The sequence below is a fragment of the Girardinichthys multiradiatus genome, chromosome 2 (genome assembly GCF_021462225.1).
Source record: "Girardinichthys multiradiatus isolate DD_20200921_A chromosome 2, DD_fGirMul_XY1, whole genome shotgun sequence".
In the NCBI taxonomy this organism is placed as follows: domain Eukaryota; kingdom Metazoa; phylum Chordata; class Actinopteri; order Cyprinodontiformes; family Goodeidae; genus Girardinichthys; species Girardinichthys multiradiatus.
In genome coordinates, this window is record NC_061795.1 from 36297910 (window position 1) to 36580156 (window position 282247).

At 39.7% G+C, this 282247-nt stretch overlaps 9 protein-coding genes and 2 long non-coding RNA genes across 20 annotated transcripts; 6 read left to right on the top strand and 5 right to left on the bottom strand.

The window, feature by feature from the left end:
* Positions 1-67991: 67991 nt before the first annotated feature.
* ascl1b (achaete-scute family bHLH transcription factor 1b) lies at positions 67992-70025 on the bottom strand. Its single transcript, XM_047349669.1, has one exon. It carries the CDS (start codon positions 69324-69326, stop codon positions 68724-68726), a length of 603 nt encoding a protein of 200 aa, XP_047205625.1. The 5' UTR covers positions 69327-70025; the 3' UTR covers positions 67992-68723.
* Positions 70026-79951: 9926 nt separating this feature from the next.
* Positions 79952-84251, top strand: irf7 (interferon regulatory factor 7). 2 transcript variants are annotated; one of them, XM_047382198.1, is made up of 10 exons: positions 79952-80105; positions 80355-80508; positions 81123-81294; positions 81397-81494; positions 81601-81652; positions 81738-81857; positions 81949-82154; positions 82981-83182; positions 83304-83419; positions 83508-84251. In XM_047382198.1, the coding sequence occupies exons 1-10, from the start codon at positions 80098-80100 to the stop codon at positions 83712-83714; spliced, it is 1335 nt and encodes a 444-aa protein (XP_047238154.1). In that variant the 5' UTR covers positions 79952-80097; the 3' UTR covers positions 83715-84251. The 2 variants fall into 2 exon arrangements, with proteins under 2 accessions (XP_047238154.1, XP_047238161.1); XM_047382205.1 differs by having other exon boundaries at positions 81952-82154.
* Positions 84252-87171: 2920 nt separating this feature from the next.
* phrf1 (PHD and ring finger domains 1) lies at positions 87172-109686 on the bottom strand. Of its 4 annotated transcripts, XR_007035199.1 has the most exons (20): positions 109607-109686; positions 107009-107144; positions 106817-106936; positions 106454-106650; positions 106286-106369; positions 106055-106188; positions 105881-105972; positions 104873-105051; positions 104486-104618; positions 104251-104363; positions 103915-104108; positions 103609-103731; positions 100753-100907; positions 98000-99884; positions 96195-97369; positions 95995-96071; positions 92539-92679; positions 89077-89205; positions 88722-88960; positions 87172-88579 (listed from the first exon to the last, which is right to left on the bottom strand). XR_007035199.1 is itself a non-coding variant. In XM_047346102.1 (19 exons), the coding sequence occupies exons 2-19, from the start codon at positions 107094-107096 to the stop codon at positions 88796-88798; spliced, it is 5184 nt and encodes a 1727-aa protein (XP_047202058.1). In that variant the 5' UTR covers positions 107097-107144; positions 109607-109686; the 3' UTR covers positions 87172-88795. The 4 variants fall into 4 exon arrangements, 2 of the variants coding, with proteins under 2 accessions (XP_047202058.1, XP_047202071.1); XM_047346102.1 differs by having other exon boundaries at positions 87172-88960; XR_007035202.1 differs by lacking the exons at positions 87172-88579; positions 88722-88960; positions 89077-89205 and adding an exon at positions 95185-95491 and having other exon boundaries at positions 92548-92679.
* Positions 109687-115436: 5750 nt separating this feature from the next.
* On the top strand, positions 115437-117509 carry LOC124882538. The gene is made up of 2 exons (XR_007041931.1): positions 115437-115637; positions 116023-117509. It is a non-coding gene; the product is annotated as an uncharacterized LOC124882538 (long non-coding RNA).
* A 2644-nt stretch (positions 117510-120153) lies between these two features.
* Positions 120154-160461, bottom strand: rassf7a (Ras association domain family member 7a). 5 transcript variants are annotated; one of them, XM_047388965.1, is made up of 6 exons: positions 160326-160461; positions 128534-128727; positions 125948-126876; positions 122756-122903; positions 122561-122668; positions 120154-120459 (listed from the first exon to the last, which is right to left on the bottom strand). In XM_047388965.1, the coding sequence occupies exons 2-6, from the start codon at positions 128634-128636 to the stop codon at positions 120428-120430; spliced, it is 1320 nt and encodes a 439-aa protein (XP_047244921.1). In that variant the 5' UTR covers positions 128637-128727; positions 160326-160461; the 3' UTR covers positions 120154-120427. The 5 variants fall into 5 exon arrangements, with proteins under 5 accessions (XP_047244921.1, XP_047244914.1, XP_047244928.1 ...); XM_047388958.1 differs by lacking the exon at positions 160326-160461 and adding an exon at positions 149520-149665; XM_047388972.1 differs by lacking the exon at positions 160326-160461 and adding an exon at positions 149540-149663.
* Positions 160462-167408: 6947 nt separating this feature from the next.
* LOC124860997 lies at positions 167409-168364 on the top strand. Its single transcript, XR_007036537.1, has 2 exons — positions 167409-167552; positions 167880-168364. It is a non-coding gene; the product is annotated as an uncharacterized LOC124860997 (long non-coding RNA).
* Positions 168365-174454: 6090 nt separating this feature from the next.
* lrrc56 (leucine rich repeat containing 56) lies at positions 174455-188195 on the bottom strand. 2 transcript variants are annotated; one of them, XM_047388763.1, is made up of 13 exons: positions 188047-188195; positions 187741-187918; positions 184703-184790; positions 184241-184301; positions 183249-183345; positions 181938-182135; positions 179308-179476; positions 179018-179209; positions 178759-178823; positions 178351-178493; positions 176313-176515; positions 175887-176199; positions 174455-175422 (listed from the first exon to the last, which is right to left on the bottom strand). In XM_047388763.1, exons 2-13 carry the CDS (start codon positions 187903-187905, stop codon positions 175263-175265), a joined length of 1854 nt encoding a protein of 617 aa, XP_047244719.1. In that variant the 5' UTR covers positions 187906-187918; positions 188047-188195; the 3' UTR covers positions 174455-175262. The 2 variants fall into 2 exon arrangements, with proteins under 2 accessions (XP_047244719.1, XP_047244713.1); XM_047388757.1 differs by having other exon boundaries at positions 178759-178826.
* A 383-nt stretch (positions 188196-188578) lies between these two features.
* Positions 188579-219109, top strand: LOC124882413 (GTPase HRas). Its single transcript, XM_047388775.1, has 6 exons — positions 188579-188885; positions 209155-209296; positions 212323-212501; positions 213897-214056; positions 214690-214814; positions 216552-219109. The coding sequence occupies exons 2-5, from the start codon at positions 209186-209188 to the stop codon at positions 214807-214809; spliced, it is 570 nt and encodes a 189-aa protein (XP_047244731.1). The 5' UTR covers positions 188579-188885; positions 209155-209185; the 3' UTR covers positions 214810-214814; positions 216552-219109.
* A 2504-nt stretch (positions 219110-221613) lies between these two features.
* On the top strand, positions 221614-223429 carry zgc:123278 (uncharacterized protein LOC641569 homolog). Its single transcript, XM_047387700.1, has 6 exons — positions 221614-221774; positions 221872-221956; positions 222064-222129; positions 222268-222431; positions 222569-222671; positions 222828-223429. Exons 1-6 carry the CDS (start codon positions 221733-221735, stop codon positions 222926-222928), a joined length of 561 nt encoding a protein of 186 aa, XP_047243656.1. The 5' UTR covers positions 221614-221732; the 3' UTR covers positions 222929-223429.
* Positions 223430-224957: 1528 nt separating this feature from the next.
* On the top strand, positions 224958-231804 carry tsg101a (tumor susceptibility 101a). Its single transcript, XM_047387674.1, has 10 exons — positions 224958-225353; positions 226132-226219; positions 226314-226379; positions 226916-227079; positions 227339-227465; positions 228169-228226; positions 228665-228759; positions 230034-230236; positions 230328-230567; positions 230656-231804. Exons 1-10 carry the CDS (start codon positions 225312-225314, stop codon positions 230743-230745), a joined length of 1173 nt encoding a protein of 390 aa, XP_047243630.1. The 5' UTR covers positions 224958-225311; the 3' UTR covers positions 230746-231804.
* A 1389-nt stretch (positions 231805-233193) lies between these two features.
* Positions 233194-242746, bottom strand: ldha (lactate dehydrogenase A4). The gene is made up of 8 exons (XM_047387685.1): positions 242590-242746; positions 240805-240930; positions 236654-236771; positions 236401-236574; positions 236142-236315; positions 235250-235367; positions 234401-234524; positions 233194-234311 (listed from the first exon to the last, which is right to left on the bottom strand). Exons 2-8 carry the CDS (start codon positions 240928-240930, stop codon positions 234147-234149), a joined length of 999 nt encoding a protein of 332 aa, XP_047243641.1. The 5' UTR covers positions 242590-242746; the 3' UTR covers positions 233194-234146.
* Positions 242747-282247: the final 39501 nt, after the last annotated feature.

Here is a 282247-nt window from a genome sequence, read left to right on the forward strand (position 1 = left end):
TCCCTCCGGTAAGAAGAGCAGGACTAGGCAGAGCCTCCTCTCGGGGTGAGGGCTCGAGGAAGGAGAGTCAAATATTTATGGAGCTGCGCACCAAGATACATTTCTCTTGCATGACATTCACTAATTCCTGTTGCGGCCTATAGCGCCTTTTCAGTCATATCCAGGTAGATAAATAGCTGTTTCCAATCATATTTGAATTTATTTTAGAACTTTTAGAAGTCAAATGTAAACATCAACAGGCTCCCATAGAAATTGCACCATGAATCATACTCATAGGATGGCAATTAAAAGTCAAAGTGACCTTTTGTGGAGCCACTAGAGATTACTCCAATGAGAAGAAACGCTGCTATTCCTCCAACAGTTTATTCTAGAGTAGTAGCAGTAGCAGAGTAGTAAACTTGTGGGGTTATGCTCTGTTGCAAACTGAGACAAAGCAAAGCATTACAAGCTTGCCATCCTCCTAAAGCTGTCGCCCAAACTAAAGAGCGAGAAAAAGTAGAAGAAAGAAGATGAGAGGAATATAAGTGAATTTAAGGTAAAATAAGAGATAAGAACACATCAAAGTACAGCAAAGTTGGAAATATGAATCAGCAACTCACTTCGCCTTGTCCATAGCTATGTTTTAACAATGAGCAAACAAAAGGGCTGTAAAATACCACAAAGTTGTAAAATGCAGAGAAATAAAAGGAAAAAAGGCCTGTAAAGGTGAAGGGTCAAACTTGCTGCAGTTTGAACTTTTAACCTGCTGAACCGAAGCTGCTACCCAATTAAAACAATACCTTCTGGACTTCCATACGTGTACCCCCTGCACTAAGATAGCTCCTGGTAGCTGTCTTTAAAAAACATCTCCTTCATCAATAATCATGTCTCTTATCCTCCCTCCTTCTGTACCTCTCCTCCCCCAAACCTCCGTCACAGCCACTCTTCAGCTCAACTCAAGTGGGGCTGCCTCTTCGCCAACAAAAGACGTCTTTCTCTCATCCGCCTCCTCCAAGGAGACGGATGAAGAGATAGAGAAGCAGCAGTTCATCCCTTTAATCCACGGCTGACATGGAGAGACTCTTCAGTAGTGAGGTGGTGATATCCACTGATCATGAGCTTAAGATGCAAACCTTTCAAAAGACCTGTGGGTTTAGCTGGCTCGTCACATCAAGGTGAAATATCTTGCTTTGTGGAATGCACATTCTAGGAAAGAAAGAAAACACTTTCTGAGTAATCATCATTTCAAATTAAAATATCAAGAAGCTCAGTTTATTATTACAGTATTTGTGTAAGTTATTCTGGGAAACCTCTTTGCAAAATGAAATCAGTTAAAATTCTTTTAGGTGGTCACCAATATACAAGATTTTTAAAATGTAAAATTGCATAATAGATGCCAGAGAAAGAGTTAAAGATACCAGAGTTTTCCCCCAACAGTATCCAGCATAGATTGATGCATTGTGCCCCTTCCCCACCTGTTACTGCTCCCTGCCAATCAGCTAGCTGAAAGAAGACAACCAAATGAGATTGTGGTGAGAAAACCTATGGAGTGACACCCACCATTCTTCTTAGGGTAATAAGGGAGGTAGTAAGCTACCTTAATACAACAGTTGGTAAACTGAAAGTAGCATGTCTGTAAAGCAGCAGACTGCAGGCTAGCTGCCTAAACAGATAGTCCCACTAAGTCTGCATTTGTTGTTTGTCTGAGTATTATTATACTGTAAAACAGTGTAGGTTTTACTGACAGTTATCACACACTACGAATCTCCTGCCAGCTCATGAGTTACATGCAATCAAATGACAATACACCTTTTATGAAATTAAGTTCATGTACACAAACAGCATACATATGAGTAAAATCATTAGTGTGTGAGCCATTAAGTGTGTCTGTGTCATTGTTTTTTTTTCTGTGTGCCTAGTGCAGCCAGTGTGTGTCTGCATTCAGCCTCTCCCTGTGGCTAATGAGTGGCAGACCACCTCTCCAGCAAGCCTCGCAGTCCTTGGCTATGGGGCTGGAGCTGGCTTTTTTCTCATGGTAATCACACACTTTGTCCCAGGGTGGATAATCCTGCACGGGCTTTGTCTGAGCCCCAGAGGAGAGCCCCACAAGGTCGACCTCGCCTTACAGAATGCCACAAAGACCCCGAACGCTGCAGCAACAGCACCCCACTGCAGGCCTGGGCTCTTCAGCACACACCCGAACACACGAACATACACAAGACTGCATGCTTTCACACAAGCTGCTCATTAGTTATTCTCAGTTTCTGGTACATTTTCATGTACATTTTGCATGTCTATGCAAGGCAAGAACTACTACATGTACTAGTATATTTTACTGATTTAAAGTCCTTAGTTAAGAAAGTTAATAAGGATATTGCAAACCAGCTAACATTTGCTTTGTTTGTGATGAGATCATATTCAGATTGTACATTACAATTAACCCCTTGTCTGTAATTTCTTTCCCATCTTTTCATAACATTCCACCCTAAAATGATTTGATTAAATGTGTTGTAAATGGATTGCTCGAGGCTACATATTCATGACTTGGAGTGGCATCAGGGAGGATCGATGGAATATCTTGAGGGGCACAGTGAGATAATGAAGGATGTAGGGAAGAAGAGTAAAAGACAGGCTCCCACATGTACCTTTTACACACCTCTTCCAGAATCATTAACAAGTTGGCCTGGGAGAAAAGCACCTAAACCAACCTCAGCAAGAACTGTGTTGATCTCTTCAGACAACCGAGCAAAGAGTTTCACAAATGTACATTTTTTTCTTTTAACAGATTTAGAGCAAGCAGGCTTTTAATTTTAAAGAGCAAGCTCTGCTTACTCAGATAACCCGGATGCCATAGTCAACGCTCAAAACCAACTGGTCAACATTTTTCCGGTCGCAAAACTATTAATCAACAAGGATGAGTATGAGAATCAAAAATAAGAGATTTTGGGGTTTTCTGGTAATCAGGGTCTGGTGTTTATTGTTCAGTACACAGGAACTATCAGGGTCTGAGCCAAGATCTGATGTCTATTTGAAGGAATGAATGTGTCTCACTGGGTCATTAGCCAGGGGATCGAGCACTGTGGAGCAGTGTGAAGAGGCAAAAGGAGGGTTTGTAATCCTCTATGGCCAATGGGACATAGCCAAATCTCTGTCTGGGGACACACTAGGACATTTTTATTCCACAAACAAGTGAGATACACACACCCAGTCATGCATGCATACATAAACACAACTCTGGAGATCCAGTTCGGTAATCCTCATTGGGTATTCCGACTGAGTTTTACTGTGGACACCAAGTTGACAGACAGAGCTGGGGAGTATAAGAGAAATGGAGGGAGGAAAAGGAGAGGAAAATACACAAAAACTTCCCTCTCCTTTCCTTCCCCACCAGTCATTGGTTGATGGCACAGGCTCTTTCTTTCTTTTTTGCTAATTGGCCACCCAGGCATTGCCTCTAGCATGTGCATGCCCCCATCCCATGGAACCGCCCCCCAGCTATTCTCTGCTCACCTTGCCATTTAAATGATACACAGGAAGCCAGTGACCACAGCTGAAGAAGTTGTTCCTGAAGGAGATAGTGAAAACAGGTGCATCGACAAACTCGTTTTCAATCTGAGCTAGCTTTTCCCTTCCAAAGAAGTTAGTGAGATGACACCAATGAGAAAATTCCCAAACAAAACATGAAACAGAAACATCGTGTTCAGGGTGAAGTGAAGCTTTGGTTTTCCTCTGCACATAGAGTTTTTATTGTTATGGTCTGAAATAGGTGTTTCTTTTAATTATTAAGGTTTTCTGGTTTCTGTAGGGAACGCCTCAGGTTTTTTTGCTTTTGGGAAAAGAGGTCTCAGATGCAAAAAGAGCAAATGGTCATACAAATGATCAAAGACAATGTATGGAGTATGTGTAAAAAGGTTGAATTTTTGTCTCATCTGACGAGAGCACAGTCTTCCACATGTTTACAGTGACAAACTAAAGGTCAGATATGTTGAATAAACTATTAGTAGAGCAATCCACAGTTTCTGCCACCAAACCTGTTGATCTCTGCAGCTCCTCCAAAGAGAATTCTGTTTTCTGAAACAAAACAAATGTCATAAAAACAGAAAAACTAGTGTCAGTAGAAGTGTGAAACCATTAACTCACCCTGTTTAAATACACAAATTTGTTGCATGAATTGGCATGGATTACATAATCATTACATAAATTAACATATTAAAAAGGACCTCGCAATCATACTTCAAGAATTTTTAGACTTAGATGCACCGATTAGCCTTTTACTGGTTTGTTTGTTCTGATCAATTCAGATTTTTCTAAAGCATGTACAAACTCAACTGTATAAAATTTGACTTAAGTTAAAAGAATAAGTACAAGATATATAAACTGTAAAAGGAAAAAAAAAACAGCTACAGGTTTCATATTGGACATAGCAGTTTTGAATCAGACAGAAACTGAAGGAATTGCAGTGCAGAAAAGTGATCCTTTTGTTTAATTTTAATAAAATCAAAAACAAAAAAACCTGCCAATCACTTGATTAGTACATCACTAGTATTTTTTCTTAGAACTATTCAGGGCTTGATGGGCATAGAAAAATCTCGTTATTTCATTAACCCATTAGAAGCGATGGAATCTGTTCACATCAATGACATGCCCTCCCTGCCCTGGGTTGGAAAATGCAAAGGTCCTCACTAATTTCTTTAAGAAATGAAAGAAGAAAAAGACAAAGGGGGAGGAAGAGGACGGTGTGAGAGAAAAGTAATTTGATTGCTGCCAAGCTCCATATGGTTCTGTTGCTTTTAGGTTCACCCTTGCTGACTGCCAGCAGACTGAATCCTTTCACTTTTCAAAGCAATGACAAACTTCCCTATCCTCCCTTCATCCCACTTCTCAATATCATCCCTTCCCACCCTCCTCCAAAAACCACCCAAAATACCCTGAATCTGGTTAGAGGAATAAAGGAAGAGACAAACAATGAGGGCGATTGGGTGGGTGCTGGAAGTAAGAAGGAGGGGGATGTCAAGTGACCCACAGAAAATATTATCAAACAAGACTGGAACTCTGAGGGGTTGACAATGAAGCGGCCTGCTCTTTTCTACGCTACGCCGCTGGTGAGGCAAGATAAGGGAATTCCTCAGTATAACAGAAAGGGAAGAAAGGGGAACGCTGCGTTTGAAAGATTCAGTCCTCCAATCCAAACCCTCCCCCCGTAGATTATAGCTTGTGTGTTTTAAAATAAAGCAGTACTTTGTTAGACAAGTTAGCCTGGTTGGTGTTGATCTGCACAGCCATTGTGAGAAACAGTTTTATGCAGTTCTGTGCAGATGACTGGGAGATTAGCAAAGCCTTGGACTTCACAGGCCTTTAATGTTCTGATACAGAGCTTGATCACAATTGTTTTAAAGGTAATATAATGGCCCCAACTGCTGCAGCTGTCTGAATTTATTGAGCTTTAAAACACAACAGAGTAAGCAACGGATTTAGCTGTTGGTCCTACATTTCTTATCAAAACCTTCGATGCACTATGTTTGACTTATGCTCTCCAAGCTAGACCATCTGCGGTGTATAAAAAGCCATTGCTGTGGTAATCTGAAAATCAAACAGCAGCCAAGACAGTAAAGTCAGCCTTGGGCCATATAAAGGGAAACTTTAAGATGAAAAGGCGGTATGTCAGAACCTTTCGATTTATTCTGAAACAGAGTCAAAACAGTCCACAAGCAGCCCCGGGCTTTGTAGGAGCAGTTCTGCCCCACTTTGAACAAGGTGAGACATTTCTGTGAGATCTGACTGCGCCAGTTTACTGTCAAAAACACAAACCCAAAGTGCCACCATTGAACACTGAAAACCTGTGTCTTCTTTCACATTACTAGGACTAAAAGTAAAAAAGGCCTCATGATCAAACCAACAGGACATGATCTGTCGCATGATCTAAACCATTCTCCTGGCTGTGGGTTTAGGGTCATTGTTCTGCTGAAAGGGAACCTTCTTCCAGAATTGTGGAGTGCATGACAAATAGTTGTCCTGTATATGACTGTGGTTCAGTAGGAAGAGTAGTTGTCTTGCAATCAGAAGGTTGTGGGTTTGATTCCAGCTCTAGTGTAAAGTGCTTTGAGTGGTCTGTGTGACTGGAAAAGCACTATATAAGTTCAGTCCATTTACCATTTATACAGATTATAACACCTGAGCTGTGCAGCTCCTCCAGAGTTGCCACAGGTATCTTGGCTGCTTCTCTAATTAATGGGTCTGTTGGCTTGGGTGCTTGGTAGGTTTCCAGTTTTGCTATACTCTTTCCATTTTTGGATAATAGATTTGATATTGGATTTGGTCATGAAGAGCCAGACATGATGGGGATTCTTTTTACTGATTAGATGACTTATATACATGTCAGAATTAAGCAGTACTTTATGTGGTACTTTATCACAAAAAGTCCAGGTAAAATACAAGGAATTTTGTGTTTGTGACAAAATGTGAAAAAGTTCAAGGTGTAAATGTGAACTGACTGATTGATTTGCCTGCTTTTCAGAGGGTTTGTTGCAGTCTGAGGTGGATAGGTGGGTGGTATTGTAATAGTATTTATTATAGTAACAAATAAAACACATCTAACTTCATAGGACATTTTAGCAGCACCAATGAGTGAGCCCCTGCACTTTCATCTTCAAGTCTTTAAAACACCAAGATCAGATACAAAAAGGTAAAGTGAGAACAGAGAGAAAGCAAAGTCGGGAAGGGGATAAAAAAAAGAATAAAGGAGAATTGAGCTGTACATTTACATTTTTCTGATATTTTACACAATCTTGTTGTCACTCAATCTTTTTTTCAATTAATCAAACTTGTCACAATGTTTTTCCAGCTGCATCTCTGCAGATACAAACACTGATGAGCTGCACTGTAGTCAGATAAGAATCTCACAAATCCCTCAAAAGAATCCATCACTCACTATGTAATTTTTTTTGTAGTTTTACAGCTGTAATGAAAACTATAATGGTCTTTATAACAGGCAGTTGAGACAACATCTTATGAATAAAGCCAAGCATGCTTATCTCAACGTTTGGGGGGCAAAAAGGGGGCTTTACATTGGAGCGGAGCTACTCAAATATGCACTATTTGCACAGTGTACAACTTCCCAGTTGCTGCGGATTAGGCAAACAATGCAACTCTTCCATGGCAGCCCCCTCCACCAAAAGCAGCCTCCACCCAAATTAGTCTTTCTTTGGTCATTTATAAAGACCTGTGTATGAATGAGGGCCTGTGTTAGTCCAGAGAAGATAATAAACTCCCAATGAGAGGGGATGCCAGAGGTGTGTATACCTCTGGATTCTCCACCCTTTTACTCAAGATAAAGTTTTTATTATGATAAAAGACAAAGGGTCTTGATTGGTGGGTGAGCATAACTGACTGGGACCTGGTGTACACCTGTCCAACAGTTACGTTTATGATGTGTGTTTCTGTGTGCATGGAGCAAGTCAAGACACAGTATATGTTTGGATACTTGAACATCTTTAACAGAGACAAATAGTCCTCTGCTTTCCATAATCAGTGTCAGAGCTCGGAAATGTTTGAGATAATTTGTGTAATTTACAAACGTCCCCTCGGACTAAACTGTACACATAACGGGTGCTCTGTGGTGTAACGTACCATTGGGCTGAGGTGTGGTTGAACCACAGTGACTTGATTTATGTACTTCAGGCTGTATCTGCCGTATGAGGGCGCAGATGCACCTGGAGCACATTCCTCACAGTCAAATAAAAAGGTAAGATTGCCCTCCTTCAATTACTAAGTAGTGGAATAACGCAGCCGTTTTGCAGCACTTTATCTTGTCAGAATGTTTTCATAAGATAACAATACTGTCACCTTTATATAAAAGCATATAACTACATGTGGACATTTTAGGAATTTAGTTTTTCTGTTGTTCCTTGTATGTTAGAAGAACCTAACACGTTAAAGTGAAGTTGATCAAAGACAAAATGTATTTTTGCAGACTTCTATTATGGTCATTAACTGCGAGGTTAGAAGAAAGGAAATGCAGGAAATGCATTTTTTTTCACCGCTGGAGGAATGAGGCGTAGAGTACAAGCTGACAGTAGAGCTACGCTAGAACCAGCAAATTTAGGATATGATGTACGTGCCTTGTAATAGTATTAATAACCTTTGAACTTTTTCATGTTATTTCTTGTGACAACTATAAACTTCAATGTATTTTACTGGGATGCTATGTGATAGACCAACATAAAGCAGTGCGTGATTGTGAAGAGAAAAGAAAAGTATTTATGGATTTTAAAAATGTTCACAAGTAAAAATCTTAAGCGTGCTGTGCATTTGTCTTCAGCTCCCTTTACTCTGATATGCCTATATAAAATCCAGTGCAACCAGCTACCTTAAAACATAATCTAATATGTAACAGAATGATGAAGACATAGGAATACACATAACAGGTCAGGGATAAATTTGTTGAGAGGTTATAAGCAAGGTTCGATTTTTAAAAAATGTCCCAAGAGTTACATATTTCACAGATTCAATTCATGATGGGATCATGGAAAGTGTGGGACAGCTGCAAACCTAAGGAGACATGATCTTTCACTTAAACCGACAGGCCTTACCGGAGGACATTTAATCAGAGAAGCAGCCAAGAGATACATGGTAACTCTGAAGGAGATGCATTCACAACTCAGGTAAGATCTGTTGACAGGACAATAATTACTCATGCACTGCACAAATCTTGCTTTTATGGAAGAGTGGAAAGATTGCCAGAAGGAAACTGCAAAAAGTGGAAGTAGTGAGACTCTAGAAAACTAACATCAGTGTTAGATAATGTCTCCCACCCCTTACATGAAGCTGTTGCAGAACTGGAGAGCTCCATCAGTGACAGACTGCTGCATCCTAGGTGCACAAAGGAGTGTTATCACAGGTCCTTCCTCCCAGCAGCTGTTAGACTTTACAACCATGACTGATCACAACAAACTCAATAAATGGTTTACAACCCTGCGGTTATTTTTCATTTCTTGTAAATATTCTGTTGTTTTTGATGGACAAACATACATGTACATCTTGTAATTTTTTTAAATAACCATACTCAGTTGCACACTACTTTTAATCTGAGTATGCTATTTTCAATAGCTATACAGTACTATTTTCTTGTGTTGCCCTTACTGTTCAGTCTCTTATTCTTATTTTCTGTTTTTATTTGTTTGCCTTTGTGTAAATTGCATGCTTCCGTTTGCCTTTCACTTTACCGCTGATACACTTGAATTTTCCCATAAAGGGACAATAAAGAATATTTCTATTCTATTCTATTCTGTGGATGAGACTACAATGGAAGATTTGGGCCTACATGCAAAGTGGTATATGTGGCGTAAAACCAACCCTGAGCACACCATGCTCATGTTGAAAAATGGTGGTGGCAGCATCATGATGTGGGGATGCATTATTTTAGCAGGACAAGGGAGCTGATCACAGTTGATGCGATTTTAACAGGTCTTCAACAGGTTTTCTTTAAGGAACACCCTTAGAGAAAACCTGTTAAAGACAGGGACGGAGGCTCATGTTCCAGCAGGACAATGACCCCAAGCTTACAGCCAAAGCAACAATGGAATGGTAGAGATCATAGCATAATGATGTGTTAGAATTGCAAGACCTAAATCTAACTGAGAATACCTGGCAAAACATAATATAGTATGAATTTGGTCCATATGTTGTTTTGTTACATTCTGTCTTTGCATTTTACTACCTCCTGTGCAATCCCCTAGGGTATAATAAAGATTCTTGAACTTGAACTTAAAACTTTGATAAATATTTTTACAGATGCTCTCCATCTAGTCTGACAGATATTGAGATACTTTGCAAAAATAGGATTGGCAAACCTGTTCATCCCAAAGTGTATAAAGCTGGTGGAGCCATATTATAAGATCCACAGATAAGATTACAGTAAAAGGCTGTGGTACATTGCAAATTTTTTCTGAGTTGTCTACCACTTAAAACTCCCATTAAAATAGCATTATGGATTGTGGTGGTAATGTGACAAAATGTGAAAAACCTCAAGGGATATTAATACTTTTGCATAATACCCTATGTGTGAGTATGCATATCCAAGCATGTAAGTGCATATCTATAGCAAAAGCAAAAGTGCAAAGAAAGACAGCAACACGAAAATATTTTAATTAAAATCTGGAACAGGCTCTGGGTGTTTGTGCTCTAAACAGCCCTCGAGCTGAAAGGAAGGATTAACATGGAGCGCGGACTGGCCTTCAGCTATTGCACGCTCATTACTGCAGAATGGAAAGATAAGTTAGAGAAAGGAGGAGGTGGGAGAAAAAAGAAAGAGCGCTGAAGGAAGAAGACAGTTGAAATGCAAAAGTGAAAGTTGGTGTGATTTCAAAACCACCATCATGTACTAAAACAAGTGACAACTGTATTAGACTTGTAATCGGCTTGATATTTCTATAACACCTAATTTACATCACATTCAAATGTCTTAGACTGGCTGAAAAGTTTGCCTAAAATAAGAGTTAGCTCTAGTTTCTAATATTTACTTTTTAAGTAATGGAATAAGCAAGCGCTAAAAAACAAAAAACATTGGTAAGGTCAGTTTGTAACATAGCAAAAGGAAGCAATTGGGGGAAAAAGAAATGCTTTTTGCCAGTTATCTTTTTCAGTTTAAATTTTTTTTAGTATTTTGAATTAGCAAAGTGATACTTTAACTTGGTTCTAAACGTTCCACATGAAAAAATGTGGAAGACTGGGTTGTAATGTTTGGCCTTTTTATATAGTGGCTCATTGACAATGCTTTAAGATGGTACGGGCGATTCTGTGTCCATTCAATGTTCTTTCTATGCACGTGTAGGATCTCTGCCTTCCTCCCACCTTCCAAAAAGATAAATGGTAATTCAATTGGTCACTCTAAATTGCACATAACTGTGAGTGTGTATGTGAATGGTTTTCGGTTCAGTGTGATGTGTTATCCTATGATGGACTGGCAGCTTGTCCAGGATAGAAATGCAATTATCTAAAAGTGGGTTGGTCATTTATTTTAGCTAGGATGAAAATTATATTGATAATACTAATTACATAAAATGTGAATTTTCAATTAATGCATTTATCTTTTCCATGTAAACTGGATTAATGGATGGATGGATGGATGGATGGATGGATGGATGAAATTTTAAAACACACTTTTCAGATGAACTGACACCTGTTGTAGCTAGGCAGCTGCTGCACTTACCATGGAATAATCAGGTAGCTTTGGGGAGCACCGGAGCGCATGGCCATTTTTCTTTAGATTTTTAAGGATACAAGATTTGTGTGTTTACAACACAGATCTTTCTGCCAGAAACATGTCAAATGAATCTACAGGTGTGTATTGGCAACACATTAAAGGATGAAGTAAGTGAACACCCATGCGTTTCCTCAAGGATGCGGCTACGCTCTGTTCTGTTCACTTGTTGCTGTTTTTTTTTATGTCAAGGTGGTGGTTCTTGGAGTGGACTCAAATGCAGACAGGCAGGAGTAGATTGGTAAAATGTAAAATATAAAAAGGTTTAATAAATAAACAAAAACGTTTTAACTGATGCGGGCGAGAACATGGACATGACTTGGCTTGGCTTGACAAAAACACACGATCATGGACAGGCTTGGCATGAACAGTGCAAAACAAAATGAAACAGAACAAAATAAAGCAGCAACAAGTGAACAGATGAGTATGTATAGGGCACAGGTGAATCAAGGAGACTTATTGGCATGGTGAAGGTGGACCGAATGAAGCTGATTACAGACTGACTGTGGCAGGGAGTGGAAACAAGAACATGAATGGGCTGAACAGAGAACCAATAAAATAATCTAAAAGGTTTTATGTTCTTACAGAACATAAATAAAATGCACTATGATAAGACAAATTTGAAACAAAACCTAAGGAAAGAACTAAAGCACTATCTGGAAAACAATGACCAGAAAAATTATGCAAAACACAACTTGAAAAACATTATTAGGAGCAGAGAAAAAACCCAAACAAAAAACTCCCTCAAAACACCCTGAAATCATGACAAATGCTTTTTGTCTGTGTTAAAAATCTGATGTCAGATTAACATCTTGACAGCTACATCACTGTAGTGCAGTTGAAACTATAGAGAAACAATAGTCTTTCAGCTGCTTCCATTTGCTGATACTGTTTTTTACTCAACCACTGCACTGCTCTCTAATATAAAATTATTTTGGAGACGCAGCTGTTTAGAAAAAAAGATAGGACCTGTGCATTCTCATCCACATGCGAATAACAATGGGGGTCAGGGCATGACCAGAAATGACATCAATCTGAGTATGTGCCAGAATCTGTGTTGCATTTTTTTGCTTAATTTATCACAACCAGTCAGTCACCTCTGTAGCAAATGTTCAGGCATTTTCTGGGCTCCACATAGAGTGTTTTCAAATCTCAGCATAGGGTGCCAATCTATTATGTCTCTAAGCTACTGCTCTCAGACAACATTTATCTTGAGTTCCTTCTCCTCATTTGACAAATCGGCAAGTCAATCCCAGTCTTATGAAATCACATTGGATAAATTGCTATTTCTACTGTAGTCTTGGTTGGCCATTGTATGATGTCTTCATTATTAAGCAACTTTAACCACATAATATATTGTCCTCATACTCGGTTTGTCTATTTATGAATGTCATTCTTTTTTCTTTTTTTTTTTACAGATTTTAACTTTGTATTTAGAAACACACTTCAAATCTAAAATTTGCAATCACTATACATTTTAGACCTTAAGGGAAAATAAATAAAAAAAGTCTCTGTAGTAGAGAAATGTAACTACTCCTTGCTGTTTCTGACATAAAGGCCTGCCAGAGTTTAGTTGTTTGATTTCATTCACATCAATTGCCATTTCTCCATAAATAAAGATTATCCATTAGTTACAGCAACTCACAAGCCCTTTTACAGATTAAAGCAAGTTTTACTCAAGTCTTTTTATGAAGGTAATATTCGTTTTTTTAAATGAAGAAGCAAACTTATATGAATAATGCAGTACGTCATCTCATACAAGCTAGTTTAAGGTCAAAATTGCTTTGAACAAAGAACAAAAAACTATTCCCTGAGGTTTGGTTAAAATAGCAATTTATCTTCAAAAAAGTTAATATTGACTCATTAGACAGACACAGGTGGACGGAGACATCTAAACAGCACGTCTCTTCCCAATCACTCCTGCTTGGTGATAGGTGTGACGGCAAAGACATGTATGTGAAGCTCCTTATCTCTATTTATCTAGTGGCGCATAAGTGGCATCTGAATCATACCTCTGATAGTCTAGATGTGTGATTGTGAGAGCCCAGACGATCACCATGACAGAGCAGACAGATTTCCAGTGAACTTGTGAATCCAATCTAAACATGTGTGTATGTGTGTGCTCATCCTTATGTCTCTCTCTCTGTGTGTGTGTGTGTGTGTGTGTGTGTGTGTGTGTGTGTGTGTGTGTGTGTGTGTGTGTGTGTGTGTGTGTGTGTGTGTGTGTGTGTGTGTGTATCCCATGCTAAAGCCTGTAGAATTTGGACCCAAATGAGTGCAGTGTTGGTGCATTAATGAGTAACACACAAGCCTAAAGTACAACAATAAGCCCACACATTTTCACACTCCTAAAAAAACACCCATTGGCCTCACTCACATCATGGCAGCGTCGCACCACCTCCCTCTCCTCTGACATTTCAAGGCTGTGCTGGGAGCCAGAGGAGGAACTTCTTCATTTGGACTGAGACAATGTGGCAGGCTGGTTGGCTTTGTGCTCCTGACATCCCACCGAGGCACAATATGGTCCCGTTAGGGATCAGTAGGAATGCACAATGCCCATTACCCACGGGGCCATGCGGCGGGCCTTAGGGGCAGGTCCGGGATGGGCCAGTTTTCAGACTACAGGGTGTCTAGGCTACACTGGAATAGGGATGGAAGCAGGAAAGAAGTTCTGAGAGGAAATAGAGAGACAGAAGATTAAAGATAAAAGAGATGGGAAAGATAAGATGTATGCAAAATAATTGTCATGAGAGAGAAAGGAAGGTTTGAGGATGAGGAACCCTGAAATGACAAGGTTATGAGAGAATAGGGTAATGGTGGAAAAGATTCAGAATGCCAAAAAGAGGAAAATAAAGGGAAATGAAAAGATGGGGGAATATGTAAAAAGACATTGTGCCTGTGGGTACTTCTCCAGAAGGAATTGAGGGTGGGGTTGTTTGGTTTATCTTGAAGCTGAACTTGGTTTCTTAATCACATTCAACGTAATGACAGCCTTGAACAAACAGACTTTGGGAATAGATGCATTTTCCCCTCCAGTGCTACTCCTTTGACCGTCAGGCTTTTTGAGAGTATGTTGTGGGTGGACAGAAGCCCCAATAGGGGTGGACATTTGGGGCCAGAAGGCCAGAGGTGCTGAACAAGGGGGACAGAGTGCACCCACAAGGACAGACTGAAAGATATGAGGAATAGACATGGGTCAACGAGCCAGCTGAACTTAACCATCAGCCTCCCATGAGAATTTCTCCGGTGTCACTTCTTTCCACCTTTCAGAAACCACTAAGCTGGTTAGCTGGACAAACAATCTGGAAATCTTGAATCGTATCTTTAAATGTTCAGGAAGGGTGGGAAAGTGTTACAAAAAGAGATACCATGACCTTTGTGTTGAAACACTAGATTATCCTAAAGTCAACCAAACTTATTCAAATGCTACCTATGATTTGCACATTGTTGTAATTCCACATGAAAGACCTGCAGGATATGCATGAGCCGAGCCAAGCCATTCCTGTGGCGCCCGACCAAACGTTGCTCTCACCTTAGTTAGGGGTCAGTACAAGTCTGATTAAATGGGTCAGCGCTCACCTATTTTCAGCCACTGCTGACGGGGAGATGCATTGGTAATCTGGGAGTACTTCCCTGGAAAGAAGGGGAGAAAGTAAAACTGCTGTGCCTGTGAGTTTGCATGTTCCTATAGGAAAGCTCTCTGCATATCTCCCAAAGGTACAAACTTCAGGTGTTAAAGGTTCCCTTATCTATATTCCATTCTAGCAGAAATTATGTGAATTTTAATCTGAGTGTGGTTTATATTTCTTTAGAAATACCTTCGATTTATTGGAGGACTGTGCACCAAATCCCTCTTTTGACTTGGCCGGCTAAAATTGACAGATGGTTCTTCATCTTTCTTTTGCTGACTTGCATTAATTGTCTCTCAGTCTGTTTCCTAAAATGCCTACCCTTTTCTTCCTTCTGTCTTGCACAGACGTAAATCTTACGCAAATTATCTCATGTTATTGGGATGGACAAAAGGGAAGAGGGATTTAGTTCGCTGAGGGTCAGAGGAGGAAGGCAGCTATGCAGAATTACGGAAATGTGGAGCTGCAAAATCATGTACAAGGAGGAGCTCAGCATATAATATGTTACGACACACACTGTGCAGCTAAAGACTCCTGTTAAATGTTTTCCGTCAAAGTCTCCCAATGTCCTGGATGGTGACACAGGTTTATTTAGATCTGGGGGAGACATCCAAACTCCACAGCTTGCTTGAATGGAGGCTCACAACATGTGGCACACTCCACACCCTCTTCACACACACATAGACACACACATATCAACCATCTGGCCTGGTCCTCTCTGCAGTGTGAGAGTCGAAGAGCACAGATGTGCAATGAAAATATTCCCATGATCGTGCACATATGGAGACTTTTCCACCTTCATACTGACAAATCCATTTTGTCTGGATAATTTGGACATGCAGTTTCATTAGATTATTTTGAGGTTGTTGTACAAAATCAACATCAGATTTACAGTATTGTTCAATATTGGGTAGGGGGTTGCATGAGATTTTCACTGTATGACAACCTTGAGTAAAAATGTTGCTGTTTAATGGCATCACATTATATACAAAAATTTAAAACAAACACTATATAATAATTATTTTTTATTTGACACGTAAAAGTTAGCATTTTTCCCACTTCTGTCAAAATATAACATTGATATTTTTGACACAGGGATTTAAAGTGATGGTTCAGGACTTTTAAAGCAGGGTTACATTGAAAAATTAGTTAATGGAGGCTGAAACTAAGAGTTAACTAGCCATTAGCTTTGTCTTTCGGGGCCAACACATCTGTGTAATTATCCAATAATGACAAAGGATTATCTGCTGCAGGTAAAATATTGCCTACGTAGAACCTTTTGACAGAACCTCACTTCAAAATCTCTTTTCATTTTGGCAAAAATGTAGAATATGCTAAATGAAGTAGCAGTTTACAAGGAACATTGACGGAGTAAACAAGTATAACAAGCAAACATGAGCTGGTTAATTGGTTGGGCTATCTGCTCAGGTAGCCTAGGCCTAATACATAGAAATCAAGATTTTTAATGTGTATTAAGAATTATTCTAATCATTATTGAGAGGGTTTTGAAATATCAGTCTGCTGCAGACACTCCAGGATTGAATATTGCAAAAAGAATCAGGGTGAGTAAAGAAAGTAGTGTATTGTCCTAGTATAAATACATTCATAAAAATCAAACTGATGTATAATTTGTTTGTTTTGGTTTAAAATCTTCTGTTCAGTCTTGAACTGATGTTGTCTCTATATTGTATTTTCTCCTTAAACATATGGGAAAACTTGCATTCTTATCACACACGCACATGGCTGTAAATTTGTTTTGCTCTTGGCAGCAATAACCTCTGCAAAACTTTCCTCACATCTCACTGCATACACACTGTTCTCCAACAGGAGCTCAGTGCCTATAAGCATGTTGACCTTTTGGGGTCAGAAATCATTGTTTCCTCTCCTTCCACTGTGTGGTCTCTGGTGTATAATTGACATTTAATAAAGGCCTCCGTTAGCGCGGGGCCATAATGGCACTATGTAAAAGAATAGAGAGAGTGGAAAGGGATGAAACAGGGGGGAACAGGACAGATTTTGGGACACATGTTGACAATGAATGTTTGCATGAAGAATAAAATAAAAGGAAGACAGGGCGAGCAGCATGAGAGGGGGAAAGGCAGGGAGATCTTTAGAGATGGAGAATGCCAGTGTGTGTGTGGGGGGGGGAGTTAAGGGAATGAAGCCCATAAGACGACGGATTGTTGTCTAGCTGCCAAGCCCATCTGTCTACTTTCACATCATTTTAATCAACCACAGAGAGTGAGAGTGCTTGTGCAAGACAGAGAGAGAAAAAAGGTGAACACCTTATCTTGGAAATAAAATAAGGGTTGTGTTTAAGGAGTGGTATTTTTTTAAACCAACTGAACTTGGCCCACTTTCAAAGTCTGCACAAGGGGAAAACCAAGATGAATCACAATGGTTCAGAAAATGTGAAAAATAAACAACTGTTTGGGTACTTTGTGATATGTGACCTATTGATACTGCCACAAAAATAGTTTTGCCTCAGGCCGTGACTAAAGCTTCAATGAACAACACGTTTAAGAAGTCTGTTTCTCATTTTGAAATTCTTATAATTAAAGTGGTAACAGAACCGCACTTTTATTTTATAACATAATTTGAAATGTTATGCAAAAAATAAAAAATAAATTTAGATGATAAGCTGTGATTTGCATGCCTGAAGAAAGGTATAATTCCAACGAACAGTCCCTTTAAAGGCTTCTGAGTCTGTCCCAGGGTCTCTGCTCCAATGGGACGTTACCAAAACACCCTCTAAAAAGAGGCAACAAACATACACGCTTCTTAAACAGGACTTATGCTAAAGATTGCAGGTTAAACTGAAGCTGAAAACGCTTTTCTATTGTTATTTGAAAGGACAAGCTTTCAAAGTCATGGGAGTCATAGGCCCTAAGCTCTGAGAACACCATATAACAATAACAGTATTTATCATAACTGCACAACATAACTGACTACCTCAGAGGAAAAGTAGGAACAGACCTGCCATTAGGTCAAAGTACAGAGAAGGGAGTCAACCTGGCATGTCATGAATTGCAACAAAACATAGATAAGGATGCATAACAGGCATCATGTATCTCTGTGTTATAAGTAAGCCACCTGATCACACAGTCCGGGTTGGTTTCCCCTGAAAATAAGAAATGCAAAGTGGTATGGTGTGACATTCAAATTAGCCTCATGGAAGCATGTTATCGTGAAGCTAATTTAACTGGTTAGTTTTTATAATATATAATAAAAACTTCCCTGCTTTTATAAAGTTTTATGACACCCTGGAAGTGGTTTCCAGAGTGGGTTTAGTACCTACTGGGGGTCATAAATGAGCAAGTGTAGGGTGCTGAGATCCTGTTCAGAAATAAAAGTGAACAATAAAAATGTTATGATTTGGGGTTGTTTGTTTTTGGTTTTGGGTTTTTTCCTTATGTTTTTCACTGCTCAAGTATTGAATCATGCTTCTGTTTATTATTTTCCTGTTTATGCTTTTGTTTCATGTTTTTCTAGTTATAGTTCCATTAGTTTGTTTCCTTGGATTTGCGTTCTGTTCAAGCCATGTTTTGCTCCTGTCACGTTGTGTTCTCTGTTAATCAACTTTATTCGGTTCACCTGCACCTAGTTAATCTGTCTTGCTTCACCTGGTTTACACTCCATATATTCACACCTGTTGACTTAGTCGTCGTGGACACATTTCTCATGCTCAAGTCTTGTTTTTTAATCATGCCATGCCTGTCTTGCCTGCCCGTTTGTTTTGTTCCTGCCTCCTGTAGTGAGTGAGTTTTCTTTTTTTTGTTATTAAATCTTTTGCACTTACCGTCATGCTGCCTTCTGGTCTGCATTCTGGGGTCTCGCAAACCATAACAAAAAAGTGATTTAAAAAAAAACATACATAAAATTTTAAAAGAGATCAAAACTGTAGTTAAAAAACAAACAATATACTGGTAATTAATGCTGTTTGTATTGCCAGTATACTCTTGTTTATTTGACTTACTAATCATGTTTGTATATCCTACACTACGTTATATTATGATTGATGGTTCATAGAGTAGCTTTCTTCCATTTATTATTTGGGTTTTAAGCCAAAGAAAATTGAAAGCCATTGCAGCAAGTCCTCTTGAAAAAACCTGTAGTCTTACTCTTGTAGTTCTGCAAAATGGTTTTGCTTTCTCTAATTTATTAGCTGTATCCTCTTTTTTGCATTTTTGAAAATACACCTGTTGGCCTTGTTGAATATGTTTGAAAACTAAGATGTTTCAAACACCTTTTTAGATAATTGTCTGAGTCCACAAACAGTAATGTAAATTGTTGGCTTCTTACCTGCTTTAAAAAGTGGGAGTATCAAAATTTTTTTTTTTTGGCAAATTTTAGATGAATCTTTTTGTCCTTTTGGGTTAGCAATAGTTTTGGCTGTGGAACTCTCTAACAGAGGTCATTTTGGCCCAGTCTTTGACATTGACATTGCAAGCCTCACTTGACTTAAATGAGTCAAGTGAGGCTTGCAATGCTTTGGATTTTCTCTTTGCTTCTGAGTGCCATTGAGTGTGAGTACCAAAGTCATGACTTTGCAATGCTTTCCAGAGGGATACACATCACTGACTTTGTTCTGATCTGTTCTTGAACTTCTTTAGATCGATGTGTTGTTTTTTAGAGATCTTCTAGTCTCCTTCGTGCATTCAGACAAGTTCGATTAATTTCTTGATAATATAGATTTGGGAGTAATCATGCCTGGGTGTGATTGGTTCAGAACTCACGTTTTAAAAAAAAAAAAGCTGTTTATCACAATTACATGATTTAAGAAAAGAAGAGGGGTTTGAAGAACAGAATTAATACAACTGAAAATATATATTTTTTAAATCAGTTCTATGCAACGTTAAAGACAGAAAAGAAAAATATTTTCAGCATTTTTACTTGATTGCATCATTGAAAAATTAGTAGACATTTATTGAAAGTTAAGTAAAAAGCTGTTTTCTGCTTTCAAGATTGGAGCAATGCATTCCATTTTCTAAAACATTTGGATGAGGGTGTTCTAACTTGTATGGTCAAAAAGACATCTTGTCCCAATGTTTGCCTCTTTTTTTGTCTCTTTCTCCTGTTTCTCCTTCAGTAGCTGTAACCAAACACTTGGAGCTGTTAACGGTCTCAGTGTGTGTTTTTGTTTGGAGACACATGTTTTATATAAACAGACTTAGAGTGAAACGCCTGTTAGCACAACCCCTTGTCCACAGAGAGGCAAACAGTGAATCATAACCACACATATTTTTTTTTCATTGTGTGCGTGTGTGTGTATGAGAGAGAGCGAGAGAGTATTTGCATACTTTCTTGAAGACTAACAAGTAAGATGTAAGGATTTGTTCCTGAGAATCAGGATTAAAACAGCCGCCAGCAGTTTTCACCATACTGAGATCCCTCTTACAACATATCCTGCAGTTTCTACTGTTCTGCTCTCATTTGTGCATCAACGTGGTTGCAACTGGGGGAGATAGCTGGTGCTGCTGCATTTAGTGTTGTCTGTCCATGTACATATAATTTGCAGAGTTGCATGTTAGGGTTTTGTGTATTCTTGACAACTTTTAGGTGTTCATATGTGGGGTTGGAGAGAAGTATTGTGTGCAAACCTGACGTTCTTATCTGCAGGTTATCTGTCAGTCAGCATGTCAAGGCTTAAAAACATTGCTCTTAACACTGTTTATTACGTTAGGGATAAGTGCTCACAGAGTGCTAATAATGTCTCTGACTCTATCTCTTTGTAAATGCAGACAGCAGTCATCATATTTTAAAGAAATAAATCATTTAAACCCTTCAGATTTTAACCATCTAACTTTGGCCTTTGATTGTTCACTTCAGTCATTGCTTCCAAATTCCAAACAAAGGTCAATCAACTAAATAAAACCTAATTTGAATATCTTCATTGCCATTCAGTTTACTGATAAAAGATGTCTAAAGAAAACCAAATGATTACAACATTGGAATTTAATGTGAGACCAACCAGATCTTTTATATTTTGTTATATTATGTGAAATTAAAGCAAGAAGACTGGCTGCATCTTACCTGGGACATTTAAAATTTCACCGCTATGTTAGCATATTGTTCATATGCCAGAGACTGATATTCATAAAATCTATTATCAGACTTTCAGATTATTTTTAGTTTGGATATTACATGTAACTGGTATCAAGTAACATCATCTGTTTTTCAAACCTTTAAACATATCAAGAATGTATAAAACATTTGTGACTTTAGCCATTACCAAGACAGAGATGTGCAGCTGTTTTGCTCCTACTATACTTTATTTCTGCAATGGATTCATAAAGCAGGTTGTACTAAATACAAGAGGCAGTAATCCTGCCTATTATGTCCAGCAGATGGGAGTAATTTGCAATTATTTTTTGCATTAGGGTGAAGTGGGTTTCTCTAAGAACTAGTTAACCAAGAACTCCAAACTCTGACCCGAGAAGGTATTGCCTAAAATGTTGGGGACATTTCACTAGAAGAAACATATTTCTATAGGGGTTGGACAATGAAACTGAAACACCTGGTTTTAGACCACAATAATTTATTAGTATGGTGTAGGGCCTCCTTTTGTGGCCAATACAGTGTCAATTCATCTTGGGAATGACATATACAAGTCCTGCACAGTGGTCAGAGGGATTTTAAGCCATTCTTCTTGCAGGATAGTGGCCAGGTCACTACGTGATACTGGTGGAGGAAAACATTTCCTGACTCGCTCCTCCAAAACACCCCAAAGTGGCTCAATAATATTTAGATCTGGTGACTGTGCAGGCCATGGGAGATGTTCAACTTCACTTACATGTTCATCAAACCAATCTTTCACCAGTCTTGCTGTGTGTATTGGTGCATTGTCATCCTGATACACGGCACCGCCTTCAGGATACAATGTTTGAACCATTGGATGCACATGGTCTTCAAGAATGGTTTGGTAGTCCTTGGCACCGTGTTCATGTGTCTAAGCTTAAGCACAAATGATCATTGGCAGAGGCAACTCCTCCATGGTTTTAAACAATAAAAATCCTCTTTGGTCTGCAGTGGCAATTATATCTGGTCATAAATGAAGCAGAAAAGCAGAGATATTCCACATTATCTTCCACTCAATGAGTGCTGCGTTTGGGTCCTTTTTGCCTGTGATGCAGACCCTGCAGCAGTTTACAAACGCATGGCTAAATTTGGAGGACATCCAATACCTGCAAAGTAGAAAGTGAGGAGAAAGCTGGATCATACTGCAATGTAGTTGGCCAGATATTCCCTGTGGTTGCCAAGGTTCCATTTCCTACCAGTTCTAAGCATTTTCCGCTGATTAGCTAGACAAACTAGGGTGTCTGAAGATGTGTTCAGGTTGGTAAAATGTCTGGCAAAACATTGGAAAGTTTTCTGCAATGTAACACTATTGTGTATCTGTCCTGCAATTTAATGCTGTAGAAAGATATGCAACTTTGATTAAAAATACTTAGCACAAAAAGTAAGGAAATTTATGTTTAGGTCAGTTTATTTTTTTACAATGCATCTTGGCAATGAACATTATAGCATTGGAAAGTCTGTATAAAATTCTGTTTGTCTTAAATTTGAAAGGAAAATTCATTTGTAGTGTTGAACAGAGATGAGCATGTGGGTTGTGTCTAAGAAAAACTTCCCAAACCCTGCAGCCAAAGCTAAACAGTTTTGATGGATGTAGTGCGATTGCTGGAAAAACAAGTCTTGACATTATTGGAGACAATCTTAATGCAGAGAGATTTTTTGTAACTGAATTATTATTCAGCTGCTGTGCTGACGTCTGCTAGCTCAGTCAGTTTTTTCACCGTTCAAACATATGTGCTTTTCTTTTTTATAGGAAAGCTGCAGTTCTTTAACATCTAGCAATACCTCACAGAAGCAGAGTATATATCAGGGGAAAAGAACACTTCTTTATTAACTTCACCTCCTTCAAATTTTTTGAGTATGATAGTCATGTAGAATATTCAAAGGGAAACTTTAGAAGAAACATTGCAAGGTTTAGTTCATCCCTCATAATTGGGACATGAATGTAACGCTGGCCCTCTGCATTAGTTATGCACGGCCCATCTCAAGTATTGGGCCAAGGGAATGCCATGATATGGCAGCCCAAACCATCACTGATCCACCCCCATGCTTCAGTCTGGGCATGCAACAGTCTGGGTGGTACGCTTCTTTGGGGCTTCTCCACACCGTAACTCTCCCGGATGTGGGGAAAACAGTAAAGGTGGACTCATCAGAGAACAATACATGTTTCACATTGTCCACAGCCCAAGATCTGCGTTCCTTGCACCATTGAAACCGACGTTTGGCATTGGCATGAGTGACCAAAGGTTTGGCTATTGCAGCCCGGCCGTGTATATTGACCATGTGGAGCTCCCGATGGACAGTTCTGGTGGAAACAGGAGAGTTGAGGTGCACATTTAATTCTGTCGTGAGTTGAAACCTCCCACACTAAAATGACAGGTGTTTCAGTTTCATTGTCCAACCCCTGTAAATTATGACGCAAAAAACTGTAAAACACAGAAGAATGATCCATCCTTTTAACTAATTCATGTTTGTAATAACCCAGACAAAGGACCCAGAACACACTGGAAACTCTGAAATTGGAGAAGACAGGTTAGTATAAACATTTCAGGATCGGACCGGGAAGCTCGATCCACATGGTTTGATCCTTACAAACAGCCTCCTCCAAACAGTCCCTCTTCAGTCTTCACGCTGTGGATGTCCCCTTAATCTTCCAGAGAGAAACAAGAGAATGACAGGTGAGGGTGATGATGTCACTACAGGTTACGTGTAAACGGAGTCTGGGGCAAACTTGAATCACAACACAAGCGTCTGATAATCGTTCAGAATTTAATCCATAGTCCAGAGGGTAAAATGAGAGACAATCAGGGGTCATACACAAGGAGGAGATCGGGTTACTTATACCAGGTCTTGGCAAAGCTGGTAGAAGTCAAAGCAAAGCAAGCAGGGGAATCCAGGGTACAGAAAGGTGGAAAATACAAGAAGCTCAATCATGAGCAGGGAAAAAATGCTTGATAGCCACTGGCAGAAGCGTTTCGATAATCTACTGAAGGCTGAAGAGCGCCTAAACAGAGCTGTTCACAGGTGATTGGAATGACACTGATTGCAGCAGAGGAGGTGGGGGTGGCAGAACAGGGAGCTGATAGACACCAAACATGGCAATTTGGAGATAAAAAACATTAATAAAAATTCAAATCAATCTTTTTTTTTTATTATTACATGAAGTGTATACAGATATAGTGAGCTAATACTACACTGTACTAACTTCTAATTGTCAATGTTAGAGTACATTTATTTATAAAGCACATTTAAAACCTAGAAAATTGGTCTGTACAGCAATGTGAAGCTACTTAATCATATTACAGTAATGAAGTAGTTGTATATGCTCTAGATAAAACATACTTAATACAAATCAATATGACTGGATTTTCTTCTAAATTCATGTACGGTGAGTTTAGATGTGGTATACTGCATCAGTACAGAGCAGTGGCGTGCACAGAAATTTTGGGGGGCAGGTGCTCAAGTGGAAAAAAAGGGCACTTTGTGCGGCACATGGAGCTGTCGGCTGCCTTTGTAGTGTGAGATTTATTACAGGCACAGGATGAACATAATTTATATGTATTACTAAGCACCCACAAAACAAGCTGCGTCCTGTGGGTTGAAGGGAAATGACCACGCAGGAAAAAAACTCAAAACAAGAATGCATTTTACAAAATTCTTAAGATTACTAAAGCAACAGATTAGATTGATTAAAAGTGAGATTACTGACTCACAACCAGCCTTTAACCTGAACTCCCTGAGTCAAATTTCTTTCTTCTTACACACCGAATACGTGTTTGTCTTGACTATATCATTCTGTACTTTTATCACAAAATATCTTGTGCACCAACTAACCTTATGTTGTAGCAAAGCAGGTTACACTGCCGAACTTACCAGGTAGGTCACACTAAAGGAGTTATCTTCAGAAATGTGAGTAACCAGTGACCATTCTACAGTGTAAATCAACTATACCCAGAAAATGAGTTATAAAATCTTTAAAGTCAAAATGAAGACTGAGAATGATCATAAGAAGAATCATCTATACTTCTGCATGTAGCCAGTGTGATATGTCAAAATTTATTCTTAGAGAATTAAAATTAATGAGATTACATGTCCTGAGAAGTGATGTCTGCTGTTTAGAAATTAAAATACTTTGATTACATCATAATTTTTACACACACAGAAGTAGAAAATAACTTAGCCTACATGCCCCACATTTACTGAACTTTATTACAGGTATTTTTAGTAGCCCAGTGTATGAATTGGAATGGTAACCAGCTCATTTGGCCATAATTGCAATAAAAAAAAACATGAGTCAAACAGAAGTCAGCAGGGACTATTATAGCAAATGTAATACATACATCTATGAGATGGATTTGAATTTATTTATTTATTCTAATTTAATCTAAGAGTTAAATCGTAGACATTCTGCTGGCGCCTGGTGGTGGCCATAGAAGACATAGCGGGTAAAGGTATCCCATTGATTGGCTTCTTCTGTTTAGATAAAATGGAGGCAAGTGAAGTTTTAACTTTTTCATCTGAAGTTTAGGAAGCAAGTATATTCGTTTTGTTTGTTACCTGGATGGTTAGCCGGCCTGTCGGCAGGGCAGGGCTCAATCTGACGGCGGAGGGGAGGAGAGAAGAGGTAAGCTGCACCAACGCAGGTCCACCTCTCCGCTCTGCACGCAACCCCTCTCCGTTGAGACACACGAGGCGGGGCGTGTATGTCCATGGGTGAGGTGGGGTGGTAGTTGTCGCTAATAATAAGATTTCGGAAGGGCACTTTTTTGTCCTTAGAATAAAAGGGCAGGTGCTCAAGCACCACCTAGTGTCTATCTGTGCACCTCCCTGGTACAGAGAGATGCTCTTTGCCCCACAAGACACTCGGTTAAGCTATTTTAGGGGAAGATCTGCCTTTATATCTACTTTCAGAATTAGAAGCACAGGGAAACTTAGGTTTATAGCACTAGAAAATAGTTTTCTGAATCTGCAACACGCTCTCAGGCTGCATTTCTTGTCATGATCTTACGTTTTGATTGTGTTGTTGTACCATGTTTGGTGTAGGACATTGTGATGTTCTGACTCTATGTTAACCATAGTTCCAGTCTAATCTCTAAAGATAAAACTTTCCTTCTGACCTGTCTTGAACGGTTGGATGGCAATAGGCAGAGTACACCCTTGGCAGATCTCTAGTCTATCACAGGGCTACAGGGAGACACACAGGACCGACAGCCATGCATGCACACTCTCATGCATACTAAAGGCAATCTACAGAGGCCAATTAACATGTATGCTTTTGGACTGCGGAAGGAAACTGAAGTACCAGAAAAGACCCCATGAGCATACAGAAAAACCATGCAGAAAATCCCAGACAGGATTCAAACCCAAGAACTATGTGCTTCAAGCCAACAATACTAGCAGCTATTCCACACTGCAGCCCTCAAGCTTACTTATTTATTCTTTGGGGTTTTTTGCAGTACTGTTCTTTATTTTTGTTATTTTTCCAAAGTAAGGAGACAGGAAGCGGGAAAAAGAGAGGAGGAAAATATCCAGCATAGGTTTCCGGGGTTAGGACTTGAATCTGGGATGGCTGTGTCTATGGGTCGGTGCCCTGCCTCTAAGCCACGCAATGCACCCCTCAAGTTGTATTTTGTACCCATTTTTTATACTTTGTGTATCTTTTTGCATCATTTTCCTGATTCACACAAGGTTTTAGCTGCCAGCCTTCTTCACATTTTTGTTTAGTTAGCCTTTACCTTCTTTTGAAATTTAACTCCCTGTATTCTATGATCTTTTGCAGATCATCATGTCAGTGGTCAGCATAGTATTTTGTTTGTTTCAGTTATAGAAAGTTTTTTTCTTGACTGACTTCAAATTTGCTTGAAGTCTTTTCTATTATGATCAAAGTCCATTTTATTACAAAAATTACTTTTTAAGTGGAGTTATGCTGTTGTAGTTTTGACAATTAATGTGTAATTTTTAGTATTCCAAAACCCTGGAAATTGCACTCTAAACAAAATATCCTCCCCACTACTTTATGTTACATTGGGGTTACATTTCTTTGCATTTCAGTTTATGGCCTAAAGCGAAGAGGGAAGCGTTAGGTGTTCAAAGTTAAAAAGGTCAAAGATGTTGTTGCCAGTCACCCTTTCATGCTGATACATGCTTTACCTTGGTGAACGTTCAGTGAGATAATGGAGGAAAAATTGCCTGGAGGGCCACAATATTTCCCTATAACTCTTCTCTCTTTCTTCCTTATTTATCCTTTCACTCTTTTCAGTTCACTTTTTAAGGTCAGACTCAACCAAATCACCATGTTTTAGTAAACTTGGGGAAAGAAAACTAGGTCCTATTTAAGAAAGGACAGTTGACATAAATGCATAATTGTTATTAGTCATTTATATGACTAATAATAATTATATTATATCACACAAATGACTAATTTATATGACTAATTATAACAAACCCAAGAAACCCAGGGCATCAGATCTATGGGTTTGTTGAACTCTCTGTGGTCTTTCTGCATGGAGTTTGCTTCTTCGGGTATTCCAGCTTCCTCCCCCTTAGGTTAGTTGGGTACTCTAAGTTGCCCTTAGGTGTGAATGTCTGTGTTTGTGTCCATGGTTGTTTGTCCTGCATGTCTATGTGTTTCCCTGTGTTGAACTATACCCTGCCACTGGCCCAATGACCGCTGGAGATAGGCATGAGCCCCCTGCAACGGTGCAAGGATAAGTGGGTATAGACAATGAATGGATGGATGTATAAGAGGCATGCTCTGGAAGGTCACAAGTCCATCACAGGGCACGCACCTTTCAGATTCTGCCAAAAAAAAATCTATGAGGCTTTGTGACAGCCACTGGAAAAAAAATACTTTGTTGTCCTTTAAATAATCTTTTAAATAATCTGGCTCTATGCTTTAAGTCATTTTTCATTTTGAAGAAACAGGTTCCTGTCTAAGGTCTGGAGATGTTGCCTTACTATTTAAATATAATGTTCTTTCTTCATGATGACATCTATTTTGCAGCAATATCCCGCAGCCAAACACCCTCAGAACATGATGCTGCCACCCCTGTGCTTCATGTTTGGGATAGTATTCTCACCAAATCTGTCATTGATCCTTATGGCCAAACACATCAAATTTAGTTTCATTCAATCACAGATCAAGTGTTCTGAAATTAAGGTATTTGTACCTGTGTGGTTCTGCAAACTGCATTCTGGCTTTTTGCATTGCTTTTGAGCAATAGTTTCCTTTTCTCTGAGTGGTCTTGCAGACCATGTTGGTTCAGGACTTGTTTCACTTTGGATAATATTACTCGAATACCAGCTTCAGCCAGCATCTTCACTAGGTCTTTTACTTTGGTTCAAAAGTTGGTACAGACATTTCACAGCAAAACATTTTCAACTTTGAGGCCTTTGAGGCAGGCTTTGACGCAGAACCCGCCTCCTTCCTGAACCCTTTAAAGGGCTAGACATTCATATTGCGTTTTTACTAGCATTTTATTGTCTGAACAGATGAACGTAGACATGCATTTTCTTTCATTTTTTTGTGAAGGTACACAAGGAAACAGCATCTTAAATACACCAACAGATGAATCACGATTTTACACAGATTGTATAAATCAATCAGAAGCTTAAAAAAGCATGACATTTTCATTAGGGTTTTATCAAATTGCTGAAAGGCATTTTGTCAGTGTGCAGTTTTTGGACCAAGGCGCGGAATGAAAGTTGGGAGTGGCATGAGTAGATGAAAGATTTTAATTTAAAAAAGCAAAAACGTACAGAACAGCTTGACGACATTAGGGTATGAAGAATAGATGGGAAACAGGCAGAATAACGTGGAAAAAAATGACTTGGTAACAGAGAGCATAACGGAAGAATCCAGCAGAGAGCTTAAACTGGTGAAGGAACAGTTAAAAAAAATATTTCTCTCATTATTCTGCCATTTGGGAAATACAAATATGTTGGGAATACTGCCTAACCTAATACAGGAGAAGTGTAGACAGTTTTAATGGCAGACAGGGAGAAAAAAAACATGTCTTTTTATGCAGTTTATGCATCTATTAGGTTTCAACTGTATACTTAGTAAGATTTCAAATCACTACCATTGAGATTTAATAAAACTATGTTTCATTGATGTTTTCATTGATGTTTCATTCATTATGTTATCTACGTGCAAACAAACATGTTTCCATGACAAATGCATGGACAGCTACACATTTCTGAGAGTGTGAACAGGGTGGGGAACCCAGCAGCATCAGAGTCAGCCAGCAGCTATTTTTTGTGCTTGATGGAGCTGTCAGAATGCATTGCATTGTCCCCTTTCTCTTGGTAGTGCAGGGCATGTAGTCGTCTGTCAAAGAGCGGAAGGATGAAGCAAAGTAGGTGTCTTCATCCTTGAGGACAAATTTTCTCACATGTAGAAAAGGTAGTCTTGCAAACATACAAAATCTGACAGTGTGGATCAGCACCGTGGAATGCGAAGTGAGGCCTTGTGAGCCGACCCATCTGCTGGTCATACTGATTCTTCCCAGAATCTGACACAAACAGAACAGAGTAGACAGAACAGTATACAAACTATGACTTGTGACTTCACAGGACAGGTCAACCAAGGTGAAATTATGAAGTTTGTTTTGAATTTAGACACTGGAAAAATAGAATGAATTTCCTAGGTTTGCCACTTCACTTTGTTTTGACACAAATAAAGATCCATACTTGCCTCAGGCTACTCTAACTCAGTGGTGTGTGCAGAGGCGAGAGCAGACCTGCCTGTGACATCCCAAATTACAGAAGGAGAATGTAATCACCTGTCTATTTCAAATATCCAGAACTGTGTAAAAGACATTAGTCAACTCTCATTTCTTCATTTTAAATAATGCTTTAGAGCAGGAGGATTTTCATGTAACTGCTGAAAGTGGTCTAGACATTTTGTCAAGTTACTGCCACAAATTTTAATGTATTTTTGAGGGCTTCTATTTTACAGACCAACACAAAGTACAGCATAATTGTAAAGCAGAAGGAAAAGGACAAATGGTTTATACATTTATTTTTCACATAAAAATACATTTTTATTTTTCCGTTAAATTCTGACACCCCCAAGTGAAATCCAGTACAACCCAATGTCTTCAGAAGTCATCTAATTAGTAATTGGAAATGCATCTTCTCTGCAGAGGTCTCAGAGGTTTGTTAGAGTAAATTTGTGAATGAACCACATCATGAAGACCAAGAAACACAGCAGATAGCTAGATAGCTAGATAGATAGAGATGAAGTTGTGGAGAAGTTTAAAAAAGGTTTGTGAGGGCAAATAAATACACTATATTTTGAAAAATTCCCAAGCACTGCTTAATATATTGTCTGAATATCTGAAACTACTACGAATATGACACAAGACATGGTCTTCCACCTTAACTGACAATGTAGAAAGACAGCTTTAATCAGTGAAGCAGCCAAGACGCCTATGGTAACTCTGCAGATGCTAATTTATAGCTCAGCTCAGTCTGAATGGGCTACTCTGAAAAGAAGAATCATCATTTCAGTCTTTAAACGTCTAAAGCTAGCAGAGGCATTTGCCAAAAGAGCTGCAGCTGTAATTTCAGCGAAAGGTGATCCCACAGAGTTTTCGGAGGGGGGTGGGGGGGGGGGTTAAATATTATTTCTAGACATACTTTTTACAATTTTTACAATTGTATTTGCAAAAAAAATTTGAAAAGAATACTTTTGCAAAGTAGCCTCATATAAATATAAGGGTCGACACAAACTCAGAGCAAATTTAGAGTCCCTAATTTACCTAAACGTCTGTAGACTGTGAGAGAAAATCTCATTTTGCACTGTATGGTCAAAACATAAAAATAGCAATGAAAAAAATGCCCAAAAACTGCCCTTTGACAGTGGTTGAGTCATATGAAAGTTAACACTGGACTGTTGCTGATCGTAATACAGACAGATCTGGAACATGCAGCTACAGAGCCTTGCAGGAACAGCCCGGATTAAAAAGACATCTAAAAGAATTAAGTAGTTAGGTCACATTCGTTTTTCAGGCACTACTATCTAATATCAATGCAAATTTTACAGATTTACATACATCAATCTTATTATCAGTTTCACTATTTCCTGGTTTTGGTGTAGGTTGTTTTATCAAATAATGCCAAGAAAATAACTCTGTCTAAAGACGTCAGCAACAGGATACTAATTTGAATCTCCCCCCGTTCGGTTAAGATTTTCTGATATGGCAATTGGAAATGTTAAAGTCGTTGCTGAACTCTTGTTTAGTCATCAGTCCTGAATCATCAGTTATTGTGTGTCACAACAAAACAGGCCAGTATCTGACTGCTTCTTCGTGGTTGGTGAAAACATAAAACAATGACTGGCTGGCTTTGCAGTTGCAGTGTTGTGCATGTGCTTGCAAGCTTCATCGTTGGCCCACACTTTGATCATCTTCTGCCAACACCATGTGTGTTTGTTTACTGTACAACGAGATAAGCAAAACCCAAAACATAGTAAATGCCAAGCATGCTTGGGTGCTCACCAGTTTCATTGCAAGGCAGCACAAGTTCTCAGAAGGCAACCAGATCTCATTGGAGGAGGTTCATGTATTTGCTGCAGTTGTAAACAATAAAAACACAACCAGAAACCAAAGCCTGGGGAAGGTGTTTCATTCTGTTGGCATCAAATACTATGTTTTAACTTCAATAGAGACATACAGAGTTGTGAAGCCCCCAGCACACAAGCCATGGTGGCCTTATTAATGAAAATAAATCAGCTATATGAGATCTGATTGGAGATGGAAACAACCCATATTTCACTTTAAGATTTTCATCTTGGAAATCTGGTGAGTTAGGACAACTACAGTTCTCAAAAAAATACCATTAATGTATATTGGCCCCCTTAGAGTAGATATGTAAAAAGCCAAAAATAAATCCACCTTTTCTTGAAAATACTGAAAATTTTAGATCAAAACATTTATTCAGAGATTGAAATAAATCCAATGTCGAGAAAAAAATGTTTTCCCCAAATTCATTGCTCCCACATTAGCACCCATGCTGTTGGTACCTATTATTTTTTCTTAATAGAAGTTATATCTGGCCTGGGGTTTCTGTTTAGGCTATGACCCGATTGGATTGGACCACACAGGCTAGTCATCTCTCTCCAATAACACCCCACAAGAGCTGCAGTTTTGGAAATTATTTGAATCTGTCATCCTTGTCAAACTCACTTAAGTTCTGATGTTTGTCCTGCTTTTTACACATCAGCTTTAAGGACAAAATTTTGACTTGCTGCCTGATATATATATATATATATATATATATATATATATATGCCACCTTAACGTGGTGGAGGGGTTTGAATGCTCGAATGATCCTAGAGGCTATGTTGTCTGGGGCTTAAATGCCCCTGGTAGGGTCACCCATGGAAAACAGGCTCTAGATGACGGGTCAGACAAAGAGCGGTTCAAGACACCTTCATGAGGACCATAAAATCGAGGCACATGACATTGCCCGGTATGGCGGAGCCGGGGTCCCACCTTGGAGCCAGGCCTGGGGTCGGGACTCGTTGGAAAACACGTGGTGGTTGCATTGCTCCTCGCGGGACCTGGCCAGGCCAAGCCCGAATGAGAGATGCAAGGCCATCCCCCAGTGGGCCCACCACCTGCAGGGGGAACCATGAGTAACCGGTGCAAAGAGGATTAGGTGGCAGACGAAGGTGAAGACCTTGGCGGCCCAATCTCCAGATGCTTAGGCTGGCTCTAAGCATCCGGAATGTCACCTCGCTGGGGGGGAAGGAGCCTGAGCTGGTGCGGGAGGTCGAGAGATATCGACTAGAAATAGTCGGACTCAGCTCCACGCACAGCGTGGGCTCTGGAACCCATCTCCTCGAGAGGGGCTGGACTCTCTTCTACTCTGGAGTGGTTCGCGGGGAGAGGCAGAGGGCTGGGGTGGGTTTGCTTGTTGCCCCCACAGCTCAGCCGTCTCCCTGTGACCCTCTCAGGTCTCTGAGTGTTGTTTCAGCCTACGGGCCGAGCGGTAGGGCGAAGTACCCGGCCTTTTTTGTCGTCCCTGTCGGGGGTGCTGGACAGTGCCCCTCTCGGGGACTCCACTATCCTACTGGGGGTCTTCAATGCCCACATGGGAAACGACAGTGACACCTGGAGAGGCGTGATCAGGAGGAAGGGCCCCCCCGATCTGAATCCGAGTGGTGTTTCATTATTGGACTTCTGTGCTAGTCTAGGATTGTCCATTATGAACACCATGTTCAAGCATAAGGTTGTTCATCAGTGCACTTGGCACCAGGACACCCTAAGCAGGAGGTCTATGATCGACTTTGTTGTCGTGTCGTCAGACCTTCGGCCGCATGTTTTGGACACTCAGGTGAAGAGAGGAGCTGAGCTGTCCACTGATCACCACCTGGTGGTGAGTTGGATCCGCTGGAAGAGAAGAAAGCCGGACAGACTTGGCAGGCCCAAACGTGTAGTGAGGGTCTGCTGGGAACATCTGGCAGAGCCCTCGGCCAGGGATTTATTCAACTCCCACCTCCGGGAGAGCTTTGACCAGATTCTGGGGGATGTTGGAGACATAGAGTCCGAGTGGACCATGTTCTCTGCATCTGTATGTCGATGCTGCTGCCCGTAGCTGCGGCCATAAGATCTGCGGTGCCCGTCGCGGCAGCAATCCCTGAACCCGGTGGTGGACAAGGGATGCTGTCAAGCTGAAGAAGGAGTCCTATCGGCTGTGGTTGGCTTGTGGGACTCCTGAGGCCAGGCGTTGAGGTACCATGATGCCAAGCGTGCTGCGGCCTGGGCTGTGGGAGAGGCAAAAACCCGGGCCTGGGAGGAGTTCGGTGAAGCCATGGAGAAGGACCAGTTGGCCTCGAAGCGATTCTGGCAAACCGTCCGGCACCTCAGGAGGGGGAAGCAGTGTTTCGACAACATTGTTTACAGTGGGGATGGAGAGCTACTGACCTCGACTGGGGACATTATCGGGTGATGGAAGGAGTACTTCGAAGATCTCCTCTCCTGCCATCACGCATTCCCTGGTGAAAGCAGAGGCTGGGGACTCGGGGTTGGACTCTTTTATCACCCAGACTGAAGTCATAGAGGTGGTTAAAAAGCTCCATGGTGGCAGGGCTTTGGGGGTGGATGATATCCGCCCTGAGTACCTCAAGTCTCTGGATGTTGTGGGGCTGTCATGGTTGACACACCTCTTCAACACTGCGTGGTGGTTGGGGACAGTTCCTCTGGACTGGCAGACTGGAGTGGTGGTCCCCCTTCATAAGAAGGGTGACCGGAGGTTGTGTTCCAACTATAGGGGGATCACACTCCTGAGCCTCCCTGGTAAGGGTATTGGAGAGGAGAGTCCGGCCGACAGTCGAACCTCGGCTTAAGGAGGAGCAGTGTGGTTTTCGTCCCGGCTGTGGAACACTGGACCAGCTTGATACCCTCTGCAGGGTACTCGAGGGTTCATGAGAGTTTGCCCAACCGGTCCATATGTGTTTTGTGGACCTGGAGAAGCCAGGAGTTACTGAAATAAATTAACTTTTATATAATATTCTAATTCACTGAATAATGACTGTATAGGGATAGATTGAGAAAACTGATTATAATACAGTATTACAGTGTAAAAGGCTGGAAGACAGGGGTTTTAATCTCCTCTCCTTTCGTATGAATAGCAACATTATACCCAAGCCCGCATCAGCAAAATCCCTACAGTTACACCTTTCCATGGAGTTTGTTGTTAATCCATCAAAGCTGTAAAGTGTCACTGTGATCAGAAACATTGGCTATAGTTTTACTGCTGAAAATTTCGGCTTAATATCGCATAGTGGGAGTCTATCTCCCACTTTCAACTGACCTAGCGAGAACTCGATTGACCCTGTGGCAGTGGGAGGAGTTACCTGCTCAGCCCTGTTTTGTACTCAACTGTGAAAATGTTCCAGGAAAATAATTTCCAGGAAAAAATAAAACGTCCTGGGTCTCATTGTAGAAAAAGCGCTTTGACAGATTCAACAACGAAGAGATAATCAGTGTTAATTATTTCACCTGTCAGAGGTCATAATGACAGGTAGAGTACACATTGCAAGAGAAAGTAATGTAAGCAAGATTATTACTCACCACACACCGTTAGATGAAATTAAAGTAGTATCAGATACTAAACTGCCACTTTCTGTTGTCTCTCTACAAAGTACTGTATGTTGTTTGCTTGGTGGTTTAAAGGGATTTATGATCAAAGTCATAGGATGTAGACCAACTGCAAAGACAAGACCGTTGTTTCATCGAAAAACCTTTTATTTTTGTTAGTTTCCTAATTTTCCCCAGTGTGTTTACAGAAAGTGTTACAAGGCCACTGGAGCCACTTATACAAAAAAAACTTTGTCTAGGCAGAGGAATCACAGATATATTTATCCTGTTTAAAAGTTTAAGGAGGAGAGAAAGGGCCTTGGCACTAAACCCGTTAGTGAGGCAAGGGGAATGAAAAACTGCAATGTAAAAGAACCTATTAGTCTCAGAACATGGGCATTAGCATGATAGTAGACTTATCCTCAAGGCTGAAGGGGAGGGACGCTGTCTCTGCGCTTTCAGTTTGCCAGAGAAAGAGGGGGTTCCTATACATAGACACGCACATACACACAACTCAGGGAAATGCAAAGTGGGGGCCTAAACAGGCACATGAGCAAAGCCAGTAAACAAGGGGGAGAAGGAGGCGGGGAGGAGAGAGGGCGGGGCCCAACAGTGAAGGAGGGCGATGTAGAGACTGAAGAATTAAACCTGTTCACAACAGACCAAGAAGAGGGAAACCATTAAAAGATGTAAGGAGCAATTTGTAATACTCCAAAGGACAACAATGTCCTGCAAGCTTGAAAAAGATGTTTATTCCTCTCTTTATGTTTCTCTTTCTTTGGGGTTGTGCAAGAAGTGAACAGTATGGCGTAACTAAACGCTGTTTCAGCAGTTAATGTCTGCCTTTGGTTTTAAGAATTTTGAAGGTCCAGGATTTTTTGAGTTGACCTGTGTAGACCGACGTGACCCATGCTGGAAATTTGCAATCAAACATTTCTGTTCCAAAACCACAAAGTCAAAATTAAGCAGCCCAATCCTGTTTTTAATCATGGATGGTCATACAAACATGCAAATGCAAGAGTGGAGTGTGTGGGCGGCACATGAAGGGAGTTTTCTCAGTTTGGGGTCACAGAGGCCAGTTATGAACAAAGCGTTTGTTGATATAGTATAAAGATGGAAGTCACACAAGCAACTCATGCAGAGAGAGGGCAACAAGTGTAGAGAATGAAGCTCATTGTATGGCTGTTGGAAAGATGCTGAGCATGGTGGGGCGGTTGTGTAGGTGACGAGAGGGGGTATCTAGAGCTGAGCAACAAAGTTGAAAGTACGCACTGGCATTGAAGTTTGCAGTGACTGAACAATCAGCAAGCAGAGGCAGGAGGTGCAGAGTGCTACATTGGAGAAGACACCTCCACTGAGCCTCTGAAAATATGATAAATGGGCTGTTTAATGATAGCATTCAGAGGTTTTAGACAAGGCAAGACGTTGAGGGATTAGACTATGAGAGTCAATATTAGTGTTGGTGGCATTAGGAAAAGCCTGTCTGGTTTAAACACAGCCAGGAATAAAGCACTTCCAGCTGATGTCAATGTTTGAACAATGATTCTAATCATTTGCAAAGAAATGAGGTCTGTCTTGGTTTGGCTTGATCAGCCGCTGCTGCAGTGTGGGACTAGAAAGGGCTGCATAGAGAGCAGGCAGAAGAGTTTTATGAATAGCAGAATGGGCTAAAAAAGCTGAAAATATTACAATAAATTATTCTAATTTAACCAGAATTTCATTTCATAAGTATGGCTGTTTATTTACAGCATTTCTGAAGCCAGAGAAGATCAGCAGTGGGATTAAATTATTCAACAGACAACTGTAGAGCTTTAGGATATCTTAAACTTTACACCATGTGTATTAAAGATGTATTCTACTTTTCTTTGAGGTTGGGTGTCAGAGTTGACCACACCCAAGCTGACCACTGTTTGAGTGTTACAAGTTCAGCAGGGTTTGCACAATGACCAGATTTGATAGCATTAGGATGACCCCTAGACTAGGGAAATGTTCAAGTCTTGCAAAAATATTTTAAGTTACATTGAGGTCCAGACTTTGGGTCTGCCAAACATCACATTGATAAGTTTTGATATAAAGCATTTCATTGTTCCTTTGTTTACAGTAATTTTTCTGAAGGAGAGCAAAGATCCACACCAGTCCCTATTCTTTAGGTGCATCTAACAGCTTTTTGTTCAGGTTTTCACTGTATTTGGCTCCATCCATTTTTCCATAGAAAACGACCAGTTTCCCCATCTGTGCAAAATAAAAGCATAACCGCAGCATGATGCTGCTACCTCACCATGTTTAACAGCAGGCATGGTGCTTTCAGGGTAATGTGCAGGTTTGCTTTCCACAGAGCATTAGATATGTCCAAAAAGTTGTCCTTTCGGCAGATTCTTCCACCTAAGCTGGAAATCTCTGCTGCTGATCCAGTCTAACTTTTGTCGCTTCTCTAATTCATGTTCTCCTGGCCTGGACCATAAGTTAAGAAGGATGGAAATGCCTTCGTAGGGTTGCAGTTGCATCTTACTTTTCGTATTTTCTGATGATAGATTTATATGGAGCTAAATTGGGGCCATAAAGTTTGTTCAAACGAAAAAAATTTGAACCTGAAAAATAAAAGTTTGTTCTAAAGAAAAAAATTTAAAACTGAAAAATAAAAGTTTGTTCAAAAGAAAAAAATTCGAACTTGAAAAAAAAAATTTGTTCAAAAGAAAAACATTTGAAACTGAAAAATTATTTTGAACCTCCCCCCAAAAAAATGCGAAAACTGAAAAAAAAAGTTTTGCAACTGAAAAAAACCCCAGATGGGAAACTGGGAAAAAAAACAAGTTCAAAACTACTTTTCAGATTCAAGGTTTTTTTTTCAAACTTGCAGATTTTTTTTTTCCGGCTACAAACTTTTGGCCCTGTTTTGGCGTGGGGGGCGGGGCCTCAGATCACAGGGTGCGGAATCATGACTGACAGCTCAACACAGCGGCTGAGCAACATATTACCAGCTGTTGCATTCAGGAACCGTGGGAATTTGAAATATCTGTAATACATCATCGATATTCTATATATATGTGATTGGTTTTGAAAGATAACATGCTTCACCGATAGAAGCAGCTTACGCATCTCAGAGGAGAAAATATGATCTTGACAGATTTGCACAGCATTTTAAGTCCGTGTTGGAGATTTCCCATGCTCTCAACATCAAGCAAAAGAACCGCCAGACTAAGCGGCGGTATGAAACCAGATGAAAAACAAGCCGGTATTTTCCGAATATCCTTCCATAATTAAGCCTGGACTTGTTTTCACATGAACTGGACTCGGGTTTCGGTTTCTGGTGCATTTTTGATTAAAACGTGTTTGGTCTCCATTTAGTGAAGTGACGCACAGCCAGGGGCAAACTGGCATCCGGGGCAACCGAGGAAATCCCCGGTGGAGCCCGGGCTTAGGCATTTCTTATTTTGTGAATGTTTAGTTTTTAATAACCGCCTTTCACAGACGCAGGGCGCTGGGCCGGTGGTTAACTTCAGCCCGTGAACCACCGGCCCACGAGTTGAATCACCGGCCCACCACCCTGCACACACGCAGGTCGAGCGCAACATCAAGTACGCAAGAGGCGACAGTTTCTGGCACGTTGATATTTTGCTAGACCATTGTGCCCTAAACTATGCCATATCAACCTGTTGAGGAGAACCTTTATTTATATGACTCATAGCAGTCTTTCCCATTTATACCATAATGATAAAAAGCACAAGTTTTAATGTTTCCTTTTTATTAGAATAGGACAAGAATGCTCATCGACACACATTACAAGGATAAATGGCCCAAGGTTTGTAATGAATGACCTGTGGCTGGGGCACTGGGTTTGATGGTGGAGCAGGCTGTAACTGGTTTGATTAGAATGCAGCAGCACACTTAGATTAAGGATGGACACCCGCTACTACACAACATACCAGATAGACACCACAATGGTGACACATGGTCTGCTGATAAACACTGAGGGAGGGAACATCCATTGCATCGGAGTGCCAGATATAAAAACGATATGTGACCTTCTATTGGGGTTCTACGTCATCCTTTCACAAACGAGACGGTCCGAGACAAGCCTCGGCGCTGATCTCTGTAATCATTCCTCTGCCTAATTTAGATTAAAAGAGCTGAAAGTTAGAAACTGTTTGAGAGTCGTTCCTTTAAGAGTCAGTGTTAGATAGTGTGATCGCTTCTGGGGACCAAGGACCGGAGAAACTCCGAGAGGTCAGACCTCCAACAGGGTGCGGTAGCTCGGACAAACCTCTCCTCTGCTCCAGTCAGGCAGATCAGCTCTGCTGCGTGCTGGCGAACAGCTGATCTGTAACACATGAACATGCGCTGCAGGGCGGCCAGCTGAGCTGACAATGAAGAGCGGAGATCAGAAAAAAAAAGCCCGGGCTACTAAAACAAACAGTGGTACTTGTTAAAAACTATATATATATATGTGTGAACCACCATCAATAAGCCAGCGGTCCACCGGGGATTTTCTCGGTTGCCCCGGATGCCAGTTTGCCCTGGCTGTGCGTCACTTCACTAAATGGAGACCAAACACGTTTTAATCAAAAATGCACCAGAAACCGAAACCCGAGTCCAGTCCATGTGAAAACAAGTCCAGGCTTAATTATGCAAGGATATTCGGAAAATACCGGCTCGCTTTGCATCTGGTTTCATTCCTGCCTCTTAGTCTGGCGGTTCTTTTGCTTGATGTTGAGAGCATGGGAAATCTCCAACACGGACTTAAAATGCTGTGCAAATCTGTCAAGATCATATTTTCTCCTCTGAGATGCGCGTCGTGTATTCATTCACGTAAGCTGCTTCTATCGGTGAAGCATGTTATCTTTCAAAACCAATCACATATATATAGAATGTTGATGATGTATTACAGATATTTCCAGTTCCTACGGTCCCTGAATGCAACCGATGGGAATATGTTGATCAGCGCTGTGTTAAGCTGTCAGTCATGATTCCGCACCCCCGTGATCTGAGGCCCCGCCCCCGACGCCAAAACAGGGCCAAAGGTTTGTAGCCGAAAAAAAAAAAAAAATCTGCAAGTTCGAAAAAAAAACTTGAATCTGAAAAGTAGTTTTGAACTTGTTTTTTTCCAGTTTCACATCTGTTTCTTTTTCAGTTGCAAAACTTTTTTCCAATTTTCAAATTCTTTTGAGGAAGGTTCAAAATAATTTTTCAGGTTCAAATGTTTTTCTTTTGAACAAACTTTTATTTTTCAGGTTCACATTTTTGTCTTTTGAACAAACTTTTATTTTTCAGGTTCAAATTTTTTCCGTTTGAACAAACTTTATGGCCCCAATTTAGCTCCATAGAGGACCATTGCTCTGTAGGGTGTTTAAAGCTTGGGATATTGTTTTGTAAAAAAGTTAGTGGGAATGAGAACTTTTGCAAGGCACTGTAGAACAGCATCCTTGTACTTGTATACACACATAGAAACTTGTTCAATAGATTTTGTTGACCAGAGGAAAATTTGGAAATATTGCAAAAGAAGATCAGAGCAAAAACTAAGGTTCAATCTGATGATTTTTGAAATGTAAAAAAATGAATACGAAATTTGTTTAAACAGACAGAATCGTTCTCTAAAATATTTGACTTGTATACAGTTGGGTCAAAATTATTCATAATATTCAAAATAATTTTTATTTACCCAAGAAGTTTGTTTCTGATAGAGAATTAATCAGGTATCTCTCAAAAAATAAGAAAACAATATAAAGAAACCATTAGTTTTGGAAGAGATTATTTGTCTGTTTTTATTTAGATTTTATTAGAAATTAGTGAGTTTAGTCAGTTTGTTTAGGAGTAAGCCAAAAACTAATAGAAAAACAATGGAATCAAATAAAATAAAATGCATGACATAACAGGCCGTGACAAAAACACACAGAAACTTGTTTTGCAAGGGGACTTTTTACCTACAGAATGTGTTTCAACTGTTTGTTTTTATCCAAATGATTTACAGTCTTGCATGTTTGGCAGCTTGCCTAATTTTGTAACAGTAAATTCCAAGAGACCCACTCCAACTGGCGCTGAAGTTTCCACTGCAGCATGGGAAGGAAATGAGGCTGACTGACACATTGTCACCAATAATTAGCAAATTTAGCCACAATCAAGAAGATTTCACCAATTGGAGCTTCACAGAAAGTTCACACTGCTCTACAAGTGTTTGCATAAACTTAGACAGTTGTGAGAAGGAACCCTGGAACCTTACAGTTGTGTGTAGGGTTGCTTTGTGTGTGTGTGTGTGTATACATGTGGAGGTATCCTATAAGACAGAGGGAATATGCTTGGCCCGCCTACAGCTGTGATGAATGGGTCTGAGGCTTTGTACCACAATACCCCTCACTTCATTACTGTCACATGGAACAGATGGTGCCTTTCACCGTAGCATCACACGTACGTGCACGCACACACACACACACACAAGTACATCTCCTTTCTGGGGATGCCATAGTTTTGCAATGTGTGAGTACACACATACGGGTGAAGAGTGGGGAGGGTCTCGAGCAGGTTTAATGAATTCTACACCACATGCAGCTTCTGTGCTCAGCTGAGGCCTTAATTTACAGATCTGAAGAGCAACCAAATAAAAAATTTGATCACGGGAATGAAATGTTAAACAAACCAAAGAGGGGGTAATTGAATGAAGCAGGGAATAAACAAAGACCTGCATTCCATCTTCCAAATTGGTTTTGTTTTTTGGCAGACTTAATTTGCCACCGCAGCAAGACGAAATCGCATGATGTTTGAGGAAAAACAACAGTGTTTGCGTGTGAAGATTTGTGTGTTTGTGCTTGTACCTCAGGGACATATAGGGGGGATAGCATGCTCTTCTCTTGGATGTTTAATTCAACTGGTGTTCAGAGCAAGACAAACACCCTCACACTAAGACAGAAGTTTCATCAAGAGTTGTTTTTAAATTACAAAAACACAATTACTAAAACAAGCAAAAACAAAACAACACTGGCAAACACTCCTTTCATTTTCAAAATAAAGGAGTCTTGGCTGCACATTTGGGAGCAAAAATCTCTTCCACTTGTCTCCCTCTTCATTCAGCCCACATTCTCCTGTTTATAGCCTCTGGTTGTGTGACATTTTTATGAAAGCCTACTCACTCTCTGCTCCCTGTGGAGTTGCATAGTGCTATGCAAAAGCATTCATAACCCTGGAACTTTTTTTCATTTTGTCATGTTACAACCACAAACTTCACTGGGTTATATTTTTGAATATGTAGTGGTGTGAAAAAGTATTTGCTCCCTTCATGATTTTTTTCTTGCATGTTTGTCACACATAAGTGTTTCTGAACATCAAATCAGTTTAAATTAGTAACACAACAAAGACAACACACATAAACACACAATACAGTTTTTAAATGAAGGTTTTTATAATTAATGGAGTAAAGAAATCCAAACCTACATGGCCATGTGTGAAAAAGCGATTGTCTCCCCCCATGTTAAAACATAACTTAACCTAAGTTCACTTTCTCTAGCCACACCCGGACGTGATTACTCACACACCTGTTCTCAATAAAGAAATCACTTAAACAGGACCTCTCTGACAAAGTGAAATAGACCAAAAGATCCTCAAAAGTTAGACATCATGCCGAGATCCAAAGAAATTCAGGAACAAATGAAAAAGAAAGTAATTGAGAAAAAGTTATAAAGCCATTTCTAAAGCTTTGGGGCTCCAGTGAACCACAGTGAGAGCCACACATGGTGAAAACATAGAACAGTGGTGAACCTTCCCAGGAGTGGCCCGCCAGCCAAAATTACACCAAGAGTGCATCAACGATGCTGCATGCCTCAGTTGCCTCAGTTAAGGTCAGTGTTCATGTCTCCACCATAAGAAAAAGATTGGGCAGAAATGGCCTGCACGGCAGAGTTCCTAGACGAAAACCACTGCTGAGCTGAAAGGAACATTAAGGCTCATCTAAAATTTTTTAGAAAACATCTTGATGGTCCTGATTACATCTGGCGTAAAAGTAACTTCGGATTCCAGACAAAGAACATCATATCAGCAGTAAAATATGGTGGTGGTAGTGTGACGGTCTGGGGCTGTTGTGCTTCTTCATGAGCTGGAAAAGCATGAATGCTGCTGTATACCTAAGAATATTGAAGGAGAATGTCCAGCCATCTGTTTGTGACCTCAAGCCAAAGAAACGTATGTCCTGGAATATGATCCAAAACCTACCAGCAAGTCACCCACTGAATGGCTGAAGAAAAACAAAATGAAGACTTTGGAGTGGCCTAGTCAAAGTTCTGACCTGAATCCTATTGAGATGCTGTAGCCTGACCTTAAAAAGGCTGTTCATGCTTGGAATCTCTCCAATGTGGCTAATTTGCAACAATTCTGCTAAGATGAGTGGGCCAAAGTTCCTCCACATCGCTTTAAAAGACTCATTGCAAGTAATTGCAAGCGCTTGATTGCAGTTGTTGCTGCTTAGGGTGGCCCAACCAGTTATCAGGTTTAGGGGCCAATCACTTTTTCACACAGGGCCATGTAGGTTTGTATTTTTTTTTCTCCCTTCATAATAAAAACCTTGATTTAAAAATTGAATTAGGTGGTTTTCACATATTTTTATAAATACAATCTGGAAATTGTGTTGCATATACATATTTTGCCCCTTTTAATACTGGTCACAAATGAACAAATCCCCACTCACCAAATGGTGCAGGGGTTTGCCTGGGAGAGGTAAAAGGAACATGAGGCAAATCCCTTGAAGACACACATACAGCAATTTTAATTTCAGTATCTAACTGAAAATCTGTGCTGCTGATAGCGGAACGGAGACCACACGCCATACACTGCCTGATCCAACCCCTATCTCCAAATAGAGTCCAGACAACATCTTATTATCTTGTTGGTTTAGCATTAAGCAAACTGTGGCAGCACACCAGGCTGCTAGCTATTGGTTACCTTTTTTCTCTATTTTATGTCTGTTTACTCTCCTGACCTTTTGCTATCTTTAAGGAGACATTTTGGAATGTATCTTTAGAATATATGAATAAAGTAAGCCAAATAATGTATGTCTTGGTGCTTTTACAAGTTTCACAATACTCACGTGAGGTCCTTGGAAACAGAAGAGGAAAGTAAAACTGGGCTAAATTATGAGAAGAGGTGCAATTTTTGCATTTATGTGTTTCCCCTTGGGAAGCATTTTAAGCATTTTAATTTAATTTAGCAAAACACAGCAGTAAAATTTACACAAGCAATACTTGATAGGACTAGCTTGAACTTTCCTTAAAATAAGGTTTTGTCTGGGCCCAGTTGGTTGGAGATGCATGTAGAACAATCTTCCCACCATATAACAAAAGCCCCAAACCCATGTTGTTCTTCCATCTGTATTAGTGAAGCAGTAAAGAATCCCTGCAAGAAAAGCAAATGGGGATCTTTTGTTGTCTATTGTGATGAAATTGTCACAGGAACGGATCACTGGGAAGTTAATCCATCCTGATTTTCTGATGCCAAAGCACAGGATGGGAGTTTGATTGATCAGGAAACAAGTGTGGCAGATTCTCTCCTCCTGGCTTCCTCTGTAAAGACGAGCATCTGAATAGCTAAGTTGGTTAATTTCCACAGCCATCCATGTCAAACTCTGATAGAGTGGCTCACTACACTGTCAGAAAGGGGAGGTAGGGTTGTGAAGATGCTACCGTTGTTGGCCTTAGCTGGCGTCTTTCAGATGAGTAAATGTGGACCCCCCTAGTAGAGGTGAAAGCACATCACACATTCCTGCATCTACAAGGAGATTAGTTATCACTGCGGTCACTCTGGACACCTCAGGTCAAACAGAGACACGTGTTTGCATCCACCACAGCAGCAGAGCAGCTAGACTAGAGAGGCATATCCATCCCGGCAGTCAAAACCGGGCAACGCATCGTCTCAGCATATACAATATGTCATGTGACAATAACACCTGAAGGATCTGTAATAATGTCTGAGTTGGAGCCTGCTACAACATGAAGAGCAGAGTGTGCTTCTGGGCTACTCTGAGGTTCAGAACATTGCCACCTCTCTGCAGGTTTATGAGCCAACACAAAAAATGACCTCATACATACAGTGCAAAAGACATGATGCTCCCTAGATTGTTTTTCATATTTAATCATGTTACAGCCACAAAGCTTAATGTAATTCTGGGGTATTTTATGCGAAAGACTAACACAAAGTAGTGCATGGTCGTCCAGAGTTAATGGGAAGATGGATTTAGCTAAATGCAGGAGAGTCGGGCCTAGGTTCTCCTTCCAGTAGGTACTAGTTGGAGATGCATGTCAGTAGGACAATGACCCCAAACGTGATGGCGGAGCTAAATTAGAATGGTTTAGATTAAAGTATATGCATGTGTCTGAGCTTGAGCAATTTTGAAAAGAAGAATGATCAAAACCTTCAGTCTCTAAATGCGCAAAGCTGGTTGAAACATACTTGTAAAGCTGTAAGGTGGTTCAACAATTTAATGATTTAGGGGGTCTAAATACACTGCATACAGCATTTTATACTGCATACAGTATTTTTTACTGCATACAGGATTTTTTAAATAAGTAAATGTGCAAGGCATTGTGTTATAGCATACCTACCTCCAAGTAAATCCTTATGTTACAAAAAGCAGCAGCATTATTATATCAGTTAAATTTCATTATCTGGATGGATTTAAATGCGTTGGTGTTCATGTGCTGTTGGGTAGAGGCACTGCCTGGCCTCTATCCAGGGAGCAGGAATGTGGGGTGATGAAGAAATAAAGAAACGCAGTTTCATCTTTTATTGCCCTGTGCAGACCCAGGAGTGGAGTCACTTGTGTGCTGTAAAAACATGCTTGACACCTGCTGGGATGTTGACTTAAAATCTTTATCACTGATATCTACTCGGTGAGCTTCTGCCTCTGATAAATGGGCTCACGTTGGAATTTCTCCCCTCCAACTAAAATCCATGCAAAGAGCAGGTGTGTGTGGGTGTGTGTTCTAGGTGGCATGTGGGTGTGTTTGACTTGTAGCGAGAGGAGGGCCTGTGCATTTAGTCACTATGTGTTGACATGGTTAATGCTTAAGAAAGTCTAGGTGTAAAATTGATTCTTGTGGAGCATCTATACCTGTGGAGACCATGAACCATGACAGGACATAAAGAGGTAAAGGTTAGGATACATCAGTTACCTAACAAGCTGTGAGTAATAGTGAAAAGGAGACCTGTTGCGACATGTCTTTGAAAATCCTATTGCATATGTGCAAAACTGTTTATGCTTAGCACAAGGAATTATTATAAGTGAATGAATGCGGTGATTCACGTCTTTGTGTTCCTCTCTGCCTTTGAGGCTTTCCAAGCAAAGACAGGCCTTCCCCTCATTGAGCAAAAGGCAGAAATGAAAGAGCAGTGTTCAAAGCCGAAAGACGGCAGGTGGTTTTCTTTAGATCGATAACAATTGTGGATATTTTTTCAGGGTTTCTGGGTTGGGATCCTAATCTCTTACACACTTCAAAGTGTTAGGATTAGACTTTTTCACTCAAGTTAATCCCAGGAGTCAAATGACAAGAGCTGCACGACTAGTTAACTCACAGAAGATACAGCTGGTAAGACAAACTCAGGGAGACAGCAACATTTTCAAGTGGTTCGGACTCACACTAAATATTGACGATGAGGGCTTTCACTCCAACCTTTTGGCATCAAATCAATTTAACAAAAAATGTAACAAGCAAATCTTGACTTAGCTATTTCTTTGACATATAGCATCTTTGACACATATTGGCAACATTTACTAAAACAAATTCAGCTTTCATATCCGTAGTATATTGTTCCACCAAAAAGTTTATATGATTCAACTTTTAATTTGTGTACAATTATTCAACAGGGAAGCAATTCCTGATTTGGGTCTTGTCAGTAGCACAGGACCGTGTGGTTCAATAACCTCAGGATAACCTGTAGGGGTAGTGTTGTGGGTGTCTGACTGTCACGGTTTTGAGCATTTCAACAATGGCACTCTCAAAATATTTTAAAAATGGTGAGATTTTATCAATATCTTAATCCTTGCATTAAGTGGTGGTTTTGTACAAGCTCAGTCTCACACATCTGAAGTGCTTTGCAAAAGTTTTTACAGCCCCTTTGACTTTCTCACTGGTCACATTACAACCACAAACTTCAGTGAATTGTATTGGAGTTTACATACAGGGGTTAGACAATGAAACTGAAACACCTGTCATTTTAGTGTGGGAGGTTTCATGGCTAAATTGGACCTGCCTGGTAGCCAGTCTTCATTGCACCAGTAAGAGCAGAGTGTGAAGGTTCAATTAGCAGGGTAAGAGCACAGTTTTGCTCAAAATATTGAAATACACACAACATTATGGGTGACATACCAGAGTTCAAAAGGGGACAAATTGTTGGTGCACGTCTTGCTGGCGCATCTGTGACCGAGACAGCAAGTCTTTGTGATGTATCAAGAGCCACGGTATCCAGGGTAATGTCAGCAAACCACCAAGAAGGACCAACCACATCCAACAGGATTAACTGTGGACGCAAGAGGAAGCTGTCTGAAAGGGATGTTCGGGTGCTAACCCGGATTGTATCCAAAAAACATAAAACCACGGCTGCCCAAATCACGACAGAATTAAATGTGCACCTCATCTCTCCTGTTTCCACCAGAACTCTCCGTCGGGAGCTCCACAGGGTCAATATACACGGCCGGGCTGCTATAGCCAAACCTTTGGTCACTCATGCCAATGCCAAACGTCGGTTTCAATGGTGCAAGGAGCGCAAATCTTGGGCTGTGGACAACGTGAAACATGTATTGTTCTCTGATTAGTCCACCTTTACTGTTTTCCCCACATCCGGGAGAGTTACGGTGTGGAGAAGCCCCAAAGAAGCGTACCACCCAGACTGTTGCATGCCCAGACTGAAGCATGGGGGTGGATCAGTGATGGTTTGGGCTGCCATATCATGGCATTCCCTTGGCCCAATACTTGTGCTAGATGGGCGCATCACTGCCAAGGACTACCGAACCATTCTTGAGGACCATGTGCATCCAATGGTTCAAACATTGTATCCTGAAGGCGGTGCCGTGTATCAGGATGACAATGCACCAATACACACAGCAAGACTGGTGAAAGATTGGTTTGATGAACATGAAAGTGAAGTTGAACATCTCCCATGGCCTGCACAGTCACCAGATCTAAATATTATTGAGCCACTTTGGGATGTTTTGGAGAAGCGAGTCAGGAAACGTTTTCCTCCACCAGTATCACGTAGTGACCTGGCCACTATCCTGCAAGAAGAATGGCTTAAAATCCCTCTGACCGCTGTGCAGGACTTGTATATGTCATTCCCAAGACGAATTGACGCTGTATTGGCCGCAAAAGGAGGCCCTATACCATACTAATAAATTATTGTGATCTAAAACCAGGTGTTTCAGTTTCATTGTCCAACCCCTGTAAGTTGTTAAGTGGAAGAAAAACGATACATGGTGTCTTAATGTTTTACAAATTAAAAATCTGAAAAGAATTGTGTGCATTTTTATTCAGTCCCCCTAAACAGTCAATACATTGTTGAAACACCTGTCAAACTACTTCAACTTTAACCCTGACACTGCTGTATTTCTTGGTCTTCATGATGCCGTTTTTTCAATAAGTCTATCTGGCACTTCTGCAATTGGTGGCACTGGATTGTATAAGAGTATAAGAGCAAATGTGGTAGGAGAGCAGATGTGGTGTCAGTGCAATTGTATGTCACACTTTTTAGATTTGTATTTGTAAAGAGTTTTGCAAACCATGTATGTTGTTTTTTTTTGCCCTGCACAGTGGAACAGTGGTTAGCAATGTGTCCTTGCAGTAAAAAGGTCCAATGTTCAAATTCAAGCCTGGGGTCTTTCTGTTCTTGCTGTTTGTGCGGGGCTTCTCTCAAGGTACTCTGGTTTCCTCCCACAGTCCAAAAGCATGACTGTTAGGTTAAGTAATTGTTCTAAATTGCCCTCTGGTATGTGTGAATGCACGGTTGTCTGTCCTGTCTCTGTTGCCATAAATGTTTTCTTGTTTCTTATGCTGGTTATGACAATTGAGCCACCCAGATTTCATTTTATCATACAGCTTCCATTAGTAAATCATTCAAACCTTCATAAGGTGGAGCAATTCATAACTTTTACACTGTGAATAAATTTCTTTTTAAGATTTTACAACATTCCTTAAATGACCCCAGTCACTTACCCTACAGACACACACACACACACACACACACACAACACCTGTACTTTTTTTATTAAACCAGAAAGCTTTTATGTTCTAATCTTGATCTAAAAGCAGTAAAATCAAATCTGCAGGTAAAGGTTTGTCTTTTAAAATGCCCTTACTGAGAGGTAACCCTCCTTTAGAGCAGGTGAGTACACACACACACACACACACACACACACACACACACACACACACACACACACATCTAAAAGTGGCCAGCAGATAGGAGTTGTCCCTGAACAATAGAAGTATGTCCCTTGTTGTTGTTGCTGCAACACAGCAGACACACACAGACTGATAGTGGTTGACCTCTTAAAAATATATAAAGTGAGATGAGGAGATACAGAGGACCTCCTACAAACAAGACCACACAGGATCAGACACATTTTGATCATGTTTGTGACCCTAAGCTGACCTATGTGTCTGTTTTACCCTTTGAGCTCAGTTCGAAGATTATTTCTGTTATTTCAAATACTTTGGACACAAACAATTGAATATCTTGATGTCAGTTAATAAGAATGAAATAGGATTACACAGACTTGTCTTTTTTTCCACATGTCCTGCTCTGGACCTGGTCTTCGGATATCAGGTCTTTAAAGCCACGCTGATGAGCTTGACTGGTCCTGTCACTTCATGGGCAGCAATAATTGCTCTTTAGGAGGTTGAGAGGCTGAAGTGAGCCCTAAGAACCCTCTCCGTCAGCTTTAACCTGCCAGCAGAAAGGAAAAGTCATAATTATGGTACTCACAGGATTTAAATAAAGCTTTCTGGCTGGGGCCTGATAGACACACACACACACACACACACACACACTTCAATAAAAAAGCACTAATCAATCAGGGGCTCCCTCTTCCATGGCTTCATTGAAGCCCTCATCTGAAAGAAGGACTGACAGCCCTCAACCTCCCAGCATTGTCAGACGAGACTGATTAGGCTTCTGACTGGCTACATCAGCCACCAGCCAGCAAAGCACCAAGGTTAAAGGGTCTCCATTTGAAATCGGCAGGCTCTGAAAAGTTGGGGACACCTGGTTTTTTAAAGTGATGCTTGTCTCTGAGGTTCTCTCCTCTTTTTTGTTATCTGCAATTTAAGGGCAGCACTGGGGAAAAGGGAGGGAGTGCTCTCTGTGCACATGTGATTGCGTGTGCATGTGTGTGTGTGTGTGTGTGTGTGTGTGTGTGTGTGTGGCCTAAGTTTTTGAAGGGGAGCTTGGCTGAAGGCCTAAGGCTTGAACAAAGCAGGGACACTCTTTACATGCACAGCCAGTCAGAGTGAACTGGCCAGCAGTGTTGGTAGCAAGGCAAAGCAAAAAAAAGTACCTAAACAGACTTTGTGAGTGTAAAAAACAGTGATCTGAGAGCAGCACTAACTTCACCTAGATCCACCTTAAAAACCTTTTTTAGTCTTCGTGTTTGGATCATGTAGTGATAAATGCATTGGGTGGCATGCTTGTAGGGCATAATACAGCACAGACTGCAAGGATTTTATTGTGTTTGCCTTCAATATGGAGCTCGGGGGACATGGGTAAACGGAAGCTATCCCTTTACAAACATTCACAAAATGAGCAAATATGGCCGATTTGAGCACCACAATGGAGCAGGTGGACAGAAAGGAGAGAAAAATTGGGATTATTTTGTTTATAAATGGATTGCAGCAAACATATACCTAGCAGTTACTGTATAGATAACCAAATGAGATTTGTAAATGTTTTCAATCAACCTAATTTCTATATATTTTGCTTTCAATTAGCCACATTCACTTAAAAACCAATAAAGAAGTCTTGGTAAACAGTTCATTAGGATTCCTGAAGATCTTTTATGGTTTTCTTTTGGACTCATTTTCTGCCTGGTGCTTCTACCAGACCATGACAAGATATTCAGCTAAACGTCAGTCTTAGGATAATTTACGTACAACTACGAGACCTGGAAAAGAACTATCCTCATTGCTATTGTACATATGAAGGCTTGTTGTTTACTCCACATTTACTCCACATTTGGAACATACTACGAGTTGCAGCTCATCAGGTAGATTAATAAAGTTGGCAGGCACCACCCACGTAACTTTAGTGTAGTTAAATAGACATTGCTTAGCTCAGAAAATAGCAATAAATGCTATCTTGTGAAAATGTAGATCGTCAATATCCACTAATATAGCTTTGTACCCCACAGATAGGCAATTCCTGACCGGATATTTTGCATTGTACCATTCATACAGGAGGTAACTCAAAACTCTTTCCAGGAAAATAAAGGAAGAAGCTTTAAAACAACTACATTGTCTAAATTAGGGGGAGCATAAAGGTATTACATTAAAGTGGCTCGAAAATTGAGCCTTGAGGAGTCCTATCCTAATGATGCAAAGTCGTCTTGGCATTCCAACAAGTATTTGGTCTGATTTTTTTATCTGATCTTATCTCTAACAGCTACAGTGGGGTTGGGGGTGAGGTGGTTGCCTATAAGGATTTCCTGTTTTGTACAAAGTCACAATGATATGATATGTCTCTACTACAGGTAAGGTAATTGCCAATGATAGTTTGATCACAGAACATTATTTAAAAAAATTCCAACCACCATTTTAAAGTGGACAATTGGAGGTCAAGAACAAGTCCTGGAAAAAAAAACATATCTACAAGACATGAACAGGACCTGAAAGTCGTGTAAAAACAGCAAAAATCTGGCTCAGGACCAGAGATGCATCGTCCTTCTGTTAACTGTCTGCTGTATCACATGTTTTCAGCAAATAGGTGGTTGAGAATCTTTCTCTCCAATGATGGTTCATACCTTCAGTTTATCAACCTTTTTTATCTCTCAGTTATGCATAGGTTAAAGTTAAAAGGCTTAACAAAATAAATCCTTTCCAGGATTCCCAGGATGCCTTAAGCATAATGGCTGAAGACTACTTAGAAAGACAACAGTCTTATCTTAATCAAAGTAAGAAATAAAACTTGTGATTCTTCAAGAGTTTTCAGAATGAACGCATGCTGCAAATTTAACTGAAAAACATAACACTTGAACTTGTTTTTAACTGAAAAGCAGTCAGGGATCAGCTTCTATTTCCATCTGGTATTTTTTAAACAAAGGAATGCCTTTTTTATTCAATTTTCACCTTAAAATCAGTTTAAAAAAACAACTTTGCAATGGGTTTCCCCTATTAAAGACGAGGGCCTCTCCATCAATGAGGAACAATAGCATATTCTGACAAAACCTCAGAGGGCATTAAGCCACCCTGCCATCACCAGGTTGCCTTCCACACAGCTTCTGCTGGTGACTGGTAAATGCCACTTTCAATCTTTCTTTTCTTGCCTCCTTCCTTTTCACTGCTGCTATTCCTTGCCTTCAATGGGTGTGTTAAGTATTGTGCATCTTAATGGGGGCGGTGAGTCAGTCAGGATAATCAAAAGCAGGCCAAGCCTTTGGCCAGATCAAAATAATTAACTGGAGAGGTCACAAGCTAATGAAATGAAACGGAGGGTTGAAAGGAATCCCTAAATGGTGTTCGCTAATCCTCCATCTACCTTGTTTCAGGGAGGGGGCAGGATTCTATAGGCCGGACCATAACTGCTGATAATAGTGTGTGGGGATAGTGTGTGGGGATAGTGTGTGGGGATAGTCCCTGGTGGGACTATGGATTTGTGTGTCAATCTATACATACAATGTGTGTGTGTGTGTGTGTGTGTGTGTGTGTGTGTGTGTGTGTGTGTGTGTGTGTGTGTGTGTGTGTGTGTGTGTGTTTCTCAATGTGAGTCTACAACTTATACTTTCACATTTGAAATCATTGTATTAAATATTTCAAAACTCAATAAATGTTAAGCAGTTTTTTGTTTGATTTATCTTGATGTTTAAATTTGTATCTTCACAGATTTCATTTAATTTAATCACTTCTTTATCTTAAAATCTGTTTCCATTCATTGTCTTGTTATATTTTATTTCCCTTTTTCTGTATTTGGTCCTCCAGCCATGGAGAAATGAAACACAGAGTAGAAGAAACAGCCCTAATCTTTACATTGGACTGCTGGAAGGAGCAGCTCATCCTTGCACTTGTAAGAAACTCCAAGAAACTGGATTGAGTGGTAGAGTACAAATAACTCTGTGCATCGACAGCTCACTTGCTTTTCTAACACATTAGTAAAATTATCTTTAAACCTTTAAATAATTTGCAAAACTCAGGTGATGATGGAGCAGAAGCATCTGACACAACTTATATGGAGTGACGCGTGTGGACGTATTAAGGGCAACACCTCAAACACACTGCTTCCATGTCTGATACCACGAACAGCAGAAACAAATCACATTTCAGAGGCAGGCACTGAGCCCAAAAACTGAAGAACATATCACTGTAATTTTGCAAAGTAAATGTTTTTACCATTTTTCTTTTAAAGAATTTAGGATGCTGCAGTAACTAAACTAAAATACTCTAAAGAGTGGTACTGAAAATATTTTTTATAGCTAAAAGTAGACTTCAGTTTATGCAACACTATAATTTCCAATGACAAGAGAAAAGCTAAATCAAACAGAGTGCTAAAAGATAGTATAACAACATATTACGTCTATAAATACAATGTGATGAAAATCCAACAAAAAAGACAAAACATTACTGCATTTAGCAGTAACCAACCACCTGTTCTTCATTACTTTTATCATCTTAATCCTCTGTATGCTTTCATGTTTGTACTCAGAGTCTTCACACACAAGCCATTCATGTCCAGGGGCAAGTGTACACTCTGCTTTTACACCATTCAGAAGGTGAATCCTTTGTGTCATGCTGAGATGTTCAGAAGATGCATAAAGAAAAATATCCAAGTGTCCTACTGTCTGTCTGAATCAGACAATAGCAGAGTGAGCCATGTGATCTAAAGCTGAGGGCAAGACATGTCAGAGACTGATGAAGCCGTGTTTTGTCACTGCGATCGAGTTCTCCAGGGCAGGCTACAGCCTGTTTGGACCCCGGGACATGACAGTGTGTTTGTCTGCATAGGGAGGGGACAGAAGTTGCAAAGAGAAAAGTAAAAAAGTGTTTTACAAAAAAGAGGTGCAACCTTTGACATGCAGACAATGATTTTGCAAAATAACCCACATGTACACAGAAACACTAAGGCATAACCACAGATTGCTGAGTGAAGGAATGCACTTGATCTCAGGTGAGGCATCGATGAAAGACTATCCAACATAAAGACAAAGATTAAACGTAAAAATAATGATACGCATCAAGCACCTACATTTCATGTTTCTAATAAACAGAGAGAGACACTTCTTTTCTTGAGGTTTTTTTAACACCTAATGTTTTGATTAAATGTGTGAGCACAGAGCAGAACATTATAAGTATAGAGCTAGCATGAGTCCATCAAGGTAGACGATGCTGATAAAGCTTCAGAAATCAAGAAATTTGCTGCTATGTGATTCAGTTTGCGACATCCTGCCAAAGTATTTATATGCCAGGAACCTTTCACATTCTGTAACATTACATCCACAAACTTAAATTATTTTAAGTATTTTACTGAGAATTCCTGTGAATGCATAGCCAAGAGGCCTACTTTAACTCTGGGGGAGCAGCAGAAACCCACAGCTCAGGTGGGAGAATCTGTTGACAGAGCAACTGTATGCTGAACAGATAGAGTTCAGACTCTAAAGAAACTTCAAATGAAATTTCAGTGTAACCAACTGCCTTCATAGTCCACCTAAATAGTAAATGTAGTCCTGTGCATTATGTAATCTCAGCATCCAGTGGTTCTGAGAAGGCCACAGAGGTTTGTTGGAAAAGATTAGTGAACAAACAGCACCATGAAGACCAACGAACACACCATTCAGGTCAGGCATAAATTTGTGGAGACCTTTAAGAGAATAAAAAGTATCTCAAGCTTTGATCATCTCACAGATCACTGTTCAATTCATCATCTGCAATGACACAACTGCATACCTGCCCAAACATGGCTGTCCACCTAAACAAACAAGCCTGAATTAAGAGCATTCATCAAAGAAACACCAGAGGCCTACTTTAAATTTGGAGAAGCTACACAGATCTACAGCTAGGTACAGTACGCAACTTACAGGAACAAAGTTGCCATCCACTCTTCAAACCTGGCTTCCATAGAAGTGTGGCAAGATTGTTGAACTATTGAGAAAATGCATTAAAAGGGTCCCCCCTGCAGTTTGCAAAGTTACAAGTATTGCAGGGGACCTAGCAAACATAGGGAAGAAGGTGCTTTTGTCAGATGAGACCAAATTTTGATTTTATGACCTACATGCAAAACACTTTCTGTGACGGAAAACTGATTTTATACACACTTCCAGTCTGATCTTTCCAAGGTTGAGGTATATTGCAGAGAAGAAGAAGAAAAAAATATGCCAATATGTCAGTGTCAAGATGAGCAAAACTGGAGGAGATATACCCCAAACGACATCCAGCTATAATTACAGCAAAGGTGGTTCTATTATTGACTCAAGGGGGCTGAAAGACAAACCATACTTGGCAGATTCTTAATTAGAAAGAAATTGGAAAACCATGTATACATTTTCCTCCACTTCATGGTTTTACACTACTTTCTCAGCCACATAAATTCTTATAAAATACATTCTGTAACGAAATCTGAAAAGTTCAAGGGGAATTAATAATTTTGCAAGGGACTCAACTGTATAACCAGAAAAGTACTGAAACCAGATCCAAATGCAGTTCCACTTTCAACCACTAGAGGCCAGGTCACAGACAACTTGAAATCCAGGCCATCTTTCTATAAGTAAGAAACTTCTAAGAACAAAGTTGAATTTCAGTCTTTTGTGCCCTCTGTATAGATAATGCCTCACAGTTCTTATTACCTGTTACACCTGATTTACTTCATATGTAATATTTACACTCTTACCTGCTTACAAACATAGTTTAATGATTTCAGAACATGTTTTACTCTTTTATGGAAGCATAATATTTGTCCCGCAGGGACAGGACTCAGTTTGACACACTTTTAAACAACGTTACTTTATTTATCATCCACTTGTCCTGACCAAATCCCACCATGAGGCCTTTCTTTGCTCTATGTTCCCTAACAGCATGGAACAAAAAAAAGTTTTATACATGTCGCCCAGTCTGCATGCTGCAGTCTCTCTGAACCATCATTACAGTCATTAGGCAAGAATAAGCTCTGTATCACAGGCGTCCACCAGCCTCCAGTTTAACCCAGCACAATTAGCACATCCGTTGGAGTAGAATTACCCTGTAAAATGAGAATGCTCTCCACAAAAGAGGCAGTGGAGTTTGAGCTGAAAAAATAGGGTAAGTGAGGGAAAGGGGGAGAGCAGAAATAAGGGAGGACAGAGAGAGATTAAAATTGTTTGAATTGAATCCACGCTCGCCCCATTCATTTAGTATTCTGCTCAAATCAGGCCTTTTGTTCAGCCTGGCGTAAAGTAGTGTCAATCATCTCGACCCGGTTTTGTAGAATGGGGAAATTTATTATGAATTTGCTCCTGCAAATAATGAGGAATACCCCCTGCCTGCTCGCTCATTCTCCCCCAAGCTACCTCTCCTGACCCCCCCACCTCCTAGCATCCACCCCCCCTCCCATATCAATGCTGCAGAATAGGCAATAGAGAGTGAAGTTAGCAATCTCAGGGCCACTCGCACTCTGGACCCACATCAAAGTGACAGAGACGTCCAATCAGATTTGTCTTACAGGCATTACATGATGAATATGGTGCGGCCGTAGCACAAAAGCGCTTTTGTGTCTCCTCCAAGCAGAGACTATTCACAGCTCGCCACAGCCAGCCAGAGTGGAAGTAAATGGCCAAAAGGGCCCAAGCCAAAAAAAAGCACCCAAACTTGGGCAGCACAATGGCCCATGCAAATCACTGCTCCGCCACCTCCACCCAGCTACATATCCCCACCTCTTCCATCCTTCCATCCTTCAGGCTTGAGCTTGGTTCTTCTTCTACTGGGTCATCTGAAGTTTAAGGCCTATTCACTCACACAGAGAGGTGTCAGTTAAAAGTGCTTAGCTGCATGCATTCAGAATAGCTTTTTTTCTGCTGTTCTGTTGAAAAGAAAAAGATTTCTTGTTTAGGAGAGGCAGAAGAAAATCACAAGCCAGAGGACTAACTTTTTTGTCAAAAGTTAAAGTGACTTGGCAGCTGTGTACTGGATTCTGGCTTACTAAAAGTTGGAGTTGGTGGAATGTTTCAGACACACTGGTGTGACCGTAATTGCTTTGATGAACAATTCAAAATTTAAAAACTTTAATGGATGAATTTTTTCATGGAGGTCTTTTACGAAGTGGATTATTGTAACAAATTGTGCATTAGCTTTAGAAACATATACTATAACTTTATAAAGTTATTTATATATTAGTCATACTGTAACTGTATAGTCGATGCACTGGAATTCACACATCTCACTCATTTCTTTTTTTTCACTACACCTACAAGCTTTAGTGTATTTTACTTAGATTTTATGTGCTACACCAACACAAAGTATCATATAACTATCAAGTGGAAGAAAAATAATGCATGGTGTTCTAATTTCTTTACAAACTATAATCTGAAAAGTGTGGCGTGCATTTGTATTTACCTCCCTTGGTCACAACTCATTCAGATTTGATGGAGAGCGTCTGTGAACGGCAACTTTCAAGATTTTCCATTTTCTACCCATTTTCATTTTAACTCTGACCAGCTTCCCTGTCTTTCTGAAGAAAAGCATCCCCATAACATGATCCTACCACCACCATGTTATACCATAGGGATAGTGTGTTCAGGAGGATGTGCGTTATCACTTCTTGTCCCACATAGTGTTTTGCATGTTGGCCGGAAAGTTTTATTTGGTCTTACCTGACCAAAGCACCTTCTTCCACATATTTGGGGTGTCTCCTACACTGATAGTGGTAAACTTAAAACAGGACTTTGTATGTTTTTTTTTTTCAACAATAATTTCCTCTTGCTATTGTTTCATCAAGGACAGGTTTGTGCACAATTAATAGCTGTCTTATCAACACATTCTCACTCCTGCCAGAGACTTACAAAGTGACCTCCAGTGAGCCACTCTGACCACACCATCCAAAAAAGACTTCATGAGGTTGGCCTGAGGGCTAGACGTATTCTAGTATGCCCCTGTGCTCACTGTCCAGCACCCTGACTGTCGTTAGGTATTGGGGTGAAATCCTTAGAACCATTTTTAGACCCTTCACTGGTGCATGATAATGCTCAGCCTCATATGCCTAGAGTATGCAGGCAGTTCCTGGAGGATGAAGGAATTGGTACCATTGACTGGCCTCCACGCTCCCCTGACCTAAATCCAATTTGTTTACAGCTATACAATCAGTGGCTTTTTCTGCATTAATGCTGAATTAAAGGTATCCATGTGCAGGATAAAAGAATGTGTTCCTTTAATTAGTTATGATTCACTTTTTTGCACTTCAAAGACATATTGGGAAGTATGTCAAATACATATGTAAATAAGAAACTCTTGTATTTCAAAGTTCTAAATACTAAGGTCACAATACTGTGATATGTAGTAATTTAGTTACAGCAATGCATTTTGTGTATAATATTACCTAAATGCAAAGATCCATTCATTGTCTATACCCACTTATCCTTGCCACAATCACGGAGGTTGGTGCCTCCTGCAGTCATTGTGCATGCGGCGGGGTACACCCTGGACAGTTCACCAGTCCATCACAGGGCAACACAGTGACTCACAGGACCAACAACCATGCAAAACACAGAAACCAACTTGCCTAACAGTCATGTTTTTAGACTGCGAGGAAGCCGGTGTACCTAAAAAGAAGCCAGGCATGCATGAGGATAACAAGCAAGATAACAAGAGTTACATGCAGAGTTCCAGCCCCGGCTGGGATTCGAACCTAGGACCTTCTTGCAGCAAAGCAACCATGTTACCACTGTGCAGTTCCAAAAATGCAACGATGAACGTTGCAAAGGAGAGCTGCCCTACCAGTGTACAATAAGTCAATTCAGATAAATGTCTGTTGCATAAAAATCCACCTTAGTCCTGAAACAGACACAACTGACTTGTCTCTCACCCAGCTGCTGTTGCTGATTAGTGCCTCTGTGTGGGTGTAGGTGTGTGTGTAGAAGATAAGTGGGTGGTGGTGGGATAAATGAGACAACTCTACATAAGTTCAGCATTTTTTCTGTCCATGTTAAACATAGACTCATGTGGAGCTCCTGTTTAAACATTAACACCTCTGTAAGCAACGCTCAAGGCTACGTATCAAGCATCTCGTTATCACACATCAGTGTCTGCTTCTGCTTCTGACTTTTGTCTTATAGTAAAAACCAAAGACATAAGGGTTATTTCTCATATCTGCTTGGAATAAAAAATCTTTGCTGAAAAAAGTGTCCTTTTGGTTTCCTGTGACTCTGTGGGAGAATGTCAAGGACAATAACACCTGCCAGAAACTAGTCCTGACCACCTTCATCATATCCCTTCCTGCTATTCCTTATTAACTAAATAAACAACTTAAAATGCATCAATAAAAATGACCTAATAAAATCTTTCTTTTTTTTAGCTCCTTCCACTTAGAATTGGTAATTAGTTAAAACAAGCTAATGATTAAACTCATAATTGTAAGTATTTTATATGAAGTATATTATCATTTATCATGTTTAATAAAATAAAAAATAAATAAATGGGAGACTGACTTTAAGGTTTTGTCTTGTTGCAACCAGAAACATTAAAAAAGTTTTTTGGAAATATATGTAATAGATCAACACGGAGTTGTGCATAATTTTGAAGTGACAAGAATAGATAGTTTTCTAAATTTAAATTAAATTTTCAGGCCTTGCCACAAATTCTCAGATGAATTTAGGTCTGGACTTTGATTGGTTCTGCTTTTATCAGGGGTTCTCAGCCATGGTCCTCGCGACGCACCGTCCTGAATGTTTTAGGTGTTTCCTGACTGTTACAGGCCTGACTTAAACGAATGGGTGATCCAGGCTTCTGAAGCACCTTATGACATGGCCCTTTAATTAACTCCCACCATCATCCTGTCAACTCTGCTGAAGAAAAGCATCCCACAGCATGACGCTGCCCCTACCATGTTTAACTCTGAGGATAGTGTGTTCAAGGTGATGTGCAGTCTTAGTATTTACCCTCCCATGCAGCTTGTTAGAATTTTGCTTTGTTTTGATCAGAGCACCTACAGGTCCTTCTCAAAATATTAGCATATTGTGATAAAGTTCATTATTTTCCATAATGTCATGATGAAAATTTAACATTCATATATTTTAGATTCATTGCACACTAACTGAAATATTTCAGGTCTTTTATTGTCTTAATACGGATGATTTTGGCATACAGCTCATGAAAACCCAAAATTCCTATCTCACAAAATTAGCATATCATTAAAAGGGTCTCTAAACGAGCTATGAACCTAATCATCTGAATCAACGAGTTAACTCTAAACACCTGCAAAAGATTCCTGAGGCCTTTAAAACTCCCAGCCTGGTTCATCACTCAAAACCCCAATCATGGGTAAAACTGCCGACCTGACTGCTGTCCAGAAGGCCACTATTGACACCCTCAAGCAAGAGGGTAAGACACAGAAAGAAATTTCTGAACAAATAGGCTGTTCCCAGAGTGCTGTATCAAGGCACCTCAGTGGGAAGTCTGTGGGAGGGAAAAGGTGTGTCAGAAAATGCTGCACAACGAGAAGAGGTGACCGGACCCTGAGGAAGATTGTGGAGAAGGGCCGATTCCAGACCTTGGGGGACCTGCGGAAGCAGTGGACTGAGTCTGGAGTAGAAACATCCAGAGCCACCGTGCACAGGCGTGTGCAGGAAATGGGCTACAGGTGCCGCATTCCCCAGGTCAAGCCACTTTTGAACCAGAAACAGCGGCAGAAGCGCCTGACCTGGGCTACAGAGAAGCAGCACTGGACTGTTGCTCAGTGGTCCAAAGTACTTTTTTTGGATGAAAGCAAATTCTGCATGTCATTCGGAAATCAAGGTGCCAGAGTCTGGAGGAAGACTGGGGAGAACGAAATGCCAAAATGCCAGAAGTCCAGTGTCAAGTACCCACAGTCAGTGATGGTCTGGGGTGCCGTGGCAGCTGCTGGTGTTGGTCCACTGTGTTTTATCAAGGGCAGGGTCAATGCAGCTAGCTATCAGGAGATTTTGGAGCACTTCATGCTTCCATCTGCTGAAAAGCTTTATGGAGAGGAAGATTTCATTTTTCAGCACAACCTGGCACCTGCTCACAGTGCCAAAACCACTGGTAAATGGTTTACGGACCATGGTATCACTGTGCTCAATTGGCCTGCCAACTCTCCTGACCTGAACCCCATAGAGAATCTGTGGGATATTGTGAAGAGAACGTTGAGAGACTCAAGACCCAACACTCTGGATGAGCTAAAGGCCGCTATCGAAGCATCCTGGGCCTCCATAAGACCTCAGCAGTGCCACAGGCTGATTGCCTCCATGCCACGCCGCATTGAAGCAGTCATTTCTGCCAAAGGATTCCCGACCAAGTATTGAGTGCATAACTGTACATGATTATTTGAAGGTTGACGTTTTTTGTATTAAAAACACTTTTCTTTTATTGGTCGGTTGAAATATGCTAATTTTGTGAGATAGGAATTTTGGGTTTTCATGAGCTGTATGCCAAAATCATCCGTATTAAGACAATAAAAGACCTAAAATATTTCAGTTAGTGTGCAATGAATCTAATATATATGAATGTTAAATTTTCATCATGACATTATGGAAAATAATGAACTTTATCACAATATGCTAATATTTTGAGAAGGACCTGAATACTCCTAAATCTTTGCTATATCTACTCTATGACTTAATAACTTTATTTCAGTTATGGATTTGTGTGTTATACTTTGTGTTAACCTTTCACATGAAATACCAATAAAATACATTGAAGTTTGTGGTTGACAAAATGCGAAAAGCTTTAAGGGTTATGAATGGTTTTGCGGGGATCTGATTATGAGTCTCCTTGCATCCAGGTTTGGTGCAATTTTGTATATCTTCAAATCTGACGCAGAAAGTGTTCTGCAAGAAAAGCACGTATTTACTTAAAGAAGGATGGTTGGAGTACCAGTACAAATCAATAACCATTATACAATATTTCAGCAAAACACTGGTGATTTTATCCATTTAGTTTTTACATAGGTTTGGCAGAGATACACATATCCTTCTCATACCTGCTTGTGTTTTGAGTTCTTGAGTTTGTGTTTTGTTATTTTACCTGGTCTAGGCCTTTGTTTTCTGTCTCCCTGCACCCCAAGCCCACACCTGTTCTGTGTTTTCCTCTGACTGTCTGGTCACGTGTGTCATTGGTTCCCCCTGCAGTCCAGTTTTGTATTTAAGCCAGTTTGTTTCTTTTGTTCCCCGCTGGTTCCTTATTTGTTGTTTGTGTTTGTGTGCTCGCCTGGTACCCTGTCCGTGTCCAAGCCATGAGCAACTTTATCAAAAAAGTTGATAAAGTGTTGTCTTACCTGCGAACTTCGAGCTTCAGGAGCTCTTCCCCGCATATTGGTCCAACAGAAACCCACATTATGACAGAAGGAACCAGCCAATGGGACCAAGAGGGAGGAATGGTGAGGGAATTCAAGAGGGGAGAGGTTTTGGCCAAATTATTTTTTCACTTGGTGACCTCTCCCAGCACACCATGGAGAAGGCTGGAAATAGCTAGCAGCTCCCAAGACTGGCTCGAGGTAAGGAGGGATTTTTTCCCTGATCCTCGGATTCACCACACCATAGAGGCCGAGCAACAAAGGGCCCTAGATGAAATCGTTGCATCTATGAGGAGATCTCCTGCTCCCTCTTCCACCCGCCTCTCCATCGAAGCTTGACACGGTTTTCCAGCTCATGACTTCGCTCCTGATCAGCCATCGCCGCTGCTCCCAACTCATAATCCTGTTCCTGGTCCAGTTCCGGAGGGGTTCATGAATGAACCGCCCTCACACCCCGATCCTGTTCCTGGTCCTGTTCCGGAGGGGTTCTTGGATGAATTGCCTCCGCACCCAATCTGCTGCAGATCTCTACGGCCTCGCCGAAGGTCGGAGCGGTCTTTGCACCATGCCTCTGAGCTCCACCATGGGTTCTCCTGGTCCCGCCACCGGCCGTCAGATCATCGGCCCCTACGTCGCCGGCCCGCTGACCGCTGGATCTGCCGGGGACGGCCATCGGTCCGGCCACCTGAACTCAGGATCTGCCAGGGTCAGCCTCCAGGCCAGCCGCCTGAACTCTGGGTCTGCCGGGGACGGCCTCCAGGTTGGCCGCCTGAACTCTTGCCCTCTTTCCGAAGCCCCCTCCACCCGCCCTGGTCGGATTGTTTTGTTTTTGGTTCTTGCCCTCCTTCCGAGGCCCCCTCCGCCCGCTCTTCTGTGTTTTCCCCAGTTGGGACTCCAGCCATGGGGACAACATGAATGGCCAGTACGAACTTTTCTGGAACTTTCAAAATAAATCGCATTAACCTACTTCCAACACAGCCAGAAACGGAATAACAGCTGACTTCCCGTGACGTCACTGTCAGAATAAAAACCCCGCCTTTTCAACAAACTGACCTCTTCCACGCAGGTCCCTAGAGCAACTGGACGGAGGGACAGAGCGCACTAATGTCTTTTTGCTGGCAAACAGACATAACTCTTCAAACTGGATCCAAGAGTGTCATACGATCACGCTATCATATGCCCTGAGTTAAGAAGGAATGAATTGCTGTTTGTGTATCCAGTATTCATTCATGAACCGGGGTAATTAAGGTACAAGCATTGTTTGACTTTTCTCTCTGAGGATTACAGAGGCAAACTGTGTTCCAGAGAGTTCCCAGCAGAGACCCTGTCTCTACGATGCCGAGTGGAGCAGTTTTCCCGGTCTGAAGGAAGGACAACGGGAGCGTATCACTATGGTTACAGCAGTTACGTGCAGTTTGGCCGGCCGACAGAACGAGCCGCCCGCCCTCCACAGCTACGGAGGTTAGCTGCAGTTAACCCTTTGTTCACTGTGGAAGCTTCCTTCAACTTCGTCGATTCGGACAACTTTTTCTCAGCAAGGTTCACGTAAGAGGTTGTGTTTTGGGCAGAGAGAAGTAGTTTAGAGTGAAATAATCTAAACATTTTTCGTTTATGACGTTTGGTTTTGTTTGTGTTGAAAACTCAGCCATCTTAGTGCTGGCAGATTATCTGCTCAGCACACGTGCTCACTTTGTGTTCTGTGGGGTTTTTTTTAAGTTAAGACAAACTTTATTTAAAGGGTGATTTTATACATAGAAGATCGGCCATAACGCGCTGTTCACGCTTATGCATTTTAACCCTGTTATTAATGGTATTTTAAAGGTATGTGTTTGATTCTGATGATAAGCTATAAGCTTCTATTGTTAGCTTTAACTGCTAACAGCTAAGAACACGTGCTCACCTGCTAAAGATCATTTACCCAAAAAGGTTGTTAGTTTTCAATTTAGTAAAATAATATTTCCCTAAATATTATTTTACTAAGCTTGATAACTAAGTAACACAATTAAGCCCATTTCTAAAAGATTTGGTTCTTATTCAAAATAATACTTCTTTAAATATTATTTTAATAAATAAAGGCAGCTAATTAAACACTGTTGAGAATTGGTCATCCAGAAGGTTGGTTTTATTCAGCAAATCATTCTTTAAAATATAATTTTATTAAAATAATATTTTATCTGATCTTGCATTGTGAATGGTTGTCTAAAGGTATGCTGATGATTGCTTAAGTTGGTTCCAAGACTAACTTAACTTCAATTCCAGATTCTTCAAGATAATCCTTGGTTCTCAAATAACATTGCATGGTAATGTTGCATCACTCTTTCAGTCATGGTTTTCAACCATCTTTGATCAGCTTGTTTATATTGTACATAACCCATTAGTCTTCCCTATTCTTTAATTCTGCTTGGTAGTTTAGTTGGATTGTTTTAGCATAGTAAAGAGTTTGTTGATTGAAATATGTTTGACTTGAGTTGACTTATTTTAAATTCTTGTATTTAAAGCATTGGTGTGAATTCATTCCATGTGTGTGCAGAGTTTTGCTGTTCAATAATGTCAGAGCTCGTCTCACACCTTTCTATTTTGTCCTTATACCACCGCCTTACTAGGCTGGTATTCACAGGACAACCCTTAACAGACCGAAATATTATTTAATAAATATTAAAGTATTCATATTAAATGTTAAATAATATATTCATATTCACAACGGCCCTGATTGTCTGGTCACGTGTGTCATTGGTTCCCCCTGCTGTCCAGTTTTGTATTTAAGCCAGTTTGTTTCTTTTGTTCCCCGCTGGTTCCTTATGTGTTGTTTGTGTTTGTGTGCTCGCCTGGTACCCTGTCCGTGTCCAAGTCATGAGCAATAAAGTGTCGTCTTACCTGCAAACTTCGAGCTTCAGGAGTTCTTCCCGCATATTGGTCCAACAGAAACCCACATTATGACATATCTTGACTGAGGTGGAAGACAAAGAGGACGTTTTGTAAACAGTTGCAGCAGGATTTAGACGTGGTTTGCCACATACATTACCTCAAACTCCCATTACAATGAACTAAAAACAATCTAAGAATTCTGATGGCTGCACTCAGCGCAACAGATGACCAATCAGCTCTCCCCTTTATACCCATGCATCACCACTTTAGCGCACCAGAACAGTCATGAGCAGCTGGTGATTGATGTTGGGCTAAAATTAAAACGGCCCTTATATAATGTGGAAGTGAAAATCACCCATGCACAAACTGACGTGGATAAATCATTTCCCCCCTCAGCTCCTCAAGGAAAGAATAGCATATCCATCCTAACAGGACGCGGTACAAGCTCTTATTTTCACTTGGTGCCGTGGCCTCTGCCTGACACTGAACCGCGTTAGAAACCGCATTTCGAGGCAACAATAGTGGGCCTGCGGGGGTTCTTCTGCGCCTCGCATTGATTTGTCCTTTTGAATCTCCGTGGCGTTAAAGGTTATAATGCATAGGGTAATTAATGTCATTTATCACTTGTTTGATTCTGTCGCTGCTTCCACCTGACAGGCCTCACATGCGCGAGCCGTTAGCCAATGGGAGCGCGAGAGGCTTTGTAGCTGAGCGCAGGCACGTGGCTCACACCTGCAGGCTGCTGTGTTTGTCTTTCAATCTGCTTTGGAGAAGAAGAAGAAGAAGAAGAAGAAGGATAAGGCGAGACTTTTTGTTTTAGTTTATAAAAAGTTCTATAGGACCCGAATCAATCAGAATCTATTCTTCCTACTTTTCTCCTCCCACAGAAGGAGTCAGTTATGGACGCCCATATCCGCCACTTCAAATAATAATATAGACAACTGGACATGAGCTTCATAGTCATAAACATAAGATAAAAGTTATGATCTGGTCTATTAAAGTTATATTTTCAGTATACACATCCATATTTATGATATACAAATAATTTTACATTTCAAACCCAAAATTATGAGATTCAGAGTGACACATTTGACAAACATAATTACAAGATGCAATGTCACAGGTTTTTTGCATTAAAAGTCATACTTTGACTATCAAAATCACAATTATGGGATGCAACCTCCCAGTCATGAGATTCAAAGTAAGAATTCTGAATTTCGAACTCATTATTTTGACATGTGGACGTTTAATCATGAGATGCAACGTCAACAAAATTCAACTCATAATTTTGATTTCCATCAATAAATCTGAGTCAGAATTTTAACATTAAGACACTTTTGACTTTCATAACTGAGTTGCAAACTCCTAATTATAGTTAGTCGTAATTTTGAATTTCAAGTTCATAATTGAGATAAATTGTCATAATTCTGATTTTCACAGTCATATTTATGAGAGTTTCACAATCGTGAAGTTACTAATTATCATTTTAACATTCAAAGTCATCGTTTCAACCTAAAGTCATACAATTAAGATGTAAAGCTTATAAAGTTGACTGTCAGACTGAGATATTAGGTCAAAATTACATGTCACCTTATCATAATTATGACTTTAAGATCAACATGATGGTATAGAAAGTCAAAATTGGCTCATAATCAGGTGAAAAGAATCACATCAAGTGAAAATAATGACTATTCAGCTCATGCCATTTTTTCTTTAAAGTGCCAGAAAAAGACTTCTATTGCCAAGTGAAATTAATCATCTTTATTTCTCCTTCTGCCTACCTGAATTTGGCATCGGGTGTTTGTTTACTAGAGAATGTCGTCCGTAATTCGCATAATGAGGCGCAAAAACTCTGCACAATAGCACACAATGGGGTGCTGTGCCCCCCATTTTCGAAGGAGATGGGCTTCTTGATTGACCTGTGTGCGCCGTGAAAAACACAGCCGGGGATACAAGCAGCCAGGTTTTTATTTAGATTGATCTCAATCGGGCAATGAGAATTTTGACCCGCCTCATTGTCTCGCTGACTTTCCCCGAGCTATATTTCAAAGTGTCCCTTTGAGTGAAGTGAATTGCAGCACTCCCCACCCCACAGCCCCCACCCACGTTCCCCTCTCCGTCCTCTCTCTCTCCGCCCAAGGCACTCTGAGCTATTATTGGTGTATGCAAAAGAAAACAATGCGATGCATGAAACGTAATATTAATCTCCCCGCCCTGAATGCGGACAAAGCGCCGTGGAAGGTGCGCGTCAATAATGGTTATTGAGTGCTCACCCAGCTGCGCAATTTTCCCCGTGTGCACAACCAAGTCGGGAAAAGGTCACGCATGGGGCTTTGAATAGAAGAAAAGCTCCCTCAATTACCGCCCCGCACACTTGTCTCCCTCTCACACACACATATACACACGCAAGATAAAGAGAAGAATCGACACTCTGCAAAGACATAATATAAATAGGTTTAACTTTATTTATAAAAAAAAAAAAAAACAACCTCGTTTTATACAAAATATATCTGTTAAAATTGAATATTTACATTTTCGGCTACGAGAAACAAGTGCATACATCAATAAAATGTCTCTATCAAAAAGAAGAAAAACACACTACAATCTGTCACAGGTAGTCATACACGTCACACACGCCATACCTGACAGCTGCTTATCAGGGCAACAACGCTGTCAGAAAAGTAGCAATGATAACATTTCTGTTTGGCTCATTGTACAAAAATAATGCCTCCGTGTTAAAACAATTCGTCCTATGATACAGTGTTATAAAATGTAAGCTACTACGTCATAACTGAAAAAAGTCTGTTGACGCGTCATCTTCCAGGAGGAAAAAGTGCAGCAGGTGAGGAAGGCAGTCCGTGTTTCCTGCAGGAATTTCAGCACCGTCTTCGCAGGAGCCTTCCGCGTCGCAGCTTAATTGCACTTAATCAAGCAGAGCGTCAACATTTCCACGCGTAACTGTGAGTCCAGCTCCTCTCTTTCTTTCGGGGAGGGCGCTATTTATCTGCGACAGGATGCTCCCTCTCTCGCTTTCTCACTATTGCTTTGCTCCCTCAGAAGCTTCAAGGGAGACGCATCACCTGCAGGCACAGCGTGCAGGCTAAAGAAAGCTGTGTCAGCACTTCTGTAAGAAGTCTGATTTATGCCCAAGTGTTTGATTGCGCGCTGACAGCATCAGTATCTGTCAAACCAGGTTGTAAAGTCCAACAGTTCTTGCTCCTCTGAGCTCAGAGGCTCGTAGCCACCTTCGTCTGATGAGTAGGTGGAGTGAGGTGACTCCGGGTCGGCGGAGTAGCTGTTGGAGAGCGTCGGGGACGGCAGCCCGCACTGGAACGCGGCCGAGACCGCGTCGTGCTCGTCGAGGAGCTGCTGCAGAGCCCTGATGTACTCCACCGCGGATCTCAGCGTCTCCACTTTGCTCATTTTCTTGTTGGCGGCGCCGTTCGGAACGTGCTGACGCAGCGTCTGGAAGCCCATGTTGACCTGCTTGACCCGGTTCCGCTCCCTCTCGTTTCGTCGGGCAACGGCCACGGGTTGCTGCTGCGGGATGGAGTAGCCGAGCCCGTTGAAGCTCAACCGCCGCTTGCAGCGCAGCAGCTCCGGGGAGCTGGAGCGCTGTCTCTTCAGCACCTTGGTTTTGCTCTGGAAGGAGACGGCCGCGCTGGTGTTCGGGTGTGCGGCGGGTCCCGCTGAGTCCTGGGCCGGGGCGTGAAGGCTGATGGTGGCGCGTCCAAAGGTGAAGGCTGTCTGCGTGGTTGTGATGGTCGCAGTTTCCATCTCGCTGATAGATCTTCTAACCTGATGAATTCAGGGAGTAAGTGAGTGGGTTGGCAGTGTTCAGCTCTCGTGTCCTTCGCGTGGGGACCGTGTGGCTAACTCTCTGTCCAACTCTCTCTTGACTGCTTACATTCCACGAGCCGATCTGACCCAAACTTTGGCAGCACTCCTCTTTTTCAACACGCGCCCCAGCACGCACCCCACCCACACCCCTCTTTTTGGGGAGACGCACGCTTTTCGTGGCGAGGCCCCGCCCCCGCTGTGTGATTCTCCTGCACGCCCGACTCCCCCCCGGGCCAGGCGCGTGGCTCAGGGAGCTCAATAAACAATCCCGAGCTTTCACTGCGCCGGGAGCACGCGCTGGGCTCATTTACATTCCAATGTCTCCAACTTGAAGGCCCATTGGTCGATTCAAACGGCCTGCAACCGTGCGAAAAGAAAGAAAAGGAGAAAAGAAAAATACAGACAGAAAGAAGGAAAAGAGTGGAGAATAAAGGAAAAAAAAAAAAAAACCTGCATAGTTTGGTTCTTTGAAATGCCTTTTGAATCCAACATTGTAACTCTGGCACGTCTTCAAATTATCGGTGCCCCACCACCACTTTCTCCTGAAGCTATTTACAATCACAAATTCCAAGAACGCTCACTGCCGTATCTGCGCGACACAACTCACAGAGAAAAATAAATAGCAAGCGTGTCTCAAAGCGGAAAAATATTTAACAGTTATAAAGCTCGCAGGGGGAGCAGTTCCTGTAAAGTTAACATCAGTTTCAATGTAAGTAGATCAGACCTCTGGACTCACAGCAAAATCCAGCTTAGTTCTAAAAAGTTGCAAAACTGTTTGCTTGCAGACATATAGGTTTTACACACTGTGGATAAAGGCAAAACCTGGTTCAAAAGTCCAGAGTCACCGAAGCAGAATTTCAGCACCACCTCTGATTGGACAGTCGAACGGAGTAACAAACTTTGCAAGTTTTCCCCAGTTAACCTCAAAATGTGTCATTTTGGAATATTATTATTGCTTTTTTTCATTTTATTTCCTGTCGTTAAAGATAAAATAAAGCTGTTGCTTATGTTTTAAAGTCTTTTGAGTAAAAACCGCTAAGAAGTCAGCATGGAACCGGCTATATGCAAACAATAAAAACGTGTCTCCGGCGCACTCTGGTGGATTTAAAGAGACATTACAATCCAACTCGGAAGTGAAACAAAACCACACCAATGAATCTCGGTGTACTACAACTGTACTGTCACTAGTGGACTCCCTTTGGTGTTGCTCAAAAGAAAATTGAGTATTGATTATTTGCAAAACAATACAAACAATTAACTGTGATGTAGAGGTAATAAGCTCCAACAGCCAAAAACATCAAAAAGTTTGTAATATTTGGCTTTTGGGTGAAATGTATGGAAAATGTAAAACGTTCAGGCTACAGTGATTTTACAACATGAAAATAGGGCATTTACGTAGAAGCATGCAATGGTGATTTCCTCAAACAAAAGCAAATAACTGGTGGGTATATAACAAAAAATGTCAGTGTCTAAAAACATGAGAAAATTAAGCATCAATTATAGCTTGGCAATGATGTCTCATGCTGTTCACAAGTCTTCTTATAGTCCACCGAGGCATGGCATCCCACTCTTCTTGAAGGGCGGCCCTCAGGTCATTGAGGTTCTAGGGTACAAAGTTATGAACATCTAGACAGCGACTTAGCTGATCCCATAGGTTTTCTATTGGATTCAGGTCTGGAGAAACTGCGGGCCAATCCATTTGAGGTACCCCAGTCTCCAGCAGCCATTCCCTAATGATGCGACCTTGATGAGCTGGAGCAAGGTCATCCATGAAGATGAAATGAGGCCTTTTTTTTTCATGCAGGGCCACAATGACTGGATTAAAGATTTTATTCAGGTAGAATAGGCTGGTCATTGTACCATTCACAAAGTTTAGGGCAACTGTGTATTGTCTAGACACACCTGCCCACACTGTAATACCACCTATACCAAAGGCTCATCTGGTGACAACAGTGGCTGATGCATAGCACTCTCCTTGACATCTCCAACATCACTGGCAGCCATCGTTTCTGCTCAACGTTAATTGACTTTCATCAGAGAACAGCACTAAGGCCCACTGGTCCCTCGTCCAGCTCCCTGGCCCATGCAAGACGGTGGTGCCTGTGCCAGGTGGTGTGGTCAGGAAACCCTTGCAGGTCGTCTAGCACGCAGGCCACGCTGATGTAAATTGTTTTCAATCCTTAAATGTGCCTGGTGTGGAGTGGCATTCGTCATCCTGTTCCACAGGGCAATGTTCATAATGAAGCGATCATCAATGTGGGATGTGGACAAAGTTCACTTTTAAAGGTCAGTCAGTCATTTTCTACCGCTTATTCCATAGTGGGTCACGGGGGAGCTGGTGCCTATCTCCAGCAGTCTATGGGCGAGAGGTGGGGTACACCCTGGACAGGTCGCCAGTCCATCGCAGGGCAACACACAAACAACCATGCACACACTCATTCATACACCTAAGGACAATTTAGAGTGACCAATTAACCTAACAGGCATGTCTTTGGACTGTGGGAGGAAGCCGGAGTACCCGGTGAGAACCCACGCATGCACAGGGAGAACATGCAAACTCCATGCAGAAAGACCCCCGGTCAGGAATCGAACCCAGGACCTTCTTGCTGCAAGGCAACAGTGCTACCAACTGCGCCACCGTGCAGCCACTTTTAAAGGTTATAGTGCATTTTAGGTTCATCCTGAAATTTCATCTGAAAGCCGAATATTTGCTAAATGATAGGCTCAGTGTGCAAAGTTTCAAAAGTATAAAGAAACTGTTTCTTACCGTGGTTATCATAAAAGGCAATCAATATTGGACTTTAGGGTTATAGTTGGTGACAAAATCTCCAACAGTCTCACTTAGAATTGTGATTTCTTGGAAGATTCTTGTTTTTTTTTTGTTATGTTGTATGACTTTACACAATGCAAGGGTTTCCAAAATGTGGGCCGGGGGGCATTTGTGGTAACTCGACTGATTTTATGTGGCCCCACGACTGCTATTTAAGAATAATAGAATTTGACCTCTCCAGCACAAATGGCTGAATCAGATGGAGACAAAGCCAAAATTATTAGACAAATTTAAATCTTCTTACAATGAATAATGTTTGGTACGACACAAAGTATTTGCCTTTTGATAACCATGCAGCAACTGTTTTTAAAGAAGGAGTGACCCCAACGTTGTTTTTAATGCTGAAAATAGTTTTATTTTGAGCAAGTAAAAAAAATCTGAATATATCTTTTGTTATTTAACTTAATTTTATGTTTTTGTGATTATATTTTTTCAGCCCGGAGTCACTTGACAATTTTGGCCTACGTGACAAGAAGTTTGGACACACCTGTACTAATTTTTCAAACCGTCTGTCAGGATTCCAGCTGTTAATCCCTGTGTTTTTGATCATTTGCTACCCTGAATTACAGAGTATTAGTACTTTTTTATTAATGTGAAAATGTCATTCTACAATACAAACCAAAAAACAGTTTATCAATATTCAAGTTATGTTTGAAAATAACTCTTTTTGTCTCATATTTAAAAAAAAACAACTGTTGAACTGGGTTCTGGAAACAATTTTAACTTATCTCCACATGGTAACATGCTGGCTCAGAGACTAGCTTGTTCCCTGTTTGAATTTGACTTCTATACAGTTTCCCCTTGTCATTGATCTTATTTGTGGCGTTCATTAACAGGAGTTCGAGATGCAGTCACAGAGACGTGGGTTTGGGACCCTCAGGATGTTATCTTTGCTTTTTAAAAACCTTGTGGCTCTTTTGGTGTCTTCGGGCCATAATCTTTAGCTTGCACTGGAGCTGAGTGTGAAGCAGCAGCAATGAGAGTCAGCTTCTCTAAGTCTGAGGCCGTGATTCTCCTCTGAAAAAAGGTGGTTTACTCACTTTGTATTGGGGATCAGTCTCTGAGTTCAAGAATCGTAGTGTGTTCAATCATTGGCTGGACTTGGCCTTATAGATGGGGTTAAGAGGTCTGTTGTCCCGAGAGAGCTTGGAATAGACCTGCTGTTCCTCTACACCAAAAGGACTTAGACAAGGTGTTTCTAGCATCTGATCTGCCTTGCTTTGGTGGTTTTCCAGGCCTGTCCCATTGGGAGGATTCTTTGTTCCAAAATATTTGTGGGCATCACAGTATTTAACAAAACTCTCCAGGATTAAAGGACTAATGTCTCAGCAGGACCTTGAAAAACTAATTCATGCATTCATCTTTAGTAGAATTTATTACTGCAACGGTGTCTTCACAGGTCTGCCTAAAAAGTGGATCAGACAGCTGCAGTTGATCCAGAACACTGCTGCCCGCGTCCTCACTAGAACTAAGAAAGTGGAGCACATCATGCCGGTTCTAAAGTCCCTTAAGTGGCTCCCTGTAGCTCAGAGAATAGACTTTAAAATACTTCTGTTAGTCTATAAATCACTGAATGGCTTAGCACCAAAATACATTACAGACTTGTTGTCAGTGTATCAACCACCCAGACCTCTCAGGTCTTCTGGCTCAAATCTACTCTGCACACCCAGAACCAGAACCAAACATGGAGAAGAAGCTTTTAGTTCTTATGCTCCACTAATTTGGAATAGACTCCCAGAAAACTGTAAAACCCCAAGTTGCTTTAAATCAAGATGAAACACTTATTTGTTTAGAGTGGCCTTTGACTGGGCCATCTAAGCCTAATTAGTTACGTTTTCAGTCCAATTTTCCTTTTATTTTCTAATCCATCATTCTATTCTCTTTATTTTATTTTTTTTAATTACCTCTGTTGTCTGATTTTATCATTTGATTTGTTTTTCTGTGTCTGTGTCTGTATCTGTGTTTATTTTCTTTGTGATTGTATGTACAGAAAAGCGCTATATAAATTACCTTACCTTACCTTACCTTACCTTACCTTACCTTACCCTTACCCTTACCCTTACCTTACCCTTACCCTTACCCTTACCTTACCCTTACCTTACCCTTACCTTACCCTTACCTTACCCTTACTTTACCCTTACTTTACCCTTACCCTTACCCTTACCCTTACCCTTACCCTTACCTTACCCTTACTTTACCCTTACCTTACCCTTACCTTACCCTTACCTTACCCTTACCTTATAAAGGAAAATGGCATTTTCATTGTTCTTTGATATCCATGAAGTTGAGATTTATTTTGTAAGTCTTTTCATAAGACATATGTAGAAAGCATTGTTTTCAGCTTCTTCAAAGCCAAAATGTTTGGCAGTTTAATAAAATAGTTTTGTGTCATGTCTATACTGAACGCCTTTCAAATGCCGTAATTCTTTATTTACTGCCAGGAATTTTCACTCTTCTTGTTATTATTGCATTGTCACCAGCAGGGGGCACCTGGAGAAATCTCTAGTTCCTCAGGTTGCTCTGCAGTTATTATTGGTGTTATGGCAGCTCTTATTATATTTACTTTTAATATCCTGATCACAAAAAAGCCTAATGACACTGAACACAAAGTTCATTTTAAAATAATAATTCATGAAAAGTGGAGTGAATCGAATTGATTAGTTAAGATGTCAATTTGCATTTTTTTTTATCTCACCTGTTTGTGAATGTATGCTTTTTAAACCAGTGATATTCACTGTGTCTCAAAGCAAAATTCTGAAGCAGAATAAATATTTCAGTCATGGTCTATTTAGCTTCTAAATGAAAATGCAACATTTCAGTTTAGCAGGAAAACTTTGAATATTGTCAACTAAATGTAAGAAGTACCGCTGGTGTCTTAAGAAACAGTTGATCCTATCTGGTTAAACTTCATATCTATAATATGACACATTTTCACCACAACAATGTTTATATCTCAGTTTCTATCCTGTGAAGAAATACACTCATTGTACTACGCTGACGCCTGCCAGGCTCTTAGTAACAGGTAAAGATGTGGCTAATTACGGGAAGGCAGCAGTTTCTTTAAGGCAAATGTAGTGTCTGGTGTCTTATGCAGAATTACACTTTAAGACACACGTGCAGGACAGATATTGGACAACTAGAGATCTGTGGCCCTGTGGTGGAAATTTGGCAAAGATAGACAGATGAAGATAGAGATAAAATTAGAAGAGGGAAATGAATGGGTGAATAGAGACCAAGAGTGTTGTAAGAATTACCCAAAGAAATCCCCTAAAAACAATGTAAGAGTTACAAATGTCTGCAGCTGCACAATGAAAGTTTGTCTTCTATGTACTAGTTGCCAGGTTTCATTTTCACACTAAGTATGCCAGCTTAAATCAGCATACTGTTAAAAAGTTCTGTTTATTTTTATGGCACTAATTCACAACTAATGTCATCCAAGGGTACTCATACAATATTCCAATCTGTCTAAATAAAATTTAAAGCAGTCAAAATCATATCAATCCAACCCTATTATATTGCCAGATTCAAATCAAAGTACACACAGAAAAATGTAATCAAAATTAACATAATGAAGTCAGAGTCAGCTAATCATTTAATCCTGCTGGTTCAAATAGTATATCTAATGAAGCTAAGCTGACTACTCTGCAGTAATCCATCATCCTGAGCAAGCATGTCGCCACAGTGAAAACCACTCCCATTAAATACAAAGAAACCTCCAGCAGAACAGGCTTAATATGGGCCACCGTCTGCCGTGACCTGCTAGTGATTAAGAGTACAGAAAAAAGACATAAAAAAACCCCCACTGGTCCAATAGTACTTTCGATGGCAAACACAAAAAATGGGCACAGAGCATATTGCAACAACAGCTTCGACCACTACGGACACATGGCTAAACACAGAAGTATGGGGGTAAGCTCTATTTGAAAGAAAAACAAAGAAAGAACTAAGTGTTTATACAAACACAATGAATAAGCTAGAAGTACTCTTTATGAGGAAGAAAAACAAAGTGAATACACATGGCTAATGGTGCGTTCACACCACACATGGATTCTGCGAAAGGAGCGGCCAATTTACATGTTATCCCTATGTAGAGGCGCAGGTTCAGAACCCAGGGACATTGATGTCGGCGGCGTTTTTCGGCTCTCCACAGGTAAAACACCGTGATTATCCATGAAATCCATGTCCGCCATGTTCAGTTGAAACCAGCAAGCAGCAGATGGAAGCTTCTCCTATTTGATGACGCGGTGAAGCGTTGCCGCTTGTTGCCAAATGCCAACGCGGAGTTCACGTGGAATGTCAAGCGGGCAATAGCACACAAATGAGGCAAAAAATTAGCAGAATCCGCGTTTGGTGTGAATGCAGCATTATGCCTACTGGCTTCACTCAGGAAAGAAACTGGGCTAAATACAGAACCACTAGTGCAGAGTACCTATATCCTTACTCGTTGGGAGAGAAAAGCAAAAATAGGTAGCAACAACTCTGCCAATTGGTTATTCAAGGAGACATAACTAAAATAAATAGACACAGACAGACGGACGGACGGACGGACGGACGGACGGACGGACGGACGGACGGACGGACGGACGGACGGACGGACGGACGGACAGACAGACAGACAGACAGACAGACAGACAGACAGACAGACAGACAGACAGATAGATAGATAGATAGATAGATAGATAGATAGATAGATAGATAGATAGATAGATAGATAGATAGATAGATAGATAGATAGATAGATAGATAGATAGATAGATAGATAGATAGATAGATAGATAGATAGATAGATAGATAGATAGATAGATAGATAGATAGATAGATAGATAGATAGATAGATAGATAGATAGATAGATAGATAGATAGATAGATGGATGAGTGGGATCAGACCAAACTTTGTGAGCAAGTCTGAGAACAGACTCCTCATAAATGGACTGCAGGAAGGAGTTATCGGTCCTCCCTAAGACCCTCGTTGCAGTTTGGATAAGAGGATTGAGTTTCGAACACAAAAGCATTGAGCCATGAGAACATTCTTTGGGGAAACACTGATAGTAGTACAATAGTACACAGTTAATGGTAGTAATAACTCCATTAGTTTGTGCATCTAGGAAAGAGACACACCTAAACACAGAAATACTGAGCTAGGTGTAATTTGTATTAAGAAATAGAGGATTAAGAAATGGAGGGGACAAAGTCATTGGCAGGAGTAGCTCAGTCAGTGGCTATTTACAGAAAGGAGATACAGCTAAATATATATCTCAGCCTGGTGTATCTTCCATGTAAATTACTAAATGATTTAGTTTGGGTTTAGTGAAATTTTGACAGTGCTTCAGTTATCTGTAGAAGTGTTCATAACCCTTAAATTCTTTCATATTTTTTGTCATATTATAAACACAACACAAACATGACCGTATTGTGAAGTGGAAAAAAAGGATCCATGTTTTTTCATGTTTCTACAAATTGAAATCCCAAAAGTGGATCTGAAAAGTCTACATTTAACCTCTATTCTGGGGCCCCCAAAAACAGCAGTGCCTTCTGAACTTCCCAGAGAGAGTAAATAAGAGTCCACCTGCGTGTAATCACATTTCTGTTGAAATTAACTGTTCTGTAAAGTCTGCAAAGTTTTGGTCAAGAAAATCTGTAAACAAATGGCATCTTAAAGACTAAGGAGCATAGAAGGAAGATTGTGCACATCATTGTTGTCATAGTAAAACATAGCGGCAGCATCATACTTTGGGGATGCTTTTCTCCAGCAGGGGAAGGGAACCTGGTCAGAGTGGATGGGACAACGGATAGAGCTGGAGACAGAGTAACCTTGGAAGAAAACCTGTTAAAGACTGCCAAAGGCTTGTGACTGGACAGAATGGTTTATATCACAGCAAATTCATGTTAGAGTGACCCAGTTAACCCTGGACGTAAATCCAGTTTGAAAATATGTGGTAAGACTCGAACATTAATGTTCACAGTTTCCTTCCATGCAATCTGATGAAGCCTGATCATATCTATCTATCTATCTATCTATCTATCTATCTATCTATCTATCTATCTATCTATCTATCTATCTATCTATCTATCTATCTATCTATCTATCTATCTATCTATCTATCTATCTATCTATCTATCTATCTATCTATCTATCTATCTATCTATCTATCTATCTATCTATCTATCTTTCAAAAAAGAAAACCATGTATCATTTTCACAATTACGTACTGTTTGGCACAGATCTGTCAGTTGAAATCCAATTGATATACATTGACGTTTTTGGTCATAATGTAACAAAATGTGTAAAACTTCAAGGGGTAGCGGCATGTGTGGCGTAGACGTAGAGCGTGCGATCCACGTTCGGAGGCTTCAATCCTCAACACAGCTGTCGTTGGTTTGAGTCCCTGCCCTGGTGATGTGAGCTGCATGTCTTCACCCCTTCTCCACCCTGCTTATTTTCAGAAAATAACAAAAAGATAATGGCCACTAGTGCTGCAAAAAATGTAATCTCTAAAAAAACACAAATTGTGTATTCCAGAGTACTAATACTGTGTATGTATTATAAATTAATATTGAGAAGGAGTTGGATCTTCTGTGATGTAATAACCATGTTTCACAGGTCCCCTGGGGCTTTTCTTCTCCTAGAGGGGGTGTTTAAATGGCATGCATGCTGCTTCCAGTGAGCAGGAAAAGGGAAGTATTCCCTTACTGAGTCTGCATTGCTTCCCCATTCCTGACACATTTGCTAGGCCATATGTATGTTTGAGAGCTCTTTCCCTTACACAGCAAGGTTCATTCACTTTCTCCAATAATTTATTTTGTGTTCAGGACATAACAGGAACAATTTTCCCCTCAAATGCAAAATAAATACAATGAAGCACAGTCACTTTGGTGACTCTTCAGGACCCGACGTTTGACCTTTAACTAATTTTTGTGCAAAAGGGCAAATAAGAAGCTGCACCATGCTATGACAAATTGCTAATTCTAGAAAGAGGAAATGACGCCCAGTTTGGATAGAGGAGCGGTTTTTCATGCTGTTTGACTAAAAACAACTCCCTTTCTCTGATTCAGTCTCATGACACAAGTCCACACCTGCACAATTCAGACGCTAAAAGTGTCAAAAAGCACATGAACGCTGTAAATATTCATTCTGTGGAATTGCGTGGTTTCACCGCATACTTTTAAAGATAACTTAAAGCTACACCTGGTCTATGAAGATAAAGCTTATTCTGATAGCTTTTGCTTGAAGCTTGTACTTTTTTTTTTGTTTGTACTGAAGTGTCATGTCCTGCATCAAATGTTCCCTGAAGTCATCTTGCATAATCCAGTCAAAGGTTTTCACTTGTCTGAATGCTGCACAATAGCACTTGATTTTATTAAAGGACTCAAGTAATCATTAAAATCAAAACAAATACTTCAAAACTGATTTATAATTCTTATTACATGAAAGAGAAAGACAATTCCAGCTAAAAGGCATGGAAATAATGATACAGAGGCGCCTTAGGGGTTGAAACCAATAACACAAAAATAGACTTAGGGGCGTGTGGTGATGAAATACCGGATGATGGGGGCTTCACTAAACGTGTTGAACCAGTCAGCAAGAAGACTTTCAGTTTCCCCTAAAACGGAGAGTCCGGCTGCTCCGCATCTGGTAAGCACAGAGTGCGTTCGGTTTATTTAATTTCATCAACGCAGCCGTACTTTTTACAATACAGACTCGAAGAAAAGGCCTGGTTGCTTATGAATCAAACTCACCCTTTTAAGGGGAGTGACGTCCTCCCACGGAGGTGGAGACACCGTAAGGCCACTTGATGTCATATAGAAGTGGGTGTATAAAATGAGAGAAGTTGCTGCGAGAAGCCGGTTGATTTGCAATATTTATATTTCTGCGGCACAATGCAAAGGTATGATGAAACATCTGCTTTTTCTACTTTGGACATCTGCTATAGCACTGACCTATTTAGAGATGGATTACTTGTAGGCTGTTTTAAACTAGTCCTTTTGTGTACTTGTAATGCACATAGTATAGTTAAGAATTGTACACGCATATCGCTTTTTCGGTATATTCTTACATTTCCATGTATAGTGAACTGCGTCTTTGATTAGTCTCACCCAACAACAACACAACGCGGATCTGTCGTGTTTCTTCTCAGCCCACCTAAACCTCAGTTTGCCAGTTGGCTCATCGAGCAAGTGGAGACGGGGCAGTACACCGGACTGCGCTACGTGGAGCAAAACAAGTTCAGAGTCCCGTGGAAGCACAACTCCAGGAAGGACTGCAACGATGAGGACAGTAAAATATTCCGGGTATGACCAGCACTGTGGTATTTTTATGACACTTCGTGGGTCACTTTATTTTCATGACTATTTACATTGTAGATTCTCATCAAAGGCAACAAACCTGTGAAAGAACACGCAGGGGATTATGTAGTAAACAAGAAGTGTGAAATAAATCCAAACATTTTCATATTTTAGATTCTTCCAGATAGCCACCCTTTGCTTTGATGACTGCTTTGATCTCTTGGCGTTCTCTCCATGAGCTTCATGAGGTGATCACCTGAAATGGTTTTCTAGAGAGTCTTGAAAGAACTTCCCTGAGGTTCATTGAGAGATGACCAAAAGTTAATATTTCAGTCATCACAGCAAACGGTGACTACTTTAAGGAATTTAAAATAAAAAACATTTTTAAAGTTATTTTTCATTTTTTCTGTTTGCTACATAATTCCATGTGTTCATTCACAGCTTTGATGCCTTCAGTGAGAATCTATGTATAATGTAAATAGTCATAAATATAATGTGTGTGTGTAATGAATATATTAACATAATTAGCCTTTACCTTTTATAATTTCTAATGTTAATGCAGCCAACTTTATTTTTATTTTTGCCCTTTGGCTTATGTTTTGCATGTCTGTGGTCCACAGGCCTGGGCTGTGGCGAGTGGCAAAATCAACGAGTTCCCCAATGACAAGGCCAGATGGAAAACCAACTTCCGTTGTGCTCTTAACAACCTCTCTCTGCGCTTCAAGATGATTAAAGATAATTCCAAGAATCAAGACGACCCACATAAAATCTATGAGATTATCAACACTGACTGTAAGTCAGTGAGTAGCTATTTGATCTGGGCTTACAGATGTGAAGCACCTTTGTGTAAGAAAAATAAAAATCAGTAGGATGATCCTCTTTCTTCAACTGCAGGCAACTATGAAGGTTTGCCAATGCAGGACTGCCAGGATTCTGACATGACTCCAGACATTTTCAGCCCAACCATTGAGTATTTCCCAACAGGAAATGAGGTGGAGGATTACCTTAAGTGCACTTTCACTTCTGTTAATGAGTTGATTATTCACAGACTGACTCATATTTAAATGGTAACATCATATTTTGTTCTTCTCCATCCAGCACAATCTGCATCAGGATTTCATGGCTTTGAATCTTGGCAACAAACCAGCAGGTAAAACTTGTGTGCAAAATACAATTTTGCATTTGTCAAAGGTGTTTATGATGAAATAAATTATTTACCATTTCATGATTAACAGGGGAGCAGTTGTGGATGGAGAGTGATATCCTGCATGATAATCCTGTTTTCATTAGTTATCCTACTGCAACTGAGAACCTCCCACAATATTTACCTGGGGATCAGCTGGCTTACAACCAGGGTATGTTTGCTAAAAGAGAATACAAATCTCTGCTTTAAAAAGAAACATTTGTAATGTAAGCATCATTAATTTGATCTTTTCTTTTTTCAAGCAGTCAATCCTGCTCCGGTCCTTAGTTCACCTCAGCAGCCCAGTCTGTACGACCTGGAGATCTCCATCCACTACAGGAAGAAAGAGATGCTGAAGACGACGCTGCATACCAACCGTCTTCAGCTCCACTACCACAGCAAGGAGCCTGAGTTCAACGCCTTTCATCTCTGCTTTCCTTCCACAGATGGCCTGCTGGACCACAAACAGGTACACCTTTATACCCACAGGACATTTGATGGGCTCTGGGTAAATTTACCCCGATGTTGTACCCACACTTTACCCTTTCCTACGCTTAAACAAACAAGTTTTCTTTAAACCATTGTATATGAGTTTGGGTTGAGTTTTGTAAATGATTTTTATGGATTTTGAATAAATCTTCTCTTCTTTATATGCCCAAATCTCACATATATTTTTACACCTGCAAAAAACCCTGATCAAACTAAAAATAATTTTAGGCAACCTCCAGCTGATAGATATTATTTGTTGGAGTCAAATAACCACATTTCCTTGTATGAGTAGAATATCAAATATTTAAATCATTGGTTGTCAAAGTCCAAAAAGTTGGTTATTAGAACAACCAAACCCCAAATTTACAAAATGGCTAGATGTACTAACACCCCATTTGAAAATTGTCCATTTGAAATCTGGTGCCTCATTTGATGTGATTAATTAAATAAAGAGAACATTTTCTTCAAATTCTTGGACCCCATCTGTAAATACCTTTTCTGTTGAATGTCTGTGTTTTAAAATATTAACAAACAAGGAAATCAAAGAATTTACAATCTAAAACTTTATTTCCTTGGATTCAAGGAAACTCACAAAGAGCTACATCAGTTGAAATACCCCAAAAAACCAGGGCTTCTTCTGAATTTTACCCCCTACTTGTATTTGTGTACCTGTGTTATGTGCATTTATGTCTGTCTGAACATATTATTTTAAAAAATTGCTTTTCTCCAACATGTATGAGGAAAGGTTAAAACACAAGCGATGACAAACATTAAATATTGTTCTTCTGATCTTATACTTGCCCCAGATTGAATACACCAACCGCATACTGAACAGCATACAGCGCGGGCTGCTCTTGGAGGTACAGGACACCGGTATCTATGCCCGGAGGCAAGACAAATGCCACGTGTTTGCCAGCACCAGCGACCCCAGTGTAGCTCTTCCGAACCCCCAGAAATTGCCCAAAAACACAGTGGTGGAGCTCCTCAGTTTTGACAAATATGTTAATGGTTGGTTTTCAAGTTTTTATCTCCTTAAAAATTTGTTCCATTTTGTATTTCTGCTCGATTTAAATTAAAGCAGCATTAATTAAACTTGAATAATAAACTATTCTATCTGTGCCTGTTTTAGAGCTTAAGCAGTTCAAGGAGAACAATGGCCGCTCCCCTGAATACACCATCAACATGTGCTTTGGAGAAAAGTTTCCAGATGGAAAACTGCTGGAAAAGAAGCTCATCGTTGTGAAAGTAAGACTTCATTGTTTATTCTGTTTGCTCTCGCTGCTCATCTGCTCCAATCAGTGAAGTGATTTAAAATTCCCCCTTTATCCTACAGGTGGTGCCTCTGATTTGCCGCTATTTTCACGACATGGCCCAGATGGAGGGTGCATCGTCTCTCCACAGCGCCAACGTCAGCCTGCAGATTTCACATAACAGCCTCTTTGATCTCATCAGCTCTGCGTTTTCTTTGCCAGGAGTTGAAGAGCCACTGCCCACTCCGGCGCTTTTCATCGATCAGATTTCAAACTTGATTTCTCACTGATTTTTGTGAAAGTTATATAAAATAGTAGCCAGTCAGGTGAACTGCTTCATGAGTTAAGAATGAGCTTACACAGCAAGGAACATTAACTGACTACTTACAATTAAGATTAAATATCGTTATCTCCATTTTACTTTTTTTTTACACTATTTAAACACTGACACTTAAACCACTACAAAAGTAGAAACAGTCCCTTTAGCTAGTGAACTGTTACAAAACAAGCTTTTACACAATTAATGTATAATGTCCAATTGTCTTTTGACATATATGCTAATTTGTCTTTCAGTGTCTGATTTTTAAAAAACCATAAGATTGTACTGGTTTTCAGATAATCTTCAAACATGTCTGTTTTGTATTACTCGTTTGTCTGACAAGTGCTGATAAATAGATAACTATAGGTTAAACTGCTACTCCAATACAACTCTATCCCACAGAGTTTATAAACTATGTAAATATGTGAACAGAGCAATTACTTGTTTTCTGTATTTAACTGAGAATATTAAGTTTTTAAATGGCAAAATAAAAAAGAAACTGCAAAGATTTTGTGGTTTTCATCATTACTGTATATTTAAGGTTTAAAAATCCAGAAAGGAACATCAATGGTGTATTTGATGTGCCTTTTGTAATCTTTAGATCCTTAAAGAAAGAAATAAAAGCAGACAATGTATTGTGGAAATCTCTGTATGGTTTCAGAAAAAATCTAAAATTTAACTCAGGAAATGGCAACATCTGCAGCTCTATTGAAAACTTACATCTATCAAAGGATGTAGAATATTTGTTGCCATCAAGACACTTTTCCCTATGCCGACAATGCTGAACTACGCTGTGCACCTATTATAGCACAGTTTCATACAAGAAAGTTACACAAACCCACATTTTGGATTGGACCTCTCACCTAAAGGAGTTCTCCATTTCCAGATCACTCTGAATGGCTTTGTCAGACTTAAGATTCAGTCAAAACAAACTCATTACCACTGTTGGTGAGCCAGTTCTAAAAAAAATGTGTTCACTGTTTATATAAAGGTTTAAGATAGGAAGAGTAAAAGATTCTATGTTTAAGATTAAAAACAAACCATCTTCAACTGTAAATGTCAGTTTTAACTGTTTATGTGACAAATTTTGAATCTGACACAAAGGTTTCAGGTTTGAAATAGTTAAATGTTAAAACAGCCTCAATCTTAAAATAAGTAATTATGGCTAGATTAGTAATATATTTTTTTTTTAACTTAGAGGGATCTCTTCAATGGCTAAATGGTTTAAGAACAACCAAGAATCCATAAATCTTTGACTGTCTCACATGTTGTGGCTCTTACAGTAATCCAGGTCCATTTTTAAATTGTCAGAGCCTCATGGTGTCGCCATTCCCAAATAGCACTCCTGTCCAAGGAGCTGAGTTTGGGTATTCAAAAGGTCTTTATAATCTGTCAAGAACAACATTCAGCTAACATGAGCCAAAAAATGACCATTCAACCTTTCAAGATTTGGTTGTGCAGGTATTATTTGTTTGCATCGTGTACTATATTATGTTCGGCTCTTTCTGTGTAAAGGTTGCAAGATTTTGTTGTTTCTCCTCCTGTATTTGGCAGGTCAAACAGCTGTTATGTAGAAATATCACCAGCTCTCAGACAGAGTAATTAAGGTGAGGCAAACATGTGAGTAAACAAAGTGAGTCGCTTTGTCTTGTTCTACTGTGGAAGTTGTGGTGCTAAATCCTGACAGATCAAAGCTGGTTCTAAATCTTTGTTTCATATGTGTTGTGAATTGGCACTATATAAATAAAACTGAATTGAATTGAATATCCCAGTTTTAGTATTTTCCTTCTTAGTTTAAAGTCATTAGCACTTAGAACTATGCAATAATTTTAATTTTAATAAAATTATTTAGAACATTTGTTTCATTGGCATAAACGTTTTTCTTTAGTCAGGAGTTTGTAGATGATTTACCTTTATTAGTCTTTGTATTTGTTTACTTGCTCAGTTGATCTTAAGGGAATAAATGTACCTCGCTCCCTAGGAAAGGTAAAGAATTAATTCTTCAGATAAGATGTTGCTTAGATTGTAAGACCATTTGATTTATGAACATTGATATACCCCTCAGGTGTAAATCAAAACGTTTTATACTTAAAGGTAAAACAAATGTAAAACCTCCATATAAATCAAAGAAAAATTTTTTTTATACTTGTAACAATACATTTAAACATTAGACCTATGCTATTTTTCCTTCTTTTGTTTAAGAATCGAAAATGACATTGAACAAAATGCACCAGAAATTAACAAGCTATAAATTATCATTGTTGAAAGAGTTCACTATTTAAAATTTTTTTGTGTGCAAGTTTTAATGCATTTATAGCCATACCAAAATCAATATATCTAGGGTTGCCAAAACAATCAATATTTCAATAAAATCGGTACTAGAAAATTTATTATTCAAGGACACTCATTTGCATCAAACTGATCTATTCACTTTTGTCCAAATATTCGTACTTCTCTCTGGTGGCAGCAGCGCTGCAATGTCAGAGACGCTTGGCTTCCCTGCAGCCTCACCGGAACAAAATAATGAGCTGACGCCGTAAATTCTAGTCTGCTAACATGGCGACTACATCCAGACATATGCGACCCTCTTTAGCCAACAAGGCAAACACAAATGCGTTGTTCAGGAGTACTTTTATTATAAGGCAGACTGCAGGAAAACGTTACCACAGGCTAGCTACAAGCTAATGTTACGACACTAATTTTGAACTGCGGTGGATCTGCGTAGTTAACCTCCTGGACGACATATGTCAACGCTGATCACTGTTGCCAACTTAGTGACTTTGTCGCTATATTTAGCAAGTTTTCAGACCCCTCTAGGGAGTTTTTTCTATTTTTCCAAAAAAGCGACTAGCAACAAGTCTAGCCACTATTCTTGTTATTGGAGAGACTTCAGCAACTACGCGTTTGCAGCGACTAATGCTGCCGTAAACTCCAGTCAGAGCAGAGGCGTCTCCACAGAAATGAATCACACATGCGCAAAACTGCCGCTGATCCCGCCCTGATTACAAAGCATTATGTAAATATATATTTTTTATTTATACTCTACCAAAACTGATTTATGCAGTGTGGGTTAAGGTAAAGCATCAAAATGAAGAAATTATTTAATAAAGTTCATCTGTAGTTCTAAACATATTCAGAGTGATTTTTTTTTTTTTTGTCTCATTAACGTTGACATTCCTCTCCTACAGCCTGGTCTCTCATTAGTAAAATGTATTTGCATCAAATTAACAGGCTAATGGAAGTACACATTGGTGCTCCTAAGCAATTATACTAATGTTTTTAAAGGTTAGAAAGCCACTCTACACCACAAATGCACTTAGGATGCCCTACACCAAGCACTAAGACTGAGGAGCAAACCCCACAGTCCCAGCAGTATAAAAATTGGATGCACGATGAGCAGGTACAACTTAAATAACAAAAATCTTGCATTATTTAAATTACAGTTTTATTTGTGTCCCATTTGAAAAACACCCAGTCTGTTCCATCAAGTTAAATGAACAAAAAATAAAAAACATTCAGATAAGGATGTGCACCTTTTTTCCTTCCTTTCTAGGTCCTTAGCTTCATAAAGCCTTTACACACAGGGAGTCCAATAACCCTGCTAGTAAATCATTACAGTAACTAATGTACAGTAGATATGACAAACAATTCAAAATTTGTTTTGCAGTGATTATTTTAAAAATAATAGGCAATACATAGAAGTGAAGACTGAAACAATGTACGTTTGGACACAATACGGCTTTATCAGCTGCAGAAGGGTTAAAACCATAATTTTGCAAGCAAAAGGCATTTTACTTCTGTTGCACCTCGAGTGACAAATATTTACAACATGTGAGCAGCCTAGAAACTGACCTCACCAACAAATAAAACAAAGCCAATAAACTTAGTCAATTATTTCTAAACATAGCACAGAAATCTGCAAATGAACCAAAGATATTAAAGAAAAATATAAGACTTGAAAGCAGAAGGCTGAACAAAGATAAAAAGTGGACTAACAATTTCTAAGAAAGGGAAGGTTGAAATAAAGTTACTCTAAATAAAATCTATATTACCCCCTGTGAATATGCTGTCAACTAGTTAAAGAAAATAAGCAGACCAATCAAGTTTCATATATTTGAAGAAATGGTTCATTTTATTACAAATGATGAGAGAAAAAAACTAACTCTAAAAACGTATTTTCTACATCTCTGTTAAGGACTGAAAAAGAGTAATCCTGGTGTAAACCCCTCCCCACAATGAACCAGAGCACAAATCGTGATCTGGGCTCTTATGTATTCACTTTTCCTCTGTTCAACTAGATTTAGTAGATTAGAGTTGGATGTGGAAGACACAACACATGCTCTTAATTACAGAACTTAAATAACTTCTATGTATATATATATATATATATATATAATAAAAAAGAAAAAAAAATCAAAGATGTCAATTATTCACAACAGGCAATACAGATGAAACAATCCCTTGGATATTTATATCAAATCTGAATTATTTACAACTGAAACTAAAATTGGGTTATTACCACACTGGTAAATTTTTCTACAAAATTGCATAATGGTGTCTTTCTGTAATGTGAGATTCATGAATATGCACCAGCTGCATAGTTTCACCACTTGACATTTAGTTTTGACACTCATAAATAACTCAATCCCTGCATAGAAAACAGAAATAACATCCATAGACAACAAAATAACAAAATCACACTGAATCCTCTATGTGTTATGGCATATGAAGGAGAAGGCTACCTGATTTATATTTCCATCGGATGGTCTTTGAGTTATGCCTTTTTAAGGCAAAACTTCAGAGTTTCGAAGTCTCTGAGCTGGAGAAAATCACTTTCTGCCAGAAACGACCCAAGAAAAAGACACAAATGGGCGGCATTCAAGTCATTTTTTAAAGAAAGTTTCTGGTCGACATTTTACTAGCAACAAACATTTAAGAAACTGTTCCATATTAGAACTAGGTATTAATTTTAGTTTACCATTTTGATTGGGTTTGCGTGAGATATAGAGCGCAAAGCTGGAGATGCGGATGTCCATGAGTGTTTGTGGTTCTTCATGGACTGTCAGATATTTTCATTTGCTCGCTCTGATCCTCGGATACCTTTGCTGAATCCTCCCCTTTTTTATGTTTCCTTGCATGTTTGTATTTTTCCACATATGCCTTGATCAGATTTCCCACTTTCACTGGGTTGATTTCCCCACTCTTGCTGTGGCAAACCTTGTGACCAAGAACAATAGATAATTCCATAAGAATCCTATGAAAAACTAAAGTAACTTACAACTGATCACACATGTTTTTTTTTTTACTGAATTGTAACAATTATCTTGACTCACCTTCTGAACTGCTTTACGCAGAATCTCTTTGTACTCGTCCTTGTTGATGTCTCTCTTTTGGTAGAAAGGCTTGATGGCTAACTTCACCTCTTCAACAGCTCTCTCCTGCATGTGCAGCTTTTTCAAATACTATTGATAGGAGTAAGAAATTTCTCATTTCATGATCAAATGTTACCACTTAACCTTTAGACGTTTTTATGTTTATTTCAGTGAAGACCTCTTTTTATCCCCAAATCTTTTTGGTGACCCTTGATTCTATGCGCTCATCTTACACTTGGAATGGCAAACACCCCCCAGTATCTATAATGCAGATACAAAACCCCACTACAACGGTGGACTGACACTCGAGGAAGGAATCCTATCGGCTGTGGTTGGCTTGTGGGATTCCTGAGGCGCCTAACGGGTATTGTGAGGCCAAGCGTGCCGCAGCCCAGGCTGTGGCAGAGGTAAAAACTCGGGCATGGGAGGAGTTCGGTGAGGTGGTTCACCGAGGTGGTTAAAAAGCGCCACGGTGGTAGGGCTTCGGGGGTCGATGAGATCCACTCCGAGTACCTCAAATCTCTGGATGTTGTGGGGCCGTCATGGTTGTCACGCCTCTTCAACATTGCGTGGCGGTCGGGGACAGTGCCTCTGGACTGGCAGACTGGGGTGGTGGTCCCCCTTCATAATGGTGCATTCACACCAAACGCGGAATCTGCGAATGTTTCGCCTCATTTGTGTGCTTTTGCCCGCTTGACATTCCATGTGAAGTCCGCGTTGGCATTTGGAAACAAACGGCAACGCTTCGCCGCGTCATCAAATAGGAGGAGCTTCCATCTGCTGCTTGCTGGTTTCAACTGAATATGCTGGACATGGATTTCACGGATAATCACGATGTTTTACCTGTGGAGAGCCGAAAAACGGCGCCGACGTCAACGTCCCTGGGTTCACCAGATTCTTCAGGGATGGGAACAGTTCGGAGAGTACCACCACCTACTCCAGGAGCTGCGTCTGGATGACGGTCGATTTCAGCGGTACTTCCGTCTATCAAGGACCCAGTTCGAAGATCTGCTGCCCCGCTTTGGGAGACGAATCGGCCTCCGGGACACCAACTACCGGCGACCGCAGTGAAGCCAGCCCGAAGCCGGACACCAGACACTCAAGCTCCGTGGAGCCAGCGGCATCCAGCCCACGGCCGATCAGAGTCAGGCACCCAGATTTTGGCTAGCTGCTCTCTGTTGCTCCCTCTTCTGACGCGCGGTGGTTCACTAAGGACCGTCAATAAGTTTGCGAACCAAACAATCGTGGAAAATCTGAGTGCCTGAATCGGCATCTAGCTCACCAACCGTGAGCTAGATGCCGATTCAGCTAACTCCGCGGAGCTTGAACATCCAACTTCAAACTACCTTCACCGCGGTCTACCGGCGCTGTATCCCCGCTGCTGAACGCCTGTCCATCTGTCTTTGGTTAGTAAATAAATCTCAGCTCAGTAAAAAAAAAAACAGCCGATTTTTAATGTCCACATCTCCTAAATATAAGATATTTGTGCCTAAACATAACCAGGCCAGGTCCTTTCTGTACTTGTCTCGGTAAAAGTAATTAGTTGAATCATACAACTCTGGCTTGCCACACACCGCCACTATGATCTGGTCCTCCATCTTCACTGACAACCGCTTCTTCTCCGCTTTGGTCCTTCACCCTACGTCACAGCCACATCCAGTCCCTGATTGGTTGGCGCGATGCGAATTTAGGAAAAAGTTCAGATTTTTCAACTCGTCCATCGCTCTCGCTTCACTTGGCCTTCCGCGCCGAGTCCTCCGTGTCCTTCGCACTGTGCCGCTCTGCTCCTAAACGCGCCTCTACATAGGGATAACATGTAAATTGGCCACTCCCTTCGCAGAAACCGCGTTCGGTGTGAAAGCACCATTAGAAGGGTGACCGGAGGGTGTGTTCCAACTACAGGGGGATCACACTCCTCAGCCTCTCTGGTAAGGCCTACGCCAGGGTATTGGAGAGGAGAGTCCGGCCGATAGTCGAACCTCGGCTTCAGGAGGAGCAGTGTGATTTTCGTCCCGGCTGTGGAACACTGGACCAGCTCTATACCCTCTACAGGGTTCTTGAGGGTACATGGGAGTTTGCCCAACCGGTCCACATGTGTTTTGTGGACCTGGAGAAAGCATTCGACTATGTCCCTCGTGATGCCCTGTGGGGGGTGCTCCAGGAGTATGGAATCGGGGGCCCTTTATTAGGGGCCATCCGGTCCCTGTACAAGCAGAGCAGGAGTTTGGTCTGCATTGCCGGCACCAAGTCGGACCTGTTCCCGGTGCATGTTGGACTCCGGCAGGGCTGCCCTTTGTCACCAATCCTGTTCTTAGCTTTTATGGACAGGATTTCTAGGCGCAGTCAAGGGCCGGAAGGGGTCTGGTTTGGGGACCAGTGGATTTTGTCTCTTCTTTTTGCAGATGACGTGGTCCTACTGGCCCCCTCTAGCCAAGACCTACAGCATGCGCTGGGGCGGTTGACAGCTGAGTGTCAAGCGGCGGGGATGAAGATCAGCTCCTCCAAGTCAGAGGCTATGGTACTCGACCGGAAAAGGGTGGCTTGTCCTCTTCAGGTTGGAGGGGAGTTCCTGCCTCAAGTGGAGGAGTTCAAGTATCTCGGAGTCTTGTTCACGAGTGAGGAAAGAATGGAGCGGGAGATTGACAGTCGGATCGGTGTGGCTGCCGCAGTAATGGGGGTACTGTGCTGGTCCGTTGTGGTGAAGAGAGAGTTGAGCCGAAAAGCGAAGCACTCGATTTACGGGTCGGTCTACGTTTCTACCCTCACCTATGGCCATGAACTTTGGGTCATGACCGAAAGAACGAGATCCCGGATACAAGCGGCTTAAATGAGCTTCCTCTGTAGGGTGGCCGGGCACTCCCTTAGAGATAGGGTGAGGAGCTCGACCATCCGGGAGGGGCTCGGAGTAAAGCCGCTTCTCCTCCACATCGAGAGGAGCCAGTTGAGATGGCTCGGGCATCTATACCGGATGCCTCCTGGACGCCTTCCTCGGGCGGTGTTCCAGGCACGTCCCACCGGGAGGAGGCCCAGGGGACGGTCCAGGACACGCTGGAGAGACTATGTCTCTCGGCTGGCCTGGGAACGCCTTGGGCTTCCCCCGGAGGAGCTGGAGGAGGTTGTACAGGCTTGGCTATCTGCCTTCTTTTAGTGCAGCACCAAGGTGACACATCCAGCTCAGCAACGATTGACACCAGGCAGGACAAATGTCTTAACTTTCTTGTATTGCATGGTTTTTTTATATATCCCTCTTGTGTTGTGATTTCTCCTTTAAGGTGGGCGGGGTAGGGATTCGTATTTGCATTTTTGTTTTTAAATAATAAACAAAAGTGTTAACAAGTAATTGTTTTTAATGAGGAAAAAACTGGAAGTAAAAAAAGTGGCATGCCTCTTTAATAACCTTATTTGAAAGCTAAAATGAATCACCTTGTCTTTCCTTGACAAATCCCCTTCTTCTGCTTCTCTTTGCTCAGTGGTTGATAACTCCCCAGGATTGAGGCTTCCAGAACCTGAGCTATCAGTCTGTAAACCAGCAGCACCTTTCGTCGAGGGGTCACCCACAGTGCCCTGTAAAAGTATGAATTATTAATCAAACCATTTCTGTGAAATCAAGAGGTAAGGTATTGCAAAGTGCCACGAGTGTATTTTTTCCCCCTATAGATTCGTTTTTTTTTTCTTTTTTTGTCTTGTTGTGGAAATGTGTTATACAAATAAACTTGCCTTGCCATCACTCAACTAAAACCTATGTAAATACAAAATGTACAGGGGTTGGACAATGAAACTGAAACGCCTGTAATTTTAGTGTGGGAGGTTTCATGGCTAAATTGGACCAACCTGATAGCCAGTCTTCATTGATTGCACATTGCACCAGTAAGAGCAGAGTGTGAAGGTTCAATTAGCAGGGTAAGAGCACAGTTTTGCTCAAAATATTGAAATGCACACAACATTATGGGTGACATACATCCAACAGGATTAACTGTGGACGCAAGAGGAAGCTTTCTGAAAGGGATGTTCGGGTGCTAACCCGGATTGTATCCAAAAAACATAAAACCACGGCTGCCCAAATCACAGCAGAATTAAATGTGCACCTCAACTCTCCTGTTTCCACCAGAACTGTCTGTCGGGAGCTCCACAGGGTCAATATACACGGCCGGGCTGCTATAGCCAAACCTTTGGTCACTCATGCCAATGCCAAACGTCGGTTTCAATGGTGAAAGGAGCAAAAATCTTGGGCTGTGGACAATGTGAAACATGTATTGTTCTCTGATGAGTCCACCTTTACTGTTTTCCCCACATCCGGGAGAGTTACGGTGTGGAGAAGCCCCAAAGAAGCGTACCACCCAGACTGTTGCATGCCCAGAGTGAAGCATGGGGGTGGATCAGTGATGGTTTGGGCTGCCATATCATGGCATTCCCTTGGCCCAATACTTGTGCTAGATGGGCGCGTTACTGCCAAGGACTACTGGACCATTCTTGATGACCATGTGCATCCAATGGTTCAAACATTGTATCCTGAAGGCGGTGCCGTGTATCAGGATGACAATGCACCAATAGACACAGCAAGACTGGTGAAAGATTGGTTTGATGAACATGAAAGTGAAGTTGAACATCTCCCATGGCCTGCACAGTCACCAGATCTAAATATTATTGAGCCACTTTGGGGTGTTTTGGAGGAGCGAGTCAGGAAACGTTTTCCTCCACCAGTATCACGTAGTGACCTGGCCACTATCCTGCAAGAAGAATGGCTTAAAATCCCTCTGACCACTGTGCAGGACTTGTATATGTCATTCCCAAGATGAATTGACGCTGTATTGGTCGCAAAAGGAGGCCCTACACCATACTAATAAATCATTGTGGTCTAAAACCAGGTGTTTCAGTTTCATTGTCCAACCCCTGTAGTTTTCAATCCTTAACCCTCCTAACCCAGTTTGAAAAAGTAACTGCCCTTGTGCCACCCTTGGTAGCAATCGGACGTCCATGCTTTGACAATCTATCCTCCTCCAGTGCTCCTCTGTTGTGTGGGGTGCCACAAGGCTCCATTCTCGGTGCCCTTGTCTCATATAAATTTACTTGTCTCTAAAGCCAGGTTGCAGTAATGCTTTTCTCTCTTTCCTGGACTACTACAGCTGTCAAACAGTGGCTAAGTAAAAACATTTCTTAAATGAACTAAAGACTGAATGTGTTTTATTTGGTAACAATTACACCAATTATGTCAGTGCATTGCCTTTTAAATTAAATAACACTGTTAGAAATTTAGGGGTAATAATTGATCAGAAGTTTAAATTCAATAAACAAATCAACTTGATGGTCAAATCATGTTTTTACCATGTGCGTCTTCTGACCAAAGTTAAACCTTTCTAAACTGTCCTCACTTGGAGAAGGCCATTCGTGCTTCCATTAGCTCTAGACTACAGTATTGCAATGGATCTATATCAGTTTTTCTCAGTCTTCCATTAAACATCTTCAAGTTATCCAGAACACGGCTCCCCGTCTGTTATCCAACAACTCAATACGTGAGCACATAACACTGGGCTCTTGTCCTTTTTAGAAATGATTTTTAAACTTTTATGGTTTAGCTTTAAAGCTCTTAATGGCTTGGCTCCACCTTATTTATCTGAATTTCTACATCTTTCTGAACATGGCAGATCAATGAGGGCGTCAAATCAACTTTCCTTAGATGTTTCGTTAAGACATAAGCACTGGGTTGACCGGGCCTTTTGTTAGTGGCAGCACCCTGACCCTGGAACCAACTTCCTTTAGACCTTCACCACTGCCCCAGACATCTTTAAATCAAAGCTCAAGACTTATTTTTTCAGGCAGACTTTTAATATCAAGTAGTATGGTAGCATCTTATGTATGATTCTTATTGTCCTGTTGTCGGGTCTTATGTTTTCTTTTTTTGATTCTGTGTTGTTGTGATCTTACTGTTAAGTGCCTTGGTTACCTTTGTCGGTTGTGTTGAAACGCTATATAAATGAATGAATGAATGACAAGGCCAAAACGTTTGCTTTCTTTCAGAACTATTGAGAGTTCGGCTTGTTGGTGTGTCGCAGTCATTGCCCTGCTGCATACCTTAAATGTGCTTGAGCTTAAAGCCAGATATCCTCCTTCAGGAGTCACTGCTCGAGAGAAGAATTCATAGTCCCAGCAATTACAACAAGTTGTCCAGATATGTTGTAATCCACTGTGTTATGATGGACACCCACAGCCCTAGAAATGTCTTTGTAATCTTTTCCAGTCTGAAAGATATCAATGACTTTGTTTTTTATCTGTTCCTGAATCTATTTAGATCAGCATGTGTTGCTTTTGGAGTTCATTTAGCCCACTCTGTCAGACACGTTCTTGATTCTTGACTGGCAGTAATCAGATCTGGGTTCAGCTAGGGAAATTGAGTCATACATGTGGTTAATTACAGGTAATACATGATTTACACAAGGATGGCAATTATATTTTTCACACAACGCCAAGGTAACTCAATAACTCAGATTCTCTTGAAACTGAAATTTGTTTGTAGATCAGAGACCTTCAAGTGTGAAAAAAATGCAAAATAAGAAAGTATGTAGGGGGTAAATAGATTTTGCCCTCAGAACTGCAGGTTTCATAACAAGATCAAATCTTGGGTAGTTTTGTGCTACACGTCTGACATTCCTTTTAGTGGTGAAATGTTTTGTGGGGACACAGTTCTAGTTTCGTTTTATCTGAAAATGCTTCAGTATCAGTTTTAACCATGTGACTTTTTCCACAGAATAGTTTCTGCTTTGGGGTAAACACTGCCACATGCATGCCATTACTAAAACTACATTGTATGTACTTCAAAGAACACGTTGAAAAGCAAACAAAGAACGACTCTGTCAAAGCGGCAGCAAAACAGCTCATTCTGACCTGAGTGGATGCCTGGACAGGCAAAGAGGGTTTCCGCAATCCTTCCTGTTTCAGCTTCAATTTATACAGTGCTAGCTCTGTGGAAGTAAAACAAACACAAAGCTGAGATTGAAATGGAGAACACATCTCTGAACCGTGCTTCTAACATGTAGGTGTGGAAATGGGTAGCTAAAGTGAAACAATCCAGCAGCAACCCTTACTGCTCTGAGATTTCTCTGGCTGAGGCCCCTCTGGTTCCTGTATGTTCCAGGTAACGCGTTTCACTTGAGCCTTGGACTTTGATCCCACCATAGCTGATATCTGCTCCCCCTCATACTTCTCCTCCACAGCTTCTTTCTCCTGTTCAGCACTTGCATCGCTAGCCTCAGTTTGCTCTGATTTGATATTATCTAGACTGTCCAGCATCACATCAACATTAAAATCATCATCCGACTCTGAGGGTTCCTGTTTTATAGGGACCGCCACCCCAGCTGGGTTTTGCTGTTTGCTAGACTCTGATGAACCTGGCTGAGACTGACAAACTGAGTCGTGGAGGGGCTCTTCTATGGTCAGTGTAGAAGGTGAGGAGACAGGCGGTGAAGGGCATTCCTCTGTGGGACTTGTCTCAGATTTGATTATGGTTGTTTCACAAGAATTCGTCTTGCTATGATCTTCCAATACCTCATCATCGCTGTTGGATACTGCTAAGGAGGGTGCGTCGTTTTCTTCACTTTTAATTTGTTTAACAGCTGGACAATCTTCAAACATATCCAGAAGGTGAGGTTTTTCTTTCTTAATTTCCTTTTTGTTTTTTAATACTATTAACATTTCTTTGGCCTGGCTCTCTTCTTCAAAATTTTGGTCTTCATTTTTGACCTGAGAAACAAAAGAACAGGAAGGCAACTCTTGTTTTTTCACTTCAGCACATTTGTTCTTCTCAAAGTTTCTTTGAGTAATTTCTTTCTCCTTTTTTCTTTCCAGTGGGAGATTTCTGTCTCTGGAGGATAAAACATGTGAAGCTGAAGTTGTGTTTGTACATATGGTTGATCTATCATCTTTCCTTCTCTCTCTTGAGCTGGATCTAGTCCTTTGTCTCCTATCTTTACATCTTGAATCCACCTTGTCTCTGGAAGAGACTGTTGCATGTTGTCTGGCAGAATCTTTCCTCCTTTCCCTGGATCTAGACTGTGATCTTGAACGAGATAAGCGGCGCTTACGATCCCTCGATCTTGTTCTGGATCTAGAGCGCGACACGGACCTTGATTTAGAGCGAGATCGACCATGTCTTTTGTCCTTGGATCCTCGCCTTCTCTCTGTGTGTTCATTTCTCTCCTTGCTCCTACGATTATGCTTCTTCATCCTTGAACGCTCTCTGCTGCTAGAGCTGGAACAAGATCTAAAGGACAAAATGAAAAACCCTTAACTGAAGAAAACTGGCAACTTTTTTTTCAGTCCAAGTTTGATGATAACTAACATGACTTTAAATTCATCTCAATACTTGTACTGAAGTAAAATCCAATTCTTGATTTTTTTTAAATAACTTTAGCTGGCTGTGTGGTACTGAATGGCCTAGCCGGGGTGCAGAATTAAATTTAACTTCTGTGAACCCATCAGAGGAGGGCAGTGGAAAAGAGATGTCGTCACAATCCGATAGATTTGGAGACGTTTCGCAAGGAAGAGTTGGTAAAATATTCTTTTATGTCTTACTTCTACACAGATACCAAATGTCTGAATGTAGACCTTATAACTGTGGAACTATACTTGATATATTTCAGGTATGTAATTTCAGGTGGAAATTGCTTCTAAAACGGGCTATTATGCAACTGGGAGGTTGATTTATTTCCTTCTAACAGATTTATATTTTAGTTTATTTGTTAATAAAAATAAATGCCACATTTTATGTGGAAAGCTTTTAATTATTTATCATGGTCTCGTTTTTTGCAACACAAAAAACAGACATTTTAACAGGGGTGTGTTCACTTTTGAGAGACACACTTCTCTACAAACTGTATAAATTATCACTCACCTGGATCGCCTCTTTGTCTTATCTTTAGATTGTGATTGGGACCTCCGCCTCTTCCTGTAAGTTCTGTCTGGTGATTTGGGTTGAGAGCTGTCAGAGGTTGATGGTGCCCTCCGTCTTTCTCTTGATCGCCTTGAGTTCCTGTCTTTCTCTCTGCCTTTGTCCCCGTCCTTTTTGCCTCCCTTATCAGACACATGACGTTCTTCTCTTCTGCCTCTGTCTGTCTCTGAACTACTGGAAGGTTGATTCTTGGAAGTTTTGGAACTTTGCTTCCTACGGCCCAAATCTTTTAGGAGGGTACTGGAACAGGTTGGTGAATCTGATTTAGTGTCTTCTGTCTGTTTCTTTGTGATGGTACTTGAACAGGAAGCTGATGAATCATTCCCGTAGTTGAGAAGAGATCTACTGGATGTTTCAGCAGGAGGTTCACTGTTCTCTTGACGATTTGTCTCAACTTTTATGTGTTCTTCATGTTGATGAGCAGGTGATGTACTTTCTGCAATCTTACTTTTCAGCTCACTCTCACTTCTTGCCCTGTCGTAATAATCTTCAGGTTCCATTTTTTCAGAATCATCTGAATGTGGTTCTTTTTTAGTTATAGTATCAAGGAGGACCATTTGCTTCTCAGGCTTAACGTTGACTAAATTTGATTCCTTTTCAACTTTGATACAATCTGCCGAGAATATCATTCCTGGTGTTACAGTGTGCTGTGAACACCCGGGTTTTTCCTGTGAAACCTCCGTTTCCGTTTTAACCTGCACCATATCCTGGCTTCTAAGCACTGAGCCCTGGTTGCTTCCTAACATACGAGGTTTCCCTCCATTTGGGCCAGACTGAGGGCTGAGATTCAAACTTGTGGTCTCGGCTTCGTCGCTAGAGCTACTTGAATCAGATAGTGTGGGATTAAAAGGATCATAAATATTGTCTTGTTCCTTAGTGACTGTTGTACATGAAGCCAGAAGTGTTTTTTTGTCTTTGTGCATTTGCTTCTTTTTTGCTTCCTTTTCTTTTTCCCTCCACTGTTCTTTTATGTTGTTTCCAGCTGACGAGGATGATGTAATGCTTAGCCGCCTGGCATGCCAGGAGTTCCCACTGGAACTGATGCGAAAACTTACAGCTGAAGATGAAGAAAATGAAGCATGCCGAGGCTGGCTTGCAGGAGTGGTGGAGGAAGAGGAAGCAAAGGAGTTTGAGAATGCTGATGATGAATTGGCCCTTTCAGGCCTGTTCTTATGTGACTGACCATCAGAGTGGCCCTTTTGCTGATCAACACTCTGTTGCCTTCCTTTGTCTCCAGAAAGGCTGTTCATGCCACTTTCAGGCAGTCCAGGAACATTACTAGCACCAGTAGAATTACTGCTTCCTCTACTACTGTCAAAAAGACCAACACCATCATTTGTGACACTACTACTCTCTCTTTTTATTTTTGGTATCCGAGGAAGCACTGAAACATCTACCCACATGGGTTTAACAGGAGCTTTTTTAGACTGGGACTGTGACAGAGTCATTCCTTTGTCCCTGAAGTTGGAGTCCTGAATGGGGTGAACAGATAAAGAAGGCGTTTCTATTAAAGCTCTCATCCCATTTGTTGCAATTGACCTGTTTGGATGAGGAGGCTGCAAACTTGGATTTGCTCTAATAGTCAAGTCAGAATGTGGTCTTGGTTGGTTGTGGTTGGCTGAGTGGGGCACGAAGGACAGTAAATGAGGTGATCTTGGTGTCAAAAGTCCATTCACAGAGGTAGGTGAGGATCCTGATAGATTCCCATTGTGGTGCAGAGATGCAGAGTTGTCTCCTAAGTTGTACGAACATCCTGGGCTGTTGAGGGCGCTGGCATCACTTGAACTACTGGTTTTCCTACTACTTGGAATTGGTGTAGATGGCATCACTGTAAGAAGATTTGTCCAAACAAAAGCAGACTTTAGAAAAAAGTAGCAACAATCTTTTTACACAGTCCAGAAATCACTGTCCTGCTAAATTTAGACATGATGGCACCCGAGAAAGTATAACCCATTTACAGGTCATCAACTTAAAAAAAGCAGCAGATAAGAAATACAAGGATCTAGCATTAAATTAAAAAAAATGACAGGGTTAATTCTTTTTCAACACTAGATCCAGGGTGTGTGTTGCTATCACCATCTCTGTATAATGTGATTGCCGCAGATGCTGCAGAGTCCTGAATAAACTGTACATAATGTGACGTTTAGTGAACTATTTGCGATCCTGGGCTATGATTCACAAGCTCTGCTTGTTTCACATAAACCACAAAGCAAAGTCACTGCAACATTTACACACCTGTGAAACAGTTTTCAAATAAGGACTCAAGTATTTTTTTGCAGAACACATGTGGTGTCTGGGAAAACTGGGCACAAAACAGTCACAGCGGGTAAAAAAAAAAAGTCTGACGGCTGGTTAGAGAAGTAGGAGTCAGTGTTTCATGATTCTGTAGCACCGTTTGTTTCTGACTTAACTGGGCTGTCATATATGAACACTGTAGGAAGCCAGAGTCTTTTATACACTGCACAAATGGCTTAAAACCATGTTTTTCTATATGTCAAATGGCTAATGAAAACCTCAACTCTGTGTCTGGCTTGACTGTGATGGGGACACATTAGAACTGAAATGTTAGTTTAAGCTGACAACAAAAGCTGTTTTCAATTATGTTTTGGTGAACAGATGATGATAATTTCTCAAAATAAACAGGTTGGGCATTTTTATGTGTCAATATTCATTAAAAATGTGCAGCACACACTTACTTGTCTTTGAAGTTTTAAGAGAACCGTCTCGACTAATGACAACATCAGAACTGTCCATCAGGAGGATGCTCTGTCCAGACAGGATGCTTCCCAGCAGGTCAGGAACAGGAGCAGCCTCCACAACACTCCCTGAGTGTGGCACGTCCACAGCTCTCCTAGTGTAGCATGACAGTTGTGATTAAATTACAAAATCCAATCCAGATAAATCCACAACTTAATCACGAAATTGTATTAGATGAATAGTAAAATTTTTTATGTATTTCTTTGTAAAACTTTTATTTCATCCTTTGATTCAGTGTCTCTGTTCCTCTCTTTCATATTACAGGGTTCCTATCAATCTTTCACTTCCAAATTTTCAAAAAAAAAAAAAAAAAACTACCCAAGTTTCAGCACAGTTCTGGACATTTGAGAACAAATAGTTTTTTTACTGGAAATGCTCTTAATGAAGTCAGTTAAAAGTGCAGTTACATTATATAGTCTGGACATAGCATCTTATCTTACTGCCAAAAGACAGATTTTTATCATCCTTTTGGGTTTATAATGGACGGATACCAAGAAAGCTGATCAGTGTAACTAAGCTTTCTTTAATTGGTAAAGTAAGTATGTTAGATTTTATTAATTTGTCTTTTAGGCTTGACAGACAAAAATATACATATTTGGGTTTCAAAATGACAAAAAATTTGTTTTTAAGAGCTGGATTCTATTTTTTCACCTAACATATATAAAGGATAATGCACAAGGCTTTATAAGATGACTTTTCAAGTATCCTAGTATTTTTACCACATGCTGAATCACTGCCCTGACTGGGTGATTATGTTATTATACAGCAACAATAATACACCAATACCAGCTGTGCTTTGTTCCCCACCCTCGATCTCCTCATTTTGCTCTGATTTAAAACACTGTAGTAAAACACTCAGTAAAAATATGGGGCCAGGTTAGGAAATACTTTAAACTCCATGATTTTTCTCCTCTGAACCCCATCTCATCTAATTATTCCTTTAAACCATCAATCCAGGATTGCGTGTTTTTGGAGTGGTGCAGAAATGCCTTACTTGCTTTAAGGATCCTTTTCACAGGCAACAAATTAGCATCATTTTAACAACTTGGCAATAAATATGGTCTACCACCAGATATTTACAAGCCAGAAATGTTATTTAATCCCATTTTTCAGGCTCAGTTTCTCTACCAGAGTTTTCACTGTTAGGAACCATCCTACTATAGAATCTGACTGATTTCACTACTTTGCAAAAAAAATTTTAAACCTGACCCTGCCTCCCTGTGTGATTCAGTTTAAAGTGGTACAGCATGCCCACTTCTCCAAAACCAAATTGTCTCGTATTTATTCTGAAATCACTCCATACTGTGGTAAATGAAAACTGTTGAGGCCTCGTTGGTTCATATCTACTGGCTTTGTCCCAACCTTGGCCAATACTAGACAGAAAGGTTTTCAAACCCTGTCCAAGATCCTCAATGTTTTGCTAGCTCCTAACCTCCTACTGGCTCTCTTTGGCATCAGCAGGGGATGAAATGTCTCTGCCGGCTGCTAAAAGACAGGCGTTATTCTGTTCCCTGCTGGCGAGTCGGGCAATTCTACTCAGGTGGAGGGATGCTGGCCCTCCCACTCACAAACGGTGGTTATGTGACCTCATGTCATGTTTGAAACTGGTTAAACTACGATACTCTCTACAAAGATACTGGGAAATTTCAAAACACATGGGGTAATTTCCTTGATGCATTTCAAATTGTATAATAATCTCTCAGGTACATTGATTTTTATTAATGTGTAATTTTCTCTCATGCCAGGTGGGAAGATACAATGTGCTAAGGCAGACCTAAGGCAGTGAGCAGGGTAGGACTGGATGGGATTATTTTGAAGAGATTATTTTCAAAGGATTGTTTTGCTGTGTCTTGTTTAGTTTAAGGTTGTGGGTTAACTACACTTGCATGTATTTGACTCATCTGTAACCACAGTGTTTCTTTTTGTATGCATAAATAAAAAAATTCCCAATAAAGACATTGAAATAACAAAACACTGAAGATGGATTTTTTTTTTTTAATGTGTCATAACCCATGATGCTTGGACTAAATAATTTTAAAACCCAGGATCAAGGTGGGCCATGCCATAAATATTAATTAAAATGAGTAAAATAGTCCTTTAATTTTAAAGGAGTGCATATTTATGTCTGGGTTCTCACACCAAAGCTCTAAATAACAAAATAGTGATGGCGAACATCAACTCTAGTTTTAATGTGCTCTTATCTTATACAAAGTGGAATAAATATTTAAACACTTTTTCCATCATTCATCCATTCAATTATGAAAGCAAATTTCATACTTTTTAAAACTGTGGAGGAACCTTGCTTTTATTAACAGGTTTCTAAAAATCTTATTTTGTGCATTTAGAATTTATTATCTTTTTGACAACGAAATGGTTTATTTTACTTCCATCAAGACGGCGTTATACATTATTGTAAGTTTGCTTAAACTGTTAAATATTACTAACCGTTTTATGTCTCTCGTTTTATAAAAGCATGTTTCTGTATCTATAATTTATCCCCAAGTTAGATGCCCTGCAGTAGCTGATTTCAATTCATTATAAAACTATATAGCTGAAAATTATATTCAGCACTCAAAACCAACAACACAAAGTAAAATCACTTTCATCTTGCTAGGTTTGGTATATTACTGCCACCTACTGTTGGTGTGAGGGTAGGTGAAAGAACTACCTCCACAAACAACAGAAAAAAAGACAAAACACTGGTATAGAAACATATTTTTTTCAATGACTGAACTGTAACGGCACAATCATTGCTAAACTTTAGAAGTACTAAAGCGACAGGTAACGTGTGTTACCTGGAGAGGCCGGCAGTGACTGGACGGGCCACAGGCTGATGAGAGCGAAGGGCAGAGCGAGAGATCCCTCGCCTTTTCGCCTCCAACAACGATGTAACCTGGGCTTGCTCTTCAACCTCCTCACTGGTCAAATGAAGATTAGAAATCAAAATTTTCATGGCATAATAATTAGCACTCAAAATTCCTCATCACATAGGTGCTGTGTAATAAAGCCCAGCGCAAACTAATCTACCCGTGTCTGGTAGGTTTATAGGTAAAGTAAATGAAAGGCGCTTTACACAATCAAACAGTACTACGTCTTCTTACTGGTCAACAAAAGGATCCAGGTCAAATGGATCTCCATAGATGGACAGCGATGTGGCTCCAATGTCGGCCCGCATGCTGCTCAAAGTGTTCTCTACTGGTCGGTATACTGTTGGAAGTGAAGAGCTCTTCTTGTCCTTAACTATTCCAAGATTATTAGCAATACGGCCTCTTGAAGTGACTACCTTTCTGTCAATCTAAAAAAAACAAAACAAAAAAAATAACATACATAACTGCAGAGAAAGAGTTCAAATATTACCAACACAAATATTCATTGTATTCATGCTTTATCAATTAAATAAAACATTTAAAAATCTATATGGATGTTGATGCACTTACAGCTTTTTTCCTCTTCCTTACTCGTCGTTTTCTCCTTTTAACTCCAGTGCTTCCTGCTAGACCATTTTTCCCCTTAGCAGACGTCTTCTTTCTTCTCACCTTTCTACGCCTTCCTGTTAAAACATGGTTCATCATCAACTAGAAGCACTGAAGGCAGGAACCCATCCAATAACATTTCTTCAAGGTGTGAATTTGTTAATGCTGACACTTGAAAAGCATTTAGTTGCTCACGTACCAGCTCTGCGTCTTTGACTTGACGGGGCCCGAGTGGTGATATCCCGTACGTACACGGCCGTGTTGAGCCCAGCAACCACAGCATTAATGGTTTCATCTAGCCAAGTTGACTGCATCAGATATGTTGGAGCCAGCTACAAAAGAAACACTTGATTCCTCTGCTGCAATGCGTTCACAGACTGTGCAAAAAATAATTCCAGATTCCAGTACATGCTCTAAATTTGAAAAGTTTTAACTGCACCTTATCCAAACACACAACTTGTAAAGCTATTATTACATGTTAGTTTCATTCACATGAGAGCACCGCATTTCCATTAAACTTTACCAGTGCAGAAATGCTTTGCATGAGAGTTAGGAAATCTGCCAAGGCAAAAGCACCATGCCAAACCTGTGATGTGCGTGCCTGGGTTATGCGATGTCGGTTGACGTTGGCTCGAACCCTCTCACTCTGTTGAGTGCGGGCGATAGCTCTGGTGGGACCGACGGTGCGAATTCGAGGCCGACTGGTGGCCGGACGGGGAGTAGAGGACATGCTTTCTGTGTCACTGATCTCTTCAGCTGAACCTCCTGAAGCAAACACATTTACCGATGCTAATAAACTCTCTACATTTATTCTCTTCTTCCCAACTTTTTGTCTAGAAGTTTAACACTGGTAGAATTAGATAAAAACGAAATGATTAAACATTTATTTCATGGATAAAAGTAAAATTATAATCAAAATAAGTGTGAAAATGTTCTACATTTATATATCTGCCTAAGAGTTATTCAGTTTCCACATATCCATCCTTTTCTTCATGCCAGACCCACCTAGAGTGTTTGTTGTGTAAAAATGTACATTTTATTCTTATCTAACCAAAGAACACAAAGCCAGTTAAAGTCCCAGTAGAGTTCAGCAAAATCCATGTTTACGTTTGTGATGGTAAGACAGAGAAGGCTTTTCCTGTTATGTCTCCAAAATAACCAGTTGGCATGCAGATGCTGTTGTTATGGAGACTTGATATGAAGCAGCTGTGACTCAGTGAGTTCGAATAGTCATCTGGCGACCAGAATGTTGATAAAGTTTGATCCCAGCTCGACCTCGCCCACCCCTGCTTTAAAGACATGTATTTTCCAGGAATTGTGAGGAACATCAATACCTGTGGCACTAATCAGTTCTTTGGAAAACAATATTTCTTAGATGTCTTTGTCACATTGAATAAATTTACTAAAATTAAGAAATGGATTATTCTAAAATATTCACTGAGGGAATAAGATACTACAATACAATCAGTTAATTCTGGGGACTGCATACATCTTTAGGTGTGTAAATAATTGTGGTAGGTTTATTCATTTCCAGTAACTGTTAAAATTCCTGTTTGCCAAAAATGTGACCTTAAAAGGTAACTTAAAGGCTTACTTGACTGGCGATTGTTGGCTTCACACTCAGGACAAAACCATTCCTCCACAGGAACAGCATCAAGAGGAGGTGTGAGGCACTCCATGTGATACCTAGGGCACAATTAAGGCTCAACTCACACAAAATTACTATCAAGAAAGTAAAAACTGGCTTAGAACATTCCCTGAAACTCACCCCGCATCACAGCCATCACAGAGCAAGAGTCGGTCCTCACGGTCACTCCCCCCACACACCTCACAGTTGGTTTGCTCCAGGTCTAGGTCTACTGTTTCCTCCTGACCTGCCTTTGCAGGCTTCTGAACTGTGACCTGAATCCCACAATTTATAGAATTAGCCTACATGATACAAAAGGAAAATCGGAATCGTTTAACTTTAAAAACGTTATATGAAAACAACCATACTCACAATTTTCTTTACTTTTCCTCCATAAGACTTCCTGAGGTATATGTTGTCAAAGACAATGCGGTCCACAGGACACGAGTTTGCATTCTAAATGGGGGAGCGAAAGGTCATGTTTCTTTAAAAAACATTTAAAAAATACCTTTTATCTTAAAACAACTAAGTCAGACCCACCTTAGTCCATTCTAGGATGCAGTCGAAACAGAAGTAGTGCTCACAGTTCTCTGGTGTTGCAACAGGCTGGCTAGTGAATGAGTTCAGGCAGATGGGACACTTTTCTCTGTCCTCATCTGAGCTCATCTCTGCAAAGTCAGCAGAACTTCCCTCAAAGGCTCCTTTCTCTGGCTTAGCATCTTCCTCCTCATCATTATCTAGTAAAAAAGAGTTTTTATTATGTATAGTTTAAACTGTAGTTACAGAGAATAAAACAGAATACCTTGCAGCATAAAAAAATCATCAATCCACACCGTGGGTGCGCATACTCTGTCATAAAGCTAATCCACATCTACAGAGAAGATAAAGCACTGTGTCAATCACCATCCTCCTCATCACTGTCTTCCTCCTCATCATCTTCTCCATTTGCATTATGTTCTTCTTCTTCATCACCACTATCAAAGTCTCCCTCTTCAGACTCCTCCTCTAGATCATCTGAATCATCTAAAAGAAATAATTTACATTATAGGAGAAGGGAAAAAATGTAAAATGATGAGACTCGTTTAAAGAAATTACCTGAGATTGGCCATAATGCAGCTCTTTTTCCTTTGCTGTGAGATGAACTGCGGTTAATCAGCTCATCTTGGCTGTCATCTTCATCCATGGCTGACCATCGAAACAACAGCACAGAAACTTCTCTTACAACTTATATCTGAAATTGGATAAATTAGGGAAACGTAAAATAAATGCAAAGATGTGCTTATTCTAAACACATACAAAGATTTTTTTCTATGTTAATGCTAATTTGAGAAACTGATCCAGTACTACTTCTGCATTGGACAGGCAAGCGATGAAGTAGGTGGAGTTACGCTCCATTTCATGTGGTGGATGACACGCTCAGATTCAGCAGCAAGAGCGGCATACACCCACCTCATTCATGTGGCTATGTAATCATAGTAGGGTTATGTGGATGTTGAGATTAAAATGTTCTCTTCAGTTTTAATAAAGACAACAAACTGACTAAACATTCTTAAATTCAGGTTGTGTCAATCAGAATGTCATAATCTCTTGTAGTTTCAATTACAATTTTGCACTGGTTATCATATACTAAACTTAGATCACTAACAGCTCAACCCTGATTCAGGGGGACACCTCCACCTGCTTGTAAATACTTTGGCCTTCATTTAGGGGAAAAACTCACTACTTGCGACTCCTTATCACTTCTACCCAGGTCATCCTTCGGCTGACTGTTGAGGAAGGGGCAACTGTATTTTAATAGAGCTCCAATAACGTACATAGAAATATTTTCAAAGGTCCTGTTAACATTGTAATTTGGTAGGTTCTTGTGAATAATTAAAGAGAAGTGAGAACCTATTTGAATATCTAATAAATGTTTAGCTTAATTCAGATTTCTGAGACAATAACATAGATAATTACCATCAAAAGCAATTTAGATAATATTTAGAGATAACCTGATAAGCTGAAAATTGCCACAATAGTCTTGAAAAGATGTGATGTCTTACATGAAGCAAACAGGTCAGCTGACAGTTCAAATATCAAATCATTGTACAACATAAAAAAAGAATTGCCCCAACGATGTAAATATTCCTGCTACATTCATCATTAGATTAAGACAATGATTTAAAAAACACTGCTTGAGTAACAAAATTAAATTCTAAGTGCCAGAAATGTAACCGTCATTGCATGTATAATTCATTTTGCTTACAGAGTTAGTTAACTGCTATTATCAAGTTTGGTTTTTTTCTCCATTGAAACACTTTTTGTTGATCTGGGTTAACAGAATTCAAATTATTTTTTTTAATTAAAGAATCCCTATCTATACATGTTTAGATCCTATTTTATTTTATTCTATAAATGCACCAAAATTTTTGAAAGCAATGACATTTACAGCTTCATGCTCTGACCCTGTCTCAGATACCCACTCAACCCAGTGTGAGTGATAGGAGACAGAAGAACTCTAGCCAAACTAACAACACGTCTGGACAATGTTTCCATGAATGACACCATGACAATATGTCCTTCAGTTGCAGGTAGGTTGCTCTCTCCACCAACTGGTAGACTCTATAAGAAGCACTGCTCCCAACAAACTAAATAAGAAGATCAAGCAGTATTACACTTCAATTTGTATGCAAAATGTCTATGACTGGATTTAAAGTACAAGGTTTATTTTGTTTAATTTACTTTTTACAGCAATGTTTCTGAGTTCATTCATGTTCTCTATAAATACAATAGAACAAAACACAAAAATAGGAACTATTTATTTGTATAATTTAGGATACACTCTCCTATTTATTGCAAAACTGTCTACATTTTGCTTTATTTGTTGTTTTCACTGTGTGTAATATGACGGGTTTTTTTTATATTATTATATTATTCATATACTGAGAAGTATCCCAAAGAAGGAAAAATACAAAATATACTTATTTTATTCTATTTTACATGGGAAAGGTCCAAGATCAGCCACCAAACACAAAAGAAAGTCAAAAAACTAAAAAGAAATGTTAATCTTAAGTCGTTTTAGAAAAAATTCAGATATTCCTATCCGTTATAACTCTGATTTGACGTCTTCATCTTATGCATCCATTCATGACAGTTAATTTACAACAATCACAACTACAAAAAGCTATAAAATTCTGATCTTTCTTTCTCTGTAAACACCAGCCTTAAATTAACATCTATTCCCTCTTTATCAGCTGATAAAATATTGCAGCTTTTGTCATGCTAAGTATTACGTTTAACCAGTGATATTTAACGTTTAAGAGCTAACCAACAGTAGCATTGCACAGTGGAAATGCTACATTTGTAAACAAAGAACAAAATTCAGGACCAAATCTTTTTCTTCAGTAGTTTTCGCATAAAACAAACATACAGCGCAGATCTGCAAATTAATATTCAATATTTATGCCATGACAACCAAATGACCACTTTTCATAATGTTCTTTTTTTCAATAAATGACGCTAGCTAGTAAAAGTAGCTTCCGAGTAGCATGTCAGCTAGCCTCCGAGTAGCTAAAATTAGCTAACGTTAACCCCAAGTCCGCTTAAATTTTATGCGAAAGCCAGTCACTCTGTGGAGCGTTTTGCGTAACATTAAACCTTATTTCATGCACCTATAATGTCAAGCAGAAGCATCTATGTATATTTTAAACCTACCCCATTCAGCAGTGAAGGGTATGTTCAGTTGAAGTACTGCTGATGAGTGACACCACCGGCTGGCTAAGGACTGAAATTACTGGGTGAAATTCGGCATAGGTGATTCTTAAAGAGACAGTACCCGTTTTAAAGGCTCCATAACCTTATGTACGCTGCTCAAAAAAATAAAGGGAACACTTAAACAACACAATATAACTCCAAGTAAATCAAACTTCTGTGAAATCAAACTGTGGAAGGAAACAACAGTGATTGACAATTAATTTCACAGCTGTTGTACAAATGGAATAGACAACAGGGGGAAATCTTTGGCAATTAGCAAGACACACTCAAGTTCTGCAGATGGGGACCACAGACCACTTCTCAGTAACTATGCTTTCTGGCTGATGTTTTGGTCACTTTTGAATGTTGGTGGTGCTTTCACACTCATGGTAGCATGAGACAGACTCTACAACCCATACAAGTGGCTCAGGTGGTGCAGCTCATCCAGGATGGCACATCAATGCGAGCTGTGGCAAGAAGGTTTGCTGTGTCTGACAGCGTAGTGTCCAGAGCCTGGAGGCGCTACCATGAGACAGGCCAGTACACCAGGAGACATGGAGGAGGCCGTAGGAGGGCAACAACCCAGCAGCAGGACCGCTACCTCCACCTTTGTGCAAGGAGGAACAGGAGAAGCACTGCCAGAGCCCTGCAAAATGACCTCCAGCATGCCACAAATGTGCATGTGTCTGCACAAACGGTTAGAAACCGACTCAATGAGGATGGTATGAGGGCCCGACGTCCGCAAATGGGGGTTGCAGGATGCTTGGCATTTGTCAGAGAACACCAGGATTGGCAAATTCACCACTGGCGCTGTGTGGTCTTCACAGATGAAAGCAGGTTCACACTGAGCACATGTGACAGAGTCTGGAGACACAATGGAGAGCGATCTGCTGCCTGCAACATCCTTCAGCATGACTGGTTTGGCAGTGGGTCAGTAATGGTGTGAGGTGGCATTTCTTTGGAGGGCCGTACGGCCCTCCATGTGCTCGCCAGAGGTAGCCTGACTGCCATTAGGTACCGAGATGAGGTCCTCAGACCCCTTGTGAGACCATATGCTGGTGTGGTTGGCCCTGGGTTCCTCCTAATCCTGGACAATGCTAGACCTCATGTGGCTGGAGTGTGTCAGCAGTTCCTGCAAAACGAAGACATAGAAGCTATGGACTGGCCCGCCTGTTCCCCAGACCTGAATGCGATTGAGCACATCTGGGACATCATGTCTCGCTCCATCCACCAACATCATGTTGCACCACAGACTGTCCAGGAGTTGGCGGATGCTTTAGTCCAGGTCTGGGAGGAGATCCCTCAGGAGACCATCCGCCGTCTAATCAGGAGCATGCCCAGGCGTTGTAGAGAGGTCATACAGGAACATGGAGGCCACACACAATACTGAGCCTCATTTTGACTTGTTTTAAGGGCATTACATCAAGCTTGGATCAGCCTGTAGTGTGTTTTTCCACTTTAATTGTGTGTGTGACTCCCAATCCAGGCCTCCATTGATTAATAAATTTGATTTCCATTGATGATTTTTGTGTGATTTTGTTGTCAGCACATTCAACTTTGTACAGAACAAAGTATTTAATGAGAATATTTCATTCATTCAGATCTAGGATGTGTTATTTGAGTGTTCCCTTTATTTTTTTGAGCAGTGTACTTAAACTAAATAAAGAAAGGATTTTTGTGGTAAAAGTATCACTGCTGGACTGTGTTTGGTTATACTGAAATATTGGTATTAATTATTTCCAAGATAAGTACAAACAAGTTAGGTGTCACGTAGAGCTGCTAAACACCAATAGCCAAACGTGTTTAAAGTACGGTGATTTTTGCTTAGTTAGAGACATCTTAAACGGATGTGGATGACATTGAAGCAGAAAAAGTGCTGGTGGCTACTTATGCTGCATTCCATCTACTTCTGAAGTCAGAACTGGGAATGATCCACCCTAAAAGTATTCCAGTTTCTTGTTTGAAAATCAGTGCAACTCACTACAATATAAGATCATTGACTAGTCTAACTACCACCAATCAAATTTCTCATCTGGGAATCTAATCTTTCAAAAGGTATTTTCAAAGGTTAAAATAAACCTGGCAGAGCACAGTGGTTGATCAGTCATGTTCTTTGTTTTAGCTAAACAAAACTTTTTTTGTGATTTACATAACTACTGTTCCAGCTGCTGCAAACAATTTTTGGACAGTTTTAGTTCAAATTACTTATGTGTTATGGCTATTACACGTAAATGCGACATAGCTTGTCTTGATCTTTTAGCATTAAAAGCTAATAATCTGCCTTTTGTACTAACACTATAGAAAAAGGTTCACTAATGGCAGATGTAGTAATTCATTTCAGCTTCTGTGTAAGAAAAAATCCTTATTTCCTTGTGTCCTACAACTAACCATATGGTGCAAATGAACAGTATTGTTGATTTTGTTATTTTCTGTATTCCAATAGCATAACCAAACGCAATTAGCAATAAAGCCCATGTTCTGTTAAATTGCTATAAAATGTCAGTATTAAACATTGCATTAAAACTGTGTGCCATCAATAACAGCTTAAACAGCTTGGATTACAAGACATTTTATCTAAGTGAAATACGTTTGTGTTGGCTAGATGTAAAAAGAAATATAATATGCACATCGGGTAGTTACTCAAATTTCAAAGAGACAAATAAATCCAAACTTGCATCAAATGCATCAAACAATGTTAAGTCTACATGACTGACTTCTGATTTTTTTAGAATAAATGTAATTAACAACTCTTTTAGAATACAGGACTAATATATTTTGGTAGCAAATCTTCCCTTTGAAACTACACTAACTAAAATTGTTAAATCTGTTTAGATCACTTACCGTTGACCAATGAATCAATTAGCCATAAAAACCTCCTACACTCAAAGACAAAATAAGGTTAAATGTGCAAATAACAACCAACATACAAATCTTACTTTGGATCTTTAGGCTTTGTTTTTGCAGTGTGTCACAATGACACAGTTTCCTGCTATTTCTTTAGGTGCATCTATAAACATACCAAAGACAGTTGAAAACAGTTTGACATAGTGTCCCACTTCGTTGTACATGATTTATGTAATAGGCCTGACTTGTAATTTAGTCTTGTAATAGAACTAAATAGCTAAAGTAATAATAGAAAAAAAAAAAACATTATTTGTGAATGTCAGTCAGTCATTTTCTACCGCTTATTCCATAGTGGGTCGTGGGGGAGCTGGTGCCTATCTCCAGCAGTCTATGGGCGAGAGGCAGGGTACACCCTGGACAGGTCGCCAGTCCATCGCAGGGCAACACACATACAACAATGCAGACACTCATTCATACACCTAAGGGAAATTTTAGAGTTACCAATTAACCTAACAGGCATGTCTTTGGACTGTGGGAGGAAGCTGGAGTACCCAGTGAGAACCCACGCATGCACGGGGAGAACATGCAAACTCCATGCAGAAAGACCCCAGGCTGGGAATTGAACCAGGACCTTCTTGCTGAAAGTAGTTTTAAATTCTTGCTGGTACTTAGGGGCGGAGCTAGAGAGGGGGCAGGGGAGGCACTGGCGGTTTTTATTTAAACGTCTGTAGATGGTAAGTGATTTATTGTTTGTCCTGTCCTAATGCAAGCTGCGGCTTTTTATGTCTGTGCACCACTTGTGTAAAATCTCCCAGTCCGTTAAATCGAACGCACTGATCTCCTTGGCAACCGCACTGTTTTGGAGGTAAGCGCGCATGCGCTATTGTGTAGCGTATGTGAAATCTCTGGTCATAAACAGTGTTTTTGAGCTGTACTTTGTTGCTGTAATTCAGCAAAATAACATGAAACACAACTAGTTACTCCCTCTTTGCTTTTAACTGGGGTATTTAGCAGCGAGCAGACAGACATTAAATGTAGCGGTGCTCGTTTTAAAGGCTGGCCGTTCACAAAAACCTCGAGCTCCGAGGAGAGAGAAGCAAAGCAAGATCATTGAGGCTCCATCATAGCAGAACAATTCAGAAACTATTTGGAATGAGGGGAAAAAAGCTATATTTATAAACAGATTAAGTTAAGTTTTAAACTGCCTATTGGTAGCGGGTCTGATCTTTCTGTGCTCGTGAATTTTTGCAGCCATAACTGGTTCTGGATGACGGCTTCATAGCAGACAGCCGTTCTTCCTTCTTCCCTGTACTGCGTACGGCACAGATTATTTTAGTGGTACGCAGTACCGGACCGTACCGGCTCACTTTCATCCCTGGTTAGAGCTGAAAGGAAAGATGAGGGAGCAAAGAGAAATCCTAGAAGAAAATGTAGAGACGGAGAAGTCTTAAGACTGGGAGTGAGATTTTCATCTTCCAACACGACAACCAACTCTAAACATACAGCCAGTATTTTTAGACATTTAATAAATTTATTGCTATAAAGCAAACCTTTCTGGCAAAATAACAGTGGAAGAGACCTGTGACCTGTAATTGTGACCACAATCGGCTGTCAATACTCCTATCTACTTCTCTCTCTCTCTCTCTATATATATATATATATATCTATATATATATATATAAATATATATCTATATATATATATATATAAATATATATCTATATATATATATATATATATATATACACTGAACTTGAAAATACGAAGCACCAAATTGGAGCCCCGATCTAAACTTTGCGAATGAACAAATTAGGCTTAAGAACTGTAACCACTTTTTTGGTCAATGACAAGACAGACCAAACAAATAATAGTAATATATAGTGAAAAAACAAAAACAAATCTTTGGCAAATTCTACATTCATAGGATGAGCCATTGGACGTCATAAAAAAAAAACTGAAAAGGTCGGCCCCTAGTGGCCTGAGAAAGTTACAAAAAACAATTGTTACATAAAGTATCTAATCCCGGTTTGTCGTGGGCAGTAACGCTCTGGTCGTAAGGTCAAATATATCCTCGTTGAGAGTAATCCAACACAGTATCAATTAATAATAATAATATAAAATTCCAGATTTCTTGTTTGTAAAATAAGCAGTGCAATTAAAGCTATTTTAGACATTAAATGCGTGCAAATAAGCCGTCACTGAATGTGTCGTATGTAAAAAAAAAAATGTAATTGCTTGAAACTCATTTAATTTCACGTCATATATCTGTATTTTTTCGTTGTGATGTTTTAATCTAAAAGACTGATGATTTTATTTATTCATTTTTATATCACTATAATGTTATACAATGGGTAAATGATGTCAGCTCTAGTTCCGTAAATTATTGAGTGTTCCCTGTCCTCCCTTCCTCCGCGTCATCATCATCATCATCATCATCAGACCAGCCTGTCATGCAGCATCCTTGGTACGTGCACAGCCACACTCCACTCATGGCAACACGGTACACAAAGTAAGCCGAGTTCAACCACCTCACACCGGAGGGGTTGGAGCGCTCGCAGTCCAAGCGGATTTAACTCCCTCTACCAGCTCGAGTGGAGGCTGCCGCACTCCAGGGTGTGTGTTTACGGGTAAATGAACCTTTATAGCACAGACGTGCGCCACAGTTACGAAGCAGAGCAGGAAACTGTTAACGAGGTAATGGTTCATTCCAGATGTACGACGTGCAGAATTGAACGCGCCGCACCCCAACTACATCTCGAACAATCGACTGACCATGCTGTTCTTGAACATCCCGCCCACAGAGCTCCCGATATGTGAAATATTATCAAAAGGCGGGACATTTGACTGGAGCGCGGCATATGATTGGCTGAGCGGAAAGCCAGTTTGCTTCTCATTTGCATAACCAGGTCGGGTTGCAGATGCAGGGGAGTGGGCAGAGCAGGAGTAATGTAAGTGGACTGAACTTCTGCGGCGATGTAAACTAAAGAATATTCCTAAATGCACCCAACTTTAATCCTACACTGAGATTTATTTAATAATGAAAGAAAAAAACGTTTTAAAAATTTGGATATGACATATCTGGACCTTCGAGCAGGAATTAAACTTTTTTTTTTTTACAAAAAATATTCTAAAAGAAAACTTGGGACTGGTAAGTAGCTCTACATTTATTTAAATCAACATATAGTCTTAAACGTGTTACATTAATCGTCTTATTTGGTGTAATTGTGTTAGGAATGTATTTATATGGTGCTTATTGTTATACAATTTGTGAGAATGAAACTTTCTTTTTACCGCTTAATACGATGAGAGCTGCATCTTAATGTACTGAATGATCCATTCATCATGAACAGGAAGTCAAACCTAATTTCACTCTTTTTGCTCTCTCTATTACAGCGTTGATACAGTACAATATTTAGAAAACATACATTTCTGTGGTTTTATTCAGTTGTTGAGACATATACCGCCATGATGATTTAACCAATGAATTTGAGTCATTAATTAATGCTGACACAGTATTTGTCTCTACTCTGCAGAGTGTGTGAGCCTCAACACTGTCACTATAACCTCTGAGATCTAAAAGCAGGTAAGCCACTGACTAACGCACATTGCGCCCATTGCCAGTTCCACTGTGCGTGTGACAGCGGCTAACCTGGTTTTGGGAGTACCGCTCACTCCGCCGCACCTTCAGACCAGCCTCATCCGGGCAAGGCAGACACCTAGAAATACATGCTGTTCTAGATCATGTCCTATGCGCTGCTGGGAAAGGCCTGATCCACTCAAATGCCCTCCCAGCGGTCTCCACTTGTACTGAAGCCAATTTCCTACTATGCTGACAAACCTTATTTAGGACCCAAGTGGCTTTTGCTTTGCCTTTGGCCTTTTGCCATCAGTTGAGGCTGCTGGTGAGTTTTGTTTCAGTTTCTGTTTCGTAATTGTGGGGTTGATCAGTTTTGTTCTTAGTTGTGACAAATTAGAGGTTTCTGGGTATTCAGAAAAGTTGCTATTATTACATCAGTGGCAGTTTTTTTTTTTTTTATATAAGAGATATGGCTTTCTGTCCAGGGCAGCATGGAATGGAGGGCACCATGCAGCTAAAAAAAGTCATCAGTTCACAAATTATACTGATATCCAGTTCTTGACTTATGATTTATGAATCTGGACTCCCTTACACCATTTCTAGTACAAAATCTAATAAACTACGACTGTGTAGTTCAAAAATGGACTTATTCCACACGGAACATTGAGTGTGTTCTATAAAACACACTTTGAGATTTGTGAAACTACTCTTTTTTTCTGAAAATATAGAAAAAAGCTGATTTCGATACTTACACTGCATTAGGACCAGCTTAAATTGAGACACATGTTAAATGAACAACACAGAGACTGGTCAAATTTGGACTGAATTATTCTACAGTAAGCACAGATTCTTTGAAGCAGAGTTTGTGAGGTCAACACGAGGCATAGCAACAGAGCGGGCTCATATGCAGGGGCCATTAGGCCTTGTCACAGCCATCCAGGGTGCGACTCCTGACCTCAGAAGCCTTGCTGGATGTCCTACCCTTCTTTCTCTGCCTCTTTCCAGTCTGAACCCTTCAATCAAAGGCAACTATTGCCATAAAACATAGTTCATGTAGAAAAGGGTAATCTTAGTTTTCTCAAAGTATTGTAGAAATCTATATCTAAATCTCTTTATTTTCATCAGTCGAGACAATCAAAGTTCTTTAGCTTTTAATGCTCTAATGAGTGACATAGTATAAAGTGTTTTTTTGCAGATGTGTGTTTGGTTGTGTGTGGGGTAGGAGAAGTAGGGGCTTACCCAGGGTGCCATTCAAGTGTGATACATGAAACCGCTGAACTTGGCTTCAGAACAAAATGCATAAAGGTAGTCAGGTCATTTTCTTTCCTGACCTTTGCATGGAAATAAACCATATTTACCTAATTTATGAGTAACATCTTATAGTTGGTGCAATGTGTATTTCTACATGCCTAAAGTGAGAAGTAAAGTTGTGACTTAAAAGCATTTGTTGCATCACCTGCCGCTCATTTTATCTTGTCATGTGGTGCATGTCTTCACAGGATTTTGTTTTTTATTCCCGCCTTATCCGTACACAATAAGTCATTGTGACACAGAAGAAAAAGACAGGAGTGTGTCTGTCTGGCTGTTAGACTTGAGCTCCCTGTCATCGTCATCCTGATATGGGACGTGCGGATGCTCACCCTCACCGAGAAGATTGTTTTTCCAGATGCTCATTTTGATCAGTTTTTGTCTAAAGTAAGATAACATAAAGCTATGCATAATTCCCAAGGCACAGCCCCCTGAAAAATTGTTATAATCTGTTAATTCATTCTGGAGCCCAAAATATCAACAATTTGAATGAAACTGTAGGTGGGAAACAGTGAATGTAACAGATTTGCATTAAGACAAAGATGCTTGTGTAATGTTCTCCATGTCCAGGAGAAGGCATCAGTGCTCCACAAAGCTTTGATCTTGTCCAGACAGTGGGGACAAAACAAGGATTTGAAGCTTATCTAACCCTTGAAAAGACTTTTCAAAATCTCAATATAAACCAATTCTGCATAGTTGATCACTGTATCAAAAACGTTTGGTTTTGTGTGTTGGCAATATTGAAATAACGATGGGTAAAATGCTTTAAGACATACAGGAAAAGAAAGACAGCTGGAAATATGATGTACCTGCCCCGAGTCGGCAGAGGAGGGTATTTTTAGAAGCCCACAGGGTATCAGTCCGGGGTCAGCCAGAGCACACGGGGAGGCCTACGTCACTCAGAGTGTGACAGACATTAAGTTTGGTCTCCAGGGTAAACAAACAGAGCAACGGGGTGGAGGACAAAAGTGGTGTGCAGGAGCTAAGTGGATGTGTATTTGTCCTACACTGTTAAGATTTATGATCACTGGAGATAAGCTGTAACAGCACAGCGTTCTCTGATTAACAGTATTTTAAGGAGCGATAGTACGCACTCGGGTTCTTGTGTTCTCCACTAGGAACCCATTATTCTCAGAGTATAAATGTTAAAAGGATCTCAAAAATGCATTTATATAACCACCTGAAGTGCCTTCTACAAGTATTCCTACACCTCGATCTTTTTAACTCTGCCAAGGAGGTTATGTTTTTTGTTGGGGTTTGTCTGTCCGTCTGACTGTTTGCAAAATATCTCAAAATGTTATGAATGGATTTTGATTACATTTTCAGGAAAGGTGTGTATTAGGACAAGGAACTGATGTTTAGGTTGTTATAGTGATGCGGCTCACCATCTGGATCCAGGATTTATTTGAAGGTTTTTTTTATCATTGCCAGACCATGGTGGGACAACTTGGAATTCCCACATTGTTCCTCACCCTTTCAGCAGCTGGGGTACAGTGGCCAGACGTTCTCCAGAGTACGTCTCATCAGTTTGGACAACAGCTGACATGTATCAATAACCCTATCGGCTTGCTGGAGGTCTGCGCTCTATGAGAGCTTTTCTAGTTTATATTTTGTCATGCTACAATCAGAAAGCTCAATATATTTTTGTTGAGATTGGTGCATTGTGGTGAAGTGGAAGGAAAACTGTTTTCAACATTTGTTTACAAAATGGAAAAGTTTGCAGTTACAGCTGCAAGTCGTTTGGGGTAAACCAACAAGCTCTGCACTGAAAATCTGGCCCATTTTTCTTTGCAAAATAGATCAAGCTGAGTCAGATTGAAAAGAGCGTCTGTGAACAGATTGTAAACTAAATTTAGGTGTAATATGTAAGTATTCTATGATATAATCAAATCTATTGTAGCTCTGGCTGTATATTGAGGGCCACCGCCCTCCTGGAAGATGGACCTCTGCCAAACTGTCAAAGTCTTTTGTAGCTTCTAACAGCTTTTCCTCCAGCATTGCCTTGAATTTAGCTCCATGCATCATTACATCATGTAGGCTTCTTTCTGACAAGAGCTCCTACTTCGTTTGCTGTGTCCAGAAAACAAGGCAGTTTTCTGCATGGTTAATTGTAGTCCTGTCTCCTACCTGAATTGTGGACCTCTACAGCTCCTCCAGAGTTACCAGGACCCTACTGGCTGCTTCTCAGAGTCAGATTAAAGGGGGGTGAATGCAAATGGGCTTCATACTTATTCAGAGTTTTCTTTGTGAAACAAACAAACAATTATTTGATATTTTGTGTCGGTCTACTTTTCAAATTCCAATAAAATACATTGAAGTTTGTAACAGGATAAAATGTGAAAAGTTCAAAAGGTTTGAATACTTTTGCAAAGCACTATAGGCTGCCTCTCAGAGTATCCTATGCTAATAAGCGTGCTTTGCTTTTGTGCAATTATCTGTTTTTATTGATGTAGTGAGTTACATTATTAATAACAGCAGCAGCTGGGATGCCAGGATCTTTGCCTCATTTCCTTCTGCATCAACAACGCACTTTAAGAGATCTCCATCAGCTACATGTAGAGAGTTGATTATTAATGCCTAGAAATCACAGACCCATTAAACATCAAGTACAGAAAATGCATGCTTACTTCAACTCTTATTCATGATACATTTTATATAATCGCACTGTAATTTTTAACTACAAGTCAATTAGTTACAAGGATTCCAGATGCACAGTTTTTAAATGGGGTTCCTATAATTGCATATAAAAGGTTAAAAAAAACGACTCAACAAAAGAATATCTAAAACACGATTCACATTTTATTATTTAAATACGCAGTAATAGTAATAACCTCTATTCGTCAAAGGTTCCTAAATGATTTTTGCATTTCATACAGATTCTTTTAAAATGTTTACAGTAGCAAAACATTGTAAATATAGCTTTTCTTATTTATATAAAGTACATGTAAGGTAAATTAATAACAAATGGAAATGTTGGGAAGCAAAATGAGTTAAACAAGTGGTGATGGCGACAGTAAAGTGAACAACTTTCCCATGGCCCTGCGGTCCGTGTTTTATCTCCATGATGGCTCTCGGGATGTCAGGACTGCAAGACACAAAAACAAGTGGTGGATGATGATCCCGTTGTTTTGTTTTGGAGGGAGGTGGGGACACTTCAGCTGAAAACATCATTAGAGAGTTGGATTAATCTGGATAGGCACACACAAGCCTGCAGGGAACACACTGACACAAGACCAGTTGCTGGGTTAATTCATTTACCCACAGATTTTGGGGATTATGACTCAAGGCTTGTAGTCAGAGTAGTAAATCTGAAGACAAGGGAAAATAAATAGTTTGTATTAAAAGGAACTGATTTGTCTCTAATCTCAAAGAAAAAATAACACTGCAAATGTGAATGAAATGCACACAAGACACACACAACAGTTTGACTGATCAGCATATTAGGATGATTTATCCTAATATCTTTAATGTTTTGAAATGGTAAATAAATAAATTTTTGAATTGCAATTTCTAAATAGTATTGTTAGAGAGAGTTTTTTGTTTTTGTTAGGACAAGCTGTGCCTTGGAGAAGTATTCATACTCCTGAAACTTTTCCACATTTTGTCAGAATACAACCACAAACTCCAAGAACACACAAAGTAGAGCATAATTTTGGAACCGAAAGAAAATTGTGACTTCAAATGTTTTTACAAATACACATCTGAAAAGTGAGACATGGATGTGTAGTCAGTCCTCTAAATAAAATCATGTGCAATTGGAATAGGCCTGGTCTTTGACTAGGCCATTTCAACACATGACTATGTATTCTACCACATATGTATGTTTAAAGCCATTTTCCTGCTCTTCAGAGACCTGCTAATGAACCATTCATTTGTTCCAGGTGTGTTGAATCAGGGCAACATCTAAAACATGCCGGACACCGGCTATTGAGGACGAACTTTGGACATCAGTGATTTAAGGATATCAGATTACAAATGCATGTCACACTTCGGATTGTTTTTTGTAAAAACATTTCAAATATCATGTATAGTTTTCTTTCCATTTCAGAATTATGCTCTCATTTGTTAGTTGATCAAATAAATTGCCGTAAAATACCTTAAAGTTTGTGGGTGTAACCTGACAAGTGAAAAATTAAAGGGGTAACAATACTTTTAGGATGCACTGTGTATTAACTTATCTTGATTCTATAATACAATGAGTACGTGTTGTGACAGGTCAAACTGTGGGTGTGAAGACAGCATAAGAACCAGGTACATCCGTCCCAGAGGAGAACAAAAGAAGCTTCTCAACAAACCCAGCGCCTGTGGCTCTACATCTGAAATGCATCTGTTTTTATAAAAAGGATCTTGGTAAAAACAGACCATACTAACCTCTCGTCTATAACGAGGGGTCCAAAAAGATATTGGCACATTTTTCTTTTAGGCACACATAGCCCAATGCTTTACACAGGAGGAGAATGGGACAGTGCTATACATTTGCAGAGCCCGTGAAAGGCTATTGCTCTTTGGAAGTCAAGCCAAAGAGCACCAAAAGTCCATGGCATTGTGCAGATACATGCCCTCACATGTAAATTAATGGTACTCATACATGAAACGCAAACAGAAGTGATATTGGCCTAAATGTTTTCAATATTACAAAATAAAAATAATGTTGGGCACAGTAATTTGCAATGCGATGAAAAGGTGACATTGAGATACAGTGAAGAGCAGCTGCTGGGAGTTGATTTTTGACGTGAGGGTGGGAAGGCCACTTGGAATTACAAAAGGAGGGGATTAATGGTAAATCCCACGAAGCATTAAAGTATAACAGAAGCAGTTATAGTTAGTCCAGAAACAAATAGTGTGATGCAACAAGGACACGGAAGTACAGAGAACATAAACCCTTGAGAATTAAAGCGTAGAAGGTTGCAACAAACACTAAAACGAAGAATGTGGAAAAGTTTGTCAGATGTAAAAAGCTAGGGACAGGACTAAGAGGAAGCTGTTAAAGAAAAGCATTTCATGCTACAATGGCTGAGCACAGGGAAGTTAAGAAGTATAAGAGACCACCAGATGGTTCCAGATTCAACACCATTATTAAAAGCATCAGCCTTAAGCCCAAGAAAGCTGGAGTAGATATGGGGGTGTAGGGCTCTGGGACCAGGGGATGGAGACGTGGGAAGCAGCAGGGTCTCACACATACACACCCTCAGGGTTGAGGCTGGACACTAGAGGGTTTTGCAGGTTCCGTGGATGTCCTAGAAACTGTTTGGCCGTCGGACGAGGTGGAAATTCCACAGGAGTGGAACTGCGGCCTGAAGGACAAAACAGAGGAAAATCTTCAGAGAACCGGCCATTATGAAAAAAAAAAAAAATAAAAAGACGTGTAGCGTCCATACTACCTGCTGCCAGTTCCAGCTGTTCCAGCTGCTCCTGCAGCTCTGTGCGTGAGTGGGCATGAGCCGGCAGGACGCCTGTCTGCTGAATAAACTGCTGCAGGTTACACTGCCTCAGCTCCTTATTCAGATCCTCCAGCTCATTCTGCTTAGACTGCATGGTAAAGATGGGGTAAAGTAAAATATGACTGAACTGATTGTAGCATAAAAATATTTTTTCCACGTCAGTTTAATTTCTTTCTTCACGATTACAAAAAATGCTTCCAGTCTTTCCCACAAGATGGCAGCAGAATATACAAATTTAAACTAGAGTCACTGACGCAGATTACTGCTTATCAGACCAGTCTATTAGACTGAGTCCTCAACTGCCTGATTTTATCAGATCAAAGAAGCATGATGCATATTTATACCTTAATGCAATGTTCATCAGACGTTATTGAAAATGTAAAGTTCTGAACGTTTCCAGGAAAACAGTTTCAAGGAAAACAACTTCATGCACACAAAGTAAACTTTAATGCACACAAACAAAACGTCAATCTGTTTTAAATGACAATCCGTTTTTTTTTATCAGCATGTCTGCAGATTGAAATAAACACATATAGGCCACTTTGGTGGCCTGTGTGTGTGTGTGTGCATGCGTGCGAGTGTTTGGATAATTGATGTTGGACTGAGAAAGCCTGCTGAGGCAGTACACACCTGCAGGTCTGCCTCCATTAGCCCGATGCCAGGAACGCTGTGCTCATCACCGGCAACATTTTAACGCTCGGCTGGCTGCCTCAACCAATTCCGCTGACTGATGACTGACACAAGCTCTTTTTCATCAAAATGGACTGAGCTTTCTTGTACTATTTTATGTTCAGAAGTGTTAACATTTTGAGGAAGTAAAGGCTTCCTATTTTCTCTAGCAGTTACTGTATGCATGGCAATATGACTTCTGTCCTACAGCCCACGCAGTGCTGTTTGCTACCTATTACAATATCTGATGTTTTAATAACCTATGTAAAATAAAAAAAAACTCATCTTTGTTCCCGCTATCACAGGTACCTTTGTAAATCAGCAGTAGAGTGCCCTCGCTGTCTATGACACAGTTCCTCTTTGTCCTTTTAACTGAATACTAAATGTGTTAGATTTTCTCTTGAAAGGCTCTCTGACTAAAAGGCAAATGAGCTTTAAAAAAAGTTCTGCATCCCATTTTTGACAAGGCTTTAACCTAACCATTCTCATTTCAGCTAAGCTACCATGAAGGTGGAATACATTTTTCTTTAATCCTTTGGCCGATGCAAACTCAGTGAAAAGTACACAAAATCCCAAATGGGAATCCCAAATGGGATTTTGTCACTCAAAATCCCATTTGTCACTCAAAAAGATGTTCTAACCTGAAGAGATATGACTTATCATGATAACAATAAACTAAAAATAATGATGTTAGCAGGCCCACAAGCTGACAGTAAGGTTAGTGTTGTTCCTTAGGTTTTATGAGAACATCAGTGAATGTCTTTACGTTTTAAAATTTGATTAAATGGATTTTTGTGTGTTGCTTACCCATTCAGTTGCACTACCTTATGTAATTGGTGTACTGAAGTAGCTTATTAGATAAAGGGTAACGTTTAATTCTAAGAGCAGTATTTTTTTAGGTTCTGATGCAATGACAGTCATTGTTCTCCAATCTATTGTCCAAATAACTTATATTACTTTTTAAATACGTTTTACTGTCACTTCATATGGCAGAAAGTACCACATATCACTCATCTCTCATACCAACTTGTACTCAATAAATAGATTTCTAATGAGGCTAACATGAAATTCACACCAGTTGGTAACAACCAAAGTAACCAACACAAAGAAATCAAAACAAATGGGCCCATAAATTCAGTTATGTTTTATAGACTGGAATGACACAGGTAGTAAGTACTGAACACACGAAGAAGAGGAGGTGCAAAACACCCGGAGCATCAGGAAAATAACTGAGAACTGTCAGTATTTAAAAAGCAATCCTGCCCCATGCCAGTGCAAACTGATGGCCTTTTAATAAGCCATCAGTTTAATATTAAGGTGTTGCACAAGACGTATGTCATGATGGGTTACAATAAAGAGCTTTCTGAAAGCATACTGAATGTTCCAGGGAGCACAATTGAGGCCATAATCTGGCAGTGGAAAGAGCATGATTTTAGCATAAACCAACCACGACCAGGTGCTCGTTGCAAGGTTTCTGACAGAGGAGTCAAAGAAATAACCAGATCAGTTGGCAAAGGGCTACTTAAAGAGAGCTCCAGAAAAACCTGGAATAAGCAGATTACACGTATTTCCATGATAACAATAAGTGATTCACTTAACTGCAATGACATGTCACTGTGCAAGACTCCACTGCTGAAGAAAAAGCACATTAAAGCTTGATTAAAGTTTGCTCCAGAACATTTAGACAGGCTGACAAACTACTGAAATGAATCAGGTTTAACACTTACTATCTGTGTCATTACTCACAATTTAATCTTTGAACTAAAATCTGTTTGATTTTTTTTCCTCTCTGTGAGGATTACATGGCTTGTAACCAACATCTGGTGTGAATTTCATGTCAAGAGGTTCAAATGTCGATGTGTTCAATACTTATTTTCTCTTCTGTATGAGTGTTGGGTTGGTCCTGGGTTGCATGTGGGTTTTGAAAAAGCTCGATTTTCCCTTCAAACTGGGTTAGGACTATATTAGGAGACTAATTCTATGCCAATGACTCAATGTCAACAAATAATTAGACAATATAGTACAACAGGTTGAGGTTTAGTAAATCCAATAAATTGAGCTTTTGTAATCCAAATAAATATTTTTACGCCCAATTTCTATACACAGTACAATGACAGACATACAAATGTGAATATAGTGTAAACAACATTAGTAACCATGAATTTAGAACATGTATTTCATTCAAAGTGAAACCTCCCAAACTGCTTTAGCTAGAGTATAAATACAACACTTTCATGAACAGGATATGAGGATCCAGCAATCATATCATAATACTACAAAAAAGGAATCAGTTTTTGTTCAGAATTAATATTTCTCCTTTTGAATGTCTATTGATTGTGAAGTATCTGCTGCATTATGCAGGTAGGAGAGGGAACAGATTGATATAAAGCAAACTGGGCACAATCTTAGCCCCTTTACTTTAATTTACAGTCCTTTATCCAAAACCATGACCTCTCTCCTTACCTGCAGCAGAGACTCCGACTTCTCCAGTGCCTTGTCAGCCTCTGACAGCTGCTCCTCCAAATCGGCCCCTTGCCTATCCTGGATCCGCAGCTCCGCCTTCACAGCATCGAGTGACTCCTTGGCCCCGCTGGGTTTGCTTGCCGCCTGGCTCTCCCTCTGGATCTCTTGCTCCAGCTGGATTGAGCGAACTGAGAAGTCATGCAGCCGCCGCCCGCAGTCGTCTAGCTTGGTGTGTAAGTCTGCCAGCTTCCTTCTCATTCCTCGCTCCTTTTCTACTTCCGCCTGCCATTCCTTCTCCCAGTACTGCTCATTTGTGAGCTCAGCTTGGTTCCTTTGCATAGCTTGCTCTAAAGCATCAATCTCTTCTTGCAAGTGAGAGTCTGACACCGGTGAAGGGCTTGGAGAGGGGAACGGATGATCCCAGGAATGTGACTCCCTCTCCAGGGCTTCTAGCTGGCCCTCCATGGCTCTCAGTCTCTCCTGTTGCTGAAGAACCTTTCTAAAGACCTCCTCCTTAGAAGGATCAATAGGAGGTGAGGGGGAAAGTGATGGTGCATGAGGGGATACAGGACTAGGTGAAGAGGATGGAGAGGCTCTTTGCTCTGTGGAGTCCCTTGGAGACCTCTTAAACTGTTTGGTCTTGGTTTTTGGGGAAGTGGATGGCCCTAAGTTAAACGTTAGCGCTTTCTTAGGTTGATTACGTTTCAAAGGCTCTGGCTCAGGATGCTTGGGCAGTGGAAGGGTAGACTGTCTTTCCTGTTTTGAACTAGGCCCATCACTGCTGCTAGGGCCAGTGCGCCTCAGGAAGAACTGCACCTCGCTGCCATGTTGCCCCAGCTTTGCCAAAGACTCCAAGGGCCTCTCTGTAGCCAAAAGCTGCCGTTCAGTGTCCCTCAAACGCTGAATAAGAACATATCGACCTGTCTGACCTGCCAAACAGACAAAAATACACAGAATGTGCACAGACACATTATTAGTTTACTAAAAACACTTCTATATGAGAAGAACAGTTTCTATAGCTGCTTTAATCTTTTGTCACAAACGAGCAAACCTTAGGTTTGAAATTTAATTGAATCCTTGAGAAAGCCCGGCAACTCTAGTGCTGAAAGCATGCACAGTAAAAATGGAACTATTTGTTGTATACTGTCATGAAAACTTGGTTAGAAGGTATCAGTGTATTAATATTGCTTGAATTTATTTCCTTTTTTTTTAATTTAGTTACATTGCGAATAACTTGTAAACTTCCATGTACTTTACTAGAGTTTTATGTGCCAGACCAACAAAAGGTAGTGCATAATTGTGAAACGGAAGGAAAAAGAAACATGCTATTAAAAAGTAAAAATGTGAAAAGTTTGGTGTGGATTTGCCATTGGCCTTTCTGATTCAATACTTTGTAAAATCACCTTTTTCTGAAAATACAGCCTCAAGCCTTTTGGGATATGTTTCTAACAACTTTGTGCATCAAAAGACTGAAATTATTGTTCATTTGTCTTAGCAAAATAGCCAAATATCAGTCAGTTGGATGGAGTCTGTCAACATAAAATTTCCAAGTTTTTTCACTCATTCTCAATTAGATGTACATCTGGACTTTGAGTGGGCCATTCTATGACAATGATATGCTTTGACCTAAACCACGGTTGTGGTTCCCGTCCTAAGGAGCCAGAGTCCTGCATGTTTAAGATGTGACTATGATCCCACAGAGATGATTAAAATGACTGAATTACCTTCTCAGCGTGTCATTATGTTTTGAAGGAACCAGCTAATGACTTGCTCATTTAATTCTGTTGGGTTGATCCAGGGAAACATCTTAAACATGCAGGACCCTGGCCTTTGAGAGCTGGAGTTGGCCACCTCTAATCTAAACAACTTCATTGTAGGTCTGGCTGTACATTTTGGGTTGTTGTCCAGGAAGGTGAACCTCTGCCACAGTTTCGAGTCTTTTTCAGCCTCTAACTGGTTTTCTTCCAGGAGTCCCATCTAGTGATCTAGATTCACCAATTCTTACTATCCTGCCCCTGGTCAAAAAAGGTTCACCACAGAATGAAGCTGCCACTAACATGTTTCAACCAGAGTATGATGTGTTTAGGGTTATGTGCTGTGTTAGTGTGTTGTCTGATTCAGATTACATACAGTACAGTGATACCAGTTTAATCTCTGTCAGTGTTGATCGGGTAGAAGTTGAATGTATGAAACTTGCACAACAAGTGAAAAAAAAATTCAGATAAAGTGAAGTTTCCACAAGGATCTGGAAATTAGGGCAAACTGTCCCCGATGACTTGGCAGCAAGCTCACTCACAGAAGGAGGAGAGTCTAAATGTGGAGTGATGCTGTTTAATGCTGCTGCAGCGTGTGGCTAGCATTGAGCCGGAGGACACAGGGATGGACACCCTACTGAAATCTAAGATCCAGTTAAGGACTTGATTCAGGTCAGTGAAGAAGCATAAAGGTGCAAGGAAAACAGGATTTCTTCTCCCTTATTTAAGCATGTTAAAGCATAGCTGTCAAAATTATAGATACATTGTAATAAAATAGCAAAAATATACAAATGCAATATGAAGGCCAATGACCAGTGACTGAAGTACTCACCAATGGCCTGCGCCAAAGCGATGACGACATCCTGGCAGGAAGTTTCTTCAGACAGGCCGCAGACCACCCGCACCACTCCATCCACCCACACTTTGAGCTCCATCTTGGACCAAGCAGGACAGGGTGAGGGATTAGATGGTCCTCAAGCAGATCAGCTCAGTTCAGCTCGGCACACTTTACCACCGCATAACCCTCTGCAAAATAATACACAGCAGAGAGATTGGTGTGTTAATGTGACTACATCAGGATTTTATGCTTGAATTGTGTGGACTATACAGACTAATATCAGTGTAATCTTGGTCCAGCATATTACATAACTTGTTAATAGTCTAAACAAACTGCACCTAAGGTTATCACACTCAGAACTACCCTCACAAATTTAGTGTTATTATAAGAGTTTATACGCCAAACAGCAATGACATCAGGAATGTGCCCTGCTGAGTGAAAACAAAAACAGTGGCTTGCAAAGGCATTCATCCCTGTGAAACTACTAAGTCATCCATAGTTGTGAAGTGAAGCAAAATGATACATGTTTTTTGTGAGTTTTTACCACTACAAATCTGAAAGTGTGGTGTGCGTTTGTCCCCCGCGAGGTCAAAATTTTGGCTGCAGTTACAGCGGCAAGTCTTTATGTCTCTACCCATTCATTTTTGCAAAATAGCTCAAGATAAGATCAGACAGATCCACTGTCAGCATAAATATAGGTTTGAAGACTAGTGGCTGAGTAGTGGTAGTAGAGTAAGGCAGGATTTTGTTCCTCTTAACAGATCCAAGAGATCTGTTAAGACCGCTGGTAGTAACTTGCAGACCTGTGAGCACAAATGCTGACCTGTAACCCCTTTAACTGCTCTGCAGCCTGCTTTCAAAGCTCATGTGATAGCTTACTGCCAAGAGGAACTGACAGGGAAAGCAGAGCCAGCCATCAGTGTTATGAATGTGTGTGTTGGGAGAAGAAAACCACAGAAAGACAAGAGTGTGTATGTGCTAGCCTCAGCAGGACCAGATCCAAACTAACTGCAGACCTGAGCAGCAGCCTCAACCTAAAGAAATATCATTACGATTCCTTCATCCCCTCTGTCTGTACTTTAACAACTATACTTCAAAATAAGGCAATAAATCACATCAGTGCATTTAGAAACTGATGTGCTGCAGGCAGTTGTCGCCTAAACTTGGCACAGCAAAGGAACATTTTCTGTTCAGGTGGCTCAAAGAGAACTCCTCAGCCAGTCAGACAGATGGTGTTCTCTTTCTGTCTCCCTGGTTCTCAATGGGAGGTGTTTTACTTTGAACGCCACCATTATCTTACCCTTCATTCAAAGTGTGGCTTTGCTCCACTGGCTGCCTATTGGGAGCAGCTCTGGAGGAATGCACTGACTTCATCTTTCAGCCGGAAGAATTCCTGCTTTCCTTAACAAAAGCCCTTAACCCCACCCCTGCTCCACTGCTGACCTGGTTGCCCTGCACCACCATTGCTCTCTGCTGTTTAGATGTCAAACACAAAGTCTCCTGGGGAGCAATAAACTATCTGATGTGGCAACATTGCACGACACATCTCAATATGACACTGTGTATAGAACAAATGACGGCATGAGTCAAGGATTGAACCCGCAGAACGAGATTGTTGGAAAACAAGAAGGAGATGGTACTGGGTGATCACACGTTGAAGGAATTCATTTGACAGATGTGGGCAGGGCATTGCAATTTAATCTGGCAGGAAATGTGATTTGAAAGAGGAGTACTTATCAGATATCAAAACCCCAAACTTTCAACAGTGCAAGACAACCATTTTCTTTGAGAGGGCACAGAGTGTGCAGTGTTGTGGTATATAATTAAGCCTATTTGGATGTGTCATAAAGTATGTGTAGACAATCATTCACCTCAGTGATGGGGCTTTTTGTAAGTTCAAGAAAACAGGAGAGCAGGAGGGAAACATGTTTTTTTTTTTTTTATCAAGTCTTCTGCAGAAGAATTCAGGTAAAAGACCTCAACTCAACTCTCACCTTTTTAAAACGTACATTTACAGTGCTTCAAAAAAGCATTTCACCATGTTACAACCAGTAACTTCAATGGATTATATTTGACTTGCATGCAATAGCCTGGCACTAAGCAGTGCATTATTAGGAAGTGGAATGAATAGATTACCTGGTTTTAAAAATTTGATACAAATTAAAATCTAAAAAAAAGTATAATGTGCTGTTATATTAATTCCCCTTGGGTCAATACTTTCTCAAACCCCCTGTTGCTGCAAGTACAACTGCAGGTCGTTTGTGGTATGTTTCCATCTATCTTACCATCATCTCTAACCAGTTTGTCTGTCCTTGCTGAAGAAAAGCATCCCCACAGAATGATGTGACCATTGCCCTGTTTAACTGCAGGATAAATAATATAATTCAAGTGTCATAAATTCATGATTTGCATCTCAATAATATATTTTGTTGACTACTATTACTGCCTTTGATGCTCACACCAAATGTTTATATTTAGTAACTGATCCCCAAAGAGTGGTGAGCACATAGTGTAATGCAAAGAATGAAAAGTCGACTAATCATTGTCATGTTAAGAAATAGTATTGGAAGTAAACATTTTAATGATACTGAACAGCCCCCCTGGAGTTACACGTGTAGGTGGACTTTACTAATGAGGGGACCTCTAAAGGCACTGGGTTTTATTTACAGGCATCAGATTAAAAGGAATTGAAAAGATGTGCATTTTGCACGATTCAAATAGTTTTCAAAGACACACAAACAGCATACACAGAAAAAAAGAGCCAACATCATTGGACCATTAAACCCAGTTTAAAGCAAGGGTATTTTTTAAATATTTCAAAAACTATCTATCAGACTAAGAAGCATGTACTGTCACTTTACAGGAAATCTCAAAACTCAGATTGTTCTTTTCCCATAATCTTTAGCTTTAGTACCTCCAGCTATTGAAATGTGATAATCTGCACAAACAGGAAACAAACAGGTCTGTGGGTCTCTCGTTGCTGTCTGTTCCTTTTGTTGCAAGTAGAACGATACCGTGAACGACACGTCCACCTGGCTGACACAGCTGCAGAGTCTCGTGTCAGTTCCCAAGGAGACACAGGTAGAAGGGGAGGCTCCTCTACTCAATATGTAACGAACAAAGCAGTACTTTGACATAAAATACCTACAGCAATGATAGAGGCTTGAATAGAGTCTGGAATAATGCACAATCCAAAGTTGTTGTATCAAAACCTTCTCTATTATTAAAGTGTATTGTGTATTGTGTAAAGTTTGATTTCAAAATTGATAAGGAACTAATAATGAACAAACACATGCTGCAGGTAGTTTGCACATGGTCTGAGTCATCACACACATGTTCACTCTTATCCAACCTGTGAAAAGTTATTCAAAGCTCACATCGTGGAGTGACTCACATAGCAAGACTCCACACCTTCCACAACCATTCCCTAACCACAGGTTGCCTTGACCTTACACAGCCAAAACACCCCTACCCCACCCCCACCCCCCACACATACTTACTTTCACCCATGCCCCACCCATCCACACAACAGATACGCAGTTTCAGCTGAAACTCCTAATGCTGACCTCCCATAAATCCTCTGAAAGGGAAAAACTTGCTGGTAACTTGCAACACTGAAACAAAACACAAGACGCACTCTCTCCAGGATCAGACAAAAGCAAGAGAGAAGAGAGAAATTCAATATTTGAGGAACATGTCTGTTGACCCGACAAAAGAACCCTGACAACTTATGCTACATCTGTGATGAAAGGGAGAAGAAGACAACCTAAGAAATCGGATAAAAATGCTGACAGATAAAAAAAAGAAGAGGAAAAAAGAGGAAAAACATGAATGGAGCCATGAGCCAACACTGTTTTCCACTCTGATTATCAATCTAGCTAGTCCACTTTGTGTCTTTCATCAGTCTGGGTTCTGTAGGAGCCCCGGTAGCTGCTCTGTGATTGGACTCAAGGCGGAGCTGGTTAACGTTGCAGCCTTGCAGACACTTGGGGCATGACTCTGCTTGTCTCTGTGCCTCTCTGGGCACACCGAGGAGTGGAGCTGCAAATTAATAGGCTTTTCTAAACAAACACAAAACCCACCCCTGTCGAAGTTTACATGTTTTTACTCAAAATATCTAGTCTACATTTACTTGTTAGGGGATTTCCTGAAGCAACAAGTTGTACTGAATTTTTTAAGGGGGCAAATAGTGAAGGGGGATTAATGTGAAGGAAAGCCTCACTTTTCCTATATTCATTTGTACAAAATAAATAAATAAATGTGTCATGAACCAATCAATCTGCCAAATTTTCCTTAATCTGATGGTCAAAAACTAACAATTCTGATATGTTTATTTTTCAATAAATGATTTAAAACTATGAACTCTCACCATTTTTGGTCAACAAAAAAAAAAAAAACTCTACACTGCTTAATTGATTTGATTATTAGTTTATGTAAATACAACCTGGCATGTTGGTAAATTGCTGTTTACACTGATTCATTGTAAATAAATGGATTCAGATTCCTTTAATCTGTGTTAATGTATCTGTGTTAATGTGGATTAGAAGCATAATCATGTATCTAGTAAATATCTTGATAAATATTTTGTAATAAACACAAACATTCACAAGAATCTGTTAGAAGACAAGAAAGAAATCCTCTCACCAACAGTTGCACAGTTGTATGCACTCCAGTGAATGCATGTTATCTCTGCATCTGGACATAGCTCTACCTTCAGCTTCCTTTTCTAATAAAACAAAAACACTAAGGAAAATGTGCTACATTAATGTGTTGTAGATAGTCGGTGTCCTGCGGCTACAATGAGAGTCTGTTTACTGAGTGTGAAGAGTAGAGAACAAAAACAAGTACTGCGTCATGCTTGTGGTAGTGAAATGGTCAAAGGTTGGCTTCGCATGCATCTAGGTTTGTATGTAGAAGTAGTGCACATGTCATTCAGTCCTATCTTTATGAGAGGTTGTTCCAGATCAGGCTTATTGCGGTGCTATCTCCGCAGCAACACAGTTCTGAAATACAATTACGAGGAGTAAAGGGCAGAGTGTGCAACACGCACTGCAACAAATGAACACAAAAATGCAACAAATCAAGTGCAGGCAAACAGCAACCCTTATCAGAATCTGTAGAGAAAATAAACCCCTGGCCCAGTCTGATTTCAGTTTCTATAATAAGATAGATACTGATGTTAAGGAACAATGAGCAGTGTTGAGAGAAGCTGTTGCCTCTGCGCCACTCTGTTCCATATTAACACAGACAATCACTCAAAGAGCCAGTAACACACTGGCACCAAGCACAGGGGGCTCATCCGTACTGCAAGGACATTGTTGTTCTGGTTCTAAACTTGGCAGGGAGCGTTGCGTCTTTTGTGACGTTTGACATTGCTTAGTTGTCTGTCATGCCAACATTTACAGCCATTCTAGTGAGCTCTACCACTGATAAAACTAGTAAAAGAGAGAACAGATAGTTTTTATTCTGCCTGGCCTCATGTTTTGCATTCTTTACTGCACCTCTTCCTTCTACACATGCCCACATGAAAGCACATTTTTATGTAGATTACACCTTACTTAAAGGTACAACTGTGGCACAGTGAAAAAAAAGAAAGTTGTGGGTCCGAAAGTTGTGGGCTTAATTCCAACGTCCTCCTGCCATATGTCGATGTTTTCCTGGGCAAGGCACTTTACCCCATGTTGCCTATCGATTTGCATATCGCTATACAAATATTGGTAGATGTGGCTCTAGTGTAAAGCGCTTTGCTTGGTCAGCATTATTAGAAAGCTATATCAGTCAGTCCATTTAGAGCAAAAGTAAAGTAACTCAGTCATATATCAGCAAATTATTCTAAAGGTTCTGAAAAAAAAAGAAAATCCTCATTTAAAATGAATAGGTTTTAGAGTCACAGTACCCATATTTTTCACAAAAACAAAAAAATGGCAGGCTGCACGGTGGTGCAGTTGGTAGCACTGTTGCCTTGCAGCAAGAAGGTCCTGGGTTCGATTCCCGTCCGCGGGTCTTTCTGCATGGAGTTTGCATGTTCTCCCCGTGCATGTGTGGGTTCTCACCGGGTACTCTGGCTTCCTCCCACAGTCCAAAGACATGCCTGTTAGGTTAAGTGGTCACTCTAAATTGCCCATAGGTGTGTGCATGGTTGTTTGTGTGCTGCCCTGCAATGGACTGGCGACCTGTCCAGGGTGGACCCTGCCTCTCGCCCATAGACTGCTGGAGTTAGGCACCAGCTCCCCCGCGATCCACTATGGAATAAGTGGTAGAAAATGACTGACTGACAAAAAAAATTGCTATTTGTAAATATTTACTGTTGGAAGAAAAATAGAAAAAAAGTGTAGTCATCATGTGCCACCCATGATCCTTTATAGTTGGGAAGCTATGAGCTCCATGTCTGCTAAGTAGCAGTGTTTAATCTACATTTCTGCTTAAGACTCATGTTCAAAATAAAGAAAAAATATATGGTGAAGATAACATTATTAGAACTGTAATAATCAAACAGAAGTAGGAATAATTACTGATTTTAGATCAGCCATTAGATCAAGTTTTAGACTTTCCTTTTAAACTAAATGTCTAAACATAGTGACACCTTATTTTAGCTCAAGGTTATCATACTATTAGAAGCTTAAATCGGCCATTGCCTCTACTGTATTTCTACAAGCATAAGTGATTCATAAATTACAAATATTCTATTTTAAAACATCAGGTGTCCTCTGAAAAGTAAACGTTTCCCCCAGGACTAAGCTGTACTAATCCCTGAACAAGACATACAGTTGTCCTTGGTACACTCAGACGGCATCCGGGGATAAAGCATTATATAACACTCTCAAACTTTGCCTAACATTGTGTATTTATCTCTAATGATTTTTTTCTCTGTCTCAACATGTCAAAATAATTGCTCTCCAAACTCTCCTGGAGCCTCCTGTTCCTCTCAACCACCATAACTGCCAGGCAGAAGTCCTCTGCTGCAGAACTCCAGCACCTGCAGGCAGGGAGTAGGGTGGTCCACTGGGCATGTGAGGAAGGTAGAAACAAGATCTGAGGGCTTTTATTGGGTGTCATTAAAACATAATAACTTTCCATGGTAGGGCAAGGCTGTGGCACGCTCTTCAGACATGCTGCTTGTTAATTAGACAATACGGCAGCCTGACTCTGGTTACACAACATTCAGTGAGGCTTCAACGCGCCTGACGAATAAGGCAATATTTTGTTTTAATATCGTCTTTGTTTGACAGTTACTTTTCAGAACTAAGTCCAAATGTTTGTCACTGACAAGCTCTTTGAAAATTTCCCCAGTGAGCTTGTGTCTCTCCTCTATTGACATGCTAATGACTCTGCATGAAATAATCAGAAATGGCTCTTGTCATTTTAGTTGCATACAGGGATCTTTTGCTCGCACTCATTCTTTATTATAATAAATGTCTCATCCGAGTGTAAAATCTCAATAAAAGGATCAGATGTAAATGAATGCAGGGGGCACCTTAGCTGTTAAACAAAGAGCAAATAGCAATAAGCATTATCGGAATTAGAATGGATCCAAATTAAATGTATTTACCTTGTGTACACAATCTGAGCTACTGCTAAGCATATACCTGATGACTGATGGTAGATTCAAGGGTAAAGCAAAATCTTCCACAAGATCTGTCTAGTTGTCACTACCACTGCAGTCAAACAGTGTAAAAAAACACTCAATGAATTCCCACTCATCATGAATGAGCAGCATAACTTACACAGCTGGCAAAAACCGTTGCTAAGTGTTGCTAATTCATCCTGAACCTCAAGAGAGAAGGAAAGCATGAAGATTACAAATGCACCAAACCAGGTCGTGCTAACAACACTCTCTAGTTTGGAACTTGTTACAGAGGGAAATAGAAATAAAGTTAACTATTTTCATTAAGGTGTTTAAAAATGAAGTCTGAAGAAGTAAAAAGGCATCCAAGAAGCTATTTAAAATAAATTGTGTTTTCTACAGGGATTTTTCAGGCTGCTATTTAAAGAGGGAGCAAAACTTTCAGCAGATAACAGGAAGGGTAAAGGTGTTACAGCAGGTTTATCTGTTTTATCATTTTAAGTATCCAGCTACTGTCTTTTATGAAGCATGCCTGACTTGGAAATGTTTGCAGCTTTTAGGAAATCTCAAGAGTTAAGGTAAGGTACTGTGAGGTACTTTTTGTTACAACAATGCTAGTTGTGCTAATCAGTGTTATTTAGTAAAACCTAGTGTTACATCGTCTCTGCTTTTAATTTAAATTATTAATTACTTCTTTCACCAGAAAGGCAAAAAAAACATTTTGGCTGTTGTTAATTACGGTTCTTAAAGAGAAATCAGAACTGGTAGGTCAAAGCTTTACAAAAACCAAAGTTTAACAATTGGCCACAAAACTATGATCAGTATATCTCTAATAAAGATGTCATAGAAAACTCTGATTGCTCAAAGTAGGGTTTGTTTTTGTTATTATACTCCGATAACAAACGCATCTCAGCAAACGTTTGTATTTTTTTTAAGTTAATGAGGTACACACCTACGAGCGTGTGTGTACAAGAGTTTACACAGTCCTGTGAACAATGAAGTACTACTGTATTATTCATCCTGTCAGGTAAAAGACTTCTATCTGGTTTGGCAGTCAGCATTCATTTCAATCCCGGAAACTAGGAGGAGGCGAGTGCATTACAGATCAGGAATTTGTTCGCGCTGACTTATGGATCCGGCCCACAGAGCCAGCAGCTAATGGTGAGAATGATAATAAAGGACTGCATGTAGCCCCAAGAGAGCCGGGCTTAGAAAACGAGAGCTTTCCTTGCAGGGTGAGCCATACTAGTGCAGGAGTTTACATTGATGGGTGAGCCAGGGAAGATGGCTTTCAGACTGTTGATGGGCGCCCATGTGTAATTACATACTCCTGGGTCTGACTCAGCAGGGCTTGCAAGGAAAGGAGGGCATTACTTGCTTCCCAGCCAATTTTGTACAGAGCACACACTAAATAATGCGCACACCCATATAGGCAGTGCAGAGACTACATGTACACGTATGCACTGTGCAAGCAGAGAGGAAGACATTCAGTTAGTAATAGCCAAAATCATATGTTAGAGGGGTTTAAGTATAGACCGCAAATGGTCTGACTCAAATTAAATGAAGTTGGATCCTTCTGGACTAAATCTGCATGTAACCATGAAAGTAAACCTTTACGTTTTCAAAAGGGTCCAGTTTACAGAGCACTTCATTTAAACATAAAAGTCTGAAATCCACCAGTGCAGAAATTGAGCAGGTATGGTTTTAAAGTGGCAACGATTAACCTTGACTTCCTGCATACAGTCATGTGTCACTGAGCAGTCACGACCATCATGGGCTCCAATGTCGTATCTTTGAAGCGGAACTCATTAGCAATTTAGAAGCTGTTTCCACATCTGCTTATTTCAATTATTCAATTTTGTTTTCTGTTCTCTTTTTCCAATTTTTTTTCTTGAAGATGGAAACACGATACACCATAAATAATAGACTAGGCAAAAACTAGACTTGTCTAGAAAAATCAAGGTTGACTTGCAAATATAGAATAAAAAATTTATTATCAACTGGTTCCCTCCATGTTATACTGCTCCGGGGTTCATTTCAGTTATTGATTCTACCAACATGAATTTCCTTTTAGGTCCTAATAAACTGTTTGCCACGAAAGATTTGAGCACACCGTGCACAAAAGATTTTGAACTCTGGTAAATTCCTCAATGTGTACTGACATGAACATCATATGCAACCCGTACTACTCTGAAGCAATTTATGAAGTCACATTCCTGCAAATAACTAACATCCAACAAGAACAAATCTTTCAAATAAATTCCCAAAAAACTAAGAGCCAAAATACCTTAATGAAGAGGATTAGTTTAAAATATTACGATGGCACAGGTGCAGACAACAAAATTAATTCCATGACTTGTCCAAAGCTTTTAAACCGTACTTAATCTCATTTCATTTTTTCCCTTTTTTATCATAAACATCTGTACCCTCAATGAAAGTGGTTACTGGGGATTTTAAATTCTTGAACTTATTCCAGATGATGAAAGCTATTTTGGTAGTCACTCATTTGGTTTCTCCATAGACTTTAACTCCATGGAATCTGTAATGTAAAATGCACTTAAATATCTCTAAATGAGGTAGGAGATATTTGACAGTTTTATACCTGGGCAAAAAATGTAACCAACCTGGAAGTCACATCAGCTACACAAAACCTCTAAAGTATTTTGCTAAATAGGGTCAGATTCTTTTGAACTCTCCACAGTTCATTAAGGTACAACCAAAAACATACAAAAAACATACAAGTGCAAAGTAGTCCATAATTATTAAAGTAGTGCATTTACTGAAATATCCCTAAATAAATCAGTGCAACCACATGTCTTCAGGCCTCGTCTAATTAGCAAACAGAGAATACAGTGTAATTTGAGCTCAGTATCAATACAGATGTTCTGTGAAGGCTCCAGAGAACAAACAGCATCATGAAACACAGCAAACAACTAAGGGATTAAGCTGTGGAGAAATTTAGAGCAGGCTATGGTTATAAGACAATATGACAAGCTTTGAACTTGTCAAAGAACAACGTTCAATCCATCATTCAAAAATGGCAAGAGTATGAACAAACTGCAAACCAACCAAGACATGGCTCTTCACCTAAAGTCCAACAAGGAGACCAAACAAGGAGAGCATTAATCAGAGAAGCAGCCGAAAGGGCCATGGTAACTCTGGAAGAAGTGTGGGAGAATCTTTGACACGACAAGTACTACCTTCACACTCCACACATAAGGCCTTTATAGATACACAACCAGAGGAAAGCTATAGTTGAAAGAAAGCCTAAAGGTTTTACTTAAAGGTTGTCACAAGCCATTTAGGAGTCTTGGCAAGCTTGTGGATGAAGTCGCTCTGGTCAAACAAGACCAAAATTAAACTTCTTGGCTTCCCTGTTTTATGCCTGTGTGGCATAAAACTAACATCAGCTTGAAAAAAACCAAAATCTGTGTTGACAGCATTCAGGACAACAACCCTAAACATATAGCCAGAGCAACAATAGAATGGTTTAGATCAAGGCACAAATTGACAATCTGTGGCATGGCTTTATAACCACTGTTCACAGAGGCTTTTCAGAATTATGTTTGTTAAAAACATGCATCTCTTTTTTTCTTCCACGTTACAGCTATGTACTATTTTCTTACATAATATCCTGATAAAATACACAGAAGTTTGTTTTATAATGTGAGAAAAAAAAAAGAAAAACCTGAAGGGTTATGAATGCTTTTGAAGAGCACAGTGATGTAATGTGTAATGTGTCCCAGTGCCATATAAAATACCTATTTTAACCTTAGGTCACGTAGTTATAAATCTGGGACAAAGCAGGTGCACATTCTTGCGTGAGTTCTGAAAGGTAAAATTACAACAAAAACAGCCGAAAAAAAGGAAACACAGACCTTTCGGCTGAATTTATGTTTTCATGGCTGAAAGTGTGGAATTACACTCAGTTTCCTCCCAACACATCAATCTCCCATCAAGAACATTTCACGGGTACTTCACAAACCACCACTATGACTAATCTAATCCATGCGCTGCTGGTTTTTGATATAAGTCAAACTTTGAAGTGGAATGCAAGATTCCCTGAAAATGACAATCTTTGAGCAAGCGCCCAAAGGCCCAGATCTGTGCAGCCATCAGCTGCACAGATCTGGGCCTCTGGTATGCAAAACATCCCTCCTCGCACCTTCCCAATATTTACCTAGGGAGTTCCAACACACCTGGCCCTTAGAGAGCGGGATCTGGGCAAACACAGCCATGTAGTTGGAGAGCTGGAATGTAGACCTTTAGGTAACCTGTCACTGCTGAGCCTTGTAAAAACAAATGTTGTCATGAACTGATAAAATCTTCCATTTTGTTACGAAAATGAGCTTCATCTTATAAAAATGATACTTGTGTATGATGAGATAAGAGCTGGGGGGGGGGGGGGATTGAACAGATAACCTCACTGGTATTTATAATATGTCAGGATACTAAGTGAAATAAGACCATACAGTCATAATCCAAATAAAAAACGTCATGTGCTTTAGAGAAACAGTCTGCTGTTTTATTTAAACTATGTACAGAAAGCTTAAGAAGTCCAGGAATGAAGAATTAGAATTAGAAGTAAGAGATCAGATTCAATCAGGAACTTAAATATTTTAGTGAAGTCTGTGTAAATGTTTTGGAAAGGTGGATGGTGTAACTAGGTGTAACTAGGATTTAAATTTTTCCATAATGGCGTTCATACAATGCCATGTTTGATGTTTCCCTTGGAGGTTTTTCCTTTTCGTCACAGGAAAGAAGAAGTGAAACACTTCTGAGTTTAAATGTCATTATAAGCAGGGAAACAATGAAAAACTAATTTGAAAGAAATAGAAATTTGCCAGGCAGTGATTTGAAAACAATTTCCAATCTACAGTTTTTATAAAACATTAATCTGCAGATACTGACATTAGCTGATTCTGATTTCTCCTGAAGAATTGTTGCCAAAAGAATTTAAAATGTTTCTTTTCTTTGCTGACCTTAGCTGTCATCATTTATTCATATTAAGAGCAGAGGTGATGTCACACTGTGTGTGTGTGAGAGAGAGAGAAGTTTCTGTAAAACAGGGTTTCATATTTTTATAAAGTATTTGGATAGAATGAGGTTTGTTTGTCCTGTTAAACCAAAAATATTTTAATAGTCAAAAGAAACTTTGCACATACAGCGGACTTCAGGATCAGGTTTACTGAGCTCTCATTCAACAATTTATTTCCAGTCCATATCTAAGAAAATCATGCTAACGTCCTAACCCTCTGGCCTTCATCAGAGCATGAAGCATTAGATTAATTTATTTTATTCACAGAAAATGCTTGGTAATTGTTTGGCAAAGGTCACAATGACTTTAACTTCCTCAGTTCATTGTACATGATCTATTCAGTTAGTTTACTATAGGGTTTACTATTTAAAACTAAGACAAAACTGTATTCTTATTAGCAGTTAGCATGATTAGCATTAGTAATTTTGAACATCAGTGTTTTTATGTATTCCCTTGAGCATGTAGACACTTACCTCCACCAGGGAGATTTCCCAAAAGCTGCCAACATTTCCAAATCCAGCATGTTACAGGACAGAGGTTAAAAGCTAAACTTTGCTGAAGTCAGCTTCAGATATACAGGGTCTTTCGCCGATTCAACAAAACGCCTCCAAAGTGGGTATAAACTGACATAAAAACGTCCAGTATGAAATTAAGTGCAAAAGTATAAAATAGTGAAGCTGCGAAATGACCAGCACCCACCAACATCTAGCTCTGAATTGTCTGAAGAGTCCCTCAGCTGATATACCTCAATAAAATATCCGGTTTCCTTTAAAACTGCTTTCTCCAGCTTCAGTTTCAAACCTCTTATTGATACTGAAAATAAGTAACTTTGAGCCTTCTTCCCGCAGTAAAGTTTTCCACACCGAGGAATGTCGTGTGACCTGGTGGAAAATATCAAGCAGAAAATAGGGTTTCTTGGAACATTTCTAAAAACACTTTCTAAACATTTGGGTCTTAATATGAAATCCAAAACAATTAAAAAGGTCATATGAATATTGTTAATGAAAGAAAATTGCGAACCTTAAGGAAACCTTCTCGAACTTGTTTAAAACCCGAAACTCTGTTTTGAGTTGAAGCCTTAACTGTACTCACCTAAAACACAAAGTAAAGGGTGGAGCGTTTGTGTTTCAAGTGATTCATGAGGCTTGGGTGGGCCTCTCAATAGGGTCTGATTTATGGGTTGATGGGTGGGTGTCATGCATGTCTCTGTTTCCCTGTCATTACTCAGAAGAGTAACGATCACGGCTATTAGAGCTGCGGCTTGGAGGATGTCCGGAGAGTCAAGATGAGTAAGGAGATGGGGGGAGGGCACGGTGCAGATTTATGGCACCCTCTGAGCATCTTAGGAAATAAGATAGTATATCTGTGTGAGATGTGCCCTCAGCTCTAGAAAGCTGCCTTCCATAACGCTCATGCATAATCACCGGGGCAACTTTTGCATGGATACCAGGCGTGTACATGCTGATGAGGATGCTGTTGCTGAGTTTACATGAGAGAGATAAGTTGGCTGCCCTTTGGGAATGACAATGAGGGAAGGGGAGGGAGATGGGGGAGGCTGGATGAGACACCATAAAGACAACTGTTTGCTGAAGAGGGACTATTCAGCCAGCCAGCAGACAGACTATATGAGATATGTCAAAACGAAGCTGCCCACATTTCATCCAAGCTTTCCCATGGGAACTCTGTAAACCTGTGTCCTGGGAAAGAGCCCAAGTCTGAATCACGATGCATTTAAAACCAAAAAGATGAGGGTAATCTGACACTGAGAAGAAGACTCATCTGTTTATATCTCTTGATAAAAAACAGTGTCCGCTTCGGTCTTTTTGTGTATGTAGTGGATACATGAGAAAGATAAGTGTGTATTTTAGTGTAGCCATATAAGCTTACCTTGTGCTTCTAGAAGCTATACAAACATACAACACCTGTAAGATATTCTTCTAGGAGGTTTATGTTTCTATCCTTTTGTTCCACATCTTTACTGACAACTGGGTATTCAGTCAGACCTATTCATTATTTTATTTTTTTTATTTGTCTTTAGGCAATAGCTGGAGTCTGGCGCTCAAGTTTTCTTTTGGCTGTTGGATTATAGGAAAGACAAATTTAGCTATTTGGACATATTTCTGATGGCAAGAAACTAATGGTGCGCCCAAGTAAATAACCTAGCCAATATCAGCTTGTTAGACCCAGTGTTACTCTGCAAAGAGCTGAACTGCCATTATCCATAAATAAATGTTCTGCTTTAGACAAAAGAGACTAGATCCTGTTATGCATTTTTAAATCTTCCTGCAATTACCATAAGACCATTGTAATTTTACACATTATCAAACCATAGGTGCTCGTTGATGCCTAAGACTTAAAGTACATTCAGCTTCAGACTGCTCAGTTAAATTCAATAACTTTATTTAGATGATAAATACCTGCAGCATTCAAGTCAAGTGCACTCTTGATACATTGTATCTAGTTTATTAAGCTAAACTGAACAACAGAAATTAAGGCCGATGCAAAAACAATAATAAAAAGAATGATATCAAGATCTCTGTGTTCTAACAAAGCATGGTCTAATATCATCATATTGCTTACCCCTTAAATGATCAACTAAAGTATAATGAACCCTTCAGATCCTCTTTCATGTGTTTGATTTTTTTACCAAGTTCCTAAAAGGCACCACATTTTGATTTAACTTATATAGAGATCTTTAGGAGACGGACGGATGGACGGATGGATGGACGGACGGACAGACAGACAGGCAGACACGGTACACTTGCTTTGGCTGTAAGCTACTTGATCAAACGCATCTACTTTCACTGACAGGTTTGCTGTCAAGCTTTTCAGCATGAGCGATGGGTTTGTTAGGTCCACCTGCCTGTCTCTTCTACTACCAGCTGATTGAATGTCTCTGCGCCCTGAATCAGACCTTTATTGTGTGTCTTTCCTTCTGCCGTCTTGACCCACCACCCAGCCTTTTCTGGCCCTGTCCATGTCGTTTTGGCTGCGGCGCCATGTTATTTACTGCCCATAGAGCCCTGTGTGTTGAGAGTCAACACAGTATGGCTGCCTGGGTAAAGGAGCAACCTGCTGCTTTCTAACATGCACACACACACACACACACACACACACACACACACACACACTCTTGTTTTGCTATATGTAGTGAGGACCATCTGTTGACTCCCATTGACTTCCATTGATTTTCAGTCATTTTCAACCCTTTCTATGCCCTAACCCTGACAATAACCCTAAACCTAACTATTACCAGTGCTTACCTAACCCTAACCTTAACCTAAACTCAATTCACACCTTAGTCCTAAACCTAACCGTTAGCAAAATAGGTCGTGAGGACCAGCAAAATGTCCTCACTTTGGTACAAACGGTCCTCAATTTGATGGTGAAATTGGGAAAATGGTTCTCACTGTGATGCCAAAACAGGAACACACACACACACACACACACACATTTCCACAGATACCAACTCACAGTCACATGAGCATCCCAGGAGGCTGAGATGTTTACCTTCACAACAATAACTATACGTGAGCAATTAGGAGTCATGGAAAGAGAGACAAATAGACAAAGGTGTTCAGAACCCTGTACTGGGAGCATGCCTGTGGTCACAAAAGTTCGAAAACAGCAGTGTAAGTGAAGAAAAGGACTGATTATGTCACAGAGAGTACAATTGAAGGCCATGGGAAGTTCACACTGACAGAACATGACAGCATTCACTCAGGTGAACTTTACGGTTAGCTGGGTTTGACTGGGAACATGGCCTCAGGTGGAAACACTGCATGACAATTCCAACAGTAGCTTCTTTTCCCAATGACCTTTGACATGAACATGTAGGAAAAATGAAGGAAGATTCAAGCTATGGATACAGTGCCTTGCGAAAGTATTTATACCCCTTAAACAAGCTATAAACACAAACTTCAATGGATTTTATTTTAACATTATGTGATGGACAAACACAAGGTAATGAACAAATGTCAAGCAGAAGTAAAAGATCCAGCCATCTTTACTCTGATACTGCTAAATATAACCCAGTCCAGCTAACCTACCTGTGTGTAATTGAACACAGAATAAATCCAGCGTCGCAAGAAGAAAACTATAAGAACTCTTGTTTGCAGTCTACCACAAGCCATGCAGGGGAACAAAACAAACATGTAGAAGAAGGTGTTATGGTCAGATAAGACCAAAATTGACCTTTTGACCTACATCCAAAACACTATATAAGTTGTAAAACACTACACATTATCCTGCAAACATCATAACCCCAATGAAATATGCTGGTGCCAGAATCGCGCTGTGGGGGTGCTTTTCTTCAAAAACGGACAGGGAAATTGGTCAAAGCCGATGGGATAGAGCTAAATACAGGAAAATCCTGAAAGAAAATCCATTCAGCCAGAACTACAACTGAATGATTTAGATCAAAGCTTTTTCATGTCGTAGAATGCACCAGTCAGACCTAAATCCAGCTGAGAGTCTGTGGTAAAACGGACATTTGGAGATACTCTCCATCCAATCTGACTGAGCTTGAGATGTATTGCAAAGAGCGATGAGCAAAAATGTTTTTCCCTTAATGTGCAAAGCAAGTGGAGACCACAAAGGCTGGTCCTACAAAGTATTAACTCAAAGGGGTCGGATACAAACATATGCCATACTTTTCTGATTGTTATTTGTTAAAAAAAGATATAATTTTCCTTATTTATTTAGTGCTTTGTCTTGGTCTATCACATAAAATTCCAGCAAAAACTATTGGAGTTTGTGATTGAAGCAAGACAAAATGTGAAAAGGTTTTAGATTTATGAATGCTTTCATTATGTCAATATCACTCCTTAAAAAAGTATGACTGAAAACCGAAACACAAGAGCAATGCCAAGCAACAGACTACAAACAGAAAAAAAACATCTAGCTGGGATCACAAGTCTGATGCTCTAGTTTTTGCTTGCTTTTACAAATGTCAGTGCACACACAAGAGAGGTTTTTCAGGTATGCATGTCTGAAGACTTGAAAACAGAACTGCAGTGAAATGCCTTCACTAAATCCCCTCCTTCCTCTCAGTAATTACAGACTCCCTGGTGACAAACTACAGGTCTGTTGTGTTTGTTTTCACCTTCTCGGATATAACAGGTGAAGAAAAGCCTGTGTGTGATGGGCTGGATGCCAGTCTCTTACTGGTTCTGCTAGCTAACCGATAGTTATCTGCATGCAACAAACACGCTGAGGGAAATGCCCAAAAGAATTGTCCAATTGTTTTAAAGAATTGATCAAATTTCAGATTCTTTCGATCCCTGAGAATCTGTAACCTTGTACACTACAACATCCCATGCAAAGACAACCATGTTCTCCCTTATAAAATCTTGTGGGCCAAAGTTTGCAATTGGACACTTGATTAGGATGATTTATTTAGAGAAATGCCAAAGACTTGATGAAAATTGGGTTGACTTTGGGAAAAGAGGAGGCAGGGTGTGAGGGATGAGAATATGATGCAAGGAGGACTGGATCAATCTTTTATCACTGCAGTGTGCTTTCATCCCTAATGGATCCGGCATGAGCAGAGCACAGTGCTACTTTCCATCACTTTGCACAGGCAGGAGAAGGACACAGGGAAAGTAAGAGAGCAAGAAGGTAAAGACAGCAAAGGAGAAAAGCGGTGCAAGCCACTTTCCAAAAAATAATTGCAAACTTGTTCTTTTTCAGTTTGGTCATAGTGTTCTTGACTAGATTTGCACCCGAGACCATCTGCTGGAGGAAGGAAATACAACTGATAAGAATGCCAACAAATTAAGTCAAATTGAAGAGTGATTCAGAAAGTTCCCATCAAGGCTCCCAAAAGATAACTTGCTGAGCTCAGGCAGACCTGCTTTTCCTTCCATCCGAGCTGAATGATGGACAGACACGCTGACAGAGACAGAGACTGCTTTGGACAAGGAGGAAGTCCATCTGCGTATTCAAGCATTAAATGAGCATTAAAAATAACACAGCAAAGAACAAGGTAGGAGCTCTCTCAGAGGACGTTCTGCTCTCTCCATGCTAAACAGCCTCATTCATGTGGTGGGAAATAACAAGTATCGAATCAGTGAGGGGGACATAAAGGGAAGGAAGCAGAGAGAAGAGACATGCAAACTAAACAAGACTTGGGAAAAAGAATTTAAAAGTTTTATGATTTATTCCAGCTACTGGCAACTTCACAGTTATCACCCTGCTGGTTTATCGCTTAAGGTGAAATGTTCATGGTGATGCTAAAAAAAGGGTATTACATCATAATTTCTCTGCTTTTTTAAAGAAGCAAGAATACAATGACCCTGATCGAAAACAGAAAAAACTAATCTTTTTCGGATCAGTCAACCCATCATAACTAAGGGCAATAGCAACTCTTTTTGAGGTAGAAACTTTTGCTCGGTGAAGAAGACTCCAAGTTAGGTATTTTCAGTATCGGTGAGGTGCTTGAGAATTAAGTCAGAAGAAGCACAGATGCTATTTAAAAATATTTCTGCAGTCCATTCTGGATGTGGAAATGTTGGAAGCCTTTTTGAAACCTCTAGTGCTAACTGATCTCATTGTTCTTATGTCGCTAATCACAATAATCACTAATAAAAGTTGCTAAAGAAAGTTTAACATGATAACTATTTGTAAATATTTGTAAAACCCTGTTTTACACTGACTGATCTCTCATCCATCAGGAGCAACATTGCCTTGACTCATAATATACAGTTATATTCAACAAATTAGAATATGTGTTTCGATGAAGTTTGTCCGATTAAAAAGTACCTTTTTAAAATAACAGCCTTTAAGCAGGTATTAAACATACTTTTATTAACATTTCTGTATTAGAAATGTATTTTTATCTGTCTGATGTAATATTCTAATCTTAAATGTCATGTTTTCATTAGCTGTAAGTGGAAAACAACCATAATTAACAGAAATAAAGGCTTAAAAACATCAGTCTGTTATACATCTATCTATATATAAGTGATTTACTGAAACTAATGAACTTTCAATAATATTCTAATTTATTGAATATGACTAAATAATACATTACCTCTTACAGCGGGAAGGCTAAAAAAAATACTTTTGTAGGCTGTTTTTCTATGTTTTTTAAGAAAGGTCAAAATCGGCTGAAGTTAGGTTTCGGAAACTGGGCTCAAAATTCTTATTTGTGCAGCTACTGAAAACTTAAAATGACCTGGTATTCATAAAATTTGGGATATTTTTGTTGCAGTGTTGTCTAAGTTTGAATTTGTAAAGTGATACTGAAATGTGCATCTTAAAATAAAAAATGAGTATAAAAAAACTTTAGCACTGGTATAATTTTGTTGTTGCCCTCCTTCCCACCACTATTTCTTATCATGGCATTATCTCTTTGGAAACAAGTTAACTGCATAAAACACAGTGAGATAACACAAGGTATATTTATTTACCTCCTATTGTCAGTCAGGGAAAAAAAATAATCACCCTAGAGCAGGTGGTGTTGGGTTTGGGTTCCAATCGATGGCCTTGATTGGATAACAAGTGCAGCCTGCTAATGAGCTCCACTGACTGACACATAGCATGCTAGGAATTTGTAAACAAGATCTCAAGCTATGCATAAAGACAAGCCAGTGTTTAAATAGGCTGGATTGGAATGATTTGGTGCATTGGATTAGCATGTTGTTGGCATTTGGGCAGTGTGCCTAAAAAAGGAAGAAGCTGCAGACGCAGATGCATTCTATGTCTTCAATAAATTCATCTTTAAGCTTTAACCTCTTTTTGTGTCATACTGTAGTTTTTTTTTGTTTTTTTTTTAAAAAAGCAAAACAAATGCTCATGAATGCTCTATATGAAAAGGAAATTCCAAAATTCAAGAAATAATAACATTTTTTTACAAAGAGTGAAGTTTCAACCCAAACAGGTTTGAGTTCTTTTGTTGCACACAAGAGAACTTGGGTGGCGGGTCTAACTTCAACAGGTGTGTACATGTAAAGACACGGTTCAGCTCGGCAATGACACAAAACAATATCATCTTCGTCTCTCTGCTCATCACAAAAACACGTGCGCTAATTTAGGTCTATTGATAATAATGTTTCTGTCTATTTATAAGCTGAAATGCAGCCAGATCAGCTGAGTTCAGACAAGGTTCCTAACACAAAGATTCAAACAGCTCAGACCAATAACCAAACAATCCCTCAAGAAGCCCTTACACTCACCTTCCTGCTTCTTAGTGTTTTAAACTTCAAGTCTACTTTTATTCTCTCCCTCCTTCTAGCTCTGTCAGGGAAATCCTTCCCTTCTCACCAGGCAGCGGTGCCGGCTGGTGTGCGAAGAACACTGCGAGTAAGTCTGTGAGGAAGCATGTGAGTCCAGCAGACGTCAGTCAGACGAGAATTTAAAGGGTGTCACCACTTCACCTCTGTTCTGTCCTGCTTGCCTTTTTGCTGCTCGCTGCCTCAGGATTGCACTTCTGCTAGATGTCCTCACCATGGGCGAGATCTGAGTGACTGCTCGAGTTCTCTCTGTGTCTGCACTGCTCCTCCTCCCTCTGTTTCTCTCACCCACACAGAAACACATTCCCGTCACTCTTCTCTTTCTCTCCACCCTCTTTTTATGTGCTCTGACAGATTAGATACCTCCCCTTTTTTCAGGTATTTGGAAGCACAGTTTCTTCCTTCAGTTTCCTTACCTATTCTTTTTTTATTCAAAATGTCCCATTCATACGGGGTCTTCTCACCGAGAAGCCAAGCAGAAACTGAAAACTCCTTGCATATATTTACATATCTGCCTCTGTTTGTACAGTCAATAACCTGAGGTATCTGACAGCCAAGTTCTGCCCTCCAATTACACAGTCAGCTGATAACACAAATAAGTCTGTCAGGTGATTCTCTCTTCCTTTTCCTGGAATGAGGTCATAGTCCGACAGATCAGGTGGAATAGGGCAGTGTGTGCAACTACCAACATTTGAGCTGGACAACGCCCTAAAGAAAAAAAGGACAGTAAGCTGCCGCACTTAAACCTGACCACTAAAGTGCAGGGAGCTGTACATTTGCAGAAAATGGCAAATGCAAGGCAAAAAACAAGAAGTTTTTCAACAACAATTTCAAAGAAATTCCTGAACTGTGCCCCTATGTTCGCTGCCCCCTCCCACACACAAACACACATCCAGAGCTGAGTAATGCGTGACCAATGGGCCGGACATATTGTGCGAGGAGCCCCTCATGGAGAGAGAGAGACCCTGATCTTTATTAACATCTCTCCTTTTTCTAAGCAAGGCAAGTTTATTTATACAGCACCATTCATACACAGGGTAATTCAAGTTGCTTTATATAAAGAACAAAGGAACATAGAGAGGAAAAAACCTACAAAGTCTCCTCCAATCTTATAATCAAACAAATATCAGGCTCTTGTTAATACAAATACAGAATTTTTAAAAACAACACTAAGAAATAGATTATTTAAGTAGTTAATAAATAATGAGCAGTTCAGTAATAAGTCAAGGAAGTTGAGGGATTGTGTATTCTGCCTTTACAAAAGCCCATAATAAAGAAATAAACCTTCCTTTAGGTTGGTAATTGTATCCCTTCACCATGTTGTACTTTTGCAGCTTTGGTCTTCTTGTACCCAACTTTTACATGTATAAAGAGCCGTCAGTCATAAGGTGTTTTGTAGCAACCACGCATCAGTTAACAGCCTTAGGGACATTTTGGACCAGTTTGACAACGGATAATTTAAAGTAAAATTCTATAACCTACTTATCGTAGTTGGTCATTACTGGTATAATGCATGAATACACCAAATCATGGTGGCATTAACTTTTAGGGCCACTCTTAAGTTATGCACAAACCTTAGCCTCATTATCCAGTAAAGAGTCTTGACATTTACCCCCAAAGGTAAGAGCTCGGTGACTGCTGTGTTGAGTGAGTGAGTGAGTGAGTGGTTCTGGTTCCTATGCATATATATCTATCTCTGTGGGGACTTGTTATTGATACTGTATGGTTCTTCCTTTGTTTTGAACTATACTATTACACCTTTCTCTACACTTTATAAAAACAATATAAAATGAAACTTCATGCCCAAACCATCTAAAATGCACCTAATATCTGTTGTTACTGTGTGGGGTTGTAATGCAGGCAGGGAGTGAGAGTTTGCAGGAGCAGCACAGACAAACAAAAGAATGAAGTTGCTGCCTAATGCACCCACTTTGAACTCTAGAGTTAAGTATAGCTGAAATAACAAAACCAAATTCATTATATTCTTGTGTGTATTTTGTCACTAGTGTCTTAAAAATAATATGGGTTCTTAAGTTCTGTTCTGTGAAAGGGAATTTTTTTATCTTGAGGTTTATCTCGCTGAAATATTACACCAAACTGTAGGACTGAATTTATTTGCCATAAATGGAGAATCGTGTCCAAAAAGAATATATAGATTTTTTTTCCTGGTAGTATTGAAGCAATTGAATTTGCTCTTAGAGATCCCTTTAAGTTAACATCCAACTGGTGCCTTAATTTATTTACTTGATTTCCATGATTAGGCCAAGCACATAAGAGAATGCCAAATTAACTGCCTGTCACATATGAATAAATGAGTAATAATTATTTAGCAAATAGATACCAAAGAAATCCTAATGTTAGCTATAAAATATACTGTAATCTATAAACTGTATTTCTGGATCTACAATGCAATAATTAAGCACCAGAAGGCCATCAAGACTAATTAGTCATTCTCCCTTTTCTCTATTTGATGTCAGATTTTCTTTCCAGCAAACTAAGGAGCCCAAGCAGTCATAGCACCTGATAACCAGTGTTCACATTGCATAAAGCAGAATTTTTCCAAAAATAGATGGCTAGCATTAATTGCATTAATCAGATGAGCTAAATCATCCAAACAAAAGACCACCACAAAGAATGCTGCAGCTTTTAGCCAGGCTGAGTCACAGAGGCCCATCGAGAGTCACTTCACAGTTACGTGAACTGCTCCACTGTTCTGTCTATAAAGCAAAGCTTTTGGCACATCTAAGAGCTGTGTTGTCAGACAAGTCCCTTAAACAGTGCTCTCGAATTGTACCGTGAGGCCATTGTGAGAAAACTCTAAGGTGCTAAGCAGAAGTGACATTTTAACAGCAGAGTATTGGGGAAATAACCACACTTTACAGGCCCTGACAGGCTTATATGATTGTTCTACATCACATTTAGTTCATTTAAAGGTGAGGGGGGGTATTATGATCCAGAGGATTATCAGGCCAAAGCCTCCCAGATTTTGCTGACACTTTCCAGGCATTCCTCAGGGCACCTCCCACTGCTGTGCCCCCCACTTACCAAACCCCCCCTCATCCAAATCCACATATCATCCCTCTTTTCTGTGGGGCCGAAACACACCCCTTTCTTCCCCTCCTCCAACCCTCCCTCTGCATTCAGGAAAGAAGAAGCTAAAGAGAACAATTAAATGTAACCCTGCACTTCTTTATCATATATTCAGTTTCACAAAAATCTGTTTTTACCTAAAGAGCTAAAAGACAGCTTTTAATTTCAATATGCTACTTAGTTATAACCCCAGAATGTGTCTAAAAGTGGTGAGCCAAGGGGTAATTAATTGAAGATGAGTCAAAAAGATAGCTCTGAGTCAGAGAAAATGGCTGCTTAAGTATGGGAGTGTTGATTGAAACAGAAAAGGGGGAAAATATGCTGATTGTGTCTTTGCTCGTGATTATTCACCAAGACTAATAAGTATTAAGTTTGCCTTTAAGGATCCTTCCTTTCTTTGCAGTTGACCCAATTTATATATTTTTTTCTATTTGTTCAGGCTTTCACAACAAAACAAACAGCCTTCAACAAGTGGTCATTAAGGACTAAAAGGCTAAAACCAGGAGAGTGAACAAAGAAACAACTGGAAACAGCAGCTCTATTCTGAAAAGCATTTCAAAATCCTAAACTTTTGTTGGCACTCGTTTTAAGCGACTAAAGGTCGCGCCAAACAAGCTTAAATAAAGCACTGATGTCTCATTATGGTCAGACCATTGCAGTTACTTCAGACGTTTAGCTGTCTTGTATATCATTATGACAGGATGGTGTTTACCGGGTAAGGTAATTGTCCTGTAAGGATGTAATTATAGCAAAACACGTATTACAACCTGACAGAGACTTGTTTTTTTCTCAAAAACCTCGCTTGAGAAAATTCATGATTTGAAAGCAAATGCATGTCAATATGATTTTGCTTTACTAATAGGAAATGGTGGACTGATTATGCAGTGCTTTTAACTTATTCAAACGTTTTACATCTTGCCAAATTACAACCAGAACCCTCTATGTATCTTTTATTGAAATTTTATGTAATATAGCAGCACAAAGCACTGCAAATTTTTTAGGTGATTCGAGAAGGACACATGATTTTCAAATGTTTTTACAAATCAAAATCTGAAATGTTTATATAAATTCATATAGAATAGCAAGAATAGCTTTTTTCCTCTCACAATTTTTGGGAGAGCAAGTCTAATAGTTCTCCAGTTGGCTGATCACCTAAGATGTAGATCTCTACTGCTCTGCCAAAGTTGAGTTGCCTTTCAGTGTCATTCCTTGGGAGATTTGCACAGGTGCCATGCTCCAATTTCAGGTGAATGATTGAACAGTGCTTAGTGAGATGTTTAAAGCTTGGCATATTGTTTAAGAACACAACCATGCTATAAACTCCTCCATAACCTTATGCTGGCCATGCTTGGTGTGTTCCTTGATCTTCATGATGCTGTTTGTTCACTAATGTTCTCTGATAAACCTCTGAGCCTCCTAAAATAAAAAATTAAACTACAAAGCCTATTTGTTTTCTACTTTGTGATAATAAAGTTGCTACTTACACAATTCCTCCCCCACCATCTGTTTACATGCATGGTTCATACAGAGCAGCAATCATTCAAAAACACTTCTATTCCTCTCATGTGGCTTCATGTTGTAGTTTGATAGAATAAAATTAGCGTATTTTGAAAGATAAAGTAGATTCTGATCTTTTTAATACTTTCAAGTAAGTAACTGAAGAGCAGCTAGCGTGGGACAAAAAATGGGCTCCATCTAAGCCAGTGCTTTTTCCATCAGTCCTGTGGATTTTAAAGTCACTTTCATTGAGAATTCACTGTCTCTTGAGATAACACTGCACCAATAGTGTCACACTGTGCTGCCCGTTGCTGCTGCTATCTGTAAATGGAAATAGGATAAAACAAGCTTAAGCAGAAAGCTGGGACTGTCAGAGAGACCTCAATGTTTCAGTCAAAGATGGGATGCTGATGACAGGTCAAATACTGTCTTTCACTTCTTCCTGTCCTGTGTCCCAAGAAAGAGGTGCCCTTTCTCAAAGAACAAAAGTGGAGTCAATAAGGCTGCCCCTAGCATCTTGGGACATGCCTCATGTGCAAGCACAAGCTTTCTCAAAACAAAGAGCATAAACACAAACAGCAATCTTTGTCAGAACAGTACGTCCACTGAGAGAAAAGCCAAACAAAGACATAAAACATGACTTAGGAACTGCAAAGTCCTAGGTCATGAGAAAAAAAAGATGATCTCAAGAACAAAGCCCCGAGAAGTGGGGCTCTGTATGAAAAGGAAATCCTGCTTAATCAAGAGGACAGCTATCAGGTGGGTGGTGGTCAAAGGTGAGAGGTGAAAAAAGAGCTATGCAAGACCACCCTGGACAGACTGACTGACACCCAGTCAATCTGTCTCCACAAAAATCCACCGGTTCTATATTGCTGCTCAACAAATTTGTGTAGAGACTAGAATTTTACTATTTATCCTCCACTGCCATCCTTCCACTTTTTAACACTGTTTACCATACTAATCTCTTCCAGGTTTGTACTGAGTGTACATGGGACAGAACAATCCATACAATGTAAACACCTGCAGGAACAACAGACTTTAAAAGCTTTCACTGCAGCAGGCCTGTCATCTCTTTCCTCCAGTGGCTTTACTGGATCAAAGCAAAGCTGGAGCTGTGTTACAGCTAGCGTGTCTTTTGTATTTACATTTATGCACTCTAAGTAGACACACAAAAACCTGAAAAATGAGTGCTTGTGCACACAAAGGCATGGTGACGATGGCACATAATAGAGATGGATCTCTTTAATCATAGCATTCTAATAACAGACAGTTTTGTAAAAGGTACTGATTGAATGCATAGCCGATTTGCCAGAGTTTTCAAGTATAGGCACTTAAAGATAGGTTGAATTTTAACTAGGCCGATGAGACTGCCATTACTGTCTCTATTCAGGTTCAAGTGTGCTTCAGTGAGGGCTTGAGGGGGTATGCGCATGAGACTGAATTAATGACGTGTGTGTTTGTCGATTATTAATCAGTGCTTAGACAAAGGCCCTATGTGTGCAAGTCAGTGCATCTCTCCCACATGTCTCTTGCATATTCTGCTCCATCTTGACATAAAACACAACCAGCAGGAATGTTAGGATTGTCAGGTCAGCAGCAGTGACATCATAGCAGCTAATAAGAGGCAACAACAAGGCCACAGAGTCAGTTTCCTCCTGGTTGCATCAGTAATACAATACTAGACTGTGGATCAATGGCACAAGCTCCAACCCTTCTTCCTGCTCACCCTGACTCTTTCAACCTTTATTATAAATTTACCACAAACAGAAAATTCATAGCATTAAATTATAAACCTCACTGCTCTCTTCCAGTTCTACATCTTAGTTGAAATTGTCTTAAAGTGAAAGGCCATAGGTGCATTTCAATAACCGATTATTATCAACAATAAGTAACATAAATGAATTATAACTTTTTAATGCGGGATTTCATTAAAATGCAATTCACATGTGACAGGTAGTTTAAAATATGCACTAAAAATACCCCAGGCTTTATGTATAGTGAATACCCGGGTTGCTTGATGTAAGAGCAGGTTGTAAGGGTAGACAGTAAATGTCTAGAATATCTATAAACAACGAGGGCTGGCACAAAGATTTGAGTTTCAGGGTTATTTATTGGCTTTAGTAAACGCTATACTAAATGATCAAGTTTTAACAGCATTTTAATACATTCAGACAGGCTTTTTACTTAAAGAAAACATATCAGACAGAGAAAGAGTAACTGCTATGAGCAGTTCAGTCTCGAACATTTGAGCCAAGAAATGTCTCTGATGATTAATGAGCCAAGATGGATGCTAGCATAAAGCTGATGCTGAATCCAGCGATCGTTTTCAGAATCTATTAAAAATTTCTGTTTGATGCTTTGTATTTGATTGTTTTCTGTACCACTTGTAACTGCCATGTTCTGCTGGTGCCAACTCAATTATTGTGGCGCAGTGGCACAGCATACAGATGACATACTAATCCATATTAATACTAATGAATGTGAAAGTTGCTTTGTTGTAAGGGTGAAATATGTACCATTATATCCAAATTTACAGCTAAATTGCAAAACCAATTGAAAAACAGGTTGCATTTTGTTTTACAGTGGGAGAACGGTATGTTTCGTTAGTTTTATTAATTTTCAGCCTCAATCTTGTCAACTTTTTTAATTACTGCTTCATACCAGTATACACCACATTTTTGCTGGTGTAACATTGCCTTTCCATCCAAATATGAAATAGGGGTTATAAGGTAAAAGATAAAATGTTACCATATGGGTTTCCATTGACCCTTTAAATGTCATTGGAAAGTGGTTAGGTTTGATTAAATGAGTTGACAGGGTCTTGGTTCTACTTCTTTGTTTAGGCCTAATTTGGACAAGACCTATGGGAAAAAAAATGTCAAAATTTCCACATTTTGGCAGGGGATAAACAAAAACAAAGACTTGCCATCATTACATAGCCATAACCATAACAGCAGAGGGTAGTCTGGCTGTTTACTAGTCAGTCTGGAAGTATAGAGCCAACAGACTGATACTAGCTCATGTCTAGCATAAGTTCAAAGAAGTCTGCAGGTCATCTGATAAAGTGCACCTGAGGGAGGAGTAGGTAGTCAGTTTCTAGAGTTGCCACAGCAACCAAACACAGTTCCAGCCACCTGGTTGGTTAGGACTAAGACAGGGAGCTCAAAGAACACCACTTCAGGATTGTAAACGAGCCAGAAAATCCTCTCAAAGCCACACAGATCCTAAACAGAAGCCTCATTGTGTCCATGCCATGACAAGAGGAGCAGGGATCATGGCCAGCTGTTAAATCTTTTTATAAAAAAAAGAGGAGATAAATTCATAGTGTCTCACAAAAGTGAGTACACCCCTCACATTTTTGCAAATATTTTATTATATCTTTTCATGGGACAACACTGAAGATATGACACTTTGATGCAACATAGTCAGTGTACAGCTTGTATAACAGCATAAATTTGCTATCCCCTCAAAATAACTCAATACACAGTCATTAATCTCTAAACTACTGGCAACAGAGGTGAGTACACCATTATTTTCCAGTACTGCTGTAACTCTCCTGGCCAAGGAGTTCACTAGAGCTTCACAGGTTGTCACCGGAATCCTCTTCCACTCCTCCACGACAACATCATGGAGCTGGTGGATGTTAGAGACCTTATGCTCCTCCACCCCCGTTTGAGGGTGCTCCACAAATTATCAATAGGGGAAAGATTTGGAGACATGCTTGGCCAGGCCAGTACCTTTACCCTCAGCTTCTTTAGCAAGGTAGTGGTCATCCTGGAGGTGTGTTTGGGGTTCTTATCAGTTTGGAATATTGCCCTGTAGACCAATTTCCAAAGTGAGGGGATCACACTCTTCTTCAGTATGTGACAGTACATGTTCTGATTTATGGTTCCCTTGATAAAATGCAGCTCTCCACTGCCAATGGCACTAATACATCCCCAAACCATGAGCATTCCACCACCATGCTTGACGTTAGGCAAGACACACTCGTCTTCTTACTACTACTAACCTGGTTGTCACCACACATGCTTTACGAACTAAGCAAGTTTATTTTTGCCTCATCAGACCACAGGACATGGTTCAAGTAATGAATGTCCTTTGTTTGTCTATCTTTAGGAAGCTGTTTGCTGGCTTTCTTGTGCATCATCTTTGGAAAAGGTTTCCTTCCTGGACGATAGCCATGCAGACCAATTTGATGCAGTGCGTGGCATATGGTGTGAGCACCTCTGCAGCAATGACCCTGAGCACGTGCACTCAGCTTCTTTGGTCGACCGTGGCGAGGCCTGTTCTGAGTGGAACCTGTCCTGTTAAACCGCTTTATGGTCTTGGCCACTGTGCTGCAGCTCAGTTTCAGGGTGTTGGCAATCTTCTTATAGCCTAGGCCATCTTTATGTAGAGCAACAAATATTTTTTTCAGATCCTCAGAGAGTTCTTTGCCATGAGGTGCCATGTTGAACTTCCAGTGACCAGTATGAGGGAGTGTGAGAGCGATAACACCAAATTTAACACACCTGCTCCCCATTCACACCTGAGACCTTGTAACACTAACAAGTCATATGACATTGGGGAGGGAAAATGGCTATTTGGGAGCAATTTGGACATTTTCACTGAGGGCTGTACTCACTTCTGTGGCCAATCTAATCTCCGGATATCTTTATGTGGATTTAGTGAAAAAGAGTACAGTTTTCAACTAGTGCCTATCTACAGGACACATTATGTGAGAGACAGGTACAACCTTGACAAGTTGCCATTCCATCATAAGACAACATAGAGACAAGGACAGGACAAACAACCATACATGAACATACCCACTCCTAAGAGCAATTTAGAGAGACCAGTTCAGCATGTTTTTGGACTGTGGGAGGAAGCCAGAGGTCACAAACAGAACCTACACATGCATTGGGAGAACAAGAAAACTCCATGCAGAAAGATATTGTCATGATTCGAACCCTGCATCTTATTTTGGAGTTCCAAGTTGGCAAAGTTACATTAAATCAACTTGAGGAGGGAATTTTAATTCTGAGATTTCCCCCCAGGTCAGATTCAATATGGCTTCTGCCCATAAGAACCATAAAAGCTGTAGAAAAAAAACTGTTTATTTGCACCTCTGACGGTTTGTCTCTCAAAAATCCAGTGGGACACGTACCACCCAGCAATCCCAAACTGTAAAAATGGTTCCTAACTGGCCTGGTCAATGCACAACCTATGTTGTTATTGCCTTCAATTAGCATGTGGCCTGGTCACTGAGCACAACAGCAAATTCCACTCGTTTTTTAGACATGCAACTTGAACATGCATCACATCATTCCAAAATCAGATCTCCTATTTCTGAGACTAAATGAACACAGCATTTTGCAGTGTTAGTTTGTATTATATTGGCCCTAAATATGACCGCCATTAGGGCTATATCATATGAAGAAATATGAAATATTGAGAATGTTACAATAATTATATGACTTACGATTCATAAACAAATACTTAACTCTGTAGTTTTAATGTCAGTCTGTTTTGGGTTTCCTGCAAGAAGGCACAGCCAGCCAGCGAGTACCATAGCGTTAATATAAATAGGAAATATTTACTTGAATCCAAGCATATTATATAATAATATAATATTGTGCACACTGTTAATAAGATGACAATAACTGTGCAATATAATGTTCAGCTGACTCTGTGTGACTTCAAAGGTGTGCAACTGCTTCTAAGGTATGTGTCTACTAATTAAACTATCAAGAAAGAATAATGAGACCAAACAAAACTCAGAAAACACATTATAAATCAATTCTGTAATAAATTCATGTAGTGCTTTATTGGTATGTGCCTGGGCTAATTAAACCACATAGTAGTTATCAACCAACTGTCCTTTATAGCCATTCCTTTTCCTAAATTATGCTACAGTAATAGTTAAGCTGCTGGTTCTCTCACCACTTTGTTATTAAATGTATATAAGCAGTGCTTGCAACACATCAGAGAGGCTTATCTGAAATTACAGAGAAGGAATCCTTCAGAACAACGGCACACAAAACACAAACTATTGATTTCACAAGTATGATGTATCAAAACTTTTAAAATTAAATTGTCAATCATCAAACTTCAATACCTCCATATGTTTTGTTATGAGGGAACAAATATACATGGTTTCACAGTACTAGGTGATAGTTGTACTAACTAAATGATGTGGTAACTGTTAAAACTGAATGTAGGATCCATTTAACAATAGAATAGTTTGAAACTGTTGTTTCGGATTGTTTTTAAAAATGCACTTCATCATCTATTCGTTATAGTTTTGATACTGAAAAAACTTCAGTCACATGTTCAGCAAGAGAAATAAAAAAGTTCCAACACAAAAACATTTGTTCAACTTACCTCTTGCAACCAAATAGCCTGTATGAGTGCCCTTCTGATGAGAAAAGGAGAAGAGCGAGAGGAGGAAGAGCGAAGCAACTCTGTGACTGTCTGTGTCCGCATCGTTTTCACATGCTACCTGATCCACCACCACAGGCTGCAGTGTCAGAGAGACAGGCTCAGAGCAATGCAGAGGGGAGGGGGGGGGGGGGGGGGGGGGGGGGGGGGGCAGATGCAGAGAAAAGCAAAGCGGTGCCGCCATTCCCCCCCGTCACCCTGGAAACCAACGCTCTTTCAAAGAAAACTGGCCAATGGCAAACACTGGCAATTGTGTTTTTGGACAAAAAGACACATGACTGGCCAAACACCACTCCCTTCATGCTCTTAAGAGAGAAAGGAAGAGAAAAATTAAAAATAAAAAAGAACTGAGGACTGTTTGGGCAGAAAGTGCATTTCATATGGAAAAATATAAAAGGGAAGAAAACCAGAAAACTGAAAAGTTTAACTTTTATTGGAACTGGTGTATGTATTCAACTAAGGGTCCACTTGGCTTCTTAGATGCATGTGTTTTTGCTACTTTGCGATAAAAAAATAGCTTGCAGCTATTTTTCATGGTAAAGCCGTCAGTTATTTAACCATATCAAATTTCTAATAAGATTTCCATGTAACACAGTTCTTATACATATTATAAAGTCAATAACATTTAAGCATGGTTTGCCTCCATGTGTTATAACAACAACAACAAAAAAACAGAATGTGGGGCTAAATTACTAATACAAAAGCGGCTTTGAATAAACATCTGTTTGAGTGTTTTTTGCCATCAAGTTGACCACTGATCCAGCAGAAGTGACGTCAAGGTGGCTCTGGATCAAGAAGGGAGAGGCGTGGGTGGGTTGGGTGAGGGGGGTCTAATTGATAAAAGACTTGAAACTCCCTATGATTCCTGGATACATCAATGATGATATATCCAAGAGCAGCTTCAGATGGTGTATGTTGAAGGCTATTCTCTGGAACCAACCAGTGACTACCAAGAATAGTTTGGCTGATGACCAGGTATAAATTGATGACAGCTGGAGAGACAGCAGACATCCTAGAAAGATGACACTGGGGCAGCCTAAACTGCATCTTCTGAGAGAAAAAACCTAAAGGAACTACTGATCTGTAGGAATCTGTAGGGACATGTAGGAATGTATCCAGGAACTCCTGAAAGGCGATACGGAAGAGAATCCCGCTTGGACGGATGAACAGATAACCACAAATGGCAATGGAAACATGACAATGACTATGAATTTTGTATGCGGCAAAGTATGCAAGAAACAACATGGCCTGAGGATCCACCAGGCCAAGACGAAGTGTGTGCAGAAGGTGCAAGTGCCACAGTGTTCAGGAACTACGTCTGGTGAGACGCAGGAGGAGCCATGTCCGTATAATCCGTATAATCATCATCATGGTATCAGAGATTTTTTTTATACTTTAATGATCGTAACGTCCCCATGCTTAATCCATACATTACATTACATTTTTTTCAGATACTGTGAGTTGTGTCTTGCGAAAAACATTTATTTGTGAAGAAATCAAGCTACCTTTTAGAATTATGCACATCTAAGGTGGCTTTGAACTGCACTGCAATGTTACCATTGATAAAAAAGCAATGATTTCAGAGTCATGGGTCATATCTTTGCGTTGTCTATTAGTGTCACTTACATGTTGCCCCTTTCAATCATTTGGAACAACACCCTGAAAACAGTGTGTACAAATAAGGGGTAGAATAAGGAGCTTTCTTTAGAGAAAAGCTGACAATGAAGCTGACCTTACACCCAAAAGGCCCACATCTTAAATCAGCATACAAACAACCCTAAAGCAAAGTAGATGCCGGGGCCAAAAAAGGCCAATGGAGACAAATTACCTGGAAAAACCAGCGATGCAGAAATCTCTTCAAGGTGATTAATCTGATCCAATTTAAGCAAAAAAAAAAAGAGAATACAGCAACTTCTGATCTTTTCTTTACTTCATGCTTCACCTTCCAAGTTGATTTTTAGCTTAGTATTAAATCTTTTCTTCAAAAGTAACTCATACGGTTTGACTTGCATTCTGAGGGAAAGGGAAAAAAGTAACACATTGTAGCAGGCAATATTTATTTTAATGACAATATTGTCTCCTAAGACTGTGGCTGAGGCCAACACATATGTTATTTATACTGTTGGTAAGCCTGCATTATTTCCAATATGCTACAAAGATTCATTTGATGAAGTATTACTTAGATGTCCAATAAGTCGAAAGAACTCTCAGATGGATCTAATCACTTTCTGTGAAGCTGCACAAAAGATTTCCACTTTATTGGAGAATGAGCTCTCAACCCCTGGCACTTTCATTTATTTTTACGTTTGCTGAATAAATACTAAATATAAGCTGCAGAATACAACCCTTACAAATTACAGTTTAGTGAGCTTTACAGTTCACTCTGGCATGTGCCTTGGGTGGTGCTGTATATTGTAGTAAAGCTTTCCCGTGTAAATTCCCAACAGAACTAAGAGACAATGCTGTATTCAAGCTTTAGGGGGTGGCTTTATTGCTCAGGCTGAAATCATACATGTCTCACTTTCTTGGCTATATACTCAGCACTTGAATGCAATGATTCTCCTTGAAATATGTTGTCTCTGAGCTAGTAAATTACCCTTCTTCAGCAGTGGTGGCGCCAGGTCTAATTCTCCAAAAAAGCAATTAGAAAAATGGTGGGGGACAAGAACAGTACTTAATGCACTGCAAGTAGTTGCAGATCTAACCTCTGCCAATTTTTCTTTTCTTTTTTTACAGGTAATGCAGAGGAACACCTGAGGATTAACAATCCTGTATATGCCTGCCACTGGATAATCGGTATGTTTTGGCTCCAAGTTTACAGAAGATTTTTGGGATACACTTGCGGATGGAGCATTCAACCTGGGGATTAGGTCTATTTCTAAAACGAGACCAAAGAAAGATTCAAAACTAAAGTAACACACAATGCACACAATGGATTTCCTTGTTCATAAAACATAACCTGCCAATGTATTTGTTTTAAAACAGCAACATACTTATAAACAAAAAATGAAACTCAAAGAGGCATCTGTGTTGTATACTTGCACTTTGGCAAAGCCAAGTCAAAAACATCATTCAAAACTAAGTACAAGGCAAGATGCTGCCTAAGAATAGCTCCCTTACACACTATAAAATACACCTCACCATTTTCTCAGTCACTAATATTAAATCAGACTAAACGTTTTCTGTTTAGGCCAGTAAGTTTTACTAAAATTATTTCTATTTGCTAACAGCCAGAATAATGAGAAGAAGATTTTTTAAGGGATTTTTTAAAATATTTTCTTTTCTATTCAGAGGTTTACACATAATTTCTACACAGTCTGAAAAGTCTGGAAAATTATAGAATTTGCTTTTATCCTTTTCCAGGTTTGTACAGGTTGAAAAAAAAAAGTGAGTATAGAAAATGTTTGATTTTCCAGATTTTTTTTATGTCCTACTATTTCCAAAGTACAAAAGTGTAGTAATGCTCAATGAGTGCAGTGGTTACTAAATTTGCATGCCTCATTTGTGATTTGCCACATCACAATCAAAATATCATTAGGGGTTTTCAGTCACTTACTAATTGATCTCTCATTCAAAAATTAAAAAGAGTAATTTCAGTTCCTGTTTGGTCTCATGGCGACTTTGTATTTAGGTTGAAGTGAACCTGTGGTTCTTAAACCGGGACTAAAATGCACTAAAACAAAGCAGTAAAACTGCTACTTATTAGGAATTTAACAAAGGTACCAACTTTTAAAGGTAGGTGCCTTTAGTGTTCTTTATTTGACAAGTCAAAGTTATATACAAGTTGGTCCAGATGCAAAACAGCAATGGCTTTTAGCATGCCAATTGTCCCCTGGAAGTATAAATAAAATGTCCAAACTTTTAGAAAAAAACAAAATATATATATATATTTATATATATATATATATTTATATATATATATATATATATATATATAAATTCCAGCCTGGAAAAGCATTGAATTTTGTGAAAGAAGATGATGCAGTCAACTTGGGACTACGCTTCATCCGGTACCACCTCGACCCCGTAGGGACGTACACCCGGATCCTGTTTGTAGACTTCAGCTTGGCTTTTTAACACCATCAACCCAGACATTGTCCACCAGAAGCTTACTCACCTCATAGTGCCGGCCTCCACCTGTCAGTGGATCACCAGCTTCCAGACAGACTGGCAGCAGCAGGTGAGGCTGAAGAGCATCTTCTCCCACACAAGAAGCATCAGCACTGGCGCCCCCGAGGAGTGTGTTCTCTTGCCACTCATCTTCTATCTGTACACCAATGACTGCACCTCAGTGGGTCAATCGACAAAACAAAAGTTTGCATACGACACCACTGTCATTGGCCTGATACAGGACAGTGATGAGTCTGCATACAGACAGGTCGTACACTGGTGCAGTCAGAACCACCTGAAGCTTAACCTGCTCAAGACTGTGGAGAAAACACTGAACCTCTGGAGAACAATTCCCACTCTCCCTTTCCTTACCATCTTCCACAACACTGTGTCTACTTTGGATCACCTACATTTCCTGGGAACCACCCTTTCTCTGGACTTGAAATGGTCTACACACATAGACACTGTCTGGAAGAAGGCCCAGCAGAGACTGTACTTCCTTCAGGAACTCAAGAGGTGCAACCTTCTACAGGTGCTGCTGGTTGTCTTCTGCACGGCCATTATTTAGTCTGCCCTGTGCACATCCATCGCAGTGTGGTTTGGCTCATCCACAGAACGGGACAGATCCAGACTACAACGAACAATTAGGTCAAAACAGGTTTAGATAAATAAACGTGTCTTGGTACAGGGTGTATGTGAATATCTGGTTTCAAGTGTATGTGAGCTAATTAATGCTCATAAATTTCTACCAATGGCAGTGACAGAGGTAAGAAATATTTTAAAAAGTGTTTTATTTTTATAACTGATAGAAAAAAAATCAAAAGGAAAAGGAATTTGTTCTGTGGAAGATACAATGATGCAATTGAACTCTGTGATACTTCTCTTTTAATTCCAGTCTTATGACAAAAACTGTGTTGCTTTCTGAGAAAGGAAACATTGTATTTTTCATGCATTGCAAGGTCTAAATCTTTTTCACGCCTGAGCATCTATTTGACCAAGTCAGTTTTAATTTTCTCCTCTTATCTTAGACTTCCACACATATGAACAATCTCACCATGGCTTTTTCATGAATGTTAACATGTTTCCCTTTGTGAAGAGATATATTAAATGCAAAATATATAGTTACGGGAGAGAACAACAATAACTTGTTATGATGTCAAGAAAAAAAAGTGGAACCTAATCATAGGGTAAAATTAAGGAAGTAGGACAGAAAAGGTAAAAACCGACAGAAAGAGTAGAACAAACCATGAATAGGAGGAAACAAATAAGTTCCTCAAAATAATTAAAGCACGACAGATAAGACATGTCATGTAATAAATCTCTTTTGTTTATGTTCACGGTAATAGTAAAAAAATAAAAAAATAAAAATTTAAAAAATAAAAACCCTCTTTTACATGTTTTGCACATTCACTGGGTTTGGGGGAGATGTACGAAGTCTTTGGCTTGATTTTTGTTGAATAAAATAGGCACATGATGGAATCTGACATTACAATTTCTGCCAAAATAGTATGACATTGATAATTACACTTATAATAATGTTATCAGAATAATTAACAACGAATACATGCTAATAATGCCATTAGGACTTTTCAAGGGCTTATTAACTTTTTGCCGTTTTACAAAGTAACACAGGTTTAATAAGCTGATATTAGTGGGTTAATTTTCAAGCCTTCTGCATAAGAAGCAAGCCTGAAGTCTGCTGCTAAACCTCCTGTAGCTCAACAACTGTAATTTTAAATCAGGGTTACCTTGATAAGAGTAATGGGTGGGGTTCCTTTAGTTTCCACACCATGAATATGTTTTTAGCAGCTGGAAATATTCCCAAACAGATTAAATCCTTGGGAAAAGTGTAGTAGCCTGGAATGAACTTTAGAAAAAGCTTACAGGGGCATTAGCTAAGGTTACAAGAGTAAACCAAATCTGTATTTATTTCATTTATTTTTTATGAAGGGATGAATTTATAGTCTGCATGGTTAGTGGACATTTAGTCTATAATCCTGATAAAATGAGTCAACTGATTTTTGAACAAGCAGAAAAGTACTCCTAGTTATTTACATTGATAATTTATGTTTACTTTGATCAGTATATTAATTGGAGATAAATGGGTTTACTTTAATCCAGTTACACAACCAGACATAAAAATGTCATAATCAACGTTTCTAAGTGTGTTTATGCATTTTATGGTTCAGCATAATTATGTTGTCATTAAATTTGTTGTATACAAAATTAATGTAAATCGCTTTTACGTGAAAGTACTAAAACGCTATGATAACAAAACGCGGCATTTTGTGTTGTTGGTTCAATCATAATACAAGGTAGTTATTGGCATTTTTGGTCAAATTATTTTGACTGTGTCGAAGGTGCTCTTTATCGAAGGTTTTTCAAGTTCAAACTCACTATTTAGGTTCAATTGCACCGTATTAACACAGAAAAATAAGAGTTAAGTACATGTTATTCTACAGCTGTTTGTTTGATTTACTCACATAATGTCTGAAAATGAAAGCATTGTAAATTACATCCCCCCCAGTTCGTACGTTCTGCGTACATACCTGGTTATAACACGCAATGTGCACGCAGTTCAGCTGCGCAGGTGCGCTCACTTTCAGACACTTTGTTGCGTCCTTTACCCCTTCAGTTTTACATCCCTAGGTTAGAAAATACAACAAGTAGCAATATCAGTTACTAAGCTTCTGTAGCGGTTCACACTTCTTGCCAACTTTCTGCGTCAATTGCAGAATGGAAATACACATAATACAACTTCCGGTCAGCAGCGTCAAATTAAAACATTGTGAATAGTGACGTAATTATTTTAAACTGTACAAAATCCCCTTAAAACATTACACTCCAAACCAGGCCAGCTTAGGTGCTTATCTCATTCATTTTACATGACTGGCCAAACAAGATTAGTCACTTTGCTAAAAAAAAACAAAAAAAAAAAAACAAACAACAGCCGGAAGCGGTAGGCTGTTTCCATGGCAGCAACAAACACTCTGCTGCCTGTCTGTTGAACGTGTTTTGATGTACTTAATGATAAAAAGGTTGTTCATCGCCTGACTGGAGGTAAGTCACTGAATAATGTTATGGCGTTCTGACTTAATCTCATTCTGAAATATGAAAAAAGTCAACCTGATTGGAGAGTTGTGTGAGATGACAGCAGATTGCACTGGAGCATGTTTGCATTCCACTGAGATCACTTTTGAAATTTCCATATCTTGACTAAATTAGATTTTATCTAAGCCTGAGGCAGCTGACGTGATTCCAATGAGCCACGAGATGGTACATATTGGACGTGTTTTAAGCAAACGAAAGGGAACTTTGGAACGAAAGGGAAAGTTGAAAAATGGTAGTGGCACCACCGTGCTGTTTCTTACCACTGCTTTTCTTCAGCAGGGACAGGGAAGCTGAGCTGGGCATCGTTGTTGGGAAGATGGATGAAGCCAAATACACTACATGTGGATAAAAACCTCTCAGGTCATACAAAAGACTTGAAACTTTTGCAGCAGCTCACCTTCCAAAAGGACAAAGACCCTCAACTTACAGCCAGAGCCACAATTACAATGTTTCAAAGATCCATCATGTGTTGGCCCATAAAAAGGCCAGACCTAAATATAATTAAAAAACAGCGAAGGACCTAATAGTTGCTGTGTACAAATGCTCTCAATCCTTTAAGATTGAGTTTTAGCTTTTCTACAAATAACAATGGGCAAGGGTTTCTCTAAATGTGCAAAGCTAGTTGATCCTCTGCCCAAAAGACTCACGGCAAAGGTGGTTCTACAAAGTACTCACTCTAATGGAGCTACATATGCATGGCACACCTTTTAGATTTTTATTAGTTAAAACAAATAAAAAATATTTTCTTTCCATTTCACTAATATGCTTTGTTTTAGTTAATCACAAAAAGCACAGTAAAGTACATTAAGGCTAGTGGTTGTAACATGACATAATGTAACAAATAGTTTACTTTTGTTACATTATGTCAGTGTTTCTTATGCTGATTTTCATTTTGCTGAGCCAAAAAATCACGTCTAATGACTCTTATGGGATTACAAACATATCCCATAAAATTGATGTAAATGGGGTTCAGGTATCCGATTTCTATCCCACTCAAAGGATTTTGCCACATTTGCTCGAAAAGAAATAATCCCTCCTTCTCCTTGCCACTCACATCTACTGAAATGCACAACCCCGAAATAAAACCCATCATAGCAATGCATTTTTTCCAGTATCTCAATGTGGCATTGCAAAAATAATAATTTTTTACACAATGCTTCTGCTTTATTTTCTTCCAGTGTGAGGTTTAAAACGTTAACGGACTTTTTCATGATTTTTATTTAACTCAAAATGCATCGAAACCTTGGCATTTTAATGAAATATAACTGTGTTCTGAGTTGGTAATGGAATTTCAACATAACTGCAATAACTGCTACTAAGAACTTGTGTAGCAAAGCGGTACAAATATTGGTTTGGCATGCAGATGTTTGATGTGAGCAGACAGGAAGAAGAATTCTAACTCAAGTGAATGTACAGCAGTAGATTACACCACATTTATGACTTTCATTTAATAATAAGCTCTCCATGTCTCCACTTGATTGTAAAGTTGTCAACGGAAAATGAGTTACGGGGCTTAAATTCGTCATGGAGAAAGGAATGTTTCTTCCGGCAGAATCTTGACATACTGTACAAACACCTTTTCCTGAGCCTGTCTGAACTTATACCTTAAGCATATCCAATTGTAACGCCTGAGTGAAAAACATTGGGATCATTGTAAGTCAAAACGAAATGATTATAATATAATTAGATAAGCTGAGTTCTTCTCTCTTAATTGTTCACATGCGTCTTCCTGGCTGAAGTTACAAGAATGTGCAGCATTATTAGTGTTTTGAGGAGTACAATTACACATTCCGGAACATGAACCTAATTGATTCCACTTAATATGATTATTTTAGAAGTATTTATAGTACATGTTGACATCTTATCTCCATTTGAAAATGACAGAAGCAATAGTTAACATTTATTAAGGTGTGCGTGTGTTTTTGTTTCCTGTAGTACACTATATTATCTATCCATCCACCCATCTATCCGGCCGCCCGCCCACCCGGCCATCCGTTAGTCCGTCTATCGTCTTCCCCTTGTCCAAGATCAGGTTGTGGGAGGAACAGCTTAAGGAGGGAAACCCAGACAGTCATTTACCTGGTGAGGGAGAGCTTATTCTGAGATCCCAGGCCAAAACGGATCTTTGCCCTGGGTCAGGAAACCTCAAAAGAAGGCACCCAGAAGGAACCCTGATGAGATGCCCACACTATCTCAACTTAGTACTTTTGATGCAGCTCCACTTGATGGAGCTCCACTCGATGGAGCTCCTCATCCTGTCTCTAAGGCTGAGTCTTTTCACCCTACTGTGCAATCCAACTTCAGCCACTTGTTGGATCTTTTTTTTCAATCATGATCTACACTTCATGACCATAGTTGAGGGTCAGAACGTAGACAGACCAGTAAATCAAAAATCTAGTGTTTTGATTCAGATGATTCTTTACAAAGACAGACTGGAACAGCACCAGCATACCTACAGACAAATCAATCTGTCCATCTCATGTTCCATCCTACTGGAGCCAGGCGTGGGGGAGCTCGATGAAAATTGCCTATGTGGTTGAGCCTTGGCTGCTGGGGCATAGCCCAAAAAAGCATCAGGAGGCTCCATCCACGTGAGCCCACCACCTGCAGGATTGTTGAGCTTGGGTGTAGTGCGATCCGGGTTAGGCTGGGGGGCTGGGCATGCTGATAACATGGCTTTAGTGGCATTATTTCTCATTGTTACTAAATAAAAGTATCAACTAAAAAATTCAAAACTATTGTAACCTTTGCCTCACTCTGTATCAGAGGAATGATAAAATGTTTTTTGTAACCCCATGTTTTTCATCCAACCACAGCCAGAAAACAGCCCTTTCCAGTTTGTCCTATTATCCGTAATAACTGGAGATTGCTGGAAAGCTTCTCTGAGGCCAGATGTGTGAATAATATCTGTCAGTGATATTAGAAGATTGCTTGAACTGGGCAGGTAGAAACCATCCTATTTTCCCACAATTAAAGACCCCCTGGTTTCATTCCATTCTTCTCTATCTGTGTCTTGAGATATGATGTGAACCCAAAACAATGGAAGAAAAGCTTAAACACACCCGACAAGCGCAAAAAATGAGAAAAAGCTGCATGACCCTATTATGGAAGGTGGTACAGTTATGGAAATTTTTACTAGAAGATAGGACATGAAAAACTTACATGACCACAGTCTGTCAGTTCTGCACGGAGCGTGCTTGCACATTTATGGCATTCCTATAAGCATAGAACTTATGTGACTTTTTGGTCACTTTTTTCAAAAAGTGAAACTCATATTATACAGATTTATTACACATAGAGTAAAATATGTCAAGGGATTATTTCTTGTATTTTTGAGAATTATGGATTACGCATAACGAAAAGCCAAAATTCCATGTCTCAGAAAATTAGAATATGGTGAAAAAGTTAAATACTGAAAACTTCTGGTGGCACACCCTAACCAGCTAATTAACTCAAAAAACTTCCAAAGGTTTCCTAAACCTCTAAATGATGTCTTAGTCTTGGTCAGTAGGCTACACACTCATGGGGAAGACTGCTGACTTGACAGATGTCATTGGCACAAGGAAGGTAAGCCACAAAAAGCCATTGCTAAAGAACCTGGTTGTTCATAGAGTGCTATATCCAAGCATATCCATAGAAAGTTGAGTGAAAGGAAAAAGTGTGGTATGAAAAGGTTCAATCAAGAGTTTGGAGGAGCTTAACATAGAGTGGAGTGAGGCTGAGGCCACACGGTAAGTGCTTCTATGCACAGACGAATGCTACAAATGTCGCATTCCTCATGTCAAGCCATTCCTGACCCGAAGACAAAGTCAGAAACCTCTTACTGGGCTAAGGAGAAAAAGAACTGGGCTGTTGCTCAGTGGTCCAAAGTGCTCATTTTAGAGAGTTTCTGGAGTATTGTCAAGAAGAAGATGAGAGACACCAGAACCTAGAATGTAGATGACCTGAAGGCACACTATCAAAGCAATCTGGGCTTCCATTACACCTCAGGGGAACCAAAGGCTGATCGCCTCCATGCCACACCGCACTGATGCAGTAATTCATGTAGGAGGACCACCCCAGTATTGAGTGCCAGGAAATTATCATACTTCTCAACAAGCCCTTATATTCAACTCAATTCAGTTTATTTATACAGGTCCTTCTCAAAATATTAGCATATTGTGATAAAGTTCATTATTTTCCATAATGTCATGATGAAAATTTAACATTCATATATTTTAGATTCATTGCATACTAACTGAAATATTTCAGGTCTTTTATTGTCTTAATACGGATGATTTTGGCATACAGCTCATGAAAACCCAAAATTCCTATCTCACAAAATTAGCATATTTCATCCGACCAATAAAAGAAACGTGTTTTTAATACAAAACACGTCAACCTTCAAATAATCATGTACAGTTATGCACTCAATACTTGGTCGGGAATCCTTTTGCAGAAATGACTGCTTCAATGCGGCGTGGCATGGAGGCAATCAGCCTGTGGCACTGCTGAGGTCTTATGGAGGCCCAGGATGCTTCGATAGTGGCCTTTAGCTCATCCAGAGTGTTGGGTCTTGAGTCTCTCAACGTTCTCTTCACAATATCCCACAGATTCTCTATGGGGTTCAGGTCAGGAGAGTTGGCAGGCCAATTGAGCACAGTGATACCATGGTCAGTAAACCATTTACCAGTGGTTTTAGCACTGTGAGCAGGTGCCAGGTCGTGCTGAAAAATGAAATCTTCATCTCCATAAAGCTTTTCAGCAGATGGAAGCATGAAGTGCTCCAAAATCTCCTGATAGCTAGCTGCATTGACCCTGCCCTTGATAAAACACAGTGGACCAACACCAGCAGCTGACACGGCACCCAGACCATCACTGACTGTGGGTACTTGACACTGGACTTCTGGCATTTTGGCATTTCCTTCTCCCCAGTCTTCCTCCAGACTCTGGCACCTTGATTTCTGAATGACATGCAGAATTTGCTTTCATTCGAAAAAAATACTTTGGACCACTGAGCAACAGTCCAGTGCTGCTTCTCTGTAGCCCAGGTCTGGGGAATGCAGGCACCTGTAGCCCATTTCCTGCACACGCCTGTGCACGGTGGCTCTGGATGTTTCTACTCCAGACTCAGTCCACTGCTTCCGCAGGTCCCCCAAGGTCTGGAATCGGCCCTTCTCCACAATCTTCCTCAGGGTCCGGTCACCTCTTCTTGTTGTGCAGCGTTTTCTGCCACACTTTTTCCTTCCCACAGACTTCCCACTGAGGTGCCTTGATACAGCGCTCTGGGAACAGCCTATTCGTTCAGAAATTTCTTTCTGTGTCTTACCCTCTTGCTTGAGGGCGTCAATAGTGGCCTTCTGGACAGCAGTCAGGTCGGCAGTCTTACCCATGATTGGGGTTTTGAGTGATGAACCAGGCTGGGAGTTTTAAAGGCCTCAGGAATCTTTTGCAGGTGTTTAGAGTTAACTTGTTGATTCAGATGATTAGGTTCATAGCTCGTTTAGAGACCCTTTTAATGATATGCTAATTTTAGGAATTTTGGGTTTTCATGAGCTGTATGCCAAAATCATCCATATTAAGACAATAAAAGACCTGAAATATTTCAGTTAGTGTGCAATGAATCTAAAATATATGAATGTTAAATTTTCATCATGACATTATGGAAAATAATGAACTTTATCACAATATGCTAATATTTTGAGAAGGACCTGTATAGCGCCAATTCACAACACATGTTGTCTCAAGGCACTTCACAACAGTCAGGTTCATACATTCCAATTAATCCTAACCATTGAACAGTGCAGTCAGATTCAGTTATTTATTCAAATTGGATAAAAAGTTTTTCTGCCCAAGGAAACCCGACAGATTGCATCGAGTCAGAGATTTGAAGCATTCACTCCTCCTGGATGAGCATGTAGAGATCTTATATGATCTAGTTTTCCAAGACACTGAATATTGGGTTTTCATTATGTGTAAACCATAATAATACAAATTACAAGAAATGAAGGCCTGAAATATTTCACTCTGTTTGTAATGAATCAATACAATATATGAGTTACACTTTTTTAAAGGAATGACCAAAAAAAAGTTAAAATATAGAATCTTTTCAACATATTAATTTTTTTTAAATATATTCCTTTATGTGTGTGTCTTGGTGTGCTTATTTAAGACACTCTGGGCTAGCTTAGAAGCATCAAGGTACCGGTTAAATCAGTTCCCCTGAAATTAAGCTAAATGTAATTATGTTTGTGACACCTTGAAAACAAACTTGTCACAACATTATACTGTATGCTCTGTGAAGCTATTAGATGTGTCTTGTCCTCTTCCACCCGGGTGGTTTTCAGTGGGATTTTGCGGCGCACACTCTCAGATTGTCCTTCACAGTTTAGCAGAGAGGTAATATCCAATTACTTTAGAAAAACAGTGTACAGTAAGTCACAATAACAATATTGAAACTGCAATTGGACTTGATTTGTTTCACTTCATTGCCCATCATGAAGGAATAATATATTTATTTTCCCTTTAAATTTCATTAGTGTGTGTTTAAAACGACTGCTTGCAAACAGTTATGATATCCCACTCACCTCGACCAAACTGATCAGGTGAAAAGGTAGTAAAAAGATGTTAAGTTTACAGTTTGCCTCATGGATTTTCTCAAGGTTGTGGGAGCAGTGTTTTGTTTTAAAAGTGTACCGCTTGCGCCGTCTAGAGGCTGTAACGGATTCCTACACTAGTTTTATCAGTCAATCATTCGAGGTACTGCTGATGACCTTTGGAGTAATCATTTCTTTAGGCTGTGCTTTAAAGTAAAAATTTAACGCATACATGAATATGTCATTTTACTACTTTAACTGAGTAAAACACAAGGGTTTTGAGTTTTTAAAAAAATCCAGTTTTATCCTGAGAAATTTAAACCTGAAGATTTTTTAAGCACATTAAAAAATACAAACATTAAATTGTACTTATTTTACAACATCTCAAAACCAATAGTTTATCTCAACACTGGCCTCCTGCGAGTACCGAAAACTGTTTGATATATTTCTCTTTTTAACAAAACAAGTGTAAACATCTTAAAATACAAAATTCCTAGCTGGCTTAAAACATCATGTAAAATATTAGCCTGGAATAATTGCACACTGAAGCATCAGATACAGGGATGTATCCTGTTCTGATACATTTTTTACATGGGAGTTACTTTTTTTTTTGTCTGTTTGTGTCTCTTTGTGTCCACTTTCACCGTTCCCCTGCCTGTGAGCAAATTACTTCGGAATTCCTACAAGGCTCCCCGACCTGCTGGACAAGTATGACATGTTTTCAGCTATTGATGACATTATAGGCATTGTTGTGTGTAGACTACAATTAAATATATGTATTGTTCAGAAGGGTCCTAAAGCTGTTTTTATGAAGATACCAAAGACAAAATGTAGGTAAGTAACTGTAAAACACTGGATGTTTCTGTAAGTTATATTCAGATTTTGGTTTACACTTGGATGCAAGGTTTCTATAAATGTCTTTTTTTAAAGGTCTATCTCCTCAGCTCCTCCCTTCTGTGGTTTTGTTTTCTGATTTGCTGATTTGAGGTGTAAGCAACTATAAATCAACTAGAGCTGAATAAAGGATGTACAAACTGAAAAAAGATAAGGAGGCCTAGTGCCTGAAAAGCAGGCCAGTCTGGTGTCAGTCCAGGTTAGGGCTTCCTCTGAAGGGTGGGAGTAGATGCTGCTGGTGATGTTTCTGAAGAACGGCTTTAGCGGTGTGAGGGCGGGTTATTATTGGTCTCTTAGGGACTTTTGACATCTTGCTCTTCAAAGGTAGACTGTACATGTCCATATCTGCACTGCAGGAGAGGAAAAATTTGTTGGAATCCACACAGGATAAATGTTAAGATTGTGTAAAAGTTAAACATGCATATCAAATTTAAACAGTTCTAAAAATACAAAAAACTATCTGGTTTCAAATATATAAAGTCACAGAAGTCACAGATGTAATGCTCTCATGCAATTTAAATATTGAAGATTTGTTTTATTTATTTGTTTGTATTTATTATTATGACATACTAATATGAAATTAATGGCACTAAAACCTAAAACAGCAGAAGGATTGTATCTCAAACCTATTAATCATATGGAAATAAGTAAAAATGCAAGTAATAGACTGAATAGTATTTTGCTGTAGTGTCTGGATTTTCTGACACTACACGCAGATAAAAATTAATTAGAGGGGATCCTTGTTTAAGTTGAAGCTAAACAGCTTAAACAATACAGAAAACAGTCCAAATAGTAACTGTTATTAATGTAATACCTTGAAATCACTGTTTCTTCATGTGGGGAACTTTTTGAAGGTGGGTGGGGTAAGTAAGTGGTCCTTGACAAATGCTGGAGTCTCTCAGATATGAGGTCTGTTTTTGCTGCAGTTGTTCGAGGAGCCAAACCTTTTCTGCTGAATTGTTCTGAGTGGGACTGAGTGAGACAAAGTCTGTGTGCACGAATCCCTGGTAACTTCATGTTAGCCGGAGCTGCAGTGGCATGAGAAGGAGGAGACGGAGAAACCATGGGGTCTGGAGACAGGGATAGTCGGGCTGAGTTGGGGGAACAGGCCTCTTGTTGATTCAAGTCTGTCAACAATAAGAAAAAAAAAATCCTCTTTAGCTAAAATAGTTTGTGTAATCCTGTATATATATTTAAAACTTATAAAGACGGCAGTTATTTTATATGTTCAGTATTTCACCTGGGGAAAGAGACTGAAATGATGAATCTGGTGAGCCAGTATCTAAGCTGTCACAGACTTGGTCTTCTTCTTGTTCTTCATCACTACTGTAGTGCTTCATACCACCTAAGCCTTCTTCTTCCTCCTCACTATTCGTCTCTTCTTCGCCAGAGTGAATATCCAGGATCTGTGGTAATCGCTCTTTCTCTATAATGTCTAGATGCCTGGAAAACAATTTAGAAATTCACAGCAGTGGTTCCCAAACTTTTCATAACCTCGTCCTCAAAATAACATTAACAGTGAGCACAGCTACCACTGGTTGAGGTACACAATAGGCCTGTTTGATATGTAATTTCCTCTCTTTTTCATAGGTCATCTTGATGCTTCCAACACTCTCTGTGCCCTTTAGCATTTCCTGAAGTGAATTTCTACTGCTGTGAGATTCTATCCAAAGGGCTGTATATGTTACTGACATGCAAAGCATGAATTCCTGTCCCTTGGAATGTAGCAGCCAGTAAATGTTGCACTCCAAACAGTCCTTTGCTTTATTAATAGAGCACATGCTCATAATGTGATCACAATATATTTTGCGATACACTGTCTAGCACTATTGTTCACATATAACAAGACAGGTACATAAGGTCATGATAACAACTTATTTCTGTCGTGACATTTACAGAAAAAGTTTGATTTCTATCAGGGAAGTCCTGCAAAGGTTTTTTGTGTTTCATGCTAATCCAAGTCATTTATGAGTTGGCATTCCGAGGCCCAATCTTATATTTCAAAATCAATGCTATGTATATACCTAAAAACTCTCTAGCTTTAAAGTGCAGTAAAGTAACACATCAGTATTAACTAACTAACGAATGAGGTTCCGAACACCGCAGTAACTGTTCTTCTTGAACCTTACAGATAGTCGTAAAAAGCAGGTGTTTCTGTAGGATCGCCTTTTCTTTATTTATTTTATTGCCGCAGCAGCCAATACAGTCTTTTTAGTGTTAACCTCATTGTAAAGAATTAAAATGGATGGAAAAATTAACATGGATGGTGTACAACAGAATGGCAAGTCATACCTGCAAAAAACGTTTTCCAATCATGCAAAAATACTTTGATTGGGACCCCACTCCAATACTTGGAGGATCAGTGCATGGTGACATTCCTGGCTGCTAACCTCCATTTCAAATTTTATTTTATTTCTAGATGTCATATCAACATCCCCAGCTTGCTTGTTTCTTGACCCAAACTTAGGGTACAGCCCTTAACTTTAGAGACCACTGTTGTCTAGTAGGCCTGGACGATAGCTGACATCAGAAGCACATTACAAAAAAATTCCTCAGCGGCACATACTGTACACTATGAGAAATTTAAACAACAATATCTATACATGGTCTTAGATCATAAGATTTATGCTTAAACCACTTCCTCTAGTTACTCCTCCAACTACGCAACAATAACATCTATCTAAACACATTATAGCAGAACACTTAGACATTACAGTGTGTAACAACACGCATGCTCAAAAAGCTGAACATTTTGCACACACTTAACGTCTTTGTAATGTGATGTGGCATGCTATCCAAAATTCCCGGGGTTTGGTTGATCAGTGCCCGAAGACGTCACAAGAGGGCAGTGTGAATAATGTGATTCTTAAAATAATTTATTATCATAATACTGTATATAAATCTTATTCCTTTCTGTAACGAATGCTGCAATTAAATGGCTCCCAGAAAACAATGTACCATTCAGCCTTTTATTGATAGTTTTGAAACTGATAAGATAAAATATTGAAATTGAAATTTTTAATACATAACTTTAATGTCGGTTGGCTCATTAATTGCTACATGCTGTTGTTTAGTCATTACAATAAGTTTACATCTGAATGTATTTACAAGCACAGCTTCCACCCTTGTGTTTCCAAGTGTCCCCTGAAAGAATACCCTATCACTTGGAAAACATAAGGTTAAGGGCTAAGAATGAGATGCATCAAAAGACTCACAAAAACTTTTATAACATTAAGCTAAAAGCACAAATGAAAGTGAGGTTTGCAACCAGTTATTACTTGCTATATTGTTCCCTCCAGGCCCTCAGCTCTGCGAACACATTGACACGTTCTCCAGGTCCGGGCTCCTCTAGGTCATACGTGTGTTCTGGCACATGGATGGGAAGGTCATGAGGGGTCAAAGAGGATCTGGTTGGGGCTGTCTATGAGACAGAAGAGAGTGATAACAAATATTTATTTTACTGTGTGATTATTTTCTCTTTTTTGTGTCTTCCTGCATATTAGCTGATTCTGGTGAGACCATCATGACCATACAAATATGAGCCTCTGTAGTCAGACAGCCATCATGGCTTCTCAACTGACACTAAAGGCCATGCTGAATTAGAACAGCAGTGCCTTCAATGTGTATTCTTTTGATCAGTGATTGAGTGTAATGATTTGATAAGTAAAGCATTCATTGCCACTTACCTTCAACTTTTCTCTCCTTGCCCGAACAGCCTGCACAGGATTTCCACAAAACAGGATCTGGCCAGCTCCTCCACAAACAAGCAGATGAGAGAGATAACAGTAGATTAAAAATGACATCCGGTTCAATGACACGACTGAAGCTTCTTGGTGGCACTGTTGGCTGTTGTTGGGATTCTTTACTGTTTATATGCTGTTAAAACAAAAAACAGATATCACTAAAAGTAAATACATATCAGGATTAACCATTGCAGTGCCACACCATGCGTAAGGGTGCTGGTTTCTGCTTCCACTGCTGCTAGATTGGAATCTGAAGATGCTGCTCTTGATCCGGGAGGGGAAAGAACTCTATGCCTGGTTGCCAATATGGATTTGGTGCCTGCAGATGAAATAGGTCTTGCACCTGAAGGACCAGTAGTGAGTGTATAGGGATGTAGATGGCCTGCCATCTTCTCTACAAATCCAGAGGTTAGATGTTAGTTAAATCAAGACATCTGCAATCAAACATATTATATTGAAAAAAAGAAAGATATGCATTCAAAAAATTTTTACCAGCAGTCTCAGAGGAGTGGGACCCTTGAATAGAAATTCTGAGAATGTCCCAGTCTTCCCCCGTGATGCTACAGCAGGTCAACCTGTCCTCCTCCACCTTGATATCATCTAGGTAACGCAACTGAGGGACCAACTCCCTCACTGCTACTCTGTAATTATACTCTTCAACCTCAGCAAAGGAGAGAAAACCAGGAGAGACAATGTAAATGTCAGGGACACCTTTGTGTTTTAACACACAATTGATAAAGAGTAAAAGATTTAACAAAGGATGGAGTTCAAAGATATGAGGTGTCTTGCATTTTTTGTCACAACTGTGGCATGAATTTGCATTCTCTACTTTACTGTATAACCCCTAAATAAAATCCTTCAGAAGTCACAAATTAACAAATAGAGTGCATCCACTTGTGGGTAATTTTATTGCTGTATGGAGCTGTTCTGTGAATACCCCAGAGGTTTATTAGAGAACATTAGTGGCCAAAAACCATAAAAGGTTAAAGCAGAGTTGGATTATAACAGAATATTTCAGGCAATGGACATCTCACTGAGCAATGTTCAATCCATCATTTAAAATGAAAAGAATATGACACAATTGCAAACCACCAAGACATGGCCATTCACCTACAGTGACAGGCAGAGCAGGGGCAGCATTGATCAGAGAAGCAACCAAGAGTCCAGAGGGAACTCTGGAGAAGCTGTGGAGATCCATAGTTCAGGTGGGAAAAACAATTAGGTGTCCACTCCACAAATATAGCTGTTGTGAAAGTGTGGCGAGAACAAAGCCTTTGTTGAAAGAGAGTCATAAAACAGTTTGCAGCAAACCATGTAGGGGACACAGCAAGCATGGTGAAAAAGGGGCTGCATGCCTACATGCACTATTTGTAGAGGAAAACTAACACTGTACATCATTTTAAACACACCAACTCCACTCTAACATTGTGGTGGTAGTATCATGCTGTGGGTATCTTTTTTCTTCAGGGGGAAAGCTGATTAGAGCAATCCTGGAAAAAAACCAAAATACTCAAAAGACTAGAGACTGGGCCACAGGTACGCCTGCCAGCAGGACAAAAACCCTTTATGGCCAGAATTGCAATGCAACTGTTTAGATCAAAGCATAATCGTGTGTTTAAAGAGTCCAGTCAACATTTAAATCTTAGTCCAGTATCATTTCCTGTCTAATTCACAATTTTGCATGACTTTGTGTGGGTATATAACATAAAATCCAAAGACAGACAGATTTAGACATTTATATATGTACAGTCATATTTAATAAAGTAGAATGTGTGCTCCGATGCGGCTCGTTTGTCAGATTAAACGTACCTTTTGAAAATAACAACCTTTAAGCAGGTATTAAACATACTTTCATTAAGCCCATTAGGCCCAGTCCAACATTTCCTGATTGCATCTAGTCTAAGACAATATATAAATTTGAACCTAATGTCTGAAAAAAAAGATATTACTAGGTGCAAGTGAGGCACTCAATGCTAATCAGTAAAGGCAATCCAGTGAACGTCTTAGCTACTGAGGATTGAGTTTAGGGCTCGTCACTCCAGGCTTTCACTAAGTCCCACAGATGCAATGAATGAAAAAAGGGTGAGACTGGGAAGGATGAAACCAAAAAGAAAAGAGGGAAGAGAAAGGCCATCTGACAGGGAGGAAGTGAGCTGATGTGTGCGTTTGTGTGTGATGGAAAGAGAGACAGCCAGAGAAGTGCTGGTTTGGGGGGAGAGAGAAAACCCAAGAACTCCTCAATTACTACAAAGCACATGCCTAATGCATATTCAGCTCGGCATCTCCACTCATTGCCCTAGTTTCCTAATTAATGCTCTGCTGGTGGGTGTACATAAACACATTCACAGAGGTCCAAAGAACTCACAGCTAAATGTAGCTTGGTATCGCGTATACAGGAAAATAACAAAGGCATACAGATCTTATTTGTCTACTTCCCATTTACATTAATTTAACGGTGTATTGGCTAGTTTACAGTGTGACGTTGCTCTGTAACATATCATAATAAACCTGTTGTTTGCCATGATGCACTCTCAAAAGCCAGCACACCGACAGCCTGCAAGCACAGTAGACACTGGTAGATGCTCACAGGCACGAGCTGCATTTGCAAGCAGGTTTTTACAACACCAACTGAACACAACACTTCCTGTTTAGGAGCACTGCCCAGCTCCTTACACAAGACTTATTCAACTCCAACCTCAGAAGAAGCTCAGGTTTCTTTTAGATTTTGCCAGACTACCGCTACTTTGGGAGCTACACCCTTTGGAGGAAATCTGCCTTGAGAAACCCTAAAATGAAGCAAACCTACAGAGAATATATTTTAAAATGCATATTGTCAAAGTGCTCCTCGGGTATTGGTGCATACACAAAACAAATCATTTGGACTTTGGGTCTTTTACATGTTACTGATTCCAGTGTGATCCCAGAAGAGAACCAAAGGTCATACAAACAACATTACAAAGCAAACTAAAAAGACAGGACAATTCTTGTCATATAGGAAAATGCAAAACAAAAAAAATCAAATAAAATCTGATTTGATTAAGTGTTGCCAACCTTTTTCAGGCTGTGATAAATGCTTATTTTAAGTTGCATGCTAATAAAAAAAAGAAAAAGAAATACCTTACCTGAAGGGAAGTAGGGTTAGGGTGTGCGCAAACAGGGTTCCCCCCCAGGGAGAGAGTATGGAGATTGGGACACAAACTCAGATATTGAATCTGGATAAGGTCATCCACACAGTTTCCTTCCAGATCTAACAGCCGCAGGTTCTCTAGCATGGCAACCTGACTTAGGTCGGACACATTGTTGTAGGCTAGGTAGAGCTCCTAAGAACAGACAGTTCAGATGGACAGGAGAATGTTGAGAAAAGAGAAACAAAAGAGAGATCGAGCAGATGCATAGAGTAAAAGAAAAAAAAAAACAACAACACGTTAAGCAAATTCATATACAGGGCCTTGGAAAAGTATTCATGCCCCTTTAAACGTTTTCACATTTCGTCACATTACGACAACAATTTCCATTTATTTTATTAGAATTTTATGTGATAGACCAATACAAAGTAGTCTATGATTGTAAAGTTGAAGTAAAAGGCTGCATAGCTTTCAACAAAAAACTGTGCTGTGAATTTGTATTCAGCCCTCCTGAGACACCACTTTCTAGAACCACCTTTCACTGTAATTACAGATGAAAGTCTTTTGGGAGGATCTCTCTACCTGTTTTGCATATCTAAAGAGTGAAATTTTCCCCCATTCTTCTGCAAAATAGCTGAAGCTCAGTCAGAGAGGATGGAGGGACTCTAGGAACTTCAGTTTTTAAGTCTTTTCAGGGGCTGTCAGTTGGATTTAGGTCTGGACATTGACTGGACCATTTTAACACATAAATTTGCTTTGATCTAAACCACTGCATTGTAGCCATGGTTGTAGATATAAGGTTGCTGTCCTAAAAGAAGACTTTTCCAAGTCTTTTGCAGACTTTAACAACGTTTCTTTCAGGATTGCCTTGTACTTATCTTCACCCTGGATCCAGTGTGTGGCCCCGGCTCCGATGTACCGGGCGACGCCATGTGCCTCGTTCTACTGGTCCTCGTGAAGGTTTAGGGGTTCTATCACATGAACCTCTAATAAAATACATTGAAGTTTTTTTTGTTGTAATGGGATAAACTGAGGAAAGATTCCTGAGGTATACATACTTTTACAAGGCTGTGTAGTAACAAGAATCAGTAAAAACTCTGGAAGTTTGCAACTAAAGGAACTCAGATGGAGATAATTCCCAGGACAGTTCCTACTAAAACTACATTTGAGGTCAATCCAATAAAAATAAAAAGGTAGATGTTTAAATGTTGGATTATATGTTCTTTCCTAACTATTATAAACTGAAGAATCTATGCCTATTTGACCGGATGAGTTGTTAACCGATCTTCACTAGCTGTTATAGACTACCTTAAGAGAACAGAGAGTAGAAATGCCATTCAAGTCTTGAAGGCAGCAGCGAGACATCCACAACACCTGCAGGTGGGACAGGGTGGTTCCCAGGTCTCTAGAGACAGAAAGCAGCACAAACTGGATGGAGAGGCAGGGAAAGGACCATGAAAAACAATTTATTTTTTGGCTAACTGAATTCTGCTCCTCCAAACATACCCCTGTCGGACATTTCAAGAGCAGTTAATTTTTTTGTGTCTGGAACCTTGATCCTGTGTTCTACTACAGCTCCTTAGCCCAGAGCAGGAAACGCTATTGTGTCCGACTGGCTTGGCTCTACTGATCTCGGCGTGGAACAGACAAAAAGTTTTGTTTACCTCTGTTCATTGTAGAGAAAATTCTGAAATGATCAACCTAGACTTTAATGACACAGATATGGCTTACTGATGTGGCAGGGCAATCTAAGAAAAGTCAGCGATATTTTCCATCCTTTTTTTTGTGTGTGTAAATGAATACATTTGAAATGTGATATGCAACAAAACCCCCTCTTTGTGTCACTGTGAAACAGGTGGTGAAGCCTAAACACGTATGTCTGTAGTATCTTTAATATTGCAGGGAACATCACGACTCTGGGTGTCTAGTTTAAAGGATGCAATATGCATCTTCATAGCACACTCTATATCCATTATTTTGGGGACAATGGAGGAAAAAGTCTGGATAAAGTACAACAGAACATATATAGTTTTACATACCAATGAACACCAACCTTCGCACAGCATTGTCTGACTCAGAGCACCATTTCTCATATATCAAAATGTTACACTTAGCAGTATCTCATAGATATTTTAAGGATAAGACACAAACATGGAAAAGTCAAGCAGTGGGGTTCACTTTTGGTTTAAGAATGGAACTTCTTGAATATTATGGAAGCTTTAATAATGAATTCAGTAATTTCCTTTATAAGAACACATACTAAAGATAAAACAAAATAATGTCAGTGTTTTAGTACTTACCTCAGGGATGGGATCAAGCTGTTGTTCATTTTCAGCTGCTCTAATCTGGGCAAGTAAGCACCTGCAAGAAAATCCGATGAACAAAGTCATATTTCTATCACTTTTGATTATTTATTTCTCAATATAAAAATCTCCTTCACTTTCCATTTCATATCTTTAGATGTTTAGTTCCCATTAAGCAGGACTTGAACATGACACACTCATGTACTGTACATAGAGTTTTTCTTCTAGCTTGAACTCATTATGAAATCAAGGATTTTTATGAGAACAAAGATGAGCACATTAAACATCATCCTTCCCAGTTAGCAGTGCACACATTTAGACCTGGCTGACACAACTGTCTTTTTACTAAAGCAAACAGTGAGATCATACAAGAACAAGTAAGGGCGTTGTTGTTTCTAAGTACTGTAATATAGGATTAAAAACACCCAGAATAAGCCTTGAATGTGAGGTATATCTCACCAAAGTCCCCCAGCGTATTTTCCTGTGTGTCTACGCAGACCTCCAAATAGTTCACACAAGAAAGGTCATGGGTTCCACACAGCAGTTCCTGTAGAGAGACTAAAATTGTAGAGATGCCCATACCATGATAATGTAACTGAATTATATGTATGCACAATTTTAATCCTTTTAATTTTACCATAAATGTGGTGTGAGGATATTTTGTTGGCCCACATCAACTTTAAAGGCCTTTTAGACAGGTCTATGCCTCTTATCACTGGTTTGCTTCAAACAGCTACCAAAGAGGGTGTTTAGAGTACAGGGGTTGGACATTGAAACTGAAACATCTGTCATTTTAGTGTGGGAGGTTTCATGGCTAAATTGGACCAGCCTGGTAGCCAGTCTTCATTGATTGCACATTGCACCAGTAAGAGCAGAGTGTGAAGGTTCAATTAGCAGGGTAAGAGCACAGTTTTGCTCAAAATATTGAATTGCACACAACATTATGGGTGACATACCAGAGTTCAAAAGAGGACAAATTGTTGGTGCACGTCTTGCTGGCGCATCTGTGACCAAGACAGCAAGTCTTTGTGATGTATCAAGAGCCACGGTATCCAGGGTAATGTCAGCATACCACCAAGAAGGACGAACCACATCCAACAGGATTAACTGTGGACGCAAGAAGAAGCTGTCTGAAAGGGATGTTCGGGTGCTAACCCAGATTGTATCCAAAAAACATAAAACCACGGCTGCCCAAATCACGGCAGAATTAAATGTGCACCTCAACTCTCCTGTTTCCACCAGAACTGTCCGTCGGGAGCTCCACAGGGTCAATATACACGGCCGGGCTGCTATAGCCAAACTTTGGTCACTCATGCCAATGTCAAACGTCGGTTTCAATGGTGCAAGGAGCGCAAATCTTGGGCTGTGGACAATGTGAAACATGTATTGTTCTCTGATGAGTCCACCTTTACTGTTTTCCCCACATCCGAGAGAGTTACGGTGTGGAGAAGCCCCAACGAAGCGTACCACCCAGACTGTTGCATGCCCAGAGTGAAGCATGGGGGTGGATCAGTGATGGTTTGGGCTGCCATATCATGGCATTCCCTTGGCCCAATACTTGTGCGAGATGGGCTGCCAAGGACTACCGAACCATTCTTGAGGACCATGTGCATCCAATGGTTCAAACATTGTATCCTGAAGGCGGTGCCGTGTATCAGGATGACAATGCACCAATACACACAGCAAGACTGGTGAAAGATTGGTTTGATGAACATGAAAGTGAAGTTGAACATCTCCCATGGCCTGCACAGTCACCAGATCTAAATATTATTGAGCCACTTTGGGGTGTTTTGGAGGAGCGAGTCAGGAAACGTTTTCCTCCACCAGTATCACGTAGTGACCTGGCCACTATCCTGCAAGAAGAATGGCTTAAAATCCCTCTGACCACTGTGTAGGACTTGTATATGTCATTCTCAAGACGAATTGACGCTGTATTGGCCGCAAAAGGAGGCCCTACACCATACTAATAAATTATTGTGGTCTAAAACCAGGTCTTTCAGTTTCATTGTCCAACCCCTGTATATGTGTTGGTTGCAAAACCTTCATTGTGTTGATGGGCATTTGAATAGATCGTCATCAAAACAGCCCATTAGATGATTTTGTATTTGTACGGTTTATGATTAAATGAAACAAAATGAGTAAACTCCTTTGCATTTAGATTCTGCTGTATTTGCAATCAATTTATCAGAGCTGTGTAAAAAATGTTGTAAATATATTACAAATGGGTAAAAAGAAAGAAAATGATACACCGTTTTTTAACACTTAAACAAAAAAGAATAGTGTGGTGTGCATTTGAACAACTTGCCAAAGATTCTCAACTGGATTTAGCCCTGGACTTTGACTGGACCACTATAACATTAATGTGCTTTTATCTAAACATTTTAACCCTATCCCTGGCTGTATGTTTAGGGCAAGTGTCATGCTGGAAGGTTAAAAACTGCACCAGCTTCCCCAGTATTTTACCGCCTCTAACAGTTTTTCTTCAAGAATTGTCTTATTATTTAGCTCCATCCATCTTCCCATCTGTGTGGATGGTGTGTTAAGGGCAGTGTGCAGTGTCAGCTTTCTGCCACACATAGCATTTTCCACATCAGACCAACAGGTTTGGCTTTGTCTCGTGTGACCAGAGCACCTTCCTTCACATGTTTGAAGACCGCACATCATTTGTGGTCAACTTTAAACAGGGCAGTTTATGGCTTTCTTTTGCCACTCACAAATCAACATAATGTTGCAGATGAGTTATGGATCTCTACAGCTCCTCCAGAGTTATTATGTGGCTCCTGAGTGCTTCTCTCATTAATGCACCTTGGTGGACCATCAGTTTAGTTGGACAGACATGTCTTGCTTGGTTTGGGCTTGTTACCATACTTTTTCCATTTTCGAAAGATAGTGTGTTCCAAGAAATGGAAAGCTTGGGACATTCCTTTATATTCTAACCTTCCTTTAAACTTCTCCATAACCCTACCCATGACTTGCATGCTGTGTTCCTTGGTCTTTATGATACTGTTTATTCACTATTTGTTTCTAACAGACCTCTAAAGTCTTCACAGAACAGCTGGATTTATGCAAAGATTTAATTACACACAGGCAGACTAACTCTGTTTACTAATTAGGTAAAATTAGAAGGTAGCGGGTTGCACTAGATTTCTTTTTTGAGATTTTAAAGTAAAGAGGGCTGAATACAAAAGCACGCTACATTTTCGGATTTTTTCCATAAAAAAAGTTTTAAAACCATATATCGTTTTTCTGCAACATCACAGTTGTGGTTAGAGCTGGTCTATTACATAAAATCCCTGTAAATTACACTGAGGTTTGTGGTCGTAATGTGACAAATTGTGGAAAAGTTTAAAGGGCATCAACACTTTGCAAGGCAGTGTAATTCTGTGCAGCAAATCCATATAACAAGCTGTGTTGTATACACTTTACACTATCAACATGATCATAGTTGTCCACTAAGATGGAAAATGATTGCGTTTAATGTGTTTTTGACAATGTACCAATCTTTCTGGAGAAAGGTAAGGTCCCAGTGCTTCGTCAGGGTCTTTATGTGGTTTAGGGGCTGGAGTTGGGTTGATGCACCCTGAACCGCTCAGCTCAGTCACCTGAATCCGTCCTGTACCAGGCCGGACCTCCTGGACCACAGAGTCACGGCACACACTCATTTCTCACTGCTGGCTGAGATAAGCAACAAACAACAATAATGACGATATTACGTATTAAAAAAAAAGTTATTTTTCTAAAACCTCAGGGTAAACAAAGTAAGAGTATGCTGTACGTAAGTTATACAAAGTAGAATGTTTTACCTGAAGTAAGGAATAGTCCTGTCAATACATTTTACAGGCGGTCTAAACAGACAAAAGTTTACTTGGTAACCGGGAACAACTTCCTGGATACGGAGCCATGACTCAGTGGGACATGTAGTGTTCGACAGCTGTTGGTTGCCTCCAGGTTACCAGTCGACAAAACAGAAATGTGTGCGCTACTAAGTAAAAACTTTTGTAAAAATGTGTCATATTTTGTTCTGTACGCGAATGTTATGAAACATGAAAATTACAGCTTTTAATGACTATAAATACGTCATAGTGTGTTTACTGGGTATCACTGTGCATGTTTACAGGTTTATCTTACAGAACATCCGAATTTACCTTGAGAGGGAAAAAAAATCTCAACTTTCATCACTCAGTTCAGATTAAAACAAATATTCGTTATCTTCAAAGCTCAAATTCTTGTTTGTAAACTTGAATTTATTTTTAATACACGGGCGTCTTCATCGAGTACCCATATTTTTCAACAGTCCCTGAACGCATCAGTAACAGACTAACCGGGGCGGTTCTATGTTTGATAGAGCTGGGCGTGGGCTGTGTACTCATCTCCGCTGCTCCGCTCTCTCTGTGGAAGCACATTGTTCTACGCGGGCTCATCTTAGTGAGAACCAGTGATTCTTTTTGCTGCCTGTTAGTTACTGAAAAATAATCAAACGAAGTGGGAAATAAGGGGTATTGATACCCTGAAGAGACGCTGAGACAGACCTCAGGAACATTTTGTTTCTTCATCTGACTGTGGCATCGGAATTGAATGATTTCCTTCTTCCTCTGCGAAGGACGGAACGTTGCATTTGTCGGTAATTAGACCTCTGCTCGTTGTGAGTATGTACTTTACATTCCTGGGTTAGAAATAAGCTCAAAATTGATTCCCCCCCGGTATGTGTCGTCTTTTTATAAGCTTTCCGTGCTTAACACACCGCAGTTAAAACGTGTTAGCTAGCTATCATAACATTTTTTACTCACCCACGGCGAGCTTAAACCTTTTCTACACATCTCCTAACTGATGTTTTATTTTATTCCTGCCAGAATTATAAGACGCCGGGCTGTGTCGAGTTTTGCCGAACAGTCACAGAATAGTTGTAGTGTTAAAACTTGGAAACTATGATGGTCACGGGGTTTTCCGTTTTAACTTACTCTTTAAAAAACTGAAGTCTAATCAAAAAACAAAAGTGAACGTGCTTTCTATGAATGTTGTCCTGTAATGTTGAGACAATCCCGAGTATGAGATTGCTGATATTGGCAAAACAGACAAACTGGGTGACGCCCCATCTCACTCCGTAAGAATTGACCCTATCACTGCGGAAGTTAGATTCTTTTTATGAGGAATTTATAGAAACAGCGTGCAACAATCTGTTTTTGAAAACTACAAAAACAATGCTTAATTAAAGCTGCAAGCAGCTTTGTAGGGCCTCGCAGCTCAACGCACCCCGGCCTGTGCAGCGACCGCGGGAGCCTGGCATCGCCACCCGCACGTCACCGACATGGCCGCCGCTCGATCCCACACATCGCCTCTACCTGGCACTGAGCCAACTGTCATAACATCTTCAGTCATGCTGGGCCTGGCGAGAAGCATTCAAAATTTGGGCGAAGTCCGACCTTCCAGATGGAAGCTGCACTCACTTGTCTATTAGTGGGCGGGGCTAAAATGATGTCATCAATTGACTGTGGCAACATGTTCAGCATTGATCCCTGATGATGTATACTATATTTGAAGTGGATCCGATGATGTATGAGGGAGATGGAGCACTTGAAATGTCCTAGGGGGCTGTTGATCCAAATTCCAATGTAATCCAATAGAGCTGTTTGGGGGCTAACAAAGATCAACCATATTTGATTTGGAGTGACTCGGTCCATGCATGTGTAATTTAGAGCCAATTGTATGGCCGTGGCGTGACATCAGAATTCGCCACGCCCACGTAGTTTCATGTAGCAAAAAGCTTTTCATAACTTTTGATCTACAGTACCGAAAGAGTATACTGAGTGATTTTCAAGTCTGTAAGTCAAAAGCTGTAGGAGGAGTTAGTTCAGATATGAGGGCTAGAAAAGTAAACACCGGGGTCAAAATGGCAACTTTAATTCAAAATGGCCGACTTCCTGTGGGGTTTGGACCAATGCTCCAAGTGACTTTTTTGTAGGTCTTGAGAAGTTACATATGTGTACCAAATTTCACAATCCTCGGTCAAAGCATGGCTTGGGGCTGATTTTGTAAAATTTTCTAGGGGGCACTGTGTAAAAAGTAGGCCACGCCCACCAATTATATCAAAAGATATCTTTTGGGGACCAGACTAGGATCAAAAACCTTGAATTTGGTGCAGATCAGATGATATATGTGGAAATTAGAGCCGAACGTATGGCCATGGCGTGACGTCTCACTTCCCTGCGGTGTCACGGCCACACCCTCCTGCGAAAACTATCAGTGCTCCAAACAAAGTTAGACCAACTTGTTTTCTGTTATCTGACACACTTTCAAGTTTATTGAGTCAAGAGGGCCACAGAGGTACCTTTCCAAGGAAAAAAATGAATTCCTGTTCTCAGGGGGCGTGGCTTTGATGTCATCATTTGAGCACATATGATTGTTGGTCACCTGACAGGTATCAATCATATCAGGTTTGGTGTAATTCAGCCTATTTATGTGAAAGTTATAGCTGTTTGAAATTTGTGGTGAGAAGGCTAACTTTGAGGCCTGGCCCCCTTCAACATGCTCAAAAAGTCACAATTTTGATAACTTTTAATCCCCCATGCCATAACTGCATATTGACCAAATATGAATCCGGTAGCTCAAAATCCTTGGGAGGAGTTTGTTAAAGTTCGACATGTATGAAAAGTGAAAAACTGCCAAAATGACCCTTTGACCCAAAACGGCCGACTTCCTGTTGGTTTTAGGGCATACACCTTATAGAGGGTATGTCCCAATTCAGGGGCTGCATCCTTCGAAGGACCTGGGCTACGTGGGCTGGGTCCTTCGTCGACCACTAAAACCACAGAGGCCGGAAGTGAGCAGCTGCGGATAGGGACGGTCTAGCCTCACCGCCGGGAAGGCTGGCGAGGCAAGCCGGCAGTTACTACGGCGGGAGCGGAAAACTCCGAAAACGTCGGAGCACGTTTGAAATTAAGCGATGCTTGATAAGTCGAGCAGATATTTCACATCTACAGGTCCTTCTAAAAAAAATTAGCATATTGTGATAAAGTTCATTATTTTCCATAATGTCATGATGAAAATTTAACATTCATATATTTTAGATTCATTGCACACTAACTGAAATATTTCAGGTCTTTTATTGTCTTAATACGGATGATTGTGGCATACAGCTCATGAAAACCCAAAATTCCTATCTCACAAAATTAGCATATCATTAAAAGGGTCTCTAAATGAGCTTTGAACCTAATCATCTGAATCAACGAGTTAACTCTAAACACCTGCAAAAGATTCCTGAGGCCTTTAAAACTCCCAGCCTGGTTCATCACTCAAAACCCCAATCATGGGTAAGACTGCCGACCTGACTGTTGTCCAGAAGGCCACTATTGACACCCTCAAGCAAGAGGGTAAGACACAGAAAGAAATTTCTGAACGAATAGGCTGTTCCCAGAGCGCTGTATCAAGGCACCTCAGTGGGAAGTCTGTGGGAAGGAAAAAGTGTGGCAGAAAACGCTGCACAACGAGGAGAGGTGACCGGACCCTGAGGAAGATTCTGGAGAAGGGCCGATTCCAGACCTTGGGGGACCTGCGGAAGCAGTGGACTGAGTCTGGAGTAGAAACATCCAGAGCCACCGTGCACAGGCATGTGCAGGAAATGGGCTACAGGTGCCGCATTCCCCAGACCTGGGCTACAGAGAAGCAGCACTGGACTGTTGCTCAGTGGTCCAAAGTACTTTTTTCGGATGAAAGCAAATTTTGCATGTCATTCGGAAATCAAGGTGCCAGAGTCTGGAGGAAGACTGGGGAGAAGGAAATGCCAGAAGTCCAGTGTCAAGTACCCATGGTCAGTGATGGTCTGGGGTGCCGTGTCAGCTGCTGGTGTTGGTCCACTGTGTTTTATCAAGGGCAGGGTCAATGCAGCTAGCTATCAGGAGATTTTGGAGCACTTCATGCTTCCATCTGCTGAAAAGCTTTATGGAGATGAAGATTTCATTTTTCAGCACGACCTGGCACCTGCTCACAGTGCCAAAACCACTGGTAAATGGTTTACTGACCATGGTATCACTGTGCTCAATTGGCCTGGCAACTCTCCTGACCTGAACCCCATAGAGAATCTGTGGGATATTGTGAAGAGAACGTTGAGAGACTCAAGACCCAACACTCTGGATGAACTAAAGGCCGCTATCGAAGCATCCTGGGCCTCCATAAGACCTCAGCAGTGTCACAGGCTGATTGCCTCCATGCCACGCCGCATTGACGCAGTCATTTCTGCAAAAGGATTCCCGACCAAGTATTGAGTGCATAACTGTACATGATTATTTGAAGGTTGATGTTTTTTGTATTAAAAACACTTTTCTTTTATTGGTCGGATGAAATATGCTAATTTTGTGAGATAGGAATTTTGGGTTTTCATGAGCTGTATGCCAAAATCATCCGTATTAAGACAATAAAGGACCTGAAATATTTCAGTTAATGTGCAATGAATCTAAAATATATGAATATTAAATTTTAATCATTACATTATAGAAAATAATGAACTTTATCACAATATGCAAATGTTTTGAGAAGGACCTGTATACAGTTATATTCCCGCTCTAAAAACATTGTAGAAGTTAATTTGTGTCACAGAAAGTGTAATTTTTCACAATTTAATCACAGCTTTTGCTGCTGTGGTCCGCCATGGCTGCCCCTGCTTGACCAATCTGCTTCGACCCGCAATGAATCATGGGAAGTGATGGACCACGAAGGATACTCACGACCCATCCTTCAAATTGGGCAAAAGAAGGACACATTTGTCGGCCCCATTTGAAGGAGTCTCGGTAGGATTCATGAATTGGGACAGCCTTTGTCGCCGCGCTGTGACATAATAGGCCTACAAATGTGGCCTTCGAAGGATGCAGCCCCTGTATTGGGACATACCCAGAGTTTTTCTCATGATTTGGGGAGATCTATCTGTGTAGCAAATTTCAACTCTCTAGGACCTACCAGTTGGCCTATCTCACTCTATCTCACCATTAAACATCTTAATTTTCCCTAGGGGGACAATTTTCAGTGAAGTTTGGTGAGTTTTTGAATATGTTTTAGGCCCCCAAAAAGGCAATTCATTTGCCCGGAAAAAAATAATAATAAACATTCAAATTACAATAGGCCCTTGCAGGCTTCCTACTCGGGCCTAATTAAAAAAATGTATTTAGATTCAACTCTATATGAATGACCTTCATCTTTAGAGGTGTGAATAATTGTCCACTAATTTAGACGGAGCAATCTCTTTATTCAGTTCAAAGGTCGCATCCAATAATGTAGAATATATTTTCGACATTAAAAACAATAATAGAACACGCTGCCTAGGAAGACAAACAGATTCAGCTGCTGGACCAGACTTTAGAAAGGGGTTTATAGGAGCGGTAGTCAGGGGTCCTAAGGTTTTGGGTGCCCAATAACATTGACCTCTGACCAAAAACTCCACCACAAAGAAAATGATACGTGACAATATTTTAAATACATGGGCCTATGTATGTATCATCAGCTATTACATTGCCAGCATACAGGCCTGGTGTAACATTTCGAGTGATTTCTTATGGAGAGGAAATATGCAAAGATTTAAAAAAAACAAAAAACATGTAAACAAGGTTTAAAAATCTTAAAACTGGTGTCTACTGAACCTGTTAAGCCCTGAAGGGTTTTAGACCAATTTTCGCCTGAAATTACATAATTTAAATAAATCAAGTACAGGTCCTTCTCAAAAAATTAGCATATTGTGATAAAGTTCATTATTTTCCATAATGTCATGATGAAAATTTAACATTCATATATTTTAGATTCATTGCACACTAACTGAAATACAGATCCTTCTCAAAATATTAGCATATTGTGATAAAGTTCATTATTTTCCATAATGTCATGATGAAAATTTTACATTAATATATTTTAGATTCATTGCACATTAACTGAAATATTTCAGGTCTTTCATTGTCTTAATATGGATGATTTTGGCATACAGCTCATGAAAACCCAAAATTCCTATCTCACAAAATTAGCATATCATTAAAAGGGTCTCTAAACGAGCTATGAACCTAATCATCTGAATCAACGAGTTAACTCTAAACACCTGCAAAAGATTTCTGAGGCCTTTAAAACTCCCAGCCTGGTTCATCACTCAAAACCCCAATCATGGATAAGACTGCCGACCTGACTGCTGTCCAGAAGGCCACTATTGACACCCTCAAGCAAGAGGGTAAGACACAGAAAGAAATTTCTGAACGAATAGGCTTTTCCCAGAGGGCTGTATCAAGGCACCTCAGTGGGAAGTCTGTGGGAAGGAAAAAGTGTGGCAGAAAACGCTGCACAACGAGAAGAGGTGACCGGACACTGAGGAAGATTGTGGAGAAGGGCCGATTCCAGACCTTGGGGGACCTGCGGAAGCAGTGGACTGAGTCTGGAGTAGAAACATCCAGAGCCACCGTGCACAGGCGTGTGCAGGAAATGGGCTACAGGTGCCGCATTCCCCAGACCTGGGCTACAGAGAAGCAGCACTGGACTGTTGCTCAGTGGTCCAAAGTACTTTTTTCGGATGAAAGCAAATTCTGCATGTCATTCGGAAATCAAGGAGCCAGAGTCTGGAGGAAGACTGGGGAGAAGGAAATGCCAAAATGCCAGAAGTCCATTGTCAAGTACCCACAGTCAGTGATGGTCTGGGGTGCCGTGTCAGCTGCTGGTGTTGGTCCACTGTGTTTTATCAAGGGCAGGGTCAATGCAGCTAGCTATTAGGAGATTTTGGAGCACTTCATGCTTCCATCTGCTGAAAAGCTTTATGGAGATGAAGATTTCATTTTTCAGCACGACCTGGCACCTGCTCACAGTGCCAAAACCACTGGTAAATGGTTTACTGACCATGGTATCACTGTGCTCAATTGGCCTGCCAACTCTCCTGACCTGAACCCCATAGAGAATCTGTGGGATATTGTGAAGAGAACTTTGAGAGACTCAAGACCCAACACTCTGGATGAGCTAAAGGCCGCTATCGAAGCATCCTGGGCCTCCATAAGACCTCAGCATTGCCACAGGCTGATTGCCTCCATGCCACGCTGCATTGAAGCAGTCATTTCTGCCAAAGGATTCCGGACCAAGTATTGAGTGCATAACTGTACATGATTATTTGAAGGTTGACGTTTTTTGTATTAAAAACACTTTTCTTTTATTGGTCGGATGAAATATGCTAATTTTGTGAGATAGGAATTTTGGGTTTTCATGAGCTGTATGCCAAAATCATCCGTATTAAGACAATAAAAGACCTGAAATATGTCAGTTAGTGTGCAATGAATCTAAAATATATGAATGTTAAATTTTCATCATGACATTATAGAAAATAATTAACTTTATCACAATATGCTAATTTTTTGAGAAGGACTTGTATTTCAGGTCTTTTATTGTCTTAATACAGATGATTTTGGCATACAGCTCATGAAAACCCATAATTCCTATCTCACAAAATTAGCATATTATTAAAAGGGTCTCTAAACGAGCTATGAACCTAATCATCTGAATAAACGAGTTAACTCTAAACACCTGCAAAAGATTCCTGAGGCCTTTAAAACTCCCAGCCTGGTTTATCACTCAAAACCTCAATCATGGGTAAGACTGCCGACCTGACTGCTGTCCAGAAGGCCACTATTGACACCCTCAAGCAAGAGGGTAAGACACAGAAAGAAATCTTTGAACAAATAGGCTGTTCCCAGAGTGCTGTATCAAGGCACCTCAGTGGGAAGTCTGTGGGAAGGAAAAAGTGTGGCAGAAAACGCTGCACAACGAGAAGAGGTGACCGGACCCTGAGGAAGATTGTGGAGAAGGGCCGATTCCAGACCTTGGGGGACCAGCGGAAGCAGTGGACTGAGTCTGGAGTAGAAACATCCAGAGCCACCGTGCACAGGCGTGTGCAGGAAATGGGCTACAGGTGCCGCATTCCCCAGACGTGGGCTACAGAGAAGCAGCACTGGACTGTTGCTCAGTGGTCCAAAGTACTTTTTTCGGATGAAAGCAAATTCTGCATGTCATTTGGAAATCAAGGTGCCAGAGTCTAGAGGAAGACTGGGGAGAAGGAAATGCCAAAATGCCAGAAGTCCAGTGTCAAGTACCCACGGTCAGTGATGGTCTGGGGTGCCGTGTCTGCTGCTGGTGTTGGTCCACTGTGTTTTATCAAGGGCAGGGTCAATGCAGCTAGCTATCAGGAGATTTTGGAGCACTTCATGCTTCCATCTGCTGAAAAGCTTTATGGAGATGAAGATTTCATTTTTCAGCACGACCTGGCACCTGCTCACAGTGCCAAAACCACTGGTAAATGGTTTACTGACCATGGTATCACTGTGCTCAATTGGCCTGCCAACTCTCCTGACCTGAACCCCATAGAGAATCTGTGGGATATTGTGAAGAGAACGTTGAGAGACTCAAGACCCAACACTCTGGATGAGCTAAAGGCCGCTATCGAAGCATCCTGGGCCTCCATAAGACCTCAGCATTGCCACAGGCTGATTGCCTCCATGCCACGCTGCATTGAAGCAGTCATTTCTGCCAAAGGATTCCCGACCAAGTATTGAGTGCATAACTGTACATGATTATTTGAAGGTTAACGTTTTTTGTATTAAAAACACTTTTCTTTTATTGGTTGGATGAAATATGCTAATTTTGTGAGATAGGAATTTTGGGTTTTCATGAGCTGTATGCCAAAATCATCCGAATTAAGACAATAAAAGACCTGAAATATTTCAGTTAGTGTGCAATGAATCTAAAATATATGAATGTTAAATTTTCATCATGACATTATGGAAAATAATGAACTTTATCACAATATGCTAATTTTTTGAGAAGGACCTGTATAGCTCCGCAGCCATAAGGTCTACATGCAAACCTTTGGTACCGGTGTAAAGGTAAGAATATTTTTCAAGTGGAACCACTATCGTAACTGTTGCTATGTCAGATGTATTAATGATTAAATAAAGAAAAAAATCTATGTTTCTGAGCATCTACAAAAATCTTTTCTAAATGAACATTGCAAAACACCATGAAAATCTTTTGGAAATCCTGGTAGAAGCCCCAGGTTGTATTCATCAACATCTTGACTATAACTGCAGCAAAATTGGACTGAATCATTCATTCATCTTCTATACTGTTTATTCCATAGTGGGTCACGGGGGAGCTGGTGCCTATCTCCAGCAGTCTACGGGCGAGAGGCGGGGTACACCCTGGACAGGTTGCCAGTCCATCGCAAGGATGCATAGAGACATACAGAACAAACAACCATGCACACTCCCATTCGCACCCAAGGGCAATTTAGAGTGACCAATTAACCTAACAGTCATGTTTTTGGACTGTGGGAGGAAGCCAGAGTACCTGGTGAGAACCCACGCATGCGCGGGGAGAACATGCACACTCCTTGCAGAAAGACCTCCGGCCATAAGTCGAACCCAGGACTTTCTTGCTGCAAGGCAAGAGTGCTACCAACTGTGCCACCGTGCAGCCCAGTTGAATCAGTTGAAACATATTTGTTCCACAAAGGTTTTAGTGGGCAATGTGTCCGGCACAGCTGGGATTTTGGCACACTTTAGCCAAAACTGTGCCAAATGTGTTTTGCATCTTTATAAAAGGGAATCTGGTCAAAAAATGCTGATTTCCGTTCTAGGACTTCTTCTGCAGATGACATAGCCTTTGGTGACGACATTTACCCTGTATATGATCAAAATGTACAATTGTTTACAGCATAAAATCAATACAATGAACAGAAAAGGTATCCTTGTGTCTCCAACTGGAGGAATTTTATTGAAAAAAGAATTAGCAGTGAAAAACAATGTAAACATGTGCAAAAACAATTATCATTAAAGGCTATGTAAACAACTGCAAAAAACAACCATCAATAAAAACAATGTAAACTAATGTGCAAGAACAATTTGTAACAAAAACTAAATAAACTTGGTGACCACAGGCATTTCTTGCCAGTTGAAATTGTCCTTTGAGCATTCAAATTAGTTTTACTGATTATTTTCCAGATGGTGCTTGCACTAAAAAACTGCTTCAACAGGGTCAGGGGTGACCATGATTTTGTGGTGTCAAGTCTAGGTTCTGAAGAATGCCTCTGGGTAAATGTAGGAGCTTATGCCTCAATGTCAGGCTCAACCGGAGAGTGCCATTTGTCCTCGTTGTCATCACCAGGTCTAGAGGTAGCCTGACTTGGCCACCTCGAGAGCTGCTTACCTGTCTTTGTTGGCTTGGATGAGCTGCTCCTTTTTCTTGGGACAGAAACTTCCTTGCGTTTTATGGCCCTTGAGGCGCTACATAGCTGACGGGCAGGTGGCTCATACTCCTCATCTGCTTTATCTTGGCACCATCTTCACTGCAGAAACAGAAGGATATCTGCTGAAAACTGAATTTATCTAAATGACATGCTAAAAATTAAGTTACATCTGACACTGACTTATAATAAACTTAGGGACAGAAATGTTTATTTTGTATTTGTAATAGTTTGCGGAATAGACTTCTCACCTTGAAGAAGATAATGCCTCAACCCAAGTAGTGGAAGGCTGCGTCTTTCAGTGCCAGATGGTCCTTCCTCCTCCTGGCTGTAAAAATACAAATAATACATTATTTCCTACTGTACACAAAAAATAATAAAATAACATACAAAAAGCAATTATGTATTTCTGTGACAGTTAAGTGGTATTGGTAAAGTGTCAATGATATAATAGCTATATAACAGGCTTTGTAGTCCTTTTGTTCTAAAAGGACAGGGTCAAATATAACCGGTTGAATTAATCACAAATAAAAATACAGACGCTCCACACAACAGTAATTACAAATGTCAAAAACTGTAAAGCATTGTTGAAATTGCTGACATGTAATGTAAATTGCTGGAAATAAAAAGTAACGCTATGACTTACTCGTGAACCAGGTCCCAAAAAAAAAAAAAACGATCCTCATCTTCATCCACTTCAAAATCTGCACTGCTATCCGAACATTCTTCTACTTCAAGGTCACTGCCCTGCAAAATTGTTTCCAGTGCTTCCAAATTGTTTGTTTTACTCTTCTGCGACATTATAATGTTCGAAGTTCATGGAAAAAACACGAAACAAGCAAGCTATGCGTATAGCAGTGCGTAAAACAAGCTGTGCATAAAGTTATAGGTACTACCACTTTTACAAACTCGTTTACGCACGGGAATTATGTGACCGGAAAACGTCATACGATGACGTGCGGTACGTCCCCGCAAAGGTGGGATTCTCTAGTTTCCATTGATACCAAAAAAGATGGGGTGGGGAAAAAGCATATGTGTTTCCTGTAGCCATTTACATGTAGACTTAGATATGCCTGAAGGACCCCCAAGCATCATCTTGTGTGTTTTAAATTGCTGTAAAACCAAAAGTATTTGTGAAAAACAAATTTTGTGAATTGCTTTGTAGACATTAAAGCCTCCTCTTGCGAGGGATTTAGGTGGTGTTTGACCAATTTTTAGAAAAACGGGCATTCCTCTGCTCAACCCGCTGGGCTCAACAGGTTAACTTTCAGTCCATTAGAATTCGCGTGTTTTGAAAAAAAATTACCCCAGCCTGTGTGGTCACCCATTAAATGGATTGATTTTTAGTATAAGGATACTTTAATACATCGGCTAATAGACCAGGTGGTTGATTTTGAAAAAACATCTACTTGTCTCGAGGTAAATCAAACATAGACGTTCAGCAACAAGCTCTGAACTCAGCCCTCTTTACTTTAAAACCTACATCACCATGGCAACAGCATCCCCACAAGGAAGCCTGATGACGATGGCAGCATCATGATATAGGTTTAATTTTCTTTTTCTTCTTCTATACTGCCTTGAAATTACAAAAAAAAATTTTTTGCTTGTATTCTTCAGATAAAACAACATAGTTAGTTACATAGAGAAATTCAGACATATACATTATTTCAATTTCTTTGCACATATTACCATTATATCTACCTCTAGCTGAAACACTGAATATGAAGCAGAGCTGCAAAATGTATCTAATCACAGTCATTATCGCTGCATCAGCATGTGCAGTATCACAGTTGCCATGCACTACTTGGACGCATTGTTTGGTAGGCTATTATATTTCAAGTGTTATGCATACCAGCTCTGCATTTCAGTAATATATTTGAACACGCTGATTGACTTTCCCTGCACTTGATGCACATACCTAATTTGGATTTTATGTGTCTGAGATGCTGAAGCTCATAGAAGTGGTTGGAGCATCTCAGAGTGAGAAAAATGTGGCTTACGCCAAATCATTAATCATTGAAAAATGCAGCAAAAAAATAAAATTTTTTGAAAATATTGTGCTACGCTAATACGAAGATCAGGTAGTCATAAAATCATTTATATCGAATTGCCTTAAGTAAGCTGTGAATATGTCTTTAAGATTTCTAACTTTTTCGGCTTTCCTGGAAAGGCGAGAATGGAGGGAGCTGGGAAACCTGGAAACAGTCCAGAGATAAAGGTGTGATGATAATTTGCTGTCCTGTTCTCTGAACAGATGTGGCATTGAAATCTCCAAACTACATGCCAAAAGAAGTGAGACTTTTCTGACTAATTACATGAGAACCAAAAATAACCTTTCGTTTTGAATCAGTGTAGGCTGCTTTCCTTTTAAAATGTGCGGACTTGCGGCTTATTGAAGCTCCTGGGTTTTTTAAGCCCAGTAATACCACAGATTTTTATGTCTTTCTTCTACTTCAGGTTAGTAATTCTGAAAAAATAAAGTTTTCAGAACTATGACTGATCAGTTCTGTTCCTTTGAAACGGTTGAGTTCAAGATTCACCAATTCCTCCTCAACAGAATGTCAAAGGTTTGGGGTGTTTAGGGTCTGTTAAGCCTCAAACTTGCGGGCTTTTGTGTCCGTGTGTGAAAAGGGGAGGGGGTCAGCTACCCTTTTCATCTCCGCTGCTGCCTGTATCGTCCCACCCTGCCCAACAAGCTGAAAGGATGACCTAGTAGGGAAAAGGTCACTTGGGCTCGAGTGCCTTTCAAGAGCAGATTGTTTTAAGCCCGATAACACTCATAAATGTAGGTGTGATCTAAAGGAAGTAAAGGAAATCTCTTTAAATGAGCAGATACAGTTCTACTTTACATTTGATCATAGTCCTTAAAATGTACTTTTGTTTAGAAAGGAGACTAGTCGTTTCTTACTTGCTGGTCAGCACTTATGTTTCAATGCTTTATAGGATGGTGGTGATGATGTCATTGGAGAACAACGTGAGGGTGTGGTGGACTATCGAGATTTTAGTCCGGCTCTCCGAGTCTCACTATCTGACTGATACTTCCCAGGAGAGGGTCTCCTTACCATCATTACGCCATTAAAAATCTATTATCTCTGCAGTGGTTCTGCTTGTATGGATTCTATAACCAATTAGGCACTTTAATGGGGAGAATGTATTGTTATAGAGGATGGCTATTCAGAGTTCTTGCTTCTTGAGCAATGAACAGATGAAAATGATGCAGAGTTTTGTGTAAACTAAAGTTTTAGTTCTTCTCCTTCCACTGTTGACCCTTCTTGTCTGTGTTTGTTATCTCTTGTCATGCATCGTTCTCAGTTGCTCCCCTTCTACCGCCCCTAATGCTTCTCTGTGCTTGCACCCTCCGTAAGCTGTCATGTAAGATTATCCTCTTGGTCCAGGCGATGCACTAGAGTTTCAAAACAAAATGTTAATTTCCCAGACTGGAGGTGGTGTGCTATAAATACCTTTAAACGCAAACATGCTGGGGTAGTGTTCCCTGATCAAATGTGGAGTGGCTTTGTGGAGGTTTATGGGACTTTGAAACGGAAAAGGACACCACTTTGGTGAGAATTCTGTGGCCTGTTTGGACGTTACTTTTTCTCAGCATACAATGTTGCACCTTTGCTGTACGGTTGTTATGTCAACTACATTGCTTCATATAATCGTAGTCTTTTGTACGTTCGTGTACAAGGCCTTGAGAAAAGACCAAGACAGAGTTGAGCATAATGTAGTGGAAGGAGTTTTGAAAAGTGACAGGCTAAGCATTAATCAGAGAAGCAGCCAAGAGGCCCATGGTAATTCTAGAAGAGACACAAAGATCTGCAGCTCAGGTGGGAGAATCTGTCAACAAAACAACTATTTATCTTGCACTTCACTAATCTGGCTTTCATGAAATAGTGGCAGGAAGAATGTGTTGTTAAAAGAAACACATTAGAAGTCTGATTTGTAGTTTGCAATAAGCCATGTAGACAACACATCAAATGAGTAGAGTTCAGATGAGTCCAAAACTGAACTAATTTTTTACCTACATGCCAAATGTAAGTTGGAAAACTAAAACTGCACATTACCCTGAACCCAACATTCCTACCTTGAAACATTGGGGTGGTAGCATCATGCTGTGGGAAGGCCTTTTTTCAAGGACATGGAAGGTGCTCAGTTAAGGGAAGTTGGAGGGCTAAATACAGGGAAAGCCAGAAAAAACATCCAAGAAGCTGCTAAAGACTTGAAATTGGGCATGAGATTGACCTCAACACCTAGCACAACACCTAACATGCATTCATAGCTACAGTGGATGGTTTAGATGAAAGCAGCCTAATGAGTTGGAATGAGCCGGTCAAAATGAAAACCTCAATTCAACTCAGTTTCTGTGACGAACCTTAAAAATTGTCTCAGCTATTTTTGAAAAGAGGAACAAGCTATTTTATGTGCAAAAAAATAAAAAAAAACATTTTTCCTTTTCCATTGTTCCAACACATTAAATATCGAATACACCGAAGTTTGTAGTTGTCCATCCATTGCAGGGTCACAAAGGGGCTGTCTCCATTGGGCGAGAGGCAGGGTACACCCTGGACACATTTCCAGGGCCACACAGAGATTCATAGGACCATGGACACATTCATACCTAAAGGCGTTTTTGAGGGACCGATTAACCAAACAGTCGTGTTTTGGACTGTAGTATGGAAGCAAATGTGTCCCAATATTCAAATTAAAATGTATTAATAAAATGCTTTTTCATTTTCAAAATGATGCTGCATTTTTTGACCCATAAATGAAATTGCTAATAGATAATTCAAACTTCATTTTCTTCTCCAAGACTGTTTATTCTGTTAATTAAAATGATAAATAAAATAACGTTTAACATTTCATTTTCAAACGATGTCTCAGCAAAAAGTGACCAAAATTCATTTTGAAATGTCACATTTGAAAATTTAAATGTATTAAAAGAAATGCTTTTTCATTTTAAAGTCATAGCTGCATTTTTTGACTCATAAATGAAATTGCTAATAGATCTTTCAAACTGCGTTTTTCATTTTCTTCTTCAAGACTGCTCATTGTGTAACACAACTAAAGAGTAAACTTTTTCGTTTTCGTGCCCACGCCCGTGTGTTCCATAAATCAATTAGACTTCGCAATTTCTTGCGGCGCAGGAGAGTGACGTCAGTGGCAACTCTTCTTCTCCTGCCCCAGACCGCACCATTATGCATCTTGTACATTAGGGAGCGGTGTGGATTGCTCCTGAGACAAAATGAGATTGTGTTCAGAGACGGAGGGAAATCGCCATGTCCAAATTTGTACCAAAGCTGCTAAGGGAAGCCGCAGCTGCCCTGGAAGGGCAACAAAATCTAATAGTATGGGAATGTCCCAATTCAGGGGCTGGATCCTTTGAAGGACCCGGTGTATGTGGGCTGGGCCCTTCGTCGACCGCTAAAACCACAGAGGCCGGAAGTGAGCAGCTGCGGATTGGGACGGTCTTAGAAGGTCTAACATGACAATGTAAAAGACTGTAAGTGTTTGCTCAATTTCTATGCTAAGGGGCCAATCAATAACTACTGCAAAGGTTAACATGCACTTTACATTAGTTACTTTATGATACAAGAAACATGTAGATGTTAGACTGGAACTTAAATAAAGACCAGATTAACAATCTGTGTTCGCAAAACAGGCAAACGTGTTAAGCCTGCCAAAACTACTCTATTATAATGTAAAAATCATCAAAGACGATTATGAAAATAAATGTTTGTAAACTTTATGTTCTCCAGCATCTCTAAGAAAGGGCTCATATGCTTTCTCCTTCTGTGTTGTTGAAAAATGGGAAGAGACTTCTGCAAGCACAGATGACTTTGTTTTCATACTTCCTCTCCATCTTCCACCCGAAGACCAGCTCGGTTTGAGCCCCCAGTGACAACAAGTGGCTTCAGGAACCAGACAGCATCCATCAATGATTCATTTTGCTCTTCATCTCCATATGTATGTGTGGATTATTAATCAGATACTGCCATGGCCTAGTTTGTGAGAAAATGGCACGAGAGTCTGCTGTGCTTCCTCTAGTCTCCCAGTAGCAGATCCAGGCAGGTTGAGTTGGCATTTTCAGGCTCTACATTTTGATCATTTGTTGAGATCTAGTTATGTAGCACAACAAACTACCGTAATAAGCTGTCTCTGTAGTAATTTTTATCTATTTTTTATATCTATACCCTACATCTATCAACTATTTCTTATTTTATGTTCTATTAAAAGCATGAAGGATATAGGAAACAAATATTTATACATTTTAATCTATCAGATGAAAAAATCTTTTTGTCACAGTAACGATTGATAAACAAGAAACCGCCTCCCTATTGGTCAGACTTTTGGTAGCATTCTCCTCTTTGATGGTTTGGAGTTGGTCATAGTTGGGAAAAAGCCACAAGACTGGATATTTTAGAGCTTCAGAAATACTCCAACACTGTTTGGCTCAACATTTATCAGCTTGCAGCTTCACAGTAAAATATATATATATATATATATATATATTTGATGCGTACACATTTGAAAGAAGTTATTAGTAAGCTGTTTGTTTAAGGGGTAGATTTAATTAGGAAGAGGGTCCTAGATGGAAAGATTTGAGTGTTCCTTACACCCAGAAAACCGTCAGCTCAGCTTAAATTGTCGCATTTGTGCAGATGTTTTAAAAATAGGCTTATAAAAATATGACCTTTTATGGCAATATGATTATACAGAAAACCTTATTTTCTTAACAGCAAAACAATACGAATGATCAGGCTCTTTGCTAACAAGCTCTGATGGACTGATGCTGAATTTAGAAATGTCTGAGCTCACTGAACAAATGTGTCTTAAGGAAAGAGGTGGAGACGTTTGTAGGAAAATTTCAGGCTTGTGGAAAGTGGTTGCATCAGCCATGCAATCGGCTTAAAGGAAACAAATACGACTGTTAAATAAAAGAGGAAAAATATATAATGGCTTCTATGCTACAAATCTCAATTTTGCCATGATCTTTGTTGCCCTAAAGCCAATAACTGAAAATCTGAACAGACAACATATGTAGGATTCATTTCAGTTTAAATCATCACTGCGGATATTTAATCACAATCGTTCTTGCATTATAAATGTATGAAAGATCCCAATCGCACAGTTTAGGAATGCAGTTTTTGCATCAGTACATTTGATCAGTTGGAAGGACTTCCATCGTCCTTTATGCCAATCCCTGATCCAGATCTTTGTGATTGAGATGCCAAAACCCAAGGAGAGTGGTGCAGACAGCATGACGATCAGACAAAAGAGAGAATACAGGTCCATCTCAGTATACTACAGTTTTATTGAAAAGGATGTTGCTTGGAGTAATTCAGTTCAAAAAGCTATATATAGTTATATTCCACGCTTTTTATTTCTGTTAATTTTCATGACTATGGCTTACAGCTGAAAAAACCCCAAATTCAATTTATGTATGGTAGAAAAAAGTGCATGAGCATAAATACCCACAGCGTGAGTATTTGTTTTTGTGAGAGTACATTATTAATGGACAGTTTTTATCATATAATACTTTAAAGGTACTTTAATTTTCATATGCTATATCAACATTATCTTCTTGCAAAACAGACTCCCAGTTGTGTTTCAGTAAATCATTTTTAAAAGATATGAATGATTCCTCACTCATATCATCGCGGATGAGTGTTATGCTGAAAGATGAAGTGTATCTGGAACAGCTAAATGCCTGTTTTCTGTAAGGCGTCCTGCTTTCCTGTCAACCATTAACGTCATTCTGGCCGTTCTGTTGGCTAATATTAGTCTGCCATTGCAGCACAGTGGCACAGTTTAGATGCAAATAACACAGGCAAGATGTCAGGTATTTTTCACTTTGGACTTGATTTGCCTCATGAAGGCATTTTTGTTATGATTCATATGTTTTCTTTCTGTTTCTCTGTCCTGTGGCTGTGTTTCTGAGACCTGCTTCCCCTCTCTTTCTAAAACGATAGTTTAAGATACACTCCAGGTTTGTGAGTCCCCTGGGATGTTATGGTCTTTCTGCTCTGCATTTTGCTGAAGTCACTGGTGAGCAAAGAGTCTGTCTAATGGACATAACAATGTATTTCGTATGACAGAAGACTTTTTTTTTGCCCACACAAGGTTTAATGGCATATATGACCCTTGGCGGTAATGATACCTTAATGCACTGGATAGACACTCTGGCAGGTGGTGCAGGTTAATGATTTTCAACCTTACAGGACATTAGGCAAGGACACTGTTTATGAGCACGTTTGACCCCACTAACTTTTATTTTTTTATTTCTTTAAGTGTTTCTATCGAAACTGCAAGAAACTTAGGAAGTAGTATGGAGGTGCAGCAGAGGTATTACACCTATTTGATGCCATTATTCAAAATGATTCTACAGTAATTATTGTAAGTTTACATAAAAAAGCCATACAGTTGCATTTACAATGATCAAAAATGCAAAGTTTCACAAAAAACTGATTAAAAATTAGTTTGGTGTTTTAATAAACGATTGAGGTTTGAATGACAAACCAAAAATGTGCTATCACATTGAAAGTGAAAATATGCGGTTCTTCAGAACCATTACGCCTTTACTCTTATAGAAATCCCCATCATTTACCTCTAAGGTAATTGTGACGTCACAGCTGGCGTCACCTGACCAATAAGCGTCTGCGTGATGGTGCCACAGGTCTATTGAAGGCATTAGTGGTTAGTCATGAACTTGTTTCTGATTTAGTCTTGTTGCAAAATCCTCCTGTGAAATTGTTCTCCTTTTTTCTGAATCATTGGGGCTTTTCTTTGGTTGGTTGGTTGATCATCTTCAGGCCACGGGTTTTGAAACTTTCCTGTAATTTTTCCGTAAAATGAGTCACGTTCTACCGAAGAACATTGTGGAAAACATCCACACGGTCTACTGTTTTCCACTTGCTGATTTAACACCTGGAGTGTTAAAGGCAATCCGTGCTGCAGTTGGTTGATGTCATGGGATCCGTGGGAATTTTTCTTTCTATTAGCTTCTGTTTCTGCATAAAGAGAAATACATCCTTAATGGGATTTTGGGCCTATATCATAAAATTGGCATTTTTGCAATTTTTTTGAGAATATTTAGGTTGGTTGATCAAGCAGCTCTCTTACTTTGTGCCATTCAACCAGAAGCAAGGAAAGTTTCTTGTCTTTAAATAAAGGTAGGATTTTCCATGCTTGTCAGTGTTTGAATTTGAAATCCTCTGTTATTGGAGAAACGTTTTATTGATGTTGATTGGGTTTTGAAGTCCAGTAAGCTATTTTGGCATACTTTAGTAAACACACTTTAAAGTGAGAAACAGTAGTAGAGAAACATTACTACTGTTTCTTAAGTGGACAAATCCTCTTTACAAGTGTCCTTGTAATTAGTTTTTTTAATTAAACTGAATAATTTAGAAGTGGCCCCTTTTTTTGTAGGACCAGAACCTCTGGCAGAGAAACAGACCCTCAGCATGATGCTACCACTGCCATGCCTGTTAGTTGAAAGCCTCACCCTGACGTATTGCGGCCAAATAGCTCGATCTATGTCTCTTCTGACTTCCATTTGGCTTCTCCCTGTGGTCAGTGGCAGATTTCAGTGAAGAAAGCTGGTGTCCATTTTAGAGCAGGTACTTGTTTCTTTATTAGCACCCTCTGAGTTCATAGGGGTGTTAAACTCCCTTCACTACTACCACTGTACAGTAACACTGATGTTCCACCATCTTGAGGCTTGAAACGTTTTCTGGTTCCTTGGTAGTTTCTAAATATGCTAGCCACTTTCTTTTTATCTGGGGTTGTCAGTTTGAATTGGGTGATGAATGTTCCAGCAGGGTAATTATCAAAACTGATTTTTGAATTGTTTAGGTGGGCTAACTCTTGGCTTCTGGATTTGTCCCGACCTCAAGCCTTTTAAAATGTTTGGTACTTTGCTTTAAATGGTAAATGGCCTGCACTTGTATAGCGCTTTATCAACACACTACAATCAGTGATCCACCCATTGATACACTGATAGTGGTTGGCTACATTGTAGCCACAGTTTCCCTGGGGCTGCCATACAATCAGCACCACCCTCTGACCACCATCAGCAGGCAAGGCGGGTGAAGTATCCTGCCCAAGGATACAACGACTGAGCCACCATCGCCCCAGACCTTGAACTAACTTTACATTCCTGCTGATGTAGGGTGTATGCAAACCTCTGATGGAAACTTTAGGTAAAAACAGGTGCAGATCCTGTTTTACCAAAATTGTGTCTTACACTTTCCTTTATCTTTCTCTGACCTCCACCTATCAAGGTTGAAATGTTAGTAATCTGAGGCCTGAGTGAGGAGGTGCTGTCTGCCGGTGTGCTTGTGTCCCTTCATCTTTTCTCCTTCCTTTGCTGCTCTCACTCTAATGCACTCCAGGATTGGAACACTTGGTACCTTTAGCAAATTTTTAAAATTCTGCTTTTGAGGGTCTTAGGTTCAACCCCCCCACTCAAAACATACTCAAAAACATGTAAAACCCTACTTTTTCTCAACAATGGGCAGTCATGGTACCACCCTATGTTTTGCTTGTGCCACATGTCATGATGACACTCTGGCACTAGAAAGCTCTTCATAACTTTGTCTTTACTGAATCCCTCTGTTTTGTTTTAGTATTTTACTAACCTGTTCCTTTTTAATGCCCTCTGTCCTCTCTCCAGCAGTGTCGTGTTGTGTACGGCAGCAGCAAAGATGACGGAGTATAAGCTGGTGGTGGTGGGAGCTGGAGGTGTGGGCAAGAGCGCACTCACCATCCAACTCATCCAGAACCACTTTGTGGATGAATATGACCCTACTATAGAGGTATGACTGCATGGCCTATTCAGAGCTTGAAGCGGTAATGTGTTGATCATGATGCTCAAAAAATTGAATCATTCCCTCTTGAATTGTGTTTTGTATTATTTAGGCTTTTATTAATTAATGGATGATGTGCTGTTTATCTCTTGTCTTAGAATCTATCTCTATACGTAGAAGCATATTAGGCATAGGCTGGTATCACATACTAACTGTATGGTAAACAGATAATGCATATTAACAAAATAATTTAAAAGAAAAATGTGCAACATCTAATTGCCTATAGTTGAAACAACTTGCTAACCGTATTTTTAAAGCAGTTACCTTATTAAAAGGTATCAACTGCCTTCCTCTATTATGTATGAGAAAGTATAGCCTTCTTTCAGTAAGCTGACTGTCAGTTCGCAGCAGCAGGTGAAAAAAGCGGAAGCTTCGTTTAATCTTTGAATTCAGACAGAATTGACACGGATCACTTAAGATCATTGTCTGGGATCTCATTAAATGCACTTTAAGTTGTTGAAATTCTATGACATGAAATTTTACCGGTTTTAAAACCGTAATTTCGTTTAAACTGGGGTATCCCTAGATGGCGCTAGCATATTCTATATTGTGGAACCCACTGGGATAAACGTTTGATCTAAACCACGTTTCTCTCATGAAATTCATTTGGATCTTCGGGCGATCCTCCAAAATGGTCAGACTTTGCTCTGCCCTAAAAAATGGTCAGACTTTGCTCTGCCCTAATCATTTACACCATCATGGATCTAAGATACAGAAAAATATTGCAAAATGGGTATCAAGAAGGCAGCCAGTGAGAATATTCTTTTTTTTCTGTGTGTCTCCCCTCTCTCCCTCACTTTCTCACCACGCCTGCCTCTAGCCCAGACAATGTCCTTTTTGTGTATTTGCATTCCTGGCCCCTATGCTCAAACAAACAAAAGGAGAGCACTCCATGTTTTTTTGTGTGACTGCATGTTGGAAGGCTAAACATTGGCTCTGATACCCTGCTCCTCTGATCCCTTGATTTTGCATGTGATCTAAAAATGGACCATGATTTAATGGGAACTGTAGAGAGATTCATGATGCCAGAAATCTGACCATATCTGTCCTTCTACTGGACATCCTTCTTAACCCTTAATGACCAAACCCCAAAGAAACCTCAGCTGGATCATACAACTACCTACGTCAGTCCCACCTTTGTATTTCAAATATTTTACCAATGTTTCAGTTTATTGTTATTTCATTTTCTCCCACTTGTCATTCAATCTATAACAGACTTGTATTGAGAATAAAAATCACTGAATAGATAATAGGAACTTCCGGTAGGCTACCAACTGTCATTCTGAATCAACTCCACTCTATTTCCAATGTTACTGTGCTGTATTGTTTACGGACCCAGATCTGACCTTTCACCCACAAGGACCGCTTTTCTTTAAATACCTTTAGATTATTCTTGACAGACCTCTTGGAAGAGCCAAAAACCTCTGATTCTAAAACAAAGGCATCCTGAGCCTACAATGCATTAAGGATTTTACTAATGATACATATTATTATTATTTTCTTTGTGAGCTTGTTGGAAAATTAAGTATTCATCCTTGAAGGTGGTGAAAGCTAACTAGCTAGTCAGGTGTGTGCTGTATAAATCTGCCTCATCAGCTGATTTGGCGAATCAACTAAACATGAATCCTTATGGATAATTCTCAACTGCAACTACAAAACCTGGAAGGCATTGGAACTAGCCATTTTTGATGCTGCTGCACAGTTGACACAAAATCTAAAGGTTTGACAGGTTGACAGGTTTTTTTTGCTAGAGCGCACTGTTAAATCACAGCTTATGTAGCGGATTGACATAGCTGACGGGCTCGGCTGATGTAACTCCATGTAGAAATGGGGATGTTGTTTTGCTGGACAAAATGGCACCAAACGTAGCGATGGTCTCTCGTGAAATCGTAGATCTGCTAAGGGTTGTAACCCACTGATATTAACAGTGTAATTATGATTTGATAAAAATTGCTAAAATCATCTAACATCTATATCTAACATCTGACTAGCTTGCTATCCAATCACCGCCACAATGACTTATTTATTTTCCAAAAATCTCAGGAAATTATCAGTTACTTATTTTCTCAGAAGCCAAAAGGAAAATGATTTTATAGCCTAATTCTGAACTTTAAGACCCAACCTTAAGTAAAGAGGGAAGGTTTGAAACTGGAATGGGTCTGTTTTTTGTGACCTCTTTGGTGATAAGTCAACTTCACCAGCACCAGACAGGAGCTTTAGTAGAACAGGGGGTGCCTTACTTGAGGTCCGACTGGTTAATTTTAAAACTTATGGAAATAGCCTGGGGTTCTGGACACCTAGTTCCAGATTTCCATCTCTCAGCTTGGATGAGTCGAGTGTCGGCAGCAGCCGATTAATCTCTTTGGGGAAAATCCTGTGGTTGGCTGGTGGTACTGTTCCTCAATCAGCTTCTTTCTTGGTCTTTTGGGGGCAGGGCTTTCTGAATTTAAAAATTAACTCAATTAGATTATTAACCTTTATAAAACTCTTTGTCCAATCTTATCTAAGAGAAACCTTCATGTGCTGTCAGGCCCTCGGATAACAAACTGGACAATAATACTCTAGCACCCTTATGTTTTAAAAATCCCACTCTGCAACCTTCGTTATTAGATTTGCTTTAACAAAATCTATGATCCTACAAGGCCATTTCAACTGACCTGAAAAAATACCTTTGGTTTTGGTAATGTTCAGCTCCAATGTGTGACTGCTTCCCTATATGTATAATCTTAACAGCAGTTCAGTAATTTGAGGTATTTGTTGCACAAAGCTGCAATTAGTAGTCTGGAGATTCTCCTTTTGATGTTGCTGTACCAAAACTGTAAGGACTCTAATGTTCAGTGTTCTGTTCCTGCAACAGTTTAGAGAGGGATCCCCTCACTGTCCTCTGCAGGGCCCTCTTCTCTACCGCATTGCATTTGGGGCACTATGCTTTTTTTCCATAAATGAAAACATTCGAGTGTCGCCTTTTTCTGAAGGATTCATACCGGAAACAAGTGGTGATTGATGGGGAGACTTGCTTGCTGGACATCCTGGACACTGCAGGTCAGGAGGAGTACAGCGCCATGAGGGATCAGTACATGAGAACAGGAGAGGGCTTCCTCTGCGTTTTTGCGATCAACAACACCAAGTCTTTTGAGGACATTCACCAGTACAGGTGTGTGAAAGACATCAGCAAGGACATATATTTCGTTTTTAGTGAATCTGATACACAAAATCATTCAGTTTTCTCTTTAGCTCTTCCATATGTGTAAATGTATGTATGAGTGTGTTACACGAGCTCCTGTGAGGTCTGGATTCAGACCGTTCTGTGTAGATGTGTGAGTGTGCCAGCTCTCTGCAGTAGTAGGGTGATGTCATGCTGTAGCATTTAACACAAGCTAAAGAAAGCTTAGCCCCCAACTGGAGGCTTACAGTGTGATGCCAATGAAATTGATCCTGACTCAATTAGAAGAGCAGGCAGAGGTAGTGCTCCCAAGGACAGGAAAGGAGAAAGCCAGCAGGAGGTGTGGAGTTTCTGCTCGAGATGACAGGGTTCATTATTGTTGCCAAAATTTGCCTTTCTCGTCACATTAGACTCTGATTTCCTAGCCCTTTCACGTAAAAGAAAGAACATCATAGGATGCCTGACAGTTTTGGAAGAATTTTTATCAAATCAAAAAAAAAACTTTGTTTTTTCTCACAGCAGACCTGGCTTTAACACAGCTCTGTTGAAAGTACAATGTTTTAGAGCGTGCATGGGATTTAAGGTTGTTGCTAGAATACATGTCGGCCTATTTGGGGCTGTCAAGTTATTAATAGATCTCGTCTGTTTTTATTGGCAAATGTTGAATTTGAAAAATTTTTCTCGATTGTTGAGGCTGCACAGCATTTGGCACTTGCTGCTGTAGTGATGAGGTAATGCTGCTGGTAATGCTGCCTGCCTGTTGTCTATCCCTCCACCTCCCCCCCTTCTGTTACTCCCCACCATCCTCCTTCAGCAGTGCAGCATGGCCCACCAAAGACCGGCCATGGCTCTACCTCTGGGTCCTAAAGTTCCCTGCATGATTGGTTGGTTCTCTTGTGGCGGTGCTGTGAATAGAATAGAATAGAATTACCCTTTATTGCCTCTCAGTGGGAAAATGAGGTGCTGTGTCTGTGTATGAAATGGGCAGATCCCATACAAGTAGACTTGTCATTGTGTATAATTGGTATCAGTGCTAGGACTGCAATATATCACAAATAAATCATTAGCATTGGTGTGTGTTACATTAACATTGCAAAGGACTGTTTTTACAGCAATATGTGTTTATTGTTTTCAAAGTGTCAGGAATTCATTCTAGGCATGCCAATAGTATTTCCAAGCTTACAATAACAGGTGCAACCCAAAACAAGAGATACAAGACTTATGGATTTTGTAACAGCTAATATTATTGAATTATTACCCCATATTGTGCAGTCCTAATTAGTGCTTAGATTACCTGGGAAAATGCAAAAAAGACACAATTTTGTTTTGTAAATTTAATTTAAACGTGAAATGTAAACTGTAATTTTCTGTGTTTTCAATTCACAGAGAACAGATCAAGCGTGTGAAGGACTCTGATGATGTACCCATGGTGCTTGTGGGAAACAAATGTGACCTCCCAGCACGCACAGTAGACACAAGGCAAGCCCAGGAGCTTGCTCGCTCCTACAGCATCCCTTACATTGAGACTTCAGCTAAAACACGACAAGTAGGTGTTCAAAATCTGTTTTCTATTTTTCTGTTTTCTCTGCAAACCTCAAAGTTTAATTCTGTATTATGTACAAATTGTGCAAATGTGCATTTGCATGACACATTAAAATCAAATCCATTGATTGCAGCACTAATCTGGTCTCAACATTTTCCCATTTCACATATTCAAGCACACGAAGAGCAGTGCACGGCTTGCGGTGTAATGTAATTTTGTTGTCAAAATCATTTTTATTGTGCCGCAGGCAGTGAGTCATGGCAAGCTTACCTTGGCCTGAGAATAGAGCTACATCATTTGAAAGGCCTCCTAAGGAACAGTTGCTGCAAAGCTCCCACTGTCTGTGACTCACTGTCACATATTATTATGTAGGTACTTATAGACTCACATTCAGACTAGAATCTGTAGATTTTTTTTCACTCATAACATCTACACAAAATTTAGCATTGATTTGTCTGTACCAATCAAGGTCTCGCCATGAACTAGTGTCTGAAATGGGAAGGGGTTGCTCTGGCAGTTTTACCAGGTGGTGTATACACCTGCTGTCATTTATAAAAAGTACATACAGGGTCCTTCAGTTGTCACTGACCATGGTAAGAGCCTGCATTTCTCTGGAACCTTTTTATGTGCTTGCAGGGAGTGGAGGATGCCTTCTACACACTGGTGAGGGAAATAAGACAGCACAAGCTCAGGAAGCTGAACCCGCCTGATGAGAGCGGTCCGGACTGTATGAGCTGCAGATGTGTGGTATCGTGATGCAGGTAAGACATTATAAATTGAGTAACTGTCCCTCAAAGGATCCATTTTAAACTATCCATTCTTCCATTTTTTTATACACTCTTAGTCCTTGCCGTGTCATGGGGCTAGTGTCTATCTCCAGCAGTCAGTGGGCAAGAGCCAGAGTACACCCTGGGTAATTAACCTAACGTGCATGGTTTGGGCTGAAGAACCCGAACATCCAAACTCCATTAAGGCAAGGCCCTAACCAGGATTCGAACCTAGGACCTTACTGCTGCATTAAATCCATTCTAAAATAATACAACACACAATTTTAGTTTTTTAAATAGCAGAGCTTTAGTTCTCAAGTTTATGTGGGATTTTCCTCTAATCCACACATGGTCAAAATTATACATGCATCCACTAATATTTGGTTTGATGTCCCTTAGCAAGTTCCAGAGAAACTACAATATTTATCGCCATCAACAAGCTTCCCTCATACCTCTGATGATATTTGGCCACTCTTTTATCAGAAATGTTCAAATTGGTTCGTTTCCTGACATGATCTATTAAATAGTTCATACAATTTCAAAGGGGCTGAGGTCTAGCTTTATTGTTACCCTGCTTTATCCACTCTACATTTAGTTTTGATGTGTGTTTGGGATCATTGTGTTGGCAGAAAGACCCAATTGAGTCCAAACTTCCCCCATTTAGCTGTTGTTTTGAGGCAAAGTTGAAGAATCCAGAGGTATTCCTCCTCCTACTTTATTCCAACCATGTTGTGCAATGCACTGGTACCACTGGCAGTGAGACAGACTCACCATGATGCTTCCATCACCATGCTTGACAATCGGTACATTGTTTTTAGGTTTGCTTCCCCTAAACATTATCCTTGTCATTTAGCCCAGGCTTTACCTCATCCAGACATAAAACCTTTGCTCAGAAGACATTAAGGTGGTTCATGGCGTCAGGTGCAAATCTTACTTGAGTTTGCAGACATTATTTTCAAAGCAGGTGTTTGTTCTTTGGTCAGCACTGTCAGTCCACATTGATATTAAACTTCCTTCACTGTGGACGGGGACAGTGGGGATTGATTTGTGCCTAAGTGGTTTCTGGGTTGTTCATGGGCATCCTTACCAATTTCCTTTTAATATCAGGTGACAGTTTGAGTCACATGGTTGAACCTGGATATAATTGGGTATACCAAGAGGACAATGAAGACATAATAATCATAACATGTTTTGGAATGGATGAAGCAGGGTAACATTATACTTCTGGAATAGCCCTGACCTTGACTCCATAAAAAAATCAGAGAATTGTGCTCAAAACAAATTGAAATAAACTCTAACAGGGTTTGCTATTTAGGATTTGAAAAGTGGTCAAACATGCAGCATGAATGATGCCAGAAGTTAGTTGAAGGCCTCAAAAGCCATTGTGTTTTTCTGCAACTTAGGACATCTACACAGATATTCGTGAAAATGTCTTTAGATATTTAATTTTGCAAGTATTATTTTGACCCTGTGGGAAATACAGATATTCCAGCATAAATTCGAGTTTATGCACAAAATTCTTCATCATTCCACTGCTGGAAAATTAAAATATAAATTTTCAAATGCATCGTTTAAATCCCAAAATGAACATAACATTCATATCCATGATGGGTGTATGTAAACCTTTCAGCAGCACCACATGTGACTGCTGGAAGTCAGAATTGTCAGTTTTCCCAGAAATGATAGCAGGGCTCTAATGTCTGTGCTATCTGGTGTTACTTCCTTTTTCAGCTCTCCATTAGATGTTGCGGAGAAATGCTACAGCGCGAAGTGGCAGCATGAAATCGAAAACCGATGGATAAAACAACTTAAAGATGACACATGAACTTTTTCTAAAGGACGATGACTGAAATGAAAGCTCCTGAGGAAACCAACATGGCTGACTGAACCATAGACTCTTATGGAAAAGAGGATTTTCGGACGGTTGCCTGAGTGGCTAGCTGAACTGGATTGGTCCCGTCTCCTAATTTCTTTCCCTTTTTTTTTTGGTCTGCATCGACCTGTGAGCGACACCACTAACGACTTGGAACAGGCTGGGTTGTTTCACTTGCTAACTTATTGTTTTCAGTCTCAACACTGGTTGCGAAGAGAGGGTGTTTTCTACGCCCTCCCTGTGGCCTTGAAGCCTAACCCCCTCTCCCTACAGAGCCTCTGGAAGTACTGGCTGACTTTCATTTGGAAAGATAACTGGAAAGAACGTTTACTTTTTATTGTCACACTGCATAAATAATGAACCTCCACCTTCTCACTTTACCTGTGCTGGGTTTCCTTAAGCAGGTCCTGTTGTACTGTTCTATAGGGAAAAAAGCATTTTTCTTACTAATTAGCATAAACTGTAAAGGAAAAGTGAGGATTTTATTGTGATTTTTGATTTAAAAGCCACTGAAAGAGGGCTTATTTACAGCACCTGTTTTGATGTTTTTCTTGTCCCCTCTTTGAAATGGTAGAAGGTTCTTCTGGAATATTGAAAGAAGATTACTGAAATGGGTTAATTTCAAGGATGCAGCTGCATTCACTATTCACAAATGTCTCATTGTGAAATGTTTTTGCTAAATAGTAATTGTGACGGCTAGTTTACGTACGTTCTGGTGCAATAGGACTCCACCCTCCAAACTACTACAAGTGTTGGAAATAAACCTTCTTTAACTACTTCTCTGTTTGGGTTTGGTTTCACAAGGAAAGTTGCGGTGCTTTAAAACATGCAAGTTAATTTTTTCACCTTTCATTTCAGCAACCGTAGTGTTTACAGATGTTACTTATGGATTATTCCTGTTTTTAGACTGCAAGATTAGCTTCTTAAATCAAAAAGGCTCAGGAACCAAGGTCCAGGAAGGGTTCATCTAACTTTTACTGGCAGCCAAAGTAAGGTGTGTCAGACGTTGGTGTTGCAGACTGCTGTAGCGCACAAGTTCTGCCTCGGAGTCGGACATGTTTTTGTTTTTTTTTTACCACAAACACACGTTCTATCCTCAAGTTTTCCTCCTTCTCTGCCACCTACAGCTCTTAAAGGAGCAACTTCAAGTCAGGTGTGTATTGTATGAAACCATATTTACTGTACATGTGTCTAATGTGTGCAACAGGTGATGGATGGTGAGTTATAGGAGTGTGTTGCTCTGATTTTTTTTATTTTTCTTAATGCTTCCGTAACCAATTCATTTGATGCCTAAATGAGACTGATGTTTTTATTTTGCTTTATCTTTTATCTAGTCTTTACCTCACATTTAGCAGTAAGCTCTACCAGAGGTGATTAACAGTGATGTGTGCTGTTTGTTTGATCTGAAAATATATGATTGTGTTTTCAGAAAAATCACACAAAACACTACAGATTTTTATTTTGTGATCTTCTATAATAGCATCTTTCTGGATTGGATATTTGCTGGTTAAAATATAGGACATAAATGTTAAACGTTAGTCCAGTATAAAACATGTTGCCAAAATCAGAGTAAAATGGAACAAGTGAAAAATATCACATTCAACCGAAATTTACTGCATTTTTTTAATCATATTCAGTAATGTCTTAAACACTAGCACGTTCTGAAATTTGCTTCAATTGAGAATTTTGGGCATATTTTCAGGTTTCAGTGAAAGATTTCAAATGTTACTTGGCTGCATTTTTATCATGTCTGGCCTTAACTGATTGTTGTACAGTCAAAACCAGAAATATTGACCAGTCTGGTTATCATGTGGATTCTGGTGGTCAGTTTGTTTTTAATTACTTGTTCATTTCTCATCCAGAGAAAGGACACAAACTGTGAATGTGTTTAGGTCTTTTAGATTTAGTTTGAAGGACACCTTGTGTTAAGATTATGGAAATGATGTAGGGGATCATCATTGACCCCACTTTGGGCTGTGTTGTTTTATTAGGGGGTAAAAACTGGAGTTTGTAACATGTAGTTACATTTGTGGTGAAAACCCTCTCCTCCCTATTAGTAATTCGTGATATAAACATAGAATCATGCAAATCTATGCACACAAACCCCCATAACAAACCTATAAAAAAATAGCAGCATGTTGTTGCAATACTCGGCCAGCAAATCACCTACATCAACCGGACTCTAATAAACCTTGGCGAGCATGACAGACTGGACCGTTGAGATGGGATGGGTGGTGGTTTGCACCAAGATGTAATGAGCTCAAAGGCTTGTTTCTCCCCTGGCAAACCGTGGAATAGAGGCGTGAAAGAATTTTGTGAAAATGTCCCCTGTGTAGCTATTTAAAATGTATTTACTCTTTAAGAAATGTGGCAAATGTATTGCAGGACAAGAATAAAGATGTCAAGATGAATCTGACCCACTTTTCGTTTGCTATTTTCTGCTGCCATCTACAGGCTGATGTGTGTATTGTGTTTGAGAAATAAATTAATGATAGAGTGTGCCTTGTAAGTACAGGTCCTTCTCAAAATATTAGCATATTGTGATAAAGTTAATTATTTTCCATAATGTAATGATGAAAATTTAACATTCATATATTTTAGATTCATTGCACACTAACTGAAATATTTCAGGTCTTTTATTGTCTTAATACGGATGATTTTGGCATACAGCTCATGAAAACCCAAAATTCCTATCTCACAAAATTAGCATATTTCATCCGACCAATAAAAGAAAAGTGTTTTTAATACAAAAAACATCAACCTTCAAATAATCATGTACAGTTATGCACTCAATACTTGGTCGGGAATCCTTTTGCAGAAATGACTGCTTCAATGCGGCGTGGCATGGAGGCAATCAGCCTGTGGCACTGCTGAGGTCTTATGGAGGCCCAGGATGCTTCGATAGCGGCCTTTAGCTCATCCAGAGTGTTGGTTCTTGAGTCTCTCAACGTTCTCTTCACAATATCCCACAGATTCTCTATGGGGTTCAGGTCAGGAGAGTTGGCGGGCCAATTGAGCACAGTGATACCATGGGTCAGTAAACCATTTACCAGTGGTTTTGGCACTGTGAGCAGGTGCCAGGTCGTACTGAAAAACTGAAATCTTCATCTCCATAAAGCTTTTCAGCAGATGGAAGCATGAAGTGCTCCAAAATCTCCTGATAGCTAGCTGCATTGACCCTGCCCTTGATAAAACACAGTGGACCAACACCAGCAGCTGACACGGCACCCCAGACCATCACTGACTGTGGGTACTTGACACTGGACTTCTGGCATTTTGGCATTTCCTTCTCCCCAGTCTTCCTCCAGACTCTGGCACCTTGATTTCCGAATGACATGCACTGGACCACTGAGCAACAGTCCAGTGCTGCTTCTCTGTAGCCCAGGTCTGGGGAATGCGGCACCTGTAACCCATTTCCTGCACACGCCTGTGCACGGTGGCTCTGGATGTTTCTACTCCAGACTCAGTCCACTGCTTCCGCAGGTCCCCCAAGGTCTGGAATCGGCCCTTCTCCACAATCTTCCTCAGGGTCCGGTCACCTCTTCTCGTTGTGCAGCGTTTTCTGCCACACGTTTTCCTTCCCACAGACTTCCCACTGAGGTGCCTTGATACAGCACTCTGGGAACAGCCTATTCGTTCAGAAATTTCTTTCTGTGTCTTATCCTCTTGCTTGAAGGTGTCAATAGTGGTCCTCTGGACAGCAGTCAGGTCGGCAGTCTTACCCATGATTGGGGTTTTGAGTGATGAACCAGGCTGGGAGTTTTAAAGGCCTCAGGAATCTTTTGCAGGTGTTTAGAGTTAACTCGTTGATTCAGATGATTAGGTTCTTAGCTCGTTTAGAGACCCTTTTAATGATATGCTAATTTTGAGAGATAGGAATTTTGGGTTTTCATGAGCTGTATGCCAAAATCATCCGTATTAAGACAATAAATGACCTGAAATATTTCAGTTAGTGTGCAATGAATCTAAAATATATGAATGTTAAATTTTCATCATGACATTATGGAAAATAATTAACTTTATCACAATATGCTAATATTTTGAGAAGGACCTGTAATCCCACTTAATCAGATGGCAAGATAAATAGCATAAATAAATATCATCTATTTACTATCAGGCAAACTATTGTGACCCCTGACAGGTGAAGTGAATAATGCTAGTTATCTTTCGATCATGGCACCTCTTAAATGGTGGGCTGTATAAGCAGGTTAGTGAACAACTGGTCATACTGTTATGCCTGGTCAGTGTATGTGTGACTACAATATGCAGTAATATGGGAAAGCAAAGTTTTAACAGTGACTCAAAGACATACCAGAACTACTGTAAACATAAGAGTTTTACAGTCACTTGCGTACAATCTGCAAGACGGTTTAAGCTTCTTAAATGCAAACAGCATAGATGTTGTTTTTAATATAAACTGATCATTCAGAGGGAGGGAAAGCAGGTTAACTTTTCAAATTCCTCTTAACTGCATATTTCCTTATGAGCCAATCTTTAAGGAAGCTACACTGTTACGCTGAAAATAGGTTGTTCCACCTCAGCTGGAGGTAACAATATTACTCTTGTAAAATTCTTGGAAAAGATCATTTTAGTTATAAATTAAATTTGAAATAGATTTATCATAGGAAATGTTTTTTGTGTTTTTGCATTTTTATTGGTACTGGTGTTGAAGTTTTGGTTTTATCTCACTGTATATTACAACCTTATTGGCAACACTGAAATTACTTTCTTTACCTTTTTTAAGAAGTAGCTGCAAAACAGGTCAAAATTATTGATGACTAGGTTTACCAACAGAACAAGTGGGGCATTTTAAAACTGATAAACATTTTTCTTCTTATTTTTCAAAGCCATGTGACACAGACCATACTTTGTAGGGCAAGTCATTTGCGTAACTGCGGGGCTGTTCACTTCCCAGTTTTCCAGGGTAATAAAACACAGGAGGTTGTTCTCAAGGTAAACAAGTTGGAAGTTGATCACAGAGGTTCTCCCTCTTTCTTTTATTCCTTTTCTGTTTTTCTGAAGAGAAATTCAAATTGATCATGTCTTTCAATGTGGATATGATAAAGAAAATGCTTCCAAGGGTAAGTTTTTTTATTTTTTATTTAACTTATAATTATGAACAGATGTTTTCTTTTTTTCTCTTTATCATATCATTGCTATAATTTATCTATTTTAAAGTCATATCTGCGAAAATATGTGGCCCATGACATTCACGTCGCCATAACTTACTTCAAAAGCCTTGTGCCTGCGATGAAGGAGTACGGTATGCAACAAAACAACGCCTTAAATTCGTTTTTGGTCTTAACACTGGGGATCTATCCAGAAGAAATTTTGATTTCAGAGATTTTGTATTTGTTTTACTCTGTACAGTATACAAAGATGGAACAAAAAAGAACTTGATGAGCCTTACAGGAACCATTCCTGTGGTGTTTTCAGGTAACTGAGTTTGTACTTTGATCCATGTAAAACAGATTATGGCAGCATTGTAGTATGACTGACAGTGGCAGACGGCAAAGAAATGCTCTATTCTGTTCCCTGTGAAATATGTATTTATTTATTCCTGTTTTGTACAAGACCTGACTTACAACATCCCCATATGTGTTTGGATTGAGCCAAACTACCCCAATGCTGCACCCATGTGTTATGTAAGGCCCACACATGAAATGATGATTGTCAGAGGGAAGTATATATCGAATGATGGTAAAGTCAAAATGCCTTACTTGAATCATTGGAAGAAGGTAAGAAGAATAGCAATTTCTTTTGTTTTTAATTGACTGAACAATAACTTTGAAAAAATAAGTTAATGCATGTAGGTTAATGTTACTGGGCACTGCAAATGCACATTTCACCAAGATGTTTTTCTTTCCTCTATCAGGGTGAATGTGACCTATTTAGCCTACTGCAGGTGATGGTTGCTGTGTTTGAAGAGTTTATTCCATTATGTATGCGTTCCTACCCAGAGCCCGAACAAGCCTCATGTAAGTAACGCTCAAACATGTTTCAAATCAACAGCTTTGAGTTAAAAACAAGCTAATCTTAAGATTTGGACACTGGGCAATAATGATTATTCCACTTTAAAGTGATCACTGAGCATTTGACATGTTATTTATTGGAAAATATATTATTTTATTTAGGTTGGCTGCAGTTCCACAGAGAAGAAGATGGGAGATATTTCGTGTCTTTACCCAGAGGAGATGGCCAACCTTTCCAACATGAAGATGAAACCAGTTGTTAGTCATTTTTGTACATATTTGAACATGTTGTGTAAACATTTGGTGTTTTGATTTGTTTAGTCCGTGTAAAGATAGACTAAAAATGCAGGTACCACCCACTGTCTCTAACTACGTCTTGTGGAAATGACTTGTCTTTCAGTATTTCAGTTTCTTCTTTCTTCCATTTCTTCACTACCTGTAGTGCTTTACAACTAGTCCATAACAATAAAAATAAACTTTATCTGCACTGATCGGTCACTGTGGTGATATTACATTGACCCTTGAACTGAGAAGTCATTCACAACCAAATACAGCTCTATAGGACTTTGCATAGCAAGTAAGTATTTTTGTTTTAATTTCAAAGGTTTTTAGAGCATAAGAAATACAACTGTACAAGCTAAGGGAGGTACAAAACGTTACAAAAGTTACCTTATTTGAAATGTTTGGAACTTTCAACCACAACTTTTCAAAGACAGAAAATAATATTTCTTTCATTAGCGTAAATAAAAGTATTTCAAAAAGAAGTCACTGTTGTTCGTTTTCTGTATATCTAAATGTATGCGTCAGGTAAGAGGGGTCATGGTACAATGAACAATGTTACTTGGTACAAAACATATAAAGAGTGACAAGTAGACTTAATTGAAAAAAACTATCGGAGTAAATCTATGAAACAGTTTCAGTAATGAAAGGATGGAAAACGATAAGAAAGCTTAATCGGTGGATATAAAAAGTCACACACCCCTCCTAAAATGCCAGCCAAAACTCCACTTAAAAAACTTATGATTCAACAATATGAAATGTAAAAACTTTATTTTCTGGTGGGGTTTTGATTAGGAGTGTACATCTTGTGCAATGTACCTAAGTACACACCCTTAAACTAATATTTTTTTGAAGCACCTTTTATTCAGTTCCAGCATTCTTGGATATACACCTACCATTACTTATAGAGAATCTGATTAACCTGAAATGAAGTTCAGCTTTCCTAGTCAGATTTGCTTGACAATTGCTTATTTACACCATTTAGTAAGCAGGGTGATTAAAACGGGATCAAAGATCTCACTGTTTAAAGGTGTCAACCTGGCAAAAGGTGCAAAAAAGTCAAAAGCACTGTATGTGTACCAGGGCACAGTAAGGACAGTCATTAGTAACTGGAGAAAGCTGGAACAACAATGACATCACTAAAACTGGATGTTTTTCCATAACTAGTCAGTGTAGTTTAAAAAAAAGCCTGACAGTAACACTGAAGGAACTCCAGGCATTTCTGTGGGGTACTGGCTGTGTTTTACATGTGACAATAATCGTGTGTATTTTAAATATGCCTGACCTAAGGACTATAGTTAAAGGACCGAGATGCTTTCTGTCAAAGGAAACATTAAGGGCTTGCTAAATCTCCCAAAAACATTGTGAAAGAATGTGTGATCTGATAAAACCAAACGTGAACCTTTTGCCACATTTAAGTTTGGAACAAAAACAACACAACCCATCATCAAAAGAACACCTTCCCAGAGTGAAGCATGGAGATGGTAACATCATGCTCTGGGGTTGGTTTTTCCTCAGATGGATCCATACCTTTTGTCAACATGGAGGATATCATGAACATTTTTACATACCTGGGGTTTGGCCAAAAGTGTCTGCTAGAAACAGTTACATAATGAATAATTTCTTTTCAGCATCACTGTAAAATATAGAAATGTTCCTTTTTGTTACTGTGATCATTTTCTTTGTGAGAAATCTTAGCATATATGAGTCTGAATTTCGATCCATGTGTTAGGTTTTTTGGATTTAGAAATTCAAAAGATTTGTTTTTGTTTTTACTGATCAGTTTATACTATGAGGGTCAACAATTTTATTTAGTTTTATTATATATATATATATTATTATTATTATTATTATTAATAAATGTTTTTTCTTGCAATACAATAGGTATCTTTACACAATCCAAATATATAATGAAAAATTCTTATATTAGTATTTAGGACCTGCATAGGAGTTAAAGGAGCCTACGGCAAGTGGATTCCGAAAACAGACGTCACCATTTACGCCAAACATAACGTCACAGACCGGAAATAGTTGAGAAGATACCCGGACGTTTCTTTTGTACAGCGTCGGAACCTTTTTTTTTTTTAAATCGTTTTCTAGAAGTCCAAATTAGCTATTCATGCTGGTTACTAAAGGGCGTATTATCAAACTGTAAACCAGATATATTACTTACACTGACTTGGAATATTTCGAAGGAAACGCGAGTGCTGTCTGTTGTCGTCTCTTGGCTAGGCTAATATTAGCCTAGCATTAAACTCTTGCTAGCTAAAAGCTTCAGTTTATCTATGTCAGAGCAGTTGGCTTGAAATACCAACTCTTCAGGCACAAGTAATTATTAACAGCGATTTCTACACACTTCCAAGAAACATGGCAGTTGTCAACGAAGGCGCTTTGAAAAAAATGCTAAAGGTAGGTTCTGCTCCAAACGGCTATGGGTTAGCTAGATCTGACCATGATTTCATGTAAATAGGCTAATATTCCGTGGAATCGGGGTCCAGGAAACTGCCTTTTTTTTTAGCACGATTTAAAGTTTTTGTTTTACAGGTGCAATAATGTGATGCATTTCGGTGAGATACTTCGTGCTAATGCGTGTTGCACTTAAAGAAATATATGTGATAGCCTCTAGGTAAATGTCACGTTAGATTATGACAGGATAATGTTCTGTGTTATTTATTAATGTCTCATACATACAGAGTGACATTTGGTTCCTGTCCTTTTGAAGGAAATGTCACTAAGTAATGTTTGAGGAAAAACTGCAATGTTGAAATGACCCAAGGATTACTTAATTATTAATAACTTTAATGAAGCTGCTAATGATTTTAATGTGTTGATTTACTATCGCAAAATGTACAATTAATCACCCTTTTTGATAATCCTTTAAATATTTCAAAACTGTCTTGACACTGTCATCTCGTTTTGTGTAGAACTAAAACAAAACTTTAAATTCTCCCACAATTTAAAATTTTATGCGTAAATCTAACTGGGTCTTTGCAGTAGTTGTCATGGTTCATGGTGAGGTGTATGTTCTATCCAAATAACAAAATCAGAAGTGAGCCAACGTTAAATTCCATCAGCCAAGCACACATAATTTTTCAACTCCGTTTGGTTAGTCAAATGTCAAAAATTATGGTCTAAACTCATATTTTTTATGTTTATTTCCCCACCTTTCAATTTTGTTGTTGTTTAGCAATACAAGTATAGAGATCTGACTGTTCGTGAGATAACCAATGTCATCTCACAATACAAGGACCTGAAGCCGGTTATGGATGCTTATGGTAAACTAACTTATATGTCCTTCTGTGTTTTGGCAGTTTGGTCTATTTTTAAACTGTATGCTCACATGATAATTTGCATTTTCTTGGGTTCTAGTGTTTAATGATGGGTCATCGAGAGACCTAATGAGCTTGGCTGGCACTGTTCCTGTGAGCTATAGAGGTAAAGAGGATTTTTTTTTCTCTTAATATAAAAAAAATGTAAAAGAAGTTGCTAATTGTTTTTCAAAAAATCTAGAAAAGTAAGGGAATGAACCTTTTAGGATACTACATTCACAACAATCTCCTGTAAACGTTCTGAATTGTGTGGTCATTTGCTATTTTTTATCACTTGAGATACCCATGAATTGTGGTACAGTCATCACTCTTACCTCATGATTTTAGGGGTTAAGATATTTCAGGACTTGTTGACAGTTATTTTTGAAATTTTCATTTGTATTACCACTACTAACAAAGTAATCTTTGAGTTTTTTTTTTTTTTTTTGTATATTTTGTTTCTTTTTATCACTTTAGCCTTTTTCAGTATATTTGTGCAAAGAGATGCAGCGAGGCTGTGCAGCATAGTTTGAGTTCACGTAACATTCCAGCTGCAGTAAATGAACAACAAAAAGGTCACCAGATTTAGTTAAGAGGAGAATATCCACAAACTCTTAACTGCCATTAATATGATCACACACTTTGTTTTGTTCTTTTCTCTAGGCAATGTCTACAACATCCCTGTGTGTTTGTGGTTGCTGGACACATATCCCTATAACCCACCTATATGCTTTGTAAAACCTACCAGTACCATGATGATCAAGACAGGCAAGCACATTGATGCCAATGGCAAAATATACCTGCCGTATCTACATGAGTGGAAACATGTAAGTATGGTGTCCTTTTCGTACCTGGTTGTAAAATGTGTGTGTGAAAGCTATCAGAAGGTTTAGGTGTAATGGCTCAGACCACACGCATATTAGTAGTGTATGTTGCTGGATTTATTTGTTAGAAAGTCTCCTAAAGTTATTTACTGTTGTGAACCACCTAGCTGTAGTTTTTTAAGCATTTCTCCTCAGCATCCTGTTCAGAAGGGAACAAATGAAAATCTTAAGTCGGTAAAACATATCTCTGTATGCTTAACAGCCTCAGTCAGACCTGTATGGCCTGATTCAGGTGATGATTGTTGTGTTTGGAGAGGAGCCCCCAGTGTTTTCCCGTCCCACCACGCAACCCCCCTTCCCAAGCTTTCAAGCAGCTGGACCCCCAAACTGTAAGTGAAGTCATTTTTGCTAAAAAAAAAGAAGGTAACCCTTTAAGAGCTTTTGTTTTTCTTGAAAGCTTCATAGTCATGGGTTGTTCCCAATTTGTTTTCTAACTAATGCCAGTACAGCATATTTATTCAGAGTAACTTATCAATGCAACTCAAAGGTTTTCTGTTATTTTAGCCACAATAATTATATCAAAGACATCATAATTTATTTTAGACTTACATGTTATAAAATTTATAACCATATACTTAATATTCCTTATTTTTACAAAGATAAAATAACATTTTTACTTATTTGTTTAGAATACATGTTAGGCTATATACATTACTTATTTAATGAAAACAGATTTAATAGTTTTTTGTTGTTGTTGTTTTTTTGTTTTTTTTTTTCATTTTAATTTTCAACATTTTTGTTTCAACATATGCTTTTCAAAGTGCAAAAAAATTGTACATATGATTTTCAGCTAGCAATATGTTATTTTTAGCAATGGCTCTAATTAAGTAGGGTTTGGTCAAAATGTCTTGTCATCTTTAGTCCAAGTCTGTTTCACACAATGCACTTATTACGTTCAGCAGCAGGTGGCGCTCACATACCATGGCAACACATCATGACTGAAAATCTTTCTGTGATTTAGGGGGTTTTCACCATTTATTCCTCAAAACACGCTCTTTAGTTATTCTCTGAAACACTGTTTGTCTTCTTCAGCTTCCTATATGCCTGGGATGCCTGCAGTCTCACCTTACGGCCCCAATCCGAATCCAGGGTAAGATGTTTCTACACAGTGGCACCACCTGCATATTGTGTTTTCTAGCAACCAAGTGCCAGGATGTTGTGATTTTATTCAGTGACCTTTCAGACAGGTTTTTTCATTGTTGATAATGGCCGTCATGTTTTCTAAGTAAATAAGGTCATATTTTAAATGAAAGATCTGTTGATAGTATGTTTTTTCTTCCAAAATCTTTACTTAACTGTTCTTGGAAATGAGGTATGATCTGAATACAGATGTTTGTTTATATATAAATTTCTAAAACAGCGGCCTGAGTTTAAGTAAATGTAAGATGCGAGTAAAGCTGTGGGCAAAACAAATGAAACTAAAGTAAGCTATAGCTGGCTTCTAGTGTTTTTAACTATAAATTTAGTTTTTTTTAAGGGTAAAAACATAAAGAAGTGGCCTTTTTAATAATAATGTACCTATTTTCAGAGGTTACCCAGCATACCAGTACCCAGCAGGAAACTCCTATCCAGCCACAGCTGGACCTGCACACTACCCAACCCAGACTCCAGTCTCCACAGTGGGTATGTATTAGACTTAGGTTTTTGATGCTTCGCTCAGATGTCTTCTTATGTTTGCATCTATGTTAGTTTGGGCAGAGTTTTCCCATAGTTTGTGCTAATGTCGAGAAAAATATATGCTGGCTCACAAACTGTAAATATCTGTCTCCATATTCCTTATTCAACGTTGAATGAAGACCCTTGACCTTTTTACTTAAACTGTGTCACCCTCCAAGTGACTTCAGTGGCACGCCGAGTCGCCTCTGAAAGGCCACAGCTGTAACTGGAGTGGGGGGTATTAAAGGCCAAAGTACTGGATTGATCTCTCCCTGCTCCTCACAAAATATGTCTCTACACCCACTGAGAATATCTTACACAAAGACTCTTCTACGCTGCTCATCGAGTAGCATGCAGGAAGACCTTTAGGTGGCTCCTTTTGTGACAGGAAGAAATTGGTTTTCCCTCTTACAGGAGTCGGCTGACATTTGTGGTGCTGACTTCAGACATAAACGTGTCTCAAGCTTTAGAAAAATTTGTCAGTGCATTCATAATGCATAGCCTGAACTATGCATTGTAACTGTAATTGTAATTGAACTGTACATACATACATAAATACATACATACCAACATCAGTCTTGTACAGCCAGCGAGTTTTTCCCCTCTGACACCCCAGCCAGGTCAAAATCTGTCACCTGGCGACTTGTCGAGTTTTGCTGTTTGTAAGGGCTGGGGCCTAAAACAGTTAAGCTATTTTCTGTAGTTGGATATGGGGTAAGAGTTATGGCTGCCATTTGAAGGAGAGTTAGTTTTGCTATCCTCACAACTCTGGGGGTGTTTTTAAAAAAATGCAGAAATGTTAGCTTGTTTTGCAGGTGGTTGCGACATCTTTTCTGGCGCAGTTTGTGTCTGTGCGTTTAGGAGTGATACAGAGCTCACTAAATGACAGTGCTGTGAAAATATAAATCAGATTATTTTGATTGTTTCATAATAGGAGAATGTATAGACCTGTTTTACATAGGAAAAGTAACCTTAAATGACACCTGTTGTTATCTACATTATTTAGAAAATAATTTCATATAATTATTAACTTGATTCTCTAGAGGCGGGCAGAGGGGATCATTGAAGAAGAGGGGCGCCCCTCCAGCACAATGACTGGGGAAACACTGGTCTTATGAAAGATGCTACAATAACTATAAACTTCAAAGTTGAGAGGCTTCAGATTAACTGCCGATTCACTGCTATGGTGCAATTATGTTTTACCTCATTGTCTCACAGAATTTTTTTCTGTCCCTCCTAAGGGCCAACCAGGGATGGCACCATTGGCGAAGACACCATTCGTGCATCTCTAATTTCCGCCGTAAGTGACAAACTTCGCTGGAGGATGAAGGAGGAGATGGACAGAGCTCAGGCAGAGCTGGATGCCTTGAAGCGAACAGAGGAAGATCTTAAGAAAGGGCATCAGAAGCTGGAGGAGATGATCTCAAGACTTGACCAGGAAGTGGTAAGATCCCGTGTCCTTTGTACTCTTACATCTTGTTTTTCTTTTTCCTCCTTCCGTGTTTATGACGCTCCACTTTTGTTGTTTCCAACAGACTGATGTTGACAAGAACATTGATCTGCTGAAGAAGAAAGATGAGGAATTAACTGAAGCCTTGGAGAAAATGGAGAACCAATCAGAGAACAATGATATAGATGATGTCATTGTGCCCACAGCTCCTCTGTACAAGCAGATTCTGAATCTGTATGCAGAAGAAAATGCAATTGAAGATACAATCTTCTACCTGGGAGAGGCCCTGCGTAGAGGTGTCATAGATTTGGAGGTTTTCCTCAAGGTAGCTCAGTAAAAAGTATCCCTGGCAGCTGCTTGCTGTAGTTCTCTGTAATGTTTTCCATATTCAGTCTTGTTTTCTTCTGTTGCAGCACGTACGCCTTCTGTCAAGGAAGCAGTTCCAGCTTCGGGCTCTCATGCAGAAAGCTCGTAAGACCGCCGGCCTAAGTGACCTGTACTGACCCACGATGATAGCTCGGAAACGTGCTTATATTCACACTCCTTCTATTCTTCCTGCTGTTTATTTCCTTTATACAGTCTTCTTGTACACAAACCTGCTGCCTCTTTTTAACGAAAATATTACAAGAGAAGAAGCATTTATGAAGAATTCTGAAATGTCTGAATGTGGCCTCTTTTATATTTGACACCATGTTAGGTCACAGGCGCCATCCAGATAATCAGCTACTTTGTTCGGTAATTTGTATACGTCATCCTACACTCCATCCATTAATAAATTTGGTCTTTTTGGTGGACTAGATATTTAGTCTAGTTGGCACCTATAGTACTGGGGAAAGACTGCTTGAATGTGTTTTCAAGCCCTGTTTCCTTCTCCATATGAATATTTCTGATTGTACACTAGAAAACATCCAGAGAAGGTGCTCCACATGACATGAGCCAAGCCTCTGGATTTATGGTGTGTAAGTTGTGGGTCATGTTTATTAATCTTGGAACCATAGAGATCATTTTTACACAGTGGAGGTCATGACCTACATGGACTTTCGGTCACATATGGGGTAGGTACTGAGCTTTAGTTTTATCTTCAAAATGTCTGACCCTCTCTACATGTTTCCCTTGTGATAGTCCAGAGGTTTTAGGTCATGTCTCACCAGCCCAGGCTTACACTTCAGTTTGAGTGCATTGAACAGTCAGTTAAGTTAAATAGTTGTACAGCCTTAGCATTCATATTAAGAAATCACAAAGGATTCATTCTTTCTTTTTGTTTGTTTTACTTTTCAGTACTTGTGCTATCCACTCATGCTCAGTCCTGCTGAGAACGTTGGGTTTTCATTAAAAGGTTTTGAATAATGTTGAGGGATAAAGGGTACAAAAAAGAACTATTAAACTAATCAATATGTTAAGTTATGTAAAGTGTTGTCTTTCAAATTAGCCTTTTACTAAATGCACTTTGAATTGTATTATAGAATCTTATTTTTTTGTTTTCAATTCAACCGTAGGCCACCTGTTCTTTTATATCTGTAGATTTATGTAAAGCAGTAAAAATTAAAGTTCTGATTTAATGAGTCGTCTGAATTTATTATACTGTAATATTAAAAACGCAAAGATACTTCTCAAGGTCAGATGTTATTCATAGATAAAAAAGCAAGAACTCTTAAAAAGACAGGTACCGCAAGATGGTATGTTCCTGAAAACAAGCATAAGATTGAGGTCTACCTTTAAATATCTACTGTTTTTTTTTTTGTTTTTTTTTACACCAGCAGGCAGGTCCAATAATTTGGGTTTGTGTCTGGACCCGTTTGCTTTTCAAGTCCCGTTTACTGAGAATTGGCATCTAACATTCAAGAGGGTTTCTTTCCCACGGTTTTCTGGTTTTGGTGGAGAATATTAAGGTGATTAATGTGTTTTGGCAAAGCTGTATGGAAAGTCGAAAGGTACACAATTTGTCCCTTTTCCACCGGTACCTGATCAATATATATATATATTTATAGAAATAGATATATAGATATAGATAGATATGCTGCCTGGGATTTATTTAGCAATTTATGCTAAATAAACTGAAATACGTTTTATATTTATGTATGTATACTTATGTTGCTATTGGAAACGGGCAGTAAATGTGTCATTTATCGTTATTGGAGATTTTTTTTTTTAATATTAGAATTTTGATTTATCTTCATAATTATAAACTAATGTTTGCAATTGTTTCTTGCTGTTATGGGTTACAATTGCATTATATGTGCCGGGTGTAGAAGCATATTTTATACAGCTATAAGAGTATTATTTTTATATTTGTGGGGCTCCGTCTAATGGCAAGCATAGACATATAGCCCAAAAGAGTTATCGTAGTAAATACTAATAATACAATTTTAAGGCCATACCTGAACATTACAGTATGTCTAGCTGTAATAAATCTTGCTCAGGATTTTTCGGTACTGTTTAAGTTCCTATATACCAAAGTCATGTAATATGTTAGAACATACTTTTAGTGTACGTGATATTAATATCCTGTTTCTAATGCAAGTTTTTGTGCCAAATGTGAAATCTTGGTATCATTTGAGGGTGGGTCCAAGAGTGACTGAGTTTCAAAAAGCAGCTCTATGACCACCAATAAATGAAAGATTAATATTTGTAAATATACATGTTGCAATTCATTGAGCCTTATCGTGTATTCTCTTAAAGTATTGTATAACAAATATGTAAGCCACTCTTGCCTGGAAGGAGGGGGTGGGTTGCAAAGTGATTGCAGTGACCTTTACCCCCACCCTGGTGGCACCACTGGGCTTGTAACTTTAAGTAAAACAGAAAGGCAAAGGACGCCGAAAACGTTTTTTTTCTGCATCCCCTGACATCTATTAAGCTTTGCTAAATATCCCACATGGTGATGTGTTTTCAGCCCAGCAACGCAGAGCTCATCTTGTTTGGTTGGAAACACAAATAAATAAAGACATCCATCACTATTCTGGCAGGTTTATTTGATGCTACAGCAAATAAAGATACCAAGCTGCCATGACAGGAACAGTTCCTCTGTAAGTGATACAGTAAATGTGAATGCAGCAACGTTATATATATTTTATAATATAATTTACCTTTGGAGTTAAATATAAAACTTCTGGGTATTTCTGTGCGCAAACAACAATCTCAGAACCATTGCTCTTGTTTTTTTTATTTTTTATACCTAATCTAAGGTAAACATGCTGGCTGACTAGTCTCCCCTGACTCCCTGGTTAAACTATGCCAGGATCCCACCAGTAACCCCTTTAAATCGTACCTGTATTTCAGTGCACTTGTGGTTAGGTTTGCTTCAGAGGACTTCAGTTACTGAAATAATTAAAGTACTTTGGAATCACAGGATTTTGGCCCAGTGATAACCAATTTGTGGCGGTGTTGTTATGACTGTAAGTTAGTAGTGATCACTCCTCGTAGAGAATGGAATGTCTCTGTTATGCCACTTATAAACAGAGATTACCCAGTGGAATAAAATGACTAGTTACAACCACAAAATTAACAAATATTGTTCAGAGTGTACAGAAAACACAGCAAAAAACACTGACAGACAGTACACAGATTACATCCAACTAATATGCAACGGTCTGAAACTCCTTAAGTAGAGAGTAGTAAATAGATATGCACTCTACTCCAAATGGGTTGACCTTAAACACTGAGGGGGTAAAAGTCTCTTGGCTACAGATGGATGAGGACAGGTGGGTGGTGGAAAAGCAAAATGATAGTATGTGAGCATAAAAGTGTAACACCCATCTTTTGAGTGGCCTAGCTATGAACACTTCGCCTTTATGATATTTGGAAGTCTCGCTTTGGGAAGCACATGAGAGGTATGGTAGAAGGGGGTCAACCGCAGTGTTTGTTGTGATTTTTCAGAAAAGTTTAGGTTTTAAAGAAGAGCTCTTCACAGAGTGAGCTCTTTCTGCACGCCCCAAAGGGTCTCAGCGCTCTTCACCAGCTGCTTCTCCTCCTCAGGTTTCAGCGTCATGTGAACGACATCTGTCAGGCCACTGTTGCCCAGAACACACGGGATGCTCAGGAAAACCTCATCCTTTACACCATGCATGCCCTATCAAAGGGAAAGAAGAATGAAACGACTGTTAAGAGACCAATTTAGTTTTACACACATCGAAATGCATTGCATGTGTTCATTCATACCTGGATAAGTGTGGACACAGGGTGAACTTTGTGCAGGTTCTTAATGATGCTCTCTACTAAGTCAGCCACAGACATGCCAATTGCCCAGGAAGTGTAGCCCTTCAGCTTGATGACCTCATAGGCCCTGTGATTTTTAGATATGTAGAAAACAATTGCCACAACAGCTTCAAACCTCCTGAACTGATACAAATTCAGACACTATTTTATTCCCATGGTTTAAAAAAAAACCCCCAGAAAGACAGCTTTTTACAGAATTATAAGTACTTCATGTTGGTTGGTCTTATTTGCTGTGACTTAGCTGAATTTACAATTAAAGCAGCACCTTTGTGCAGCTTTCCCAGTTGTTAACCCAGTGTTGAGACACACTGTGTAAATGTATCCATCTTTGTTCCAGGATTGTAATCTTTCAATTTCACAACTGATACCTTGACATTTATGATAAGTTAACCTATTGTGTTCTACCTGGCTAATCTTAGATTAGTCACGTTTGGTGCCTGACAAAATAAAGGAGCAATGTCAAAAGTTAAATAGCAAACGTTTGCATCATGGATCAGTCAAACAAATGGCACTGCAAGATCGTGAAATACAACATGGTCTCACAGTTTGGTCAAAAAATTCATTAATTACTTTAGGAATTTAAGAGGGGATTTATCTTGCAGGCCAAAGGAGCAAAGTTCAAAAATGTAAAATAATAAAAAAAAAATCAACCTAAAAGTAAACTGAAGTGTACATAACGGTATATTTTACCAGTGAATCAGTCAAAACCTGCACAAACAATTTCAACCCAAGAGAAATAAATAACAATGGCAAACGACAGTCTGTGAGTGGGTGGGTCTGCATCACACTTACCCATCAACCACCTTCTTATGCAGGTCCTTCCAGTTCTCACTGTCACCATCTGCCCCCATATTTGGGTTGAGGCTTTGCAGAGATACTCCAGCAATGTTCACACCACTCCACACAGCCACTGTGGAAGCATCATTTAGACTATTATATTGTAGTTTTACTTAAATACACTGAAATATATGTAGTGATGTACAGTGCCTTGTCAAAGGGTCCAAACCCCTTAAACTGTTTGCCCTTTTGTAACATTGCAACTACAAAATTGAATCTAACTTATTGAGATCTTTTTAGAAAGGGCCTCATTTTTTTGTACAAATGAAAATATGGGAAGCCTAAACATACTATCCTCTGCAGTAAAACACAGTGGTGTCAGAATCATACTGCGGGGATGGTTTTATTTAACTGGAAAGCTGCATGGTCAGAGTTGATGGCAAGATAGAGGAAGCTAAATAAAGAGCAATTCTGGAAGAAAGGCCCAGTCAAAGTACAGCCATAAATTCAATTGAGTAATATACGTTGCCCATGTATATGACCACTCTTCATCCAATCTGATTGAGCTTTTTAGAAGAGGACGAGAAAAATTTCTTAATGTGAAAAGCTGGTAGGGATACTATGAAAGACTTGCAGCTGTAATTACACAAAAGGCCCCACTTCAAATTTTCATGTGTAAAATAAATGTGAAAAACCATGTATTGTTTTCCTTCCACTTCTGCAATATAAGATCGTAACACATTCAATGTTGTTGTAAGGTGTCAAAATGTGAAAAGGTTCAGGGGGTATGAATACTTTTGCAAGGCACTGCAGTGTGTATTTGAATGACTGATCTCAAAATAGAAAAACAAACTGCAGAGGAGGCTGAGAAGACTATCTGCTCTTATTTTTAGAAAGACTTGCATACCACTGGAGTCTCCGTGCTCTCCGATGATCCAGCCATGACAGCTTGAAGGGTGGAGGTGGAACTTCTCTCCCATGAGGTGACGGAAACGGGCGCTATCCAGGTTAGTGCCAGAGCCAATGACCCGGTGACGAGGGAAACCACTCAGCTTCCACGCCACATAGGTCAAAATGTCAACTGGAAAAGTACAAAAAATATATAAACACGCAAGCCAGTGCTTTTCTGGCAAGGCTAGACTTTATCTCATTGTCCTCTGACTTACCTGGGTTTGAGACCACAAGCAGGATGCAGTTGGGGCTGTATTTCACAATGTTTGGGATGATAAACTTAAAGATGTTAACGTTGCGCTGCACCAGATTAAGGCGGCTCTCGCCCTCCTGCTGCCGGGCCCCGGCAGTCACCACCACCACCTTGGAGTTGGCAGTCACACTGTAGTCTGAGAAAATGACATAGGGAACATTAGGATATGGTTTGTTGCGTAAGACCTCTGCTGGTAGATTTAATCATCATCTCACCTTTGTCGGCCACAATCTTGTGCGTTTTGAGGAAGAGGGCTCCATGCTGCAGGTCCATGGCCTCACCCTTCAACTTGTCTTCCATCACGTCAACCAGGGCCAGCTCGTCACACAGATCCTGAGTTTATGCATATGAGTCAAACGTATGTACAGTTACAGCTACAAAAAGAGCTTGCTCAAATCAGCCAATTTGTTATAACCAGTAAAGAATATAATCACAGTCTGTGAGTTTTTCTTTCATAGTTCTTTAAGTTTGGACATTTACCCCCTTTTTGCTACATTACAACCACAATTCTCACTGTAGTCTATTGAGGTTTTATATTACAGACTAACATAAACTAGTGGATAATTGTGAATAAAAATGCATGGACTGTAGTTTTTGAAAAAAAAAAAAAAAATCTTAAAATCTGGCATGGATTTTTTTTACTCCCTCTGAGTCAATATTATGTGGAACCACTTTTTGCTGCAACTACATCTGTCAGTCTTTTGTGGCATGTGTTTTCCAGCTTTGCACATCTACAAGCTGAAACCTTGCTCATTGTTCTTCGTAGAAATTAACCCAAGCTTAGTAACACTAAATGGAGAACATCTGGAACATCAATTTTCAAGTTTTGCCACAGAATCTTAAATGGATTCCGACAAAGACTTTGACGTGGCTCTTCAAACTTATGAATATGTTTTAATCTAAACCATTATATTGTAGCTCTGGAGTTATGCCTGGCTGGAGCACCTGCCCTTTTTGCTCCTTGCCCAAAAGTGCCCTTTTGGTCAAAATATTTATTTATTGAATGTTATTTCATAAGAGAGATGCCCCCCAGTCACCCTGTTACCTTTGACCTTTTGTCGCTGTGACGCGCGCAGACGCAGACTATGGAGCCCACATTACCTCGCTATCGGTCCAGATTCCAGGACAGTTGTTGGTCATTAAACCGGTAAGTGAGTGAAATTATAAGATATAAGTACTTGTACTTTTATCAACAGCTTTGTATTGTTTCTGCTTCATCACCAACAGGGGAGCAGTCTGAGCAGAGAGCTGTTGAAACCCAACACACACGCAGGGGGAGAAAGGAGAGGGCTCTGGCACTCTGAGCGAGAGGAGACAGGTGAGGAGAAGCTGTAATTATCTGACCATTCAGGTTTTATTACTCAGACAGTAGTTCGTTGTGTCATAAGCTAGCTGCTAGCTAAAGACTTTGCCACTTCTCTTTTGCGTTAACAACAGCTGTCGTTCACCAGTATTACCATAATATTGGTAGAAAAGCTACTGTGAGGAGATGCATTGATGCTGCTATATATATATATATTTAACCTTTTTTGGGATCCAATAAAAATGCAGTAATTCATTAACCAGTTTTAAAGTTTAGAATTAAGTAAATAGCCTGTCACTAACAAATCGTTATGTAGATTATATCAAAATTCTGTCACAATTCCTTTCCTCAATGTGGGTTTTTATGTTTTAGTTTAATAAGATATCATTTTATCAAAAATGTCTTTTTTGTATTCTTTCAAGACATTTATAATGACTTGTTTCTAGGAACTTGTTTAGGTAGCAGTGGGTGAATTTTAAACTGCTTGTCTTGTCAGTACATTGAATAAAGAATGTTTGTCTGTGTCTCTGAATACATTTACATATTAAAGCTGCACCGCCAGATTTTGTGAAACTGTAAAAAAAAAAAAAAAAGTTTAAGTTTGAATAATATAACCCTCTATTGATGTCTAATACATGAAGGCTGATGGAGCACATACTGCCTCGTAAACACACAACCAGAAAGGATGAGAATAACAAGCAGCTGTCCGGAGTTGGATTTTAAATGTTTTGACTGAAAAATAAAAATAGCTGTAAATAAGCAGTGAATTTTGAAATAAAACATTGGCTCCCTCACATTATGTCTGATAGATTATAGTTCTAGATAGATATGTCTTGACCAGTGAAAGCGCTCCTGTTCTGTGAAAGTGTATGATTAGTAAAAAAAAGAACACAACCCAGACTCAAAACAAACATCGTTATAGCCTGCTGAGGCTCTCAATGTGTCATTTTCTCTAAAATGACTTCTGTTATGCTGAGCTATTGACTGAAAAATCATTTTTGTTTAGGATGAGACAATGAGGACAAAGAGAGAGAATAGACTGAGAAGAAAAGAAAAAGAAGGAAAGAAGAAAATGTACAAAAGTAATCACAAAACACAAACATAAATACAGGAGGTTTAAACTAAAGTTTGGTGGTCACTCAGCAGTGTCCATAGGCTTCATGTATTCTCATGGTGCCATTAACACTAAGGTAATATGTGCCAACAACTCATTTTCATTTTATTGTCTGCAGTTCTGTGTTAAAGTTTGATGCACCTGTGCTGTGCTGAATGGACCATCTACACCTCCACTGTAAGAACAGAACATCCAGGCTGCTTTATTTATTATTAGGGCCTTTATTACAGTACACTAAAAGGTTGTAATGTGCCCCTCTATTTATAAGAGCTTAATTGTGTAAAAACAAAATACTTTCAGTGGTCTAGCTCTCTAATTTACGTATTTTGCTCATATGCAGGGTTGACAATCTCAATATTTCCTATGATGAAAGGAGTCCTGCAGAGTGAAATTCTGATCACATAAAATATTTAACACACATGAAATGGTGTTGTTGGGACCACACGTCCCACCGGGAGGAGGCCCAGGGAACGGCCCAGGACACGCTGGAGGGACTATGTCTCTCAGCTGGCCTGGGAACAGCTTGGGCTCCACCCGGAGGAGCTGGAGGAGGTGTCTGGGAAGAGGGACGTCTGGGCGTCTCTGCTGAGTCTGCTGCCCCCGCGACCCGGTCCCGCATAAGCGGAAGACGACGAGTACGAGAACGAGAAATGGTGTTGTATTCTGTAATATAGTTTTCTCTAGATTTGATTCAATTGTATATCTCCATGCTTGCTCTTTGAAGTAGATCATAGTACTTTGAACTGTAAAAGCTGGGTAAGATTCTTACTAATATTCCACCCTAGATTTCAGTTATGTGTGCCCTTTTTTTGCTTTGAGCACCTGCCCCTTTAGTGTTCTCTGCACTGCCCTGAGTGCCAATTTTGGTCTCATTTGATCAGATGATCTTCATCCACATGTTTGATGTCTCCCCTACATGGCTTGTAGCAAACTGTAAAGAGGACCTGTAAAGACATTTTTTTAACAATGGCTTTCTTCTTGCCACTCTACCATAAAGGGTAGCTGTATGGACTGTGCAATTATTAGTTCTGCTACTGACAGTTTCTACCACCTAACCAATGGATCTCTGCAGCTCCGCCAGAGTTAACGTTAGCTAACTGGCTGCTGCTCTAGTTAATGCTCTTCTTGTCCTGTCTGTTTAGGCAAATGACCATGTCTTTGTCGCTTGTAGTTCAGTCATAATCGTTCCATTTTCCGATAGTGAACAGTGCTCTGGGAGATGTTCAAAGTCTGGAATGTTGTTTTATGCTGTAACCCTGGTTTAAATTTCTCCAGATCTCTTTTCTGACGTGCTGTTTCTCAGTCTTCATAAAGCTGTTTGTTCACTAATGTTCTCTAAAAAAAACTCTACGGCCTTCACAGAACAGCTGGACCTAAATAAAATACACACAGGCAGACTCTGTTCACTACTTCAGGGATTTCTGAAAGCCAGTTGGTTGCACTTGAGGGGTGGCTGTGGCTTGGGTGGTAGGAGTTTGTCCTGTAATTGGTGGGTTTCTGGTTCATACCCCCACTCTCTAGGGACTTGATAAAGTGCTATACAAGTTCAGGCCATTTACCATTAAATTTTATTTAGGAGTATCAGAGTAAAGTAGGCTTAATACTAATGCACACCACAATTTTCAGATTTGAAGCTGTAAAACATTTTGAATAGATGATGCATGTATGGATTGGTGGATGTTTCTTTGGCCTTTCACTTTTATGCTCACTGTTATGCTCTACACTGTGTTGCTCTATTGCATAAAATACCAATACATTAAAATACGTTTCTACTTCTAATGTTACAAAATGTTGATTTTCATTGTATTTCAAGTACTATACTGGTTCTAGTTTTTAGTCTGCAGCAACTATAATTTCTTCCAGTTGTTCTGCATCTTTACAATACAAGCCGGTATTTTCTTTGTATGCTTCTAACTCTGGAAGATTCACCTGAAGCCCCTCATACACACCTTGAGCAGTATGCTGATGGCGGACGCCATGCCCACCATGCCAACTCCGACCACGGTCACCTTGTTCCTGCAGCCAACAGGCTCCTCCTTCATCACATGACTGATGAGCTTCTCGTGAGTGGACATCTGTAGAATGAAATTACACAGAGGGAAGGAGGGAGTTGACAGATGAGAAGGAGCTGAAGCATTGTAATATTAATAATAATAATCATCTTTATTGGTCATTGCACATGTACATTACAACAAAATTTGTCCTCTGCATTTAACCCATCCCCTATAGGGAGCAGTGGGCTGCCATTGTGCGGCGCCCGGGGAGCATTCTGGGGCTAAGGGTCTTGCTCAGGGACCCTGAGTGGCAATCTGTGGGATAGGAACCTGGCCCCTCTGGAACGCAAACCTCCTGTTCTAACCACTAGGCCACCACCCCCCCGTGTCTGAGGCTGTTACCCGTGGAGCTACACCTCACATGAAGACATCTCCCAGCTGGCAGAGTATAACTAAAATTTCATTATTAGGTCATCACAACTAAAAGTGTGCCATTTGTGTTACCACAAACCCTTTCATTACTCAACTCTCCCCATGTTTTCTCCCCACACCATGTGCAGATGGGGCTCCGCAGAGCCTCTGTTCACCTCATAGCCAGCCCCTGCCTGGGGAAGTTACTGCAGCAGGGGTCATTCCTTCCCCTCATCGCACACAGCTTCTTGTTTCCTGGTTGGGCAGACATGGCTGAGTGTTCCCGCTTGCAGACAACTGCGTCACCAGTATGACAAGGCTGGTTTTCCGCTGTGATGTGAAGGCAACCACGTAGTGCTGTCTGGAGGGGGAGTACCTGGCAGCATTGGGCCTACCTCCTGGTGAGGGTTTTTAGACCAATGTGCTTTTCACATTATAGTAAGCAGCAATAAACAGGATGGATGTATTTTAATTCTATTATCAACTCATTGCTTCCTCAGATAAGAACTGGAAGCTTTGCTGTGCTTCACTCTGGATTTGCCCTTCATGAGAGGTTACAGGATTACTCTGCACAAGCTATACTTGGCATACCCCTTCCAAATGAGAATTAGTTGGACTGTAAAAATTAAGGTGACAGAGTAAATGAAAGAAATATAACATCTGGTGAATATATATATAAATATATATATATATGTATATATATTTAATGGCAATGTAGTTCATCAACTCCTGTGGATTGTGTTGAGCTTGATGGATGTCATGCATCACAGTTAGGGCCATGTCTAATTGATGCTGCTGGATTAGCACATGTTGAGCTCTTCAGCTTTTCCTATGAATTATCAGTATGAAGTTCTGTCTTCATAATGACGAAGAAAATTGATTTCCAGGAACAATTTGGGGCAGGTTGGTCTAATTTAGAATAATCAATCCATGATATATCAGTAATTGGAAAATATGTGTGACCAACAATAGTGTCATGTTATTAGTCACCTCCAAGTGAACATACAGGGCGTAGCTACTCACTGCGTACATTACAAGAACCCTGCTGCAGGCACTAAGACAGAGTCACACCGATAGAATCTTAAAGTGGTTTGATTTATAGGCAATTCGCCTGGAAATTATGAGAGCTACGCAAAAAGCAGAAATATCAGGTTTTTTCCAATCAAATTACATTCCTGACCCGCTGTTGAGCATAAAGCAACAGTAGAATAACGGCCAAATATGATCATTAGATTGTTTAAAAAATGCAGCTGATGATGCCCAAATAGGCAGTAAATAAGCATATTTATCGCTGAATCTTGGATAAATCTTGAATTATTTATGTCTTACCTTTACGGTTTAAGTTAAACGGGTGAAAACACGAGGTGGAATGTCACTGCTCCTTCGCTCTTTCCGCACAAATGCAGCCGCTGTTATGGGAAGGCTGTGGGCATTTAAAGGGAGCCCCATCCGGGGGCGGTGCATGCGCGCTGATGATGACCATGAACAAGGGGAGGTCGGGCGGGATGATGATGCTGCGGCTGCGTGGCGTGTGGAGCGTCACGTTTACTTCGGGATGCGGCGCAGGTCGGGCTTCTATGAAAGGATTCTCGCTTTAAAAAAAAAAAGAGCAGTCAGATTATAATTTGAATCATTTAAAAGATTAAATTGAAAAAAAAAATAGATATAAAATTCCACATAAAATAAATCGTTTGGGTTTTTATCGCTTATTTACTTGGTGGAAACACTGAGCAGGTTAGCGCATCTCATTGGGTAGATGAACATGACGTAAATTTTCCTGCCATGACTTTATGACTCATACTGTTCAACTGCTTTTAAACTAACTGTATATAATGCGTAAAATGTATTCAAACATAGTTTTGTTAAGCCTTTATGTTGCATGCGCACAACGTGAAGCAATATTTATTCTGAGTTTGGCAAAAAAAAAAGACAATTTAGTCGGGTTTTAAATATTTGGTAAAAGCTGCCCGTTTGCGCCATCTCGTGTCCATTGCAAGTTAATACAAGACAAGATTGCTTTCCCCCCCTGTAGCCTAATATAGCGTTACCCAACTTCCTCAGCCTAAAGCAATATGAGTAACTCCTCGGAGGAATTTTTTTGCAGGTCCGAAAAAACTGATTCGGTTTACAAAAGCTATGAGTTGAATAACAGCTTCAACAAAGGACTTACAGTTTTTCATTGTGCTGGATCTCCAGCTGACCCTAAGTTGCAACACAAATTTTTGTTCTCAAACTACCACATTCCTGATATGCAGCAGGCTGTTATTTACACTTAGGTAATTATTTTTGCAAGGGAAAAACAAGCATTTGTTGCTCTTTTATTGTAAGAGAGAGACAGCAATTACAAGGGGTGATAACTATTGCCCCATAGATTTCTCATGCTTTAGATTTTCTTTGCACATCTAAATATTTAAGCTGAAAAAGATAAATTCAAAATGCTGTTTTTAAATAATTTATTTTAATTTTTCATGAGTACAATGCTAGATTTTTCTTTTGACATTTACTGACAGGTCCTTCTTAAAATATTAGCATATTGTGATAAAGTTCATTATTTTCCATAATGTCATGATGAAAATTTAACATTCATATATTTTAGATTCATTGCACACTAACTGAAATATTTCAGGTCTTTTATTGTCTTAATACGGATGATTTTGGCATACAGCTCATGAAAACCCAAAATTCCTATCTCACAAAATTAGCATATCATTAAAAGGGTCTCTAAACGAGCTATGAACCTAATCATCTGAATCAACGAGTTAACTCTAAACACCTGCAAAAGATTCCTGAGGCCTTTAAAACTCCCAGCCTGGTTCATCACTCAAAACCCCAATCATGGGTAAGACTGCCGACCTGACTGCTGTCCAGAAGGCCACTATTGACACCCTCAAGCAAGAGGGTAAGACACAGAAAGAAATTTCTGAACAAATAGGCTGTTCCCAGAGTGCTGTATCAAGGCACCTCAGTGGGAAGTCTGTGGGAAGGAAAAAGTGTGGTAGAAAACGCTGCACAACGAGAAGAGGTGACCGGACCCTGAGGAAGATTGTGGAGAAGGGCCGATTCCAGACCTTGGGGGACCTGCGGAAGCAGTGGACTGAGTCTGGAGTAGAAACATCCAGAGCCACCGTGCACAGGCGTGTGCAGGAAATGGGCTACAGGTGCCGCATTCACCAGGTCAAGCCACTTTTGAACCAGAAACAGCGGCAGAAGCACCTGACCTGGGCTACACAGAAGCAGTACTGGACTGTTGCTCAGTGGTCTAAAGTACTTTTTCGGATGAAAGCAAATTCTGCATGTCATTCGGAAATCAAGGTGCCAGAGTCTGGAGGAAGACTGGGGAGAAGGAAATGCCAAAATGCCAGAAGTCCAGTGTCAAGTACCCACAGTCAGTGATGGTCTGGGGTGCTGTGTCAGCTGCTGGTGTTGGTCCACTGTGTTTTATCAAGGGCAGGGTCAATGCAGCTAGCTATCAGGAGATTTTGGAGCAGTTCATGCTTCCATCTGCTGAAAAGCTTTATGGAGATGAAGATTTCATTTTTCAGCACGACCTGGCACCTGCTCACAGTGCCAAAACCACTGGTAAATGGTTTACTGACCATGGTATCACTGTGCTCAATTGGCCTGCCAACTCTCCTGACCTGAACCCCATAGAGAATCTGTGGGATATTGTGAAGAGAACATTGAGAGACTCAAGACCCAACACTCTGGATGAGCTAAAGGCCGCTATCGAAGCATCCTGGGCCTCCATAAGACCTCAGCAGTGTCACAGGTTGATTGCCTCCATGCCACGCCGCATTGAAGCAGTCATTTCTGCAAAAGGATTCCCAACCAAGTATTGAGTGCATAACTGTACATGATTATTTGAAGGTTGACGTTTTTTGTATTAAAAACACTTTTCTTTTATTGGTCGGATGAAATATGCTAATTTTGTGAGATAGGTATTTTGGGTTTCATGAGCTGTATGCCACAATCATCCGTATTAAGACAATAAAAGACCTGAAATATTTCAGTTAGTGTGCAATGAATCTAAAATATATGAATGTTAAATTTTCATCATGACATTATGGAAAATAATGAACTTTATCACAATATGCTAATATTTTGAGAAGGACCTGTATATCTTGGTTAGCTTGTCAGATTTATTCACTCAAAATGCAAATTACTGGATATGTAGAACGTATACAACTTGACATCTCAAGAGAAAGTTAGCAATACCATATTTGTTGTTGCAATTGTTTCGATGAAAAGTTAAAGGGATAGCTGACATGACTTCACAAAATTCCATAGAGCAATGAAGCAGACATAACAAATCTGAACACATGAACCACAACACTGCTCCCAGAGAATGAGAAAATGTATTCATTAGCCAAAATAGACTGTTACAAACTCCATGTGTTTTTAAAGTTGAGATTACAATACATTCAAGTATGATTTTATAGAAACATTTACATTCGAACTTCAGGATTTACTTCCTTCAGTAAAAAAAAAAAAAGTCTAGTATTGTAGCTGGGGTTGTGTAATATTGTCTTTTATTTTATCCTAGAATTTGATCAATTATGTTGGTGGTAAAGGTAGAGATTGACAGTGTCCTTAACAAGAACTAGTCCTAAATTCAGTTAAGCTGGCTGAAAATGAATTAATTCATGTAGTTCACCATCTAATCATTCTGAACTAAATTCACAGCTCCAAAATGAATTGTTCTCATTTATTTTTCATATTTTGTCCAAAATAAAGTTGAACAAAGTGTATGTAAAGGTCTTGGTGTCATTCCCAAATTAGCATGCCAATTATATCATTGTAACCTATCTTAAATCTGGTTTATTATCGCCTTTTGTCTCTTTACACATATAAAGTGACCAAATTCCAAAAACAACTCCTTTCATTCACAAAATGTTATGCTTTCATCATCAGAAAACAAGGTGAGTGGCCCATTTACACTATTACAGTCACAAAAGGGGATGAAGCCCTTTTTTATTGTACATTATAGCCATAAAATCACAATGAATCGAGGTGTTTTTTGGTCATAAGGGAGTCATTATAAGATCCTGACTTTGTTTAGGAACATTAACTGACAAAATCTTCAATCATGCTAATTAGAGACAACAGCTGTGCTGTTATCGTGACAAAAATATACCTGGTCTGAAAGAAAAGTGTAACTCAAATCGTCTCTGCTGTACTTGCCCATAAACAACAAAATGGGGGTAAAATGAAAACTCAGTTTAGGGTATTAATTTGATGGCCAGGGCATTAGCCTTCAGTTTACATTTTTAGGTTTAATGTGAAGCTGAATAATATATAGATAGGTTTAAAGTAAGAGGAGACTGCCAAAAGACTGCACAAACTGTCTGTGTGTGCAAGTAACAGCTTACTGCTTCTTTGCTGCCCTCGTGCAGAGAAACAGACCTGTCATCTATTTTGGCAGCTCTTTTCTGAATGAAATATCCAAAGTTTGCCTCTGAAAAACTTACAGCTTTTGTTCATCTCCAAATAAAGCACTACATGAGGTTCATCATGTATAAAACTACGTCATTCAGTTCAAAGCTCTTGAAAAAGTTAGCTTTACTCATTGGAACTGCACAGAGCCAAAAACCAATTTCTCCAAGGTCACAATAAAGTGTATAATATCACAGTAAATCATATTGCATCACATCACACAATTCCATATGTATTCCTGTCAGATAGAATCACATTGACTTGTATTGTACTATAGTGTTGTATTGTATCACCATTGTATTTGGTGTAACTTTGGTGTATGCAAATGAAAAAGTTTAAAATTTACTGCACTGCTCTGCAGTCTTGAGTCACCCTACATTCTTTGTAGTTTAGTTGCTAAAAGTAAGACTTGTAATGTTTTCTGTGTTTGTGAAGTTTTTTCTATATTTTGCTTTCACTTTGAATTTGACTTTAGTTGATTTTTCACTGATTTCTAAAGATAATTCAGCAGACTGATTATTTGCATTTGGTGGTGTTCTTTGTCAGGTCTGATGGATGTTTGGTCTTAAAACATGCCTTTTAGATTTTGCCAACTTCTTGTCTGGTATGGGAACATTTTTTTAAAGGTTTTTTATATCATGTAAGGTACAAGGACTGGACAAGAAACAAGACAGAAATACAGAAATTGGAAGACCTTCCAAAAGACTAAAAAGCTGCTGATTAAGGCCACTTCAAAAGATTGCATGAAAGTCTGGCACAACTTAAGTAATTGGGGGTAGCAGCGGACTTCCCATGATGCCACTGGTTGTTTCGCCAGTTGTGTCGTCAGGGTGTCATACGATCCCGCGATCATATGCGCCAAGTTAAGTACTGATGAATTACTGTTGAAAGAATCCAGTATTCATAAAAAGGGGTAAATTAAGGTATAAGCATTGCTTACTTTCTCTCTGAGGCCTGCAGAAGCAAACTGTCCCAGAGAAGTCCCCAGTAGAGACGCTGTCTCTACAAGCCAAGTGAAGCAGATTTCCCTGCCAGAGAGAAGGACAAGTAGCCGCATCACCATGGTAACGTGCAGTTTGGTCGGCCTGACAGAGCAGCCGCCCAGCCACTGCTACGGAAGTTACCTGGAGGCTAATCCATTGTTCACAGAGCTCTCTTCAAACTTCGTCGTCGCCCGGACATCTCCTCAGCATGGTTCATGAGGTTAGGTTTTGGGCAGAATACTGTAGAAGGATTTAGATTGAAATGATCTGAACGTTTTTCATTTTATGAAGTTTGGTTTTGTTTGTGTTGAACTCCGCTATCTTGGTGCTAGCAGACTTATCTGCAGCACATGTGTTCAGTTTTGTGTTCTTTGTGTGTTTTTAAAGTTAAGACAAACTTTACTTGAAGGGTGATTTTAAACACAGAAGATTGATCATAACGAGCCGTCCACGCTTATGCATTTAACCCTTTTATTGACGGTATTTTTAAAGGTGTGTGTTTCATTGTGGTGCCATCAGCCTCCTTTGTTAGCTTCAACTGCTAACAGGTAAGAACATGTGCTTGCTGTCAAATAATATTTACCCAGAAAGGTTTAGTTTTCAATCCAGTAAATAATGTGTCCTTAACATCATTTTACTAAATTTGATAACTAAGTAAACACCATTAAGCCCCATTTCTCCAGAAATATTTGGCTTTTTTCCAAAATATTCCCGTAATAATATTTCTTTAAACGTTATTTCTATAAATAAAGGCAGCTAATGAGACCCCGTTGAGAATTAGTCATCCAGAAGGTTGGTTTTATTCAGCAGATCATTATTTAAAACATTATTTTAATAAAATAATATTTTATCTGATCTTGCATTGTGAATGGTTGTCTAAACGTTTGCTGATTATGGTTAAGTTAGCTCCAAGACTATCATGGTTCTCAATCATCTTTAATCAACTTGTTTATGTTGTATGTAGCCTACTAGTCTTCGTTATTCTTTAATTCTGCTTGGTAGTTAGTTGGATTGTTTTAGCATAGTAAAGAGTTTGTTGATTGAAATATGTTTGACTTTGAGTTGACTTATTTTTATTAATAAATTCTTGTATTTTAAGAAATTGTGTGAATTCATTCCATGTGTGTGCAGAGTTTATGCTGTTCAATAATGTCAGAGCTCATCTCACACCTTTCTATTTTGTCCTAATACCATCGGCTTACTGGGCTGGTATTCACAGGACAACCCTTAACAGACCGAAATATTATTTGATAAAATATTAAAATATTAAAATATTAAATAATATTCTCAGATTCATAATCATAACACCATGAGTAATATTTGAGTATATACATGTACATGTGATTCTTTTCTATGCTTTTCTTATTTGACTTGTCCTGTTGGGGAATTTCAGACATACAAGAAAGCAGATGGTTGTCTACATGTGCCAGGCAGTTTTGCTCAACAAAAAAGATATCCCCAGGCAGTATCCTAATTGCATGATTAATTTTATTAACTCCAGATTCAGCATCATAATAGGCAGGCCACATTGATGTTATAGTAACCTGTGTTTGTATAACCTTCAACCAGTTAGAGTAACTGTGTTGGTGTGTGTGTGTGTATGTATGTGTGTGTGTGGGTGAGCATAAGTGTAGATATAAGTGTACTTGTGTTGAGTGGGTGTATGTGAATGTGAGTTTGTCACCTAGAAGTGTACATTTGTAATGTGGTGAGAACTGTAAAGTCCTGCAGTCCACAGCACAAAAGAGCAGCAAAGGGGATAATGCCATGCTTGTGATGAATGCAGATGTGCATGTCTAAAGTGCATTAAAATTGGGGTTGTGGCTAGGGTGTACAAGCTACTGCTAGTTGACATCACAGTCTCCCTCATCCTAACCCCAAATCCCTGTCTCTAGTGTATTACAATTGAGGTGCATGACTAGGCCAAATATAGCAGAGGGGTGGGACACTTCATGGTACTCCCCTGAAGTGTCTGTGGTAGCAGACTGGGAGAACATGGGCCAGCCAAGCAAAGCAAGCCAGAGATCCGTCAGACTAGCCAGGATCACAGGCACCATGCGGGCCTCAGAAGGTGCTCCCAGCCTCCAGAGCCTTACTGTCTATCCAAACATGCCCAAATCCCTCAACCCATCCTCCCAGCCCGAGACCCTATTCTGGCCCACCCATGGTCCCAACCACCAAGCTATAACCGCCTGGTGCACAGGCAGCCACACCAGGCCCCAATCCACCCGGGGACCCGCCAATACCAGCCAGAAGCAGGAGAGGCAATGGGGCACAGCGGCCCATGCCCAGCCCAGCACTCCTACCCCACCACGACACCACCGTGCCAGACCCACCATCACACCTGGGCAACACCCAAATGCCCAGTGTGCCTAGGGACAGCACTGCCCTGGCCCCATCATTCCCATACCCCCCTGCACCTGATATCAAGGTGGCAATGCCCATGTTCCTTGTGTTTTTCATACAAGCAGACGTTCTCTCTATAGAAACATTCTAATCACGTATTTTTAAAATGCATTATGTATAAACTCCTTTCATTCTCCCAGTTCTTAAACATTGTTTTTTGCAATACTTAGAACTGCAAGAAGGATGCGTCATCCAAGAAGGCAAAGTGAGAGGCAGATTGGAACTACAGGTCCTTCTCAAAATATTAGCATATTGTGATGAAGTTCATTAGTTTCCATAATGTCATGATGAAAATTTAACATTCATATATTTTAGATTTATTGCACACTAACTGAAATATTTCAGGTCTTTTATTGTCTTAATACGGATGATTTTGGCATACAGCTCATGAAAACCCAAAATTCCTATCTCACAAAATTAGCATATCATTAAAAGGGTCTCTAAACGAGCTATGAACCTAATCATCTGAATCAACAAGTTAACTCTAAACACCTGCAAAAGATTCCTGAGGCCTTTAAAACTCCCAGCCTGGTTCATCACTCAAAACCCCAATCATGGGTAAGACTGCCGACCTGACTGCTGTCCAGAAGGCCACTATTGACACCCTCAAGCAAGAGGGTAAGACACAGAAAGAAATTTCTGTACGAATAGACTGTTCCCATAGTGCTGTATCAAGGCACCTCAGTGGGAAGTCTGTGGGAAGGAAAAAGTGTGGCAGAAAACGCTGCACAACGAGAAGAGGTGACCAGACCCTGAGGAAGATTTTGGAGAAGGGCCGATTCCAGACCTTGGGGGACCTGCAGAAGCAGTGGACTGAGTCTGGAGTAGAAACATCCAGAGCCACCGTGCACAGGTGTGTGCAGGAAATGGGCTACAGGTGCCGCATTCCCCAGACCTGGGCTACAGAGAAGCAGCACTGGACTGTTGCTTAGTGGTCCAAAGTACTTTTTTCGGATGAAAGCAAATTCTGCATGTCATTCAGAAATCAAGGTGCCAGAGTCTGGAGGAAGACTGGGGAGAAGGAAATGCCAAAATGCCAGAAGTCCAGTGTCAAGTACCCACAGTCAGTCATGGTCTGGGGTGCCGTGTCAGCTGCTGGTGTTGGTCCACTGTGTTTTATCAAGGGCAGGGTCAATGCAGCTAGCTATCAGGAGATTTTGGAGCACTTCATGCTTCCATCTGCTGAAAAGCTTTATGGAGATAAAGATTTCATTTTTCAGCACGACCTGGCACCTGCTCACAGTGCCAAAACCACTGGTAAATGGTTTACTGACCATGGTATCACTGTGCTCAATTGGCCTGCCAACTCTCCTGACCTGAACCCCATAGAGAATCTGCGGGATATTGTGAAGAGAACGTTGAAAGACTCAAGACCCAACACTCTGGATGAGCTAAAGGCCGCTATCGAAGCATCCTGGGCCTCCATAAGACCTCAGCAGTGCCACAGGCTGATTGCCTCCATGCCACGCCGCATTGAAGCAGTCATTTCTGCCAAAGGATTCCCGACCAAGTATTGAGTGCATAACTGTACATGATTATTTGAAGGTTGACGTTTTTTGTATTAAAAACACTTTTCTTTTATTGGTCAGATGAAATATGCTAATTTTGTGAGATAGGAATGTTGGGTTTTCATGAGCTGTATGCCAAAATCATCCGTATTAAGACAATAAAAGACCTGAAATATTTCAGTTAGTGTGCAATGAATCTAAAATATATGAATGTTAAATTTTCATCATGACATTATAGAAAATAATGAACTTCATCACAATATGCTAATATTTTGAGAAGGACCTGTATATATTTTAGGCATGTTGATGGGTCTTCAGTCAGAAATCCATTTGAAACATCCTTTTTTCCTGTGTAGTGCATTCTATCAAGAATGTATCAGCTGAAGGTTGACATTTTTGGTCATTCTTAAACCGTTTATGCAAATTTCACTCCAATGTTCGGTAAATCAGCACCCCATTAAATTATAGGAAGGTAGATTGCTAAATCTACTTCTGAAGGTTTTCTGTGGGTTTTGGAGAGTAATTTTTAGGTTAAACGATGCTAGATATTACTAGAGGAAGTTCTATGTTAATTAGTTCCATCATAAATATGGACTGGATAATAGATTTTAGTTGGTGATATTTAAAGAATTTATTTTTAGCAATCCTAAATGATTCTTCTAAAACATTAAATGGTATGAAATCTTATCCAGCAAAAATGTCCTCCAAATGATTCATTCCTTTACTGTTCCATGCTGAAAGGTTAAGAGCCTTTTTATTTTGCAGGATGTCTGGATTGAAAAACCTATGTGCGGAAGTTTGGATACCCATAATAACTTTGATATGATAGAATCTAAGCTTTTGAAGTCTGTGGTGGTTTAACTGGGATCATAGAGAAGATATAGTTTATCTAGGGGGAATCATCAATTTAATTGCAGACACTCTTTCCATGAGTGACAAAGGGAGAGTTCTCCACCGTGTGAGGTTGCATTCTTTTAATCTGAGTGATGGGGTATAATTTACATTAGTCAATTCATTCAGCCTGCAAAAAATATTGATAACAAGTGTTGTGGAATTTTCTTATCAAAGTGGGTAGAAGTTGACTCATAACAAGAGAAAATCCGGACTTTGTCTTTATAAGTTTTATTCAAAGGCATTCAGCATTTGAAGACCCTGTCACTGAGGTTAGTCAGTGAAACAGAGCCCCGATCAACATTTACACACAGTATTTATACCAGAACATGACAGTGTTATCTCAACTTCAAAGAGTCTGTGTTTTATGACCCCAGACCCTTCTTGGGTTCATAGGTGACAAGTCACCTAGGAACAACCATCTACTCTCCCCGAGGCATCACCGTAACAAATGGCCTTAACCATTAAACTTCTGATAATGGCTTTTACAGCTTCCTCCTCTAACACAGATGTTCATTGGAGTGAGGTAACCCAAAGGTCATACACTTTGGAAAACGTAATAAAAGAATTTCCATTACACTCCTTTCTTCTGATTACAAGATAATCACAACTAAAGGAAAATTCTTCAAAACCATCACCCTCTCAGCTAAAAGATAATCCAAAGCCATTCTAGTTTGCAAACTCATCTGATTGAAGTATAAGTTGTGACTATAGGTAGTAAATGAGCTAGATAACATACTCCAGACCAAGTAGCAGGCAGATACAAATATAATCTATTTCCACACATCCAACCCATGTTCTGAGGACATGAGTACCCATCTCATAAAGGAAAAGTAACAAAAACCCTGGTTAATTTACCTGCCTGGCCATACAACTAACCTCCATCCAGTAAGGCTGTAAGATTAAGAGTTAACACAAAGGGATCTGAAGCCAAAGATTCTGGAATAGTATAAGGATGAGTTCTGATAGGACATGACACAAATTTATGTCTGTTGATTAAAGCACATAAAACAGATATAATAGCTTCGCAACCTACTGTCTTCCCAAGGAAATAAGGTGTACTTTCCTCTTGTGTAATACAAATATCTGGATCTTTAATCGGATTTCTAATACCCCGAATTCTATAAAGAGTTCCTGTAGACGCACACGTTAAATTAATCTCACTAGAAAATCTACTAACATTTCTGCTTTCCCTTACACTATAATTCCTCACAGTTTTGATGAATCATTTGCCACCAAACATTATCAGTATGATCATAGTAGTCAGAAAAGTGATGAATCTCTCTTCGAATCCGCTGATGAGTATTATTAGTCAGATTAACCACACATTGTCTTTGCTGTACGTTTCCCAAAATGAACACAAGAGTTATAAAAAATACTTGCAATACCAATCATTAGCATCAGAACAGACCATCTTCCATATAGCTGCATCGTGACCTTGAAGTGGAATGTCCTTTCTTCTGGTACTGAAAGCAAACAGTTTTTTCCAAAGAAAACAAATTATAAACACAACTTAAAAAACAAAAAATCCTGCTGTCTCTCCTGAGTGGCTGTTATCAGTCTGGTACAGGTGGGTGGTCGTAGGAAGCTCCTCTAGAAATATATTTAGAAACAGGAACTCTAACCTGCTGGAAGTTAGGCTTCCATAGTCCAATTAAACAACAGTGGAAATGAACACATTCAAACTTGTAATAATACCATAATGATAAATATCAAGCAATAAACATAAAAGTTAGATAAAAGCATCTGAGATTTCCTCCTCAGAGTCAGTCTTGCTGTCAAAGTGGGAGGAAAGAACCTCTCACTGTGGTGTGTGTGCAGTGAGGCAAATGACCTTATGATTTCTAACTTTCAGGCAATGCGATGGCCTTAAGTAGATTCTGAAATAACGTTGCACTGCCCAAGGGATTATTGTGCCCTTGTAAGAACAGTGTTCTTCAACCACCTCTTCAATCACTCGCCAGTGATCAGCTTACAGTTCTTTGTCTTGTGGTGGTCCGCTGTCCTCAAACCTTTCAAGCCGTGGATGATCCAGTTGGAAGATGACTTGTCCTGGAAGCCAGATGAAGCTGGAGGAGCTGGAGCTTTCCTGCAGCTTTCCTGGGTGTCTAATAGGATCTGATATGGGCCATTCCAGCCCTGGACTTCCTGTGTTTTCTCCTAAATTCTCTGACCAGAATCCAGTCGCCAGGAATAAAGGACTGGAGGGTGGAAGTAGCTGTTTCTGGTAATGCAGCCTTCACCATCTGTGAAATTTGAGAAAACACAGTGGACAGGTTTTGACAGTAAAACAACATCCTATCTTCACACAAAGATGTGGAAGAAAATTATCTTGGCAATATCCCCATGTCCAAATTAGGAGACCTGCCACACAGCACTTCAAAAGGACTGAGATTTGCCTGTGTCCTTTGTCTCAATCTCATATAAGTGAGAACAGGGCCTTCACAACGCTTGGCTAATTTTCAATTCAAAGTCCCATTCTCAAACCTAAGTGCTTAACTACATGAACTTCATCAAAACATCCAACAAAACCAAAGAGAATTAATGTTCTGACTTCACCTGATATACTAGCAGTGACCATCAGCTAAATATTCTGAATATCAAAAATGTGACATGATGTTTGTGGAAGGTCTGATTACAGGTCAACATTTCATAGTTTCAGAATACCCAAAAATAATTTCAAAAATGGTCTAATCTGTGGAGATATAAAATTTCACAAAAGAATCAACACCATAATTTCAGAGAGGTTTTCAGAATGTGGTCTTAGGGAGCTATGCATCATTTATATAAACAAAGTACGTCTCTCTCGCATTGTCACTAAGTCCTCACTGGAGGTATGAGCTACCCTTTTTTCCCATGAGTGCTACAACTTTTGGAACCCCATGTTACTTTATTCTGACATTCCCCTCTTCTGGCGCAGGGTCCAACCCATGCGACAATTCAGCAAAAAGTTTGTACAAAAATGTTCTAGTAACCAAAATCACATTACATAGAACCAAAGAAATGAATTCTGACATAACTATGTGTCAATATGAATTCAACGAAAGCAACATAAAAAAAAAATCCAGATGTTTTTAACTGCAATTCAGTTCCAACAAAACACAAACTTTAGTTATTCAGTTCATCAATGTCTCAGTTAGAAATTAGTCACATATCATCCTGATTTGTCTTGTATAAAGATGAGTATTAGATTAATGGACATCTAATGTAATTCAGATGCATAAACCCTACAAATTCGAATCTAATAAATAATTCCCACCAAGTATAAAGTCATGACTCAGATTCTTTATCAAAAATATATTCCTTACTTTTGCATATCTTGAACTGTCAGCTAGTTTAATGGTACCAGGGAAACTTTCAATCTAATAAATCACCAATGATTCTGCATGCAAAACTAATTCTTCAAACTAGTTTAAACTATTTCATTAACCTTTTAATAGTAAAACACATAAATCTAAAAGTCATGCTACATCCTTAATTATTATACAAAAAAAACCATGTTTTTAAGGCGACAATCACTACAAGCATTTTGATTCTATTGTCTCTTAAACAGTGTTAAAACTCAGGAAGGGAGGTGCTGAGCGTTACCATGACAGCAAAGGCATGAACCAACCTGGTAGGTGGGCGGAGTCAGGCAGAACTAACCTTTGATTGGCAGCCTATGGGCGGGACCACAGTTTCTTCATTCCAAACCATCTTAGTGAACTTTAAACTACAAAACTGTTAACATGCACCTACCTCAGAAACAAGCTGCTTCTTAACTCTCCTGAAAACTCAAAGTTTAATCAATCTGGGATTTAGAAACATTATTCTAAACATGGATTATTGTTTCATGCAACATATATAACAAACATTCATTCCATCAAAACAAAGACAAAACATCAAAGACAAACAAATGGCCAAATTTGAAGCTTCAAGAATTCAAATAAATTTTTAACAATCTCTTTTCAGAATATGTTTTCTCAACCATATCTTTTAATGCTTTAATTGATCAATGTTGTTATGACAATCGTCAGGATCCTTTTTAAAAAATGAGTGCACATAGTCCAAAAAATCTCAAAGTATTTAGAAGCACAGCAACAGTTTTCTCTTAAATGAATCCAAATTTACTGATGCTGAAACCTTTTGCTAATTCTTTGTACTGTAACTCTATAATATTAACTACAATCCTGAGAGTTATTGTTATAATTAACTTTTTGTTTGGCTCAATTTGATCGCAGCTGTATTGCAGAATTTCAAGTTAAATGCAAAGAAGTATTTTAATTTAATTCAATTCAAATTCAAAGATACTTTATTGATCCCCGAGGGGAAATTAGAAAAGTCGGCGTTGACATTTTTATGGTATACCCAAACTAAACAAAACTGCAGTGTTTGACTTAATCAGAAATTAAGATACGAAGCTTGTCTCCAAACTGGACTTTTTCCCACATAGTGTTTCAAAAAGAACAAACATCATTTTCTTTAATTTGGGCTATTTAAATTTTGAGAGTTGGGGAAAATTTATTACTAGAACCCCTCTTTTACAATCCAAATGCTGATAAATGTTCCAATATTTTATCTCTTAGTAATCTGAAATCACCTTGTGTACCTTTCTACTCCTATGTATTCTTTTAATCTTTAAACCCTAAGAAATCAAACAAGGAGACTGGAGTTTGAGCCGACCATCCTCTTACTGTTAAGAGGGCCTTTATTTCTTTTCTTTTCCTAAAATGAAGGATTTTACTTGTCTTGATTCTGTTATAAAAATCCCAACCTTGGTTCCAAAACTAAACTCTTCAACCCCAATCTGTGTCCCCGGAGTAGAAATTTTGAGTATTATTGCATTTCAAAGCCACCAAATGACTGGAACTCATCATTGGCTTAGATCTGTTTTAATAGGTAATCGGTCTACCTTTAATTAAATATTATAATTTTATGGACCCAAAATCTATGGCTTACGGGCTTCAGGAGTCCAGGAACCACATGTGGAGTACTACTGCATTGAACAATGGTGTTAACATTCTGCAGAGATTGAAGGATTGGCTAAATATATTATTTCTGTTTGGACAATAATCAGATTTAAAATCACTAGTTCACAGCTCCTAATTTACCTCAGATCATATTTTCTCCTAACCCAGTTCATAAGAAGCTTCAGACAAACATTATGCTAAAAAGCCAAAAACAAAACAAAAACCAGATCTGTTTTAAAATAAAGAAAAAGCATGTTTAAAAAAAACTTGGTACTGTGGTGGAAAATAACTCCACGGTTCTGAAGGCCTTTTCATGCAGAGTCTTTTAGGAAACATGAGATTAGTTTAATTTTTGTGTGGTACCACTGTCCAATTAGATTCTTTCTAAATAACCCCATTTTTCATTCTCATTTTAAAGGTTTGTTTTACCAAGGGAAATGTGTTTAACAAAACCAATTACTCTCAAAAGTTTTAAAAGTTTTAGCTGGTGATATCTCAGAAAACAAGTTTTAAGACTCCTATGCAACACAGAACTGATCAGGTTTCCTTTCCTTCCCCAAAGGGAGAAAAAAGGAAACTGCAGAACCAAGCCTTTCATAGTTTTTTGTCAGGACCTGATATAAGGTACAGTGTAAATCAACATGCTGCATGAATCAGAAGAGGGAAGAAAAACCTAATATAACCTCATCCCAGCAGCTGCTGTGAAAAACAATGAATTTGTACCTTCCATAAGCGTCAGTTAACACTTGCGGACAAAAACTGCAACAAACTGTAAGTACTGTGTCAGAAACTGTATGAAGACCATCTGCAGTAGAACTAAGACTGTTTTAATGAGGTCTCTACCCATTAGATTTATGGGATACAAACTCTGACAACAGAAAATAATGCCTGAAGGAGAAACCCATCAGGTTTTACGCATGCACTGGGTTTTATAAAAATGCTCCTTCATGAGAGCTGTCCTGAGAATAACATAGAAACACTCGGTTACTGCTGAGTTTTGGAGATGTTGTAACTTCCTCTGCTTTTAATAACTTTTAATAACTAGAATAATTGACCTTGAATATTCCACGACAAAAGAGAACTTGTTTCTCTAAAAGAATTAACCGAAAAGTATCAAATGAGCTAAGTTTTCACCCTTTTAAAGATACTTTTCTAACCCTAAAATAATATTTTAGCCCACTATATCTGTCAACGTCAAGCAAGCATCACATGAGCAGCGGTTAATAAGCGTTCTTCGTTGCAGAAAATAGGAAAAGATTTATGCAAATGTGTGTGTGTTTGTACATTACCCTCATCAGTTTCTAAATCGCTCCAGAGTCAGACTGTCATGGCACACAGTCCTCTATCAGTCCAAAAAACAACCCAGGCCCTTCCTCGGTCTGTTGGTGAGACATTCAATCATTCTTTGTCCACTTTAACTTCTCCAGGATGGAGAAAGAAGAAACTTTGCTCCGGTTTCTCTTCTGCCCGCATAAGATGCTTTCAATATAAATCCAGTGTATCACTCTTCTGGCTCTTGCAAACAGCATGGATCGTTGTCCATCTCAGTGGGTCCAGACTTCTTCTGTGTTTCGTTTTTTTTCTTTTTTTTTTTTGTGGAAACTCACACTGCGATTTTCAACAAGCAGGAAGGCAGATCTCTCTCTTTCAGGCCGTGCTGGAGAAGCGTCTCTGGTGGAGTAGCCATGGAGAAGGGCAGGTTTCTAAAATCCAGACTCAAAAACGCAGATGTTGAACTCAAATCCCATATATATGTGTATATGTGTGTGAGAGAGGCAGAAGAAAAAGTTTAGTATTGGTTCAGATTTTGCACAAAGAAATATTATCAGTCAGTCAGTCAGTTGTCCACCTGCCTGTCACTTCCTTCCACAACATGCATTATACTCCTTTCTAAAACAACTTTCTTTTTGACTCTCTAATGTCCCTTTTCACTTTTACCTTCTTTTCCGACTGATCGCAATATTTAAGACAAACGAAACTTCCTTCAGGAAAGTTTTAACTCTTTAACCCCTTAATTGATGCACTCTGTGCTTTTTAATCTTTTCCTTATGTTTTTTTTTTATTTTTCCATCAACTGTTTTACTTGAAACTTTTTAAACTATTTAACTTATTTACACCCAAACTTCCACGCTGTGAAAAACCAAACTTATCTTCCAAATTAAAGCACATTTCACACAATCATCCCCACTTTTTCCTTTCATTATTTTATAAATCAGAGTATGAAGAAGGAGACACCCCTGATGCCTCAAGGTTCCGGAACCATCTTTTTTTACCCGTTCAGCGGCACGTCTGCCCTCTGGCTTTTCTCCTTTATGAGGTGTAGAAAATTGCTAAAAACCACCCGCAAAACCCTGTGTTTTGCTTTATCTTATTGTTACCAATAAGAACCTCCCTGCCATTCCTTTTGCAGGGTAACCGGGCCCTCAGCTGATGTCCTCCCTCTCGCAACTCTTGAATCTAATTAATTAGTTAGGAGATGATGGTTAATGTGTAATAAAAATAATAATATACATTATATCATACAGAGCAACTTCTCACCCAGATATATTTGAAGACAAATAGTTCGGATCCAATCGGCCAGAAGCCGCAGGCGGGCACCAGAACTCCCCTCCGTAAAATGGAAGTGGACTGAGAACAACTCACAGGCTGGCCAGGCGTCCATGTCCCATCCTGCGGTCTCCTCTGGCACGTTAGATCCTGTTCGTGACGCTAAAATTGTTGTGGAATTTTCTTATCAAAGTGGGTAGAAGTTGACTCATAACAAGAGAAAATCCAGACTTTGTCTTTATAAGTTTTATTCAAAGGCATTCAGCATTTGAAGACCCTGTCACTGAGGTTAGTCAGTGAAACAGAGCCCCAATCAACATTTACACACAGTATTTATACCAGAACATGACAGTGTTATCTCAACTTCAAAGAGTCTGTGTTTTATGACCCCAGACCCTTCTCGGGTATGTCTAAATCCACATTTGTGTAAGGTAGCAAATAGAAATTTCCAATTAACCTTGTCAAAAGCCTTCTCTGCAAGTAATGAAACAATTAACCTGCTTTTATTTTGGATGTTACAATAGTCTTTTTTTTCTGTTGAAAAAAACAAACCTAGATTAATTGATAGAACCTGCTTTATATGGGTGAATGTAATGACATTCCTAAAAAATATTAAATAATGCTCAGTCCAAATGAAATCTTAGCCCACTGTTCTTCTTTTGTTAAGATTCTAATAAAATTCTCACAGGCTTTTTCACATTTAAAGGTGAACTGGTATATTTTTCCATCACAAAATAAGTTGTGATAGAATAATGCTTGTATGAAGTCATCTTCAGCCCCTGTCTCAGTACAAGCTCACCAGCAGGGGATGCTACTATACAGAAAACTTCATGCTGTCCATTAAATTGAGAGACTCCGTTTAGGTTTGAAACATAAGGTCTGCACCTATAACTGTGGAGATAGATAGCAGAGGTTAACAGCATCCTATTTTACAACTCAAGATCAAATAACAAAAGTAGATTTGGCAAAATCATGAGGCAAACACATGGAAAACACTTATGTAAAATCATAGAAAGAGATTGACTTAGTTTTAGGATATATATTTTATTATCTCAATAACACTGCTAACCCCCCCCCCCCCAAAAAAAATATATTTAACAATTTAGGAATTTCATTAGAGTACATCTGGTATTAAAGACCAATGCTCTGAATCTGCATTGGAAAGAATATCTCCAGGGCTTATCCTCAAATTAAAACTAAGCAGGTTTCTTTTGCCAAGATCTAAATGTCCCCTCTTCTATAAAAAATGGGCCTAGGTGCTGTGCTGCCAGTATGAGATGCTGCAGAAGATAGATTAGGTTTCATTAGACACAACTGAGATCAAACTCTGTGTCCTGCTGTTTAATGTTCTCGTTTAGCCCACAGAGATTCACCTGAGCAACTTCTTCCTGTACTTGCTGCTGTCTGGCTTGTCTTTGTTTCCAGTTTGCTTTCCAATAGTCTCTGGAGTGTGTGCCAACACAATCACTGCAAGCAGCCCAGTGGAATAAAGAAACATCAGTTTGCCATGTTAGCTCACCTTTTTAGACCGCAGGGGTCAGTTTCTAACATGTTGTTATTGCGCAGGGCATTGGGACTGAGGGGTTTCCTGCCTTGGGTGATACCTGTCTTAGGCTGCCATGGTAATAGAGAGCAATCTAATCACCTTGTTGCAGCCACCTATTCCTCTTTCAGCCCATGTTTAGAAATAGAACTGAGGCAGAGGAACAAGGCCTCATCAATCACAAAGGGATTCTCCTGGGATGAACATCATGCTTGCAACTCTGACAGAACAACATCCAGCTTGCTGAACAGTCCTCATTTACCTGCTCAGACAGAAACAACATGAACATGAGTATCTTAGCTGAAGTAATGCCAGCTTTTTGTTTTGTCTTCTTTTCTAGTCTGTTTTTCTTTTAACATGTACCAAACATTTTTCTTCTTTCCCTTTCTTAAAAAATCACTTGAAAATCATCTTTCCTTCCTTTCATCTGTTCTGTTTTCTGGAGTTTCGCCCCATAGAAACCTTCTGCTGAAGACTGATAACATCCCTGATAGAGTTCCTTTATTAGCCACCCACAGGCAGATTAACCAGAGCAATAATACACCAATCAACAGCAATTACACGCTGATAAGCCCAGGGAGATCTCGCCGGATGCCGCAGATGTAGGATGATTTGAAGCATTTTAGTAAAGCACGAAATTATGTGTGTTTATAAATACATTTACATGTGTCACACAAGTACCTTCAATTCGGCCTACTTAGATTTATGCCAGAGTCTTAATCTTCTCATAATGCAAACTATTATGCTCTGAAATAGGATGAGTCAAGGTATTCAGAAGGAAAACTTTCAGTGTAAACATGATCATGATGGCTGTGAGCCAAAGGAATACACTCTGATGTACATCCAAGTTTGCTGTCATTACAGCACATTAAAATAAATTCCATGAAGTGTTGGCATTTGACACATTTTTGCACATCACATCTTAAACAGCCAACTGGCATTCCTACTGAGCGTCTACATGATAATGAAAACGAGGGGAATCATAAATTTCTTGCTTACAGGCATTCACACACCAGCCAAGTGCAATTTCAAGAACAGCTGTATGGATTTACCCTCTCCCCTCCCAGATTGCTTTTGCATCAACAAACCCTTGTGTACATGGATAACTACACATGAACATGGATCTAAAAAACACAGGACCAACAGCTTATTTTAAGGTGAATGCTGCAGCAGCTTGTGGATGTGCAGCAAGAGGGTTCACAACTTAATCAAATTATTTGTGCTTTTCACCAAAGAATTCAGTATTATTTTCCCAGTGGCCATTTAGTGTAACTCTATTTTGATTTACTCATGGCTCTTTAAAGATTGATGTTGAGTGGAGGAAAAAAATAAATTGGTTCTTCTAATAAAAGATTGTGCTTGAATTCTGGATTTTGGCACACTATGTGTCTATGTGTGTGTGTATCGGTGTGTGTATCTGGGACTGGGCAATAATCATGGACATAAATGTCATAGTAATTTTAAAGTATCGTAGTAAGTTGCATCTGGACCACAAGCTATTTTTGGCCATCAGCAAGATCCTGGCATAATTCTTACCTTCGCTTTTGGCCTTTCTTCTTTGGCAGAATTGGTTGAGTTCTTTTAAATTGGTTGGTTTTTCCTGGCACGGATCAGACTTTTTAAGCACAGTCCAAAAACTTTAAAAGTTGAGGTCAGAGTAACTCCAGGAGCTAAATGTTGGCCTGCTTCATCCATTCCAAATTTGTTTTGATGTGTGTTTGAGTTCACTGTTGTAGCTATATCCAAGTTATAACCAGTTCACTGTTTATTCGAGTTGAAGTTGAAGAATTCATTATCCCATCCTTTTTTGTGCAATGCACCAGTATCACTGTCAGACCCTCAGCATGATGCTACTACCACCGTGCTGGACACTTGAAACAAAGTTCCTTGGTTTAAAACCATCTGTTCGAGTCCTCCAAACATTCTTCTTGTTCATTTGGCTAAATAGCTCAACATTTTCCATAATATGACCATAAAACGAGGCATGTATTTATTTTAGCCTGTATTCCCACCAGTTTGTGCAACACAGCAGTGCCCCAGGCAGCTAATGACCATCAGTGGGAGCCTTTGTGGGGTGCCTTGAGATGACATTGTTGTAAATAAGCGCCGTTTAACTAAATAATCTGAACTGAAAACTATCTGTGTAGTTATGCTGCTATAGGCTTAGGCTGCTGGAGGACATAACGACCACTTTCACCCTCTTCGCTACATTCTCAAACTACTCTCCAATTTTGCATTATTTGCTGTTATTTCAGCTTTTAAATTTGTTCTCTCTATTCTCTTCCTAGAAGCTACACCTGGACTGGCTCTGTGTCTGCCTGTGACACCTTTCTGGAGAGGGGAATCGTCCGAGCTTCTGCTGGCAACAACTTAATGCTCACCCTCTACCGATGATCCACATAGCCCTGTCTTTTAGTGTTTAACCCTTTCTCTCTCCTAGACATGGAAATTGACTGAGCTTTCACTGTAACTTGTTATATGTGCTCTCTTTCAGACTCTAACCTTGAAAACTGGCTCAGGGTTTATCTGTTCTTTCTTTCTAGGTGAAACGACTAAAGGAGCTACATCCATTAACATTTACTTTTCCTTCCCATAGAAAGTACTCCTGGATCAGTGCGTCTTTGTTCTTTGTTCTTTTTGTGTCTCTGCTCTGTTCTCTCAAACCCCCAGTCGGTCGTGGCAGATGCCCGCTCACACTGAGCCTGGTTCTGGTTCTGCTGGAGGTTTCTTCCTGTTAAAAGGGAGTTTTTCCTCTCCGCTGTCGCTACATGCATGCTCAGTATGAGGGATTGCTGCAAAGTCAACGCCAGTGACTGTCCACTGTCTCTACATGCTCATCTGGGAGGAGTGAATGCTGCAAGTCACTGACTGGATGCAATCTGCTGGGTTTCCTTAGATAGAAAAACTTCTTATCCAATTTGAATAAAAAGCTAACTCCGACTGCACTGTTCAGTTGTTAGGATTAATAGGAATGTATGTACCTGACTGTTGTGAAGTGCCTTGAGACAACATGTGTTGTGAATTGGCGCTATATAAATAAAACTGAATTGAATTGAATTAATGAAGCCCAGCATGATGCTACCACCATGGTTCTGTGACTCCTTCAAACATTCTTCTTGAAATGGTTACCATATATCTCAATATTTGTAGTTTCATTTTACCATAAAAATGTTGTTCAGAAGAACTGTGTTGGTCCATGTGGGCAGCTGTCATTTGAGCTTTAAGGTTTTGGAGTAAGGGCTTCGATCTTTGTCAGCACTGTCTTATTCTATGCTACTGTGCTTGTTTCATTGTGAAAAATGACAATTTCAACATTTTGGACTTTATGGTAGCTCCTTAGCCTTGGAGGTCCGTAGTTGTTCCTGAGCATGTTTAAACATTTCCTCTCATTTGGAGGTCACTGTTTCAGAGTAAAAAAGGATACTTGGACAAAGTTGAGTGTTCCATCAGGATCCAAAATCACATTATAACTAGCCTTGGGAAGGATAAATGAGGGAACTATGCTTACGCGCTAAAAGTCTGTTCCAGGAAACCAACCAATTTAAATTAGTTTAACAATTTCTGCCATTAATACCAGGTTCATATTCAGCCATTAGGGACATTTAACCACAGATTTGTGGGACTAAAAGCATAATTTTGACCTCTTTGTGCTACTGAACACCCACAAAGTCAACAGATTAGACATCAGAACTGTTAGATAAATCGTACAAAATGTGAATGACATCCATAGCCATGATTACTGCATGTAATCTTCAGACTGTAACATGTATGCCTCCCACTGTCTGTATTTCAACCAATGTCCTCCAAACGTTAACCCTGCAGCAGAAATTAAAACCCAAAATCAGCATTACACTTGAGCATAAATTAAACACATTTCCTTTGGCTTTCCCAGATCTAATTACTTTAGAGGATTTATGTCCCTGTTACTGTTATTTGTTTAAGGACAGTGCATGCTCATGTGTATTGCATTGCTGCATGTAGCCTCACATTCTTTTCCATGTCAGTGGAGGAGAAACCAGAGGCTGCTGTCTCCCAGCCCAGTGACCTTAACGCCAGTGATTGATATGGGAGGGGTGTTGTGCCCGTGAATGCATCGTCTACGTTACGCACATGTGCATGTCTGTGGGCCGACCTGTGCACATGGATGTGTGTGTCGGAAAGGGTAAGGTTAATTGAAGTTGTTAGAGTGAAAATGATTCCCTCAGGGGAACGTAGCAGGTGGAGACAGTGTGTGTGGGTTCAGGAACAGGCGATGGAAAAGGGGGAGAGAGAGACCACAAAAGAGTGGGGACAGTGAAGCATTCAGTGAAGGGTGGAAGGTTGATCTACGGGATTGTTTCTGCCATCCTGTGCTTAGAAGTAGTGAAACGCGAGGGCAAAAAGATGAAATGGTTCATGTAAAGGTCATATGTGTCTGTCTGACCCTCTGTCTGTCCCCTCAGATATTCCTTCTTTTGTCTTTAATCTCTTTGTCTCTTTTTTCCATTAAATGGAAACAAATGCAGTTTTAAAAAAAGTTTACACAGCAAAACTTAACTAAATCCACCTATTCCCTTCTCTTACTGTCTAACTCATCACCTTCCCGTCTCTCATTCTGTCTGTCACATCCCCTGTTGCGGTCTCTCCTCTCAGCTCCCGTGCTGGCCTTCATTTCACAGATGACAGGTTGGCTGACTGTAATCCAGCAGATGCTGAGGCGGGGAGGCTTGACCAACTGTTTTAACTCCAATCAGCTTTTATTGCTCTCCAGAGGAACCTCATACAACCCCCTGCCAGTCTGACATTTCAGAGAGAGGAACAGAGGCTACAGAAGGAGAAAAGAAGCAGGAGTGTATACATACATACATACATGTAACTCTGTGTAAGTGTGTGTGTGTATGGTTTAAAGTAGGGGGGTGATGGAGAAAAAGGGTGACAGTCAATTCTTACTGTGCCGGGTGTGGAGCCAAGCCACTGGCTTCAATCAACTGAGACACATGTAATTTTGTGTGTGTGTGTGTCTGTGTGTGTACTGTGTGTGTGAGTCAGAGAGAGTCCGTTGTCAGCAGGGATGGAGATGTCGCTGGTAATTCATCTGCCAGTGCTGCCCGCTCCCAACAGCTTGAGCCACCCCTGCACGGTCCACGTCTGTCGCCTCCCTCTTATTCTCCATCCATCTCACTCCCTGCTCCCCACTTCCATCTCCGACCCTCAGCCTCACGCCATCCCTCCCACCAAGAAGGGGGACAAAGAGCGCTGCAAGTGACCGTACTGGAGCTGGATTTTGAAGCTGTTGCCAAACGGTCTCCAGTCTTTTGCCATAAATCAATTTATGCACTAAACAGTCTTGCATGAGGAGGGTTTATTTTTGCATTTTTTGCAATGATTTTGCTTCTTAGATGTCCACAAGGAAAATAGGAACAAAAATCCTTTGTGTAAAATGTTGCTTTATTTCCGAGGGAAAACACAATTAATTTTATTGGTAGCATTTCACAATCAAAACAGCTAAAATACATTGTTGTTTTATTTCAACTTGCTTCTAAAAAGTTTAATTACTAAGGTGTGACAGTGTACGGGTGCATGTCAGTAAATAACAATATCATCAAAAATAATAAATTTTAGTAATTCACATCAAAGTGACACATATTCATTACACACAATGTGGTATGTTTTGAGTTGTCATTTATTAATGATTAATGATTAATTTCTCAGCATACTCATCGTTTTCTTCTGTTATGGGCCAAGCAATGATGGGGAAGACTGCTGACTTGACAGATGTTCAGCAGACAGTCATTGAAACCGTCCACAAGAAGTGTAAGCCACAAAGGGTCCTTGGTAAAGAAGCTGGCTGTTTACAGAGTGCTGCGTCCAAGAATATTAATTAAAATTGATTAAATTCCCCATTCAGAAACTTCAAAAGCACATTCTTTGTAATTCTGACTGCAAGTAGGATGTTTTTAGATTTTTGCTATCCATGTGAAGTTAATTAATTTTCGGGGCCCCAGATGACCTGAGGCATCTTAGCAGTGGCTTACTTTGCTTATGCCTCAGGCCTGCTATGGGAAATGACTAAGCACTGTCCTCTCGGTAAAAGGGGGTTGTACAAAATTTTAATAGGTGATATATTAATAACTGTGCCGCCGTTGTTGAAAATAATTATGTCTTAAATTGGGTTTAACAAGTGTGAGATTTTGCTACTGCAATAAAAGATGAATTTATTTGAAGGCTTTTTACACTTTTTTACCAGGAACGCTTATAAATAAAGCCAGCAGTGTAGGCAACTTGTAAAAAAAATGGATATTGTATAAAAATGGCACAAGTTTTGACTTTGGGATACCACCAGCTTTATTTTCTGGACAAATTCTAAACCAATTTGTTGCATTAATCTAGGTGCTCTGATTCTATCCTATGGTTAGCAAACATGTAAGATTGATTAATTGGGATCCTAAAATAAACCTAGGCATGAATTTATGGTAAATATTTGTGCATCATAACCTTGGGATGAGCTGAAACCTTTTCAAAGATGCACCTCATCTCTAGAAACATAAAGGAAATGCTCCAGGTTGACTCTAGGCACAGAGAATAGATGGATGAATTCATCAGCTCTGTAAAGAATGGAACATTTTTAACTCAGCAGGCAATTAAGATTAATATTAATTGGGGCCTGCCATAGCATTGCATGGAGGCAGTGCATTGCATTGCGAAGCAATGCAATGCACTGCCTCCATGCAATGCATGGCAGGCACCAGGCACCTATTACTATGCACCTCTAAACTGGTCTCTTTATTTATTTTTCTTCCGTCAAAATTAATGCGGCCCGAACCGTTGCGTGCACCCCCACAATTTATACATCAAAACGACCGGCTCGGTCCCGTGAGGTGTGCTATTACTTTTATTGGCGTTTCGAGTTACCATGGCGACGTAATTAACGAAAAACCACAAAATCCCCATAGGAATGAATGGAGTCAGGGGCGGAGTCAGGGGCGAAGGAATTCTCAAAATTCACTGTTTTTGAGGCTCTACTGTATCGCCATACTTTCACCTAGAAACACAGTTTGACTTTCAGTTTGTAGGAAAATCCGCCGGCTCTTCAGAAATGAAAACGGTGTGTTGATAACTGCTACGGTTTCTCTAAAATTAGACTCCAAGCAACACAAAGTTTGTGAGAAAATCACACTTTAACAGTGGAGATGGCAGTTACTAGAGTGTAAAAAGAGGGGATTTTTTCAGGAAAAATGAGTTTCAACTGGCACTCACGGCCACAGATTTCGCTCTAAAGTCACAATTTTCGGTCAGATTGTAGGGCCGGGCCTCTGCTTTCACACAATAACTTCAAAATTGTTCCAAGTCTCATAGTTTTCTGTCAAACACCCCTCGATCGCCAAGAGTCAGTAGATTTCTGTAGGCCTTCTCCCATGTATTTTCAATGAGAGCTTGACCTGTAATCCATGAGTGACACCATTTATTTCCATAATCATATTTTATACTGTGAATGACATAGAGCTATGAAAATCTCCATGATTGGGGACGAAGGATAGCTGTCGCCCACAGTTTAAAAAAATTTCAAATACCATGTACGGATTCCGAGATATTAGACTTTGTTCGGGAGCATGTTCAGGAATTTTTGCCTTTTTCTCCATTTTCCCTCTCTTTTCACCCAGTGTTATGTCTTTATTATTATATTTTCAACAAAAGTGTGTTAATATTCTCGATCCCCTGTCCGTTCTGATAAAAACGGTCCAAGAATGACATCGATCGCCCCTACGGTTTCAGAGTTATGGCCAGTTGTTCGGGAGCATCCGCCTCCATGTTATAAAGCCTAGACCAGGGGAGACACAGAGTGAGGTGCTGCGTGAGTGAGAAACAGCAGGTGTCAAGTTACACTGACGCTCTTTGCTGATTGGCTGATTCATTCCTCACTGTTCTATTTATAGCTCTGTGTATCTCCTGCTGTACAGGTCCTTCTCAAAATATTAGCATATTGTGAAAAAGTTCATTATTTTCCATAATGTAATGATGAAAATTTAACATTCATATATTTTAGATTCATTGCACACTAACTGAAATATTTCAGGTCTTTTATTGTCTTAATTCGGATGATTTTGGCATACAGCTCATGAAAACCCAAAATTCCTATTTCACAAAATTAGCATATTTAATCCGACCAATAAAAGAAAAGTGTTTTTAATACAAAAAAACGTCAACCTTCAAATAATCATGTACAGTTATGCACTCAATACTTGGTCGGGAATCCTTTGGCAGAAATGACTGCTTCAATGCGGCGTGGCATGGAGGCAATCAGCCTGTGGCACTGCTGAGGTCTTATGGAGGCCCAGGATGCTTCGATAGCGACCTTTAGCTCATCCAGAGTGTTGGGTCTTGAGTCTCTCAGCGTTCTCTTCACAATATCCCACAGATTCTCTATGGGGTTCAGGTCAGGAGAGTTGGCAGGCCAATTGAGCACAGTGATACCATGGTCAGTAAACCATTTACCAGTGGTTTTGGCACTGTGAGCAGGTGCCAGGTCGTGCTGAAAAATGAAATCTTGATCTCCATAAAGCTTTTCAGCAGATGGAAGCATGAAGTGCTCCAAAATCTCCTGATAGCTAGCTGCATTGACCCTGCCCTTGATAAAACACAGTGGACCAACACCAGCAGCTGACACGGCACCCCAGACCATCACTGACTGTGGGTACTTGACACTGGACTTCTGGCATTTTGGCATTTCCTTCTCCCCAGTCTTCCTCCAGACTCTGGCACCTTGATTTCCGAATGACATGCAGAATTTGCTTTCATCCGAAAAAAGTACTTTGGACCACTGAGCAACAGTCCAGTGCTGCTTCTCTGTAGCCCAGGTCAGGCGCTTCTGCCGCTGTTTCTGGTTCAAAAGTGGCTTGACCTGGGGAATGCGGCACCTGTAGCCCATTTCCTGCACACGCCTGTGCACGGTGGCTCTGGATGTTTCTACTCCAGACTCAGTCCACTGCTTCCGCAGGTCCCCCAAGGTCTGGAATCGGCCCTTCTCCACAATCTTCCTCAGGGTCCGGTCACCTCTTCTCGTTGTGCAGCGTTTTCTGCCACACTTTTTCCTTCCCACTGAGGTGCCTTGATACAGCACTCTGGGAACAGCCTATTCGTTCAGAAATTTCTTTCTGTGTCTTACCCTCTTGCTTGAGGGTGTCAATAGTGGCCTTCTGGACAGCAGTCAGGTCGGCAGTCTTACCCATGATTGGGGTTTTGAGTGATGAACCAGGCTGGGAGTTTTAAAGGCCTCAGGAATCTTTTGCAGGTGTTTAGAGTTAACTGGTTGATTCAGATGATTAGGTTCATAGCTCGTTTAGAGACCCTTTTAATGATATGCTAATTTTGTGAGATAGGAATTTTGGGTTTTCATGAGCTGTATGCCAAAATCATCCGTATTTAGACAATAAAAGACCTGAAATATTTCAGTTAGTGTGCAATGAATCTAAAATATATGAATGTTAAATTTTCATCATGACATTATGGAAAATAATGAACTTTATCACAATATGCTAATATTTTGAGAAGGACCTGTATATGTCTGGATGTGATTCTGTCTTTCTTTCTGCCTCTCTGTGTCTCACACTCAGACACACACCCACACACACACACACACACACACCCACACACACTCACACACACCCACACACACATGCATGGATTACTATCTTTCTGAGGACTTTGCATTGACTTTCATTGATTTTCATTCATTTCCTGACCCGACCCCTAACCCTTTGACCATCTTCATAGGAGGCAACTACATGGCGGCCATGTTGTGTGGGGAACTTAAACAGCATGTACTGCTGTTCCAACACCCAGACAACAGTGATTGACCCTAAAGGTCAATTTCTTTCATCAACCCTCCATGCTTATTGATGATTATTTAAAGCTTATAATAACATACACAATGGTTTTACAATAGCAAGCATGTTCTATATAACTAATAGAAATAACCCAGACCTGAAAGGACAACCATGCTTGATTTTCAAAATAAGACAAAACATGCTCTACAAAATAAAAGCCTTTAAACAATAGATGATTGCAGGAGTGGGCTTCACACTACTGTTGGAGCTCCCCCAGTGATGAGAATGGGACTATGCTGGTCCTTTGAACAGGCTTACTGAAACTTCCAAAATAAAAGCCTCAGTCTTCCAGAGTTACTATGGATTTTGTGAGCTGACAAGAGCATAGAAAATGATTTTTAAATAGCAAGCGGGTTCTATTTAACTAATGGAACTAACCCAGACCTGAAAGTACAACCATGCTGGACTTTCAAAATAAGACAAAACATGCTCTACAAAATAAAAGCCTTGGCATTTTGAACAATAGTTCATTTCAGAACTGGGCTTCACACTAATATTGGAGCTCACCCAGTGTTGGCCTTTTAAAATAAGGCTTACTGAAAAATTCAAAATAAAAGCCTCAGTCTTCCAGAGTTACTAGTAATATTTTAAGCTGATAATAGCATAGACAATGAAATAAATAAAAAATAGCAAGCTCTGGTTGGAGCAAAATGCACCAAGAGGCAGGCCCCGTCTAAATTTCTTCCGAAATTTTCTAGTTGCTTTTACTACTGCTGCCATACAAAATGATGCAACTTTGGCCATGAACAGGTTGTTTATTTGGCTGTCATTAACAAGTACATTGCATATTTAAAAACATGTCCTTGTTTATGCAAACAGAAAATACATTTTCACAGCATTTTTGTTTTGTAATAATTATTAAACAGTCTAGAAAAAGTGGTAACGTGTTTCCTATACTCTTGTTTCATGAATTATGTGCTATTTTTGGTTACAGCGTTTGAAAATAAGATTTGGAAGTCAAGGACAATTTCAGGTTGAGCAATTTATAATCCTCATTTGCTAGCTTCAGCCAACACGAAGCAACTTTCTGTGTAAAAGTTTGAAGTTTAAAACAAATAGACTGGTGTAAAACCTGGCAGAGCAGAATGGAGATCACTGCCAACATCATTACAATGTGATGCTACTGGGGAACAAATTGTACACCACTGCAGTCACCATACTGCTCATCAGAAACCAGTACCAGCTGCCTTTTCCTGAAGCTGTTGTCATAGATGGGTCCTGGGAACCATTTGGAATCTGCTCTCAAAAATAGCATTCTCTATATTCCTATACACTATTTGGTTAAACATTTTATAATACATGCAAATTCAGGTATTTTACATCTCTTTGAACTAATCGTCCTCCAATTATCTACTTAAAAGTGATCCTTAAATATTCAATTTTAAATTAAAAAAAGAAAACCCTGCACTGTCTCATGCATTACCCCACTTCTTTGATATGTGCGTGCTGGTAATTATTCCTCAAAAATAGGACAGAAAACTCATGGGGGACCATGAAGGGAGTTGACTGTGGAAAGGTTAGTGGTTGCGCTTGGGGAGTGATGAATAATCAGGTGTCACGCCACCACAATGTACATGATACATGATGTAGCTTATGTGTTCGCTTTAAATAAGCCCATTAGATCATGTTGTTGGCACATATGCTGTAATCAGGTTCTAAAAGCAGCGGTGACATTGCCAGGAGCAGATTCCAAATTGGCAGGAGGCGAAGGCTTGTTTCAGTGTGTAAGTGAGTCATTTTCAAGGGTACGGTGACAGTGTACAGGATAAAGGTCACTTGAGCAACCAGTCCTAAAACAAATGCTCTTAATAGCACCTAAAAATTGGTAATTCTTTAAAATATTTAAGGAAACCTTACAAATCCTTGCAAAAGTATTCATACCCATTTAACTTTTTTAGTTGTTTTCACATTATAACCACACACAGCAGTGTATTTTGTTTGGATTTTATGTGATACTCCAACACAAAATAGTTGATAAATTTGAAGTGGAAGAACAATGGTGCATGGGTTGCAAAATTACTAGAATTTAAAAACTTCAAAACACTTCCTGAGTCAATACTATGATTTTGCTGCAATTGCACTTGCAACTCTTTTGAGGTGTGTCTCAACCAACTCTGTACATGTTGCCCAATCTTCTTTCCAAAAGATCCTGAGTTCAGAACAATACTTTTCAAACTCTGCCACTGTTTCTCAATTAGATTTAGTTCTGAACATTGGTTGGGCCATTCCAACAAATGAATCCGCTTTAAACTTAACCATTCTTTTTAATCTCTGGATGTACGTTTGGGGTTGATGTCCTACTCGCAGGTCAAACTCTACCTCTGCGTAGTCTTTTGCAACTTCTGTGTTCTTCAAGGATTTCCTCTTAAGATATTTTTTTCGGCACTAGTGGCCTTTATTTTTATTTTTTTATTTTTGACGGTAGGCAGACAGGAAAGAGGGGTAGACATTCATCAAATGTCGCCAGGTCCGGGACTCAAACCCAGGACGGCCGCTTCGAGGACTGTAGCCTCCGTATATGGTCACGTGTTTAACCCTTCACCATCAGCGCCGCGCCCCAAGGAGTTCCTCTTAAGTAGATCCCTGTTCCTGCTTAAGAGAAGCTTCCCCACAGTATGATGCTGCCATCACGGTATTTCCCTGTGGACATTGTGTACTTAGGGTGATGTGCAGTGTTAATTTTTCAAAGTTGTGTTTTGTATGTATGCCACAAAGATCAATTTTGGTCTCAGAAGAGAACCTTCTTTGATTGTGTTTGCTGTGTCCTCTTCATGGCTTGTGGTAAACTGCAAACTGAACTTCCTATGGCTTTAATTCAACAATAGCTTTTTTCTTTCCACTCCATACAAAACAAATTTTATTGAGTGCTTAGCTATTAGTTGTCCTGTCAGCAGATTTTCCCGTCTGAGTTGTGGATCTCTGCACATCCTCCAAAGACCTACAAACTCCTAGCTGCTTTTCTGATTAATTTCCTGATCATGGATTGAACAGTGCTTGAGATGTTCAGAGCTTGTAATACTGTTTAACAAACTTTGGTTTAAATGTCTTTAAACGTTATCACTTACCTGTCGAGCGTGTCCCTTGGTCTTCATGATGCTGCTGGTTTACTAATAAACGTCTAAGGCCTTCACAGAACAGCTGTATTAACAATGAGATCAAATTACACACAGAGGGCTATTTACTAATCATGTGAGTTCTGAAAGGCAATTGTATGCACCGGGTTTTATTCAGGAACATCACATTAAAGGGGGAAGAAAACAAATGCACTTCATACTTTTTTTATTTGTAAAAGTTTTTGAAACATTGATTATTTCCTTCCACTTTACAAATATTCTCTATTTTGTGTTGGTCTATTACATAAAATCCTTATGTATTACATTGAAGACTGTGTTTGAACATTAATTATATAGGGAAATCATCAGGGCATATGAACAATCTGTAAATAATATTAAATCAGGTTCTTTTAAACGAAGACATGGAGCATTTGTGTAAAACTAAGCAGAAAAAAGCAATGAACACCTGGTGATTAATGCTAATCACAGCAGCTTTTACTGCTGATTTCTCCTAATAAACCCTGGCGTGCTCACAGCGAAGGGATTGTTATATTGTAGATGTCCATATGTGTTGGGTTTCTCTAAGCGCAAACTTGATAATGAGTGAGTAAGCCAATAGGGACTGTGCATGCTGACTGAGTGATCAGTGAATTTATCACAGCTAAATGCAGTTGTTTTAGTTCTTTGCTCTACACTCCCATTAAAGGTCCCTGTGATTAGTGAGGCGCACACAGCAAACCTAATTATCCAGTGCCACGCCAAACTACATGATTACCAACAGTGTGCTCCTTATACTGCAATTAGGTTCTTCGTAATTGCAAAAAGGCTATGATTAAAGAGGAAATGCTTGATTTGAACCGTGTGTGCGTGTATTGTCAATGTAGAGGAATCTAGGTGGATGCATCTGTAGATATTAAACAATAAACATTGCTTTGTGTTTTTATCAGCACTAATTTATAGCACCTTTGTGAGTCCTCTTCTAGTATTACCTGCAATAAAACCTCAGTTATTGAATATTACCCTGGTTTTCTTGAGCATTTTTTGCTGTTAGCAGGGGTGTTCAGCACTTAAAAGCTGCAGCACACAGAGGAGAAACAGAAGCAAACTGGGTCAAATGACTGTGGCTGGGATTTCACAACACTATGTGGAAAAGAGATGAGTTGTGTGATACCAGAAATTCTGAAGCCAGGTTTCCTATGCATTCCCGAGATCCTGCTTGACAAGGCTGAATGATATGATTCCACTGTCCTGTGAGTGTTATCAAAGGGTGAAAGAAGTCCCTGTTGGGAGTTTTTAGGAGTGAGAGAATGTGTATTTTACTAGCCAGCAGGGGGCAGTGAAGCTGCAGAAGAGTGGCCCTGCAGCTGCGTGTGCATTCCCTGTGCACGGGAGGGAAAAAGAGAGGCTTAGTCTCTGCAGTAAATTTTTCCTCCACAGCCTCACTCATGGGCATGTCAGTGTACAGCTAACATACAGTAGTGACATTTAAAATGAACACCAGCTGGCCACTGATCATGCTACATGAATATGGAAGACAGTACAGCATGACGTATACATGTGTGTCTTGATGATAGTTTGTTCCAGCACTTACACATTTACACATTTACATGCAGGCATGAGGAGTGAGTGTTCAATTCTTCAATATCCTCTAAAACATTTACATGCTCATAGGCATGTATGTAAATGTAACCATTCAACATTTTTCCACGCTATTGCTTTCAGTTGTACCTTCACAGACTTTTCTGTTGACAATATGTAGGTTAGGTTACCCTTCATCTTTTTGTGCTTACTGGATATGCAATGTTTCATGATGATAAGTTGTCCACAATGCCTTCACAAAACTGCATATAACATGTAGCAGTCTAAGATGGGCATTGCAGGACATCTTTCATTTGAAGTTTGTGGCTGGTGACTGAAAAAAATAAAACGACTAAGAGGGGCCAAAGAAAACACAGCATCTTGATGAAGTTACCTTATGACAAAAAGGGTAAGGGTAATGGTTGAACTGAGTTACCCATAGCTGTCTTACTACAAATATAAAATAAAAAAGAGCCTATCTTTCAAATGGCTATTTGAAGGGAAAAGCTGTACAGCCCTTCTTCAGAAACAAGGTGTTGCTTTAGTTTCCACACCCTGACTGTCTGACAGGAAACATTTTTGAACATTCGAAGTTCCCTTCCTTGTAACAAGGTAAAGGTTTGTCAGCCTGCTTTCAGTCAGCTGACAAGTAGTGTAACTGTGCTACACAGAATGGGAGAAAAATAATTCCCTCCACCACTTCGTCTGGCATCCAAATAAAAGGAGGTGAAGCCACAGGTATGGTATGGCAGAACATGTAGGCATATTTGAAACTGAAACAGTTCAGCCAGCAGCTTCCAGAAAGCCGCTTGCCAGCAATAACCAGTTTGTACAAGCCTAAAGGACTGCAAGTTCACATGTGGTAGATGTTATTCTATGTGTAACAATTGCTCCAGCTTGGAAAAAATGCAATAGTACAAGATGAATGGTTTATGTGCACACATTTCATGTAAGAATGTGTGCACTTAAACCATTCACTGAATGAAAGTTTTCTTCCCCATCATGGTAGATGGTAGATATTCAGGATTTTGTGTCACTCATCAGGTACAAGGCAGTAAAAAAGTATTTGCCCCCTTATATGTTATCTGTGTTTTAGCTTTTAGATGCAGTTAAATGTTTCAGATCATCAAAAACATTTTATTATAAGAAAAATAATATCCTGAGGAAATAAAAAATTTTTATTCAAAGGCATTCCTAAGGCCTTGGGACTTCAATGAATGAAAGTGAGAGACATTATCGACAAATGGAGAAAAATTGGAACCTTCATGAGTGGCAAGCCTATCAAAACTTTACTCCAAGAGCACATCGATGACTCATCCAAGAGCTCACAGAAGAGCTCAGAACATCTATGTCGGGGTCTGTGAGTTTACTGTGTATCTGTGTTTGCCTGCTATTTACTCTGCTTGGTCACTAGATAGTGTTGGAGTTCACAGATGCAGAAGGGACAGGTGCTTTGCATTGACTAAATACCTGGAGGTGTATGTAGACTGGAAGCGGCCATCACTGCGATGCCTGAGTATTAGCCACCAGTGGTAACAGACTCTCGCCAAACTCTAGCTCTAGTTTTGCTTTCTTGTTTCTTCCTGAACTCTGAGTAATTCAAGGGTGTCCTCCTCCTCAGATTGTTTCCAGACCTGGTTGAGTTCAAGCTGGTTTCCAGACTCTTCTTAAAGAGTGTTCTCTGACTTCTGGAAAGGATTCAAGTCTCCAGTTAATTCCTCTGGATCAAGTTCAAGCTGGTAGCCTCCTGGCTCTTCGACCATCCGGATAAAATCATAAGCGAACCCTGTCCACCCTCCAACCAACTCTCACGGAAGTTCATCCAACCTGTGCTCCACACCATCAATCCACTCTCATCACACAGTTCTGGATCAGAGCTCTTAAGGATCTACCTTCACAGAACTGCTCCAGCGTTGTGCTCTCAGACCCCGCATCTCTCATCCCTCTGGCGGTCCATCTTCCTCCCCCCAGTAAGCATAGAGACAGACTGACTTTACAATAACTGTTTATTTCCTCTGGTCTTACCCTCTCCCCATCTTCTGTGCAGTTGGAGATTTACCGGTCCAGGATCTCAAACCCATTTCAGTCTCGTGAAAATAAATCTTTTAAACTTACTATTTATCTCCTGAGTGTTATTCTGCATGTGGGTCAGATCAGTAACAAAAACTATGACAATCTAAAGTATTGCAGGCCTCAGTAAGGGTCAGTATTCATGCTTCAACTGGCCGAAAATTAATAGCATTTATAGGAGAGTTCCTCTGCTTACCAAAGAGAATGCAAATTCACATGTTACATTTGTCAAAAACATCATGACTGTCCTTCTGAAGAAATATTCTGTAGGCTGATGAGACAAAAGTGAAACGTTTTAGAAGGTGTGAATCCTAATATATCTGGTATAAAACCAACACAGCATTTAAGAAAAATACTGACATTCAAGCACGATGCTGGTAACTTGAAGGGTCAGTGTTGCTTCGCCTCTTCTGGACCTAGAACTACAAGTTCTGCTCAAATACCTCTAGTGTGGCTGAATTAAAACAATTTTGCAAAAATAAACGGGACAAAACTCTTCAGTCAAGGGCCAGGTTAGTTTGGATAGTGTTTTTCCTTAATAAATTAAACTGTTATTTGCAAACTGGACTCTGTATTTACTCTGGTTATCTTTGTTTTCAATCCAGTAAATAATGTGTCCCTAACATCATTTTACTAAATTTGATAACTAAGTAAACACCATTAAGCCCCATTTCTCCAGAAAGATTTGGCTCTTTTCCAAAATACGTCCTTAAATGTTTTATCATTCCCTTAATTAAAAAAAAAATATTATTTTAATAAATAAAGGCAGCTAATTAGACACCGTTGAGAATTGGTCATCCAGAAGGTTGGTTTCATTCAGCAGATCCTTATTTAAAACATTATTTTATTAAAATAATACTTTATCTGTTCTTGCATTGTGAATGGTTGTCTAAAGGTATGCTGAAGTTGATTCCAAGACTAACTTAATTTCACTTCCAGATTCTTCAAGATAATCCTTGGTTCTCAAACATAAACATTGCATGGTAATGTTGCATCACTCTTTTTGGTCATGGTTATCAATCATCTTTAATCAACTTGTTTATATTGTACATAACCCATTAGTCTTCGTTATTCTTTAATTCTGCTTGGTAGTTTAGGTGGATTGTTTTAGCATAGTAAAGAGTTTGATTGAAATATGTTTGACTTTGAGTTGACTTATTTTTGTTAAATTCTTGTATTTTAAGAAATTGTGTGAATTCATTCCATGTGTGTGCAGAGTTTATGCTGTTCAATAATGTCAGAGCTCATCTCACACCTTTCTATTTTGTCCTAATACCATCGCCTTACTGGGCTGGTATTCACAGGACAACCCTTAACAGACTGACATATTATTTGATAAAATATTAATATTAAATATTCTCAGATTCATAATCCCAACAAAACGTTAATGATCTGAACCATGTGTGACAAAAAGAAGGAAATCTGTAAGTGGACAAACACTTTTTTCAAAGCAATGCATTTTGATGTAAACCTCACTGTGTCAATACCTTCCTCATTTTCCCTTTCTCTGGTGAGCCTCATCTTTCATCTCTTTGCTTCTAGCAAACAGAGAAAGGCGCAATGATCACAAATGCAAACAATAATTCACTCTAAATACCTTTTATAGAGTAAATCTATTTGAAATATTTACACAATGTTTTTATTGCAAAATTGTAGAGTCTGATTCTTTGTTTGATAGAAAAATATGAGTATTCATATCCCATGGCATCTTCTGCTGTAGCTGATGTTATGTTGTTACAATTACTGCCTTGCTGAATATTCAAAAAACATCCAGAAGACCAATGAAATTTTCATATGCTCTTGTTTACATTTAGCACTTTTATGTCCACATTGGTACAAACCAGTTTATATATAAATACATATTTAGAAGCAAACCCAGCCTAGTCTTCCCATTAATTAGTTGAGGAGATAGATGTAGGATGTAGGAGGCACGGAGCAGAGGAGACGGATTGATAGCAAACAGTGGGGTAACAGAGAAGGTGATTAAAAGCTCAGGCTGCAGATGTTTCTGGAACACTTCAAAGTGTAGCACCTGCTAGCGCCAGTGCTGAGAGTGATGCATTATTGAGATGGTGCCCACCTGGCTCTGATATCACACGCCCTGTCCACCTGGCTTGGCGGCGTTCACAGGAGTGGCATTTTGGGTCACACTTACAGAAAGCTGGCTCTCGGTGCGATGAAGGGCATCTGGGGGATACACATTCCTAGGGCAGACCTCAAAGGCACTAAACTGGGGCATGTAAACTTAGTGTCATGCAGGAAGTGAAGAGTGTGGGGAAAAGCTTTGCTAGATGGGAACATGTTTTTGCTTGTATGCATTATTTATAAGACAAATTGTTTAAATTTTTTATTTTAGCTGTATCTGCTTATTTCGTTTATATGTGAAAAACTTATATGATACGTAGAATATTGGGGGTTAACTATATTATGCACACACAGTAAACTGTAAAAGTTGTATCTCTTTTTATATCTTTTTGTCTAAACAAATATTCACTTAGAAATCTTCGAAATGGTCTAGAAAAATAAAAATATTTCTTTAGGTTTTTTTTAAATTGTCTTTTCATGATTTTTAGCCCAGTACCTGGAAAAAGAGAATATTTTCTAATCTTTGTTCGTAGAGCACTTTTTATGCTCAAAGTCAACAAAAAGTTACTTAAATAAGACATAAACAGGAGGTGATGAAAAAAACTATGAAAAAAATACATGGGCTAAACAAAACTAATCCTGGAGGAAAATGATGTACAGAAATGTGTTGTGAACAGATGTTTAAGGATTAAGGAAAAGGTGAGGAAGAAAAGAAAATAACAAGGATAAATACATTTTTAAAACTATTTGTAAAGAAATAACACATTAAATACAAACAATTGCTATAAAGTAAATGGCAGCAATAAAACCTAGTGAAACTATTTAAAACGAATGTGATGGCCACATTCATGGCCACACTGCATGAGAGTCGGTAACTCTCATGCAGCTTCAGTTATTGTTTGTACATTTATGGTTTTCATTCATCCAAACACAGTGACACACTTTAGTTTACAACAAAGGCTTATTGAGTGGTTTAAATACATTTGCTCTACTTGTAAGCGCGCACATTTAATTCACTTATGTATTTTTACCAACTCCTTTCTCACCATTGGTTTGTGATTACTTCTAATTATTGTTTCTTTTACTGCTTTCTTACCTTTCGTGACCCCCAGAAGTGTGTCCAGACAAAAGTTGGTGGTCAGGACTCTGTGCACCTAAGTACATGAAGGGGATACTTAGACTGCACCATCAGTCCCGGCTGGAGAGAAGGAATATGCTTTTGTATTTAAATAAAGATTTTGCATTCAAAGGTTAATATTTTTAATTTCTTTCCACTTTGTTTAGTTTATCAACAAACCTGACTGTACTATGTTGTTTTCTTGCACTAAGTGGTTGTATTGTCTACTTACCGATAGATAGATAGATAGATAGATAGATAGATAGATAGATAGATAGATAGATAGATAGATAGATAGATAGATAGATAGATAGATAGATAGATAGATAGATAGATAGATAGATAGATAGATAGATAGATAGATAGATAGATAGATAGATAGATAGATAGATAGATAGATAGATAGATAGATAGATAGATAGATAGATAGATAGATAGATAGATAGATAGATAGATAGATAGATAGATAGATAGATAGATAGATAGATAGATAGATAGATAGATAGATAGATAGATAGATAGATAGATAGATAGATAGTGTTGAAGCCGTCTCTGCTTCCCCGGGTCCGTTGATTTGGGTACAGGTTTCAAAAGAGTGAAATAAACACAAAGTACAATCAACTTTGAGTTTGCCTCTGCGCAGAGTGAGAGAGATAGACTCCAGTGAAAACCTATGAGTCCAACTCTGCCCTCTCTTCGCTTCTCAGCTCGTTTTATTCAGTCTCAAGGGTGTGTTCAACATATACATATATGATGTCACTCATGTATATAGCATAACATTTCCTTTGGTCCAAATAAGGAGTGTTTCTGGTTATTTTCTTCTAGTGGGCTTGTCACCCCCATCCGATGATCCCTTGTCCTCCACTAATTTATGACGTTGCAGTTTTCATGCTTCACTCCCTAAGCTTGACCCCCCTTATGCTTCACTCCCTAAGCTTGACCCCCCCTATTTCCACACATT

Coding starts and splice junctions, on each gene's coding strand:
- ascl1b (XM_047349669.1), bottom strand. CDS start 69,326: ATGGAAACTGCGACCATCACAACCACGCAGACAGCCTTCACCTTTGGA.
- irf7 (XM_047382198.1), top strand. Junction 81,653..81,737: donor TCTTGGCAACAAACCAGCAG/GTAAAACTTGTG, acceptor CATGATTAACAG/GGGAGCAGTTGTGGATGGAG. Junction 82,155..82,980: donor GCCTGCTGGACCACAAACAG/GTACACCTTTAT, acceptor TACTTGCCCCAG/ATTGAATACACCAACCGCAT.
- phrf1 (XM_047346102.1), bottom strand. CDS start 107,096: ATGGATGAAGATGACAGCCAAGATGAGCTGATTAACCGCAGTTCATCT. Junction 106,370..106,453: donor GCATCCTAGAATGGACTAAG/GTGGGTCTGACT, acceptor TCCCCCATTTAG/AATGCAAACTCGTGTCCTGT. Junction 92,680..95,994: donor CTGTCCAGGCATCCACTCAG/GTCAGAATGAGC, acceptor ATACTTTTACAG/GGCACTGTGGGTGACCCCTC.
- rassf7a (XM_047388965.1), bottom strand. CDS start 128,636: ATGGAGCTCAAAGTGTGGGTGGATGGAGTGGTGCGGGTGGTCTGCGGC. Junction 126,877..128,533: donor CGCTTTGGCGCAGGCCATTG/GTGAGTACTTCA, acceptor TCTGTTTGGCAG/GTCAGACAGGTCGATATGTT. Junction 122,669..122,755: donor ACAGCTGGAACTGGCAGCAG/GTAGTATGGACG, acceptor TTTGTCCTTCAG/GCCGCAGTTCCACTCCTGTG.
- lrrc56 (XM_047388757.1), bottom strand. CDS start 187,905: ATGAGTGTGTGCCGTGACTCTGTGGTCCAGGAGGTCCGGCCTGGTACA. Junction 183,346..184,240: donor AGCTTGATCCCATCCCTGAG/GTAAGTACTAAA, acceptor TTCTGTCTCTAG/AGACCTGGGAACCACCCTGT. Junction 182,136..183,248: donor CTACTCTCTGTTCTCTTAAG/GTAGTCTATAAC, acceptor GTCTGTTCTTAG/GAGCTCTACCTAGCCTACAA.
- LOC124882413 (XM_047388775.1), top strand. CDS start 209,186: ATGACGGAGTATAAGCTGGTGGTGGTGGGAGCTGGAGGTGTGGGCAAG. Junction 209,297..212,322: donor AATATGACCCTACTATAGAG/GTATGACTGCAT, acceptor CTTTTTCTGAAG/GATTCATACCGGAAACAAGT. Junction 212,502..213,896: donor GAGGACATTCACCAGTACAG/GTGTGTGAAAGA, acceptor TTCAATTCACAG/AGAACAGATCAAGCGTGTGA.
- zgc:123278 (XM_047387700.1), top strand. CDS start 221,733: ATGTCTTTCAATGTGGATATGATAAAGAAAATGCTTCCAAGG. Junction 221,775..221,871: donor TAAAGAAAATGCTTCCAAGG/GTAAGTTTTTTT, acceptor TCTATTTTAAAG/TCATATCTGCGAAAATATGT. Junction 222,672..222,827: donor AGAGCCCGAACAAGCCTCAT/GTAAGTAACGCT, acceptor TATTTTATTTAG/GTTGGCTGCAGTTCCACAGA.
- tsg101a (XM_047387674.1), top strand. CDS start 225,312: ATGGCAGTTGTCAACGAAGGCGCTTTGAAAAAAATGCTAAAG. Junction 228,760..230,033: donor GACTCCAGTCTCCACAGTGG/GTATGTATTAGA, acceptor GTCCCTCCTAAG/GGCCAACCAGGGATGGCACC. Junction 230,568..230,655: donor ATTTGGAGGTTTTCCTCAAG/GTAGCTCAGTAA, acceptor CTTCTGTTGCAG/CACGTACGCCTTCTGTCAAG.
- ldha (XM_047387685.1), bottom strand. CDS start 240,930: ATGTCCACTCACGAGAAGCTCATCAGTCATGTGATGAAGGAGGAGCCT. Junction 236,575..236,653: donor CAAGATTGTGGCCGACAAAG/GTGAGATGATGA, acceptor TCATTTTCTCAG/ACTACAGTGTGACTGCCAAC. Junction 236,316..236,400: donor GCTTGTGGTCTCAAACCCAG/GTAAGTCAGAGG, acceptor GTACTTTTCCAG/TTGACATTTTGACCTATGTG.